At 33.5% G+C, this 245,641-nt stretch overlaps 6 protein-coding genes across 23 annotated transcripts; 3 read left to right on the forward strand and 3 right to left on the reverse strand.

The window, feature by feature from the left end:
- Positions 1–25,123: 25,123 nt before the first annotated feature.
- On the forward strand, positions 25,124–39,938 carry Pa1 (PTIP binding protein Pa1). 2 transcript variants are annotated; one of them, XM_076513126.1, is made up of 4 exons: positions 25,124–25,960; positions 27,462–27,770; positions 29,238–29,323; positions 39,123–39,938. In XM_076513126.1, exons 2-4 carry the CDS (start codon positions 27,496–27,498, stop codon positions 39,272–39,274), a joined length of 513 nt encoding a protein of 170 aa, XP_076369241.1. In that variant the 5' UTR covers positions 25,124–25,960; positions 27,462–27,495; the 3' UTR covers positions 39,275–39,938. The 2 variants fall into 2 exon arrangements, with proteins under 2 accessions (XP_076369241.1, XP_076369240.1); XM_076513125.1 differs by having other exon boundaries at positions 25,723–25,960; positions 27,492–27,770.
- Positions 39,939–49,955: 10,017 nt separating this feature from the next.
- On the reverse strand, positions 49,956–72,334 carry LOC143256225 (WSCD family member CG9164-like). The gene is made up of 3 exons (XM_076513127.1): positions 71,588–72,334; positions 57,696–57,941; positions 49,956–51,540 (listed from the first exon to the last, which is right to left on the reverse strand). The coding sequence occupies exons 1-3, from the start codon at positions 72,048–72,050 to the stop codon at positions 51,122–51,124; spliced, it is 1,128 nt and encodes a 375-aa protein (XP_076369242.1). The 5' UTR covers positions 72,051–72,334; the 3' UTR covers positions 49,956–51,121.
- A 7,238-nt stretch (positions 72,335–79,572) lies between these two features.
- LOC143256226 (uncharacterized) lies at positions 79,573–118,831 on the forward strand. 8 transcript variants are annotated; one of them, XM_076513130.1, is made up of 12 exons: positions 79,573–79,622; positions 86,144–86,574; positions 87,278–87,519; positions 88,612–88,810; positions 90,768–93,707; positions 94,681–94,886; positions 100,961–101,239; positions 106,448–106,564; positions 109,291–109,416; positions 109,741–109,901; positions 110,200–110,313; positions 115,762–116,072. In XM_076513130.1, exons 2-11 carry the CDS (start codon positions 86,256–86,258, stop codon positions 110,300–110,302), a joined length of 4,692 nt encoding a protein of 1,563 aa, XP_076369245.1. In that variant the 5' UTR covers positions 79,573–79,622; positions 86,144–86,255; the 3' UTR covers positions 110,303–110,313; positions 115,762–116,072. The 8 variants fall into 8 exon arrangements, with proteins under 8 accessions (XP_076369245.1, XP_076369248.1, XP_076369244.1 ...); XM_076513133.1 differs by having other exon boundaries at positions 79,579–79,632; positions 87,278–87,456; positions 115,762–118,831; XM_076513129.1 differs by having other exon boundaries at positions 79,581–79,632.
- Positions 118,832–120,712: 1,881 nt separating this feature from the next.
- Positions 120,713–164,454, reverse strand: LOC143256228 (sodium/glucose cotransporter 4-like). Its single transcript, XM_076513137.1, has 15 exons — positions 164,131–164,454; positions 162,426–162,497; positions 149,014–149,118; positions 148,065–148,124; positions 147,524–147,628; positions 143,379–143,484; positions 139,027–139,107; positions 130,877–131,097; positions 128,769–128,904; positions 127,316–127,423; positions 126,879–127,029; positions 125,770–125,938; positions 124,355–124,576; positions 122,710–122,890; positions 120,713–122,296 (listed from the first exon to the last, which is right to left on the reverse strand). Exons 1-15 carry the CDS (start codon positions 164,215–164,217, stop codon positions 122,100–122,102), a joined length of 2,001 nt encoding a protein of 666 aa, XP_076369252.1. The 5' UTR covers positions 164,218–164,454; the 3' UTR covers positions 120,713–122,099.
- A 4,760-nt stretch (positions 164,455–169,214) lies between these two features.
- On the forward strand, positions 169,215–216,967 carry LOC143256229 (vacuole membrane protein 1-like). Of its 8 annotated transcripts, none has more exons than XM_076513138.1 (12): positions 169,215–169,836; positions 189,797–190,053; positions 197,081–197,171; positions 200,879–200,989; positions 202,687–202,766; positions 206,445–206,535; positions 206,838–206,889; positions 209,170–209,258; positions 209,629–209,709; positions 209,988–210,166; positions 211,614–211,716; positions 213,052–216,967. In XM_076513138.1, exons 1-12 carry the CDS (start codon positions 169,705–169,707, stop codon positions 213,211–213,213), a joined length of 1,428 nt encoding a protein of 475 aa, XP_076369253.1. In that variant the 5' UTR covers positions 169,215–169,704; the 3' UTR covers positions 213,214–216,967. The 8 variants fall into 8 exon arrangements, with proteins under 8 accessions (XP_076369253.1, XP_076369254.1, XP_076369257.1 ...); XM_076513139.1 differs by lacking the exon at positions 169,215–169,836 and adding an exon at positions 184,769–184,852; XM_076513142.1 differs by lacking the exon at positions 169,215–169,836 and adding an exon at positions 185,091–185,689.
- Positions 216,968–223,278: 6,311 nt separating this feature from the next.
- LOC143256231 (uncharacterized) lies at positions 223,279–243,985 on the reverse strand. 3 transcript variants are annotated; one of them, XM_076513147.1, is made up of 9 exons: positions 243,516–243,985; positions 242,875–243,052; positions 238,491–238,532; positions 237,586–237,697; positions 234,369–234,537; positions 231,922–232,098; positions 230,162–230,403; positions 229,096–229,714; positions 223,279–227,702 (listed from the first exon to the last, which is right to left on the reverse strand). In XM_076513147.1, the coding sequence occupies exons 1-9, from the start codon at positions 243,580–243,582 to the stop codon at positions 227,224–227,226; spliced, it is 2,085 nt and encodes a 694-aa protein (XP_076369262.1). In that variant the 5' UTR covers positions 243,583–243,985; the 3' UTR covers positions 223,279–227,223. The 3 variants fall into 3 exon arrangements, with proteins under 3 accessions (XP_076369262.1, XP_076369261.1, XP_076369263.1); XM_076513146.1 differs by having other exon boundaries at positions 231,922–232,101; XM_076513148.1 differs by lacking the exon at positions 238,491–238,532 and having other exon boundaries at positions 231,922–232,101.
- Positions 243,986–245,641: the final 1,656 nt, after the last annotated feature.

A 245,641-nucleotide genomic window follows, 5' to 3' on the forward strand; every position in this document is an offset into this window, starting at 1 on the left:
GTTATCCATTACTCATGTTGCTTGTACTTACACAAAACACAGACATTTACACACACAAAACACATTTATCCATTACTCATGTTGCTTGTACTTACAGACTTACACAAAACACAGTTATCCATTACTCATGTTGCTTGTACTTACAGACTTACACAAAACACAGTTATCCATTACTCATGTTGCTTGTACTTACAGACTTACACAAAACACAGTTATCCATTACTCATGTTGCTTTTACTTACAGACTTACACAAAACACAGTTATCCATTACTCTTGTTGCTTGTACTTACAGGCTTACACAAAACACAGTTATCCATTACTCTTGTTTCTTGTACTTACAGGCTTACACAAAACACAGTTATCCATTACTCATGTTGCTTGTACTAACAGTTACATTACTCATGTTGCTTGTACTTACACTTACAAACACAGTTATCCATTACTCATGTTGCTTGTACTTACAGACTTACACAAAACACAGTTATCCATTACAGACTTACACAAAACACAGTTATCCATTTCTTGTTTCTTGTGCTTTACACAAAACACAGTTATCCATTACTCTTGTTTCTTGTACTTACAGGCTTACACAAAACACAGTTATCCATTACTCATGTTGCTTGTACTAACAGACTTACACAAAACACAGTTATCCATTACTCATGTTGCTTGTACTTACAGACTTACACAAAACACAGTTATCCATTACTCTTGTTGCTTGTACTTACAGACTTACACAAAACACAGTTATCCATTACTCATGTTGCTTGTACTTACAGACTTACACAAAACACAGTTATCCATTACTCATGTTGCTTGTACTTACAGACTTACACAAAACACAGTTATCCATTACTCATGTTGCTTGTACTTACAGACTTACACAAAACACAGTTATCCATTACTCTTGTTGCTTGTACTTCTAGTTTAATCTGGTGATAGTACTTTTTCACCTTCTGTGACACCTTTCTGTGAGAAAACTGTCTTACTCTTCAACGTCTGACATTGTAGCTCGCACACATCCTGTGCTGTTGGTCAAACAAAGTAACAATCAATGTTTTCTTATTAGAAACATTTAGAACTGTGGAGGCAACTTTAACAGAGTAATTAGGAAGGTGCTTTGTTACATGAGAATTTGAAAACGTAAAATCCTTTAAAAATGATGTCATATTTTTGTATGGTAGCTTTGGTATATGATTTAGGTAGTGTAGAATAAATGAAAAAATTGAAAGGAGGCCATTATAAATGTATGCTTGATAATTCTGGTATGTGTTTTAAATACTATAGAGTACAAGAAAATTACTTATTAGTATACTGTTGTCAAAAGATATCTGAATATCTTTTGGATTTCATAGGAAAAGTAGTCATTGAATGTCTTCCACTGCAAAATAGCTCAAACATTTCTACTTGAAGAGTGCTTAAGTATGGTTATTTTATTTTTTCTGGAACAGAAGAAATTAGTTTTTTTTTATTTTGTAAGACAGAACTATTCTTCATGTGTTTAATGTAAGCAGGCTCAGATGAGATCAAACAGCTGGTTTACCAAGAACTGTACATGTATAACTGGTTGTTACTTTTATAGTTGTAATGTCATGAATTCTTTTTTGTGAAAAAGAACTATACTTCATGTTATTCCACACGCTTATATCGGGAAGATTCAGATGAGGTTGAACAGTTGGTTTACCAAGAACTGCATGTGTGTGACTGGTTGTTACTTTTATAGTTGTAATGTCATGAATTCTTTTTTGTGAAAAAGAACTATACTTCATGTTATTCCACACGCTTATATCGGGAAGATTCAGATGAGGTTGAACAGTTGGTTTACCAAGAACTGCATGTGTGTGACTGGTTGTTCATTTTATTTATCTGAATACAAGTTCCATAGAGTAGGGAAAAGTGTGAAAATAATGTGACTAATCAGTGCAAAGGAAAGTAATAGTATTAAAAACCTTAGTGCTCATGTCATTTCAAATCAACTTCCGTCAAAATGCTTTACCTGGAAAGTACAGGCTGGGGTTTATAGGGAAATAACATAATAATACTTGTTAATACGTTATGTTGATAAACAATTTAGTCTTTCATGAAATATCTGCTTAACAACTGCAGTGGAGTGTTCAGCACACAGACAGTGTATGGATCCAGATGATGTGCTTATAAAGTGGTGATATAAAATATAACTCTACACCATTGTGTTAAAATTGCATACAGTCATATAGCCCATAACACTAAATTGTTAAGTGGTTAAGCAGTACACATCACTAAGACATTGTTGTTACAATTAGTTATGTAATATGCAATGTTAAAGTGTCAAATGGTTAAGCAGGATAACATTTTTAAAACACTGTTCTGTTACAAGTGTACATGTGTATTTTCCAGGTTACGTGTAACAAATGGTTAAATACAGTACATCATTAAAACATCTTTGTGTATCACATTGTATCTGATGAGGACCATATCTTGCAAATTTAAACATTATTATCTCATTTGTTAAATTTTTCTTAATAACACATTTTTCATATCTTATTTAGATACAATATAAGATTTGGAGTTAAAATTAACATATACATGTAGCGTTTGAAGAATGTTCAGGACATGTACAGTATTTAACAAAATACAGAGTTTTGAGGGTACTTAAATATTCAGTAAATACTGATGAAAGAGCTACACTGTTACACATGGTGCTTGACCTGTCCATTCTCATTTTAATTTAAAATTGTTTTTGTTGTATCTTCACCAGCAAATGATTTTTACTTGCATTAGTGTTCATTAGAATATTTTCATTTCCTGTTTTAGTCTGATTGTTGAGCAGTGCTCACTTTTTATATTTGACTGATTTTGAGTAGTGTTTATTTCTTGTTTTTGTTTGACTTCCTATTTGCGTCTAACTGTTGAGTACTGTTTATTTCGTAATTTTATCTGACTGTTGAGTACTGTTTATTTCGTAATTTTATCCGACTGTTAAGTACTGTTTATTTCTTGTTTTTCTTTGACTGTTGAATAGTATCTATTTCCTATTTGCATCTAACTGTTGAGTACTGTTTATTTCGTAATTTTATCTGATTGTTGAGTACTGTTTATTTCATGTTTTTATGTGACTGTTGAGTACTGTTTATTTCTTGTTTTTGTTTGACTGTTGAATAGTATCTATTTCCTATTTGGTTCTAACTGTTGAATACTGTTTATTTCGTAATTTTATCTGATTGTTGAGTGGTGTTTATTTCATGTTTTTATCTGACTGTTTTATGAACATAATTTTGCCAGTTAAGCTTTTTATTGTCCTTTGAGCCACTTGTCACTCCCCAAGTGGTAATTCTTTGAACTGTTTATACTTCTGACATGATTACTTTGCATGTTCTATGTTTTAGTATCACAGAAGAAAGGCAAAGTATGTATGATTTAGTGTTTTACTTACCCTGTAGTGTTTCAATTTAGTGTTTTACTTACTCTGTTTCAAAATAGTAGAATTTTGTCAGTTTGAATTTAAGTTACATTTAAAAAAGATAAACTTTAGCATCAGTAATTTCTACTCTTTTTCATTAATATATACATATTAAGAAGAAATATGCATTTTTTGCATCCAAATTCCTCTGAATCTGTTGGGCCTATCTCAATCAAAATGTGTAATTAAACACTGTTAACTATGTGATGGCCTGGCATGGCCAAGCGAGTTAAGGCGTGCAACTCGTAATCTGAGGGTCGTGGGTTCGAATCCCCGTCGCACCAAACATGTTCACCCTTTCATCCGTGATGGCATTATAATGTGACGGTCAATCCCACTATTTGTTGGTAAAAGAGTAACCCAAGAGTTGGCAGTGGGTGGTGATGACTAGCTGCCTTCCCTCTAGTCATACCCTACTAAATTAGGGGCGGCTAGCACAGATAGCCCTCGAGTAGCTTTGTGCAAAATTCAAAAAACAAACAAACAAACTATGTGATATGCCCCAAGGAAATTGATAATTGAACTTAACCCTATTTCTATTTTGTAAAATCTGTTAGTTAATCACTCTTAGCTTATTGAGTCAATCTCAAATGATCTTGTTAGGTTTATGCTTTAAATAACATTGAATATTCTAAAGGGATTCAAGGTAAAGGATGAAAGTTGCTGGACTGTTTTTCAAACAACCATGAGATGTTGGGTATTCACAGGTAGGATCACCTCTTTATTTGTTGGTATGTAGAAAACAAACTGTAAATGTTGTTTATGAAGAAGCTTTGTTATAATTTTAAAATGAAGTCTATGTTCGTTGTTACTTATAAATGTGTGATTGTTGCAAAGCTTACATTGTACTAATGAAATTTAAACATTCCCTGTCAGTACACTGGTATTTCAGCTTGTTTTTGACATAAAGGAATCTATTAAACAGGTTTCTGCATCTTCTCACAGTGCTTTTGTAAAAGCTATCATATCCAACTTTTGCTTCAATTAATTATGATAAACATTGTCATAGTTTAATTAGTAACAGTATTTTTAATGACTGTTACTGCAACATGGATTACATTTGATGAGAGAAAGGGTTTGAAATTTGTGAGCACTGCATTAATTCTTGTTAACAGTTACTGCAACATACTTGAACTACTTTAAGTTTTAAAAAGTATTTTTGTTAGTATTTTGACACTTATAAACCCTGATTGTGAGTGTTAAACATAGAACAAACTGCAGACTTTGTTAATTTCTTGTTTTTGACGTGTTCCTTACAGGTTCCTCAAGTTTGTATATTTGTGAAACGATTGTTTTCATCCATTGTTCCTAAAGTCAGTTGTATTTAAGAATATTTCCACATTCTACGTGCGTGGTTACCTGAGATATCCATATTGTTTACACTTACCTAAGAATGTTTCCTTGATTTGAGGTTATCTTTGATAACTTTATATTCAGTTGTGCACTGGAGAAGTGAAATATTTAGAGAAACATACCAGACAAATTGAATCCATAAAGAACCACATTAGACAAATTAAATTCTTAGGGAAATACAATGAACACTTGAATTTCTTAGAGGTACACACTAGACATGTGAAACCATTAGGAAGACACACTAGACATATGAAATCCATAGAAAGACACAATAAATACATGAAATCCATAGGAAATCACAAGAAAACTTAAACCCTTAAGAAAACACTTTAGACACACTAAACTCTTAGGAAAACACATTATGCATTTAAAACCTATATAGAAAGATTAGATACATGAATTCCTTGGGAGAAGCTGACAATGATATTTTATTTTTAACAAACATTCTATGGTAAATGCATGGTAGCAACCTGGTGCTGATGTGGCAACAGAAGACAATTTTTATCATAATATAATATTAGAATGTTGGTACCTAACTACAATAAATAGTAACTTAAACCTTACACCACAGAGTTGTTTATTTTCTCTGAAAACTACATGGATGAAGCATTTTGGTCCAATTTCAGTTTGGAAAACAGTTGACTTCTAGTACCATTTACTTAGATTGGTTAAAATGACAACCATAAAATTTAATTATAGTTACAGAGTATTGTTTTTATTGTACCGCATAAGAGAGTTTTTGTTGATTGTTTTAAAGGGTTACCAGAATCTCTGTTATTGGTACATTTTTTCAAATGAAAATAAGAAAATTGTTACTTCTTCCCTACATCAGCTGTTAAGAGTGACAGTCAGGTTCAAATACCTGTTATCTGTTGTGCCATTTAATGTGCAGACTGACCAGTTAGTAGAGTACTGTTAAAATGAGGAGGTTAGAAAATTGAATCTGGTTAAAATATATGGAAACTTAGGACAATTAGAGAAGACTGAATGGCCTGCACTGTATTACATGTAAACATCGTAGTCTGACATCCCTTGTAAACATGTTTCAGATAGAAGATGATTCACAGTCTCTTCTTATTTTATTTCAGTGCTACTGCATATCTGACATGGGCAACATTATTTACTTATCTTTTGTGGTATTACATGATTCTAAATTTAATGTTTTAAAGAGTGAGTAACTTTATAAGTGCTTACATCTTCCTGTTAAAACATTAGCAAAACTGATATTTTATATGTTATTTTTGACAGTAGCCTTAGTGTTCACCATCTGTTAACAAACACGTGTAATTTTTACTGTCATTCTTCAATGTTATTTTGTGATATCTTGTGATCGTTAGTCACAAGCTTTTAAACAGTTTTAATAACACATAGAAACATAAACTATCAGGGTGTTCCTGGTAAACATTGGCTTTCTCCAAACATTCTTTATTTGAGTTATGACATCACATATCTACATTATTAATTGCAAAGGGAACTGGTGAGTCAAGGTGGTTACCTTCATCCACTGTGTTTGTTGTACTTCTTTGACTACATTGATATCTAGCTAAAACTATTCTGGAATATGAAATGTTTTGTATAACACTCTTAGTGTCAGGTTTGTTACTCACATTGGTAACAAATCTCATCATTTATATCAGTCAGATAGGAACCATTCTCAGTCATCCATTACTGGGGCTGCTTGATGTTCAAACAGGTTGGTAGACACAATACTAAATAAGTCACAATAAGGATCTTTTCATGTGCCTCTCAACTTTCTTCTCTCATTGTCTTAGGTTCTAGAGTTTTCTTGTGATCCATCAAGGAGCTAGTACCTAGTACCTTTCACTTGGACTTTTGTACACCATGGGGTTCTGGTCTTTCACCTGGACTTTGTACACCATGGGATTTTAATCTGACACATACAGAAGACAACAAATGTTGTGCCTTTTCTCAGACTTAGTAGAGTGTGCTGCAATGTCACCATAGTTTCAACAAATGAACATTAGTGGATTATTTCTGTCTATCCTTGGTCATATCCACTAATTATTTTGTTTCAAGACTTGTCTATCCTTTGTCATATCCACTAATTATTTTGTTTCAAGACTTGTCTATCCTTGGTCATATCCACTAATTATTGTGTTTCAAGACTTGTCTATCCTTGTTCATATCCACTAATTATTGTGTTTCAAGACTTGTCTATCCTTGGTCATATCCACTAATTATTGTGTTTCAAGACTTGTCTATCCTTGGTCATATCCACTAGTTATTGTGTTTCAAGACTTGTCTATCCTTGATCATATCCACTAATTATTGTGTTTCAAGACTTGTCTATCCTTGATCATATCCACTAATTATTTTGTTTCAAGACTTGTCTATCCTTGATCATATCCACTAATAATTGTGTTTCAAGACTTGTCTATCCTTGATCATATCCACTAATTATTTTGTTTCAAGTCTTGTCTATCCTTGGTCATATCCACTAATAATTGTGTTTCAAGACTTGTCTATCCTTGATCATATCCACTAATTATTTTGTTTCAAGTCTTGTCTATCCTTGGTCATATCCACTAATAATTGTGTTTCAAGTCTTGTCTATCCTTGGTCATATCCACTGATTATTGTGTTTCAAGACTTGTCTATTCTTGGTCATATCCACTAATTATTGTGTTTCAAGACTTGTCTATCCTTGATCATATCCACTAATTATTGTGTTTCAAGACTTGTCTATCCTTGATCATATCCACTAATAATTGTGTTTCAAGACTTGTCTATCCTTGATCATATCCACTAATTATTTTGTTTCAAGTCTTGTCTATCCTTGGTCATATCCACTGATTATTGTGTTTCAAGACTTGTCTATTCTTGATCATATCCACTGATTATTGTGTTTCAAGACTTGTCTATTCTTGGTCATATCCACTAATAATTTTGTTTCAAGACTTGTCTATCCTTGGTCATATCCACTAATTATTGTGTTTCAAGACTTGTCTATCCTTGGTCATATCCACTAATTATTCTTGTGCCACCTTGGAGGATCTAAGAAAACCTTCAGTTTTTGGTTGTTTTCATAGTTTATTTTGTTTTTTTACTATTTTATCTACTTAGGACACTCACTGCTAAAACTATGCTATATTTTGGGAATTATATTTAATTATTAAAGTAGAAATAGTCCTACAGTATTACTTTTCCTGAATTAACTGTCAGGAACCTGTTTATAAAATGTTATGACTCAAGGTATTTACCTACAGTGTTTTAAGTATGTACAAAATACAGGTAACTTCCTACAAGCTTAATATGCTTAGATTGTTTTATTATCTCTTATTTCAGTTTCTCTAGTAACCATCACAGCTGTTCCCATCTGTGCTCTGAGACAGCCATACATTGCTAAAAAGTTACTAAATAAATTACCTACACCTCTTGTTCTGTGTTGTAAAATAGATAGTAAAACAAAATGGGACTAAGGTCAAGCTTTTGTCTGTGGTAAAATAAATTACATTCAAAAGTAAAGATCTGTCAAGAAGTTAACGTTCTCTTAATGACATGTTTTGTGTTTCTCAAAGATTTTCAAGTATTTTGAAAGTTAACTTTTGTGACACAAGTGTCTCTTGTAGACTTGTTTATTTTACACATTTTTTTTGCAGCCATAATCTTTATTATTATTATCATGAAACAGAGCCACAACCATCTTCTTCAGAAAGAGATCCTTCTGTTAGAGGTGTTGCTGCTTTATAATAAATCCACAGTTATGGAAAGTACAGTATTTGTAAGGTCTAGTAGCACTCTTATCAACACCAAATGGAAACGTTGTACTTATGTTGATCAACCTTTCTTGCATTGATACTTTATATCTCTTAATTGACTACTCTTGGACAACTAACTATAATATTTGTGTATGGAGACCAGTTTCTTTGGATTATTGTGGCCTAGTATTGTGGTTACAGAAGACAAGGCCATTATTTTCTGAAAATAAAACTATAGTTTGCAGGGTTCACCTTTGATATAACATTTAGTCAGGCACTGGTATGTCCACAAAGAAAAACTGTTTTGATGGTACTTCTCAATGACATCTAACCTGTCAATGTTTCATTATTAGGCTTTCATTCAACCAAAGAGGGTAACAAATTTCATATGTGATATGTGGACTTCATTTCCTTATTGGCCACTGGAATTGGAGGTGATGATAGCAGGGTTAAAGCCTTACCACATTTTAGGTTGATGATCATGTGATAAATTTTACTGATCAATACACTGGACAGTAATAGTACCTATTTGTAACCTATTCCATATATACACAGCAGCTGTATAGCTACACACTCGATGGTCCTACTAGCAAAATGTAGCCTTCTCCAGGACTGCAGTAGTATGTTGAAACACCTCAGGTATGGCTGGGTCACCAAATGTACCTCATTTTCTCATGAAAGTGGAGACTATCATTTGGAGATGAATCATTGTCTCTTGGTCATTCAAATCCTACCTGAATACTTGACTCCCTGGCTAGTAAGAGTTTGTTATACAGTCTCAAGTACTACTGGTCTGGTGCCCCCAGGTGGCTGTACCTGTAGTCGGTGCATAGTTCTGTAATGTGTGATCTACCAGTCATGTTAAATTCTTTTGTTGCTGTCATTTGTACCTATGAGTATTCATCTCCATGGAGATATCTTCCTCTTCACAAGTGCTGAAAACACAGTCAAGAGAACTATGTTTACATGCACTTGCCAGTCATCATTACAGATTTTAAATCCACTCACCACTAATGTACAAATATAAGAAAACAGTGTTTAAATCCACTCATCACTGATGTTCAGATATAAGAAAACAGTGTTTAAATCCACTCACCACTTATGTTCAGATATAAGAAAACAGTGTTTAAATCCACTCACCACTTATGTTCAGATATAAGAAAACAGTGTTTAAATCCACTCACCACTTATGTTCAGATATAAGAAAATAATGTTTAAATCCACTCACCACTTATGTTCAGATATACGAAAAGTGTTTAAATCCACTCACCACTTATGTTCAGATATAAGAAAACAGTGTTTAAATCCACTCACCACTTATGTTGATATAAAAAAATAGTGTGTAAATCCACTCACCACATATGTTCATATATAAGAAAATAATGTTTAAATCCACTCACCACTTATGTTCAGATATAAGAAAACAGTGTTTAAATCCACTCACCACTTATGTTCAGATATAAGAAAACAGTGTTTAAATCCACTCACCACTAATGTTCAGATATAAGAAAACGGTGTTTATATAGACAAAGCACTTGTGATTAGTGAACCAAGTTCCTAGTCTGTGATATTATTGTGCTTGCTTTTTTCGAGGGACCTTTATGATTGATAAGAGGTATAACTTCAAGTGTTCTGGGACAAGTTTCATGCTTCAACTGAACAATAAACTGAAGTCAAGCACTGTTTGTTGGTGCATGACTTCAGATGTAACAAATAAGAGATCTTTATACCTGCTAATACAGGAATGAGTCCAGAAACAGCTTCAAATCTGTGTGTGTTGTACATTTACTCGCATATATCTACCTTCTTAGTCCCAGACAGGTGACAGTTCCTCTAATTGTTATAGCTACTGGAGCACAGTTAATGTTTTCTTTGTAACAAATATTGACTTTTTCTCTTCTGTAAAGGTACAGAAATAAGATCACAAAAGACATACATGGAAATAACAGTAAGAGAAAGAATATTCTGTTTCTCCTGACCAGTGTTTAAAGAAACATTACCTTACTGCAAGTCAGCTGCTTAGAATAAACTGTCAAGTGGACACTATACTAATTCATAAACTAGTATAGCTTAAATATGTAATAACTAAACCTAGAGGGAAGACATACAAAGTTAACTGTATAAAAGATGCAACCCTGATCATGTGATGCGTTTTGGAGTGTTATGTTTTTGTGTTGTAGGAGTTACCAACTGGGATGTTAACCAACTTTTCAGGTAAATGATGTTCTACCTGTTGTTGATGAATGATTCAGTTGAGCTGATTTGATTTACTTGTATCAGTAGATATTTTCATTTGTAAATATTTGCTATTCATGGATTTCTTTTAAATGTTAAAATATATTGGTTTTGTCAATATTTTGAAATTTTTCACTTTTAATGTTCATTTTTCTTTTCACGATCAGTAGTAGCTAATGTTTTAAGAAAAAAACCTGTATGTAGTATTACTGCTTCACAATGAAACCAACTTCTCTGCAGTCTGTGAATAGAACAGTGTTGTAATGTGTATAATCACACACACACACACACACACACACACACACAACAATTGCATGCTTTGAAAAGCCATGAATAATGTTCTACTTTATGACCATACATTTCTCCAGAAACTTACATGAAATTTATGAGCAGCTACAAGTATTGAACAGATTATGGTGCTATTTATTTAAAGATCTATAACTGGTGGCTCTAAGTAGTTGATATTTGTAATTGAGCAGAAAGTTACACAAAGAGCTATCTGTGCTCTGCCCACCACGGGTATTTAAACCTGGTTTTTAGCATTGTAACTCTGCAGACGTGCCACTGGATGGTGCCTATAATTAGTTTCTGAAACATTCTATAGTTCAAAAGTAACACCAGCCACAGTTGAAATATTATGGGTTGATAAGATAGAACTTTGTTATCTTACTGATCTTGTTACTAGGTGTCCAATAACACCAACCACAGTTGAAATGTCATGTGACTGATATTAATAATAGTTTCAGATTTAGTCCAATAAAATGCCAGAATCCAGAACATCATGATAAATGGGTGTGGTTAGTTTTATTCTTGTTTTGATCAGAGAGAGATTGCACTGAATGAAACACAGCCATTAGATTGGTGTGCTTTGTTTGATGAAGGGTAAAGGAAGTTATTGATAGTTACTGTTTTTGGAGACACAGAATAACTACATTTGATGGTTTAATTGTTTACAATACAAAATGCACACATTATTAACATAAACGTTATTGAGTAACCTTGGTAGAGGTTTGATGGAGATACAGAGAAAAAGCTGTTTCATGTTTACTTGTGCATATTTGTGTTAAAAAGTTTTGTAAACATGTGTCTAAGTATTAAATTTAGAGGATATTGGATAAGACATTGTCAGATGATGATGGCAACATGGAAGTATTATTGGTAATAATCACCCATATGTAAGTTCGTTTATATTTTTATTTTGCTTTGTTACATGTGAAAAATGCTACAAATATTTTAATATCATTATACATTTGTTGTGTTCTTTTGTTCCATTTATTTTGATAAAACATTCATATCGTTAGTTGCACATATGACAGCAGTAGTTGGTAAAGTAACTTTTTATATATATTTTTCATAATGAAATTGTTTCTACAAAGCAGAAGCTGAAATGGTTCCTATTACATTACCAGAGTTGATAACAAAGCATGTGTCTCAACTTTAATGTTTTTTCTCTTCATTTGTCTTGTAAAAAAAGTCCATTCTGTTTCATACCGTACTGATTTTGATATGTAGATGAAACTGAAATCCTCAGAGGATCATTAATATTCAGTTTTAATTGAATTCACATTCATGCTTTATTGAAATGAGATAACTCAAGGGATTTTCAAAATTTCATAGAGATGTTTTACGTTGGGGAGGAAAAACATGATTAACAATAGACATGATGAAAAACATCCAACATTACTCGTTATCTGTGTGTCAGTGTTACACAGGATAGAGTGAATGGTATAAAATATGATTAACAATAGACATGATGAAAAACATCCTACATTACTTGTTATCTTGTGTCAGTGTTACACAGGATAGCATGAATGGTGTAAAATATGATTAACAATAGACATGATGAAAAACATCCTACATTACTTGTTATCTTGTGTGTCAGTGTTACACAGGATAGCGTGAATGGTGTAAAATATGATTAACAATAGACATGATGAAAAACATCCTACATTACTCGTTATCTTGTGTGTCAGTGTTACACAGGATAGCATGAATGGTATAAAATATGATTAACAATAGACATGATGAAAAACATCCTACATTACTCGTTATCTTGTGTGTCAGTGTTACACAGGATAGCATGAATGGTATAAAATATGATTAACAATAGACATGATGAAAAACATCCTACATTACTCATCATCTTGTGTGTCAGTGTTACACAGGATAGCATGATTGGTATAAAATATGATTAACAATAGACATGATGAAAAACATCCTACATTACTCATCATCTTGTGTGTCAGTGTTACACAGGATAGCATGAATGGTATAAAATATGATTAACAATAGACATGATGAAAAACATCCTACATTACTCATCATCTTGTGTGTCAGTGTTACACAGGATAGCGTGAATGGTATAAAATATGATTAACAATAGACATGATGAAAAACATCCTACATTACTCATCATCTTGTGTGTCAGTGTTACACAGGATAGCATGATTGGTATAAAATATGATTAACAATAGACATGATGAAAAACATCCTACATTACTCATCATCTTGTGTGTCAGTGTTACACAGGATAGCATGAATGGTATAAAATATGATTAACAATAGACATGATGAAAAACATCCTACATTACTTGTTATCTTGTGTGTTAGTGTTACACAGGATAGCATGATTGGTATAAAATATGATTAACAATAGACAAGATGAAAAACATCCTACATTACTCATCATCTTGTGTGTCAGTGTTACACAGGATAGCATGATTGGTATAAAATATGATTAACAATAGACATGATGAAAAACATCCTACATTACTCATCATCTTGTGTGTCAGTGTTACACAGGATAGCATGAATGGTATAAAATATGATTAACAATAGACATGATGAAAAACATCCTACATTACTCGTTATCTTGTGTGTCAGTGTTACACAGGATAGCATGATTGGTATAAAATATGATTAACAATAGACATGATGAAAAACATCCTACATTACTCATCATCTTGTGTGTCAGTGTTACACAGGATAGCATGAATGGTATAAAATATGATTAACAATAGACATGATGAAAAACATCCTACATTACTCATCATCTTGTGTGTCAGTGTTACACAGGATAGCATGATTGGTATAAAATATGATTAACAATAGACATGATGAAAAACATCCTACATTACTTGTTATCTTGTGTGTTAGTGTTACACAGGATAGCGTGATTGGTATAAAATATGATTAACAATAGACATGATGAAAAATATCCTACATTACTCGTTATCTTGTGTGTCAGTGTTACACAGGATAGCATGATTGGTATAAAATATGATTAACAATAGACAAGATGAAAAATATCCTACATTACTTGTTATCTTGTGTGTCAGTGTTACACAGGATAGCGTGAATGGTATAAAATATGATTAACAATAGACATGATGAAAAACATCCTACATTACTCGTTATCTTGTGTGTCAGTGTTACACAGGATAGCATGATTGGTATAAAATATGATTAACAATAGACATGATGAAAAACATCCTACATTACTCATCATCTTGTGTGTCAGTGTTACACAGGATAGCATGATTGGTATAAAATATGATTAACAATAGACATGATGAAAAACATCCTACATTACTTGTTATCTTGTGTGTTAGTGTTACACAGGATAGCATGATTGGTATAAAATATGATTAACAATAGACATGATGAAAAACATCCTACATTACTCGTTATCTTGTGTGTCAGTGTTACACAGGATAGCATGAATGGTGTAAAAGAAGAGACATCAATGAAGTGATTAAATTCTACAACAGCATCTTTAAAACCAATACCAAGTCAGACTTTTAACTAAACCCTAAATAATAAACTTGAGAGATCTTAGAAGGCTTAGCAATTTTTTTCTATCAGTTGTATACTGTTTTAAAAAAATCACAGTGAACACATACACATTTCCTATATAAAAATTTGATAATACTGTCTCCTGTAATCCTTGATATATTTGTACTGTACTTGTTGCCAAATCTCTTTTTACTTTTGAAAGCAAAACTGTTCTGGTAGTATGTATACATCAGTCACATTAACCAGTAAGGTGATGGATTTGTGAACTTAGTGCTTTATTGTAATGACTACAATGAACACAGCACTTCACATTGTATAAATACAATTGTATCTTTATGGAATCTTTGTACAAATGTTTGTGTTAAGTATGTTCATTTGAATTCTTCTTTTAAAGTCAAATTATATGTTATTATAAATATTATTTTGCTGTAATTGAAGTTTTATATTCACAACTTCATGCATTTAGCAAGAGATCAAAGCTTCTTGAATGTGTTAGTTTTTCTCTGATGCATGTACAGTTTTAAATGGTTCAGTACTTATGAAATTTAACACTGTATGCAAGACTTTGAGGAATACGTAATTTACTGCTATAAATAACTGTTTATGTACTGATAAACATTTCACTTCAGAAATTTGAGAATGTTTTTTTCAAGAAACACTGAAGGCATAAACTGTTAGTAACAGAGACAACATAACTAAATAATCAATTTCATGCAGTTATTTTTTGAGGTAATTAATCAAACCAGTTATCTGAAAAAGAGCAAAGGTTTTATTTTCTAAATGTTTAGTTTGTGGGGTGTAATCTGTGTATGTGATTTAGCATCCAGTGTTTGTGCAATAAACATTAACAGTTGATACCAGAATGAGCACTTTCAACGTTGAATGAAAGTGTACGGTTTCCTGCTTTCCTAAAGCAAATATTAAAAAATCTGCCACAAGTTTTTATTTGAACCATTGCTTCTACTAGTATAAATAAAATAAAAGTATATTGTTTTTAATAAAATTTATTACATATTCATTTGGTAACAAAGGTTGTGATAATGAAAGCCATATTTTGTAGATTGTAACTGAGCTTTGAAATTCTACTTGAAGAAGGTTGGTTGGTGGAAGAGTAAATGGTAAGCCTACTTTTCAGTAAGGCTATCACAGAACAAATGGTAAGCCTACTTCTCAGTAAGGCTATCACAGCACACCTCATTCTATGAGCCTTAGATGGTCATCTCGCCAAACCAAATGTAATACTGTGGTTAACATTCTTGTTAAAGTATTTAAAAAGTATCTGTAGTTTTTGTCTAATGTTACTTGTACCTCTCGTCTGATTTTCTATTTATGTATTGATTCAACAATATAAAATGTCAAAACAAAATACAGTCATTCTCTTTAAGGTAATTTTTTTTGTTCGGCAGGTTCCCATGAGCTTTTAACAGTAATATTTTTCTCTGTGATAGAAAGGGCTTGTGACAATTAAATTATCTGGGTTTTGCCATTTCTAGCTAAGAAATGTATCATGATTTCATCATTTGTCTTGAAATATTTTTAGATTGAATTTGTAGCGAGAAAATACTACTGTTTTGTCTTTCATTTATTTTTTAAGATGAAAGGTTCATTTAAATAATAAACAATTTTTGTACAATGATTTTAGTTGAACTCAATTTTGAAATTATACATTAAACAACTGTCTTTTATGCTTTGATGTTATAATATTGATAAGTTTGAGATTCAATGAAAATATGGTAAAATTAACCTATGGGTTATAGTTCTACAAAAGAACACGTACTTATCTTGGTTGTGCTGAAATATAAATTTGTTGTAAGTGTACTCTGAGATCAATAAGTAAAAAATGTTATTTTGTATATTTTTTAATACTTTAAGCTATGATTTCTAGTGTTTCTCCCTTCTTGCATTAGTTATACTAATTGTTTACTGTTTACACATCTGTAACTGAGTATTTCTTATATATTTTAATTATATTGTGTATTTTAAATTCTTAGCTGTTTTGAAACAATGCATTTGGACCAATGAAAGGTCTTTTTTACTTTCAGCTCTATTATAACAATTGAGAGAAATTTCCTGGTTATACTCTACAACTATGTTATGAATTGTAGTCTTTGATCAGTACTATTGGTTATTCTTTCTGATATTGGATTTTAAGCTGTCAAGCAGGAATAAAGAATCAGCCTTCTAAATCATCAGAGCTTAAGTGTTTGGTTTTCTTTCTCAAAGATTCACATTCATGTATAAGAGTTCAACATGATTAGTTGAAAAACATCAATAACAACACTGAAGCAATCATTAATACAATAAAAAATTCCTTAGGTGCAAGAAAAAGGTATGATCAAAAAAATTAAAAACAATTCCAGGGTGAGACTTAAAGGAATGTAATCAGAAAATTGGTTCTTAAACTGGTAACTACCAGTTTTTGTTGTTTTTTTTTAATTTCGCACAAAGCTACTCGAGGGCTATCTGTGCTAGCCGTCCCTAATTTAGCAGTGTAAAACTAGAGGGAAGGCAGCTAGTCATCACCACCCACCGCCAACTCTTGGGCTACTCTTTTACCAACGAATAGTGGGATTGACCATAACATTATACGCCCCCACGGCTGGGAGGGCGAGCATGTTTAGCGCGACGCGGGCGCGAACCTGCGACCCTCAGATGACGAGTCGCATGCCTTACGCGCTTGGCCATGCCAGGCCCAGGTAACTACAAAAATACTGTAAATGTAGCTACTATGGAAGATGTATTACTAACATATTATAGTAATAAATACAAATAAACTATAATTTGAAAAAAAAAAAAAAGTTAAACTTGCGACACTTCATAGCATCTTGGCATGAATAGCCACCAGGCACTAGAGAATGGGGCGGTTGATACATTTTTAAATTGTTGAATTTCCCGTTCGCTTGCAAGGATATTTAAGGTTGGTGGAGAATATACTTTTGGTTTTAATGGGCTACTCAATCCTGTTTATAAGACTAGAGGGAATTTTTGACTCCTATACTGAGGCTTTTTTCAAGTTAGTCAAATTATTTCGTAATAGAGCTTTGGATTTAATAGACTGCTTCAGCCTGTTTATAGTGGTAAAAAAACTTTGGCTTCTACGTTAAGCCAAACTTTCATTTGGCAATGCTCATATTATGGAAAGAAATAATAAATATAAAAATTCCAAAATAAGAATAAAGAAACAATAGAAGATGTGACTCTTTCTTGGAATCAGCAAACTTGACAATTAAAGAATTTAAAAAACGTCAGTCAGAAGGAAAAAATAAACAGGAAGAAGTTTGAATGACGTAAAATTAACACCTCACACCTCACTTAAATATAATATTATCAAACTGACTTGATAAGGTTTGAAGATAAACTCTCATTATTTCAGAAACTGAGCTAAAAAATTATGAAATGTTAAATTAATTTAAGAATACATGAAACTTTCTTAGACATTATTTAAATGTCACAGGCAGGATTCAGCTATTTGATAACAAGAACTTCATGGATATTTAATTTATTAAGTATCAGATTTATAATTGCATGAAATAGTGCTGATAATTTATTGTTGTGACACATTTCGTTGGCGGGTTCTTTTAAATTATCTGGGGGAATTAATTCTTAACGTATAACAAACGAATTTATTTCATCCTTCAACATTTATGTAACTTGGATACATGTACGATGTCGTAACCTGTTGTAGTTTACTTTACAAATGATGTTAACTAAAGTAAGACAAATACATTTACTTGTACAAAGTTACTCTGTAAGCGCGATAGCAAACACAGATTAAAATACCTCACAAACCATACTCGCCCTATTAGCCGTGGGGCTTTATAAAGTGAGGTCAATCCCACTATACGTTAATAAAAGAGTAACCCAATAGTTGGCGGTGGATGGTGATGACTAGTTGCCTTCCTTCTAGTCTTACACTGCTAAATTAGGGACGGCTAGCGCAGATAGCCCTTGTGTAGTTTTGCGCGAAATTCAGAACAAATCAAATAAACTAATTGAGCTCTCTATCTTGAGAAAATATTACTTAGTTTACAACTGTTTCGTATTTATCATGTAACTTCGAATGTACTTCAAAAACTTAATGTTATGGTTTTGATCACATAAAACATTTGAAAGAGAATCGAAAAACAAAGACAAATTACAGACTAATTATTTGTTTGAATTACGTGCAAAGTTACACGAGGGTTATCTGCGCCAGCAGTCCCTAATTTAGCAGTGTAAGACTAGAGGGAAGGCAGCTAGTCATCACCACCCACCGCCAACTCTTGGGCTACTCTTTTACCGACGAAAAATGGGATTGATCGTAACATTATAGCACCTTCGCGACTGAAAGATCCAGCATGTTTGATGTGTCGGGGATTCAAACCCGCAACCCTCAGATTACGAGTAGAACGCCTTAACTCACCTGGCCATACCGGGTCGCTACAGACTAATAGATGACTGTGTAAGAATGAAAGAATACTAAAGGCATGATAGAAAGTGTATTATGAGCCTTATACTGTATTAAAGCAATATCTGGTATAAAATAGCTGTTAAAATGGTATTTTACACGCGTGATAAGAAAGTAAATGTTTCAGATCCTTCTCTTTATCATTCTATACAGCTAAACAATTAATTGAGCGCTTTAAAAATAAACTAACTTCAAGTACAGCATTAATTAATTTAGCACATTAAAAACATCCGTAACAGAACACATCAATAACTGTTTTCGTTTATAAATGATAGCCAAGTTTAACATTCATATAAAAATAAGTTTTGATAGATTTCAAGAAAGGGTGTAATGAAAAAATGAAGGAGTAGAAAAAGACATGACTGAAGTAAACAGTGATAGGAACAATAAAAGTATTGGTGTAGATGACAACATAAAACATCTCTAAAATGAATTACTAAATGCAAAGAGTGAACCATACACATATTTTTTCTGCATTGACTCGAGGATGCCGACCTAAAACATCATTTACTGTAATATACAGAGAAGGGGAATCTCCTTCGTCTGCTCCAATTACCCATAATACAGTGCCATCTGTGTACGCAGGATCTCCCTGAACAACGACAGTCATGTCATGAAAAATCATGTTCAGAATTTATTTGATCAACTTTTACTTTCACCAATTTGCTTTTCTTCTTTGCATCTGCTTGTTTATATAACATGCAACAGTAAAATCTAGAAATATATATCTGTCTAGTAACGACAATATTAAATACAACAAGATAGCCTTAGAAGCTTAGCGTAAGACATGGATGGGCAACTTATTTTTCATAGTGCCTAATGAAAACAACGTCGGCCATACTATTCAAAAAAGAAAAAAAAAAGATGTTAGTTTAATCAAAATAATTGTATTTCAACTAATATTCAATGTAAAAATTAAGGGAGCTTTTTATCAACAAATTTCGTGAAATTTGGCTTAATATCTATGTTTAATGATCATCTTAGCTCTAGCTCTAAATTTATGTTAGTGAGCTGAAATTTGTATCCAGACTTGAGAAAATCTATTGTAGAAAATGTTGACTCACACACCTACGTGAATCCAAACATGGAAAATAATTTTGAAATTGCTATATTTATATGTGGAAGATTCATTTATCAGAATAGTGAGCCACGTCCCTCTGATAGAACATCTTTGTTTACCTTTTATGTGTTCTAACTTTGCAGGGTAAGCATCTCCTCTTAAAATCCACACTTATTGAAAGTAAAAAAAAAAAAGTAATTTCCTAAGTCAAATTGAAACAGACCATGCACAAATTCAAATATCAATTTCAAATTTTTAAATTCAGAGAACGTGATTCAATTTTTTGAGATAGATTTTGATCCAGTTCACATGGAGATCATCTTTAGCATCAGATAAATCATAGTTTTTATTATTTTGTAGAAAACTATTCAACTTTGCAAAATGTGTCAAATCATTCTTTTGTAATTGTTCCACAAGGAGGTTTAGCTTTAACTGAAATTCATGAATAGACTGTAATTGCTCGCTTATTATTTTACCTCTTCCCTGAAGCTTCATATTCAAATTATTCAAGTGAGTCATCATGTCCCACACATAGTATAAATCACACTGTCGTGACAAAGTTTCAATTTCAGGGAAATTTTCAATCTTATTTTTTCAACAAAATTCTCTTTTATTTGAGGAAATAAGAAAGTAAATCGTTCCAAGACTTTTCCTGTACTTAACCATTTTATATTTGCAAAATCAGTAAGATCATCAAAAGTACAGTCACCGCCTTTCCTCAAAGACTTAACAAACTGTTGATAGATGAGAGAGTTTCCACTTCTAATATAATCATAATTTTTACAACAACATCCATCAAATTTTTCAATTCATCACTTTTAGACCTCTGATCATATAAATTTTACTGATGCAAAATGCAATGGAAAGATGGCACGTGGACTTCACATTATTTTCAATTAAATGCTGCTTCAAAAGAGAAACAAATCCTAATTTCGGCCCAGATTGAAATTTTTTGACATTTCAATAAATATATCAAAGATGTTTTTTTTCACATGCTCGATCTCGTAATCCACAAAGGCCAAGATTTCTTCCCTCACTTGAAGATGTGAAGTTACATGTGGAACCCAAAATATCAGCTGTGCAGTGTCACTAACATCTGTTGACTCATGTAGTGCTAAAGAAAAATGCGAACGGTATTTTAGTTGTTCAAGCAACGGGTTTTCTATGTCTTGCGCTAACTCTATCATTTTGCGGTCAATTGTTCTTCGACTTAATTACAAAGTATTTACCTTAAGAAGAATATCATCTTTTATTTTCGAATAATAATTCTTCAACATAGTTTCAATGACTACAATCAATATTTCTTTTACTAGTTCAACATCAGAAAATGATTTCTTTTCTTGAGCTAGAATCTAAGCTACTTTATAACGAGCTAACATAACTAGTTCTACCAGTGATAAAAAACTTTTTAGGCCTCCCTTTTGTTCATGAAGTTGCGCTTTCAAACGGATAATTTTATTCATACGATTTTTGCAATGAACTGGAAATTTTACATCAAATTCGTTGTGAAAATTAAAGTGTTGTTTAAAGTTGTATACAGTGGTACCTCGGTTCTCGAACTTAATCTGTTCCAAAAGGCTGTTCCAAAACCGATTTGTTCGAAAACCGAATCAATTTTTCCTGTAAGAAATACTGTAAACTGAATTAATCCATTACAGACCTCCAAACATTACGCATTATGAAGCATTTTAATTAAAAATATTGCTTATTTATACCTGTATAATAATACTTACATGTCAACCACAAAAACTATAAACACAAGAAAAAACAATAAATGAAAATTTAACTGCACTTTACCTGTGCTGAGGAGAGCTGATGGCGTAAGTGAAAGGTGGTGAGAAGCGTGGAGAGTAGGAGGGTTATTACTGTTTGGAAGGGGAGTCACCTTCCATAAAAACGTCAGGTAACTCTCCTACTGGGGTTCTTTCTCTTTTCTGTCTCTTTGCACTGCTATAACCTGCTTGAGACTCACTGGGCCTATTTCTCACTAAAAACTTGTCTAATGAAGTTTTGTTTCTGCCTGCATTTTAAAATGTTTCTGAAGTAAGACATGGCATTAACATTGAAAAGGTTTATGCTGCAGTTTGCTACAGCTTTGTTAGGGTGAAATTTTTCCACAAAACTTTGTAACTCTCCCCATTTTACACACATTTCCTTGATTAGTGAACTGGGAACATCCTCCCTTCCCTCCTCCTCAGCTGCCTTCTGTTGCTGCTCCTTCTGAATATCTTGGAGTTCTTTCGTGGTGAGCTCAGTATTGTGGTCTTTCAACAATTCCTCCACATCATCACCACTCACATTCAAGCCCATACACTTGCCTAGTGAGACAATACCCTCGACGACAGGCTCAGTCTCAAAGCCTTCAAAATCTCTATCTGCTACTGAGCCTAGCCACAATTTTTTCCAGGCTGAGTTCATGGTTGTCAAAGACACTTCCCTCTAGGCTTTGTCTATGACCCTCAAGCAATGGAGGATATTAAAGTAAATTTTCCAGAACTCTGAGGGTTAACACTGTGTCAGAGGTCACTTTAAAGCACCTTTGAAACAGTGCTTTGGTGTAGAGTTTCTTAAAGTTCGATATGATCTGTTGGTCCATGGGCTGAATGAGAGAAGTCGTGTTAGGGGGCAAGAGCTTCACTGTAATGAAACTGTGCTCCTCCACCAACCCATCCTTCAAGCCTGGTGGGTGAGCAGGTACATTGTCCATCACAAGAAGGGCATTGAGTGGCAACTGTTTTTCCGTGAGGTAATTCTTTACACTTGGGGCAAACACTTCATGGACCCACTCCATAAAAAATTGCCTGGTTACCAATGCTTTACTATTAGCCCTCCACATGACATTTAGTTTACTTTTCAGGATATTATTTCCGTAAAAACCCTCGGGTTCTCAGAAAGGCACACAAGCAAAGGCTTAAGTTTTAAGTCCCTACTTGCATTGCTACATAACAATAGAGTTAGCCTGTCCTTCATTGGCTAGTGTCCTAGCAGTGACTTCTCCTCCTTGGTGATGTAGGTCCTCTTTGGCATTTTCTTTCTAAAGAAGCCTGTCTTATCACAGTTGAATACTTATTGGGGAATAAAACTCTCAACTTCTGCATAGTCCATAAATTTCCTAACAAATTTATCAGCAGCGTGCTTTTTAGAACTGGCACCCTCCTTATGTCTCACCACACTATGTATGCCACTTCTCTCCCTGAATTTTTCAAACCACCCCTACTGGCCTTAAAGGCATCACTTTTATCAGCACAGTTCCAAGGGTGTTTTTCAGGAGGTCGGCATGCAACTGCTTTGCTTTCTCACAAATGATTGTCTCAGAAATGCTATCACCAGCTAATTGTATTTTCGTTTACCAAAATCAACAACAGTTTTTCTACCTCTTCCATTGTTTGTGATCTTTGTTTCGTAAGCTCTGTCACTCCTTTTACAATATCAGCTCCTTTGATGACCTCTTTATTTTTTAGTATGGTGCAGACTGTAGACTTCGCTATATCAAACTGTGTAGCAAGGTCAGACACGCGAACACCACTCTCATACTTCGCTATGAGATCTTTTTTTCACCTCTATTGTGGCTCTAACAATTTTTCTTTTTGGTTTGCTGCTTTCATTATCCTTCTTTGACCCAAAGGTGGCTCATTTAATCAGAATATTAAGAAAAACAACGAAACAAAAAGAAAAACGAGAACGTTCACATCAGATTTTAGCGGAGGTGTGGACTGAGTGACAGGTGCAGGTAAAGTGTTTTGGGCAAGCTTGGCGTGGGCCGAAAATGGTCGAAGGGTCGTTCGGTTTATTTCGGGGGTTCGGGCCACGACAGCTTGGTCCGGGGACCGAGTTTATGTTAGACAACCGAGATATTTTTTTCTCAAACAATATGTTCGAAAATCGAATTGTTCGAGAACAAATGTACCACTGTCCTTTATTATTCCAAAAGACTGTTACATGATCACATGCCGCCAGTGACCATTGAGTTGCCTACCTCTGGTGTAAGATGACGTGAACAGTATTACAAATGCCTAGTGCAATAATTAAAACTGCGTACACAACGAACGACTGGTAGACACAAAACAGAATTGTATAACGAAGTTTTCATAACTGTCGCTTTTAAAACAATTAGCTTTTAACACTTTTGTTATAAAAACTAGATAATAATCAGTTATTAAACCAATAAATAAATTAAACAGTAATTCTTGAACTGAACAGTTTTGAATATTCAACAGGGAACATTTCATTATCTTATAATTATATAAGATTTTTTAAAATTCTGAGTATATATTTCAGTGTGGTATTCCTGGGTAAAAGTAATTTCTGGAAAAATATCATATAGGTTTGTTTTAACAGAAAATCTTAAGAGTAATCTGGTTTGAAAATGTAACCGAGTTTTAATCTTGTGTGAGAAAATAAAAGGACTGGACAAGTTTGAGAGAAAATGAATACAATTTTTATTTAGTGTAAATAAAATGAAAGTACAACATCCATACTTGCACAAACAAGTGGAAAGTCACTTCCACTTAATAACTGAATAGATGTCAGTTTTCCACCTCCCGAGATAAATTTGTAAAACTGGGAAGAAAAAAAGAAAAGCTCTATTATTTATCATGCAAAGATGACACCATATGATATTTATTCTCTCCTAGTATGCGATGGCTATAACATATAAGCATCATCTCTTTAACCAGGAACGGACGTTGCAGTCTTTTATGGAATCTTCTGAAACTTTAGTGAAGCATACCAAAATATTCTCTCTGGCTGAATCGGGTATAATCTGCAATGAGAACAAATACACATAGCTACTTGAACAAGGCGAACTTCAGTGTTTCGGAACCAACTGGTTATGCTAAAATTGGATAGAAAGTAGGTAAACGAAATATTGTAAAGATGTCTATATTATTAACAACTGATTAAAAATGTAATATGTATTCATATCACACATGTAATGTGCAGTAACTTGATAAAATTATGTCAGGTTAAAGAATAAGGGGAAAATAGAGGTTTATTACATCTGATTTTTTAAATCAACTTTAGAATAATGTTGCTAGTGCATAGTATACTCCTGGGGAAGTTTAATATATCAAACATAGTGTAAAAAAAAAATTTCCCTCCTGAATCTCTAAATTTGCGCTTGTTTTGTGAAAATTATGAATAAGTTTAATGTTTAAGATATTTAGTTTCAAAGTTAGAAGCGATGGAATATATGTAATTATTATGTATATGAATTATTTTTATTATGAAGAATCTGAAGACTCAACAAGTTATTTGTCATCTTTCATCGAATTACCAACGTCTTACAACAATTGTGAGCTAAATATGTGGTCAAAAAGTATTTGGTTCCAAAGTTATAGGCGCTGGGACGTAGATTATTATTAATAAAAAAATTATTATTATTATTGAGAATAAGAAGACTGTGGCACTTATTAATCCAATCTGATGTAATTAACTATGCTTTATGAAGCTTGCTCGTAAATTTTGGTAGTGAAAACTTATTTAGTTTCAAAAGTTACAAGCATTGAAAGATAATCTATTGTTCATTTATTGCATATTTTGCTAGTTTGAGTTTAATAGAAAATTTAGACGCCATGTGTAACATAATTACATATGTGGTATGAAAATTGTGTACGAATGTGATGTTCGAAAAGTATTTACGCCCAGAATTAAAACAGGATGTGAAAATGTATTATATAGAATCATAAACGAATAGAAACATTTTCAGCATTTATCTTTTGATGCAAATATCAGAGAATAGAAGATAGAAGACAACTTCAGCGACGTACTCTCGTGTGATAAACGTTTTCAATGTCATTTCAAAATGTTGCTTTGTTATGCAAAAAAGTTATACAGATAGTGTAATATTTAATTTTGTTCAAGTTTTGGAACCTCTAGTTTTATCGCGAAAAGTGAAAAACAGTCATTTCTGGTATGTAATTTGTATGTATATTAAGAATTTGTCTGATTTAACGTTTTCTCGAAAAAAATGAAACTAATTGTCTTTGCAATGGGCTATTGGACGAAGATATCTAACAAAATAGATATAGCATGCGTTAGACTAATACTGACGGAAGAGTTACATTTTAAGTAAACTTAACACTAGAAATATGTATGTGTTTTTTTTATAGCAAAGCCACTTTGGGCTATCTCATATCGCCACCAAGGGGAATCGAACACCTGATTTGGGCATTATATATAAATCAAAGAACTAATCACAGTCCCACTGTAGAACTAAAAGATAAATATAAGTTAACTAAAATTAGTAAAACTAATAGTACTATTAATAGTTTAAAACTGTTTTGTTAGGCACTACTTATTACCAAAACAAACAAAAAATTCAGTGTGGTTATGTACAGTTGAAAGTATTAGTCATTATTGTTACATTTTCGAGGGATCAGCATGGTCTGGTGGTTACAATGCTTGACCTGTAATCAGTAGATTGTGGTTTCAAATTCTGTTTACCAAACGTATTTTCCTATACAGCTGTGAAGGTATAATAAATAACAATCTATTTCACTATTTATAAGTCTGGATATGGCTTGACCGAGTAACAAAACCAGATTCACCATACATAATAAAAAAACCTTTCATGTTTACCAACATTTCAGTTCATAAACCAGAAGATATTTATATGAAACACTTTAAACATAGAATAAGACACCAATAAATGTAAAATACAGGAAGCTAAACCAACACCCCAGGGTGCCAAGATGCCTTTACTAGTCTGTCAAGCAAGCTTTGATCATGTGACCTCTGTTCCATACCATATATATATTCTGTATCTCTATAAACTACTTGTACCACATAATAATAACATAACCTTGTTGAAACATTGTACATTATTGTTATCTTCATTAGCCAGTCAAGCAATCTCCAAACCTTTATTTTCTACAAAGTGGGTTTGTGATCACTGTTAAATTAGTGTTGGTGATTTAGGAAGCATGTTGTTACTACCAGATAACTCTGTCAGAGAGTTAACGTAAATATTATTACAAATGTAGTGTAGTTAACATGTTCTTTTTTACTTCCATTCATAAGTCCGTTGCATAATTTTGTATAGCATACTGCCAGCTCGATCTGCCGTGTTGTACCTTATGGGAAACTGTGTTATAGCATTATTCTTGTTAGTGGCAACTATAAACTAGAATGATAAATGAACATGATTATCTGGCTGTGAGTTGTACCTTTTTTCCCCAAACAAAAGTGTTCTGCTGCATACTGAGACATCTTGTAAGGTGTAGGCAGCTCTAAATGTAATGTTATAGGTCAGGTAAATTATCTAAATTAATAAAACCAGGTTCAAAATTGGAATTTCCATCAAGTTAACACTCAAGATAGACATTCTCTTATGCAACTGTTACATTTCTATGAATGTTAGAATGTATTTGTACTTTATAATGTGTAAATATTTAACAAGTATCTGATTACAGTTGAATTAGTGTTGTTTGACAAAAACTCAGTCCAATGACTGAGGTTGGGCAGTTTCATGAGAGAGGCCAAGAAGACTGGAAGGTGTCGTGTAGTGATGAAGAAAAATATTTTGGAACCAAAGAAGAAAGCGTTTCTAGCCAAAACTGGGAACCGAAAGCAGAAGACATTGTACGTTTATACAACATTTTAGATAAACGAGGCATTATTGAACTGGAATGGCATTGCCCAGGCCGTCGCTCACCGAGCGTCCATTCAAATGAATCGGAAAGCATTGATAGAAGAATGCCAGAAATTGAAGACAGTAAACAGTTAGTACAGTTTGTTATTGTTTTGATGCATAAATTATGTGTTTCAGAAAAATTGTTTTTATCAGTTACAGATCTAATGAAATTTATTTAAAATCTATCATTAAAGTATGTTCTAAGTTAAATGTTTTCTTGTTTTTTAAATTTGATTATATTATGGACTTTACAAAGGGCTTTAAATTTATAAAATCTCAGTCTCTACTAAATATTTATAAAATACAAAAAGTGCATACAGTATAACTTTGAACTGTATATCTGTGTTGGTTAGAAAATGTGTGTTATTTTTAGTAGTCAAATGAATACTAGTCTAGCTGTTGTTCACCAATAACTCAGTCTGTCACTAATAAAGTTTAAATAACACCCAACAGGATACACAGTTTTCCTCACATCTTCTTTACTTTTATTTTTTTAATGAAAGTTACTTTAATTTTAACCTTTTAAACTTAGCTTTCTAATATGTAATTAATTCATCTTTGTCATTTTAAGTTTCTGAATTATCTTTTAGAAATTCAAAATGTACTGTTGTTATTAAACGTGAAACAATGTCATGTTATCTGTTGTAAAACTAAGATGCACTTAAATTTTATTGGATTGAACATCATTTATTTATTTGAGAAAACAATTTTTTTAGTTATATATTACTGAAGTATTGACCATTTGTTTATTGTATCTGTAGTAAATTCATACTTACTAAAACAACAAATATTAAATTAAGACATTATTTAAGAAAATATGCATATTACGACAAGTGAGAAAGAACTTGTATCGGTGAGAAAGTTTCCATTTAGTCTAGTAATGCCATCAGCTCATATTTTAAACTTAAGAAATGCTATATTTAGAATAACTCTTGATAATTTTTAACTCAATGTTACCAGTTTTGTTTGTTCCAAAACATAGCTGGTGTTGTATTTTAACGTGTAATAATTTCAAAAACTGAATAACACATACCTTCACCTCTTTTTTATTTCACTTATGACTGAAGTATGATCTTGAAATACCACATCAAACATTTATAACTGTATGAAAACAAAGTTGAATTATCAGAGGAGGCACTTGGTTAAAATTCTGAAGATGGGACATGTGATAACAGATACTATTCTCAACACGTAATCTTATAAACTAGAACTGGTACTGGTGCCGTCTAAAAATCCTGATAAATTTCCAACTCTTGAACTGCTCTTTTACTAACAGATAGTGAAATAGACCATAATTTTATAATGACTCCACATCTGGAAGGGTGAGCATGTTCACTGCAGATCGCAAGTCAAGTGCCCATCCACCAGGTCATCTAGACTTGTACATAATGGCATGGTATAATGCATACAGTTATTAAATAAACATTTGATAAGCTGGACTATATTTAGGTTTCTTTAAAAGAGTGTTCTTATTTTAGCTGGCAAATGCTCTTGTTGAAACAAAGAACCTTTTGTCATGTTGCCATTTCTTGTGTTATTATTTCTTTCAATGTAGGCTTGAGCCTAATGAATTTGATTTTGATGACGATGGAAATGAAGTAACAACACCTAAAGTGACACCAAGGCACCGTTCTACCCCAGGTAAAAACAAATATATTTTAATAATCACATGATATTATATGTTTCTGCTGATGATGAGTAAAACGATCTGAATATAGCATCACAGAAAAAGAAACACCAGAGTCAAAAAGACAAGCCAGTGTTTTGAAATGACCCATCATCCACAAAAAAACTCAACTTTTTACTCTCCATAAGTCCTACTAATTAGAGCTTTGGAAACAAATTTGCACAGTTTTTCGTAGTGAACTAATTAATAAATTAACCACTCATGTAAAACAAAACCCATTTTTAATGAAGTAAAGGCCTGTTTCTATACTAGTTAGATTTACAAAGTTGCAAATTATTTTCTTCCAGAAGTTTGTTTGTTTGTTTTTTAATTTCTCACAAACCTACACGAGGGCTATCTGTGCTAGCCATCCCTAATTTAACAGTGTAAGACTAGAGGGAAGGCAGCTAGTCATCACCACCCACCGCCAACTCTTGGGCTACTCTTTTACCAATGAACAGTGGGATTGAACATCACATTATAATGCCCCCATGGCTGAAAGGGCGAGCATGTTTGGCGCAACAGGGATGCGAACCCGTGACCCTCAGGTTACAAGTCGCACGCCTTAACACGCTTGGCCATGCTGGGCCCACTTCCAGAAGTAAAATAGCTTATAGGAAGCAAGTTTGGCTTTATGATATGGGACTTTCCCCACTCATGAGTTAGCTATTCTTGTTCATTTCTGTCCTCTATATTGCATGACACAAACCTTCCACACCTTATTGGAATCTGAACTACTACTACTTGTTTGGCAGTGCTTTCACTCAGACATCCTTATTTTTTTAACATGATTTATGTTTTAAATTGAATTCAATCTCAAAGTGGTCAAATTTAACATACTCAGTTTTTATTTTTTGAAAGCATTTGTGATCAGTAACGTATATTCTGGTCATATTTATTTTTGCTTTTTATGATTTTCTTGACTGCTGCAGTGTGAATTTCAAAGTTAATGTCGCCACTTCAGGTATCTCAGTTTCAACAGGTGCTTTACCACAGGCTTCAGGTGCTAGTGACCTATCAGAAGGTGTGTCTAAGTTTGTTCACAGGAAGATTGAAAAGTCTACGCATTTACAATGCTAGAATCAGGGGTTCGATTCCCCTCAGTGGACTCAGCAGGTAGTTTGATGTGGCTTTGTTATACCTTTCCTGAGGATTCTGTTTGACCTTCCATGTTTTTTTTCAGACTTTATTTCTGAAGTATGTGATGTTTTATCCCTTACTGTGAAGCTGAGTGTGCCTTGTTCACCATGGGCTCTCTGCTCTCACATATCATATGGCTGAATATTCATGTCTCAACCAACAGCTGTTGTGTTCTATTTTACCTGTTTGGGAGAGGGCCCTGAATCTCCTGTTCGACTCACCTTTGCCAAGTTTTCCTGTTTGATTCCTACCTTCATGAACTTTTTGCACTATCTTTTCACAATCTATCTCCTGCCTGAGGCTCTTCACAGAAATCCTGAGGGAATTTCTGGAAGTATTCTCTCCCTTCTTACTTCAACATTGGCTTGTTTGTCATCTTTGGCTTTGTAAGCATGGCTTATCTGTCATTGGGACTATTTGGGCCCTGATTCTGTCTTGTATGAAACCCATTTACCTGCTCCTTATCTCTGGGATTTGTGTATGGCTCTGCTTTTAAGGCATTTCATCTTTGATGTGGTCCTGGGAATCTTGAGTAACATCTGCCCAACATCAGTACACCCTTTCACATCTGGTAGCAAGTTTATTACAGTTGTAGCTAAGCATAACCTCAATTCCAGTTTCCTGTCCTTTTCCTTACCAAGATTTACCTATTACCCCTTCTCATAATGGAATGACTTATAATTTTTCTCAAAATATATGATCTGCTGCCAACAGTTCTAGCGACTGCATGGTCGGTTTAGTCCTAATGGGAGCTCAACTTGTGGCCTTCAATCATCAGTATCATCCTTGGGTTTTTCAGGATTTGTAAGAGGGACGAATTTCCATTTCTGAGCACACCTCTCTTGCCCTGGGTACCTGTTCCTGTCTCCTTGGGATTCCATAACTTGCCAGCATCTATCAGAGGAGGTACAGGATCTCTTCTCCCAACTAGCTATTGAACTTATTCCACATTATTCACTGGGGTTTTATTCTCATCTGTTTTGGTTCCCAAAAAAGACGAGAGACTGGAAGCCCATTATCAATGTGTCCAACCTCGATTGTTTTGTTCATTTCTTAAGGTTTACCATGGAGTCCTGCCTCTCTCTTTAATATGCATTTTTCTGGGTTTGTGGATGACCAAGATAGATATCTCCAGTGCTTACCTGCATATTATAATCTTTGTGTGATTTCATCCTTATATTCAGTTCACCCATCAAGGAATGGCATACTAATTTTGTGACTTGACCTTCAGATTAGCTCCAGCTCCTTATATTTCTTGACAAGTGCTTTTCATCTTCTTGCCTTGTGTCTGTATATACATTTTTACATGGACAACTGGTTACTTCTGGCTCATTCCAAACAGCAGTCAACCAATAGTACTTGTAAGCTCCTTCTTGAAGCTGCTTGGGTAGGCAGGTTGATCACATTTGAGAAGTCCATCCTACATCCAATCTGATACTTTGTGCATTTAGGTGTGTTTTTCAACAATCACCTCAGTTGGCCCCAACCTTTTTGCTTTTGGGAACATGATTTTCTATGACACTGTTAATCCCCCTAGGCTGTACAAACATGCTGTCTCTTCAGTGGACTCTGCATGATCAATATACCTTGCATGGAATCCTTTGGGTGCTTCCATTACCATTCCTCCTTTCCTGTAGATGATCTGTTTTGGTGGTTGGACAAGACACACATACATCGGTGGGTGTACCACTTCCTCCTTCTCATTTAGTTATACATCTCTTTATGGATGCATCCTTTCCAGGGTTGGGGTGTGTGGGTAGATCATCAGGAGGTTTTGGGTCATTGGTCTGTTGATGAACACTCTTTACATATCAATGTCTTAGAGCTCCTTTCCATTCATCATGCTTCAGATTACTTTCTTCCCATTGCTAGAGATTGTCTGGTGATGATTCATTCCAACAAATTGATGATGATAACTTACATCAATCACCAAGGATGCACCCTGTTGAGATCCCTCTGTTTTCATGCATTGGATCTTCTATATTGGGTCTATGGGCAACACATTCATTTAATCGTGTGTCACATCCTGAGTGCTTTCAGCCTTGTGACAGGTCATCTTTCCTGCCCTGGCAAGATTTACCCTAAAGAACGGTCCCTTCTTCCTCTCATTTTCAGGTGGCTTTGCAATCTGTGAGGTTTTCGACACACCAGTCCATTTGTCACCATACTCAATCATCAGTTACCCCTCTTTTGACTATTGTTGTTTTCAGCCAGGATTGGTTATGCATATGCCCATATGATTAATCCAGCCAGAAGGAAGCAATGAGAAAGACCTGACATGAAGAGGCTTTGATAAGGGAAACTACCTGATGAAGTAATTGGATCTTCATCCTAAAGAGGAGACAAAGGTCAAGCATGAAGATGGACACAAAGTGCAGGGTGCTAAACCAATAACTGGAATCAACAAAGGAGGTCACATAGTAAGTGGAGTGGTACAGGAAGGAATAATTATAGTTGGAGATTGGTTTCTCCCATTGTATAGCTTTTCATTTGGCTCAGTGCTTCCTCTATGGAATTGTATCAGAAAAGAATGGAAGGTCTTTTGCACATGGGTCCAGGGATTTCCTGCTGTTTGTCCTACTGTTGATGGTGTCTCAGTTTTTTGTGTGTCTCTTCGACCAGGGGTTTTCAGTCTCAAGTTATCTGGCTGCTTCATCCCATACCTTTCATCTTTCACATTATTGCAAGGTTTTTCCTCTCACCTGTACTTACCATGTTAATCCATTCCTTCTGGATTCGTCAACCACCTTGGTGACCTGCTCTTCTGGATTGGGATATTAATGTTGTCCTCTATTCCCTTTCTTTACCTCTGTTTGAATCTCTATCCTTCTCTTCTTTGTTTCACTTGTCCTACAAGACATATTTCCTCCTCCTTTTGACTTGTGGGCATCTGCAGTCCAACTTGTTCTCCATTGATGTTTTAAGCACACTTTACTACCATACCTACCTTCTCCTTTATCCAGATTGTTCCTTCCTTCCTACATCATCAGTAGCCTGTGAGGGTAACTTATCTTTTTTTTCTATCTCTTTTCCCTCTATTTCTCATCTCTATCTCCATCCCAATAGAATTCTATGTCCTGTGCATGCCATTCATCATTATATTACCTGCACAGCTTCCTTCTGTGGTCCCGTCTCTTTATCCCATGGCAACCCTCTTTGTTGAGAGATCTCTTCCCTTTGTCCTGCACCAATTGTGTTCATTGTTTGATCAAGTTGGCTTATTTCTCCTTGTTCCTTTCCCACCATACTTTGTTTTTTGTTACCCCTCATCAGTACCAACAACACATTTTTCTTCATTTCTTGTCTTCATCAGCCTCTGGAAGAAATCCTACATTCAGGCATGTTGACCAACCATAACAGGTTTGTCTACCATTATTTACATCATGTTGTTGTTCAGGCTTTTGCCTTATGTCAGGTTTCTATCAGGAACCCATTCTTCATACCTGCAACACTAATGGTATTGGTGCCTGACCAGGTATTCTTCAACATTGAATCTGCACTTTATGCCATATTGACTGGCACTTTTCTTTCCATGGCTTCAGCACATTGGTAAAGATGCATAAAAGGAGTCACATGTGTAATGTGAATGTACCTGTTGGTGGAGTAGTGATGTGTGATGATTTACATGAGAGATGCACTGGAATCTTTGGAAGGCTTGTGGCATTCGTGATAAAAACATTCACATATACATGGTAGGAATGAACTACAATTATCCAATCCTGCCATCAGAGAGAATTAACTATCAAAAGTACATTTTCAGTATAAAAAAATGATAACTTGTATTGTTTTTTTTTCACCTTTATTTTTGCATACAATTTGATAGCGTTAATATTACACTTGTGATGAAGTAGGAATTTCTATTTCCTCACTATCTTTTCCATTTTGTTCATCTTCTGAATCTCTCACACTGTTACCATCTTGCAATTCTTTTATAGATTTTAAATCAGTATCTGTTAAAACATTCTTGTCAACGTTCACAAAACTTTACACATTCACAGAATCATCTGCATCAATCTTCTCAATCAGAGTTTGGATTTCACTAGAATCGTCATAACAAACAACTTCTCCACAGTTTTGAAAAACTTTATAACACATTTATCTTTTACACATTTGATTGAATGGTTTAAAAATGCAATTGCATCTAACACGTCAATTTTTGTGGTCATTTCAGATGCTTTCTTATAGTCGTCCATGTTTGCAATAACTTGCTGAAGCATCAGTTTTCTGTATTTCAATTTTATACACTGTGTAATTCCATTATCTAGTGATTGTAGAACTGATGTTGTACATGGATATAGAAAGACTAAATGAACATTTGAAAGTTGAACTTTTGGGTGACAAGTTGTATTATCTAGGAAAAGTAGAATATTCATATTTTCTTGTTCCATTCTTTTGTTTAATTTGTTCAAACATTCCTTGAATACAGCACTTGTTATCCACACTTTATTATTCACTTTCCATACCACAGGAAGTTGATTCTTCCTTACATTTTTGAAATAGCGTGGATTTTCACTTTTACCCACGGTTTCTCTAGTTTTCCATCAGCAAATTTGACCAAAAGTACAGTCAACTGTTCTTTCAACTAGCAACCTCTGGAATAATGACAGCAGAAAAAGAATCAAATATATACCAATGCTTACTGTAACAAAATTCTAATCCTACTTCTGTGGACAGATGAGGTCAGTGAAAGATAGTTTTCCATCCACGTTATGCAGATTCTGCGTTATAGAGGGCCTTTTATAAGAGAAATCTTAAAATAATGCTGCAAAATTTTGATATTTCCAGCCTGTACAGGTTTCCACTCTATGCAGTTTCTAGCTGAGACAGGTTTTACTGTACAACTATAGTAAAGATATTTTGAGAGTTTTGAAATTATAGACATTAATTAAATAATAAACAAATTATTATTTAAACTTTATAGCTATTACATAGCTATAAGAAATGTACAAGTAAAATATAGTTTATAAATATTGAAGCTCTAAAGGTTACATATATATCTTTATGTAATCTTGTACGTCTAATTGTCACTGCTTTCAAATTTCTCCGGACAAAAACAAAATAATACAATTTATAACAGTGTAGAACAACTACAAAAGGTTTGAATATTTAATTAAACATAAAGAATCCAAACCCATCTACAGCTTATTATTTCGGTGATATCATGCCAACAATACCAAGATCAAGAAATAGAAGTACAAATATTAAGTTATAGATCAGAAAAACTTTTACCATCCTATAATCTAAATCCCAACCACCATCTTGGAATTATACTATTATTTTTTTGTAGGCTTTGGTAAGAAGCAAATATAACCTCTACCCATAAATCCACAGTTAAATAAGCATAACCATAAAAATTATGTCTTTCACAAGAAGACTGGTGTTACAAATAATTTTTATTACTGCAGTGAACAGAAACAATGAGTGTAACATGTAACAAAACCACCATTCATAAAACAACACGTACCAATATACTTAACACTATTATTTTCAGTTTAACACTTGCGTACCCTAGAGTATTATACAAGCTTCCAGTGTGTATTTATATTTATATTTATATCTCATAAAATACTTATATTTGTAATATGTTAGTATAGATGTATAGTTAATATTATAATTATACCAAAGTGTTATGAAACAACTGTAATAATTTATATATTGTTAAATGAACACTATGGCAGAAAAATAGAATGTTACAAGCAGTTTTATAATTTAACGAATATTTTAACATCAAACAGTTCTTCAAACCCTGAGAAAGTCACAAAGGCAAAACATTAGTTAAAATACATTTTATATAAGTACTAGTGACCATGACTTTAGTTTAACCCAGTGAAAGAAAATTTGGGTGGGCTTGTGTACAAATTTCAGCATGTCTTCTTTGTAAGACACCATTTCAAAAGCTATCTGAAACCATTCTATGAATCATTAATTGCATGTAAGTTTCACATTTTTGAGAACAAATCATATTCAAGTTAATAGACTTATAGTTTCACAGCCCCTGGAAAATGAGAAACACAGTTCTTTATTCATGCAACATGTGCATCTGAATATACATGTATTTTTTTGCTTCACAATTTCACACTACTTGTTATATTTAATATTTAGTTCTAATAAAAGTCACTAGGTTTACAATTTCACACAACTTGTTATATTTAATATTTAGTTCTAATAAAAGTCACTAGGTTTACAATTACATACTACTTGTTATATTTAATTTTTAATTATAATAAAAGTCACCAAGTTTATCAGTAGCTTTACTTGATATCTGTGGATACCTACTTGTAGCTGAATATATCAAAACGTCATTAACACAGTGGCTTCTTGTATATCAGACATGATAATTCTCACCCAGGTCATCAAAGAGACTGCAGTGGTCTTGCCTAAAATTCCCTGAACCCTGACACAGTGTAATCGGGGTGAATCTATTTCCACCTGCTGGTAATATTGGCAGCAGGTAATCAAAGAGACTGGCTCCATCTTGCATACATTTGATAAGACAGTATGGTCAAGTTCAACCAAAAGTTACTGTTACAGAGTACGTAAGTATTCAATCCATCAAGATTTGCAGTGGGGGCCTATTTTGTTAACTGCAATAGGATTCAAATGGTTTGGGGTTCTCAGAATTGGCAAAAATTCACACAAAACACTCAAAATGTTTAATATAGTTGTGGTTCCTTATGTATTTTCTCAGGTAACTTGCTAGATAATTATAACCTAGTTTAAGCTGTATAATGACGAAAACAAATAGACAATAGACTGTAATCTAAGCCTAATTTAAGTTACATACTTCTTTAAACAAATAATGATAGAAAATTTTAACGTAGGTTTAAGCTGTATAATGATGAAAACAAGTAGACAATAGATCGTAATCTAAACCTAATTTATGTTACATACTTCTTAAGTAATAGTAGATAATTATAACCTAGTTTAAGCTGTATAATGATGAAAACAAGTAGACAGTAGATTGTGATCTAAGCCTAGTTTAAATTGCATAATGATTAAAAAAGCAGTAGAAAATAAGGGAATATAATTTGAAAAGTTTGGTTGTGTCACACAAAATGAAATAATTGTAATTTTTGTTTATATTTAAGATAGAAAAACTATATAATTCATATAAAGGGTCAGGCTATAGATTATGTTGTAAAGATTAAACTATTTAACACAAAAGATATGAGATTTGGATGAGTCATAGAAGTTTTATTGGATCCAAAACTGAAGCGGTAAACTGGAAAGCCCTGTATATTATTTATAAAAACAGAACTGTTCTTTTTCAAACATTCCTGATGTTTTACTGAATTATTTTTTCCTACATGTTTCTACAAATATATCTTTCATGATCAATAATATTTTGATATTTATTCTTGTATACTAGATATTTACCAAAACTCACACACATACAGAGGTTGCAGGTTAGTATGTACAGAAATTCTGCTTGTATGCAAGAATTGGTACATGTACATTTTTTTTGACAGTCAAGTCCTGGCTGGACGTAACGGCAGAATGTCACAGTTTGTATGCTGCACATAATGGTGTCCCTGTTGGTCAAAGTCTTTTACTTTCTCTGTTGGTTTTTCTTATGTATCTGATAATGGACATTCAGCTTGGCATGACCAACTGTAGTGTAACGATCTCCATTAGAGTGAGCAGACAGTCTGTAAACATGATTTGTCACCAATAATTGTAAGACACATGTACACAATATTTGGTTACCCTTGCATTTGTGGTTTTTACCCTTGTGCAAAGCAGCTTCCTGCAAAGTAACATTTGTAACCAAATACACTTGCCTAATTTTAACAAGTCTGTCGATTACCATGCATTGGATAAAGTCAAGTTATATTACATAATATCAGAGTTATGAGTTTAATTATCAAAGAAATAGGAGTTATAATCCAATATATGACCAACATTTGTTATGTTGTAATATTTTACACAATTATTAATTTTTTTGTAACACCACATCTGCATTTTGCCAAACTGGTGAAATGAACCACACAGAACGATGGCAAAAAGTATTTCATATGTAACAAAGACTATGTTGAGAAATGATGTTAGGTTACACAATCCTTAACACAATTACAGGCTATAATCTGATACAAGTGGCCCACAGGAAACAAAAACTAAATTTTGTTTTGATTGACCTTTTGAAGGAAAGCTGAATTTGTTGATGTTAAAAAGACCTTAATGGAGGTAAACTCCTATAATGGCTGATTGGATTTGTTACAAAGACAAGTGGTGTATCAAATCAGCTGCACACTTTTAAACCAATATCTCCCATCGTGTTTTGAAACATTAAGTTCTAAATTATATTTCAACTGCTACCATTATATTTCTTTGAGAACAAAGTTCTGAATTAATTATATTGAACTAACTCAGTATCTCAGGAGAGGTGTATCATCTATACATTAACTACCATAAAATCTTAATGACTAAGAATAAATAACTCTTAATCATGCAGTGTAAATGACAAGTCTCAATACTGATTCAAACTTGTAAATGAGTAGGTGTATTATGAATGTTATAATTTGATATTGGTTTCTTGATTATTTTATTTTTACTTTTGAAGATGTTAAGGTTGCCAAGATGATTTGGGAAGAATTTTCGAGGTTGATAAATCACTTGAAAATATCTATCTTTCAGGAAGTAGTGCCCAAAAAAGAGTAGCAAGACTTGAAAAAGTTATGTTGGACATTCGTCGTCACAGGAGGTTGGATGAACTAGAAGGGCAAACTCCTAAGAAGGGATCAAACAACAACTTAGAGAACATTGCTATAACCGCTCCAGCAGACTGACTAGTATTCTAGTGGGTTTCTCATCGTCATGTGTGACCGAACTTATGTCAACCAAGTCCAGCTAACTGGATCTCAACAGGAAAATCATTTTCATTAACAATGAAATTATTCAAAAAATTAAAAGTAAAGTTGCATGGAAACCTTTGCAGCATTGAAATGATTGAAGGAAGAAAATGTATGACTTTGAAATGTCACTGTGGATTTACAGTTTATGTAAAAACTGACTAGGTGACAAAAGTTCATTCAAGTCACCATTTAGCTTGCTTTCTGGCTTGTAAAAGGATTATCTGGTGAATAATTTAAAGTTGTTATTTTATTACATGGTTTTCTTTAAAAACACTTCCTTATCATAGAGTAACATTGTTTTTGAACCGAGTCATAAGATGTTAGCTTAAAAATGGTAAATTCTCTGTTTTGTAAATAATGCTCTTAGACAGCTGTAGAATTTTGTTATACTCTGTTTCAGGGATGCTGTCTCTTTTTTTTTTTTATACTTATGAGCCGGTTTCTTACTGAGTATGTAGGTTGGGGATTGAAGCTATATAACAGTGTGAAGTACTCTAAGAATATTGGTTTAATTTATATTTAAATTCCTACTGCCTACTCTAGATCTCCAGTTAATTCTATGGTTTTAAATAAATAGCTGACTTAACATTTGAAGAAAGTCCTCAGAACTGTCTGTTCATAGTTTTCATTTTCTATTTTGGTTTTGACAATTTGACCAAAATAAAATATCATTTTAAACAAAAGGGCCAGATATGATCTGTGGACTGGCAGGTGACCATCTGTATTCTAGATACTTCTGAAATGTTATTCCAGTAATTTAAGAACAGGTGATAGAAACTGTTAAGGTCACTTTGAACAACTACAAAGGTCTATTTTTATCATAATCTGAATGTATCCTTCAACATCCATATATATATATTATCAGTGTACATCATTAGCCTTTTACCTCCTGCTACTGCATATCCTCATGCAAGACTTTCCACCAATAGGAGCAACACCACTCCTATTGTAACTAACGCCCTCTTCACATCTACACTTATTATTAATCACTTCTCAATTGCCAGCAGTACTGTACAGATGTGTTGGTTTTGGTTCATGTATTTGCAGTACTGTAGAGATGTGTTGGTTTTGGTTCATGTATTTGTCAACATTTTCATTATACTATTCACTTATGGACTTTTTTATCAACTTCTTTCAATTTTAGTATTGTGAATTTTTTTTCTTCAAAATATTTCTGCCTTTTCCAGGAACCTCTTTGCTGGTGTTGGCAAGTGATGCTTGACCAGGTTTGTTTGTTTTTTTAATTTACACTGCCCATCCTGTGACCATGCTCAATGTCAATTACACTATAGTCCTTCCTTCTGAGGACCTGGTATACAATTCCAAATGCCACCAAATTTTAGTTGATTGACTCCATTGATGTGGTAGCTGTGCTTTTAGAAATAGTATCACAATCACTCATTACATGGTCTTCAGTAGTACAGTCATCTGGACTCTCTGCTTTCTTCAAGTGGAGTATGGGAGTCCTTACCAGTTCCCAACCTGGGGAAGTGGACCATGGAGGCTTGTCCTCCTGAGTGACTAATCATACCACTCAGTTGAGGGATGGGTGATGGCATTCTGCAGGTATTGCTGGCATATCGCACTCCCTTACAGAAACCTGACTTACAATTCCAGATTGCCTGGTTTTGGTTGTAAGCCATGCCTTATTCCTGTCTGTAGATCTATTTTTTTCCACTGTGGCATTCCTTCTTCCTACCATCATCTTGATGTACACTCTCATTGAGTCTGATTTTGGTTGTAGATGACATTGACCCCCTTCCTATCACAGATCTCATGTACAATTCTTGATATTGCCTGGTTTTGGTTGAAGCATTCTGCTATGTCATGAATACATATATATTTAGCAGTTTGTCTCAGACTGAGATATTCCTCTTCTCTTTCACCCTTTGAATGCATATTCCTGGTGGATCTAGTATTGACTGGAGATGGTCCAGCTAAGTAAGCTTTCAGATGTGCACTGGCTAGTATTTCTCCTCCTACCACAGAATGGATGACAAATGCCCACTGTTGCAATGTTTTGGGCTGTAGATGCACATAGGTTTTCAGTTCCTCTTCTACCACGTACTGGATGTTAGATCACAGTGAATCTGGCAGTGGTTGTAGTTGAATGCAACATGTTTTCCTGCCTGTATACAGCTGAATATTATCCTCCTATCATAGATTGGAAGTAACATACCCATTGTCATCAGGTTTTCAACCAGAAATGTCATCTTGCTGGGGATTTCCACTCTCCTACCATCTGTTGGATGTTGGTTCCTAGTGGGTCTGTTGGAAATGCATGCAAGCAGAGTTACATTTCAGTACAAAAGATCATCTTCCTTACCAATTTCCATTTCAAGGCAAAGAAGTAGGTGATCCTTTGTGTACCATGGAACTGATGTACAATTTAATATGCTACCAGGTGCTAGATGAGGTCGAACCACCACTTTGACCTGTTGAACTCTAGACACTTGACACCAAGGAGTTCCATTAGTAGGTAATATGTATTATGGAAATCTTTAATATCTTTTCACCTTAATGTTCATGACTTTGTCATAAAAAATTGAAGAGTGTACCTGGATAAGATTTGGTGTAGTTTTTTGGTATATGGTGTGAGTTTTTTTTTTGGTTCCGCTCCTTCCAGTCTTTCTTTGGCACATTCTAAAGGGATATCATTCTTTTATTGACACTTTGCTAGTTTATTGTCAGATTTTAGCTGTTTTGTGAGAGGAGGTAAAATATGTTGGAAGTTAACTGTTTCTTACATTGCAAGTGTATTTCCAATTGATACTTACCTTCTCTCACATTTGCTATCTAGCTTCCCCACTTCCAATGATATATGGTATAGTTATTCTGAATAGTTTCTAAGTAAATAATGAGTTTAGAGATGGAGAAAGCACTGGTTATGATAGGAGTGATATTTGTTGAATAAGGACTTTAGAAATGGAAAGGGCACTGGTTATGATAGGAGTGGTGTCCTGCTCCTACTTGTTTAGAAATGGAGAGGGCACTGGTTATGATAGGAGTGGTGTCCTGCTCCTACTTGTTAAATAATGACTTTAGAGATGGAGAGGGCACTGGTTATAATATGAGTGGTGTAATGCTGCTACTTGTGGAGAGCCACTATATTGTGATTTGTATGTTGATATGCAGAAGTTGTAGATTGAAGGCTATTGGTGTCTGTTAAAAATTTACTCCAATAGAGGCAATGCCAGCAGAGAGAGGATATATCTATCTGAATTTGATCTTCAGTATATGAAAATGCTAACTTTCATTGTATCACTTTCTAACACTGACCCATGTGTTCTGGACAACTACTGAAACCTCACCAAGTCCTTCCAAGTTACATAAACCATTACCAACAATTTCAACTCAATGTCTTGGTATCATTAACAGATAAATGGTCCTATTTCACATGTAGCTAAATTATACCAAAAAGTAATGAATAGTAAAGTTACCAGGAAACACTGATGACTATATTGTATTAACATATGTTAATGTTTTATAACTTTGTTTTTCTGTCACAAATACTGTATTACCCTACAAGAATCCAGTTTTGCTGTGAAATATTTATGAAGGCTGTTCTAATGTTGTTAATAATTACACAATTTAAACCAGCAGGAACCATTTAAAAAACAATAATAAGTTTTGAGGTTGGAAGGCCCCATTTTAAACTAACTATAATTCCTTAGTGAGTGCAAATATTGAAAATGTATTTACAAAATAATTCTTGAAAATAGATGAAAAAAACATTTCCATGATAAATATAAAAGTTTTAGGCCTTTAGTATCCTGTGTCTTCAATCATTGCACTTAATTTTATAAAAATAGGAATTGCATAGGCCAATCTCACCAGTATTTTAATCACACTTTTAAGATTAACCTGATTAGATCAAAAGCTTTACACATTTTGTAGATCAAACGTTTATTAAAACTTTTCGCCTTTAAAATGTAATAAAAAACCTGTAAATGATGATAAGGATTACAGTTTCTAAAACGTTGTGAGTGAAGACAAAGTTACCACTCGACAACCAGGTTGCATCTGCCATTTTCATTACTATCTGTTAAAGTTATATGTTGTTATTATTACACTGAATATTTTGTAAAAGAGTAAAAACATGTTCTAGCTGCACATTGTTTTATATATGTTTTGCACAAAAATCTTCGCATGTAGAAGGAATTAGTTTTCAGGCTATAATATCCTTACAAAATATTAATTTTACGTATATATATATATATATATATACACACACACATCATAGTTGAATTGAAAGAATGGAAAATGTAACTCATTGTTTTCAATGTATAGCATGATTTGATGGTATGAGAAACTAGGACTAAATATATTGTTACAAGTGTACAAAATTTGAATTGAGGGAATCAAAGTTATTGATAAACATACCATCACAAATGTACAACAGTTGAATTTGGGTGTGAAAAAATGGGTTCGTAAAACAGTATTGTTAATGTAGAATAGGGGTTAATCAAAAGATATGGGTAGTTACAGTTCACTACACTGAAACAGAAAGCTTATTTTTGCATGAAGTTGGTTGTAACAAACAGAATAAGTTCAAACATTTTCTATGATATTTTTCTTTCGGTGTTTAATTTTATTCTGACCTTTAAAGTATAAGGTATTTTTATTCTTTCCAAGGTTGAGAATTCTTCTGGCTTTTGTTGAATAAATCAAGGCTCCAAATTTAGTAATATGCATTCGTAACTCTAATAACTGATACAACAGATTCCAGTTTTTCTTTATATTTCTATGTGAAAACTTTTAAACGATTGTAGCTGAAACCACAGTTTATTTTATTTAAGACGTATATTAATCTAAATTTGTAAACAATCCTCTTCTCAGAGTTTGAAACACCGTAGTTATCAGAGCATGACACTTGGAGTAACTGATAATATAACAAGATATGATAATATATACAGTGGTACCTCGGTTCTCGAACTTAATTCATTCCAGAAGGCTGTTCGAAAACCGAATCAATTTTTTCCATAAGAAATACCGTAAATTAAATTAATCCGTCACAGACCTCAACAAATTATGAATTATGAAACATTTCAAGTTAAAATATTGCTTATTTATACCTGTATAATAATACTTACATGTCAACCACAAAAACTATAAACACAAGAAAAAAAAACAATAAATGAAAATTTAACTGCACTTTACCTGTGCTGAGGAGAGCTGATGGCGTAAGTGAAAGGTGGTGAGAAACGTGGAGAGTAGGAGGGTTATTATTGTTTGGAAGGGAAGTCATCTTCCATAAAACGTCAGGTAACTCTTCTTCTGGGGTTCTTTCTCTTTTGCACTGCTACAACCTGCTTGAGACTCACTGGACCTATTTCTCACTAAAAACTTGTCTAATAAAGTTTTGTTTCTGCCTGCATTTTAAAATGTTTCTGAAGTAAGACATGGCATTATCATTGAAAAGGTTTATGCTGCAGTTTGCTACAGCTTTGTTAGGGTGAAAATTTTCCACAAAACTTTGTAACTCTCCCCATTTTACACACATTTCCTTGATTAGTGAACTAGGAACATACTCCCTTCCCTCCTCCTCATCTGAAGACACTTCCTCAGCTGCCTTCTGTTGCTGCTCCTTCTGAATATCTTGGAGTTCTTCCGTGGTGAGCTCAGTGTTGTGGTCTTCCAACAACTCCTCCACATCATCACCACTCACATTTAAACCCATACACTTGCCTAGTGAGACAATATCCTCGACAACAGGCTCAGTCTCAAAGCCTTTAAAATCTCTACCTGCTACTGAGTCTAGCCACAATTTCTTCCAGGCTGAGTTCATGGTTGTCAAAGATACTTCCCTCCAGGTTTTGTCCATGATCCTCAAGTAATGGACGATATTAAAGTGATTTTTCCAGAACTCTGAGGGTTAACTGTGTCAGAGGTCATTTCAAAGCGCCTTTGAAACAGTGCTTTGGTGTAGAGTTTCTTAAAGTTCGATATGATCTGTTGGTCCATGGGCTGAATGAGAGGAGTCGTGTTAGGGGGCAAGAGCTTCACTGTAATGAAACTGTACTTTCCATCAACCCATCCTCCAAGCCTGGTGGGTGAGCAGGTGCATTGTTCATCACAAGAAGGGCCTTGAATGGCAACTGTTTTTCCGTGAGGTAATTCTTTACACTTGGGGCAAACACTTCATGGACCCACTCCATAAAAAATTGCCTGGATACCAATGCTTTACTATTAGCCCTCCACATGACATTTAGCTTACTTTTCAGGACATTATTTTTCTTAAAAACCCTCGGGTTCTCAGAATGCCACACAAGCATTTGCTTAAGTTTAAAGTTCCCACTTGCATTACTACATAACAATAGAGTTAGCTTGTCCTTCATTGGCTTGTGTCCTAGTAGTGACTTCTCCTCCTTGGTGATGTAGGTCCTCTTTGGCATTTTCTTCCAAAAGAGGCCTGTCTCATCACAATTGAACACTTGGGGAATAAAACCCTCAACTTCTGCATAGCCCTTAAATTCCCTAACAAATTTATCAGCAGCGTCTTTGTTAGAACTGGGAGCCTCCCCATGTCTCACTACACTATGTATGCCACTTCTCTCCCTGAATTTTTCAAACCACCCCCTACTGGTCTTAAAGGCATCACTTTTATCAGCACAGTTCCAGGGGTGTTTTTCAGGAGGTCGGCATGCAACTGCTTTGCTTTCTCAGAAATGCTATCACCAGCTAAGTGTATTTTCGTTTACCAAAATCAACAACAGTTTTTCTACCTCTTCCATTGTTAGTGATCTTTGTTTCGTAAGCACTGTCACTCCTTTTGCAACATCAGCTCCTTTGATGACCTCTTTATTTTTCAGTATGGTGCAGACTGTAGACTTCGCCATATCAAACTGTGTAGCAAGGCCAGACACGCGAACACCACTCTCATACTTCGCTATGAGATCTTTTTTTTCACCTCTATTGTGGCTCTAACAACTTTTCTTTTTGGTTTGCTGCTTTCATTATCCTTCTTTGACCCAAAGGTGGCTTATTTAATCAGAATATTTAGAAAAACAACAAAACAAAAAGAAAAACGAGAACGTTCACATCAGATTTTAGCGGGGGTGTGGACTGAGCGACAGGTGCGGGTAAAATGTTTTGGACAAGCTTGGCGTGGGCCGAAAATGGTCGTTCGGGTCATCATTCGGGTTATTTCGGGGGTTCGTGCCACGACAGCTTGGTTCGGGAACCGAGTTTATAATCAGTGATGTCGAGAAAACCCACTTGTAGGGAAATATATACGTAAAAACGGCTCGTTTGGGTTGAGAAAACATTTTACAATGAAGAGCGAACAACGAACGTTTCGACCTTCTTCGGTTATCGTCAGGTTCGCTCTTCATCGTGAAATATTTTCTCAACCAAACGAGCCGTTTTTACATATATATGAACCGAGTTTATGTTCGACAACCGAGACGTTGTTTTTGTCTCAAACAATATGTTCGAGAAGGAAGTCGTTCGAGAACCGAGGTATCACTGTGTTTTGTTGTTGTTGTTTTTTTGTCTAATATCAGTTTCCAGGGAGAGCTGTGTGCTATTTCAATAGTAAGTTGACATTCTATACCCCGTTGACGAGGCTTCTCGCCGATTCCAGACGGCTGGATTACAATAAAAAGCATTTATTCGAAACCAAGATCTCTTTACTTCAGTGATACCTGGTTGAAGCACTTTATATTCAGTGTGTGTGTGAAACAAGAAGCGATATGATACAGATTGTATTACTCTTTAAGTTCAAGGGTTATATAGTCGTTGATTAATATATAGAATGCCTTAGCTGTCGTATCACAACGTTTAGTTGTAATGTACGCGTGATATAATATCACAGTATTATTTACACGAATTTTAAAACCTTGGAAATACTATTCGAGAAAGTGCAATTTAAATGTTATATATATAAACACACTGTTGTTGTTTTAATGGAAAGCCGCATTGAAGCAACGGAAGATTGGTGTTGTATTTAAATTTAGTTCAAGCATATCGTCGAAAACACACATTGAAACTGAATCTGTGAAGAAATCATTATTTGTTTTACTTAAATTTAACAGACAAGTTTATCTTCATTGTACAATGCAACGATGAACACTTGTAGGTGTTTATCTCATGCGGATTGCATGGATTCAGAAGTACAACATGTAAGAATACAGAACGTTCACTTATTTCAGCCCATTTTCCAAAAAATACTTTTTGTTTTGGAATTTCGCACAAAGCTACTCGAGGGCTATCTGTGCTAGCCGTCCCTAATTTAGCAGTGTAAGACTAGAGGGAAGGCAGCTAGTCATCACCACCCACCGCCAACTCTTGGGCTACTCTTTTACCAACGAATAGTGGGATTGAACGTAACATTATACGCCCCCACGGCTGGGAGGGCGAGCATGTTTAGCGCGACGCGGGTGCGAACCCGCGACGCTCGGATTACGAGTCGCACGCCTTACGCGCTTGGCCATGCCAGGCTTTTCCAAAAAAGGATGTTAGACCTCATTTAATTTTGAGCCATTGTAATTATAGTTTGGTAATGATTGTAAATTGTATTAAACGAATAAACTTGTGATTCCACTTAGGTTAGTGTATTAGGATAAAGAATTAATTAATAATAAGGTATTTGAGATATTTATAGGCCTGACATTTTTACTCGTACATCACCTGAATTTGAGTTTTTTCAGATACCTTTGAATCTGTCCGTTTCACTGAATTAAATTCAAAGACATGTAAACACAGCATTTCAGAATAAACGCGGCCTTTCGTTCAAAACGTGAGATGATGAGAAAGTTTTCTAAACCAAGTGTTGAGCAAATCCTATATTTTACGTGATTTTTAATAAATTTTAGGCCTATTGATTTCTAATAGTTCGCTAGTTTTCAGTAATTAAATCACATAAGAATTTGTTTTTCAAAATGTATAGCTAAGTTTTATATTACAAATATTACAAATGCAGTGTTATTTAAGAGCATGTAATAATTGGAATGTTCTCGTCATTTGAAGTGAAATTTAGTTAAATACGCTTTTAGAGGATAATAAAGGATAAATTTGGAAGCGGTTATAGCGTTTTGGACGAAAAAAGGTTTTGATGCCCAAATTATAAAAATATTAGGCCAGAAATCAAACAAAAAGCAAATAATAATAATAAAAAACAACACAAAGACTGTTTCCCGCTGTCACGTATCTTGATGTTTTGTCTTACCCCAGAACCAATCTCAGTGAATGTGCATAAATATAATAGTTAAAAGTGTTTTTTTTTCCGCTTTGAGCGCCCCTACAATGTCAGCTTAAATTCTCGAAAAGTTTCCGCTCGATTACCGCCGCCCAAATTACTTTTTTGTATTACACATTGAATTGCGAAGAAACATTCCCAAACTGAATCAAAGTCGTGATTACCATAGTTTACTGTATGTTTCAACACATGGATATAATTGTACACCAGTGAAAAACAAAGCAAACGAACTATTGGTGCCAGAAATCTTGAAGCGTAATTTCATTTTAAAAATTAGTTTACAAAAAGACATTACGAAAAACTTTTGTTGTTTCCACAGTTCTTTCTCTACCTGGTGTTGCCAAGTCCGCTTATAATAAGCAGAATTTGGTGTGTGCTTTTTCTAAAGTCGCATTAATTTTTAACGTATATGGGTTGCGTTTTAAAACTTTAAAAAAACAACTGACTTCAACACTCACAGTAGAATGATTGAAGGAGTAGCTTTGATGATTGACTGTATCAATGTATAGCTTACATTTTAGAAAAGTATTACAATCCAACATCTATTCCTATTCAATTTAACTCAGTACAATCGTGAACCTTTCGGGCTCGCCAGGTAAAAATACAGGGTGGCCCGTAAGTCCCTACCCATCCATTTATCTCATGTACCCAGTGTATCTGTGTGTTGTCGCTCATTCTCGCTACATAATATTATGTGACGCCATGTTCTCAGAGACATTTTCAAGTGTAAATGGGCTTAAATCGGCCATATTTCTCTGATAAAAAGAAACAAATTTATAATACATGCGTAGTTGAATATAACATAACATATGGATGGGTAGGGTCACCCTGTATGTTCCAGTTAAACTGTACAAATTGTCATTTTGCTGAGAAGCTATAAAAAGTAGTTTTGAAAGTCAGTGCTAGTTGTTTTGAACAGTATTATGCTGGTTATTTTTTTCGCCAGATTACCATCTATTTTGTGGGACTCTTCATTTACCATCGTTTCCGTATAAGATAGTAAGAATTGTGGCAATTTCTGGCCTTATACAACACTTACACATATGAAATGTCACAGAACGACTGTACCTTATTAATTAATTACCAAGTATGTTTTTAGATGAATAATGGTTTTTATAATTCTTGCTAAAATAAAAATTAGGGGCAAGTCAAAATTATTGCTCTTCGTACATTTGTAATAGTTAAGCCTACCCTTGCACAACGTTTCACATGCTTTCGTTTTCGTGTTCCTTAAGTCCGTTTTTCGTTTAGCTGTCTGCGAGAAAACATAATTGTCAGGCGCAGAAAACGAAAAACCCAGATTAAAATAAAAATAAGTTGTAGAACGGGATAAAGCATTGTTATTAAAGTTGTTGAACGATTGAATTAGTTTAAATTATTATCGATGTAATTAAAACGATAGAACCACCATATTAAGATACATGTTTATTACGAACTTTAGACAATGGTAAATAGCCAAACATTCATGACTTACCAACGTTTTATGTATATTAATATACTACTGCCGATAACAGTTCGTTACATAGATGAGTGGAAGCCATGCATTTTCCTTCTAGGCCTAGTGTTAATTTTCCTTTCACAAGAAAAATATAAAAGTTTTTCTACCGTTGTTGAGAGGCACAAATATAACTTAAATAGTAGATAAGACAAAACTATATTAAGTATCTTATTTATTAAGTTGTGGAACAGTAGATTAAAAACGTAACGTAAACACAGTTATCGCGTTCATACTTGTGAACAAAATATTTTAAAGTAAACAGATATTAAAGAAAATTTACATACAAACAACGTTTGATAAACTCTATTCTTACCTAGGCTAGTATACGAGTTAATTATATGTACATGCCAAAATAGGTGAGTAGATAATTTTAGTAAGTTCAAAAGGTGTAATACTGGGTAGGTACTTCGGTTAACTTATTATTTCGTTTCCCTGAAAGGAACGAAAAATAACCCACGGCAGTCAGACTGTTGTTTCTCTTCGCCCCTCAATAGGTGATCAATATAACTATTTATAACATTCCTCCCCTCTTACGGCCACTTTTCTAACTATAATTTACATCTAGAAAAGTGCGCTACATACGGTCGTTTTTATTTGCTTCTGTAATAAACTACTTATGTTTTCAAAAATTAAAGGTTTACATATCCTACACTAATTTAAAAAACTTCGTCGTTAATAGTATGATCTATTCACTATAAATTTATAACCTACTAAAAGATAAATAAATGAATAACGAGTTAACATTTATATTCGAATACAAATTATTTTAAAAAGATATAATAATAAATTCTCACGACTAATATAAAATAAAAAGCTTAAAAACTAGTAATAATAATAATTAGCACCTTAATTTTAATCTATAAATATAAACCACAAAAACGTATATAGCTTGTACAAACGAAATTTTATATTGAACATAGTTATAAAATTAAAATTTATGTCTAAGTTTTATACTGTCTGTTGACCGTTCGTAGACTAGTAAGCCTATCTCATTGCTTCAGGTAGTGTCTATCACTTTATATAATATATAAATAGTAATGGTCCATATATGAATGAAATTTGCCATAATTCAGTTTCAAAACGTTCATACATACACAGAGTGTTCAAGTTTTGTAAATATATCTTTTGTTTCTGTTGTTCCTGCAGGTGTTTTTAAACTTAATTGTTCCAGTCCAACCTGTAGTCCTTGAGCATGGATTCTCAATGCACGATTCACAATCTCCTTGTATTTTTCTATTGTCTCTTTCATCGACTGGTCAAAGGGGTCGAAATCTACGAGTTTTTTTCGTCGTTTAAAGATCCCATCTCGATTCCTCAAGGTGCAGCTTAAAGTTTGCCGCGTAACAGTAACATTTAGGAACTTGGTAAGCCTGATTAGTTCTTCTGGAAGTCTGTTAACCATGTCTTCGTAGTGCAGGACCTGAATTGGGCCTTGAAACTTCAACCAGTCGACAATTGTATGCATCCAATTGCGGATGCTAATTTCTACAAACTTGCGCCAAACTGTAAATAAGTTATATACATATTTCTTTAATTTACACAACATAAAAAACATACAGAATAATTTTCAACAATAGATCAGGAAAAATAATAACAAATTAATACTTCATTTAGAAACAGTTGACAATTTTAATTGTTTATTTACTTTAAAACTAAGCCACTTTGGGCCGCCATCTTTTATTTACATTACATAAACATGTAAACATGCAGTTTTTCGTTACAACACGTAAAAAAAACATTTAAAAAATTATAAAATACAACACGAACACTTGAAAATATCACAAGAAGTTGAAACTTTCATTTGGGAAAAATATTGAAAATAAAAATAGTTTAAAGGAACTATGTTTGAGTTTAGGTCCTTTCGATGAGATGAACCTGAGGTTGGAATTTTGAAATTATCAGTGGAAACAGAATGGATATTTCGTTGTGCATACTGATGGAAACAGAATGGTTTGTTTGTTTGTTTTTGAATTTCGCACAAAGCTACTCGAAGGCTATCTCTGCTAGCCGTCCCTAATTTAGCAGTGTAAGACTAGAGGGAAGGCAGCTAGTCATCACCACCCACTGCCAACTCTTGGGCTACTCTTTTACCAACGAATAGTGGGATTGACCGTACATTATAACGCCCCCACGGCTGAAAGGGCGAGCATGCTTGGCGCGACGGGGATGCGAACCCGCGACCCTCAGATTACGAGTCACACGCCTTAACACGCTTGACCATACCGGGCCTAAAGAAATGTTTAGCATGTTTGGTGTGACGGGGAGTCGGAACCCACGACATTGGATTACGAGTCGAGTACCTTAACCACCTGGCTAGAAACAGAATGGATGTTTCGTTATGCATACTGATAAATTTGATTGTTTCGAAAGGTCATGTAAATCTATTCAAGGGTTATCTGGACTAGTTCTTAATTTTTGACTGATGGACTTGAGGAAAGACAATATGTAGCATGTAGCTATGGAAATACGTCTGTGTAAATGTTTCTGATTGGTTCTACTGAGCATACTCATGTGTACTTTGATTGGTTCTACTGAGTACACTCATGTGTCCTCTGATTGGTTCTACTGAGTACACTCATGTGTCCTCTGATTGGTTCTACTGAGTACACTCATGTGTCCTCTGATTGGTTCTACTGAGCACACGAATTTTTTCTGCTGTCGTAGTTTTTCTATTTTTCGTTTCTTTTTACCAACATAAGCACCTTAGAGTCACCACAGTTATGATGGTTGACGGCGCCCTATATATCCTGAATTCGAAAGTATAACTTGAAAACCACTCGGAGATCAACTTGCTATTAAACCTCTCGTAAGGTTAGTGATAATGAAACTAATTCAAGTTCAACTGTTTTACAATCAAATAAGTAAACAGAATAAAATAAATAACTGGAAATTTAATAAAAAGGCTTAAAGCGTAATCGAGAAATTGTTAAAACAACCATAACAAGAAGTGTACGATGTAGATAAATACAAAGATTGAAAGCTATTAAATCATCATAGAACTAATATTTTAGTAAAAAAGTCTAAAATCAGTTTACCAAAAATGTAATAAGTATACTATTATAAAACATCACTTGTATAGAAATCGTTTTTTTTACAATTTTTTAAACAACGAACGTTTATAAACGAGAACCAATATATTATTTATGATAAATATACTGCAATTTTATTTATTTGTTTTAGAATAATTAGTAGAGAAGGGATCCAGTTTAAGTTCGGAATTTCCCCAAATTAATACAACTTAAAAAATAAAAAAGACGAGCTAGCTTTATAAAAACTTCCCTCCATCTTGTATAACTGTTGATTTAGGTTACTAATGTTCAGAGAACTATCTAAATCTTCCATTGGGTTAACGATAAGTTGGAAGAATTACAAAACTAAAATATCTGGTCTGATTATCCGTGCTCGGCATGGCTAGGGTGCTCCACTCGTAATCTGAAGTTCGCGGGTTCGAGTCCCCGTCACACTATATATGTTAGCTCTTTCAGTCGTGGGGTCGTTATAATGTCATGGTCAATCCCACTATTAGTTGGTAAAAGAGTAGCCCAAGACTTGGCGGTGGTGACTAGCTACCCTCCCTCTAGTCTTACACAACTAAATTAGGGACTGCTAGCGTAGATAGCACTCGTGTAGCTTTGCGCGATTCGGTTCCCCTCGGTGGGCTGAGCAGATAGCTCTTTGTGGCTTTGCTATACGAAATACACACAGCTTTGCGCGAAATTCAAAACAAACCAAACCAGACCCTAGTGGAGAGAGCGTAAATAACCCACTGTGTAACTTTGAACTAAAATAACAATAATAATAATTGCTGTAGTTTAATGTATACACTATGATTTAGTCTCAAAAACGTAAAATAAAATTATTGACAGAGGCACTTTTTAAGTTTTTATAAAGCACTTTTGTTTATTTCATATGGAACTCCACGAAAGTTGTCTGCGCTAACCGTCCCAAACCTAATTTTTGGAGTAATAAACAAGACGGAAGGTAGCTAGTCAATATCCTCCACTGTCAACGTTTGAACTACTGATAGTTTAAATAATAGGATTTAAAAGGCACTCTTATAAAGTACATACGGTCCCAAAGTGCGGACAAAGAGACACGATCCACGATTCCTCAGTTGTAGAGTTAGTCAAGTGAAAACTAAGTATCCTACGATGGAGTTACTACGACGTTCAATATACTGTAAGTTGTGATACTTGTAAGGTAGGTAATACCAGTTCAGTTTCGTAAAAAAAATGTTTTGTATTATGGCCAATATGAAAGAATACCACAAAGCCATGAACTATATTCAAAATTACACTAAATCTACAAATATTGAATTAAAAAAATTTAAAATACGTTAAATCTAAACGTTGAAGTGATAGAATTGCATCATATCTTAGATAAAAGATAAATAGGTTTAACTTTTTGTAGGCCAGATGGTTAGCGCACTCGACTCCCACTCTGTAAAACGTGTATTCGAAACCCAGTCACACCAAACATATTCGCCTTATCAGTCGTGGGGACGTTATATTGAGACGGTCAATCCAACTATTCGTTGGTAAAGGTGTAACTCAAGAGTGGTAATGACCAGTTGTCTTTCCTCTAGTCTTACACTGTTAGAGACGGCTAACGTAGATCGTCCTCGTGTAGTTTTGCGCGAAATTACAACAAACAAAACTTACTCTAGTATGGTTGATTGTGATATAAGATTATATTTAAATATTAAATCTAATTAAATTGACTTGTATTGCATCTGTCTTAATAATTAATGAATTTCTACTCCATGCACATCATATTGCTATACAATATTTTGTAGTTTAAACGCAAAGAAATACACTTTACTACAGATAACTAATAACTCTTTATAGTACACAAAACATTAAACTACATAATAAGAGACAACTTACAACGTTATGATATGTTGTAACATACCATATATTACGTATTTGAAAAACAGTGCTATTTTAACACGACACACAAACTGGGTTGTACCAATAAACAATATTATAACAACCTAATGTATTTATTTTATTTAATTACACAATCAACGTTTCGCTTTAAAGCTTCTTTAGCTGTAAAACGAAACGTTGAATGTCCAATTAAATAAACAACTACAGTTTGGTGTTATAAAATCGTTTATTGCTAGTATTAATTTGACTTGTATACCAATATACACCACAGAAATTAAATGGAGTTCGTAATCTGAGCTCACCAACAAAGATTATGAAACGTGAAGAATTATTATTATTTTCAGTATCGAATGTGTGTTTTCTTATAAAAAAAAAAAAAATCACAGGAGGCTAACTACTGCGCTTACCAACGGGAATCGAACCCTTGATTTTAGCGGTGTAAATCCGTAACCACACCGCTGTACTAATGAGGGGCTTTAGTACCCACACATGTAAAACAACTTGTGTTTCTTTGTTATACAACTTAAAAATAAATAAATAAATGTTTATGGAATTAATTAAACGTCTGTTCCTTTTCTGTTTGTTATCGTCCTGAAACAAAAGTGAAGTCCTGGTTGAAACAAAACATATAGCACGTTTATTCATCTTCAAATATTGATCATTTCTTTCCGTAACATATTTATATCGATTATAAATTCGTGCTTAAAATAATAAATAAATCAGGGCAGCATAAGATAATTTTCGATGAGTAATTTCTTAAAATGAAGTGAGTATATACAACACTGATTCTTATGTGACATTAAGTAAAGCCTAATTAGTCCAGATGTCTGCCCGGTTACTTATATTTCCAACCATATTAATGTAACCAGGGCTTTTGATGTAACATCGCAACTTTTATATATATATCTTGGTAAACTTCATAATAAACATAAAGCAAATCCCTTTTAAGCAATGAATTTCGCTCAACGATAAAACCAGGTCTTAGAGACGACCTAACTTATTTCAATCTTCATAATTAAAAATGGATGTTTAATTAACTTTTCTGCATAAAGAATGTTGAAAACTTTTGATGAAACAAGGGTAACTTTGTAAATAGATGGAAACGGATGATTCGTGAGTTACTCGTGAAGATAGTACAAATGATGGAGTCTTAATGTTAAATTTATCTTTACACATACTTCGTCACGTGAGCAGCAATAGGACTTTATGACATACACACACGTGAACGTAACGACTTAGGGTTGTTGAAAGTACAGCATGTAGATTGTTAGTTTGTTTTGAATTTTGCGCAAAGCTACTCGAGGGCTATCTGCGTTAGCCGTCCCTAATTTAGCAGCGTAAGACATTGATAAAAAGAGTAGCCCAAGAGTTAGCGGTGAGTGGTGATGACCGTCACATTATAACAACCCCATGGTTGAAATGGCGAGCATGTTTGGTGTGATGGGGATTCGAATCCACGACCCTCATATTACGAGTCGAGCATCTTAACCACCTGGCCATACCGTGCCACAGCATGTAGAAACTTTGCTAAAAGTTTATGCATTTCATAAAGTCTGTATATAATTCGTTAATTCAGTGTCTATGTAACAGTAAGGCAGTTTAAAGTATGTTGTTGGTTTTGTTAGGGTCACTAGTTTGTTTGTTTGCAAAAATAATATAAAACCTAAAAGACTCCACTACCTTAAATGAATATAACAAAAAAAGTTTAAATAAATGCGTGTTATTAAATATATTTCTGTTTCGGATAATTGTATGTATCTAAATTATTAGTATTTGTAAAATAAAACAAAAATTAAATTCAAGGTAAAATAAAACTTAATTCAATATAACGTAAGATTTAAGATATATAGTTCTTATAGATAGGTTGAAAACCAAAATAATATAAACATATTTAAGGTAGAAATAAATGGTTTGTTTTTCCTGAGTAGCACAGCGATATGATAGAAACCGAGTCTCGATACCCGTGGTGGGCAGAGCACAGATAGCCTATTGTGTAGCTTTGTGCTTAGCTTCGAACAAACCATAACAAAGAGTTTGTTTTCTCGCAAATTCATATATTAAGCTATCTTATGTATCTAACTTGAGGAATCGAGCGTTGGATTTCAACGTTGCAAGTTCGTTAACTTACTGCTGAAGGACGTTAAGAGTCCATACATACAACAAGGGATTAAAAATTAATTTTGAATAATTATTTTGTATATTACTTAAAAATATTTAAAATAGTTATTTGTTACCTTAATAAATAATATTTTTAACCTCGGCGAGCATTACTGCTCATAGGTTATTTATATTTCGATATTATTTGAAACTTTTATAATCTTATAACACGTTAACTTTTATATAATACATGATCAAAACAACAGCTAAATATACTTTATGATATTTAAATACCCTAATCTAGTGTCACAGTGACAGTTAAATATCTTGGCAAGTGTCACGGTGACAGTTGACTATATTCTGACCCAGAGTCACGCTGACAATTAAATATGCATTGTACCTTATATCTAATTATTCTACATAACTGTCGTTCATCTAAACTATAGAAATGCATTGTGATAGTACGTTATAACAATATGCTGGAACTATTATTTTGGCAAATACTTTATATAATTGTAACACTCGCCACGGTCTCAAATTATACATTTTAACGTAGAACGAATTTTGTGCACTTAGTTCTAGTTCTTCAAAAACTAACGTTACAAAAGAAAACTTTGGACGAAACAACTAGTATTTTCTTCATTTTTTTTTTAAACCCAAAGAAATACCAACCTTTGTCCTTTGTAAACCTATCCCTTGAGGCATGACCAAGATGTCCCCCTGCTCTCCGGTTAAATTCTGCTAGCAGAGCGTCATAGGGATCCCGTACCACCAACACCGCTTTTTGATATTGTTGCCGCACGGGGGCGCCCCATTCGTGTGTTTTAACGAAGATCACAGAACCGTTGTTGATACTTTCAGCCGGAAATCCGTTTTTCATCAGGGAGAAGTCTTTGTAAATGCTGCCTGTCAAGTATCCTGAAAGTAATGAACAAAATGAAACTAGACGTTAGTATAACGAAAATAACGGACAAGTTTTTGGATATTATGATGAAGTTAGATTCCCTTAAGACAATGTTAATAATTTACTATATCAATTAAGCTTGTGACACGTTTCACAAGAAAATTGTGGCATAAGCAAGAGTTAGGGTTAGTGCTATATTCTCTAAGCTTGGATTTAATTGAAGCTCAGACAGCCTTTTCCAAATATTGAAGTTTTGCCCTCTTGTTCTGTAATCTCATAAAACACATCACAAGTAATCAGAGTTCTTTACCTCACCGATTTCAAAGATAAACTTGTAACTTAAATAAAATAATCTCTTATCTCTCTTCTGTCAAGAGAAAATACGCCGCCCGCTAGTAAAGCGGTATGTCTCCGGATTTACAATGCTAAAACCAGGTAGGCTCAGCAAATACCCCGATGTTTCTTTGCTATAAGAAACAACACAAAAAAACACACGTTCAAGAGAAAATAAGTTTTGCCTTGATCAAATCGTCTGTCTACAGGAAAGTGACGTCTACACTCTGTAGAGGGCTGCGTTGACAGACACGTGAGCTTTGACGTAAATGTCTAGGTAATTTTCACAATGATAAATGTATGTAATTATTAATTGAATTTTTTTGCTGGCGAAGTTGCTTTAGTGAAATATTATAGCTTGGGGCGAGGAAGGGTAGGTGAGGTCAGATATCACCATGAGGGGTAATAGGGGAGTCTGTAAAATGTTAGTTTTTATTTAATGTTATTCCAACTTCCACGCACCCATTTATTATACAAATTATTGGAACTTATAAATAAATGTGTGAATATTTCCCGATCGATATAACCGTTAAAAGTGTTTTTTTTCAACCATAATAAAATTGGATAATTTATCTCACTATATTTCAAGTTCTTTTGAGACACACCTCTACGTCACCTTACACCGGTAGTCGAACGATAGTCGGGCTATAAACATTGTAAGGTACCAATATTTCTCTCGGTCTTCTCAATTTTGAAGTTAAATACTTAAAAGATTATAAAAGAGTTCTTTTAAAGGCGCTGACCTTACTTCGGTCTACATATTTTTTTATTTAGTTACTTCGATTACCTTTGAAAACCTTCATTTTCTTTGTTCGTCCAGGAAACAACCATGAAACTGAGCTCTATGACATAACAAGAAATACATTGTTTTGTTTGTTTGAATTTCGCGGAAAATTACACGAGTGTTATCTCGCTAGCCGTCTCTAATTTAGCAGTGTAAGACTAGAAGGAAGGCAGCTAGTCATCACCACCCACCGTCAACTCTTGGCTACTCTTTTACCAATGATTAGTGGGATTGACAATCACATTATAATGCCCCCACGGCTGAAAGAGCGAGCATGATTGGTGTGACGGGAATTCGAATCTGCGAATTACGAGTCGAGTCTCTTAACCACCTGGCCAATAAATACATTTTTATTCGTCCATAAAACAACTGTAAAACTGAACTCTATGATACAACAAGTATGAGGCTGAGCTCTCATTTTATTACAGCTCCTTCAGAACACGTTATAAGAGTAACAGTAAAATCATACTATTCGATCAAAGCAGCCCAAGAGTTAACGGTGAATGGTGTTGTGTATCTGCTTTCCCTCCAGTACATCACTTCAGCATTAGGACAGCTGCTGCACGTATAACTCTCGATTGTCTTGGTATGAATTTAACAACGAACTAACACACACACCTTCATAACGAGGTTCGAAGAGAAGTTGAAAATAGGAAAGTGTTGTCAATTTCTACTGTGACTACTGTTGTTAGAGAATATGTCAGGAATATATAGTATAAAGACAGTGGCACGTTTCTGAAGTCATGGCATGTTTGTTTTATTGGTGATAAAACTGAAGAAAGTTTCTCCCAGCAGACCAACTTTCGTACAATTTTCAGCTAATAACCTGTCAATACTTAATTTATGTATTAAACCCAACCAGGAACCACGATGCAATATAAATATTTTACAAGACTGACTTTTGAAAATTTCTGTATCGTATTTGTCTACACGTATGTGCAGCACGTGAGAAAGACGATGCTTCAAGGTCTGCGTTTTAAAGAATGTTGCCCCCAGGTGACCCAGCGATAAATCGGTGGACTTACAACGTTGAAAAATTGGATTAGCTACCTGCGATTGGCAGATCACAGATAGCCCATTGTGTAGCTTTTCACTTTACAACAAACTAACGAATAAAGATCGAAGGGTGTTTCTTTCTTCGATTTATTTTCAAATATATACAGTGGAACCCCTCTAATCAGGCCAATTTGTCTCAGTCCCGAAGGTGGCTGCTTTAGAGGGGTTCCACTGCACTATGAAAATATTTTTGCAGTATAACGAATTAAGTTTGTTTGTTTGAATCTCGCGCAAAGCTACACGAGGGCTATTTGCGATAGCCGCTCATAATTTAGAGGGAAGGCAGCTAGTCATCACCACCCACCGCGAACTCTTGGGCTACTCTTTTACCAACGAATAGTGTGATTGGCCGTCACATTGTAACGCCCCCACGGCTGAAAGGACGAGCATGTTTGGTGTGGCGAGGATTCGAACAACGAATTAAGGTCTTTGAATATAAAAGCACAATCACTCACACACGTTAATTTTATGAAACGAAATCTCATTAGAGGAATTGAAAGTAAATATTAACAATCGAGTGGGAAGCTAAACAAATTTCTAAAAGAAAAAACAGCACACCTGACATCTTTTCGAAACAAAAATAGAAGACGACCCGAATCAGATAACGTCCTGTTTTATTATTTATCTGTTGTTGAAGTCCTATGTTGTAACAGTGTATTTGCAACGCTAAAAATCAGTGGTTCGATTATCTTCGGTGGACACAACAGATAGCCCGATGTGACTTTGATACAAAAAAATAACAGATACACTTCTATGATGTTGACGCTAAAGGAAATCATATAAATTGTAGAATTAGAAAACAACCGATACATATATATGTAATCATTCTTAGTAATGTCCTTGTTGTTATGACGTTTATTGTAAAAAAAAAAAAAAGTAAAACTGTGTAAAAGGACAGAGATCACGTGTCAACCCTCAACTACGACAGATGGGAACCCTCCTTTCTTCATCCACAGTTTGGACACTAGGGATCCATCTATATTTTTTTCCGAGATAGTGAAATATTCATTACATTAAATATTATAACTCCAGGTAAAACTTAATAAGTTGAGTATAAACAACAGAGAAATGTAACAGATTGATCGAATGCTTGAAATATAGTTTTCGTGAAGCAGCTACCACAGTTATTTGTACAAGATATTAAATCAGTTTTCGCCACGTGGAGTAAATGTTTACCACACAATATCGCACTGACCAGAAACGAATCATTCACAATCCATTACCGCAATGACCAGAAACAAGTGACTGAGAACAATCACTCAGTTTCTATTTCATGTTGAAGTCGTTTTCTTTGTTACTATGTCACTGGCCAGGTGGTCAGGTCGCTCGACTCATAGTCTGAGGGCCGCGAGTCGTTATAATATACGATCCATCCCACTATTCGTTGGTAAAAGAGTAGTCCACGAGTTGGCGGTTGGTGGTGATGACTAGCTGCTTTCCCTCTAGTTTTACACTATAAAATTAGGGACGGCTAGCGCAGATAGCCCTGGTGTATGTTTGTGCGAAAATCAGAAAACAAACAAACAAATTATGTCATCATCCTTTCTATGAAAATTTAGGTTTAGAGAGGTTCCCGAATATATCCAGTAAGTCTGGTCTGAGTTTACAAGTAATAAAAAAGTGTAACGTACACACACACACACATATCACAACACAATTATTTATTCTATAAATCACAAGTATTGTAATTACATAGTAATAGTATCGCAAACAATTGGTACCATTGTTGTAACCGCATAACAATATATTGCAAATTATTGTAACTGCACAACAACACTGCACCGAACACTTGAAGTGTTTTGTTTAATTATGGTTAGAAACTTACGCATCATATTGTTTATCAAAAATGTATCTCTATGCTAAAAGAAGATATTTCTTGCGTGTTTGTTTTAGCGCACAGCCACACAATTGTGTATTTTCGTTCTGTCCTCCGCGGAAAATTGAACCCATATTTCAAGGTTGTAAGTTCGAAAAGTTATCTCTGACCCAACGGGGGTGCGCTATAATAGATAATAGAATATTTTTAATTTTCTAAAGTAACTTATAGAAAAAACTCAATATAACTTCGTTATTCCATTACGAATACTGAAAATTAAAAGTGTGTTCAGTTAGGACTACAAGATAATCTTTGATGTTAAAACACTCCCTGAAAAATGTGATAAAATGAATTATAATGAAACAATCACTTTATGGGTCTAACTTTTACGGATGGGTATCCAATTTTGAGGTTACAGTTTTTTAAACAAATGAAATAGCATATTTTTAGTGTTTAGATGTCTGCATTTATATAAAAGTCTACCATATTTTGAGACACCAAATAAGGTTATTTTCCATTGTGTCAACCAATCCAGTTTCAATGTTCACTGCAAAGTATTCGTGTAATAAAGAGTTTCTACTTTAAGGGCTGATCATATTAAAAATTGAGCAACAAATATTTTAGTTTTACAAAATATTAGTTAATATAGTTTCTTTAATTGTTTTTGTTCCATTCAAAAACATTATGCATTAACAGGACACCAGTAACACAGGCCTGCGATGGTTTCTTTGTTTTAAAATTTTTAGATGTTCTATAGCAGCGTTTCCCAAACCTTTCCAACTAGGGTCAATCGGTTTATCTTTGTAATTTTTTTATGAGGCCCTGGCTCCTCAGGTACCTAATTAGATAACCCGCTAAGACGTGGCTAAGTCTTAACATCTAGTTGGAAGCAATAGTTCTACAATACATCCCGATTATAAAATATACAGATGTTTTATAGTAATACTGTGTGAAAAGAAATTACACTTTATTGTTATTTAGTTTTTATATTAAATGTATATTTATTAATGCTCTTTTAAGATATAACTTATCTAATGAGAAGGATGATGCTGTTTTTCATCACACAGCAACTTCAAATCAGGAGGAAAAGAAGTCAGTTTGATCCCGAAATCTGGCTCGATATCTAATCTGTTTCTGTACTTGTTTTTAAGAAAATCAACGTTGAGAAGCCTGATTCGCATTTATAAGTCATGACAAAGAGCATAATACATCTCACTGCTTTTCTGATAAATGTGGATACTCAGCGCCATAGTTCAGCCAAGAATTAACCAACGAGACTTGACTAAAACGGTCTTTTAGTGCAGTGTCATAGAACAGTTTAATAATAGAATCAATTTCTGTTTCACTGAGTTGTAATCCTTTCTCATTTTCCTATATCAATAGTAAAAAGGTTCTTGGTTGCTGATACACATTTTACTGGAGTCACTTGGAGAAAAATATTCCTTCAAACATGATTTTAGCCACAAAAGATGCTCTTTGATTGATGAGGATATCTCATCTGAAATATTACTTTCTTTATCTTGGTTTTTAATTCTGCTAAGGTAGAGAAAAACTTCTCTTCTCAACTCGATGTGCCCATAAGTTAATGTTTTTATATATAGATTCCTATGTCTTCTCCTGGACTTTAAAAAATATTTATGTTAGCACTTTATAAATTTAGAATTAACTCATTTAAGAAACCAAAAATGTCAGATAAATAGGCCACTTTGATTAACCAATGCAAACTGTGAGATCTGTTTTTAAAGTTAAATATTGCATCCTTTATTGATGTTGCTTCAAAACCAAAATAACATCATTCTTCATATTAGTTATTCCTTTTGATAACCATCGAACTTCATAGTGTGACAGGAGATGCTCGTGTTCACTTCATAATTATTTGCACAAAGCAATAGAAATTTTGGAATTCAACGATCTAGATTTTATATAGTTCATGAATCTAACACATTTTGGAACAGTTGAATTCAGAAGTAAGGGTATCTTGTTCATAGCTGATGCCAATCTGTGAACGCTACAATGCATCTATTCACAGTCTAATGCAACTGCATGGATCCTCTAAAAAAACCCTGTATGGGAACCTGCCACTGAGAGAGCACAATCGGAACTCACTCCAACACATTTTTTTCCCCCAATTGAATACCAGTTTGAATTATAAAATTATTGTTCAAATTAAAAATTTTGTCAGCCGTTGTTCTTGTTGGAAGTGGTTTACAAAACAATAAATCTTCATGAATTGTGTACTTATAATCATATCTTACGAAGCACATTAAACTGGCATTATCTACTATGTCTGTACTATTATTTACTTGTAACGAAAAAACTGACTACAGTGAACTCGACGTTTCTTCAATATTTTTCACCATATCCACAATTCTACCTTCACTGTGTAATTAGATAGAAACAGTAGCTTCAACTGGTTTTATTTTTGTTTTTACAAACATGAAGTGTAATTATTCATACTGCAAAAACTATTAACGTTTCACCAGTAGCGTGCGGATGACCTGTCTCGGCTATTAGTTATTAAATTTTATATGAGACCGTAACCAAATATTCATTGGACGATCTCGTGGAAAAAGTGTGTGAAATTATTTGTTTGGAAAAAAAAAAACTTTCATTTTTCTTATTTATGAAAAAGTCCATTGGTTTACTTGAGTTTTCTAGATGTCTGACATCCATTTCAGTTTCAATGGTTTCATGTTCTCATTGATAATGTTGAACAACAAAGAACTCATAATGACGAGTCATTATTGTTACAGTCCTTTATAAAACCATACTTCAAATGTACATCACAATACTGTCGAGTCCAAGATGTATTTATTTTTTTACTTTGCTACCAAGCTGCATATCACTTGAACGTTTATAATTTGGCAAATTATTTTCATTAGCTTCAGTTTCACTAAAACTAATAAGCTGTATTTGTGCGTCACTTGAAGTTTTCTTGTTTGATGCATGTTTCTTCAGCAATCTATCCATATTTGAGAGGGGTTTTCTTAAAAATGAACAGCTTAAAAAGTTTAGTTAATACAAACTAAGTCATAAACAGTTCTCTCTCTTCTCAGAACTGACGCTTCTTGCACCAGTCACCAGTAACTCGTTTGTTTATCTGCTGCCATCTGGCGTTACCAGATATAAGACTCAGGTCTCATATGTCTTAACTTCCATTAACAGAGTAACCAAAGTTAACACATTTGGAATACAATTTCTAAAACTTTGTTCTCGAAAAAGCGGTTCACTCGATTAAACAAATGATTCTTTTATATTAGACAAAATTCCTTTTTTGATGTTGGCTCGGCATGGCCAGGTGGATTAAAGCGTTCGACTCGTAATCTGAGGTTCGCGGGATCGAATCCCGGTCGTATCAAACATGCTCGTCCTTTCAGCCGTGGGAACGTTATGAAGTGACGATCAATTTCACTATTCGTTGGTAAAAGAGTAGCCCAAGAGTTGGCGAAGAGTTGGCGGTGGGTGGTGATGACTAGCTGCCTTCCCTCTAGTCTTACACTACTAAATTAGGGACGGCTAAGTTAGTAATGTGAATATTTTCACAAATCTTCTACAATAGGCTAAACAAGAAAGGTTCTCCCTACTTTTTACCCGCACGACCTAAGTACAATTTAGACTGTTTTTAGACAAGGGTCATGGTTCCCATGAGCAGAGACAATCGTTTAGATTGATTTCTATAATGAAACTTCTAGGCCATTAAGTCATCTATTTCAACACTCCAAATTTACCTGGATTATATTTCACTGCTTCACTCCATGATTTATCCCCAAATTCAAAAAATAAAGATTTCCATTGCTATCTGAAAAGAACAGGAAGGAAGTCACAAGATATAGTGTTAAAGAAAAAAAAACTCGACGAAGTTACCATAGCAACCAGTGAACCTTTAAGGAACTTGCTAGACGAAGAGAAACTACAACTGCTACCTCTTGCGGATCACGGGAAACTAGCTAGAAATAAAAATAAAGCAGCAACTAAAGAACTACAAAATAACAAAAAGTTTGTATTGAATTTCGAGCAAAGCTACATGAAGACTATCCGCGCTAGCCGTCCTTAATTTAGTAGTGAAAGACTAGGGGGAAGGCAGCTAGTCATCACAATCCGCCGTCAACTCTTGGGCTATTATTTTACCAATTAATAGCGGAACTGACCGTCACATTGTAACGCCCTCATGGGTAAATGGGCGAGCATGTTTAAGTGGCACAGGAATGCGACCCTCAGATTGCGAGTCAAGCACCCGCACTACCTGGACATGCCAGGCTCATTAACAAAGATAAATAGACAGTACTTACTGCACCTTTACTCACCAGGGGGAAGGTGAAGTCACTAAATATTCGTGTTTGGAACAACAATTGCTATCAACGTGTAAAAATTTAAGAAATATTTGAGAATAACAACGTTTTTTTTGTTTTTTTATCCAGGTGAACCGAGCCGTGAAACACATAAATTAACACCAGGCAACAAAGCCTACGTCACGGCCAGCCGATAAATACAGTTCCAAGTCATGACCTCTTTCATCGACTCGACGAGACATGCGACGAAGATCTTCACACAAAATGTTTCTGGATATCTAGAAACAATTCGACAGTCTTGCACACCAAGATTAAAACAAATAACAATGTCTGCTCTCTTTAACTTATAAATTTATCTGACTAAACGTACTTTTGTGTAATCTCCTAAACAAAGTATGTACTGTAAACCTGGTACAAAACTTTATTATATAACATAAATCTTACCACCTCAGCATGCAAATATCTAAATAGTGACTAATAATGACTAATAGAATGATATTTTTGTTGGTATTTTAAACTCAACGAGTTATACGTTTTAAAATACGGAGTCTTGCACGGAAAATAATTATTTATGCAATGAGATTGAAAGTTTATTAATGTATCTCAGGACGGCTGGTACGGGTATTAACACTTTTACCAAAATAAAGCAGAGAACTTTATTACCCATACCAGTCGTCCCGAGATACATTTTTACTTAAAGTTGGTTTCTTGTCATCATGAAAGTTTATTAATGGAAGTGATAAAGTATTATTTTAGAACATATCAGTTTGTTACCGAAATAACGCTGAGTATTATTAATGTTTCATATGAGAAGATATAGAGTATCAGAGCTTTAGCGAGTTATCTACGTTGTTAATTAATTTGCATACAGATATGTGATATCTTTCTATAACAGCTTCCAATTCAAATGTCTAACAAAGGAGTCTTTCAGTGACATCTTGTGTTTGCTCAAAACAAAATAAATACAAAAACAAAATATAAACAGCGTCTACAAATGACGTTCATATTACGAGTCCTTTTTGTTGTTGTTTTTTATGCAGTACGTTAGGTTAGATGACCATTGACGGATCTTTCGATCCTGGACGAATGTGTCGAATGACGTCAAACGATTTCGTTTTTATCACTTACATAGATCATTTCTGGTACAATAAATCACTTATATCTGTACTTACACAGTCTTAACGTTTCGCTGTGAAACTTATGACTGCACATCCGATAAGTGTATAAAGATGACTTAGTATGTGTATTATGGGTGAAACATCATGTAAACACACGTTTAATTTAAGTGTAAATATAATTTATACAAATAAGTTGTTAAGTATATACATTACGTGTAAAATCAGTCATACAGAGAAATAGTTAAGTGTATATGTTACGTGTAAAATCAGTCATACAGAGAGATAGTTAAGTATATATGTTAAATATCAGACTCCTACTTTTAGGAGTAAAAGTAATTTATATAAATACACTATTAAATACAACTTTTAGGTGTAAAAATCATTTATAAAGACACGATTAAAAATCTTTTATATAGACAGACGGTTAACTATATACGTTACGTGTAAAGACATATTCATATATTAGATTAAATATATCTGTCATATGTCAAACCTCATCTATATAGACACACAATTAAGTATATACATTAAGTGTGAAATCTTTTACATAGATTATTTTTTACATACATACATGCACTCAGTTAAACATAGATACATAAAGTAAAGTTACGATCAAAATTAAATTTTTCCTTTTACTCCAACATGTAAACAACCACATTATTGATTCTTATAATCTGAGTGTAAACAAGAATAACTTATCATCATTCTTAAGCCTCGTGAGGTGATCGAATCGTGCAGTTAATGTTACAGCTGTTGACTTAATACGAAGGTCAGTCACAGTTTCTTGTCAGTATTTACTTTTGCTTTTGTTTCTCCAATCAAAGCACCATTTCTTAATCGTTAAAAATAAAGAATAGTCTAGGATTACACAGACTAAGATAAACCGATGAGCCTAAAGAACAAACCAGTGTTTACTGAACGTTGGACTTTGATTTTTATTTGTACAGTATTAGTTCAAATCTTTCAAAATTTCCGTATCCAAAGTATTCACGAACTAACGAGACAAAGTACACGTACTTCAGTGACTCTAACATTTCCAACTTTATAGTATATATACACTGATATTTGGATCATTTACTGGTTACATAAATGTCTCGTCTGATTCGCAAAACAGATTGACAAATGAGACGCCAAAGACAATACTTTCCTAGCAGCACAGTAAAGTACAAAGGAAAAGACATATATACAGGGGTAAATGATTTATGGACTTTGGCACAGATCATTAAACAATACTTTTTATCAACGGTTGAAAGATATTTTTGATAAAAATTATTTAATGAAGACTGGTAAAACATATTACTCTTTATTGGATAAAACCATTTGAATTTCAGGTATTTGAAAATTATTTTATTGTTTAAAATTAGTTTAATTTTCTCACTTTCCTTAGAGTTTTAGTTTCTTTAAAAACATAATATCCACCACTGTAGCAAATAATTTTACTACTTATACAAATTTACCCTCATATTCAACTACAAATCGTGCTTACATGTATCAAATGGGAGTCAGCTTGCATTACTAGCGGACTCATTTGTATATTGAAAATTTTATTACACAATCTGTGGTGTGTTACTTGTAAAAGTAATTTTACAAGAATTACTTGTAGCAGATATTACCTCGAGCCTGTAATTTGTGAACGTTTTATACTTGTTTCAATGTTTTGATTTTATTTGTTCATGTCACGAGTATTAAACTTTACGTTTAGCTATTTTTAATTGGTTATCGTGTAAATTATTTATGATAATCTTCAATATAATGTTCTCTTTGATAAAGTAAATATTTATTTTAGTTATTTTCTAACTTAGTATAACCAGTTTGGCCACTAGGGATAAACACGTACTTCATAACGCAGTTTTTGAATATATAGAAGAAGAGAACCAGTCAAAACGTGTTAGGTTGGATAAGGGTAAAATGAGTAAAAATGTTAATTTAGATAAAATAAAGAAGTAAAAAGTGTTAGAGTGGATAAATATCAAATAAGTAAATAGTGTTAGGGTAATTAAAGACCAAATAATTATTTTCGTATCTACTACGGTTGTCTACTATTTTTAAACTGCTGACAGTCAGCAGTAACTTGCCACATGTCATTCACGCTAAGATATTAACTGTTACTTTTATAACGCACCAACGTCTTAAAGTGAGGGAACATTTTGTGATATTGCATGGATTCGAACCCACCTTGTCAACTCCGAAATTTAGAGTTTCAACCAAAGCCACTATTAGGTAAGCACATGAAATCTATAGCTACATAGCTTTGTAATCTACCAACGAGTTTTTGGTGTTGTCGTGTTTTTTTTTATTTACAGCTTTATGGAGATACCATAAGTTAAATGTCGTGTGTTTATGTCTCACATTTCGACTAAGCACTGAGTGAAATATTGTGGAGCAGAATACACGTTTCTGACACCCTGCAAGAAGCAAAATCCTAACTGGATCCAGTGAACAAATTGTTTACATACAAATCACTGCACATCCTGAGTACTACGACGTGTAAAAACAATAAACAAGTCTAACTCAATTTAGAACTTCATAAGTTCTGTTGTTAGATGTTTTTAGTTCCCTGGGGAGGAGCACACGTAACCTTTTGGGGTATGGGCTTGTATTTTCCTTTCTTTCTCTTTCAAAATGTTAACTCAAAATTTGCTTATACACAGAAGATGGCGATCACCTGAGCATATCTCGAAGTATATGAATATTTAAATGTGAATTCACTATGTTAACCATGTGATCGTTAACTGATAATTAAATAACTCACACACGCTTCGGATTAAATAGCGATTTTTTTCTCAAAGCTAATTACCATATATTTAGTTGATTAAGATACATTTGTTGAGATACTTCAATGAACGTGTGGAATAATTAGGCTAATGTCGTTACTTATTTATTTGTTTCTCAGTAGATCAGCGGTAAGTTAAAGAACTAAAATTACCGGTTCGACTCCTGCGATGAACAGGGCACTAGACTTTCCATTGTGTAGTTTTGCGTTAGAACTATAGTGATTGTTCATTATTTAGTAATGAATTTATTTATACGTATGCTGTAGTTTGAATTGATTTGTTTGGAATTTCGTGCAAAGCTACACGAGAGCTATCTGCGTTAACCATCCCTAATTTAGCAGTGTAAGAACAGAAGGAAGGTAGATAGTCAGCACCACCCATTGCCAACTCTTGGGTTATTTTTGCTAACGAAGAGTGGGACTGACCGTCACATTATAATGCCTCAATGGTTTAACGGCGAATATGTTCGGAATTGCGAGTCGAGTGCCCATGGCAGCCCCACATGTTACAGTGTCCAAATGGTTTGATGATTTATAGTTTTATTATTTTGTTTTTTATTATCTTCGCATTCCTTTATTTCTCTTTATTGTATTGATAAAAATACAAAATAGATCAAAACAGTGACTCAGCGGTACGTCTGTGATCTCACACTGCTAAAAACAGGGTTAGGAAAATCGTGGTGGGCAGAGCACAAATAACTCATTGTGTGGATTTGTGTTTTATATGTTATAAAATCAATGTTTATCTCAAAACAGCTGGTATGGGTATTACCACTTTTTTTGACAAGCAGAAAACAAAGTCTGGGAAGATGACCTAGGAAGGTCGAAACGTTGTTCTCTGCTTGTCAATAAAAGTGTTAATACCCATACCAGCCGTTCGGAGATACATTTTTATTTCGAGTGGGTTTCTTGTTAACAAAAATAACAGAAATGTATTTTTTTTTCCGAAAAGAAAATTTTATCAACATTGTACCTTTCACTTCAGAAGACGTGTCATGCAAGATTTTATGTTTCGAGCGCTATTCGTATTACTTAGTAATTAGACCACCCATTTTCATTTTAGTTTTCTATATCAAACTTTATCTGAAAAGAATTAACGTTAAAATTATTTTAATTTTTAATTAAACAAACAGTTGCTTTTTTGTGTGTGTTAAACGTTTCCAGTAAATTCTATCTGTAAAAGAAACGCGTTTAATGGGAAACATTCGATATACGATGTCTTTTTAACAATGAATTCTTTACCCCTTTCTACAAATCGCGCGAGTCGGTGCGACGTACTTTATACGATATACAACAATCTAATTTGTAAAACTAAACAAAGAAGTAACAGAAATAAACATTCCACGTGCATCGTTTTATGAGAAATAATTATCGTGATTCAATAATAAAATAATAATATTTATAATCACGGAACGTCCAGGGTTAAAGCACACGTTTTAAACTCAGAACAAAAGGGTAATTTTTTTACGTTAACTTTCAAAGTCTACTCACCAGTAGCTTGTTGTACAAGGTACCGAATCCACGTGTTCCCTGATCCAGGAAATGAAGCCAGAGCTATCAGTGGGCCTGGAGGATTCTGAAAACGAGGAATGGTACAGAAGAAAATATTTCTTAGTCTTTTAGATCTGGGGAACACGGCTAGCGTTCCGGAATTCTTCCATAACAATCTGGCCATGGCGGCTCGTCCGCTGAATAACATTCCGGCTCCCCAAGCTCCGCTGTCGTCGCTGCGGATTGAATGGAAGCGTTGCGGCTCCTCTAATGCGGCCATTGCCCGCTGCTGGAGCTCGCGACTCGTTGAAACATCAATATTTGCTGACACTAAGACAACGAACAGCACGATGTAAGTGATCATCAGAGCGGCTAGAACAGAAAACACAAACCGACGGATAATTCGAGAACTTGACCATACTACCCGGATCTCGGTTTTCGATAAACGTCTCTCGCTCGGCATGTCTTATTTTCGAGTCCAGTGATTGAATCCGCGATAGGCCAAAAACGTACTTCAGTCGCTGTTTGATTTTTTTTTTTTTTTTGACAATACTGTCTAGCAAGGCTCGGGCCTCGTGACACATTCGTTCGGTGGATTTCTCATTCTATTTTCTCTTTCCCCATCCTCTCTTCATTGACCCGTGAACTCGGAATTGCTCAGTCTTACCCTTGGGAAACGTTATTTCGTGCTAATCTCGAGCTCAGAACAGTCACGACAGATGAGTACACGGAGCAAATACGCGGATTGAGTGGAGGGATGACGTCACGAGATAAATGACAGACGCCGCGTGCTGGAGCGGGCCAATCTTTAGCGCTGACGTAACTGAATATGACATGACATGTAATATTTCATATCATACCACACATTGGATATTCCATTGTTAAAGGAAAGTTAGATTCTGTCTTCTAATGCGGAACAGTGAGAGTAAGATGTGTCTACCGACCAAGCAGTTCGTGTACGTCGAACTAGAAAAACAAACGGGTACCTTCATAACCAATGGTTATCTGAAATCTAAAGAGACAGTCTGTTGGAAGTAAATCATTTTGAATAATCAATAGATATTGGTTGAACAACTATTCTTACAACGAAACGAACAGCATTACTGTCGATGTTATTCCATAGAAAGACGGATTATATTAATATTTATACAAGTAAACAAACGTTATAACTTCGTTATACGTGTGATATTACGTCACAACGCCCACTAGTATCTGAGCAGCAAGTCTGAAGGCTTATAGTATTAAAATCCAGTTTTTGATACCATACCCGTTGTGGGTACATCACAAAAAACCCACTGTGTAGCTTTGCGTTTAACATTAAACGAAGCCCGGTATGGCCAGTTGGTTAAGGCACTCGGCCCGTAATTTGAGAGTCGCGGGTTCGAATCCCCGTCACTCCAACCATTCTCACCCTTTCTGCTGTGTGGGAATTATAATGTTACGGTCAATCCCACTATTCGTTGGTAAAAGAGCAGCCCCAGAATTGACGGTGGGTGGTGATGACTAGCTACTTTCTCTCTACTCTATCACTGATAAGTGGCCCGGCATGGCCAAGCGTGTTAAGGCGTGCGAGTCGTAATCTGAGGGTTGCGAGTTCGCATCCCGGTCGCGCCAAACATGCTCGCCCTTTCAGCCCCACGGCTGTGGGTGGTGATGACTAGCTGCTTCCCTCTAGTCTTACACTGCTAAATTAGGGACGGCTAGTACAGATAGCTCTCGTGTTGCTTTGCGCGGAATTCAAAAACTTACATTACAATAAGACAGAAAATGTTGGGATGACAGCACTTATTTTAATAATTAAATACGAGTTTCCAGTAGAACACTACCGACGAGGATTTCGCCTAATGCAGAAAGATCGTCAAAACAAGTAGTTTAAATCACTCACTCTTAGTTTGAAAGTTCTCTGTTTATGAAATATAAAATCTTAAACACTACGTAGCTGGCGGATCATAAATAGTTAATGTTGTTTCTAAAGTGATGAATATGATCTGTTTGTCTGGAAGGAAAGAATGTAAATATCGAGGAATTAAGGACAGATTTGACAACTGAAAAATACGTAAGAGGGTTCGCACCAAAATGTGTGATTCTAAGTATTATAAAAAAGGCTTAGCAAGAGCACAAAAATAAATGCAAATGAATTCAATCATAAAACAAATTTACTTTACTTGTTGGCCAGTGAATCAGAAACACCTAAACATTACTGACGACGTAATGGCTAAATAATGCTATACGGCACATGCGTCAACTTGAACATGTAATTTTGATTACTGTTGGTGCAAATATTAAATTTGTAAGTTTCTAAATTGGATAAACCGTTCACTCGAGTAGTCAATTCTATGACAAATAGAACTATGGACATTTTTTTAGTAGTAGACAATTCATAGATAACATTGTATTGAACCAACTACACCAGTAAGTTATTTTACTTTGTTACACAACATAGAATTTTATGCCTTGCTAGTAGCAGCCATCTGTGTTTGGTGATTAAAAAACAAGCCTAGCCTTTTTTTTCTTTGTCTTTCAGCAACTACATCCCGAAATGTTTACAAAAGCAAGAAGTTATTAATTCCCCATAGAGAAACAACACTATTGTAACAACTCTCACACACTTCCATATATGTTCCGATTGAAGACTTCATTCTCTTAGTTGTCAACTTTGGTGTTGCTCTGTTTTTCATTATTTTAAGCATCACAAGTATGGATCTACGTTCCAATAGTGTATTAGTTACTAACCTCAGCTTTCCTGTTTTTTCATTCAGTTTTTATTCAACAAAATGTATTCAGAACTAACCTACCAGTGTTATTAAATCTTTCGTTATTATAACTGATTTACATCACTCGTGTATTTATTAAATTTATAGCATCTAATTATTTTTCGAAATTCATTTTTTAGAATTATAAATATACTTACTTTAAGAATATTTGTTTTGCTCTATTGTTTCGAACTCCTGTATTCTTTACTTGAATAAAATTATCTTTGAAGAACACTTTGAAACAAAAAATAAAACAGTAAAAACAGGGTAAAGGCTATTTTACGGCTCAGATAGTTTAGTTGCTTTGAGCCATAAAACACCAAACCAATTTTTTACGAGGCGAGTGTGAGTAACTCTTTCAAACCTTAGGTGCATTTAGGTCCCATCGCTGAAAGTGTTAGCCAAAGGTTCGGGGTTTGAACTCAAAATGTCTTCATTGCTTTATAGAATAGAATGAAATAAAAGAGCATTATGGGTGAAGAGAGACAGAGTCAACTTATCGCTTAGATATTAATTTGGTGCAGCACTGGGATTGTTAGTGAAATGTTCTAAGTTTAAACCCCAGTTTCGTTTCGTATATCAATTTTTCACTTACAAAAACGTTTGTTTGTTTGTTTTGGAATTTCGCGCAAAGCTACTCGAGAGCTATCTGCGCTAGCTATCCCTAATTTAGCAGTGTAAGAGGGAAGGCAGATAGTCATCACCACCCACCGCCAACTCTTGGGCTACTCTTTTACCAACGCATAGTGGGATTGATCGTAACATTATAAAACCCCCACGGCTGGGAGGACGAGCATGTCTGGTGCGACCGAGATTCGAACCCGCGACTCTCGGATTACTAGTCGAACGCCTTAACACACTTGGCCATGCCGGGCCCCAAACTTACCAGAATAACCGAACATAATTTCCTGACAATGAGTGTGTGTTTTCTCATAGCAAAGCAGCATCGGGCTATTTGCTGAGCCCACCCAGGGGAATCGAACCCCTGATTTTAGCGTTGTAAATCCGAAGATATACCGCTGCACTAGCGGGGGGCAATACGTTTGTTTGAAAGTAGTATGAGAATTAGGTAATAACGGACAAATAATGTTGTATGTGCATCATAGGTGAATAAACTTCCAAGAGTCATATACCTGCGTCGCAGCAACGTATGTTGTATCAGCCCTTCAACGAATTAAGAAAATGAGAACGAAATTACGACAGTACGATGTATCCAACCTATGTTGTATCAGGCCTTCAACGAATTAAGAAAATGAGAACGAAATTACGACAGTACGATGTATCCAACATATGTTGTATCAGGCCTTCAACGAATTAAGAAAATGAGAACGAAATTACGAAATATCCAACATATGTTGATCAGGCCTTCAACGAATTAAGAAAATAAGAACGAAATTACGACAGTTCGATGTATCCAACAAATGTTGTATCAGGCCTTCAACGAATTAAGAAAATGAGAACGAAATTACGACAGTGCGATGTATCCAGCATATGTTGTATCAGGCCTTCAACGAACTAAGAAAATGAGAACTAAATTACGACAGTACGATGCATCCAAAAGAGAGTAAATACATGTTGCTTTGCCAAATCTCCGGACCCTGCTAGAAGCCGGGTTTCGATACCCCTGGTGGGCAGAGCACAGATAGCCCATTGTGTAGCTTTGTGTTTAACTTCAAAGAAACAAACGAATTTCTACTATCTTGTTTGTTCACCTTCTCTGATAAACGATAGCAGCGACCCCAAGGTTTAAACATGTCAGTTAACGGTTGTTGCCTTTTATTTCGAAGTTTTTAAACTTACTTTTCAGCTGAATTGTTCACTTGAGAATGTTTTACTGACCACAATAATGTAGTGTGCTCTGAGAGTGAAGGTTTCCATATTAGTTTGACCATGTGAAAGTACTTTAAGGACACATCTGCTACCATGTTTGTTTAATCGTGTTTATAGAATGTCTGTGCCACGAAAGTATAAATGTCACTGAAATCAAAGCATTCTGAATGTCACTAAATGTCTAATATTATTCTTACCTACTTTTGTTCGTTTGCTATTAAGCACAAAATTAAACGAAACTCGATTTTTAGCATTATTAAGCCCCCAGTCTTACCGTTGTGCTACTGGGGATAGAATTTATTATTTATTATAATTATACAGAGCGGATACTTATTATTTACGATTTTTTTTCTTGGTCGTTTATTTTATTAGCAAAATCTTAACCATCGAAGTTATTCTAGCTTATGACGTCACTGTTAAAAACTCTCCAACCACTTATTCTCTGTACTAAATGAACCCAAAGTACTAAAATATCGTATGTTTGTAAAAATAGTATTTATAGTGAATATGACCTTAACCTATAACCTAGAACACATAAACATTAGTAATAAACTACCTTCCGTGGTCGTTCAACAGCATTTTCAATTTTTATAAATTTCTAGAACAACATATAACAGGTACAGTGATCAATCTAAAAAGAAACTAATAAATTTTATCACCCTGTAGTGACGGTATTAAAAACTTGAAATATTGTATTAAGAGAAAAAAAAACAGAAGTAAAAGCAAATCTGTGTATGCATAAACTCGTAAAATACATTAGTTTATGTTTTCTATTCACACATACTCGACACGGCCAGGTGATTAAGGCACTCGACTCGTAATCTGAGAATCGCAGGTTCTAATCTCCGTCACACCAAACTTGCTAAACCTTTCAGCCATGGGGGGCGTTAAAATGTGACGGTCAATCCCACTTTTTGTCGGTAAAAGAGTAGCCCAAAAGTTTGGGGTGGGTGATGATGACCAGCTGCCTTCCCTCTAGTCTTACACTGCTAAATTAGGGACAGCTAGCACAGATAGCCCTCGTGTAGCTTTGCGCAAAATTCAAAAACCAAACCAATCACAAGCTATTAAAGAAACTGATATTTATCGTTTACTTAAGGCAATATTTGCAATGAACTCTGACGCGTCATCAGTGTCTAGCAGTAATGTGAAACACGCGTCATCAGTGACTAGCAGTAATGTGAAATACGCGTCATCAGTGTCTAGCAGTAATGTGAAACAGTAAAGTTTCTAGAATGTTTATATCCACTTTATTAACGCGCGTGATCGTCCCGAGAGGTTGACAAACACAGCTCTACACCGTGTCTACGAACATGCACGGACCTATCTCTGTGGAAACTACGAAATTATTTTTAATTTCTTCACTTGGGTGAGTTGCAGTCTCAAAATTTGTTCTTGTAGCTGAAGTCAAAGCTATTATATTCGAGAGAAGTCCGTATAAAATGTTGACAAGTCCATTCTCATTATACACAGCAGGAAAGACCACAAGAGGTAGAAAAATAGTGAAAAAAAGAGAGTTCAAAATAAATAAAAACACAACAGAAACTTTATATTAATTTGCACGTTTCTGGCAAAAGCCCTTCGTCAGGTGGTTTAAATCGTGGTACAAAGAAAAAAGGCTTAAACAAAACCATTTTTTTTCTTTTGAAAAATTATTTCCATTGTTTTTTTCTCATTAGATTTCGTGTTAAAAGTAGGCACACTAAATTTAAGCACAGCCTAGCATGTTCACATGATTTAGGTGCTCGACTCATTATCCAAGGGTCGCAGGTTCGAATCCCCATCATACCAAACTTGCTCTCCTTTTTATCCTTTGGGGCGTTATAATGTGACGATCAATCCCACTATTCGTTGGTAAAAGAGTAGCCAAAGAGCTGGCGGTGGTGGTTTATGACTAGTTGCCTTCTCCCTAATCTTAGAATGGTAGCGCAGAAAACCTTTATGTAGCTTTGCATGAAATTAAAAAAAACAAAACACAAATGTAAGCACAGTCATCAATCAAAACATAATTGAGTTTAGTAAAAGACCAAGTATGATAGTAATGACCAGAATATTGATCCTAAAACGCTCAGGGTTCACAGTACCACACCTACTGATATGAACAACAATGAATTTAATAAAATTAGTATCTCGCCACACCAGTTTTTTTTTATATACAATCAAATCAAATTTATTTGATTATTTATTCAAGCCAAATAGAAAACAGTTTACACGACAGATAATCTCAAATATACTGTTATTTGAGAATTTTATTATAATTTTAATGATATAGTGACATGGGCACTATGTTTTTGTTCATGTATATCCTTAAACCACGTTCATTTTTGTAACAATAAATGGCCAAGCGCGTAAGGCGTGCGACTCGTAATCCGAAGGTCGCGGGTTCGTGCCCGCGTCGAGCTAAACATGCTCGCCCTCCCAGCCGTGGGGGCGTATAATGTTACGGTCAATCCCACTATTCGTTGGTAAAAGAGTAGCCCAAGAGTTGGCGGTGGGTGGTGATGACTAGCTGCCTTTCCTCTAGTCTTATACTGCTAAATTAGGGACGGCTAGCACAGATAGCCCTCGAGTAGCTTTGTGCGAAATTCCAAAACAAACAAATTGTAACAATAATAATAAAATTAAATAATAAATATAACAAATGTTCATTTTGCAGCACAAAAACTCGAGCTGGATCGTTGATCATTGTGAATATAAGAAGAACTTCCTGAGTTTTGGGAGATGAATTTGCCCCCCTACAGTGGTATGTCTTATGATTTGCAACGCTAAAATCGGAGGGTAAATTCCCCTCGGTAGGCATCAGCAGATAGCCCGATGTGGCTTTGCTATAAGAAAACATACAAATACTCGAAGACGAAATGTGATGCGATCCTATATTTATATATATGACGAATATAATTTTGAAAAATGAACGGTGGAATGAGAGTATGCAATTTCTCTGATTGCTTTTGTTTGAAGGATTGCTCATAAATCCTGTGCTTATAAACATATGTAAAAGACGTTTTTGCTCCTCTAAATAATGATACAATTATTTTTATTTTATTTTGATATGAATGTACAATTTAGACTATTTTGTATTGCAAATTCTTAAGCTTTTACAACATCCTCTAGTAATATGTATTTGAAGTATTTATGTGCTTTTGGATTTAAAAAACAGGTTTCAGTGGAATGATGGTTATATTAATATTCTTTATACATGTATTACATAACAGGTTATTCCAGCGCGGTTAGAATGGATAAAATGAACTATTATTATTATTGTTCACATTACAAGAAAAATTAATCGACACAGAAAACCAAAGTTTTTAAATACAAAACTGGAGTGTTTTTTATTTCTGTTTCATCTGAACGATTTTTTTAAGTACCAGCCAGTGTTTTTTTACTTCTTTTGTTCTTACTATATGCCACCAGAGGGTAGAAATTAATTGACGAATGTCCACGTAGGGCAAGAAGTAAGGCGATGTATTGATAGTATTACTATTAGTCGAACAAGTGTAGGATTGATCATTAGGATGTTATATAAGCCCATTTATTAAATATATTTATAAAAAGTACTGTATTTTTTATATTGATCTTCTAAATAGGTTTTATCGTCTTCACTATGAAATGATTGAATGTCAGTCTTGTTTAATTGCAATTTAAACTTGTGTTGAGCTTGAAGTTGAATTTTTTGACATAACCTTTACTTACCTAAGGCCTTATTGAATAATGTTTACAGTCAAATTAGACTCTAAATGAAAAACTTCGTTGATATCGGGGCAAACGATACGAATGTAAACACAATGAGAAGGCTCAAATTTGTAATTTAGGCAAGCAAACTGTGATGCTTTTTGGTTCTGCTATACATTTGGAACTTAGATTCCGACATTTCTAATTTGTCGAACTGAGATCTAAATTGAAGCGAAAGAGAAACTTGGCCACGTATGCTTTACATTTATTTTTTGTTAAGTATCATCACAAGTAGTGATACTAATAATAGGAGTAGAACGTTGTTACTTGAGAGTTTGTCAATAACTAAGTAATTGTACAGAAAGGTTTGAATTCATTAGGATTTGTGTATACGGTTATCATAGGCTACAGCAAGAAATGAAACTAATAGGCACTGGAAAAATAAACTTTTGAATAACAAAAAGGTAGATATATTGTTTGTATAAATAGCATTGTTTATGCTATGAATATGATTTTTCTTACCTGTAGTTTATAACTTATTTGCAAGCATAAAATTAACCAAATAATCACATTTGATATCTCATAGTCTTAGCTTAGATTTCTAAAAATTAAAAGGTCATCAACCTTAATACCATATGTAAAATAATTGATATTTCTTAAATACAAAAATGGTATGCATATTTTTTTTTCAATTGAAATAAGGCTGCAAATAGGAATTGAAAAAAAATGCCCTTTAAAAAAATAATTTACAATTGTGTTACTTTATATTGTCAGCATGAATAATTTATATAAATGTAAGAAATAGAGTTGAATGGTTACATTGCTGTAAAGTATGCCATTTACACTACAATATTAAAAACTGTAATATTTTTTTATTTTTAGGAATTTCTTGGACTATGCTATCTGTTGGATAGTTTTAGTTTCAGATATTCATCCATTATCGTGAGGTTTTTTGCAGTATTACAGTTGAATGTTGATTGGGTAATGATTTAACTTTATACTTAGTATTAAATGTACGTACTTGCCTGTTCTCCATAGATCTGAACTATTAGAGTAATTTTTTAAAACTTGTCTAGAATTGTTAGTCTGTGCATGAATATAACTGTTTCAGCTGAAAATAGTTTCATATTTTGGAAAGTGAAAAAAATGTTTTGTGAAATTCAGATTTATTATCAACAGATTGTACCTTTTTTATTGTGTTTTTTTACCAAGAAATTGAGTTTTAAATGTAGGTTTCTTATAATTCATGTATTTTAATAATTACAAGCTTAGATGGTCCCATTGTCTAAAGTAAAATAGTAGTAACTGTTTACTCATCAGAGTATATTGTCATTTTAACCCACTAGTGGTTGATCTTGTAATGCTAATAGTTATTTCTTCTATGTTATTTTTATCATAAAAAAGATAATTTAAATAGTTTAAATATTTTTTGTGTTTAAATTGAAGTATATTAATAAAGTAGTAGAGAAGAAAGTGTGAACCAGTAATTGAAATGGACGGCCTGTAACTAAATTGTAATGGTGCCCATGAGAAGTTATTCATGGTTAAAAGTTAAAACCACATATTATATTTAACCTAAAATTTCTTAATCTATGGAATATTTTTTCACTTTAATTGTTTTGTTTTTTACATAAAACACTGGCTATTTATTATTTATTACCAGTAAGTGTGTAAATATTAAAGCATGCTACAGTTTACTTAACCTAAGTCCTTGAAACACTAATTGCATTTTATCATACCAGTCACACATTTTATTCCCAAATCAAATACTTTTACTGTAAATGTGCAATATTGGCACAAGAAAAACTGATGTTCACATGTCATAAAGTCACTGATTGCTTCTGCCTTTAAAAGCCATTGTGTATTTGTTTGGCCTGGCATGGTCAAGCGTGTTGAGGCGTGCAACTCCTAATCTGAGGGTTGTGGGTTCGCATTCCCATTGCGCCAAACATGCTCGCCCTTTCAGTCGTGGTGGCATTATAATGATACGATCGATTCCACTATTCGTTGGTAAGAGTAGTCCAAGAGTCGGTGATGGGTGGTGATGACTGACTGCCTTCCCTCTAGTCTTACACTACTAAATTAGGGACGACTAGCACAGATAGCCCTCGTGTAGCTTTGTGCAAAATTCAAAAAAATAAACAAATGTGTCTTTGTATATATCATTTAGTAAAAAACAAGTTGCATTTTTACAATAAATGCATGAGTGAAATTTTCTAGTTATTAGAACACTATGGTAAAATGTTGATAGAAAAACAACTTAAAATAACTGTTTAGTGTGATTTATAATGAAAGATGTTTTTTTGAAGATATCAAATTTCTTATAAAGTATATTAATGTGCAAAAATAGATCTTGTTGAAGTGCTCAACAAATGATGGAGAAGAAAAGTAGCTTATATTACGGTAAGTCTACGGATTTACAATGCTAAATCAGGGATTTGGTTTCCCTCAGTGGACTCAGCAGGTAGCCTAATGTGGCTTTGATATAAGAAAAGGCACACATACAAACACCTGACTTTTCAACGCTAAAATCAGGGTTTCGATTCCCCTCGGTGGACTGAGTGGATAGCCTGATGTGGATTTGCTATAAGATACAGACTCGCAACCTTATATTATTTTTTATCTTGAAAAAATTTGTTTCAGAAAATAACTTAAGATAATTTTTTATTTCTCTTGAGAATTGTTTCAGTTGAAACTGTAGGTATTGTTTAATGACTGAGGCTATTCATGGTCAAAATAATTAGTTTTTTGTAGGCTGAGAATCCCATAAGGTCTTAATTTGATTGTTGTTGTTGTAGAAGTTTACTTTGCATTTTGGGACCAAGCATGTTGTAAAAAGTAATGTTCAAATCTCCCTGTTCATTCCAAAGTAGCCCAACATTTGATGGTGGTTGCTTTAGAGCAACTGCCTATTGTATTGTCTGTCAGTTTAAAATTAGGGATAGCTAACATAGATAGTTCTTATGTAGATTTGTGCTAAAATTTGAAAAATTTAAATAAAAAAATTGCCAATTTGTTCAACTATTGATGAAAAATAAAAGGTTTGAGAGAAAATTGGCAAAATGATAGGCTTATTCCCATAATCTCTGATATTGGTAAGAATTTGATATATGTTGTTAGAGATGATTTAGTAAACCTATTTGAGAGATTGGCACTTAATAAAAGTAGTATCTTACTTAGCTTTAAATAATGGTTTCTTTCCTAATAGTATTACTGATCATGGAAAACTTAGGGTATCTTATGAGGAATTCATTCCAGTTGATGTTGTTTCAGTTGAAATGTAGAAAGCATTTGATAAATTTCTGCACAAGAGGTTAGTTAAGATTTTGGATATTTTCCTTTAAAAATGCAAGAAGTGGAAAGAATATCAGTTTCTTACATAAAACAGATTAGTGACAAATGAAAAACAATGTGACAAAGTTGTTTAAGTATCATTAAAGATGGTTTTACATACCAAACAGCCGACTAATGGCATTGTAGGTTTATTGTTAAGGTTGTTATAGTAAGTTTGCAAGAGTTAAGTTGTGGGAACATTTTGAAATAACCTCTGCAGGATTAGGTTTAATGTTGTACAACTCATTGAGATAAAATTAAGTTTCAGTTCCCAATTTCAAGAAAGCCAGTTTTAAGACCATGAGACAAGACTTCTCATTAGTCAATTAGAATAAGGAGTTAAAAGGTGATTTGGTAAGACAAGACTCTCATTAGTCAATTAGAATAAGGAGTTAAAAGGTGATTTGGTAAGACAAGACTTTTCATTGGTCAATTAGAATGAGTTAAAAGGTGATTTGGTAAGACAAGACTTCTCATTAGTCAATTAGAATAAAAAGTTAAAAGGTGATTTGGAAAGACAAGACTTCTCATTAGTCAATTAGAATAAGGAGTTAAAAGGTGATTTGGTAAGACAAGACTTCTCATTAGTCAATTAGAATAAGGAGTTAAAAGGTGATTTGGTAAGACAAGACTTCTCATTAGTCAATTAGAATAAGGAGTTAAAAGGTGATTTGGTAAGACAAGACTTCTCATTAGTCAATTAGAATAAAAAGTTAAAAGGTGATTTGGTAAGACAAGACTTCTCATTAGTCAGTTAGAATAAGGAGTTAAAAGATTATTTGGGAAATTTTTAAAAAGGAATTGTTTTTACTTTGAGATAGGTGGGTTCCTGGAAAAGTAAAATGAAGAAGACAATGTCATTGCATTACCAGAGACTAAAATCAAGGCATTAGGAATAAATGTCATAACCTTATGAAGTTTAAATTGACAGATAAGTTAGAAATTTGTAGAAATATAGGCAAACTGGGTATGAATAGCCTTAAGAGGGCTTACAAAGATAAAACAGCTGATTGATGACATAATGATTGTTGTAAATTAAGTTAAATGTGTTGGACAAGGTTCTTCAAGGATGACATGGTAAAGTTTTTGTTGAATATTTTTTCACAAGAGGGAATATGAGCAACATTCCTGACCATGAACACTAGAAGCACTTGAATTAAACTGAGTTGTATAGGTATTAATCCTTTGGTTGTAGTTAGGAAAGTGAAGAGATGAGGTCAAAAAGCATTTTAAGAATCAAGACCAAACAAGGTTTTTAAGAGGTCAAAGATAAAGTATGCAAGCTTCTTTCAGTTTTGTAAAGTAGTGGACAGCAGAAGATACTTGAGAATTGAAGAGTTGCTATTGTTACTTCTGTTTTAAAAGGGATAATAAAAGTTTCCCCATAGATTATAGGTCAGTCAGTTTTCCATTGGTAGTGTGAAAAATTCTAGTCTAATAAAAGATGTTTTACTAGGTCATTTAGTGAAATATCTGAAAAGCCAACATAGATTAACCAAAAGAAAACTTTGTTACTAATTTGTTGTTGTTGTTGTTTGGTTGTTATTTTAAGAATATTTTTGGTTTGTAGTTTACGTTCTTACATTTTAAAAATCATAGAAGTGACACAAAAGATTACCTTAGAAAATTACATCAGTGTAAGGGTTATGGAAAGACTGATGAACTGGATTGCAGGGTGACTGTATATCAGTTCTACTCATTCTTAAGATCCCACATAACATGGTGAGTAAAAGACACCTCGTACAAATACCATACATATACATGGTGAAATAAACCCCTTAAAGAATAACTGGTACAAAGAAGCTCTCTAAAATCAATAGAGGGGGCACATAATAGTCAGATTAAAGAATTATCTACTAGGATCTTGGACTGGTAACTCATATGTTAGGGTCGGTTTTTGCAGTACTAGCAGGTAGTAGGGGTCATAGGTTCAAATCTTATTTAGGGCACATTGCATCTGGTCATTACATGTAAATTAGTGCTTTTGTTCAAACTTCCTTATAAAAAGTTATGAGATAAGGAACAGCTCCATATGTTTGCCATCAATGTTATTACATAACCTCTTACTTATTGCTTCTAAATTTTGTTTCTTTCGAACATGTTGAAACTGTCAGATAAATCTTCCAAGATCTTCATATATTTAGCTGGGCGACTGTCTGTCAGTTACTTGCTAAGATATATGAAAATAAGTCATAGCAAGACTTAAAGATAATTTTTATATATATTTTGTTATTACTGACTAAGTCACTAGGATATGTTCATGTAGAAAATGTTCACTTTAATATAATATGTAAATGTTTACTATTTTATTCTTCTATCTGATTTTACAGAAGTTTTTCATGAAATGCTGATGTTAGTTTTTGAAGTATATCCACCTCACTATTTCAGTGTTCATTAGACATGGTGGTTCTCAAACTTGCACACAGCCTTCCTGTTTAAACTTTTTTTTATGAATTACAAACCCAGGTCTACATTTACAGAAATCTTACAGCTAAAATTAATCATTTAAACTTGCACGTAAAATGTGTTTTTCTCATTTAAACTTGCACGTAAAATGTGTTTTTCTCATTTAAACTTGCACGTAAAATGTGTTTTTCTCATTTAAACTTGCACGTAAAATGTGTTTTTCTCCAGCACAATTGAAAAATAAGGTGTGATTTTTGTCAGTTTAAACATTGGCAGGAAAACTTGAAGTTTGGCAGGAAAACTTGAAGTTTGGCAGGAAACATTGGTAAGCAGATGCGGGTGAAGGATGCAACTTAAAAAAAATAATTTTGAGCATATGCAGGAAAATGAAGTTGTGTTTATTATAGATTCCATAATTTGACATAAAGTTTTTTGAGTGCTACTGATGTTAGCACCATGTACCTGAAGTGCTAAGCATGCCATAGTTTGAGAACTCCTACATTAGAAATATTGTGATAATGTTTTTATAGATATAATAAAGGGGCTGTTCTGTTTTTCATTTCAGAAAATTCTGGAGTGTCAGTGGAAGAACGGGTGAATATCTTGGTGATTATCCTGCACCATGCTGAGTTTTGGTAGCTTAAAATCATTGTGACAAAAAAAAGCTGCTCGTGTGGATGGCTACTGTACGATTGGAGGTTGAACAGGTGACTTTTGATGCTGAGGCCCTACTGGCCAAGGAACAGCCTGTTAAGTCATTTGACAGTGTTATTGATCCACACACAGATTTTCAAATTGAAAAATGCTATGACGTGCTAGAGGAACTTTCTTCCCATGATCTTATCTCTAATAACACGTCTTCAATACTTCAGCTTGTTTACAACAACACTGGAAGTGATGACGTATCTTCTTCGCTTCAACTCGTCTCTCATAACACAGGCAGTGATGACACGTCTTTGCATCCACTCATCTCTAATAATACTGGAATTGATGAAAGTAAATTTTAATTTCTTATGGATTTACGTAGTTTGTACAAGTTTATTTCTCTGGTTCTTATGGCATAATTTCTGTTTATATCTGTGTTTGATATAAATTTGTTTTTTTTACAGTGTAGTTGAGTACAAGTTTCAGATATCGAATGTGTTCACAACCATGGTCATGGTTAGTGTTATTGTTTTAGAAGTGTAACAATAACAATACATAGTTTAAAAAAAATTAATGTTAAATCTTTAAATTTAATGGAGTTCTGTAATTGAATGGATAATTAAAACAGTGAAAGGACAATATAAGAGATTAGTGTATTTGTAGAATCAAGGAGTTAGTTTTGCTGTATCTAAAATGTTTTGGTATGTTACTTCAACTGTAAACTACTACATTGTGGGTTATAAGTTGATCAGTTATATGTTCATTCCGTGAACTGTTGGTGAGTAAAACTCTTTGCAGTATTCATTTGGTGTGAACATAGATAGTGAAACATACTTGAATTTGGTATGGGCATCTTATGCTGTGATAACTGTGACCATTGAACTGTGACAACAACATACCTTCATAGTTATACATTAGTCTGTTCTCTATTTAAGGGGATACTTTTCTCCCATGTAAAAATTAAGGTTTACGAGCACCTGATTCAGTGCCTCTGATTCTACTGCCCATGGGTATTGAACTGATATTAATACTTTATACTAATGTAAATTTTCAGAGAAACGAAACCACGTGAAAAAAAATAGGCAGGCTACATTTTCCTTTCGACTGGACCCTAAGGTATTGACCCCAGGAAGCTCACCTACTCCACCAGAAGATCAAGAAATCAACGATGGCGAAGAAACCATTACAAACGAGGAAAATGAAATGACGAGCAGTAAAGAATCGGACGATGAAGTAAATATTTTGTACAATTACGAGTGTCAAATTTCGTCAAGTTACCCAGACATATCAGATCCGGTAAACATAACTTACATTTATGGAAAAAAAAAGGTTACTGTTATGTGTTTTGTGTTTATATTTTATGAAGGGTAGGTTTTGCTAAAACATTCAGTGACACTAAAAGAAAAGAAAACAAAACATTTAGTTACTAGTTTTAGTTTAATTGGCTTAAATAAAACAATTCCTGTTTCTCTTTTGTTTTATTGTACTGTTACATTTTTAGACTTTTTATTTTGGTCAAACTAATCAGTTTTCTAAAAGTAGTGGGTCTTGGTTATTTTATTTGGAAAGCTACGTCCTTTCTTGGTGCGTACGTTACACATGCAGTATCTTCATTATGAAACATATTACACATGCAGTATCTACATTATGAAACATGTTACACGCGTGCAGTATCCACATTATGAAACATGCCACACATGCAGTATCTACATTATGAAACATGCCACACATGCAGTATCTGCATTATGAAACATGTTACACATGCAGAATCTACATTATGAAACATGATACTCTTGCTTCTTGTTCCATGAAATACTTAACAATGGATATCTTCACTACTGGTGAAATTCTACTACTTACAAGAACTAAATAATGTAATCTGTTAATCTGTGTGTTGATTACATTGACTAGTCATATAAATTAGTTAGTCAAAATTACGATTAATATTACAAAAACAATTGACTAACTGAAACAACTTTCTTATTATAACCATTTTCAATTATTTCAATAGTTTAATGTTATGATTAAATTTATTGTCCTGAAAAGACTAATTTAAGCTAGGATTTTTAATTATTACTGTTTTCAATTATTCTGGCTATCCAAATAATTGGAAGGTACAATTGTAACTTTTCAAAAAGTACAGTGAGGATAATTCAGTTGTGTTCTAACTTTTAACTTGATTAGAAACAAATCAAATTACCTTAATTATGTTCTGAAAAGTTACAACTGAAGTAGGGAACAAGTTTATTAATGATCAGTAAAACTGGTCTTGCAACAAATATTTTCATAGTAAATGAAATTGAACACAGCTAAAATTACATTGGCATGTTTGGTTAATAGTTTTGTTAGATTTAGAATACTGAGATGATGTTTTTTTTTTTACTTTAGGCTACCCAACACTTCAATAAAAGTCATCCAGAACTTAGTGCCAAAACAGTGGACGTATTTCCCATGGATACCCCTTCCTCTTTACCCTCTGTAAAAGAAGAAACCAATTCAAAAGTATTCAAAGAACCCTTATTTCTGACACCTTTTAGTGCAGTGACAAACACTTGTGAAGCTCTGTCCTTACAGAAGTCTGTGATAGGTGAGTACATTTATTCTGACAAATGCCAACAATAGTAATTAAGTTATTCTGTTTCATTAGTATTGGATTGTAAATTTTCACATTGTTTTTGTAAGTGTAAGATTTCTAAAAAGACTGAATTTAAAGCTTTTATTGGTGGGTAGAATTTTAATGAGTTGGTAAGTAAGTTTGTGCTGCTTACCAGTGATTTGATCAACCAATATATCATATTAAGGTTAAAATATTTTCTTTTAGTGGTCTTGTGACTTTAATACTGACTTACCTATGTGAAGATGAATGGCAGTGTGGGCCTAAATTTTTTAGGTTATTATTAACACTTTTGCAATGGGTCATGGGTCAAAGGCTGTGTCATTGTGTTTGTTGACTTGAATTCAAAATGTTATTGGACCACTATTTTATGAATTTGTCACTAAGTTTGTAATCAAATTGTATATTATAATTTAAACTTTAATATTACATATGAGCTAATTTCTTAATTTAAAAGTAAATATTAAAATTAGATGTTTGTGATTACCAATATTAACAAGCTATAATATAAAATAAGAACCTCGCATCTTTATTTTGCTGAGATATGGCTTGTGTACTGAATCAAACACCTCTTGATTTGTGGAAATAGTCCCTTATATACATTTACTTCAGTATATGATGAGAATAACCAGTTGACAGCTTAGAATCCCCCCTTTTCAGCCAGTTTAATTTGTGAAGAAGTTACCACATTCTTTCAAACCAAAACTTCAAAGAAGGTAGATTACGTCTTTAGTCCGATAGAAATTTCCTACTTCTTTAAACCTAAATACATCTTAGTCACTGAGGTTAATAAATTATAATGTAATTCTATGGTATCAGTACAGTTATTTATGATTTTTGTTATTCAACTGTATATATAAAACCTAAAACAATTGATATTCTCCACGTGTGGCAATTTAAAAGGCTTAACCTATGTCCAGCAACAATCAAGTTCAAAGGTCACATCAATAGGAGATAATTGTTTAATTTATTTCTAAACAGTAATACTTTGTATACACACACACATATATATAATGTATACTAATTAATGTAACTGCATATAACAAAATCATGTTCCACTAAAACAGCCAAGACAGGGAAGACTAAAGGTTTTATATTATGGGATACCTAACATGAGTGCACATGTACTGGATAATTGCAATTTATGTAATGTTAGCTAGGCATGACAGGAAGGTCAGTATAATAAAAATAAATATGCTTCCAAATATTTAGTGTAATAAGACTTAAGCTACTTAGATTAAATACTTGTATTTTTGTTTTATAATATGTAATCATTCTAGTATGAAAAAAGCATAATTTAAATATTTGTTTTCTAATTTTTATGATGGTTACAAGGTTGGTCAAATGACAGACCCCACATAGTTAGGGTATATAAAATAACATAAAATATAAAGTTTTACTATTTGAAATGTATTTAAGAGGTTTCAGAAAGTAAGCAAATAACACTTGAGATTTTTTGGGACAAAGAATAGTTTTCTTAATCGTAACATGAAATCACTTTGTATTCAGATTTACTAGTAAAGAAACAGACTTGATATTTTCCCAAATAAATCTTTAGTGAAAATATTTTATTAAAAATGTGTACACAAAACTTGTAATCTTTACTAAAAGTCTACCAAATTTTCTGAACATACACTTGTTGTACTAAAAGTTATAGTGCAAATACTTATTGTGTGGATGAACTCGTATATTATACTGAGCCCATTGCAAAAGAGTTAATGAGTGGAATTACTGTTATATTTTTCCTTTCCTTACTAGTGTAAAATGGTATATGTGTGTGTGTGTAACAAAATTTGTGTACCTGTCAAAAATATGTAAAAATAAATTTAAGAGTAAGCAACTTAATGATTTGTAGTTAGGTTGTTGTCTTTTTTTATTTCTCGATTAAAGTAGAAATGTTTAATAATGGAATATTTTTAACTTGCTACAGGAGATCATTGTGTGAAACCTGTATCAGCTGAAATTGTGGCAAAGGTCGTGGCTTCCACAAAAGAACGACTTCACAATGCTTTTTCCAGTACTTCAAATCCAAATAGTGCAGATAATACTGAATGTGGAAAAGAGGTGTCCAGAAAAGGAAAACTTCATAGGGTACCTGATGGTGTAATTTTCAACAAACTAATACGCTACCCTTCAGAAACTATCGAAACAATTTTTGAAAAAAAGTCTAGACTCTTCCATTCTAGTTCCTCTTCTGTTGGAGAAAATCCCTCTTCATCTCCTCTTTCAAGTACCCCAAAGAAAAACCTTACCAAGAATGATGATACATCATTTTCAAGAAGCAGAAATAACAGCCAGAGCAGTACTGTGAGCATTGATTCACGTAAACTTGAAATGGCTGGCACACATACGGGAAAGAAACAGGTATCTGATGAAGTCTTCGATAAGCTTGAAAATGAAAGAATGAATCCTTCTGAATGTACTCTTTTCATAGAACAGCCTTGGACAGAAGCTGAGAGAAAAAAATTAGATTTTGTTGTATCTGACAAAGTAGACCTAGATTCTTTGTGTTCAGAATCAGTTGAAACAGAATCTAATATTTCAAGTATCACAGGGATTGAGGAAGAAATGTCCTGTGTTAAAAAACTATTGATAGATGTTCCCTCCTCTCGCTCAAGCTTCCCTGTAGGGGGTTACGGTACAGAGTCTTCATTTCTCATCAGAAAAAATCCAGTAGAGCAACAGACAGTTGCAGTTGAAACACAGCCACCTGAACTTCAGGATCAAGAAACAGAAACAGACAGCTTAGAGTATTTTGGAATTTTGTGTGAAAATGCTACTCTTCAAGGCCAGGTAGATACTTTAAGAAATGAAATAGGCTGTGTCATGAAGGACAAAGTACAGCTTCAAGGGTTGATAGCCTCTTTAGAAAGCAGGATAAAATTAGAACTTGAAGACAAAAAGGTTGGAAGTAAAGAAAAGCAAGAAATATTGAGAGAATTTGAAAAAATAAGTAAAGAACATAGAGGCTGGAGTAATGTTATTGCAGAGTATCAAAGTGTTATTGATTCTAAGATAGCTGAAATAAAGGGACTGAAAGAAGATATTTCAGAGTCTGAATTGGAAAGAACAAAACTGAAAGTTAACTTGGAGGAAACTAAGATTGACTTGGAGTCAAAAGATGGTGCTATTGATGGTCTCAAAAAGAAAATAGCTGAATTACATGTTGAAGTGTTGACTTTACTGCAGGGTAAGGTTCAACTTGAAAATGAAGTGAAAGGTGTTAGAGGTGAAATGGAAACCTTGAGAAAGTCGAAAGAATGGTACCAGCAACAATTAAACTCGGTACAAGACAACAGAAATACTATTCACCAAGAACTTATAAAAGTCCAAGCCGAGGTGGTTTCTTCCAACAACTTACTGGAACAAAAAAAGTTAGAAAATAAACATTTGAAGCAGCAGCTAATAGAGTCTCAACAGAAAGCTATGCGAGAAAAAGAAATCTTGATGAAGCACCTTGAGAACATTGAAATGGACATTGTGGAAAGAGAATCACTCTTTCAAGAGATACAGAAGGACAGGGGAGCAGCTGAAGAAAGCCTCACAGAAAGAATGAAGAAACTAGAAGAGGAGCAGTCTAACATAAACAAGCTTAATTTTACTGTTAATGAACTCAAACATCAGCTGGCTGTAGCTAAGAATAACTTGTCCTCTAAAGATGAAATCATTCATAAGTTTGAGAAAGATCTGTCAGAACTAGCAAAACAAGCAGTATTTTATGAAAAGACTGTGAATGAGAAAGACCTTTCTCACCAGTGGGTGGAACAACAGCTAAAAGATTCAGAACAGAAGCTAACACACACAGAACTGGAGTTATCTACATATGAAGAACAGATTAAGATACTGAAAGAAGAAAAAACAGCAGTTGAAATAGCTCTGGCAGCTGCTAATGAGGAAAAAAGGACAGTTAATGAGACACTTTTGGGATTGAAAGAAAACTTGAATCGTGTGGAAGGTGCTTTTAGACAAATGAGAACAGAATTTGTGGCCAAGTCTGCTCTTGTTGAACAGTTGCAAAAAAGAAAAAATTGTATGGAAGATGTTCTTGAGAAGACTGAAGAAAAATATCTTCAACAAAAGCATGAGTTTGAATTGAAGTCCACATCTGCAGATCAAAAGATAGCTATCATTTTGCAAGATATGCAGAGCCAAAGAAATGAACTAGAAAATGTTCTAGAAGCTACTAAGAAAGAATTGCTTATAAACCAGAAATCTTATTTTGTTATGGTACAAGAGAAAGATGAGCTTCAAAGACAGTCAGAAGAAATGACTAAGTCATTACATTCTAGTGAAGAAAAAATTAAATCACTCACAGAAGAGAACTCTCGACTGACTGTTACGTTAACAGACCTACAAGAATTGAGTGAAGTAAATAATCTTCCACAGGCTATCAAAGAAAAATATCAGATGACTGGTACAACTACTGATGTTGTTTCAGGTAGGCTTGATGAAACATACAAGTTGCATCAACTAGAAGAAACTCTGAAAACAAAACAGGAAGAATTTGGAAAGAAACAGAAAATGTACGAGTCTAACATAAAGGTATTGACGAGGAAGTTAAAAGAATCGATGAAAGCCAGAAAGAAAGCTGAACAAGATCTTCTGAAAGACAGACGAGATAAAGCTCATCATACTATTGATGCTGAACAACAAACACACGAGGATGACATTAACAAACAAGGAGTTATCGAACATGTGGCACATGAGAAGCTAAAAGGTGAAACAAATCCAGATGATTACAGGAAAAAGGAAGTTGATTTAGAAGAACAGCTAACAGTTATAAATAAAAAATCAGATGAGTGGAAACTGTGTGCAGATAAAAGACAGGAATTTATCCTGGAACTGGAAAAAGAAAAAGGTCAATTGACAGGTACGTGACACTTATAATCAGAAAATATTGTATTATGTAAAAAATAGAAAACTGGATAAGTGGTCTTTAAATTGTTGGATATAATAATGTGTTCTAGTTAGAGGATTCCAAAACAAATAGCCAGTTCAGGAAATGTCCTTTAATTCTTCTGGTCAACATGACTGCGTTTTGCCATTTCTCTATTTGTTTGTAAAATTAATAACCCTTAAAGCTGAAGCAGGATTATGATTGGATGTTTTAAATCCTAGATTGGGTCTCTGTTAAGTTTACAATTTATAGGGAAATAAAAAAAAAAAATTGTGACATAGCTATCTATATAATAAACATAACTGTTTCACAAGCATTTATAAACAGTAAATACAATCACAGTCCTTGTAATGTCATACACGGTGCTAAAAAAATTAGACTTAATATAGCATCTTATAATCAATATAATTGGTTATAATTGTGTTTCATCTGACGATGACCGAAGAAGGTCGAAACATTGTTCACTCCTCTACGTAGAAAATTTCTCAACCCAAATGAGCCGTTTTAACATATATATTATATAAATAATGTTTGAACCATTAGTGTGTTGTTGTATCTCAGCTGGCCTCGAGCTCTGAATTGAGCGAAATGTTGCATGCAATGGATATAAAAACTTTAGTTTGGAAATACTATTATCCTACACTTTTAGATCTTGGAAAACTAAGAGACTAGAATTAGATTTTAGTGCTAAAAATAAGAGTAGGCTTAACATAGCATCTCAGTAATTTCTTCACAACTTGCATACAAACAGTGTCCACATCAGTGTGAGTTTATTGATTTTGATAATTGACTTGTTTAATAAAGTACTTGAATCTTATAGGAAATTAAAATGACTTGAATTTATAAATAACCATTTTCGAAAATAAGATAGTTGGCATTTTAAAAACCATTCTGCTTCACAGTTTCATGATCCTAACACTAACAGTATTTCTGTTATTATGTACAGAGAGCTTAGCTACAATTAAACAGCACATGACAGGAGTGGAAGCTCAGCTAATGGAAAAACAAACTGAATTGTCAGAGCTTAATCATCAGATGAAGCTGTTAGAAAAACACCAGAAGGAAGAGACTGTTAGATTTCAAAAGAAGTTAGCATCTGTGGAACAGGAGCTGAACAAAGAGAAGAGTATTACTAAAGAATTGAGACGTCAGGTTAGGAGACTGTGCAGTATGACAAAATTTGTCTATTTATTATGGAAATTTGGGCCCTTTCTTGTTTACTTAGTATGATACAGTAGTGGTCATGAGAATAGTCTTAATCTGTATATATGTAAACATGGCTGGTTTGGGTTGAGAAACTTTTTTATGTAGAGGAGCGAACAACGTTTCGACCTTCTTCGGTTCACAAAGAAAGAAAGAGGTAACTGACCGATAGCTGACTACATGTTTGAAGGGGGTTGTGTAACTGAGTGTAGGAATGTAGAGGGCGTGCTTAGATATTTGCTTATATTTATTAATATAGGTTTGACTTTTCTTGATAATGAATTCTAAAGTCCATGAAACCAGTTTGGGGGGGAACACTTGTATCCATCGTTATATCATAAGCCTCAGCTTTTGATGACCTGCCAGAAGACGTATTAGCATTTCATCATAGAGAAATTGAACATTTACTTGGGTCAACTTTTAACTCTGAACCTCATCCCACTTCCATCCAAATATTTCCCTTCTGTTTTTCATCTCTACTCCCATCCTGATCCAAATATATACAATATTTATCCCTTGGCAGTCCCTCTCTGTTCGTGATCTCTTCCATCCTACCATTACTGATTGGGTTTGACTTTTATTTTGACTCATTCCTCATCTTCTTCATACTGGAATAGGTTCAAAGTATCTTCTCATCCGATCTGACACTTCACCTCTTCCCTCACATCTCGTCTTCATTGCCCATTGGAATATATCCTGTAGTCTGGCATGTGGATTACACTTAATACATTATTTTCACCATATTGTGGTTTCTTCATCATCAAGTTTTTGTCTCCATGCATAGCCCTTTAAACTTCATTGGGACTTTGAGTAAGTCTGTATTCCCTTGCTTCATTTATTCTTTACATGGAATCTGCATTGTGGTGAGTGGTGCTAGATCAGGTATTATTTTGTTAGGAAATCTCGTGTACAGCTATATTAACTCGTACTCCATGGCTTCATGATACTTACCATTTAGATGAGATTTTCCATAAGATTGCTTTTAGTTGAATACCTCATGATTTAATTGCTTCATAAACTTGCTCATTCTTGAACATACCACCCTTGGGCTGTGTGGGTTAAGCAGAAGACTAAAGCTGCTCATTCCTGCCAGGCCTTGTTTCAAATAAAATAGTATGGTCTGCATTTAAATATAGGATTTCATGGTCACTCATTGCACTGTCTCGGATTATGATGTTCTTCTGAACTCTCCAAATTGTTATCTCCCACCTTTGTGTACTTTAGGAGTCCTGAACACTTTCCAGTTCTGTGGTTGATTGTGGAGTCACTCTCCTGAATGGTTTCCACACAAAGTTGGTTATAACCATTCATTGCAATTTAGGTTAGTGGTATTGTGCAGGTATAGATGATGTAATATCCTCCAGTATGCATTATAGAATTGGAAAGAAATGAGACATCAAATTGCAGTTCACTCCTTCAATTGGGAGCTCTCATCCTATCCTTGCTTGAATACTGGTACCCCATGGATGGGTTTTGGATTTAGGAAGAACCAATCATAATAAGCTCTCACACATTTAGGATTGTCTGTACTCCTCTGTCATTCTTCTGAGTTGTGGGTCACAATGTGAAAAAGGGAAATTGTTTCTGTTCTGTCCTTTTTGCTATCACTCATTTTATCTTATGCCAAGGATATTATTGCATTTGGATGGTTCTAATCAATTTCACTGTTGTGGTACTTGATTTATATCATATAGACATCCATTTGATACTTGATGTCAAATCCCCAGATCAATATGTCAAAGATATTGCGTGAGTCATGTTCAGGAGCTGGGGTGGTTCTCTGTTCCCTCCAGTCTCTTGAACTTAAGGTAAAGATAGTATGAAGATTGATTTTCATCCTACTCCCACATGGATGTTAGTTCCCAGTAGTGTGCATTTTGGATGTAGTTGGTTTCCAGAGGACAGTCCATTGTACCATACCCACTCTACACCTAGGAGCATATCCAATGATTTACCCACTTTTAAACTATGTGAGATTGAAGCTTTATATATATTTACATGGTTAGGGTCACTATTATACCACAGTTCTATTCCACTTGGGTGTACTCTGCTCTTTTTCCACCCTTATCTATTACACTATTCTTGGATGAGAGACATGTTGAAATCATTCAAATCCAACAGAGGTAAGCAGAATATTTGTTGCATGCATAAAGAAAACATCTGCATATGGAGAGCAGCACTGGACTAGAAAAGATAAGTACCAATAATAAATACATTTTAAATGTATAAAAATTATAACTTCTAAGCTTTAATAATGTTTGTCATAATTGTGTATGTAATTGTGATGTAATAATGATATTCTAAAAGTGCATTTAGCTTCAAAAACACATCATTTTTACAAGAAAGATGATTCATTTTCATTCTGTTTCTTTCAAATGATGAATCTACAGTTGCTTTAAATCACAAATTCCTTAATGACAACTTAACAATACTTGATTTTATCAATTGTTCAGTTCTAACCTTTTAAAACAGATAACTCTGTCTTTCAAATGTCCTTTTTCTAGTACATCATTAAATAGAGTGTTTGTCAAAAGATTAGGAAACTTATTAATGAAATAACACTCGTATATAACAGTTAAAAAGTTATTAAATAACTATGAAAATCAAAGGAACTGTTTTATATACATTCATATGTCTCAAGACGTCTTCTGGTCAATAATGCTTGTATTACTTGGAACTCAGAATTCCTTTTATAGGGTCAGAAATATTAAAGTGACCTGGGGAGGACTGACATCAGACTTTTGATTAAGCAACTTTTGACAGACTTTTATATTTAGTTATTTGTATAAAATATTTGGGATAAAAGATTTGTAAGTGAAACAGAAAATGCGTGTTAACGTGACTTTTTGAATATAAAAAAAATATCAAATATTGAAACATAAGTACAGCCATTTTTCTTAATATGAAAGATTCTGGACATCATATCTGTAGAAAATCACAGATAATAATATACAGTATAAACAACTAAAAAAAAATTCAGATCATTAAAAGCTTGTCAAACCTCTACACCTGCCAAAGTCACATCATTAAAAAACATAGTTCTATGATCATGTACACCCTTGTGCAAATTAATTGAAACAAATGGTCATTTTACAATATTTTCAGCATGGTGGCCAGTGTAGGCTCGCTGGAACCACTGATTTCCTTTAATAGTCATTTTTTCACACAGACAGCGTTATTAGCTGTGTTTTGCAGTATGGTCGATCTATTTTTGGGATATATGATGAAATTTTGAGGAATATAATGTCATTTGAAATTGTATTAGACTTTTCTCAAAAGTGAGGCTATTTGTTTTTCTGCTAATCAGTCATCTTTCAGCCATCATACACAATGGACGTGACTCCTAGAAAGCGTACAAATATTGTGACACTGCACGAGCACACTGGCATGACTTACAGGGAAATCACGGTTGTTGTTGGTGTTAGCCTATCAACCATCAGCCATGTGATCAAGGCCAAGGTGAGTACCAAATCTATCAGTCCGAAACAAAAAGGTAGATGTGGCCGAAAAAGGAAAACAATGCCAAGAGACGACGCATATATGGTTAGGGAGAGATTTGGAGGTCAAAGGAATAAAAGTCAGCTCTTCAATGGTTCATCTTAGGCTTCTTGATGTTGGTCGAAGGGCAAGAAGACCAGTCAAAAAACTTCTTACCAACTCAATAAAGAAAAAACGATATCAATGGGGTCTTAAATACAAGAACTGGACACATAACAATGGAAGAAGGTGTTATTCAGTGATGAGACTCGTTTCTTTGTACAGGGTCAAAGAAGTCTGTATGTTCGCAAATCTGCAGGTGAGAAACTTTGAGAATCTCACATCAATCAATTTGTAAAACATCTCTTGAAGAAGTTTTGGGGCTTTTTCAGCTACTATGGCATTGGAGACTTACATATCGTAGAAGGTGTGATGCGAGGACCACAGTACATCGAAGTTTTGCAGACAAGAGTCATTCCAGAATTAAGAAAGAAATTTCCAGATGGATCTTGGATTTTTCAGCAAGATCTGGCTCCGTGCCACACATAGAAACTTGTGAAGAATTTTATGACTACAACACGAATAAAGGTGCTGGACTGACCTGGAAACTCTCTGGACTTAAATCCTATTGAAAATCTTTGGGCAATTTGTAAAGAAAGAATTTGGGGAAAAGACTGTACTATGAAAGATAAACTAATTGAGGCCATAATTGAAGTGTGGTACCACGATCCAAAAATTAGTAAAGATTGCAGTCAACTCATGTACTCGATGGCAAAGCAGATTAATGATCTTCTGAAAACTAAAGGAGGTCATATCATGTATTAGTTTGTGAGTATTAATTTTTTTCCATCTTGTTTCAATTAATTTGCACAATGGTGTAGGTGTTGACCAACTTTCCTGCTAGAAAACATCACTAGGCTGAAGAAGACAAGTGTGTTAAAATTGGTTTCAAGGTCTTCCTATACTTTGTTCTACTGCTTTTTGTAATTGGTTTTCACTGTATCTTTTGTAAATTTTTATCAATTGGCTTCAAAATTAGGAGCTTTTAAAATTTTGAATTATTATTCAGAAGTATGGTAAATTAGAAGTTATGTCATATACTGACAAATTTAACAAATTATTTAATATAAGAGACCAACAAATTTAATCTTGTTGTTTGGATACTAGAAATTAACAAATTACTTTATGCAAAAGAGCAACAAATTTCATGTTGTTTGGATACTAAAAACTAACGAGTTACTTAATGCAAGAGACCAACAAATTTAATTTTATTGTCTTGGGTACTAGGGATGAACCAATGGGATATAGCCAAAGAAACTAGTTAGGAGTCTGATGCAATAATAACTGAGTGCTAAAAATAAAATTACCAGAAAAACAAGACATAATAATTAAATTTGGATAAATGATAACAAAGAATAATTTCACAGGTATATTTAAATTAAAATTTTCTAGTTTATTTTCTGTGAGTTTCAAGCAGACATCATTAGGCAGGTTTTGAGCCTAATTCCATTGTAACAGTTTTTTACTGTCCATTGAAGGGTGACAACATGTTAACTTATTCTTTAGTATCATTTACCTAAGTTATATTGATGGTTTTAATTTATACTGTTATTGTTTATACAAAATATTTTTTTATTGATTTTAACTTGAATTAAGTTATAATAATAGATCATTTGAAAGTATTTTTTCTTAGCATCAAAAATCATTTTACGACATTGCACACAGCTCTTCAGTAAACAATATGCAAACTGTATAGTTGATAATACCTGAACAGAGCTTACTGACGTAGTGTAAAACACATGAATATTTCACTAAATATATATTTATATACTGATCTTCCTCTGGTAGTTCAAATACTTAGAGAAGTAGTAAATAAAGATATTTTTATACAAGTGAACAGGACACAAACGTTTTATTAGTACTGCTCAAATCCCTGTCACACTAAAAATGCTTGCTTTTCAGCTGTGGGGACATTATAATGTGATGGTCAATCCCACTATTTGTTGGTAAAAGAGTAGCCCAAGAGTTGGCAGTGGGTGGTGATGACTAACTCTCTTCCCTCTAGTCTTACACTGCTAAATTAGGGATGGCTAGTGCAGATAGCCTTCGAGTAGCTTTGTGTGAAATTCAAACGAAACCAGACATTTTGTAAATGTTTAAACAGTGAATTTAAAATTTTTGTGACCAAAAAATTTCCATGTAATTTTTACAGTAATTTTTCTGTAATGTAATACAAAACTGTAATATGGTTAACATTGATTTCAGTATGGATAATAAGACTTCGAATGTTCCTAGACTGGTGAATTAGGTTATTATATATACAGAAAGAAAACTGCAGTAAACTAAAGACTACAGATGTTTCTGTCTATGATCTTACATTTTTTTACGTGTTCTGTGTTTTTATCAAGAAGTAGTAAATTTATGTTGAATATATAGATTGTGTTCATTGTAACTATATTTCAGTGTGATATAAACGCTCTACTGTTTATGAAGTAATTGATAGAATATATTAAGCTTTATCTGCTTTTGTATTTTATTTCTCTCAGGTTTTCCAAGATAAGCGAGAGAACAGCCACCTCGGAAAGACTATGACAAATATAAAGTCAAACTTGGAGAAAACTAACCAGATTGCTGATGCTCGAAGACAAGAAATTCTAACATTACAATCTGAGCTAAATGTTAAACACCAGGCTGAGTTAAAGCACCGGGCTGAGATGGAATCCCTCCAAACAGTGTACAAACAGACACAGGCAGAAGTCAAGCAGCTGAAACAAGAGATGGAAGAGCAGGCAGCTAGAGATCCTGCCCTTGCAGACCAGATAAAGGTGGTAACTGCTGCATTTTTATTCAAGTACAACATAAAGTAGCTATTTTTTACCATTACCATCTAATAATTAATCCCAAGGTTTTATTTGAATGTAGCACTGAAAAGTATTAGAAATGTTATAGATTTGATTGTGAATGTGGTTTTAAGTGTAGCGATTAAGCTAAATTATGGATCTAGGTCAGATGAGAGAATGAATTCAAAGATATTCCAGTTGATTTGGCATACCAATTGAATTGGAAATTCAACAGTTGATTAGTATGTTGACAGTGGAACATAAAACAACAGGCACAAATAGTATCATTATTTTTAAAAATCATTTGTAAGAAAATATTAGTTTCAATATTTCATGAAACTAATCGCCCAGTAAAGTCTGAAGATAAATGTAAGAAGAATACCATCACAGTACACTCCAGAAGGATGATACCATCACAGTACACTCCAGAAGGATGATACCATCACAGTACACTCCAGAAGGATGATACCATCACAGTACACTCCAGAAGCATGATACCATCCAGTACACAGAAGGAGATACCATCACACACCCAGAAGGATGATACCATCACAGTACACTCCAGAAGGATGATACCATCACAGTACACTCCAGAGGGATGATACCTTCACAGTACATGATGATATCTTCACCATCCACAGATACCTTCACAGTCCAGAAGCAGTACACCCAGAAGCATGATACCATCACAGTACACTCCAGAATGATACCATCACATTACATCCAGAAGCATGATACCATCACATTACACTCCAGAAGCATGATACCATCACAGTACACTCCAGAAGCATGATGCCATCACAGTACATGATGATGCCATCACAGTACATTCCAGAGATTTCATAATTTCACATTTTCATTAATATTTAGTTTTGCTTCATTTTAAAAGTTGTTTGAGTTTCTTTTATTGAGCTCTATCAAAGTAATCTTAAGTTACCAGTTTCCAGAATGGATCAGTCTCCCTCCTGAAAAGACTCAGTACTAAAAGATGTTGGAGTGACTTGTGGCAGGTCTTTTACTAAAGATGTATCTGTGAACTTAATAGTCAGTGTCACTAGTTTGCAGACAAGGTGATTTTTATTTTAAAATTTAAATTCCTTTTTCATTTTACAGTTTTCAAATTTTGTTCATATAACTTTTAGAAGTTCTGAAATGAATGTCAAAAAGTTGTTGTTTTTTTTTTTCAATAAAACTTTGTATTTATTTTCTCTACCCTAAAACTAGATCTTTTTAACTACCCTATCACCATCACAAGATATGTACATTAACCTGTCTTCTTTTAGTATCACTTTGACTGCATATAGTTAGAGAAAACCACACATTACTTATTGTAAATCTCCCTGTCATTCATGTTTATTACTTTACTGATACAAAGTATCACAAGTTACCACCAAGTTCATCTTTATTACTTTACTGATACAAAGTATCACAAGTTACCACCAAGTTCATGTTTATTGCTTTACTGATACAAAGTATCACAAGTTACCACCAAGTTCATGTTTATTACTTTACTGATACAAAGTATCACAAGCTACCACCAAGTTCGTGTTTATTACTTTACTGATACAAAGTGTCACAAGTTACCACCAAATCTGGGTAAACTGCAACATGGTGAGTGCATGAAATGTACTGTTGCTTTTCAGTGTTTTCCATTTAATAATTCTCATCTAACAAAGTTTCTGATTTTTACACTTTAATTACTTTTGTAATAGTAAATAAGAATGTGGTTAATAAACAAAAAAATACCATACTTATTTTAGTGGTATCATAGTTTTTCGTTCTCAAAGTCTCCATAATAGATAACCCTATTTTTTATAGGATTATTGTTAGTACTATGTTTAAATTTTATTTGTGCTAAATATGTAAATCAGAACACAAAATACGGGTAGTTCTTGATTCATGCAAATTCATCATACACATTTTTGGATTAATGCGATTGATGTAATAATGCTATTTATTTATTACGAAAACATTCGAGATAATACCACGTAAGATAGTTGAAGTGACGTGACAATGACATTACAGTTAACTGTGCGGTACCCGGATAGTCGCAGGGTCTGTTTGGTCATACAATGAAGTCATTAAAATCAATTTATCATGCTTCACACTGGAGTTGATGCTTTCTGTAGAGATATACATTATGTTGACCACATGAGCATAGGTGGCACTCTTGCATTATATTAAGGTTTGACTGGTGGCATTTCAACTGTGTATATTCTATGGGAAATAGCGTTCAACTTACGTGACCAGTTCCTGGAACATACATGTTGCATAAAGTGAGAATCCCCTGTATTTCTTAAAACAGTGTCCTGAAACTACTATAATTTAACTGACTCTCTAAGCTGTAGGTACATTGAAATATTTATCTAACTTGGTTCAGGTGATCTTTATGGTAGGAAACAATGAAATTGATGCAAAGTTACTTGCAACCAGCTGTGAGAACAAATCTCATAAAGAAAGTAGCGAATTAAAATATCTTTCGATTGATGTTTATCACAAAATAATCCAATAATGAATGTTATAGGAAGTTACCTATGTTTATCACAAAATAATCCAATAATGAATGTTTTTGGAGGTTATCCATGTTTATCACAAAATAAGCAAATAATGAATGTTATAGGAGGTTATCCATGTTTATCAAAAAATAATCCAATAATGAATGTTATAGGAGGTTCTCCATGTTTATCACAAAATAATCCAACAATGATGTTATAGGAGGTTATCCATGTTTATCACAAAATAATCCAATAATGAATGTTATAGGAGGTTATTCATGTTTATCACAAAATAATCCAATAATGAATGTTTTTGGAGGTTATCCATGTTTATCACAAAATAATCCAATAATGAATGTTATAGGAGGTTATCCATGTTTATCACAAAATAATCCAATAATGAATGTTATAGGAGGTTATCCATGTTTATCACAAAATAATCCAATAATGAATGTTATAGGAGGTTATCCATGTTTATCACAAAATAATCCAATAATGAATGTTTTTGGAGGTTATCCATGTTTATCACAAAATAATCCAATAATGAATGTTTTGAGGTTATCCATGTTTATCACAAAATAATCCAATAATGAATGTTTTTGGAGGTTATCCATGTTTATCACAAAATAATCCAATAATGAATGTTATAGGAGGTTATCCATGTTTATGACAAAATAATCCAATAATGAATGTTATAGGAGATAATCCATGTTTATCACAAAATAATCCAATAATGAATGTTATAGGAGGTTATCCATGTTTATCACAAAATAATCCAATAATGAATGTTATAGGAGGTAATCCATGTTTATCACAAAATAATCCAATAATGAATGTTATAGGAGGTTATCCATGTTTATCACAAAATAATCCAATAATGAATGTTATAGGAAGTTACCTATGTTTATCACAAAATAATCCAATAATGAATGTTTTTGGAGGTTATCCATGTTTATCACAAAATAAGCAAATAATGAATGTTATAGGAGGTTATCCATGTTTATCAAAAAATAATCCAATAATGAATGTTATAGGAGGTTCTCCATGTTTATCACAAAATAATCCAACAATGAATGTTATAGGAGGTTATCCATGTTTATCACAAAATAATCCAATAATGAATGTTATAGGAGGTTATTCATGTTTATCACAAAATAATCCAATAATGAATCCAATAATGAATGTTATAGGAGGTTATCCATGTTTATCACAAAATAATCCAATAATGAATGTTATAGGAGGTTATCCATGTTTATCACAAAATAATCCAATAATGAATGTTATAGGAGGTTATCCATGTTTATCACAAAATAATCCAATAATGAATGTTATAGGAGGTTATCCATGTTTATCACAAAATAATCCAATAATGAATGTTTTGGAGGTTATCCATGTTTATCACAAAATAATCCATGTTTTGGATAATGAATGATAATCCATTTTTGGAGGTTATCCATGTTTATCACAAAATAATCCAATAATGAATGTTTTTGGAGGTTATCCATGTTTATCACAAAATAATCCAATAATGAATGTTATAGGAGGTTATCCATGTTTATCACAAAATAATCCAATAATGAATGTTATAGGAGGTAATCCATGTTTATCACAAAATAATCCAATAATGAATGTTATAGGAGGTTATCCATGTTTATCACAAAATAATCCAATAATGAATGTTATAGGAGGTAATCCATGTTTATCACAAAATAATCCAATAATGAATGTTATAGGAGGTAATCCATGTTTATCACAAAATAATCCAATAATGAATGTTATAGGAGGTTATCCATGTTTATCACAAAATAATCCAATAATGAATGTTATAGGAGGTAATCCATGTTTATCACAAAATAATCCAATAATGAATGTTATAGGAGGTAATCCATGTTTATAATAATCCAATAATGAATGTTATAGGAGTAATCCACATGCAATCCAATAATGAATGGTGTGGTGTGTGTGTTTCAGTTTATGATGTCAAAATAAAGAAAATAAATGCTATTAATTTTCATTTTAACAGCACATGGAACACCTGATGTATAAGTGTGTAAGTGCTTAAACTTGACTGGTTTAAAAGTTCTACAATATGTAATTGCAGCAAGGAAGCATCTTGTGATGCATAAAGATTGAGGATTTATTTGAAAGTTTCCTTTTGAAATTTAAATTGAATAAAACTATGTTGTAATACCAAGTTTTTGACTTATATAAGTTTAAGTTTCAAATGCAACCCTTTAAAAAGGTTGCAAGACATATACGTGGAGGGTATGGAGGTGAATACATTTCAAACAACGTAATACTTTGACCAGTGTCCTTCTCAGTTTGATACATCTTTTACAAAATGCGATTTAATATTTATTCTTCAGAATTTAAAGAATTTTGAGTAGAAGGCTTAGTATGTTTTCAACTACAGTGTTCTTCTCAGTTTTCTTTCTAGGAACCTTATGCCCCAAGCAGCACATCTTGTTTCATTAATGGTGTTCTCATGGACAGTTTATATATACACATCTCAAATATAGTAAGACAGTTTGAAAAGTGATTTTGTGTGCAAGCACATTCTCATTGATATCCACAACTTTATTTACTACACTATCTACTGCATGTAAAACAGTTTTCAAAAGGCATTAGCCTAAAGTTCCCTGTATTGAGTTGTTTTAAAATTTTGTGTGGTTAACCATATCTTTTGTTTTAATATCAGACACTAAGCTGGCACCTGAAAGAAAGGAACCAGGAGCTTTCAGCCTTAAAGGAGCAAATTTGTGCAGGAGAAACAAGACACAGAAAGGAACTAGAAGAGCTTGGTCGACAGATACAGGTTAGTAAAATCAAACTAGAAGAGCTTGGTCGACAGATACAGGTTAGTAAAATCAAACTAGAAGAGCTTGGTACGACAGATACAGGTTAGTAAAATCAAACTAGAAGAGCTTGGTGAGTAAAATCAAACTAGAAGAGCTTGGTCGACAGATGCAGATACTGGCGAAATCAAACTTCTGTTAACTTACTGTCTTGATTTTATTTAGGTAAGTTGTTTATTGTTAGATTGTGGTATTGGAAAAATTACATGAGGTATACCTCAAGTATAAACTTTAAATAAGTATGTATTTGTTTAACAGCAAAACCTGCTCATTTGACAGTATGCTGTCACACATGGCCCTTTGGCAGAAGTATGTTGATATAACAAGGTTTTAAATAGTTTAGAGCAAGGGGACACTAGTATGAAGAGGGAGCCTTTATTGTTCTCCAAGGAAACAGAAATCCTGCACATAAGAACATTTGAGGCAGCCTGCAAGTTCTGAAATCATAACAAAAGCTAATTTGTTCTGGTGTTCCCATCCAAGAATTAAATATTATGGTTATGAAGAGAACCTTCTGACTCAAGCTCTCATGTGCAAAATTCTTCACTAGGTGTATCCAGTGTAAAGAATGTTTGTTTATTTATTGAGCCTTTTGCACTCGGGACATTTCATCTCCACTATTATTCTGCAGATATCATCCAAACCACAGATTGCTAAATGGTGCCTCATGAAGCAACCATCAGTGATCAGGTGCCACATAACCATCACTGAGATAATCGGTTGGCATCAGAGTTCAGATACCCCTGTGTAAAATGAATATCTTTCAACATTACAGTTATTCAAAATAAGCCTTGGCAGAATATTTAAATATGAGACAGAGGTTGGAGCAGTCACCTCTTATCACATCCACTGGTTGTTCTGACACCACAGGTAGCAAGAAAGGTAGTTGAACTTTCATTGTCTTGTAAACAACAATCTTCCTCAGATACTTTAAGCAGCATGAGGAAGAAGCCAGAATCCATAAAGAAAAGGTATGCTTTGGATTGCTATGCAAAATGAGTTGTAAATAGATGGTTGTCACCAATATTACATTTCTACAATGTTCAGAAAAGTTGGTCTCCATATGGATGGCAAAAATATAATCATGGAAAGACTGTGTGTGAGCTGGATGTCCATGCAACACTGTGCAGTGGTGAAGTTATATGAACTTGAAAAAAGATGCCTCTATACCAGGTCCAGCACAACATTACTGACAAGATAATAACTTCCCCTGTGGTAGTAAGGTGCTATGAAATGTTTTCTCCAACACCAAGAGGGAAGGAGAGAGGTGTCAAACAAGTGATAAACAGTATGACCAGGAAAACCAAAGAGATTTTTCCTATGTTGCTGTTTTACTTTTGGTGACTGGAGGCAGATGCATATCCTCCCATCATCTGTGTAACAGCAACAGAGACACTTTTGTGTATAACAAGAGTATCTTTGTTGGTACAATTCTCTTTTTGTGTGTGTAAATATGACTCTCACTGACCTATAATGGAATATCTGTTAAGATTAACCTCACTACCTAATGTTACAATTGATATTGTTGTCTTTGTTAGCAATGTATGGTCACCAGAACAATTGAGATCAACCATAAGTAATGCATGTGCAGTGGAGCGCCATTAAGCCGAGGACCAGTAAACCGCGAAATCGCTTAAGCCACTGTAGCAAGTCTTGTGAGCAAGGATTATCATGGCTCACCGCTAATTTAAGAACGTGTAAAAACGCGGCTTACGAATTTAATCCTGGCTTTATAACTTTAAGGGGATATTTAAAAAAGATTTGCTTTAATTTGGGAAATAAATAAAATATATTACAATAGAAATCGACCATTAATCTACCTTATCCGTTCTCTATATCAGCTTTATGGAGGCCGCCATTGTTACCGAATCACACCTCTCCATACATTGAAGTTAATCCACGGTAAATCCGTGAAAAAAGTGATCAAGCAGGTTAAGCAGGTTGACTCCCCAAATACCGCGGCTTAACGGCGCTCCACTGTAATTTACAGTTTTAATATATTCAGGTTTGACTTGCACAGAGTCTAAAAAAAAGTTGTAATTTAATGAATTGAAATACATAAACCATTTCTTTAAAAGATTATGAATATATAATAGTATTTGTCTGCATCCTATCCAACACCTCCCAGTGCCTCAGCAGTCAGGGTAATAACACTTAAAACCAGGATTTTGGTACCCATGGTTAGCATAACAAAGATAACCAATCATGTAGCTTTCTGCTTAACAACAAAAACAAACAAACAAAAACACATCTTAGTTGAATGGATGGGAACTGTTTGCTGTAGAAACACAAGAATATATGAAGACATTTTAAATGTCTTTCATCTTCTGGTCAGTGTGTGTATGGCATAGTTGGTACAACTGCCATCAATTCAACTAAGGTTCATCTTGAATATTCTGATAATCAACAATATGTCACACTTCCCTTATATACTCCATGTTTTGTAGTTATTTTAAATATTTATGTATTATTGTTTTAGTTTATTCTTTCATTTACTCAAAGCTATTTCATGTGATATTCCAAAATTCTGTTGTGTTTTGAAGGATAATTTTTCATTACAGTTGTTGTGGTTGATAATTTGGTGAATTCTTAGTTTACTAACTGATGTCTGTATCGACAGATAAATGCATGAGTCCAGGATCTGCAACTTTAAAATTAACAGTCGGACTTTTTACATTTTCTCAAGATCACAGATAAAGAACTGAATGTCTTGAAGACAGAACTTGCTAACACTCGCAAAGAAAAGTTTGGATACCAGACCAAAGTTGCAGAACTTAGGAATGCTCTGAAGTCCAGCTTGGATAGAAACAAAGTAAGTAAGTGTAATGTGGTTTTTACAGTGGCAGGTTTTCCTTTTAGAAGAACAATGCTGTTTTCTGTATGGAGGAATTCTTGTGTGAATTTTCAAACATTCCAAATTGTCATGAACAACTATGACTTAGATTAAGTTACATTGTTGTTTTAACCACAGTAAACATTGTCTGTTATTGTTCATATTGTTGTATTTTACTATATATGAACAGCTATTAAAATCATACTTAGAGTTCTTATAGTGTATTTATAATTGTTGCTCTAACAGTATACCTATCTGTTGGAAGATATATTGTGGGAGTAAGTTAATGAATTTCTTATTTAGGAATTACAAACCCAGCTGGATAGCAAAACCAAGCCTCCAGAAAATGGTCTCACCAAGAACGCCAATAGATTGAACATTCCACCCCCTGCATCTCCTCCACCCTATGATGACACATTCATTACAGTCTTGCTGGAGCAGAGTGCTGTTCTTCCAGTCAGCAAGTACGTTTTATTTTATTTATATTCTAAGTTTTATGACTCTTTCGCTAAAAATACAGCATTTTTATCATGTGGACAAGAACATCTCAGTTATATCACTTGAAAACATTTATTTAATACGATCAATGTTAACCACTTTTTATTGTGGGTACGTTGTGTAGGGAAAATCATGATACTGGAACAAATATTAAACAGTATTTTGCCACATAAAATATTATGCTGTTCACTGAAGAATAAGTTTATGTAATTGTAACAATGGAAGTTTGAATAAAACAGTGATAAGATTGCATTCCCTTTCTAGACCTCTAAGTAATCTTCAAACGTGCCTAAATGCTCTGAAGCAGGAAATGGCTATCCTTCAGAAGCAATTAGAAGAGGAAGCTGAGATGATCACAGACTTGTGAGGATACCAGTTGTAAGTAACATTCTTGTTGTCTGTATTCATCCTTGTTGCAGTTTGTCAGTTGTAACATTCTTGTTGTCTCAGTGATGTTGAGAAAACCCACTTGTAGAGAAAAATGTGTATATGTAAAAACAGCTTGTTTGGGTTGAGAACATTTCTTCGGTCATTGTCAGGTTCACAAAGAAAGGAAGAGGTAACTGACCAGAAGCTGACCACATGTTTGAAAGGGGTTGTATAACTGAGTGGTTGGAATGTAGAGGGCATGCTTAGATGTTTGAATATATAATTTTATGTTATTTTATTGTTATTATTTATTATATTTTTTTAATATAGGTATAAAGGTGTTCCTTTGTATTGGTTTATTTTGGGCTTGAGTTGTTGAACAAGTAAGGCTTCTTTAATTTTGCGTTTGTTTGTTTGTTTCTTTATTTAGTATTTGAGTGTTTTCTATGGTTATGTTGTGTTTATTTAATTTGCAATGTTTGAAAACATGTGAAGGTGACTTTTTATGTTCTTTGAATCTGGTTTCCATTTTTCTACTTTTCTCCAATATAGAAGTCGTGGCAGTTATCACATTGTATTTTATAAATAATGTTGCTGTGGTGTTTGTTGGTGTAGTTTTTATATAGTATAGACCTCAGTTTTGTGCCTGGTTTTTGAATAAATTTGGTATTAACTGGAATGTTATATTTTGTTACTAGTTTCTGACAAATGTAGGTTATTTTTCTGCTGATGTTGGGAATATATGATATGCAGCAGTATATGGTTTCATGATTTTTTGATTTGTGAGATATATTTACTTTTGTTGGTTGATTTTGCTTTCTGTCTAGGTGTGTGCATATAATGTTTTCTATGGTTTGTGGGGGAAACTTATTGATATTGATGAAGTATTGTTTTATTTTGTCTAATTCATCATTAATTTTATCTGGTGAACATAGTCTTATGGGAGTGTTTATTTGGTTTCTTAGTATGTTAAGTTTTTGTTTCATGTTCTGAGTCCCAAAGAACACATAATCCAATATGGGTGATTTTTTGGTGGATTTCTGTTTTAAATTGTGTGTTGGTTCTTGTAATTTTGAGGTTAAGAAACAATATTTGATTGCTTTTCTCTTGTTCACATGTGAAGTTAATGTTGGGATGTATAGAGTTAATGTGATTGAAATAATTAAGTGTGTGTTCTGTAGATGTGAATCCCACAACCGTGTCATCTACATATCTGTACCAGAATAGTGGTGGATGTAATGTTGTGTTAATTGCTTGTGTTTCAACTTGTGTCATAAAAATATTGGATAGAACTAGTGATACTGGGTTGCCCATGCTTAGGCCATTTGTTTGTATATAGTTGTGGTTGTTGAACATGAAGTTTGTCTTCATCATTGTGAATTCTATGAGGGTTGCTAATTGGTTGCTGGGAATGTCTGTAGATGGGTTAGGGTCTCAAATATAGAATTCCAAGGCTATCTTGCAGGCTTCAGCAGTTGGAACTTCTGTAAAGAGGGATTTAACATTGAAACTAGCCATTAACACTATGATTAAGTTGATTAAGATTAGACTTGAAATTAAAAGAGTCTTTGAATGAGCTGCTCCTGTTACTTATTTGTAGAATGCGCATGCTATGTATTTACCAAGATTGTAATTAAACAATTCATATGTGGACATTATTGGTCGTAATGGACAATCTGGTTTATGAGGTTTGGGGATGCCGTATATTTGTGGTGTGTGTGAGTCGGTTTTACGTAGGTTGTAATAAAGTGTTTGTGAAATTGTGTTGGACACGACTTCTATATTGGAGAAACAAGTAGAAAAATGGAAACCAGATTTATAAAACACACAAAAAAAAACCTTAACACGTTTTTAAACACTGCAAGTCAAATAAACACAACATAACCATAGAAAACACCCAGATACTAAATAAACAAACATAGACAAATGCAAAATTAAAGAAGCCTTACTTGCACAACAACTCAAGCCCAAAATAAACCAATACAAAGGAACACCTTTATACCTATATTAAAAAATATAATAAATAATAACAATAAAATAACATAAAATTATATATTCAAACATCTAAGCATGCCCTCTACATTCCAATACTCAGTTACACAACCCCTTTCAAACATGTGGTCAACTTTTGATCAGTTCTCTCTTCCTTTCTTTGTGAACCTGACGATGATTGAAGAAGGTTGAAACTTTGTTCGCTCCTCTTCGTAAAAAATGTTCTCGATCCCAACAAGCCATTTTTACATATACATTTTGTTATCTTTATTTATCCTTTGTGCTGTTTATCAGTTGTGAGTAAAGTTCTTGTTGTTTTTATTCATCCTTGTTAAACTCTGTTTATCAGTTTTGAGTAATGTTCTTGTCTTTGTTCCTCCTTCTTGCTGTTTATCAGTTTTGAGTAATCTTCTTGTCTTTATTGAACCTTGTTACAGTTAATCAGTTGTAACATTCTTGTTGTCTTTATTCATCCTTGTTGATTATTAGTTGTGAGTAACATACTTTTTGTCTTTGTTCATCCTTGTTTATTTATCAGTTGTGAGTAACATTCTTGTCTTTGTTCATCCTTGTTAAATGCTGTTTATCAGTTGTGAGTAACATTTTTGTCTTTGTTCATCCTTGTTGCTGTTTCAGTGGTAACATTCTTTTCTTTATACATCCTTGTTAAACTCTGTTTATCCGTTGTGAGTAACATTCTTGTTTTTATTCATCCTTGTTACAGTTTATCAGTTGTGTATAATGTTCTTGTTGTCTTTATTTATCCTTGTTGATGTTCATCAGTTGTGAGTAACATTCTTGTTGTCTTTATTCACCCCTGCTGTTTATCAGTTGTGAGTAACATTCTTGTTGTCTTTATTCATCCTTGTTGCTGTTTATCAGTTGTGAGTGACGTTCTTGTCTTTATTTATCCTTGTTGCTGTTTATCAGTTGTGAGTGATGTTCTTGTCTTTATTCATCCTTGTTACTGTTTATCAGTTGTAGTGACATTCTTGTTGTCTTTATTCATCATTGTTGCTGTTTATCAGTTGTGAGTGACATTCTTGTTGTCTTTATTCATCATTATTGCTGTTTATCAGTTGTGAGTGACATTCTTGTTGTCTTTATTCATCATTGTTGCTGTTTATCAGTTGTGAGTGACATTCTTGTTGTCTTTATTCACCCTTGCTGTTTATCAGTTGTGAGTAACATTCTTGTTGTCTTTATTCATCCTTGTTGCTGTTTATCAGTTGTGAGTGGCGTTCTTGTCTTTATTTATCCTTGTTGCTGTTTATCAGTTGTAACATTCTTCTCTTTATTCATCCTTGTTACAGTTTATCAGTTGTAAGTAACATTCTTGTTGTCTTTATTCATCATTGTTGCTGTTTATCAGTTGTGAGTGACATTCTTGTTGTCTTTATTCATCATTGTTGCTGTTTATCAGTTGTGAGTGACATTCTTGTCTTTATTCATCATTGTTGCTGTTTATCAGTTGTGAGTAACATTCTTGTTGTCTTTATTCACCCTTGCTGTTTATCAGTTGTGAGTAACATTCTTGTTGTCTTTATTCATCCTTGTTGCTGTTTATCAGTTGTGAGTAACATTCTTCTCTTTATTCATCCTTGTTGCTGTTTATCAGTTGTGAGTGACATTCTTGTTGTCTTTATTCATCATTGTTGCTGTTTATCAGTTGTGAGTGACATTCTTGTTGTCTTTATTCATCATTGTTGCTGTTTATCAGTTGTGAGTGACATTCTTGTTGTCTTTATTCATCATTATTGCTGTTTATCAGTTGTGAGTGACATTCTTGTTGTCTTTATTCATCATTGTTGCTGTTTATCAGTTGTGAGTGACATTCTTGTTGTCTTTATTCACCCTTGCTGTTTATCAGTTGTGAGTAACATTCTTGTTGTCTTTATTCATCCTTGTTGCTGTTTATCAGTTGTGAGTGGCGTTCTTGTCTTTATTTATCCTTGTTACAGTTTATCAGTTGTGAGTAACATTCTTGTTGTCTTTATTCATCATTGTTGCTGTTTATCAGTTGAGTGACATTCTTGTTGTCTTTATTCATCATTGTTGCTGTTTATCAGTTGTGAGTGACATTCTTGTTGTCTTTATTCATCGTTGTTGCTGTTTATCAGTTGTGAGTGACATTCTTGTTGTCTTTATTCATCATTGTTGCTGTTTATCAGTTGTGAGTGACATTCTTGTTGTCTTTATTCATCATTGTTGCTGTTTATCAGTTGTGAGTGACATTCTTGTTGTCTTTATTCACCCTTGCTGTTTATCAGTTGTGAGTAACATTCTTGTTGTCTTTATTCATCCTTGTTGCTGTTTATCAGTTGTGAGTGGCGTTCTTGTCTTTATTTATCCTTGTTGCTGTTTATCAGTTGTGAGTAACATTCTTCTCTTTATTCATCCTTACAGTTTATCAGTTGTGAGTAACATTCTTGTTGTCTTTATTCATCATTGTTGCTGTTTATCAGTTGTGAGTGACATTCTTGTTGTCTTTATTCATCATTGTTGCTGTTTATCAGTTGTGAGTGACATTCTTGTTGTCTTTATTCATCATTGTTGCTGTTTATCAGTTGTGAGTGACATTCTTGTTGTCTTTATTCATCATTGTTGCTGTTTATCAGTTGTGAGTGACATTCTTGTTGTCTTTATTCATCATTGTTGCTGTTTATCAGTTGTGAGTGACATTCTTGTTGTCTTTATTCATCATTGTTGCTGTTTATCAGTTGTGAGTGACATTCTTGTTGTCTTTATTCATCATTGTTGCTGTTTATCAGTTGTGAGTGACATTCTTGTTGTCTTTATTCATCATTGTTGCTGTTTATCAGTTGTGAGTGACATTCTTGTTGTCTTTATTCATCATTGTTGCTGTTTATCAGTTGTGAGTGACATTCTTGTTGTCTTTATTCATCATTGTTGCTGTTTATCAGTTGTGAGTAACATTCTTGTTGTCTTTATTCATCCTTCTTGCTGTTTATTAGTTGTGAGTAATGTTCTTGTTGTCTTTATTGAACCTTATTACTGTTTTATCAGTTGTAACGTTTTTGTTGGCTTTTCATTCTTGTTGATGTTTGCCTGTTATGTTTTTGTCTTTATTCATCCTTGTTGTCACATACTTATTAGAATCATTAGATCAACTCTACAATATTGGGAAATATTACTGAAATTTATTACCAATGAACAAGATGAGCCATGTTACTTGAACAAATAATCAACTGGAGTGGTGGTGTACACAGCACATATAACTCACTTGTTAGAAAGATTGTAACCTACCCCCATTATGTACCCTTGACATTATTAGAATAAAGAATTAAAATTACCCTACATAATGTCTGTCATTTCAGTACATACATTTCATATGGTTTTATTGTTAACAAATATTGATGTATATTTTATGTTTATCCTGTCCATTTTTAAGTCTAATTAATGTACTTTTAAGATAATAACTTCAGTTTTTTTTTCTCCTAACAGACCATTAAGCCTGAAGGGATCATGTGGTAATGGGTTTTTTTATCAACAATATGCACGGGTAATATGACCCATTTTTTTCAAGAATCTTTTCCATTGTCTTCCTGGATTGCTGCATCTGGTTTAATAGGAAAATGGTTTGTTTATTCCACAAATTTTCTTTGAGTTCCTTCTGTAAACTGTAACTATGGCATGTGCCTATAGGTGTGTTGTTATATGTGTATACTGTGATTTTTGTCTTCACCCAGGAACCTGGTGGTGACTGTATAAACGTGTTGTTTTTTATCGAGAATTATAAAGAAAGATATCTTTACGTTGTTTATTGTTTGTTATTTATGTGTACATTATCAGCTCCTAAATTTTCTTTTGTGTAATTCAAATTTGTATTCACTTGTAAGAGGCTTATGAGGTAAGAAAATTTAAACCTAGCAACATTGAAAATACCACATGTAATTGGAGGGTTAACAGTTAACATGCAGCAATTTGCTCTGATGTTTACATTTATATGTGTATGTAAAGAGGCTATCTTGACCAAAATATTTTTTCCTTCATCAAACTTTTTAATATTTTCAGTCTGTTGAAGATTGGAAGTTTATTTTTGATGGTGTATTAGTGTGATTTAAACAAACACCTGCAAGTGTTCTGACCCAAGAATTGAGCACATTGTAATGTTGTGAAAAACATTAAGTAGATGGATGCTATATGTGTTTTTTTGTATAATGTCACAAAATGATACAAAGTTTTAGATGTTTTTGAATAAAGCAACAAACTACACTGGTTTTTACTCACTGTTTGACACTTTTGTGTGTGTGTTATTTTTATCTACTTTCACGTTCTGCATGAGTTTTGTCAGTTCACTCTAAGGGTTGAGTATAGTTTAATGATTAGTGAGCATGACTGAATCTTAGGGTTCATGGCCCAAAGCTGGAAAAAATGTGTTCTGTATTTGTATGGCTGTGAGTGTGTTATAAAAGTGACGGTCAGCTCTCCCTGTTTGGTTAACAGAGTAGGTACTGTTTACCAGCTGCCTTTCGTGTTGTATATCAATCCAAATTTGGAAACGGCTGTTGTAAATTACTGTTGTGAAGCTTTTCTTGGATTACCAAAATAAACAAGACATTCACTTTTGAGATGTCTAATCTTGGTATGGTAGTTTGTGAAAACATTTGAAGTTTTTTAGAGATAATAATAAATGATTGTACTGTAAATATATGAATATTTGTACATTTTCAACACCAAAAACTATATTTTGACAAATATATTTAAAGGAAAGGTTATATAATATTCCAAAAGTGGAGAACGGGCAGTTGAAGACATCCAACAATGTTTGGGAATTTTTAAGCGGAGAAATATATTTTCTTTCTTTAAGTATGAATTTAAAACACTTAATATTTTAGAAACAACATTAATGTGAACTACTAGTACAGTATCTTTCGTAATACATTAGTCTGCAACATATATGATTCTGGATAGATAATTGTATCTATCAACCATCAGAAAAGAGACAATTAAATGTTAGTTATATTTTGTTCCTTTATATTATTAAGTATACCAGTTCTTGTTAGGTAAGGTGGAATGTTTAACACATTACATTACCAGCATCTTTTTCAACTCTGATAATTATCTCATGTAATGTGAAAAAATAGAGAGATTGCAGAGGTTGTTCTTTAACAGTGTGGATATATAAACATATTCTCAACATATTAACTGTGAAAATGTGTTTTTATGTCAAACTCGGCCAGCTACGAAAAGAAACTATTTAGGCTTCCTAACACTGCAACGTTTCATAACGTTCAGTTTTTCTTTCTCAGTAAATAGCCTCCTGTCTTATAAAGTTTCCCCAGGTAAGAAGTAGCAGACATTAAGAGGTGTAACAGAAAATTTAGTGAATAATTAAAGTGTAATTTTCAGGGTGCACACTTGAAACATATTGTGCTGCAAAAAATTGTACTTTACCAAGAAAGAAACAAGTGATACATGAAATGTATAACTGTGATCATGGGTAGCTCTGAGAACTATAACAATACTTTATTTATTGTATCCTGGTAAGAGATAAGTTGTTAGAATATTGATAAATCTTCCATTGTTATTCACTTGGACGTGTTATGTGGGTAAAGTGTTTACTTTGTCAGTGTCTGAAACATATGGCATTTTAAAATTGTCTCTCAGGAGTCAAAGCATAATTAACAATAGTTATGTTGAAAAGATATTTTAGAATGCAATGTTATAAAGTACCATGTTTCTAGTTGGAAGAAATAAAAGTTGTTATTTTAATTTTGGTTTACAATGTGTAATTCTCACTGTTGAATTTCAAAGTTATTTTGTGTGTCAGAACTAATTAAATGTTTCTTTCTTTCAATACCAAACAGTACAAACTTCTAACCTCTAAGTTACTGCAGGATTTTACTCTTAGTGTTACAGTGTTTGAACTATTATTTTAAAAAATGTTCTGTCTCATTACCTGTCAGTAAGCTCATGAACAAAAAATGTTCATATATTGTACATTGTTTGAATTAATAAGAAAAATTATCTTTGTGAACTTCCTAGTCAGTATAGAACTTCTGAATTCTTAAATAATGTGTTGTTTGTTCAGACTATAATTATAGAATATTGTGTGTTGTACTTGTGTTTACTTTGTTAGGACTACAGATCTGTGTGTTTAAAATGTGTACTTCCTGTAAGTGATTTAGATAGTGGTTTCTCAATTCTTAAACTAATCACTGAATATTGAAAGGATGTTGTGGTATTGAACCATTACTGTTAAGTCTCTTGAAAGTCATGTTTAATATAAACTTTAAGTGACAGATGATAAAACGTTATCTAGTGTATAAAAGACAGAAGAATCCCCTTCTGAATGGCCTTAACCTTTTACTGATTGTTCTTGAGAGTTGACAAATAGAGAACTTAAGGCTGTATTGTAACGTGTGTGCCTCATATTTATATATATATATATATATATACTACACGTTAGAATTTCTAAATATGCATTTAATGGACAACAATATAAATAATTTATTGGAGAAATATATGCTTGTTGAAAGTGATGAGCCGTTAATAAAAAATATTTCTACATTAGTGTCGTTTTGTGATGTAATTTGATAATTTCAGATATTTGGAGAAACAGGTCCATTCTAAACAGTTTCATTTGTAATTGTTATCAGTATTGTATCAAGTTACAAAGAAATAAAACTTATAAATGAATAAAATAAGGAAATTAATTCCGGGGTTATAACTTTGAAAACAAAATACATTGAGAAAATAACTAGACGAATTATGTTAAAGATCTACATGAAGTTAGCCCTCAAAAGACATTCAAAAACTTTGTAATTTATATCCTTAAAACGGAATTGTTAGGCTTAGCTTTGTTGTATAACGAAACTTTATTTCTAGTATCACAGAAGTACCTGAAGCTTGTGGAATTACTTGTAGAATATAAAGTTTTATTATATTGGTAAAATTATAACATTCTGAAAGATGTCATTACCATTCGTGTAATATTTGCCTGGTCTTTTAAGAATCCTATTAAATACAAAGATATTCTTTACTTGGGTAAGGCTCCTTTGTGGATTTCATAATGAACGAGGATATCGCCATATATCTAGAACACGGAGTAAATTTTATTGTTCAAGTGGTTTGTCTCAGCTCCATGGCCAAGTGGGTTAAGGCGTTCGACTCGCAATCTGAGGGTCGCGGGTTCGAATCCCTGTAGCACCAAATATCCTCGCCCTTTGTCGTGGTGGCATTATAATGATACGATCGATTCCACTATTCGTTGGTAAGAGTAGTCCAAGAGTCGGCGTTGGGTGGTGATGACTGACTGCCTTCCCTTTTGTCTTACGCTACTAAATTAAGGGACGACTAGCTCAGATAACCCTCGAGTAGCTTTGCGCGAAATTCAAAAGAAACAAACAGCTCTGTGAGGGAAACTAATTTTATCAAATCAGTACAGTGTATGAATTATATCCGCGAACTTCTTGCTAATGCAGTTTTTATTATAATCCAAACTTCTATAACACCATGAGTTTAGTTACCTAGAAATGGTAATTCAATAATATAGCTATTAGGGAAGTTTTGGGATGTAGTACAACTTAGGGAGATGTGGTTAAAAATAATATAAAGTGAATAATGATAGAGGAAACGTCCAATCGAATTTGCTAATAATTAAATATATTAAAATAATTACGATGTAAGTCATAAATAATCTTACAAAACTTTTATGATTTTTAAAACTTACAATCTTAAATGTAGCTGTTACTAAAACTGTAGAAAATATACCCCTAAGTAGCCCAGCGATGAGGCTGAAGGCTCATGATGCTAAAAATTGTTTCTATATTCATGACAGGCACAACACAGTTCCTTATGCAGCTTTGCACTTAACCGCAAAAACGTTTTGTTTGGTTTGGAGAAACTAACCCTAACACCAAATATTTCTGTACATACTTCTGTCACTCATGGATAGTGCTTTGTGTACGATTTCGTTACGTAAATGTGAGATTAAAGGAGGTTAAACTGTTCTGTATTTCTCTATAATTCATTGTTGTAACATTAGATAAAATATGTGTTACTGTTTGAACCGTTGTATGAAAAACATAACGGACATGTTCGATAATTCCGTTACCTCATTACATTTGAAACAATGCGCCATCTAGTAAGAGATCAGCCAAATAATAATAGTTCTTATAGTGCGAGTTCCGGCAATTAATACGTCAAATAATATCAGTAACTACCAAAGTTATTCATTGGAGAAATCGTCATGAAACAAAATGGCGGCCAGGAATGTTTGTTTGTTTTTTGAATTTCACGCAAAGCTACTCCAGGGCTATTTGCGTTAGCCGTCCCTACTTTAGCAGTGTAAGACTAGAGGGAAGGCAGCTAGTCATCACCACCCACCGCCAACTATTGGGCTACTCTTTTACCAACGAATAGTGGAATTGACCGTAACATTATAACGTCCCCACGACTGAAAAGGCGGGTATGTTTGGTGCGACCGGGATTCGAACCCGCGACCCTCGGATTACGAGTCGAACGCCTAACCATGCCGGGCTGGCGGCCAGGAAAAATTACCCGTTTAAAATCACTTTTAAAATGTCTGACAATAACTATTTTACGGTATTGCTTGAGCAAAACTAAAGCTTATAAAGCTAGATATGTGTTTATGGAGTGAATTAAAATTACATTATTTCAACTAATTTTCATCTAAGAAAGTGAGTTTTCCAACAATTGTACAGAAAAATATAACTGTATTAATTTAATATTTTCACATAATTCCCGTATATTTCGGGATATATTTATACTCTACCAGTTAAGAACAGGAAAATATTTGATCTGTTCCAAATTACAGTATAAACAGATAAACAACACATTTAATATATTCACACGTAAAATGTCTTAAAATTATTTATACGTGACAGAAATATCTATTTTGAACATTTGTTCTTCTCAAATAGTTATGTTGAAAACATCATGCACTATTTTATTTGGAACATAAGTATTGAAACTAAAGACAATATTAACTTTATTTTAACAAGAACAACAACAAATCACCTTTCAAATTTGTTATGAAGTTTATAAACCTTTTCTCCAAAAGAGAGTTTCGAAAACCTCAATACGTCATATTTGGACTAGTGGCGACACCTTTGAGTTATATTGCCATATTACATTTTGCACATTGCTCAGAATAAAAGCACATAAATCAATTGTTTCTCGTACATGCAGCCAAGGAACAAATATATAACATGAAAATTATTCTGTTCCTTTATTATTAAGTAAATTATCAATTTTATGAATCATACTTATCCTTTAAATAAACTGTTATATTTTATGTAGAAATTAAAAACTATTATGATATTATCAACTATTATTCTTAAAAGTGATTAAAAAGACAGTTTGACTGACGTATATCTGTACAAAGTAATTTTAATGTTTGTTTTTTTTGTAATTGAACACAGTTACACAATGAACCATTTATGCTTTGCCCATCACACGTTCCTTGCATTGTAAGCCTGCAGAATATTACTGTCACTAGGGGCAGTAATTTTTAATAAATACGTTTTAAAGTTTTTCAGTTTGTTTTTAATACAATTCCTATATCTTTTTTAGTTATCTGGGCACAGACAGAAATAAACATTTGATTAAAACCATATTACTAAGTAGGAGTAATATGTTATTATTAACCAGTGTGTTTAAAGTAAATATCTTATCTGTAAAATAATGATTTGATGTTTATATAAGTTGTTTTTTCAAAGTGGCTCAATATAAACCTTCAATGTATAAGGTAGTTTTGCTGTTTAAAAAAAGGTCAATTTATATGATAATTTTGTTGATATTGGCCACCAGGGGAATTAAGCATAAAATCCCCACACGAAACTACCAAATATTGCTAGCAAGATAGCGTTGATATTGCACCAGTTCTTCCAGGTACTAACTTCCTGTACTCTCTGTTCTGCTTGTTCGATTGGAACCCCATGGAGGTCTTGAGAGTTAGGGTTATGTTTAATACCGCAGATAAAGAAAACCACTCGCTTCCACAGTGGAATCTCTAATACGGAATAATCAGAAAAAAAATTTATTGTGTTTGAAAAATTGCCGAACTTCATGTTAGAAAACGTTCCATTAATAAAAATCTCTGTAATAAAAATGAACAGACGTCGGTTATTTATTTATCAATACGTTCTAACTGCAGCATTTATTTTAATAAGTAAAATTTCAAAATGTAAGGAAAATATCTGAGTTTCAAGCAAAAATATTGAAATGAATATTAATTATACCACATGTAGTATCAGTGTTTAAGGTGAAGAGTAGATTTCTTGATTAACAGTTACTTAAAACTGGTATATGGTGTGACATTTGTGGAAAATATTTGAATTTTGATTGAAATAATCAACATAATAAAATCATTAAAAGTTTAAAGTGTAATGAAAATATGTATTACAATAAATATGTTTGAATTACCTTCGTTTTGGTCCTTAGAATGAGCCCAAGTGGTTTTCATTTCACAAGCTTCAATGTCGTCCCTGTTAAACGCACAATTGTCTTCCCCCCAATTAACATTGGACACTTTAGTGTTGCTGGATTTTCTAGGTTCTTCACGGAGTTGGGTGTTCATTATTGTCCAGAAAGTCAGTCTATACAGCTAGGTACATTATACAACCTATATAACTAGGTGCATTATACAACCTATACAGCATGGTACATTATACAATCTATATAACTAGGTACATCATACAACCTGTACAGCTAGGTACATTATACAACCTATATAACTAGGTTCATTATACAACCTGTACAGCTAGGTACATTATACAATCTATATAGTAAGCTCATTATACAACCTATATAGCTAAGTTCATTATACAACCTATACAACTACATACATTATACAACCTATATAGCTAGGTTCATTATACAACTTATGTAGCTAGGTTCATTATAAAAGCTATATAGCTAGGTACATTATACAACCTATATAGCTAAGTTCATTACACAAACTATATAACTATGTTCATTATACAGCCTATATAGCTAGGTACATTATACAACCTATATAACTAGGTTCATTATACAAACTGTACAGCTAGGTACATTATACAACCTATATAACTAGGTTCATTGTACAACCTATACAGCTTGGTACATTATACATTCTATATGGTTAGGTACATTATACAACCTATACAGCTGGTTCATTATACAACCTATATAACTAGGTTCATTATACAACCTATATAGCTGTGTTCATTATACAATCTATATAGCAAGGTTCATTATACAACCTATATAGCTAAGTATATTATACAACCTATATAACTACACACATTATACAACCTATATAGCTAGGTTCATTATACAATCTATGTAGCTAGGTTCATTATACAGCCTATATAGCTAGGTACATTATATAACCTATATAGCTAGGTTCATTATACAATCTATACAACTATATACATTATACAACCTGTGTAGCTAGGTACATTATATAAGCTATATAGCTAGGTTTGTTATACAACTTATACAGCTACGTACATTATACAGCCTATACAGTCACGCATATTATACAACCTAGATAGCTAGGTTCATTGTACAACGTATTTAGCTAATTACATTATACAAACTATATAGCTAGTTACATTGTACAACACACTTCTAAATATACCAATATATAAAACGCAGTTAGACATGTTGAAACCTAAAACACACATCTCTATATACCAATATGTAAAACATAGACATGTGGAAACCTAATATTTACTCAATAATCAATCTTATGATACGGTGATTTGGACTTGACAAATTTGTCATTCTAAATCAATCATGGCGAACGTTATTTTTTTTGGTCTTGACAGTTTAATCATTTTAAAGCAATCATGGAAGAGTCGACAAACCTTTCGAATACCAGTTGAGTCCCTCACTGGTTGAATAGTTTGTCTCCACCACCAACAGTAGCATAGCGTCACGTTTGCGGACTACAAATCGGGATTCGATACCCGTGGTGGGCAAAGCACATATAGCCCACTTTGAAGCCTTGTGCTTAACTTTAAACAAAGAACTTCACCCTTCAAGACAAGTCATCAAATGTTGAAAAACAAAGTTTACTCACATGTTTTGTATCTATTGGTTCAGTGGAAAGGCTTACTACTATGGTAACCATAAACGAGACAACGAAGAGGATACACCCGAAGTGTAGATAATGAACTTTAGACAGAATGTCAGGTCGAGGGTCTGGTTGACCACTGGCACACGATGGAACAGTGTAAGAAAATTCCCAGATAAATCGAGTCATGCCAACAACGAGTCCGACCATTAGACCCCAAAAGGCTCCCTGGAAAAGAGGATGCATCACAAGTCTATATTAAAGAAAACACTAACACATCATAACACAAGCTTACGACTTAATGTCAGGTATAAGTTGGATATCCACGATTATTACATAGCAATAAACAATAAATACAGAACATAATTAATTGTAAAAGTACTACAAATGGGTAAGAATACAAGGATAAAATGAAATATAATATGTTACATTATATTTTTCATTACGTACGATTTTGTTTAAGTACAAACTAGTACCGGTAATACTTTTATCAAGTCTGTTTTTAATTAGTCAAAAACATTTTCATTCTTCATTTTTGTTTTCAGTTTTTTTTTTATATCGATAATTTTCTTTCGTGGATCTGCTGTATTGAGAGAGGTCACTGAGAAATCATACTGATTAGTGTCATTAAAGTCATTGGAAATGACCAAATACAACTGCGAAACAAACGTCTACCTTCTGAAACAAACAACCATACTTCTATCTACATGGCCAGGTGGTTAAGGCAGTCGACTCGTAATTCGAGTGTTGCGGGTTCGAATCCCTGTCACACCAAACATGCTCGCCCTTTCAGTCGTGGGGGCGTTATAATGTGACGGTCAATCCCACTATTCGTTGGTAAAAGAGTAGTCCAAGAGTTGGCTGTGGGAGGTGATGACTAGCTGCCTTCCCTCTAGCCTTACACTGCTAAATTAGGGACGCCTAGCATAGATAGCCCTTGTGTAGCTTTGCTCGAAATTCTAAACAAACCATAAACCTGGCGTTTAAATGTGTTACCATTAAATTGATTAAATGACCATTATAATGGAGTTGTGTTGTTCGTGAAAAGTTTTCTCCAGACGAGGAAAAACTCGTTTTATGATTCGTATTTAAAATGTTATCTTCCACAATAAATCTTTCATTTACTATTCAGCAATATTCCATTTGTTTTATTAAGTAGGGTGTGTCAACAAAAGGGTCTGACTTTGTTTTTACAGACGAGGGTGGTTTTCACTGATGATAAAACAAATTGAACAGCACGTTAAAGTAAATTTCATTCGAAATAAATAAGAAACAAATAACAATTTTCGTTTAAAAAATTCACTTGGGAGTGTTTTGACACGCGCCGTACACCGAATTCACATTCGTTGATTATGTGATAAGAATTCATAAAAGCAACGTCAACGTTTATTAAATTCGTGTTGTCTTAATTTGGAACTCACTCGTTCGTTTGTTCTAGTCCACAAAACAGCCAGAACGTAAACGGCACAGACAGGTGGCGCTAAATACGAAGTGACGCTCTGAATGTAATGGAAAAGTTGACTATTGTGAGCAGCCTCAATGACAGGAATCCATAAAATACTGATAACCACTTGAACTAGGACAAAAATCCTAAATAAAAGAAAACGTAATTGTTAATAACACAATCTACATGTGTACATGTTTCTTGTTTGAAATGTTGGCAAGAACGACAACAAAAGAAGCAAGTAGAACGAGATTTTTGCCCCATTTTGTTTCTAATTGTCTTGCAAAAAATATCCATACATAAATCAAGCATTACAACGGTAAATGCCATGATCCATTATATATATATATATATATCACTTATAAAGGACGTAGCGTGTATGTCAATATCTATGTATGTAATCAAAACTACAGAAAAGTCTTTAAACGTCAGCATATTGATGCAGAGATGAAATGTTGTTTAAATAATTTTCTATATTTTTAGGGCGTGTCTTAAACTTATGAGATGAAGATCCAAAGTAAAACTATTGAAGATGAATAGGGTAAAGATGATGATAAAAGGAGAGATCAAGCAAGGGAGCAAAAAAGAACAACAGGCCCAAAAATCTCTGAAGCAAAAACACGACAGGCTACAAAAAAATGTCGCAATATACGGAAACATTAAGATTTATATTAGTAAAACCTATGTAAGTTTTCGTCTCTATAGATTGTATCATTTAGAACCCTTTTCCATGCAGAACTTTCCGGAAAAAAAATCATTTTCTTATATTTACTTTTACAATTTTTTGAGAATTAGGTATGAATATTATAATTAGTAATTACCCTTAAGGCGGGATTTCTGCTAGTAGACATAACTTAATGGTAACAAGAGACCTGTTGGTCAACTAGGCAACCCAATATATTGTTACTAAACTCTAAAATAAAACTCTCAAACCCAGTTATTATAATTCAAATATTTGTCAAGCTTACCCATAAATTAAATGCATCTATCGCATATGAAGATAACACATTTCAAAGATCAACCTTCCTTTTAACAAGATAAAGATGTCTCAGCTGAAAGTGTTTAGTTTGAAGAAATATTATGTACCTTCCAACAATTAAAAGTTCCATTTCTTTTGCTTGCTTCCTGATTCTTGTCCAGATGTCTATGGTGAAAATGGTGGAGCTACTGTTAAAGATGGATGTAAGAGAAGACATCAAAGCCGCCAGCATCACAGATAGCATCAGACCTCTGGCGCCTAGTAGAATTCAGCGAAATTATATAGAAACAGTGGTAATAGGCCATTAAAAAATAGTTGTTGTATCTATGGTGAAAATTGTCGCTATAAATTATTGTTTTATATTAAATTCCTATTTGAACATTTCAAAATTACTACTTATTTTAACAATAAAGCTGTTTATCGTTTGTATACATGTTTTATTTTTAGGTGTGTCAACACCTATATATTAGACATCTGTTTTAAAAACAAAAACGGTATCGCAAGCACTTCTCTTTCTGTATTAAACATATTATGTTATACTTACCAGGTGGCATTAACTCCAACACCAACAGAGGATAAGCAATATTCGAACATCCGCCTTTATTTCTACAAATAGCGTAACAAACTTCTGGACTTGAGCACCCGATCTGATCTAAGTTTAAAGATATGTTGATATAACATAACTAGATATATGGATAAGCCTCTATACTTTAGTTGAAATTTGGTTATTGATACCTGGCTTGATAGTGAAGATGTTGACCATAGAAGAAGAATGAAAAGGTTAGTGCACATTTGGACTAAGAAAATGTGACATTACATTGTTTCGAACTTAGGATAAATGTAACTAGGCTTAACTCTCACTAAGCTTACATAAATGGCGGTACTTTTCCGTAGTTCGTTCACATGGAAAATTATCACAAGTAAAGCTAAAATATTTTATGATTGAGTATTTAGAACGGTGTATATTGAATACTCTGATTGATTAGTCAATAGGTATGAGAAAAAACTGAAAAGGTAGAATTTGAAGGTGATCGAATAAACTAATTGTTTTTTCTTTAATTAGCAAACATTTATAAAGATGAAAAGCTGTCGGTCTGTTACACCAATATCTCGGCCGTTGTGGTACCGATTGACACAAAACTTGTACGAAATGACGGCGCTTTGTGTTGCGACAAGCATGTTTTTGTTTTTAAGTTATTCCAGCCATATAGATACATATATACATAAATAGACAGATAACGGGTTATGTGTTACTTTGGGCATATAATTACATTTGACGAGTAACCAAATTCAATAGGGTTTACGTGTGCATCACCCAGCGCTTGGCATTGCTGGCGCACAAAAATCATAATCATTGGCTGAAATTCTCTATTACGTTTGCTAGGTTGTCAAGGAGATACACTGATGCATCATCACCAAATTTTGTCCAATCGGAAACCTTGACAACAGTAACTTAAAATAACCCACGTTTTACTCACAGCACTTTTCAATTATGAAAATGCCTATATCAAATAGAGCTCGCCTCTTCAGCTCAGCGGGTTAACAAGCTAAAACCAGGAAGACACCAAAGTCCATAAAATTCACTGCCTTTACCATTACAGTTAATTTTTAGGGTTACACAACTGACCAAGTGGGAATATGTCTTTGAGAATAAGTTTGTTTTTTGCATGTTTCAGTCAATAAGAATTTATTAAGAAGAACATTTGAAAATTTAAAAATATATATAACTCAAAATACTAAACAAGCAATACTTAAAGAAGATAACCAACTACACATAAAAAAATTTGCTTTCGTAAAATACTAGAAATAGGTTGGTTATTACACATGGGTATATTGTTACTAGATCATAATTAATTTTTAGAAAACGCATTTATACAGTATTTATTTAGATTTAATTTTGAGAAGAAAAATATATCATTATTTCCCATCATATAAATTCCCTTTGTTAATTATATTCATAACAACTGTTTTGGACATAAAACTAATTTATCAAATACCTGTAAAAAGTATTCTAGCGGCCATTCCTGGAAACACAAGTAAGAACATCGGTAGAAACTTCAGGTAACCAGCGACAACACAGCCCATTTTGGCATGTGATATGTTTTTAGCTGACAAAACTCTTTGAACAATAACCTGAAAAAATAATTATAATTTTTTACCTACAGCGTGATTTTACTACATTTCAGACAAAGAATATTCTATAGTTATTGTATCATTATAGGTCTGTGTGCTTTTTTTGTTGTTATTTACCTCTGATAAATTCAGGATTTTTTTTAAATACGGGCAGCAAAGTAAAATCGAATACACGTGCGTACAATTAAACAAAATTAATATACATAACAATTGTGTTAGTTTTGAATTTACTAGAGAGGCGAGTATAAACATTCCTGCACGAAAATTCTGACTAAAATATCTAAGCCTAAAATAATGCATCAAGTGTAACTAATGAAAAACGACGCTATCCTTCACGTCCAAATATGGGAGGAATTTGTTTAATGAATTTCGCGCAAAGCTACACGAGGGATATCCGCGATAGCCGTCCCTAATTTAGCAATGTAAGACTAGAGGGAAGATAGCTAGTCATCATCACCCACTGCCAACTCCTGGGCTACTTTTTTGCCAACGAATAGTGGGATTGACCGTCACTTTATAACGCCCCCACGGCTGAAAGGGCAAGCATGACTGGTGTTATGGGGGTTCGAACACGAAACTCTCAGATTGCGAGTCGAACGCCCTAATCTCCTGGCCATACTAAGGCCCGGGTATTTTAACGTAGGAAGTGTTACATTATATCAATACGACTTTGAATATGTAAGTTAGTAAGTCGTGTGTAACTCAGCGTTAGAACAAAACAAAGAAATAAATAGGAAAGCTGACGGTTTTATTTTCTAATTTTAGACTTCCATAAACGTACACACACAGGAAGGTGAATTGCAAATTGTTCAGTTTGAGTATTTAAAGTGGACGTAAAAGTTTATTTTCTTTAATATTTATCGTTGGTTTAAGTTGGAAAGGAAAAGCAGAGACATGTTAGACAGATCAAAATGGCGGAAACTGGAGTGTTTTTTCTCGGTTATACTAATTATACCTACACTAACTCCTGCAATAAATAAAACGAGCTTTAGGTTCGATAAATACTTCCCACACTTAATCACTACAAAATTCTACTATTTCGAAACATTTTGAAGGCTTGACGTATTTTCTTGATAACTGGAGTTGATAACCTCTCCCTTATGAAACTGAATGATACACTTCTGTTGTTTCTTTTGCAAAAGGCCGGGTGTGTTTAGTGGTCACGTTGTAACACTGTAACTTCGAAAATTCATATTTCAAGCTCCGTGTAATTGGATTGTGAGCGTGCTATAAAAATAACAAATAAATCCCACAATTGAGTAAGAGAAGATCAGCCCGAGAGCAGGGCGAGGGTGCGGCTGACAAGATGTCTCAGTAAGAGAAGATCGGTCCGAGAACTGGGCGAGGGTGCGGCTGACAAGATGTCTCAGTAAGAGAAGATCAGCCCAAGAGCTGGGCGAGGGTGCGGCTGACTAGATGTCTCAGTAAGAGAAGATCGGTCCGAGAACTGGGCGAGGGTGCGGCTGACTAGATGTCTCAGTAAGAGAAGAGGGCGAGGATGCGGCTGACTAGATGTCTCAGTAAGAGAAGATCAGCCCGAAAGCTGGGCGAGGGTGCGGCTGACTAGATGTCTCAGTAAGAGAAGAATAGTCCGAGAACTGGGCGAGGGTGCGGCTGACAAGATGTCTCAGTAAGAGAAGATCAGCCCGAGAGCTGGGCGACGGTGAGGCTGACTAGATGTCTTCTTTTTGTGCTAGCATTTTAAAATTATAAACGAATGTCCGCAGGTAGTCCTTTGTGTAATTTTGCGCAAAAATTATGAAATGCATGACTGAACACATTTTATGTAACTTTTATTAGGCCTAGCTCTCCCTTTTTTGTCATCAAAAACTAACATATTTAACCATGTTCTTATTGAAAATACATCTTGATTGGTAAGTACAATTCACTAAGAACCTATTTAACAGAATAATATAAATTCCAATGATTTAATTTTTTGTACAAGTAAATAATTTTACAGATATTTAGTAACCTGGTCAGAGCACCAGTACCAAACGGCTGAAATAGTTAAACCGAAGACCATTCCTGTCCACGGAAGTTCAGGGTCATAGGCTGATCTCAATAAGTGCATGTAGTTCTCTGGAATTGCGCTACAGGATTCATTCCTTGAGTTGTAGCCAATAACTGTCTCATTGGGTATTTTGGTGGCGAACTGTTTAACCAGTTTTTGATAGCCACCAACTTTCATGAAACCTATTTATAATTAAAAAAAGAAGAAAATATCAGGTCATCCCATAAGTAATGTCCGAAAATTTAATACAGAAAGTGCATCATCATTCCTGTATTTGTAGAAGGCTTTAATGACTAAAAGATGTAGTAGGACGTGTATAAAAATGTTCAAAAATGTTCAGACAAATAAAAGAAACTAACCTAACTCCACTTTTTCAGACCATTAATGAAATAAACCCTCATGAAGATGGATGTGTCTGAGGAGGACATTAGGCATATAATATTTTATGAGTTTTAAAAACACAATAGTGCAGCAGAAACTACACGAAACATTTAAGGTGTTTATGGTGTGGATTCTTTCAATGAAATAAAATGTCGAAGGTGGTTTCACAAGTTCAGATCAGGTGACTACAACTTAAGTGATGTGCCACGTTCAGGTCGTCCTGTTGAGTTTAATGATGACTTGCTGCTAGCTCCACTTGAAGATTGTGTTGTAACAGTTGAAGAACTAGTACAGAAGCTTAAATCAACCGATTCAATAATTCAGCTCATCTGCAACAGCTTGTAAAGGTGTCAAAACTGAGACAGAAGCCAACCTTAGAGCAAGAGTGGACATTCGTACTTCTCTGCACTCCGTCACAGTAACTCACCATTTTTGGACAGGTTAATGACTGGAGATGAAAAATAAATATTTTATAAAAATGTTCAGCGCCGCAGACAATGGCTTAGTGCAGTTAAAGTGACTAAAGCACAACCCAAAATGGACCTCAACCTTAGGAAAGTCTTGTTAAGGACTTGGTGGGACATTCTTGGTGTGATCCACTTTGAGTTGCTGCCACTCAATGCAAAGATTACATCAGACTTCTATTGTCAACAGTTAGAGCGCTTGAATGTTGCATTGAAAGAAAAGAGGCCTGCTTTGATCAGTCGTAAAGGTGTTGTGTTACACCAGGATAATGCAAAGCCCGATACAGCAATACTGGGAAAAGAGTCCACATCCTCCTTATTCTCCAGACCTTTCCCCATCTAATTATCATCTATTCCGAAGTTTACAGAACTATCTTGATGGAATAGAGCTTGGAACTAAGGCTTCTACGTTTACTAATTTCTGTAAACGTTTACACGTCACTCAATACAAGAAACTAACCGTGTACACGGAATTGATGTTGGTGTTGTGTTCAGTGAATATATTGGCCACATTTGAAATATGAATAAAATGAAAATTAATTGCAGGTGTGTCACGTGTTTTGTTTTAACATTTTACCTCACTCTGTTACTGCCAATCTTATCGCGTCATTACATTATCTTAGTTACGTTGCACCATGCAAATAATAAAATATTACCGCTTTGAACTGTGTACTGAAAATGGGAAAAACCCAAGTACCAGGAGTGCGCATGCTCAGACACATACAGACAACGACAAAAACATGATGTCGGAAAATTGTTCTTATTTCCACACAAGTTTACAAAACATCAATGCATTAATTAAAGTGAATATGAAAGGTACAACGTGCAGTAGAAAACATATATATGTTGGACTTTGGGCCCACTCCTACTCCAAGTCAGTGACTCCTCCAAGAGTAGGGAGAGCCGGAACATCACTGGAGTGTGCAACACTGACATCCATTGGCTCTTGCTTGATGCGGACAGGGAGATTGGTAGCTGTATCGGGAGCTGAAGCCTCAAGTTTTACGGAGACATGATCCACACTCTTGGCATTGTTTTTGGCTTTTAATCATTTGTTTAAAAAAATCAACATGTCCACTGTGTCGGGATCAAGAGACGATCTCAATTTTGTAACAATTCCTGGTATAAACATATTCTGATATGTCGGATAACGGTATATATCTATAATCATGATGAACCACATGTGTGATATAGTGTGAATGTTTTATAAAAGAAATAAAGAACTCACCACCAGCACAGGAAAATACCCGCTCGGACGGTACAGAGGTGCCTGGAATGGAGAGCAGCGTTCGGGCCAGTTTAGACATCGTTGGATACGATGATTGTTCATTTCGCCACCAGGCAAACGGAGATTCTTTGCATGGGATTGGCTTTTGCTCCAGGTAGAGTTCTAATTCAGCCTCGGGGGATTCAGGAACAACAACAGAACAGTCTTGTTCATAAAAATCACCCAACAAATAAGCCATGTCGTCTTGTGATAGTTTGCTGCCTGGTTTGGTACTTGAATTCACCTCGGCTGACTGATGTTGAGGAACAGACCTGTCAGCTGCTACTCCAGTGACTTGTGATTCAGACTGTGCCAGTTTTTGACAGTAACAAATGATTTCTCGGTGAACTACATCTCGCTGAGCTGGTGTCAAAAATGGCAATCCTTTGTATCGGGGATCCATGAAAGAACACATCATTCTAATGTTTTTGCACACGTCTTCAGTTTCTGTCTTGAAACGCCTTTTCAGATCTTGTGAGATTTCATCTTTGAAGTTTTTAACCACATTGGAATCTGAGTCTTTGGTCTTTAAATGGATCTCCAACAGACTGTACACGATCGACATCACCCCAGAGAGGGTTGGATATTGTTCTGAGCAAAGAACCCTTGTGGCTATGTATAAAGGCTGAAGAACTGGACAATGACCTCCCAGTCTTTATCAGTAATGTCAAGAACCTTTGTTTGAGAGTCCTTCACAACATTAATGTGCAAGACTGCATATACAGCAAGTCTCTGTTCTATAAGTCTGTCAAACATCTGGTACATGCTATTCCACCGTGTTGCACAGTCTATGATCAAACTATGGTGTGGTAATCCCATCTGCTTTTGACGTTGGGTGAGCTCATTGGAAGCTAACACGGATTTTCGAAAAAAAGTTACTAGTTTTTTGGCGCTGCCAATAGCGTGGTTAATTGATCTGACTTTATCAAATGCAGATCTGATGCAGATCTGTAGCGTGTGTGCGAAACATTTCACACTCAGCCAGCCAAGATTGTCGCAGCACAATGTCATGTTGCTGGCATTGTCTGTTATGAGTGCCGTAATTTTGTTCAGTGGTATGTGAAATTCTGACGTGATTGACCTCAGTTCATTAGCCAGATTTTCTCCAGTATGTCTGTCTGTGACTTCTCTTGTGGTTAAAACAACATTGTGCAGTGTCCAGTTCGAATCAAGATAGTGCCCCATAACTGTTATGTACGCTTCAGTTGCCTGGCTTGTCCATAGATCAGATGTCATGGCATACCCGTGCAGTGATTCAGGATATCATTGATGAGTAACTCTTTCTCAGTAGCAAATATTTTCTTCAGATGATTTGTGACCGTTTGTTTCGATGGTACAGTGTAACTGGGATTTAGTTCTCCACAAAACGCCCGGAAACCGGGTCCTTCACAGATTGATAACGGACGCAGATCCACGGCACACAATAAAGCTAACTTTTGTGTGCAGCTATTCCACCTATCGTTTGATAATACAGGTGCTTTATATGCGTTGATTTTAGTTTGAACTTTTGTTTCTTCACAGTGGATTGACTTATGTTTATGCTTAAGGTGGTTTAGCTTTGTTCCTGTTGAACCTCCAGAAAATGAAAGGAGAGTGAAACATAACTTACACTTCACTTTGTTGTTATTTTCACGTTCAAAATGGTCCCATACTTTTGAACGCTTGGCGGTAGCAGGCCTAGAACTAGCAGAATCCATTTTGTACCACTTCCGTTGGCTGGTTTGGGTGTGTGCGCGTGGCAATTTTCACATTCATACCAGACAACAATTACAAGATCGTTTGCACGTGATTGGACCATGTTTACGGCTGCACGCGCGCGCTGTCAGGGATCTTCACTGAAGTGTGTTTTGAGTGATGTTCGGGTAGAAGACAACAACACTTTGCATTTGCCATTTAGAAAACGATTTATGGCATAATTCTTTTGCAGAAATATTTTGTACAATCTTATCCACCACTCGGTGCAGGTTATCCGAGGAGCCAATATGGCAAATGTGGGTAAATCGTAAAAAACAGCGAAAACTGTCCGGGACTGTAGGGAAAATATTTTGTCACAAATGATAGCTTCCGTATGTTTATTAATTAATGACGTTACCAACTGGCTCACACTTAGTGCAGGACCTAAGCGATTAAACGTTTTGTAATATCCTAAACGGATACACCACAAACAGTAACCTTCATCGTGTACACGTGTAAACGTAGAAGCCTTACTTGGAACATTCTACATTCTTTTCCTCCAAGCCCGAAGAATTTGAGAGAAGTGGCATTCGGAAGCTTGTGAATTAACTAACTAAACTAAACTAAACTAAACTAACGTGGCAGGGGTTCAGTTTAGAGAGAGAGAAATCAGAAGAGTTCTCTCTCCAACTGGGGTGTTCAGGAACTTTGTAGTTCCTCTTCCTCCCCTTACGTGAGAAATGTTTTAAAATATCCATGGAATTTTTACTTTATTTTTAACATTTCAAAAATATTTGTGAGTGAGAGGAAGGACGGGAGAACTGGACGAAAGCAGCGAAAGTGAAGTGAGCCAGACCTTGGCTCGAGGATGGAGAACCCTGGCGGCTGGCGAATTGGTTTTTAAAATTTACTGTAATTGATTAGATACCCTTGACTGGGTAAACGGCCCTTTTCAGAATGAGGCTGGGACCTACAGGTCCGATGCCAGAGATTTTGGTGTGGGGGGAAACGGGAGTACCCCGAGAAAACCCTAGCTTGTGAATTGTTGTCAGGAAGTAGTTAATAATAATGGAACATACGTTATTGATTAACTAATATTAAAAGCGTTTGAAATCCTTTCTCTTTTTTTTTAACCTAAAATCGGACATTACTTAAGGGATGACCTGATATAATTTGTAGCAAAAATAACGTTAAGGCAGAAATAGACTTAGATGTTTCCTTGTTTTCCTTACTTAAAGAAATCTGATATTGTATACTACTATTTCAAGCTACATTAAAGAAATTATATGTGAAATATACTGCTGCCCAAAATCTTAAGGCCAATGAACATCAAGAAAAAATATGCATTTTGTGTTGTTAGACTCAACCACTTATTTGAGTAGAGTTTCGAAAGATAAAAATAAGTAAAGGGGAGAAAAAACCTTTTTATCATTTAATAGGGAAAATGTGGACACTATGAAATTAGCCTAACTACTAGCTGGTCAAAAGTTTAAGACCATACCAAAAAGAAGTCATAAACAGCGTAAGAAATGCCCAACAAGAGGTCTCAGTAGTGAGTTGCACGGCCGTCATTGCGAATAACTTCAAACATTCGCTTTGGCATGGTCGATATAAACGTTTCCAGAAGGCTGGCTGGAATGCTATTCCAAGTGGTGAAGATGGCTTCACGAAGATCATGCACTGTTTGGAATTGACGTCCATTTCTATAGACTTCCCTTGCCATCCACCCCCAAACATTTTCAGTGAGGTTCAGTTCGGGCGAACACGCTGGATGGTCCAAAAGAATCACGTTATTCGCCATGAAAAAGTCCTTTGTCCTGCGAGCATTGTGGATTGCAGCGTTGTCCTGCTGAAAGATCCAATCGTTTCACACAAGCGAGGGCCTTCAGTCAATACGTATGCTCTCTCCAACATGCCAGTGTCGCCAGCTGCTATTTGACGCCCCTGTATAACCTGAAGCCTCATTGTTCCATGGAAGGAGAAAGCACCCCAGATCATGATTGAACCTCCTCCACTGTGTCGTCTTCAGAAAATGTCTTCAGTGGGATATCCTTATCGTGCTAGTTACGTTGGAAGCCATTTGTACCATCCAGGTTAAATTTTTTTCTCATCAGAGAACAAAACCTTCTTCCACTTTTCTACGTCCCATGTTTGGTGCTTCTCAGCAAAGTTTAACCGAGCTGTTTCGTGATGTGGAAGACGTTTACGGTTTTTAAAGCCTTTCTCTCGTAGATACCGTCTTATTGTTCTTGAGCTACATTCTGCGTCCATAAGGACCTTAATCTGGTTCGACGATCGGCTGGTGTCTTGCCGGACAGACCGTCGAATTCTCCTGCTCAACACCGGCGAAAATTTCTTGGGCCGATCACTTGAAATTCTCATTCTGTATCCCTCAGGGTCTTTTTAAGAAATTTACAACAGCAGTTTTACTACGTCCAGTCTCACCAGCGATGGCATGTTGAAAGAGACCTTGCTTTTGCAGCTCGACAATTCTGCCACGTTCAAACTCTATCAACCTTTTAGCAATTGCCATGTTTTTACCCAATGTAACACAGGAGATGTCAGTAGGAGATGTTGACAACACTGATGCTTGAACACAAATGACTAAATTTTGTTACGTGTTTACCGCTTAACGCTTCGTTTCAGTATGGTCTTAAACTTTTGACCAGCTAGTATTTAGGCTAATTTCATAGTGTTCACATTTTCCCTATTAAATGCTGAAAAATATTTGCTATTTTTATTTTCCCTTTTCTTATTTTCATCTTTCGAAGCTCTACTCAAATAAGTGGTTGAGTCTAGCAACGCAAAATGCATATTTTTTCTTTATGTTCATTGGCTTTAAGATTTGGGCCAGCAGTGCATATTTATTCTAACTCATTTAATATTGAAATTTCGTCACACAGTGGACCATATTCGGTCCTCTATAGACCTATCACCTAAACCACAAGTTCTTAATAAGGGACACAAATACACACACGTATATACCCACTTGTAATGTTATATAAACGAATATGTCATTAGATATAAACAGTAAAATCTATGTTATGTGATATCTTTGTATTCCGAACACTTTTGTAACCGATAAATCTCAACATTTCACAATATAAAGTTTCCATGTGGGACTTAGAATGCTAAAATTTTGGGTTCAGTTCCCCACCGTGGACAGAGCAAATAATTCAATGTGGCTTTGTTTTAAAATGAGCAGACTAAATACAAAAGCTTATTGTAGCTTAGTGGCGCTGCTGTAGTTTTGATTAAGATCGTTCCTGCCTTACACAGTTTAAGGTGTGTTGTTTTTTTTTTTTTTTTTTTACAACGTGCATTATTGTTATAATTCACACAAATATTTTTATCGGTTGTAAATCGTAAAAGTTTTGTTTATTTCGTTCACAATGTAAGATACAAGAACTGGGGCTGACATGTATCTCACCTGGTGAAACACGAACGAAATGAACAGACGTTTTATTACGTACAACCGATAAAAATACTTGTGTGAATTAGAAACGACAACAAAGTTCTTTCTAATGTTTAATTCACGTTATATATACTGTTGACATACTGTGCACCAACATGTTGTCAAAAGTTTCATTTAAAATATCGTATGGGAAACGATTTCGTAGCCGGAATTTGCGAATATTCGGCAGATGACGGGTAGTAAAATTTTTTCTGTAAATGTATTCTTCTTTGAAACCTAAGATGAAGTTCGTTTGAAAGATATAATATATCAAATTTACCTTCTCAGAACCCGAAATACACTGGGCCCGGCGTTGGACTCGTAATCCGAAGGTCGCAGGTTCGAATCTCCGTCGCACCAAACATGCTCGCCCTTTCAGCCTTGGTAGCGTTATAATGTGACGGTCAATTCCACTGTCTTTGGTAACAGAATAGCCCAAAAGTTAGTTGTGGGTGGTGATGAATAGCTGCCTTCCCTCTTGTCTTACACTGCTAAATTAGGGACAGCTCGCGCAGATAACCCCCGAGTAGCTTTGCGCGAAGTTAAAAACAAACAAAACCAATTATTCCATCATAAGATTCATAAGGACATAAAACTAACTTTGGACTAAAAGTTTCAGTATTAAAACGCAAACAAAACGTTATTACTGTTTCCTTACTCATGTTAGATACAAAGCTACTGCGTTTTGCTTACCGTTGGGACGAAACTTGAATTTTAGCGTTACAAGCCCAGAGGCATTTTTCCTCTGACCTACCTGTGGCAATTGTTAATGAAAGTAAAAAACAAACTACAGTTTGGAGAACTGATAAATTGAAAGGAAAGAACATTATTGAAATCAATAACTATAGTATATGAAATAAAAAATACTCACTGATAACCATTAAAGCAAAAGCCCCGGCTATCATAAGAAAGGTTTGTACAAGGTCTGTCCAGATAACTGCTGTAAGCCCACCTGACGGAATACAAGATGAATTAGTGTTATACATTTGAATATTAACTCTGTTATCTATATAACAGTGTGTGTTTCTTATACGTGTCTGTATTTCTTAATCAATCAGTACCAAACTCGACACGGTGATACAGGATGATATGAGGGAGGTCACGAGTGGGGTTGGACCCCCATCTAATTTTGGAAAAACTATCAATGTTGTATTAAGCATCAGAATAAAGTATGTGGCCACACTTGTTAGAATCTTTAAACAGTATGTGTTTCTTTTCAGTATCGGTACCTTTATGGGTTTTCATTGTACTTTTACTGTTTGTTATGTTAAGAAACAAATATAAGCACAATCTATTATCCTTTGTTACAAATGAGTTTTTATTTCACCGGTCCAACAGACGGGTATTCCATCTAGTAGCATATGCTACATTTATCAAAGGATTACTCTTTTAATTGTAGTTCAGAACACCGTAAATCTGGTTGGTCTCATGTGTTAATTTAACCACAAGTGTTCATCTTTTAAAAGTGAAGTTCGTATTGTATCCTGTATTAGGGCTTTCACTTAGGGCAGAAATATTTCTAGGTATCTTTGGTCCAGTTTTATGGCCGTTTAGTAATAGAGAAAATGTGAATTATGAAAGTAGTATGGATGCTTTCAAGTAGAATTTTTTCTGTCTTAATAAAGTGCAATGTGAGGTTTTCTTTTTGATTTATTTTCCATCATGCTAACCACGTATCACCTCCAGCGATCTGTATCTTCATCACATATACTTTAATTTTCTTTATATACTTCATTGCATTTTAACGATCTGTATAAATATACTCTTCAAAAAAAGAAACGCAAAAGGCAAAATATGAGACAAATTGTTAACAAGTTCATTCCGGGTAGTTCTGTATGATATGTGTGAAACTTTGCACATTCACTGCTGAACATCCAAAGTCTGCAAAGGCGAAGTCCACGCTCATTAGGTGAAGTTTAACGTCACTCAACGTCAATAACGAGTATGTCCCCCGTGAGCATCAATAACTGCTTGGCATCTCCTGCCCATGGAAGCGATGAGAGGACGAATCACATCCTGTTGAATGGCTGTCCACTCAGCCTGCAAAGCTGCTGCAAGCTGAGGTAGAGTCTGCAGTTGAGGTTGTCGCCGTCGCAGACGTCGGTCCAACTCGTCCCAAAGATGTTCGATGGGGTTTAAATTTGGTGATCTGGAGGACCAGGGAAGAACGTTGATGTTGTGGTGTCTCAAGAAGACAGTGGTGAGTCGGGCTGTGTGAGGACGGGCGTTGTCATGTTGAGAAACGTCGTTGACGTTCACCATGATGGGTTGCACATGGGGCCTAAGAATCTCGTCGACGTATCGTTGAGCCGTAAGATTCCCTCGAATGTGCAAAAGGTCTGTTCTGGCATTGTAGGCGATGGCAGCCCACATCATGACGCTGCCACCACCAAGTCTGTCAACATCCTGCACACAGTTTGCTGCAAAACGTTCACCTCGGCGACGGTAAACACGGGTCTTTCATCCTGCCTACGAAGCATAAAACGTGATTCGTCGCTGAACCAAACATGCCTCCATCGTCGATGAGGTTATACCCGATGTGCCCGAGTCCACTGCAGCCGTGCTTGACGATGTTGCTGGGTGAGGATGACGCCTCTGACTGGACGTCGAGGTCGGATTCCTGCATCTTGTAGACGGTTGCGTACGGTCTGATCGGAAATCCTACGCAGCCCTGGTATGGTTGAGGCAGTAGACGTCGCAGTGGTGGTCCTATCCCGAAGGTGACGTAACTGGATGTTGCGATCTTGTGCGGGCGTGGTCACACGAGGTCTGCCAGATCGTGGACGGTCACGAGTTGATCCATGTTGTTGGTGACAATTCCATAGCCTTGTGATGGTGCTTGGGTGGACATTCACAGCTCTGGCAACATCTGATCGAGATTCGCCTGCTTCCAAGCGACCAATGGCGTTGTTGCGTTGTGCTCCAGTCAGTCTTGGCCTAACTGTATTGCGTGTCGGTGGCTTAACACTGAGCTATGGAAATCGAGAACTCGTCACTTTTATAGGGACTTTGCACATGTTGCACTTGCAGAACATGCAGATCTCTCAAACAAATTTATTGGACACGCATGCGTTTTGGCGAAAAATCAAAGTGCACAACTTTTATTGTCATTTTGGTCTGACAATCAGTGCCTTAACACGTGTAACATCACATACTCTGAGCTTGTAACGTTAATACATATATTTCTCTTTAAAATAACAAAAATATCCCTTTTTCATTTCTTGTTTTGAAGAGTATATAATAGTGTCTATTGTATGTAACTACTTCGCAGGGTGTGGATGGATCTCTATCAAGTTTAGTACGGAGGTTCAGTGGATCCAAAGAAATTTTCAGCTTTTCGGGTTTTATGGGCGTGTTTGCATTTTTTTTACTACTACTCCACCCCTGTTGATGGACCTTCATAAAATTTGGCATGGTTTGTTTGACCCATGCGGATATATACATAAAAAGCTGCGGTTTTAAATTTTGTATTCTACAGTTCTTATGGGCGTTTTTTACAAATGCATATAAGGGAAACAGTTATCAACCTTTCGTTAATAATGTGTTTACATAACACCCATCCAGATAGTAATAGATATGTTATCCATGGTTTGGGTTTCGTTACTATTCACATTTCCTCTCTGTCACTCTACCTATATAACCTGTTACCCCAGTCCAGTTTACCTGAAGATGGCCACACGATAAAGTATATATATATATATATATATATATAATGCATTCAAAGGCTGGATCTCCGGACTTCCTCACCTTACAGAAACTATCATACAATTATACAAGTACTTAACAATGGAAAATGAGATTAGATATAAGTGGTATTCAATCAACAGTGAATGTTAGAACACAGTAATCTATCCTTTGTTGTTTTACAGATACCATTGTAAACAGTGAATAATAGAATACAGTAAACTATCCTTTGTTGTTTTACAAATACCAATGTAAACAGTGAATGTTAGAATACAGTAAACTATCCTTTGTTGTTTTACAAATACCATTGTAAACAGTGAATATTAGAATACAGTAAACTATCCTTTGTTGTTTTACAAATACCAATGTAAACAGTGAATGTTGGAATACAGTAAACTATGCTTTGTTGTTTTACAGATATCATTGTAAACAGTGAATATTAGAATACAGTAAACTATCCTTTGTTGTTTTACAGATACCATTGTAAACAGTGAAAGTTATAGTACAGTAAACTATCCTTTGTTGTTTTACAAATACCATTGTAAACAGTGAATGTTAGAATACAGTAAACTATCCTTTGTTGTTTTACAAATACCATTGTAAACAGTGAATATTAGAATACAGTAAACTATCCTTTGTTGTTTTACAAATACCAATGTAAACAGTGAATGTTAGAATACAGTAAACTATCCTTTGTTGTTTTACAAATACCATTGTAAACAGTGAATGTTAGAATACAGTAAACTATCCTTTGTTGTTTTACAAATACCATTGTAAACAGTGAATGTTAGAATACAGTAAACTATCCTTTTTTGTTGTACAGATACCATTGTAAACAGTGAATGTTAGAATACAGTAAACTATCCTTTTTTGTTGTACAGATATCATTGTAAACAGTGAATGTTAGAATACAGTAAACTATCCTTTTGTTGTACAGATATCATTGTAAACAGTGAATGTTAGAATACAGTAAACTATCCTTTTTTGTTGTACAGATATCATTGTAAACAGTGAATGTTAGAATACAGTAAACTATCCTTTGTTGTTTTACAAATACCATTGTAAACAGTGAATGTTAGAATACAGTAAACTATCCTTTTTTGTTGTACAGATACCATTGTAAACAGTGAATGTTAGAATACAGTAAACTATCCTTTTTTGTTGTACAGATATCATTGTAAACAGTGAATGTTAGAATACAGTAAACTATCCTTTTTTGTTGTACAGATATCATTGTAAACAGTGAATGTTAGAATACAGTAAACTATCCTTTTTTGTTGTACAGATATCATTGTAAACAGTGAATGTTAGAATACAGTAAACTATCCTTTGTTGTTGTACAGATATCATTGACACACAGTTATTTTCATAAATTGTATACTTGTTTTTTAGCAGTTAAAAAATTTATTTTCTGGCATACACTCGACCACGACACGTCGGGTCTGTGTTTAATTGTTACACTTTCTATTGAAGGAAGAACAAAGTTCTGTACTATTCAAATAATAGTTTCGTGTCAACTACAATGAAAAAATATCTCACCCGCTATAGTGAAAATGGCCGCTACAGCTAACAAGACAATAATGGCTACGTAAAGATCCCACTTCATGGCCTCTTCAATAAAGATGGCCCCTGCATAGAGATCGGCCTGAAGGTAAAAAGCACACACACACTGAATAGTTAAAAACAATCTTTTCAAAAATGATTTTACTAAGAATATTATTACTGATAAAATCATTCTTGGCTGTGATTTCTTTTTATTTTACACACTTATAATCAAAGGATTAAAATCTATATTTCAGACCTGTTTTTTGTCGGATGACTTAGAAGAAAACTTGTTGAATATTAATATTTGACTGTGGGCTTTATTTACGGCAGCTAAATATATATATGAAATTTTATTTATATGAAGTACAGTGACTTGTGGAAGATGAAAAATACATCTAAAATTCCAATTCTGTAACTCTGAAAATAAATCTAAAAATAAGTTTGTAATTAAGAGAAACGCGAAGAAAAAACATTAAGCGAAATGTAATGACGTTTTTAAACCTAAAATAAAATCCGTGAACGTTAATGATTTTGTGAAATGTCTAAAGAACAATAACACATTATAAATACATCAGTGAAAAACTGAGTTAGTTTCAGTTCGTTCAGTGATTGAGATGTAAAGAAGTATTCAGATCAGTTCTAGTTATTGTGTATATTCATGTACTCGATCCATTAGCCATGAAACTATACAAGATTATTTGTACATAAGACATAGTGTCATTCAGTGACGGATTTAAGGTTGTGTGGACCAGGGGCTAATAATATTTGTGGACCCTACATCCCATGTAACTTTACAATGGGTTCCCATGAAGACCATTCCACCCGGAGCTGAGCCACTTCTTAGCCCTTTTTAAATACGCTACTGAGAAATTTCTGTTAAATTTGTTTGTTCGAAGTTAAGCACAAAGCAATAAAATGTGCTACCTGTGCTCTGCTCACCACGGGTATCGAAACCCGGAATTTAGCGTTGTAAGTCTGTAGACTTGCCGCTGTGCCACTGGGAGGCTAATTTCTGTTCCAAGTATAGATATTATTTGTGAACTTAGGCCCACAATACAACTAAGTACAAGTGACAATAACCTGTAGCAAATGTTAAGGATAAACAAATTTGGTGTTAAAATTTGGGATGAACCTTGTATTATTTTCTCCATATAATTTGAAAGAATCCGCTCAAACGAAACAACACTCGACAACGATAGGTAAAAGTTTACTAATATTTCAGAACAAATAATTTGCAAAATTTAGAAACAACAAGATATAACAAGTTTACAATGTATTTCTAGGAGCAACAATAGCACATCTGCACATAAATACACAAAGTTATTAAAACAAAGACAGAAGTCACTGCTTTGTTAACAAAATATGTGACAGAACTACTACAACAAACACATACTGATCATATGCTACAAATGTATACGCAGTTGACCAAATAAACATAAGAAAAATGTGCCGTTTCTGGACATAAACATTCGCAGACAAGGTGATCATCTCACCAATTATTTAGAAAACACACGAAATTAGAAGGACTTGTATTCCAAATCGAACCATACTCGCACACGCTGTTAAATGGGAAATTGTTTTGCACACGTTTGTCAGAGCCTGAAAACATCTGCACTGGAAACCATACTGAAGAACCTTCCAGAACAACTTCAGAAACAATGGTTACCTTACTAGCTTCACACCAGCCTCAAAAATATTCTTAACCCAACGACAAGGCCAACACAAAACTGCTTCACAGTACATGACCAGGTGGTTACGGTGCTCTACTCGTAATATGAGGATTACGGGATCGAATCCCCGTCAAACCAAACATGCTCGCCCTTTTAACCGTGGTGGCGTAATAATGTGACGGTCAATACCATTATTCATTGGTAAATAAGTAGCCCAAGAGTTGGCGGTGGGTGGTGATGACTAGCTGCCTTCCCTCTAGTCTTACACTGCTAAATTAGGGACGGCTAGCACAGATAGCCCTCGAGTAGCTTTGTGCGAAATTCCAAAACAAACAAACAGAATGAAGTATGACGTCACACAAGGCATCTCCATTAATGTTTCATGTCACTGGTTTATGACAATTAGGAATTTAATAAAGTTACACTGCACGCTTTTAGCTACGTTTACTTACATGGAGAAGCAAAGACATGGGAAGAAGTCCTATTACAGGAAAGCGATAAACAAAATACCTAGATATACAAAAATAGTTTTAACGACTAACTTCAACCTCAGTACAGAAGCCAAACCATCATTCCACTATAGAAGCGTGTAGGAGCAGACCATTAAAACAAACACTACTATATCTACAATGCTTAAAATATTTTTGAAACAACACCTTAAAAGCCATTTAAAGCTATGCTTCTAATGGTTCAATGCTGAGCTAAACCTCGGGTTTCCATCTCTGCTACGGGCATAATTACTTTGGAACAAATAAACGTACGAAAATTATATTTTATAATCTGAGAACGCTTTAGGTACCTAATAATAAATCTTTATGAAGTCATAGCTACTGCATTTCCTGATATAGATATTAAGTACATGACGTCAAAAGGATTTGGAGTCTCATCGCGTCGTTAAATCCATGTTGCTACGTCTGGACGTGCTCTGTCTGACGAATGTGCATCTTGACAACAGTCCTGCAGCGTAGCTCTCATTACAAAAAGCTCTGCTATTATCGTTTCGAAATGATAATCCTTCTTAATCATGTTGCGTGCTGCCGCCTGGACAATGTAGAGATTGTTTTACTGATCTTTACTTTCATGGACTCTCATCTGGAGTTATCAAGCATCGCAATTTGTTCACCAAGATTGAGCTTGGTTTGTTTTGTATTTTGCACACAACTACACGATGGATAACTGTGCTAGCCGTTTCTAATTTAGCAGAGGTAGACTAGATAGAAGGAAGCTTGTCAACACTACCCACCGCTAATTACAAAAGCATAGTAGGATTGATTGTCACATTATAACGCCCGCACGGATCAAAGGGCGAGTATGTTAGGTGACAGGGATTCGAATCCAAGATATTCAGATTGTGAGTCAAGCATCTTAACCATCAGGCTCTTCCATGGCTGAGACACAACTTGTTGATGGTATTTTTCTAAACTGTCCAAATTAATTTAGATTCCTTTATATTCTAACATCAATAAATATCCACATCTTCAAAATCCTTAACCTCAATATATTTGAGTGTATAAATATTTTGAATCATAAAGGACTGTTAGATACCAAAAATGATCAATTATCAGTGGCACCACACTACCTACAAACACACACACTAAAAAGGTTGTTTTGTTTGTTTTAAATTTCGCGCAAAACTACACGAAGGCTATCTGCGTTAGCCGTCCCTAATTTAGCAGTGTAAGACTAAACGGAAGACAGCTAGTCATCACCACATACTGCCAACTCTTGGGCTACTCTTTTACCAACAAATAGCGGGATTGGCCGTTACATTATAACGCTCTCATGGCTGGAAAGGCGAGCATGTTTGGTGTGACGAGGATTCGAACCCGCAACTCTCATTACGAGTCGAGTGCCTTAACCACTTGGCCATGTCGGGCCCAGAAAAGAAAAAACTATTTTAAAGTTGTAACAGTATGTTTGTTAAAAAATAGTTGACAGTTGTTGATTTTATAACAAAAAACAAGTGTAACTAATTCACAATATTTGTCGTAACAGTCATAGTAAACTTACAGATATTTTAGGACACACACACACACATATATATATATATCAAAATTATCACATGAATCAAGTATTCTGCTTCTAGGCACTTACACTTGAAAGAACACATTAAGAACCATTTAAACTATGCTCCTTGTTGCTCAATGGTAAACTAAAATTCTGGTTTCCGTCGCTGTGGGTCGCAAGATTGAATCACCAAACATGCTTACCTTTTAAACCGCAGGAGCATTATAACGTAAAATATAATCCCACTATAGGTTATTTAACAGCAGTTCTAGAAATGGTATCCATTAGCTAGCGACTTTTCTTCTAGTATATCAATTCAAAATTAGGGGTGGTTGCTTTATCTACTTTTAAGAATCATTTGAGTATTTCAAGTTTGATTCCCCTACCCTTACCTGGTTATAAACACTGTAATAATAAACTTACTTATATTCTATTAAGATATAAAACCATAGATGGGCTTACCGATATCTTAGTGAAGACATAGAGTAACAGTGCTAATACTGACAGATAAATTCTAATACGTTGTCCTCCGAATCTTTTCCTGAGATATTCTGGCATAGTGAACACCTTTAAAGTAGAAGCAAACTTCAGTTGTTAAAGAAAATATCACAGTTGAAAACTAACAGTAGTGGATTCATGATTATCGATGGTAACATCCAATCTGTAATACTTCTCAATACTTAGTACAATTTTAAGTAAAGTTAAACGGAGTCCACGCAAAATAAACTTGTTTGTTTATTTCATTAAAAATACAATTGGTTCTTCAAGTTAACTGGCTCGTAATTAATATTAGCAGGTTTTATGGGTTCCCAGATTTAACTATTTATAATTAAGCTTAACAAATTTATATGGGTTCCCATAGGTTATTCATAATTACGTTTAACAGGTTTATATAGGTTACCAGAATTTAACATATTTATAAGTAGGTTTAGCAGGTTCTAAGCATTTCTGTATTTAACTCACTTGTAATTAGGTAGCAAGTTTTATGGTTAAAAAGACTTACCCCAGCAGCTGTGTAGACAGGAACAAAGAGCCAGCCCAATATTAACATTATAAGCATAGCCTAAAACAGAGAAAGACAAAAAAAAAAAAGAGAGCGTGAGAGATAGAGAGAGAAATAATTAGTGTAACGCAGTTTTAATTGTTTTTATTTATAAATTAAGATTACTTACTTTATTTATTATATTAGTAAGAATAAGTTAGGCAAGATATGTATGTATGAAGTTTCAATTGTTTTTATGAATTTCGGTAAAAGAAAATGTGAAACACACATTGACAGTGTTATTGGATTCAGTACGTTATTAATAAAGACAAACCGAAAAGAAGATTAAAACAAAAATTCATAATTTTGGTGAAGATGAAAAAATTATGTTTTTGACGATAAACGCAAAGCTACAAAATGGGTCATATATGCTCTTCTCACCATTGGTATCGAAACGCAGTTTCTAGCGTTGTAAGTTCGCAGACGTATCGCATTGTCACTGGGAAGATTGTCTTAAGTAAGAATAAATGTAAATGTTTTTGGATCTCTTTCATTTGTTTGTTTACGCACAAAGAAGCACAGTGGACTATATAAAGACGAGAAACCTATAATTTTATCGTTATAAGCCCACGCTGAGCCTATGAGGGGCAGATCTCTTTGAATAAAGCATTTTTATTACTTCGACAAGAAGAATGACACAAGACATGACAACATCGTCAGGAGTGAGAAAATAATTACAGTGGAACCCCTCTAATCAGGCTAGTTTGTCTCAGTCCCGAAGGTGGCTGCTTTAGAGGGGTTCCACTGTATCTTGGAACTGCATTTAGTTGTTAAAGTAAAACTGAAATAACTTCACTAATTTGTAATTTTTTACTGATATAATTTCCATCGGGAGAAGTTTTTCGTACAATGAATATCGTAAATACTAAGTTGAAAATTACTTTTGTTTATTTTGTATTTTAGTACTTACGTTGAGTTCAAATCCTGCTATTCCAATACCGGATATCGCCCCTGAACCAGCTAAACCAACGAAATGGCCGCTACCAATATTGCTGGCGAACAAAGAAGCTCCCACCTAGCAAAATAAATGTTGTTATTTCACTAATAATGGAATTTTATATCACAGTGGTACGTAATATCCGTCTTTTGAAACACTGAGAAGACGCAGAATGATGCAGTGGATTTAATTTAATATGATGTAGGCCTTGGTGACGGACATAAATTGCAATTAAAATAGAAATATATTCTGGGATGTTGCAAAAGAATTTCAGTGCATTTGAGTTAATATGAAATAGGCCGAGATGACGAACACGTGCAACAGTTAAAATAGTAAATACATTCAGATATATTGCCTATGTGATGTATATCTAGGAAACTGAATTTGTTTCTACTATTTTGCACTTTAAGGTTCAAATAAAAATAAACCATTTTAACAGCAAGAAAGATTTAATGACAATAGAGTCCCAACTTTTTTTATTCAACTGAATGAAAATACAACGAGGATGACTGCAGAATGACAGTCAAAATGGCGGCTTTTCGAACGAAGAATTGGTTTGTTTTAAATTTCTCGCAAAGATACACGAGGAGTATATCCGCTAGCCGTCCTTAATTTAGGAGTAAAATACTAGGATTGAAGGCAACTAATCATCACCACCCGCTGCCAACTCTGGGGCTTCTCTTTTACCATTACAATATATCCACACGACTGACAAAGGGAGCGTGTTTAGTGGGTCATAAATTCGAACCCGCGCTGTGGTCACCTGGCCATGCCGGACCTCGAACGAAATTGAGATATGGTTTGTTTGTTTTGAATTTCGCTCAAAGCTACTCGAGGGCTATCTTCGCTAACCGTCCCTAATTTGGCAGTGTAAGACTAGAGGGAAGGCAGCTAGTCATCACCGCCAACTCTTGTGCTACTTTTTTTACCAACGAATAGTGGGATTGACCGTCAATTTATAACGCCCCCACGGGTGTAAGGGCGAGCGTGTTTGGTGCGACCGGGATTCGAACCCGCGACCCTCGGATTACGAGTCGAACGCCTTAACGCGCTTGGCCATGCTGGGCCTTTGTGATATGGAGAACACAGTTTATCTTGTACATATTATCTATAGAACTCGCTCTGTTTGTTAGGAACAAGAAAAACAGTAACTTATCAAAACAAAGAGAGAAAGATTATTGGATAAGTACAAATGAAATACATCTAAACTGTATTAAAATAAAAGAAATCGAATAAGTGGTGTAAATAACTGTAGCTATCATTATAAAGTATAGACAATACAATAGAGGACAACAGTGTTAGACGCACTGAAGAATACAATGTAGATATGTGTTTAAAATGTGATATAAAATAATGTAAAAAGTAAAACACGATATAACAGACAAAAAACGGAAAAACACGACACAGTTTTGCAGTAGAAAAATCTGAGCTACGGAATTGTTCAGTGGGTTAATATCAATTGGGGTTCTTTAAAATGGATTAACATAATTGTTACTGTTTGTAACAGTTTATAAAAAAAAAAACTCGATTCCGTAGTCTTGGGTTTGATTCGAATAATTAGATGCTTTCTTGGAGATAGTAGACGTGGGCCTGACATGGCCAGGTGGTTAAGGCGCTTGACTCCTAATCTGAGTGTCGCGGGTTAGAATCACCATCGCATCAAACATATTCGTCCTTTCAGTCGGGGGGGGGGGTTATAATGTTACAGTTAATCCCACTATTCGTTGATAAAAGAGTAGCCCAAGAGTTGGCGGTGGGTGGTGATGACTAGCTGCCTTCCCTCTAGTCTTACACTGCTAAATTAGGGACGGCTAGTGCAGATAGCACTCCTGTAGCTTTGCACGAAATTCAAAAGAAACAAACAGATCTTTCTGATAAATAACTTTTGAGTTGCAACTCCCCCTTTTAGTCATATTTTTAATATATCACAAAATTTCAGATTTAGAAAGTAAAAAGAAGATGAAATGTTTAATGCTAGACTGAGCACTAAAAAAATTTCCTGTTAAAATTAACACAATTAAAAAAAAATTGTTAAATATTACAGGGCGACTCCTATATATTCACAACTGCAAACGAAGCCATAAACGAAAAAAAAAAAAAAAGTCAGTGCGAAAGATTTTTCTGACGTAAGCACAATAATCAGCGCGGGTCTTTTCTGATGTTAGAATCTCGATCTACGCGTGTGAAAACACGATGAGGGCTCTACTAGACAAAGGAAAGGCTTAAAGGTGAAGACGACTTGAGCTCCTCTTAATGTCAGGATCAAAAACTCTTCTGCACTGTTTGAATTTATTTTCCAAACAATAATACCTGGTCTTTATATGTGCTTGGATGAAGTGGTTGGCACCATGCTCATGAACGTGTGGGGATCATGAAAACTCTTAAGTTACACGTGTAAAACTTTGAAGTGCACGTAACTAACAGAAAGGGTGACAACATCTTATTCTGTGCACATGACATGCTGCCTAAACCAAAATTTGAAGTTCAAAAGAATCGCATAACTGTTGAGAAAATTATCGGTATTATTGGAAAACTTCAATTTTGCATTTGGTGGACACAGGGTTGAAGTATCTCACTAGCTGGAGGAAAATATAAAATAAATAACATCGTTTTCGAGTTAATATAACATTCCTCTCTTATAGAATTTGAACAAAATAACTGCAGTCTCTAAGGAATCCCAAAAGTCTGGAACTATTGAAAGAGGTGCTTTCGTTATTTTAATCAGTAAAACAATAGCCAACTAGCTGGTTGTTATAATGTTATATCAGATGAAGTTAGAAGTGTTGATATGTTTTCAGTACAGATCTGTTCCACACAGGACACCTCTACAATTGACCAGTGTGCTACAGTATGATTGGTTGGAAAGTATTTTAAAGGCTGCACACACTCTTTCATTCCTATGGCCACAGTAGGTGTGGACAAGGACAGTTCGATCTACTAAAAGGTGTATTTGGAAATTACAGAATTGATATAAACAAGAGTCTCAAACAACACAGATGGAACAGCAACCTACCACAGGCAGAACAGTGGCTTCCAGACAAAACTCTCGTCACGTTTGGTGTTATATACATCTACTCTATTTAGACTGTGGCAAACTCGACAAAGGCACATGTTACAGCATTATCATTATTCAATTTGTTGTAAAAAGTCACAGATTTCTTCAGGTGCTCCTGGAATGGATATTTGGAGAACAGAAACCGAGAGAAAGTTAGGGGCACAGAAGTTAAAAAGAATTAAACTGAGAAGCGAAACATGTTAGTCAGGAAAATCAGGTGCATTGTCAGCATCTATAATTACTGAAAATCCGTTTTCTTAGCTATTATCAAATGTCTGGTTATATTACAGTATTCAAACTCACGTGATGCTGCCACGAAAACAAAGATTAAATGAATGTTTGAGGGTTTTCTGAAACATTTTTGACCGCCCACACACTAATGATCATTTTCTATCATATATCACCTGTATCAAAGAACCTCTGACAAGTGGACTTGAGTTAGTTCAGAATTGAATGCAAACACAGTAATGTAGAGTTCAATTGAGATGACTGAGGGATGACATGCAAAGCATTGCAGCTAAAGCAGACGAATTTATCAGACAGATGAACAAAATTTTGTAGAACACTAATTGGCCAGATCTGTTGAAGGATGTAGTGAATTATGATGAGTGTGTGTATTATAGCAAAGCCACATCAGACCATCTGCTGTGTCTACCAAGGAGAATCAAACCCTTGATTCTAGCATTGTGAATCCATAGACTCACCGCTATCCCACGAGGAGACTAGTATGATAAGAGATATGTCGAAGATAATACAACTACATCATCTATGATTGCATACAGGATTAGTACTTAGAACATAGTATTTGATCAAGCAATAGGAAGACTGGCGATGCGACCTGCTGTGTGCTGACATGCAGTGTTTTGACCTAAAGAGGTTTGCTGACGTAAAGAAAAGCAGTCGGACTACCGGATCACTGAATAAGATAGGTCAACTTTTGTGAGATCTAGATGTAACAGCGTGTTACTTCCCTCAACCAATACTTCTCCCAAGCTAGTGTACTGGCTTTTCTAAACTATGATTTAGTTTCGGGAAGTAACACGCTGGCACATCTGAGACTGACTACAGAGTAGAACACGAGAACGTTACTTCATACAAAACTATCCACACGTGCAAATAGTGTTTAACGTGTGTTTTTAGTTGCTTGAGAACTGTGTGTGTTTTTCGTATAACAAAGCCATAAAGAGCTATCTGCTAAGTCCACCGAGGGGAATCGAACCCCTGATTTTAGCGTTGTAAATCCGGAGACATACCGCTGTTTTAGCGGGGGGCAGCTTGAGAACTAAGTGCTACATTCAAAAGCATGTGACAACCTACATAAAGTACATCCCTTTCTTCTGACACTTTCCATCATTCAAGTCCACTATGAGAGATGTTTCTGTAAACTAGAGGTAATAAAACAAGACTGGGTAGGCCTGGTGACAGTTGAGCATCTCGAAGTCCTCATGTTCATATGCACTTAAACCATCATTCCAGCTGTAGACACCAAACAGTCAAATCATAATTCATGATGACGAGAAACCCACTTGAAGTAAAAATGTATCTCAGGACGGCTGGTATGGGTATTAACAACCCGATTGTCTACTACTACTCATAATGTCAGCCTATGAATCATTTAACTACAACCTCGGTAAATACATAGAGTGGGCATTTTCTAAATATGTAACATAAGCCGGGTTTTTTTTCAACGACTCTTTTTACTTTAAATCTATTCTTAAACAACTGAACCATAAAGCCTTAATGGCCAGGATTGATGTAATCTCACTCTTCACAGAAGTCCCAACCGTTGAAGCCTGCAAGATGGCTTTAGAATTTTATATCCAAGACCCCAACCCATTGATACACATCCCCAGCAACCAATTATCAACCCTTATAGAATTCACTATCAACCAAAACTAACTTTATATTCAACGACCAAAACTACCTACAAACAAATGGCCTAAGTATGGGAAATCCCGTGTCGCCAGTTCTAGCCAACATTTTTATGACACAGGTTGAATCTCAAGCGATGAATTCAGCCTTACACCCACCACTATACTGGTACAGGTATGTTGATGGTACAGTTGCTGGATTCGCATCTACAGAACACACACTTAGAATTTTTCAATCACGTTAACTCGATACACCCCAACATTAAGTTTACCTCTGAACAAGAAAAAACTAACCAAATAACATTTCTTAACTTCAAAATCATTAGAACTGATACACAATTCAAAACGGAAATCCACAGAAAAATCACCCATACTGGATTATACATTTCCTGGGATTCAGCACATGAAATAAAAAATCTCAACATATTAAGAAACCATATAAACACAGCCACAAAACTATGTTCACCTGATAACATTAACAATGAAATCAACAAAATAAAACAACACTTCATCAACATCAAGAAATTTCCTCAAAAAACCGTGGAAAAAATTATACGCACACACGTAGACCAACAACACAATCGATAATAAATCCCAAGATACAACAAACTACAAAACCGTATACTGCTGCATACCATGTTTCCGTTATCAGCAGAAAAATAACCAACATTTTGAAAAAAAAAACAACTTATAACAAAACACAACATTTCAGTAAACATCAAATTTATTCAAAAAGCAGGTACAAAACTAAAGTCCATACGATGTAAAAAATTACACTGTTAAACTCAACACCAACATTATTTATAAAATACAATGCAACTGCCACGACTTCTATATTTGAGAAACAAGCAGAAAAATGGAAACCAGATTTATAGAACACATAAAAAAAACCTTAACACGTTTTTAAACACTGCAAATCAAATAAACACAACATAACCATAGAAAACACCCAGATACTAAATAAACAAACGCAAAATCAAAGAAGTCCTACTTATACAACTAAAACCAATATAAAGGAACATCTTTATACCTATACTAATTAATAACCTAACATTTAACTGCAACGGATCTTTGCACTCATGTCCGTAAAACATGTGACTGATAATGGTCAGTTGCAAACTCTCTCTTTGTTAATCTAAACATGACCCATGAAGGTCTGATCGTTGTTCTCTGTTTTATGAGTAAAGATGTTAATAAAAGTATCAGCCGTCCTAAGATACAGTCAAATCATAGATGTGCTCACCAAGTCATCTGATAAACTAAAACAGCTATGGTGTAATGAAATACACATAAACATTGGATACTTATGTGTATTATTTCGTGTATATGCTACGCAGGTATAGAACGGGAACATACTAATATATAATATATACATGTATTTTTATTTTTATGCATACCAGATTTCTATGACGAACTACAGGGTGGCCCGTAAGTCCCTACCAATCCACATGTTACTATGTTATACTAATGATGAGTTGAAGGCAGCTGTTACCGCTGCATTTGGAACAATAACTCCTGCTATGTTGAGGAAAATGTCTCACAGAACATGTCGTCGCATAATATTATGCAGCGAGAATGAGGGACAGCACATAGACACACTGGATACATAAGATATATGGATGGGTTGGGACTTAGGGCCACCCTGTATATTTGTATGAGTTTTATTTACCACTGAATATGCTAATATCAAAAGTGTTTACCGTTTTACGTTAAAGAGTTAAGAGCTATTAAAATGAACACAAAATTATTCTGACAAGACTTTTATTTCTATTTTACAAGTTATGAATTCCTCACTCGTAGTATGATAATATATAAATAAAATGCATGGTACGGTTTAATATACTTCTTACAAATTATTAGACCACCATTCGAATGTCTTAATAATTGTTTGCCAGTGTCCCTAAAAGGACCGTTTAGCACAAAAAGGAAAATATCTTGTAGTTACATATCTAAACGATCAGTTTAATCTTAAAATTTGACCTATGTGTTTTGTCTTAACAAAGTTAAAGTTAGTCCAAGCACAAAGTAACTTATTCATGTAGCCTACTTACTATAAAATTCTAAACTGATAGACAAGAGAGAAAACATCTAATCAACATTACCCACCGCCAACGTTTTGGTTGCTTTGTCTGACCTAGTGGTGTAATGTGACAGCCTATAAGTGTGGACTACTTTTGTTTTTTATTTTAGGGCAGTCAAACATTAACCGCTAGTGTAACTCAAAGTCGTCACGCTCGCCGAAAAGGCCTAGTTAGCTAAGATTACACTACGCTGATGCGTTTGAATGTTAGGTTTACTTGACAAAGCCTCAGCTCTGATTTCGATGAAACACATAAAAATAAGTTTTAAAAATACACATAAGTTATTTTATCAAAAAATATTTGGGCAACACCCATTTTACATCTTAGTTTAAGTGATGTCTTTGATTCCAGATACAGAACCTTGACAAAGTTTTATTTTAACTATTTGATCATTCGTTTATTCAGTTGTTTTTAATTCTATATTATGTGATTATTATACATGTTAGAATGCTTGAAGACATAATTAGAAATAGTTTATTGTGTAATATTAGGTTTCATGATCGTATACAATAATGAATACACGGCCGTAGGAAGCGGTAAGGCTTTTTCGTAGCACATATAGATAAAATTCATGTATGAAAGCTTTCTTCTTTTAATTCAATACGTTACGTTGTGTGCATGTAGTATTTGTAGTTGCAGGGGTTCAAGATTCAATCTTATAGCATTAAAGTTTGAAAAATATTCTGGGGGACATGCCCCCAGAATGCCTTAAACATGGTAACTGCCTGATCACTCCATAATTGATTCCCCACACAATGGAATATAAAGATATGTACCTGAAAAATTGAAATTTAAAAATTATTTCACTCTTTTAAGTTGTTTATGTGTGGGTATTTTCTTATAGCAGAGCCATATTAAACTATCTGCTGTGTCCCTCGAGCGGAATCGAACCCATGATTTTGGCATTGTAAATCCAAAGACTTACCGCTGTCCTACCAGGGTACTAAATTTAAGTTGTTATTGCTAATGTACCACGTACTAATTAATGTAAAGCTAAGGGTTTTATTTTATTTTTCGTACAGCTGATGAAGATTAGGCCATAGGAATTAGGTGTACTACTGCAGGGTCCCCGAAAGTGTTCTGTTTACAAACTAAATAACAACCACAGCTATGAGTAACAAATACTTTTGAAGTTCGTATGTCATTTTATGTTATAGCCTACAAAGTTTATAATTATTATCGTAATTTATTGCAGGTGCACGTTTTAATGACGTCACAAAATATTGATTACAAGTTTAAATTTCATTGTATACGTCACTGGCTAGGCGTCATTTGGAGAATTGTGTTCAGTCTTGGGTTCCTTAAATTAAAAACTTGTTTTTCCCTTAGTGAAAAAGAAGAAGGACTAGAGAGGATGTGATTGAAATGTTTAAAATTGTAAACTAAATTAATTATGTTGATGTATCAACAATTTTCATGATTAACAGAGATTATTACGAAACTAGGGGACACAGATAGAGATTTAGGCAAGGTAGAAATCGTCTGCAGCTAAGACAGTTTTATTTTTCAAACAGGGTAGATAGCCTATGGAACGGTTTGCCTTTGGATATTGTGAAGGCAGTAAATTTAAGTGAGTTAAAAGAGAGCTTGATAGGGCTAGGACTGGCTTAAATGTTTTTTGTTACTCTTTATATGTTTAGTTTGGCTTAAAGGATGGGAGAGTAGAGATCGATCAATAAGTCCCTTGTTGTTGTCTTTAAACATTATGTTATGCAACAAACAGTAACGTCAAACGTCCCTTATGTGACGTCATTTTATCTCCTGACTGAGAGGCAACAAACTTCTGTGTAGTTAGTTGTGCGAGAGATTGAAATAGGTGACCCTCCTAGGGTTTATCGCAGTGGTTCCCAACCTTTTTTATGCCCCGCACCCCTAAAAATTTTTAATATGTTCTCGCACCCCTCACAGTAGTTATTTATTTAAGAATAAAGGTGAAGTAGGCCAAAACAAATGTTATCTCGTATTCCCCCAAGGGTGCGAGCACCCCTGGTTGGGAACCACTGGTCTATCGGCTCCATTTTTGGGAAATTACAGTATTACTATTATCAAACAGAAACAAATAAACATGTTTGTTTTTTTTCCTTTACTTCCTGAAGACGAGTCATAGAATTATTTTATAAATTATCCTAATATACTTTCGATGTTTACAATGTTTACTGAGATAAAGTCCGTTGTACTAAGCATAGAATGGTCATAATTTGTAATTTTCATTTTTGTACAAAAAGTATTGTAAGTTATCTATTTTGTTGTCCATTGTGATGCACAAAGCTACAGAATAGGCTATCTGAGCTGTTGTACAACCACCAGTATATTGAAACTCGATTTTTGGCGTCATAATATTTTAGATTTCCCACTAAGCTACATGGGGCGTACTGAGCTATGAATATGGTTGCAAATCATTACTGAAACTGTATTTTTTTAATAGTAATTTGTGCGTTTAATAACGAATTTGTAGATTTTTGTAAATATTTTTATACCCCATAATTTGTTCTATACATTTTCTCCGTGGATTTTAGCAGTATCGTTGAGCATGCGCAACCGGAAGATTATTAAAACAATGCTGCACTAAATAAATTTCAGCCTTTTGCTGACAGACTAATGGGACAAATTTGATAAGATATATACCACAGACCGGGCTACCAGAAACCGTCATATTACTTCACATAAGTAATAAAATCAGTGTTCACCAACAGATTGTGTACTGTTTAAAATATCTTCATAGTCGTTTTCAAAGAAAGCTTATAGATAAACGTACTTAGCCTTTGATCGATAGCGTAATATCACGTGGCAGTGAATCAACCAGTAACGATTAACCCTGATAACTGTTCACATGGACAATACGTTACGAGATGGTACACTACACACTTGAGAGGTCGTTAGTTTAACGAGGTAACTACGTTCTACTCTTAATCTGAATATTTACGAGATGATTTGCTGAAACTTTTATGTTTTGATGTTATCTATCCATGAACTGTATACGTTTTATATACGTGTAAGTGACAGAATAACATGAGAAGTTTTATTTCATTTAATATAAAATTTAAGAACACAAAGTAAAAAAAACAAAAAACATCAGCACAAGACGGAAAAGTATTTTCAATGAGTAATTTGATTGTATAGGTGGAGCCACTTTGATAACATAGCATAAAATTGTCTAAGTTTATACCGACAGGAGCCATGCAAATTTGGTTCATCTGTTGGGTAGTTGTTAAGCCTACTTCACGACCATTGTCAACACAAGCATAAGTTTTTTGTTTGTTTTTTCTAAAATAAATCTTTCTTACGCCATCTGATATATTGTGTTAGACAAATAACAGCATTGTAAGCTATATTTTCAATGCTTTGTGGAGCATGACGTTAAGAGTTTGTAAAAGTAGGCTTATAACTATTTTAGATTTATTTCTGTTTGGTGTATCAAGACGTATTAATTTATTTTAAATAAATATATGTACATTTGTGATCCTGGAAGACAAAAGAATATGACATCAAAAAAACATATTTGTTATATTGTGTTTATAAATAGAAACTTACTTGGATATTTGTTGACAATAACTTCATTTGCAGTACTACTTAACTAATATGAAACTATTAATTCTATTATGATTTAAATTTATCAAGAGACATCATAAATTTTATACAGTATTATTATTTTATGAATGTTATGGAGGTCAGACGACTGCAGTTGTCAAGCCTTTTCAACTGGCGGGATTTTATTGAACCAAATTGTATTGTTTACTATTTACACTTTGTGATGTATCTGGCTAAGTTTTTTGTGGGCTATCTAATCTGAACTTTCGAGTAATAATAGCAAAGGTCGTTATGGAATGTTTGTAGATAGTCAAGTACTTTACAATTAAGAACTGAAGTTCTGAGTATGTACGGAGTTAGTGTTTGGAACAATATCTCGAACATTACACACGTAACACTTGTATAATATATACTCATGTACGTTCGTTTTTTCGAGTTACCAGACTGGAATTGTTATTACTTTATGAAACTAACTGATAACTAGCTAACAAGAATTGTGTGTGGTTCCTTTAGATGCCGTTCGTGTATGTAATCTCACTTTGATTTCTAATGGTTAAACTCAAAGAAAGTAAATATGCCTTACTTCAGTGACCATTTTGTTTACCAAAGAATTACATGTTCATCTGTAACTGTAAGTTATGTGAATTTACGGATTTAACATTATTTATGTAGACTCATAATAATTATTGTTATTACAGTAAATAAATGAAGCTAGAAGGAAGAGAAGTCTTAAAAACTGTGCTGACAGTTACGACGGCATTGTTTTAGTGATGTTGCTTTGAACTAAATAGTAGACCAGTGACCCCTAAGATACACATGCATCTGTCTTTAATTTTGGACCATAGTTAATAGAGAGGAAGTAACCAGCAAGCGACATCTATCGGCACAAGGGGTTTGCCCTATTCTTTGAACTGATTAACAAGACTGACTGCCACTTTTATAATGTGCACAAACTTCAAAGTGAAGAGTTTCGGTGGTATCACGTCTCGAACCTTGGATTCTTCGATCCGCAGACTGGCGCGCTAATAATTAGGATACATCCAGCCCTGGTGTTCGTGGAGACGTGCTTATTCTAATTTTTTCAATACAAATTTCACCTGAAACTTGTTATAGTGATTGGATTTTACGAATTCACTTTACACTAAATGTGAAATTTCCAAAAATTTTTATAGATTAACATTTATATTAAAAACAAAACAGTTTGAAAATAATTATGTGCAGTATATACAGGGTTGATTACGTTATATTAAAACAATTTAAAAATCCAAATGAGTAAATCACGTTACAACCATAACTAGTATAAAGTCACGGTGGTACAGCATGTATCAAAAGTACTTTCAGATATTGCTTGGCATTCCGTAGTGAGTGTAATACCACTTCTGGGGAGGGTATGTAACTTTCTGACACAAAATCTTAATATAATGAGATCATGAACACATACTCAAATCGGGACAGGAACATCCCCCTTATCTAATGACTTTGGAAAACAAAAGGATATGGATCAACTTGAGACTATAGAACCTTCCAGAAGAAAAAGAAAATCCTGTAACAAGTCGTACTCTAGCTATGATAAGTTAAGTTCGGCATATTTTAACAGATATGAAAATCCTCGAACCCAAAAATTGTCCACAATCTTTAGGAAACAGTATGTGATATATGCAAGAAGTATGTATGCCTGGATACGAGGCCAACATGGTATGAGTTCGCCAACGTAAGGAATCCAGTAATTTCTTCTTTTTTTTTTAATTAAGCACAAAGCTACACAATGGGCTATCTGTGCTCTGCCCACCACGGGTATCGAAACCCGGATTTTAGCGTGTAAGTCCGCAGACATACCGCTGAGCCACTGGGGGGGCCAAATCCAGTAATACTTCCTGTTTAGTTGTTGTACACCTCAAGCAGCTGGTGGATGGAACTGGTATTCATACCAAGATTTACTAATCAACTCTCTTACATATTTATTTGTGAACGAACTTCGAAACGACCGCTGAGAACCGTCATCCTTATTACCAGATAAATTAAGGAGATGAGTAGTGTGCTTCTGCTTTGAATGTGACAGTCTTACGATGGAACCTTACGCAATGGAAAGTACGATGTAGGGCAATTGCCAAGATGCACAGTCTTCAGGTAGAGCATGACTGAACGTGACATCATGGACTGTAACGACATTGTGCGGCTCCAAACTCGTTTTAATGTGACGCATAATGATTATTGTTAAGTGCGTACATATCTAGAAACTATTGAACACACTTCAGTGATGTCACTACGTTTGTGAAAACAAAACACATGCACAACCAATGAAAAAATCAAAAGCTATCCTTTTCATGTGAAATTGTTAAAATCACTAGATTTAAGTTATCAGAGGATTTTGGATTAACTTCAATAATTCTAAGTAATGCAAGGAGTGCAATCCTATTGTTATTTGTCATGCTCACGAGAACGTCAAATCAGAAATGATGATTTACTGAGGTCACATACAATTAAGACTAGTTAAACCAGAACAGCATTTCTGAAACTGAAGTCTCTGAGTCGTGTCCGAAATTTCATGAATATGCTTTTTCAAATATGGCTCATACAACAAAAAATGTTTCTTGTAAAATTAAATTTATACAGATGAAAATATTTACTTTTAGAATACAACTTTCATGTAGGCGTTTGTTTTTATTTGTTTCCAAAACAAAAACATTGATAAGTTTGATGGTCTTCAAAAAAAAAATTAAGTTACGAAAGTTTGAGAACCTCTGGTTATGAGTAGAAATTCGTAACAAATCGATAATCGTCTGTAGTAACAAAATATTATTACCTCATGCTTACACACGATGTTTCTAAAGTTTTTCTAGATTAACTTACGGGGATCCAATGCATGTTTCTGCTGGCCAGAAAGTATCCACTCATACTGTCTCGCTTACTTTGCTTGGAAGACTGTAACAGTAAACAAAGTTAGAAGTTTTATGAGTTAAAAATTGACATTTATAGATACACACGAAACATCAAGAAAAACTAAGGTATCTCGACACCTAAAATCAAAATAGTCGTTTATTTTACAACAAATGAAATTGTTGATGTATGTTATTTTATATGTCTCTATGAACTTTGTAGATTATACCACTATATACTGTCAATAAGCTACATCTATGTTCATCCGTCTCCTAGCCAATTTGTGAAAATATGAAAGACTTACGTGACTGTGTTAACGTAAGACTCTGCCTATCACGAGTATCCAAACTGGTTTTTAGTGACGTAAGCCCTCAGAGTTGCCACCAAGATGAGCTAGCTGGGAAGGGTTTTGATGGGGGAGTAACATTCGGAGTTGCTGTGTGGTTTTATGTTGACGCCATCAAAAACACAACTATAATCACGTTATGGATTCAGGCGTCTGGTTTAAAATATTGTCAGTGAGAAGAATGGAAGTTTTTAATCTTATTAATGTACCTGAACGAAGAGACACCCAGTTAACCCTAACTGTAACTCTTCTACCAGCCTTTTTATGTTTGTCACTTGAAATATATTTAGCAATTTTATTACATCGTGGTGAACAGGAAACATTAGCCTAAAACTTTCACGTAGATCCAGCATGGCCAGATGGTTAAAGCACTCGACTCGCAATCCGATGGTCGCGAGGTCGAATCTCCGTCATACCAAACATGCTCGCTTTTTTAGCCGTGGATGCGTTATAATTTTACGGTCAATCCCATTATTGGTTGGTAAAGAGCAACCCAAGAGTTGGCGGTGGGTGGTGATGACTAGCTGCCTTTCCTCTAGTCTTACACTGCTAAATTAGGGACGTGTAGCGCAGATAGCCCTCGTGTAGCTTTTCACGAAATTTAAAAACAAACAAATTTCCACATTCAAAACAACCCTTCAGGTTCGTATCTTTTCAGTAATTTTTTCTTCGTGTTTTACATCTGTATGTGTTTCACTGCGTAAATAACATTTAACTTTTTTTTTCTATAAGATTTTGAACCTGCACCTTGGGGCTTCAAGCTATCTTAAGTAATGGTGCACGAACTTGACGATTTTTTTGTTTTTTTAATGGCGCTTCGAGAGAAAGTTGTAACCATGAATTTTATTGTGCGCAATTATTTGTGTATCTACTGTACGTGACATTTTCCCATGGTAATTGTTATTACTATATCAGTTAATAGTAGTAATATTTGTACAGTACTTTTAAAATCTGTTTTAAACGTCTATTTTTAGATGTAATTAATGTGGTTCGAAAGTCACTGTTTGTGTATCACAAATACAAGTAATCGAAAACTGTCTGAAATAAGTATTTAAAGAGCTTAAGTGTGGCGTGAATCCATTCATAAACATTAAAACATATACAAGTGGCTTACCAGGAAATCTGGAAGTTATAACGTTAAAAACTGGGGACATCACAGATAGCTCATTGTGTAGTTTAACACTTAACAACAAAGGAAAAAGAATAAATCTGGTTAAAGCTATCGTGCCTTCGGTTTTACTGTCACTGTAACTGAATATTTAATTGCATTATACAGGTGTATATTATTATGCTTGGATACTAAACAAAGACATATTTTACTAAGTGACTTACCCATAAACCGACGCCGAGTACACATAGAAAATACACAACGATAACAAAGACATCTCCCCAATGCAGAGGTATATCTTCTAGTACCATCCTTTCTAATATGATTTTCCAAACCAGTTTCCCAGAAGCTTGTCTCTTCCAAGATAGGATAGCAGGTTTATATAGACGACCAAACGAACAATGTTGACTGATGACGGTTGAGTCTTATCTTAATTATCAACTTGCCCTTTAGTTTTGAAATCGTAAATTATGAGACGGATATTTAAAACAAGTCAGTTTATAAATTTATTATATGTGTGTCTAAACGTTTCGAACACCTAATTAGCTTGATTGTACTGAAAAAGTTTAGTTTTGAGTTCACACTTGGAAGGTTTTGAGAGTATAAACGTCATATGCCACGTGATTTTAAACTGATAAGCTGGTTGATTAATCAGCCAACCACAAGAAGGTCTTCTCAAAGGTTGTTCATGCGGTGAGTGGGAGTTTCTACGGTGAACTGTGTTTCTCTATTTGTGAATAACATAACAGTAAACAATATCAAATAGAACACAATGCAGCGTTTTACTTCAAATTTAACAATCAAAACAATCTACGAACTTCAAACCTCTTGCTCCAGCATTATTGACTTTGTAATGACTTGACGTCACTCGTTTATAAAGGAGGCAGAATAACATTGTAATATTACTACCTTACACTGTGGCCTTTCATCTGTAACTAATATTACAGCATTACTTTCTAGAGTGGCCTTTCATCTGAAACGAATACTACAACATTACCTTCTACAGTGACCTTTCATCTCTAACTACTATTAAAGCATTTCCTTTTACAGTAACCTTTCATCTGTAACTACTACCACAGCATTTCATTCTACAGTAACCTTTCATCTGTAACTACTACTACAGCATTTCATTGTACAGTGACATTTCATCTGTAACTAATACTACAATATTACATTTTACTTATGTATTTCATCTATAACTAATATTATAATATTACAATCTACCGTGGTCTGCACCAAAGTGTCATGTAAAGGATATGCTTTGGCCCACTTCATGAAGTAACCAATGAATATCATTATGTAGTGATAACCCTTTGAATCTCTGGAAGTGGACCAATAATATCTATAGATAATAACAACCAAATATATATTGAAGATTAACATTTCTCACTCGGTTCTTCCTTTAGACATTACACAGTGTATAATATTCGTACCAGCACTGAACATCTTGATTAACTAATGTCCAAAGAAACTACTGTCAGATGTTATAGCAAATGCGTTTTCCACCTTGATACCCTCCAGTTCTAGTGTTGTTCGAAGTCTAGATTATCTTTCGCTGCAAATTTCTACAGTTAAGAGTTGTATAACTGCATAACTACCAAATCACCCAGCTTCTCAAGCTGGTAATAATGGTACAACACACTCTTTTGCACTCATAATTGCTCTTAAAGTGCTACAAGTTATGTTAATCCATGTTATGTTCCTTCACTATCACCGAGAAGGTCCATACAGGATTGCAAGGAGTGGCTTTGCTTGTGGAAGATCTCTGATGTGTTAATTTTGGCATCAATCCTTTAGTGGAATCATTAACTTTATTATTGTAATTGTGACTGATACTACGGTGATTTTGATTCCAACACAGTGTCCAGAATCAGGGCATTTCACTAACTGGCAAGATTTCATCATGTAATTAAATACTCTATCCACTTTTCCGTTTCGCACAAACTAGGCAATGAACTATGGCTAAGCCATGTATTCTCAAGACGGTTGGTGTGGATATTAGAACTTTAATTGCAATAAAATACAGAACAACGTTTCGATCTTCGTAGGTAGTCTTCAAGTTACCGAGTCTTCTTGAGAATACAGTTTTACTTCACGTGTGACTAAGCCACATTCTTGCAACATTGTTATTCAACGTGTTATTAAACCCTCTGGATTTTTTAATGTTTATTACTCACTTCATTTAATCATGGTCCACCTGGATCGTGAACCTCATTCCACACAAGTAGTGGCAGAAGAGCTTTAAAAAGTTAACCACAACAAGCAGTTCTTTCTTCATTGTGAAATACCCGTGTTCAGGATTTGTAAGTGTGCATTTAACACACAATATCATATATTTCATTCTCTCTTGCACCTGCAGTAGCACTACTCAGACCTTTCTGTTACTGGTGTTAGTGTTCAGGAGAAACTCACAGTCTTAATTTGGATAGACAAACAATGGAACATCCCTTAGAACAAGATCTGTGAACTAGAATGTTTGGTCTCACTCCAATCGTAGTGCACTCTGACTTTTCTGAGAATGGACAATGACTTTGCTATCACTAAAAAATTAGTCAAACATCGTTGACAGTATAAAGACAAACATCGTTGACAATATAAAGAAAAACCAAGAAAACTATTTTTGTTCGCAGGAGTGAGAACGTTTTAGGATTTAGTTTCTGGACCGCCTTTCTTAACCACCGAAATGCCATCCCTACGTTCTCAGACTGCCTCAAAAACAAAACACAGTAAGACCATCGATAGAGACTAGGTATCTCTTCTACTGCTGGGTGGAACATTTTGCAGACAAGGTGGCACAATGAATGATTCAAGTAAACCATCTCTCATTCTAAAAGTAGTTTTCTCTGCTTTCATCATCGAGCTTTATTTGAGTGTCCAGACACGAGAAACCAGTATCTAGACATTAAGGTGTTAAATGAACACCAGACTACCAGCAGATGAATACATTATTCTGTCCATGATAACTGAAATGAATCGATGTAAGTTATGTGGTTTACTCTTTGGAAGACCACGTAGACATTCCTTCTTTCTGAAAATTGCAACTGGAGATGACGAATTATTCTCCAAAGGTTGTACGATACCCTCTTGTTGCATTATTAGTATTTCAGCACCAGTGATTTCACAAACGCTTGAAGGAAGTCAACACAGTAGTTCGTTTTATAGAGTGTGTTTGTAATTTGTGTCTGCATGATGTCAAATTACCATTGTTCCCCCAGTCAGTCATCTGGTTTCATATACATATCAGATATTATTCCAAAAGTCGCTGAGTTGCTCTTGCTGTATTAGGTCTAGATTATCAGTTATATTATCAGCCATTTACATTAGGTATTGGCAGCTTTTGACTGTAGTGTAATGGATGTGATCCTAGTATTGCTACTAGCATCAGTCACTTCCGCTTAACTGGAGGGGGGGCTTGCTTTGCACTTTTTTTACTGTAGTGTAATGGATATAATCCTATTATTGCTACTAGCATCAATCACTTCCGCTTAACTGGAGGGGAGACTTGCTTTGCACTTTTTTTACTGTAGTGTAATGGATGTGATCCTATTATTGCTACTAGCATCAATCACCTCCGCTTAACTGTAGGGGGACTTGCTTTGCACTTTTTTGACTGTAGCGTAATGGATGTGATCCTGTTATTGCTACTAGCATCAGTCACTTCCGCTTAACTGGAGGGAGACTTGCTTTGTACAGATTGTTCACACAGGTGGCCAGTCCTTCTGTGAAGATTTGGCTTCAAACTAGACTCAATAATTGCTCAGCTTTCTTCTGTATTGAGTTAGCATCACGCACGAAGCTTTCTTTCATTCAGGTACCCTTCATCCAGGCAGGGTCGGATTCAGTTGTGGGAGGCCCCGTGTTGTACTGAGCTAAATGTTTTTAACATATAACCGTAATAACAGTAAAATACACCTTAGGATATGAATAAGAGAACACTGGAATACACCTACTTTGTTAATTTCTTCTACAGGTTTCCTGACTTCAAAGGTCACTCGTCATAAAATAATTTTATTGAGAATGTATAACAAAAATACATAAGTATATTAAAATAATAAACAGAATGTTCAGCACTGAATTTATTGCAATTGATAACACAATAACATCTCAAAATATTTCATCACTTCCCTAATTAATTGGATTATTTGTTTTCTGACTGTTGTTATTGTGAATTCTGATAAAATCCCATCCGTATTTAGTTCTCGCAGAATAGCCACTTCAATAGAGGGAGTGGTAAAAAAATTACCAGTCTACACTGTCCTATAGTGAAACTAAAATCATTCTTGATATGTTTCATTTTTTAAAATATCTTTTGCATACCCTGGTCAGTCAACTATCTTATATAATAATCGATTAAATGTTGTCAGTGTTCAGTTTTCCTTCAAAATCTAGTAGATATGAAAAAGTTAATTTTAAAATAATTTCATCTGATTTACTCTCATTCTTAAAACAGTTATTATTTAGAAAAAGAACATGATTAAATAAAAATATTTGTTACAGATAATTTGAGATTTGCGAGAGGTCCCCAATGGAGGGTTTCCCTGGGTCATGCACCCCACTCTTAATTCGCATTGCACGATCCAGGTGATTTATTAAACACAATAATAAGCCATATTACAGAGCTGAACTTATTATTTTTTTCTATTTCTGGCAGTAAAAGCATGTCTTTTCCCTCTTTATTACACTATTCGTTAGTAAAGGGTAGCCCAAGAGTTGGCGGTGGGTGGTATTGTTTAGCTACTTTCCTTTAGTTTATAACTTCTCAGTTAGGGAGAGCTAATGGAAATAGCACCCAAGTAGCTTTGCATGAAATTTAACATGCAAACAAACTAGACACTTAGAAGCAATAATTATGGCTTTGGTATTTTCAATGTTTATATTTTTGTACTCGTTTAAATTCCTTTGCTGTAAAATAGATTTCACAGCGTATTAATATTATAATAACCATAGATATGAATAATAACAAAACTTATCGAAATATTTGAAACTGATTACCTTTTATTTATTGAAATAAAACGTCACCATATACATTGTATTGCAAAAATATGAAAATAAAATAATTAGAGATTTCGTTAATAATTATGATTGTTTTATATTTTGTTGTAACGATATAACGTATTGTCGCTTATTGCATATCTCCTATTATTTTTGTTTATATTATATGTTCTGTGTATACATGTATATATTCAACACAAAATATAAAAGAAATACCTGTCAAATTGTAGAAATATTCTGGAATCTTTAAATTGTTCCTCCAAATGGTCTATTTTCGACGTTTATGACGCGGATTCTGTGTTTATAACGTCGGGTAACGGGCTTTCCGCTGTAAACAAAATAATCGATATGTGTTGTTGTTGCAGTTCAATTTCAGCAAGCTACTAACAGTTTGAGGATTAACCCAAGACTTATTATAGTTAGATGGTGTTCCGAATAATCTGTTTTTGGGAACTTCTTTATACCTAAAAGGTTGATGTGTAAAAGAATGATTTCTAAGCAGACTTCTGGGGTTATTTTGTGTTTCAGGTGTTTTTTCAATAGAAGTACTATCGTTGGATGTGCATGTGTAATAAGTTAAGAGTCATTGTGACTAAAATTTAGTATAAGATATACCAAATACTGTTAACAAGAATCACTCACCATTACATTAATGCATGCTTAGCCTATTCATTTTTTTATTTACACGATGTTTGTAATGTAGGCTTATCTAAGACTAAGAGTTTTGTCACTCGGTAGAAACGAACTTACGGACCCGATCGTTAAAGCATAAACATTAAAATTATACAAATCCTGATATTAGTGTTATGGGTTCGAAAACAAACTCCAGAAATCGCACTCATGCAAATAATCGTGATTATCGTTCTATGTCTAAAGACAGCTTAAGACAGGTACTCCGAAGCAGAGGTTTGAAATCAAGTGGAAGAAAGTCTGAAATGGTAAGTACATGTATCTCGTACTGGCGGTCAAACATAGTACATGCTAAAAGTTGTACGATTGTTATTTTAACGGTTGATACCTTTAGTGATTTATACTAAAATAGTGGTAACCAGGTGTGCTAAAAATGGTGTATTTGTAGATATACCACGTTCATCATCTCTGGTATTTGTTTTTTAAAACTTTTGCTGCTGTGCTAACTGTAACTAGTACAAGGATAAAACTCAGAATTTTAGTGTTATGATGTCAAAAGCTTACCGCTTAGCCACCAGGGGTATATCATCTCTAGTGTCGTTATTGTAACCTTGCTTATGTAAAGTACAAGTGAAATGGATAATCTTTTACATAACAACATTTTATCATCATAGGATAAAATTCTAAATATATTTAATGTATCAGAAATTCTGATAATTATATTTTAATTATTTTTTAAAGGATTATATGAAATATCTTGGACAACAGGTTGTGTTAGTTAACAGAATAAACAACATTGGAGAAAAATTTGTTATAAACCTATTACACTATGTAACACAAATTTTGTTCCTGGATAGTATGTGTTATTTCTTAATTGCTTGTGTTTTAAAAGTACAGAAAATGGCCATTATTCCCTTCAAACTTTGCTTTTGTGACCTGGATAATGAAATTTAGAAATTAACTTATTTTCTATGTAAAAACAGGCAAAGTTGCACATTTTCATTCACATAAGGTCTGAATAAAACAACATATGAATCAAGATTTACATGTATTTATACTAAAGTTATACTAAAATGAACAAAAATGTTTAGAAGTGAGTAATTTTTTGCGACTGTAATGTAAATCACTTTCACGTATCAGTCCCCAAATATAGTCTCCCATCATGTTTTCGTTATACACTCCCCGGTCACAAAAGCAAAGTTTGAAGAGAAAAATAGGTCTTTTCCATTTACTTTAGACATAAGCAATTGGGAAATAACACTTTATGTCCAGGAACAAGAAAAAGTAAAAAATTTGTTACATAGTGTTATCAAAAGAAACTGATAGTCTTTGTTAAAGGTAAACTGAAGACTGAAATGTTTCTGTGTTAGAAATGATTGGAAAAATTGAGAATTTATTATTACTTCCTTATTTTCATTTCCTCTCTGAGATTATTTTGTAATATTTTAAGGAAATATAAAGAATGACCAACGTTTCTTTTGTGTGATTTACGGATGAACAAATTGTAGAAAACTATTCAAATTAATGTATTTGGTATTGCTAAAAATGAAGGTCCCCTGTAACACACTTTTCCATTTGTAGTATGGGGTAAAGCAGTGTAAATATATTATATAGACTTATCCAGATTTCATATCCTAAAAGTGTGTACAACATTTGTAAATTATTTATCTTTTGCCTCAGTGTAACAGTTAATATTATAACTTCAGAACAAAATTTAGGTTTCTCCAAAAATAGGCAAACAGGAATATTTCTTTACATCAACTTTTCAAGTGTAAAATTTCTTAAACTTCTTATATGAAAGTGATAGATGATCTTGATTAAGTTTGGATTATATTTCTTATGAGGACTTCCTTTGGCTAAAAAGAAATTCTTAAGTCTATTCTGCACAATTAGAAACCTGATTATTACCAATCTGATAGCTATCTTTATAAAGTAATTTATATTGTTGTGTTTCTTATGGAAGTTTACAAAGGTAATAGGTTTATGATTTTAATACTAATAAAGATTTAATTAACAGTTATCATGTTAAATAGTTGCTAGATATAAACAAGATGAACACAGTAATTCTAAGTTAAGAAAAAATTAGAAAGTTTAATTAACAATGAAGCTTCTGGACTAGAGGGTTTGAGGGATTGGATTATGTGAGCCATTTGTTACTACTCTTTCTAAATCCTTGAATATTGGGCAGGCACCAGAGCATTGGAAGTTAGCTAACATAATTCCTCTTTTCAAGAAAGGTGATAAAAATTTCCCAATAATTACAGGCCTATTAGTCTTGTAGGAAAGGTTTTGGAAAGTCTGATAAAATATGCATTGCAAAGTCATTTAACAAAGTTTAGTGTTTTTTTTTATAGTTAACATGGTTTCACCAAGGAAAAAACTTGCCTTGCTAATTTTCTGACATTTTATGAAGAGGTACTGCTTATGTAAATAAGGGTGTGGATTTGAGGTATCTGGAGTTTCAAAAAAAACATTTGTTAAGGTGCCACATAAAAAGCTTGTTAAAAAGTTACCACTGTAGGTGTGTGGAAAAAATGGGCTTATTTGATAGAAAACTGGCTAGATGGAAGAAAGCAGTGCTATTATAAATAGAGTTCAGTCAAACTGGATTAATTTCATGAGTGGGGTACTTCAGGTCTCAGTGTTAATAGTTTCGACTTACATCAGTGATATAGATGAAGGAATGGTCACTTGGTCATTTTAATTTGCTAATGACATAAAAGTTTTGGGTGTTGCTGACAGTGAGGATTATAATACTGCTTTACAAAAGGGTTTACATTACTTTGCAAGTTGGACAGGTAAATACCAGATGGCTTTTATTATAATAGTGTTGCATGTGGGATATCACTATAAATTATGAATATAATTTTGATGGAAACAACCTAAATAATGTTATGGAAGGAAAAAAAATTGTCTTTTTGTTCTGGTTCATCAGGTTCTTAGCCTTCCGAGCAGTGTGCAGTTGCTAGTGGTAGGGTAAATATGATTTAGATTGTATATACAGGAATACTGAACACAAGTCTAAAGAGGTTATAATACCATTGTACAGGTTATTGGTTAGGCTATATTTGGAGTACTGTATATAGTTTTGGGCTCCTTACCTTAGAAAGGGCACTGAATTGTTTGAAAGAGTTTAAAGAAGGGGTACTGGAATTGGAAGGTTGCCATGGATGGATATGTTAAGATCTCTGAACTTGTTTTCTCTCAGAAACAAGAAGAGTTAGATATGGTTCAAACTGGATATTAAAGTACTGAAACGTGCTTCAGTTTCACTGAATGAAATTTAAGTATTGGAAGCCTGGAAGATTAATGATTTTCTGAGAAAGGTCTTGAAAAAATGATTCCAAAGAAAATTATTACTGGCTACCGTCATAATTCTGGTAACTTATAGAGTTGACGTCGTATACATTACTACTGTATATCTTGGTAGTCTGTATACAATGATGTAGTCTCAGTTACTGCAGGATAAATTTTTGTTTTTTTTACCTTTAGTGGGGGCCTTCACAACAAAGAAGTTATTTATATTCTAGCAGCATGTTGTATAAAATCACAAATTTCCTCGAGAGACAACATTAACAATGTATTTACGATAGATAAAACATCTGTCCTGAAGAACAGTCACTATAATATTATACACAAATTTGGTTACCAAACAAAGATGTTTCCTTTTACTAATTTTCCTGCATTCTGTTTTTACTAAAGAAATATAAAAAGAAGATACCAGGAAACTGTAAATTTGATCCTGCATGGCAGGTGCTGGATTTGTATGGTGGTTGGCTGTTACCAGACCACAAATGATATTAACTGTACACAGTACAAAATATGTGAAAGACTTCAACTTGAGGAATATGGGAGAGTCTACTCTCGGGAACTGCATGATGCCTGCAAAACCCAAAGCTGTAGATAATGAAGAGTTAAAAAATTCAGTGATTTCTTTCCAGTGCACCACAGACAACTGTCAGTGGCATGCATGGCACGGAGACTGAACAGGTAAATTTTGGTTTTTCTTATTTGCATAACTGAACTGAAGATTAATTAAACAAAGAAAAAAATGTGTGTGTGAGAAACAATTCACCAAGGAACTTTATGTTAGAATGGGAGTCATCAAAAAGAAGGTACCACTTGAAGTAAAATGTGCATAGGAAAAAAAAGATTCTCATGGAATGATTGATTAGTTCTCACACTGGATGAGAGAGTCATCCAAACTAAAGTTTCACCGAGAAGTAACGTGTGTAGTGCCTGAGATTTATGGACACCTAAAGAACGTTAAACTGGCTAATAAATCACCTTTGATTTCTACTGAAATCTTAGGATGAACATGAGCTTAGTAAAAAAATAAAACTGGTATCTAACCCTTTTCTTGTTGAAATGTTTGGTAATGTTATAAATTAATTCCCCATTTGGACAACAGTTGTAATTGTTCAGTATTTTTATCTGTTAATTTTTTGTACATTTATATATATATATATATAGAGAGAGAGAGAGAGAGAGAGAAGAGAGGTTTTTTGTTGTTGTTTTTTTTTCCCCTGGTGACTTTTGTGCACTATACAATATCTGTAACCTGAAAATAAGGCCAAAGGTGTGGTTGAAGTATATATTTGTTAGTGGCTTTTTCAGATAATTTTTATAGCATTGTTTGTTCAACAAAAAATTGGGGTAATTTATTATTATGCTGTGTCACCTAATGGTTTTTCTTCCTTTTAAGTTTTACTGAATTAAAAAATAAAAATAAATGGAAAACAATAAACTTCCATAACATAGAACATAATAACTGAATATCTTCACTTGACCACCCTAGATTGTGCAAATGATTTTAAGCTGTGTTATTATAGCTGAAAGCAATCCTGGTGTAGATAAAGAGTCAGGCCTAGTAATGTAATATACCAAAACCCAAATTTAAACTACAGATTATTATTTTTTTTTTAAATCTGGACCAGGTTGTGTTTTATGTGTAATCAATGGTGTGCTGCAATAAAAATAGAAAATATGTCATTCTTAGAGTAGCACATAGATACACATTTTAATTTTCAAAAAAATATTAATGAAATTCTTTCTTTTCTACTTTCAAGAATCATATGTCTACTTCTTATTTAACATGCTACATGGACAACAAACAGAAATATCATGGAAACTAAAAAACATGACATCAAACTACTCATACAAAAGTTTAGAGGATATTTCTAAAGTTTTCAAACTAATGTTTCCTGATTGTGCAATTGCTCTTACAATTATAGTGAAAGAAAAACATGATATGTAGTTAATTATGATCTTTCTCTGTATTTCCATGTTATTCTTTTGGACAAAATACATAAAAATGAAAGTTATATTCTGGTGTTTGATCAGTTTTTAAATAAAAAATTGCAACTAAAACAAATGGATTTGGACATTTTTTGATTCCTGGACAAACAAAATGGTTGCCCTTTCTGTGGATTCATCTTTTGTGGGTCATGGCACAGCATCTGATTCTCTCACTTCAGTGTATTAAGAGAAAGTTTGAACTTGTAAAATCTGTTCCAGATATCAATGGATAGTCTAGATGTTAACCACAAGTTCTGTAGAGATTTCTCATCTAGTGTCTTGTCTGAAGCAACAGGTAAATGGCTTATAGACATTGGATCATATACTTTATACAGTGTCTTCTAAGCTGCATTTAGCACCACCAGTTAGTACCTAGAATGAATATTACAGGCCTTCTGCAGAGTTTTTAAGTATACATCCATTTGATATAATAACTTCATCTATAGCATGTACATCTGTGTTCCAACTGAATTTTTGTGCCCACCGATGGTTGGAGAAGATTCCTGTGGCAACACAAACCTTCCTTCATCACATTATTTCTGTGAAAAAGGTGGAAGTGCCAAGATTTAACCATTCCAACAACTTTCCTTTTTCAGAGAACAACTTGTTCCTTCTTACAAAGCAGTGGTGTATTTAGGTAGGGGCTAGAGACCTAGTGGCCATGGTCTTAATGGGGGCCCATTGATAATTCTATCTAAAATTACATGGGATATAGGGCCAACAAAAATTATTAGCCACTGGACCCACACAACCTCAGATCTTCCACTGTTACAAAGGTGCATTTTTCATTTTTTTTTTGATAAACCTAGGTGGATGTTTATTTGTAAAAGTATCAAACTGACAAATAAATAACACAATTCATGTCAACTGATTTAAAATACGTAATGAAGGATGTGATGAACAGAATTTTTAAACCTGAAGTTACCAAACAATTTTAGAACACCCTGAAAGTTGAAAAGTATTAACTGGAAGTTAAGAAGTTATTATGTTTTTTTTTCAAAATGGTTGTTGGCTTTTTAGTAGACAGACCTATGAAATGTCTATTATTTTTCAAGAAAGTTAGCAAAAGAGATATTTTTGAATTGTAAATGGAGGCAAGGAAGTGCACTGTTCATCAAGTGAAGAAGTTATTGGAGAAGACTCCCATTAAAGTAAGTTTTGTTTGATATACTTTGTGTCTGAATCCATCTAATACAGCAAAGTATGCAGAAAAGTGTGAGAAGAAATTGAAAGGAAAGCTTTTATAATTTGTTGAAGGTAATTCCCTGAGTGAAAGTGTGATGACATAGAAAGGTAATTCTCTGAGTGAAAGTGTGATGACATAGAAAAGTAATTCTCTGAGTGAAAGTGTGATGACATAGAAAGGTAATTCTCTGAGTGAAAGTGTGATGACATAGAAAGGTAATTCCCTGAGTGAAAGTGTGATGACATAGAAAGGTAATTCCCTGAGTGAAAGTGTGATGACATAGAAAGGTAATTCCCTGAGAGAAAGTGTGATGATAATTCCCTGAGTGAAAGTGTGATGACATACAAAGGTAATTTAAGTATTTCTTTTGGAAGATAAATTACCCACCAGCACACCTATTTCCTTGATTACGTCAGTCATCCCAGTGGGAAAGTAACACTTGATGCCTGTTTGTTGAACAGCCAGAAGGAAAAGTGTCTAGAACTGCAATTCATTATTAGACTGGTGCTAGTCTTTTCAGGCAGCAGACTGATACTGAAAGAAAGAGGTTTTCTGTAAATTCGTACCTTGCTGTGGGTAATGGGAAATTTGTACATATATCTCTGAGGATGCACTCACAGAAACTGGAGAAATAGGAGACTTACAGATTATCTCGCACATTATTTTGTGTTACAAGCAGTGCTTATTTACTCAACAAATGTGCAAAAAAATAAAAAAACACTTCATCAGGAGATGATGGAGTTGAATGGGAGTGAGAGAATGGTGGAGAAAGTTACAGAAAATCTTCAAAACCCTGATTCTTAAATTGAACTGTTTCAGAAGATTTCTGGTATAATTTGGAGTTAGGACATGTGATGAGCAAAATGCTAAAGAAATTAATTTGAACACTTTCTGGAGATATATAAAAGAAAGAAAAAGTTGAGGTAAAAGATGCATAATAAGCAAAATATGAAACAAATAAAATTAAACTGAATAGTTTCCAAGTATAACTGTCAAAATAAGATCAGTTAGGACATGATCTGTAAAATAAAAACAAATCAGATTGAAATGCTTTGGAAAAGTTCTATGAAAGAAAAGAACTAAGAAGTCATGTGAAGAGCATAATAAAACATGAAATTGGACTGTTCTGAAAATTACTAGATGTTTTCATTTTTTATTGTAATTGACAAAAAACATTTTTCTCTTTGAATGTCTTGTACTGTTCAAACTTTGGATGGTAACATGGAATATAAGTCCCTTCTCTTACAAATACTGCAGTTATACTGCCATTCTATGTAGATGTATCATCTCTACTCTTTTGTAAGGTAAATTTTGCACACCCTAAATATGGAAGATCAACCTTTAATTAAAAATACAATACAGCATCTCATGGTCTCTGATTACTTCTTAAGACATTACATAGAATGAACAAAAAAACTAGTTGTCAACTATTAAATAATACTGGTATCATGAATGATATTTTCCATAGATTATGGTAAATGTAAATAAGATTTATATAGTTAAAATTAATGACCTTGGAGACCATGGTTTGATCTATTAAGAAATCTTTAAAAGTCCTTGAATTTTTTTAACCATATCCAATATGAACTCTATTTAAAGGAAATGTGATTGAGGTGTCTAAGGTTGTTAAGGAAATTTAGATGTCAATGTTTTAAACTTGTTGATAAAAACAGTAGAACTAGGGAACATAGATGTAAATGTTGGGAGAATAGGAGTCACTTTCAAATAAGAGTTTTATTTTTAACAGGGTGGTTGACATTTAGAATAGGTTGTACTTATGTGTGGTAGAAGCAGTAAATATTACAGAATTTTATTTTGTTTCTTAGTAAATAATTGAATAAAAAATAGACATTTGCATGTATTACAATATATTAGTTTAATGGATGAGACAGACTAGATGGCCAAAAAGGTCTTTTTTTTTTTTTTTTTAAATGTAATGTTTATATATCTTATTGATATGTGTTGTTTAAAGCAACTTGCAGTATTTAAAGTTCTGAGTTGCTACAAATATAGGAGAACTACTTATATAAAGTAAAATGAAATATGATTTCTACTCATGAATGTTTCTGGGAAAGATCAAAACTTGCATCAGTGGATATTAAGAAGTTGATTATATTGCTAGGAGACTGTGACAGGATATTGAACTCCAACTAGTAGTCTTTGTGCCTTAGAACATATAATACCAGGACTAACATGTACAGTTCATGGTAGTGTTTACCTTGGAGGCTGTCTCCACCTTTTCATAACTTTAGAAAATACCATTCCTATGAAACAGTTAATCAAACAAGATTACCAAAAGTTTTCCCTTTCAAACTTAAATATGTAAATAAAAAGTACTTAAAAAAGTTAAGTAAACAAAGTAATAGTTATATTCCATGATGACGAGAAAACCCAGTTGTAGAGAAAATTATATATGTAAAACTGCTGGTATGGGTAGAGAAATCACTATGTAGAGGAGCGAACAGCGTTTTGACCTTCTTCGGTCATCGTCAGGTTCACAAAGAAAGAAAATGGTAACTGACCAATAGCTGACCACATGTTTGAAGGTGGTTGTGTAATTAAGTATAGGAATGTAGAGGGCATGCATAAATGTTGGATTATATTTATTAATATAGGTATAAAGGTGTTCTTTGTATTGGTTTATTTTGGGCTTGAGTTGTATAAGTAAGGCTTCTTTAATTTTGTGTTTGTTTATATTTGTCTCTTTATTTAGTATCTGGGTGTTTTCTATGGTTATGTTGTGTTTATTTGATTTGCAGTGTTTAAAAACGTGTTAAGGTTTTTTTTGTGTGTTTTATAAATCTGGTTTCCATTTTTCTACTTGTATCTCCAATATAGAAGTCGTGGCAGTTGTCACATTGTATTTTATAAATAATGTTGGTGTGGTGTTTGTCAGTGTAGTTTTTACATAGTATAAACCTGAGTTTTGTGCCTGGTTTTTGAATAAATTTGGTATTAACTGGAATGTCATATTTTGTTACTAATTTTTGCCAAATGTTGGTTATTTTTCTGCTGATGTCAGGATTATATGGTATGCAGCAGTATATGGTTTTGTGATTTTTTTTTTTTTAATTGTGGGGTATATTTACTGTTGTTAGTTGATTTTACTCACCAAATAAAATTAACGATGAATTAGACAAAATAAATCAATACTTCATCAACATCAATAAGTTTCCTCCACAAACCATATAAAACATTATACGCACACACCTAGACAAAAATCAAAATCAACCAACAAAAGTAAATATATCTCATGAATCAAAAAATCACAAAACCATATACTGCTGCATACTGTATATCCCTGACATCAGCAGAAAAATAACCAACATTTGGCAAAAACTAGTAACAAAATATGACATTCCAGTTAATACCAAATTTATTCAAAAACCAGGCACAAAACTAAGGTCTATACTGTGTAAAAACTACACTGACAAACACAACACCAACATTATTTATAAAATACAATGTGATAACTGCCACGACTTCTATATTAGAGAAACAAGTAGAAAAATGGAAACCAGATTCAATGAACATAAAACCTTCACACGTTTTCAAGCACTGAAAATCAAATAAACACAACACAACCATAGAAAACACCCAAATACTAAATAAAGAAACAAACATAAACAAATGCAAAATTAAAGAAACTTACTTATACAACAACTCAAGCCCAAAATAAACCAATACAAAGGAACACCTTTATACCTATATTAATAAATATAATCAAACATCTAAGCTCTATGTTCCAACACTCAATTACACAACTGCCTTCAAACATGTGGTTAGCTATAGGTCAGTTACCTCTTTCTTTCTTAGTGAACCTGATGATAACAGAAGAAGGTCGAAACGTTGTTCGCTCCTCTACATAGTGCTTTCTCTATCCATACCAGCCAATTTTTACATTGGTGACAGTCACTCTTTTCTTGTTTCTTACCAGCACAAGTTAAGTTGTCAATTTAACTGGAGATTTGGCATTACTTTGGGCTCTTTATCTGCTCTCTATTTTTGTCTACTTACCATAATTATACATCTGTCTCTTAGGCTTTCCATAAATCTCTATATCCTCAGCAGGAATTGATTGTATGACACATTTAATAACTTCAACATTGATAACTTACAAGCATGACTTCCAACAGTTGTCTACTTTTAATTCTCATATAATAAAAAAAAACTAAACTGACAAAATTAATTAATTAATACTACTTACACTGAACAGTTTTTTATATCTGACAGAAACATTATGCAGTATGTAGGCTACAATGCAGGATGACATATGAAGTTAAAAAGTACATAAATAAAAAAAATAAATGAACATATTTGTTACTCTTAATTTTGGTTTTATTTACTCTTGAAAGAAAACATTTTAGGGGACTCTGCTTAAATATGTCTAGTAATAGAAATGTTTTTCCAAAACCATAGGTAGTTGCATTAGAAACCTAACATTGCAGTTAAGAGAGCTTTTCCACCAAACATTTATGAGTTCCTATCTCTCGTATGTATCTGATGTTAATTTGGAAAGATATGTGATTCAAAAATGCTGTTATTATGTTTAATTTCTATAAAAAGATGTGTCTGACTTGTTGAAAAAAAACTTTAGTGAATGAGAATAAAATGTCCAAAGCGTAATTTTTGGTGTATTTTGATATGTGTATATGTGTACTGTATTGACAAAACAACAACTACCATTTGGTGGGTCAAAGAAAAACTTTATTTAATCTTCACTGTATAGGTACATTTACTTAGTCTATATAGCAGTAATACATTTAATTATACATAATCAAGCCTCAACCTAAAATTGTCAAAATATGAAATATCACTATTATATTAATATAAGTTAAAGAATTATTTCTTATCAAACATTTACTTTGTGTTGGCTCTGATCTGATGTTAATTCATTCATTTGGTTCAAGGGACATAGAGGTAATAGCATTTAGTACATTGAAGGACATAGGGGTAACAACATCTAGTACTTTGAAGAACATAGGGGTAACACCATCTAGCACATTAAAGGATATAGAGGTAACAGTACCTAACACATTAATGGACATCGTGGTGACAGTATCTAAGACATTGAAGGATGTTGGATCTGTACTGTCAGGCTCAGGAATACTACCACTAGGTTTATTAAACATTACTGTCAGTAATTAGTTAACCTCTGACCTGATTGTTCATTGACTTAATACTACAGAACAAGATCACACACCTGGTTGACATGTTTGCATTAAATGAAATCTACAAAAACTGTCTTCTTTGTTAGAAAAACACCACCAACAACAAAAAAAACAAACTTATATGTAGTAAGTTTTTAGATGTTGAAATGTCATTTTTAACATTGTTTATTTCTGATAGTTTGTATAATGTGATTAACAGCTGGTTCACACCGTATAGCTTTAAATTTTAAACCCAAGTCACTGGACACCTATGTTGGTGTAAAATATAATAACAAGAATTTTATATTACATATTTTTTGTGTAAATAAACATTCATTTTCTTGCATTTTAAATTTTTACTGTATATCTTCTGTGTTTCTTGTTTTCTTGATAAGCTAACCACAAGTCTTTGATGTAATTCATTTCAGTTCAATGTCAGAGTAGATTAAATGCTCATCATGAAATGCAACAGTGTTAGGCTACAATTTTGTTTTGTTAAACTCAAGTAATGGGTCTTCTGCTTTATAGTCTAATATTGTAGAACATATTTGAGGGCTTTCTTTTTTTTTTAAATCATTTTAAGTTTGAGAAGAAAATCTTCCATTTGATAATGTTGCTATGGAGTGTATGTAGACCAAGGAGTAAAGGGCCTTTAGAACTCAAACGTTTGGCACAATTTTTTAAATCATAAGCCAATTATATGTTTGATATATTACTTTCAAAATGGCAAAATTAACTAATCTTGACCTACAGTAACAATGAAGATAGTTCATATATCTATTTTAAATAATAATAAGAAGAAAGCAGTTTGATGAATCTCATTAAATGTAGTTGTTTTTGTAAAACAACTTAGTTGCATCTAATGATGTGATTTAGTTCTGAATTTCTTCCTTTGGTAGCAACTAGTGTTGCCAGAGTTCATGCCAGCTGCAGTAGGTATGTTTGATATGGTAATGTGCACATTTCACTGCTGGAAGATTTTAATAGCAAAGAACCTTATACATGTGTGAGTTATTCCAGAATTTAAACCTGACATCTCATAATGTGACTAAGAATTAGTTTTATTATTTATATCTACTTCTTTTTTGCCATTCAGTACAAAGGTTCATAAGCTTTATGTTATGAGATAAACTTTTACAAAAAGTACATGTATGAGCAAAAGCTAACAGTATCAGTAAGGAACTAGTTTTATGATTACTGGCATCGAGAGTAACATTTCAGCTGGCGTCTCTGAAAAAACGACACAGTTCTTGTATCATCTTCTGGTACTAATGATCTTCAGCAACCTGAAACATTGATACCCTCGATAATCTAGATTTTGGTTGGTCAACTGGGCCTCTACGAATATCAAAAACGGTTTTATTCAGCAAATAACATGCTGTTACATTTTGTTAAGTTATCCTTCAAATTTGAAAATAACCCCAAATTTAACCCTAGGTAACACCAAAATAAGGGTTTGTACTTTTAGTAAACGTCTACAGTATTTCCAGCCTTGTTTCCTTCCTTTTTTTTAACAGTCCCTATTTGTACGTTTTTGAATTCTTTATCGTGAGGGGGGGGAACTGACATGGAAACTGAAATATTTCGTTTTTTACGAGACTGATATTTTGAGATTATCCTTTAATTACACAAATTTTAACACTCGAATATATAGACGTCGGAACCAGGGAAGAAGTAGGTTACATGCTTCCCGTAATTAAATTGGGGTCTGTATAACAATCCCCCCCCCCAATATTTTATTGACATGTTTTTATTTAGACCTTTTATATACAGGGGATTGATGTAACCAGCCTAAATGAAAAAAAAAAAAAAGACTACGATTCTTTGACAGGTTATAAACATTACACTGTTAGTAACTTGTCTTTATCTGTATAATGTGTAGACTGGTTATTATACGAAACATTAGTATTATTTGTATGTACAGTATAGTAATTATTGTTGTGTGAAACTGTTGAATAGCATTTATTGTCGGACATTCAGTTTAGTTCGCCAGTTGGATACGTGTGTTAACAAAGACAGAATAATTCATGATGACGAGAAACCCACTTGGAGTGAAAATGTATCCTCAAGACGGCTGGTATGGGTAATAAAACTTTAATTAATATACAGTATAGAACAACGTTTCGACCCTTAGGTCATCTTCAAGTTAACAAAGAAGGTCGAAACGTTGTTCTGTACTGTATTTTAATTACAGTTTTAAAACCCCTACCAACCGTCTTGAGAACACAAAGCATAAAAGTAGTGGGCAAGTAGAAAAATACAGGTACAATGAAATTATGAGCCACTTCCGGTTTAGTCGAAACAGCAGTTTCACAGATTCTTTAAAGTATAGCTTCTACGTGTTTACAACATAAACACAGAAAGCAACAGACAGATATAAAAATGTATGTTGTTCATATAATGCACATTGTTAAGCTATAGGTAAGAAACATATCTTTGTTGCATACAAATACTTGAGTTCTGTAAAATGTTGTAACAGGTAACAGTCTAATTTTGAGAGTAAAGTTATAAAACGTGTCAGATAATACTAATAATATTCACCATTGCAGTTTATTCACGACTGTTACTATTACTAGCTTTTATGAAGCTGCAATGGCGAAACATCGGCTGAAATATTTGTTATTATTTGGAAAGTAAAGGTCTTTTTTTAACTTGTAACTCCTTAAAAACAACAAAACCATGCGATCATGTTATATGTTCCTCAGTTGAACAATGCTACTTGTAGGTAATATACCCACTTATAACTTACCAAAACATATTTCATAAAAATGAATTTTCTATTTAAGATATACCTACTTAAGTAAGAAATTAAAAGTTTTATTTTAAACAGTACTTTCATAATTTGTGCAGTAGAGGGTTTATATATATATAGTATGTGTGACGACTGTTCTGGATTTTTGTGTTTTCGAATTTCGCGCAAAGCTACTCAAGGGCTATCTGCGTTAGCCGTCCCTAATTCAGCAGTGTAAGACTAGAGGGAAGGCAGCTAGTCATCACCACCCACCGCCAACTTTTGGGTTACTCTTTTACCAACTAATAGTGGATTGAGCATAACATTATAACTCTCCGACGGCTGAAAGGTTGAGCATGTTTGGTGCGCTGGGGATTCCAACTTGCGGCCCTTAGATTATGAGTCGAATGCCTTAACCCACCTGGTTACCAACTAATAGTGGATTGAGCATAACATTATAACGCTCCTAAGGCTGAAAGGGTGAGCATGTTTGGTACGCTGGGAATTCGAACTTGCAACCCTTAGATTATGAGTCGAATGCCTTAACCCACCTGGTTATGCCGAGCTCTCTGTATTTGAAAAATGTAGAAGCTGTGGAAAAGTTGGTGTTAGTGACGTAGTGTTGTTTATAGTACGCTGTCATGAAATGACACATTACCGTTTGAAATTCACGAATCAGTGGGTAATTGTTTTTTCTTACAATTTGTGCTTTTGATTGTAAAAATATAGGAACTGCAAATATATATAAATCCGACTTGCAAAATATTTAAGTAAAATCGATAATAAATACAATTTATTTACTTAATGTCATTCGCATCATAACAGTTCATAAACATTGATAATGTATATTGTATCTATCCCCTGATGTATGTTGGATGTCAGCCGATATAATGATACCTGGTACTGAGCGAAATGCGTCGTCGATACTTGATGTAACAGATGTAGCGTGGTTAAGCATAGTATGTTATTATTTACTTTAATTAATAGGTTATTATAATAAAAAAACCAGATAGTTATTGTCGATATTGAAATTACCATCGCATTTGACGATTTATTAAATCCAAAGTGACTATTCGTAGACTTTTAATATATATATGTTTATATAACAAAGCCTTGAACTGTTTCGTAAACCTTTCTTAAATGAAACTATCTTCAGAAATATATTTTGACGTCATTTCGCATGATTTAACTTGGCACAGTTTCTGAAGTTCCGTATAAGCTAAAACATTGTTATCTACAGCAAAGTATAATAATTTTAATGTTTTTTATTAATATTCCAAAAATTAGTAACCACAAAATTAATAAGTTTAATGATAACTTGGTGGCTTAACAATGGATCAACTTGATTATCTGAATTCATTAAACGATGTATACTAATGTGTGAAGTGCTACAACTCGTGTTACTAGTTAGCCCTAACCAGTCTATATTTGAGAACTTTTCTTCAGAGCACTTGATACTAGAATAACTTGTAACGTAAATTAAAGGAATACATGTTGTCGTTCTTTCTTATTAGTTACAAAACATATTCTAGTACAGACTTGAGAAGTTAATGCGGTTTTAGTGAGTAAAACTTTATTTCATAATGTTTTGAAAGAATAAGAAATGTAAGGCGATCCAAAACACACTTATGTCAACGTTTTGAAATGTGTACTGCAGTTACTGAAAAAACCCTTAGATGACGGCAGCGTGTATCAGTTGCGTATACTATTAGTGTTAGAAAACTTCGTGTTACACATTGTAACTTTAAAGTGTGTGACGTATTCAGGATTTCTCAACTCAACAGTTAGGCTTTAAGGTAGGTAGACGTGTTGTGAGCAGCATAAGTAATAAAAGTTTAATATTCGATCTTGTATATTTAAGATAATAATGGAGAAAAAAAAACTATTTTGGGAGTTTCGCTATTTTAAAGTTGAGTAAAATGTAACCATATGCTTTTTAATTCAGACTTTGAAATTTTCCAGTTTTTCCATTTTTGTTATTCTTTATCAGTGAATTATGGACAATCTCCCCCCTAATTTGTACGTAAGCAGATACATTCAAGTACATCGAACTTATACATTTCAAAAGCGTTTTACAACGTATGCAAAATTCATGTTTTTGGCTTTTAAGTAAGATGGAGAGAAACGGCGTATTTAACACAGTTAAAAAATTTACAATATTGGGGAACAGTACCAGTTTTATACGGATAGAAGCTTTTGTCAAAACTTTTTTTACGTATAAATTTGGTACTGTTTCAATATTGTGGATTTTTAACTTTTAAGATTACCTTTACACGGAATTGTGCATTTACACAGTTATGCAATTACTATTAGTGGAAATGCTGTTGGTAATTTACCATTACGATCAATGTAAGTACAGTTACAACTGGAATAAACTGTAAGTATTAATCTTTACCTGTATAGTTTAGTTATACGTTGTACTTAAAAAGCGTATCGTTTGCCTTATTTATTCTGTTGCATTACTGGCTTAAAAATAAGTTGAATAAGGTCACAGTGTGTAACATTTCTACGTGTTATGCCCTTTGTTTTAAAATATACGATACTTAGCGTATCTTAAACACGGAAAGTTGTTCGTGTGATCGAAATACACGTGTCAATAGACTAGGTTCGTAACGCTAACAGTAGGCTTAATATTGTAAGATGTTTTATAAATTACAGTGGTTCTGCTATTATTTGTGTCGTCTAGACCTAGAAAATTAACTTTAATTTATGATTCCAGAGATGAGGAGGAAGACAAATTACGTGAATTATTTCTTTTGTTTGTTTATTAATTTAGTTTTTTCATGGTTATGAGGACAGTGTGGTTACAGATAGTGTTAGTAATGTCTCGTTTGCTACCTAATCATATTGACTTATTGCATATATTTCAAAATCCATGTGCCTGAGGAAATTGTCTTTCAAATTGTAACTTCATTTTTTAGTTTGAGGTTTTTTGTACTGAAAATATCAAGTTATAAATTGAAATAATGCTTAATTTAAGAACTTGTTAAAGGTTCCCTTGAATTTTGTAGAGCCTTTCTGAGGCTGAAAGTCCAGTTTAACCTTTAAAGATAACGATTCAGTGAAAAACATTCTCAACAAATTAATAAAGTATGATTTATTTGTAACATGAATTTTTGGCCTTAAGCCTTTTTAGATACTTAAACTAAACTAGCCAAAATGTAGTACAACATAACGTCGACAAGGTAATTATATATAACGATATGTAGACACACACATGTACATTTTAAACAGGGAAAGAACTAAATTAAAGTGAAGGTAATTATATATAAACCACCAAATAGAAGCTGTATGTCTACATATTCACTTTCATGTGGTTTTACTTCACTAATATGTAAAGAAAATGTTTGTGCGGCAGTGTTTGTCATTTATTCAAGATATTTAGCTTCTGTTTGATGGCCTCGAGCTAATGGTTTGCTGGTTCTGTCTTTTTTGAGTTTAATGTGTATACTTGTTAATGGTTATTTTGTCAACTTGCTGTAGCTAGTTTAGTTTAGGCATCCGAAGAAGGCTTAAGGTAGAACATTTGTACAACTGGCAAATTATACCTTTAATTATTGTATTAAGACTGCTGATCATTGAAGTTTGTGATGGTTCAGCTGAGATGCAAGATTTCTATTTATTATTATTTTTACCTTTATAATTTCATAGTACATCTAAATACTTTCTTCTGAACCTGACGATGACCAAAGAAGGTTGAAACGTTGTTTGTTCCCCCACTAATGCTTTCTCTACCTATACCAGTCGTTTTTTAAATATATAATTCTTCTAAACTGTTTATTCAATGAATTGCTTGTAACTATTAGTAACAGGGTTCCTACGAGTTATAAAATATTGAGTATAAACGTACCATCAATATAAAATAAGTAGATGTATTTATTGTTAATTCATGTTAGAGTTTCCTAAGTATTTTATGTGGAAAATGAGTAACTTTGTCACTTGTTATTTCATTACCTGAATTACAGAAATGGAAATAAGGTGTAGTATTATATGAAATGACTTAGTTCTATATTTTAATAATCTACTATGAGCAAACAGGTCTAATAAAAAATATTTTCTAGTCTGAGAAAATACTCTTTTCTCTGGACTCTAATGGCACTATCTTATTAAATATATGAACAAAAGAGGCCTGTTGGTCCATCTGAGTCATTTTGTAATCTAAATTGAAAGCCAACTTTTATTCACATATTCAAACCTTCCCTTAAAGTTATTTCATCTACCACATGAAGACAACCCTTACCAAAAAGCCAGTCACTTTCTTAGAGAAATCAAACTGTCTTAGCTAAAGATAACTTCTGCACAGCCAACAGTTGTGTTTTTATTATTCTAGTTCTGCTATTCTCAGAAATAACTGTATAGACAATGGATGCATCCAGACTAGTAATTCCTTTAACAGTCTGGAATGCCTTCATCAAAAAACCTTCCACACTTTTTCTTTTTTGAGAGAAAACAATTTCAGGTATTTACTTGTCTTCTTATTACAAACATTGTATCCAGGTATCAATTAACCAATTTTTCTTTCTTGAATCCTTTTCCAACATTTCAGTGTTCTTTTTAAGGTAATAAATCCAAGATTGAAAACTACTCCATGGTTGGCCTTAGCCAGTGACCTTTACAATGAAAATATATCCCAATTAAACTTCCATATTTCTGTAATTACAAATTAAACTCCTGTCTGACCTGTTATAAGCAACTGTACACTGTGTGAATGTTTCATAAAACTGTTAGGTTATGCATAACATAATTATACTTATAATTCAAATTATCATAACCCATGTGCATTATCATGCCTTTATTAGTATTAAAAGCCATCTGCCATTCATTTACCTAACTTGCCAAATGATCTCAATTCTTTAATAAAGCAGCAGTATTCTCACAGCAAAAAACACCCAAGAATTCAATATTTGTGGTATAGTTATATTTTTTTACTATACTTTCATTTGTGTCATTGATGTTGTCAAAGGTCCCAACATTAACGCCTGAAGTAACTAGAACAGGATGACTTAATTGATTACCTATAATCAATAATTACATTGATTAGTATATTGTAAACTAATTGAACTGAAATTAAAAATAAATCAATTACAAAAAATTAGTGCTTTTGATTATTCCAAAAGTCGATTGAAACTATGATTACATTGATTGTCACAAAAATAATTAATTAAAATTATGATTAAATCTTTTGTCATGAAAATAATCTATGAATTGAAATTAAACTCTCCAGTTATTACTATTTTCAGTTGTTCCAGCTGTTCAAGAAATTAAAATATTACCACAAACTTGCTTAGCCTCTTTTTGTTACTATGAAACTACTATGGCTGCATGTATTTTGCTAATGTGGAACCACTAGCTAAGAACACGGACCACTCTTTTATTTTACAAGCCATTTTCAGAAAATAATGGTGCTGCTCCGTTAATGTGGCTTCTGGTTGTTTAAGTAGGCAATACCATTGATATTTTAGCTCTGCTCGTGATGTTAATCCAGTTTGACAGTCCTTTGCCTTCTTCCAGCCAGCTGCTCTTCAGCGAGCTAACATGCTCCTCACACTTAGAGAGAAATGTTTTTAACAAGCTTTATAACGTGACACGTGTATTCTGAGATTCCAGATACATATAGTCCACACCTTTCCATCTTCAAAGGATGTTAAAGGACAAGTAAGGCAAAACTGCATATTCAAGTTGTTATATACAGTTTCTTTTGAAGGCTTACTGTTTTATGATGAGTGGTACATTTTAATTAGAGAAAATAACTGTCTGGTTCATCTTTATTGAATGACATTTCAAACCTATAAAATCTTTCCATGCATGTGTGATGTAGTCTAGTTTGATACATTTGATTTGAAAAATATGTAGTTGTTTGTATATTACAATAATTTGTTCACACACACATTTTTGCATTTCAGATTAAACGATTAGAAAAGTCTGGCATTTCAAAAATGGCAGATGGAGTTGAGAGTATGAGACACAGAAGTTTTGATGGTTCATCAAAGAATGGAGATGTTTCTGTTTCTGGTCAGTTGCAAAATAAAATGTATCAGGTCCATTCTAGAGAAGCTGAACTGAAGGAGAGAGAAAGTATAGTTTTATGGAAAAAACCAATAGTCACTCTACAGTATTTTATAAACGAATTATTTATTGATCTTCAAAATTATGGACTGAAGTAAGTCATTTTCTCATACTTTTCACTTATGTTACTTATTGTAGATCTTGTTTATAGAACTACGAAAACTTGCTTTAACCCTATTGCCGTGGGTCAAAGGCCATGTATCACAAATATTGATTCGCATTCAGAGTTTTATTGAACGGTAATTTATATATGTATGTCAGTAAGTTTGGCATCAACTTGTAGGTTATAATTCAAATTTTAAAACTGTATTTTCAAGATGGCTGGTATAGGTATTAAACTTTAATTAAGGTACAGAATGTTTCCACCTGAGAATGGTGAAACGTTGTTCTGTACTTTATTTTAATTAACGTTTCATACCCATATCAGCCATCTTGAGAATACAATTTTACTTCAAGTGGGTTTATCGTCATCACAAATTCAAATTTTAGTATTATCGACTAGTTAATTTCTTAATTTGTAACTAAATGTTATGCAGTAAATTGAATAGAACATTGGTTCAGATTAGATGTTTTTGATGTCCAAGTACAAAATCTATAGGTTCTTATGTGTTAGTAACAAAAATTACTGATGTTGAGAAGTTAGAATCTTTAAAAAAAAAACAAAAAACTATCTGTTTTATCTGTTGAGACCACTAAATGTACTGAATCAAACATGGTGGCCTGGCTCACCATCTCTCCATTTTTAAATTATGTATATCTTCTGCTGTCCATAATGAGTAACGTATCGAAAGCTTGGAATGTTTTTCACACGGTTTTCTGAGTATTTGCAAATATTTACATGGCAAACTTGTTCTTTTCATTGTAGATTTCAAATAATAAATGCAAGTCTTTGGTGAGGTCACAATTTCAAATATTTGTAGACCAAAATACAGCATATTCAATAAGCTTGATAAATTATAGTGGAATTCTGTGGCATTTATAGAGTAATTTATGATTTTTGATTAAGTCAAACTGTATGTGAAATCATAAAGTTTTACAACCTCCATGTTTGCAGTTTGACAAGGCTTAGCAATCTACAGCACATAGCAAATGAGTTCAAAGTTTGTAATTAGAAAATAATTATTTTCTATAATTGTTTTACTTATTATCCTATGTTTTAAGAAAAAAGAAGTTAAATTGAAGAAGTTATTTTAAACAGTAATAGTGTATATACAATATAATGTATTAAGACTAAAATGTGTCTCCTAAAACACAACCAAAACAAGTGACCATTAGCACAAGCTCATGTGTGCCACATCATTGTAACTTCTTCAGTGTTAGCCAGACACAGCTTAAAGATTTAATATTATGAAATTGAAGCTATTTAGACTAAACATTTATGTTTTTGTTTTATTATCTGTAGTTATTCTAGAATGAAAAAACACACAATTTATATACATATTTCCTAATTTGTTTTTGGTGGTTATGAATCAGTCTAATTGACTGATTCTATATAGAATTAGAGTGGAGAAAATAGCTGAACAGGTATAAAGTTTTACAGAAAAAACATTTGAAATGCACTTAGGATCTTTTAGATATTACAGAATAGTATTTTTGGTATGAGGAATTGATTTTTAATCATAGCATGAAATTCACTTTGCACTCGGGCTAGTAACGAAATAGACTTGATACAGTCACAAACAAATCTTTTGTAAGAGTATTTATTAAAATATATGATTTTTTTTCATGCACAAAAAGACTTGCTATGTATAGTAAACATCCACCAAATTTTGTGATGACACACGTAATGATTAAAAGTTGTAGTATAAATACTTAACATGTGCAGGTGTGTATACGAACTGATGTATTTTATACCAAGCCCATCGTAAAAGGGTTGAGCAATAGAAGTTAAAATTTAACCTTTTTTTTTTCTCTCATAAAATGACTATAGTAATTTGTTTTTTTACATTTAGCACACAAACTACTGGATAAGTAGTTTGTAACTTGAGATGAATATTTTACAGATTACATAACATCTGATTTTTAAACGTGAAATTTGTGTGAAGCTTTATAAGTTTCGTTTCAAATGTGGTTACACATGTTGTATATTTGAGTTGAAAGTTTTACATGTTTTAGACTCTTGTAAACCTTTTTGATAAGGCTTTTATTTTATAAATTTCAAATATGCTACATTCTGGTTTACTGTATTTACAATCACTGTACTATACGAAAAGTAATTTTTAATTAAAATATTTTATTCTTAGGGATGTAACATGCTAAGAAAAACTTTTTGTCGAAAGGGGTAGATTGCTAGGAAATATACATGACCCTTAACCGGCAGCTGCCACCAATTGACGCTGCTGCCTACAACATTCCTGTTGTTTAAACATTAACATGCCATAAAATACCCACATGACTGGATTGTAACTTTTAGGGGTTTACATTTAATCAAGATTGAACAGTAACTAAAACTGTTTTGATTATCAGATCTATATTAAGAAGGTGCAATACTAAAAAAAATAATAGTTGAAAATGAAGATAACTGTACAATTAGATAAGCCTAAAAGATGTTGATTTGTACAGCAATAAAATTAATTGAACCAAAAGGTTTTCACAATCAGTTATTGATTGATGATGGTATTTGTTTCATGAAAGCAAATTAAAAAAAAAGTATATTTTGCCTTAGCATACTTGTCAAACCAGAGCACATGTAAGTTTAATGCATGAAACATGACAAAAGCAAAGAGCGTAACTTTTTGTCATATTTGTTTGTACTTACATTGACAGTACACTTTTCCTTTTTCATTCAAATTAATTTCTTAACCACAGTTGTATGTCAAACTAGTACTGCTTTCTGTCATTTACATCAGATGTGAGTTTTCATAGTGGTGTACGTTCCATCTCGATTTCCAGCAGCTTTTGTTTTTATTTCTTCTCTTGTTCCAGTTTTGCTTATGCGATTTTATGCACTGGGATTTGTGTAGACACTTGCTGCTTTCCTTACATATGAACAGTAAATACAACTTATCTGTTAGCTTCCTAGCTGGAGGATTTCATAAAGGATTTGACAATTTTTTGTGGATCATACCTATGATATGTCCAGTGGTTGTGTTAATGAAGAATTCTGTCTTACCTACACAGGAAATTTTAATAAAAGAATAGAAATACTACAGTGTTTTTAAAACTTGTTACAACAGTTGCTGGCTAAGTTACTAAGTGTTTTTTTATGTAATGCAGCATTAAAAAAAGCATTCCACTGCTCATAACATTATCTAATAAAACATGGGTGAGGGGAAAGAGACCTGTGTATATTCCAAGACCCATAAAAGTTTATTAATAAAGAAAGGCCTTGATACCTCGTTAAGATCTCAGTGTGTCACAACAACTGACTACACTTTAAATTTTTTTCTTATTATCTGTTCTCTGTTTGGTTTTAAACTTTATGAGATGTAACTGTGGTGACTAAAACTTTTATATCTCAAAATATATATTAATGTTATTTTAACTTTAACATGTCTCATTTACTTTAAGACTGTGGCCGACACTAGTTAATCCAAAATGTTTGACGTGAAAGAAGTTTCTCTTCTTTTATGTCAAACATCTCAAAAATGTGTTATATTGTTTACACATCTATGTGAATGAGCATGATACTATCATTATAAAAATAAAATGTTACAGGAGCTAGCTTGGAGATACTAAACAGTGTCATTAACACAGTAGTATTATGTGAATAGGCTTTCACTTCCTAATTGTTTCCAAAGTTTGTAAGTTGTAGCTATAAATATCAATAGTTTTATTTTACACAAGTAATTTATATTATTCTAATGTTTAAGTTCTTTGGCTATCTGGAGAGTATTAAAAAAATTGTTTTTTTTACATTGGCTAACTATGAGTGTCCCTATTAGATAAGATGAGATATTTTCTAGGTTAGTTACGAAGCATTTGAGTATCTTCATGGTACAGATATGACATTTAAGGTTCCAATAGTCATGGGGGTGTTTTGAACCATCGACCTTGTTAAATCACAAGGCTGCTCTGCAATGTGTCCAGTTGGCTTTAGTGTCATTAAGGCCTTTAACGTGTTGAGAGTCCTCACCATTACTGAGGATATGTGTGGCGAAATAAGTGTACAAAACAATCATTATCAACAGTGGTGATACATGCTTGGCTACAAATTATTTGAAAATATGGGAAAAGTGTCTCATTTTGGCTGCCATCTTGTTTAATAGTTTTTAGGGTTAAATATTCTTCTAAACAAGTGACAGATTTTTATTCTGTATATTCTATCAAGGCTTCAGAAATGTTTCACTAATTTTTTGTGCATCTGGCTGGCTACTGGCAGTACTGTAGTGGTCTGGCTTTAGTAGTAAATTCTACAGTTCTTCCATAGTTTTCCATGTCCTCTTTCTTTTCCATTTCCTTTCCAATGTTTGCCCTTTTTTTCCATGACGTAAAACTTTTCAAATTTTTAGTACCTCAATTATTTCCATATCTTTTGGATACTTGTTTGTGAGAATATTTAGCTGAAGTGAATCATTTTATGTAACTAATCTGAGGAGTTTTATAATTACAAATGTGTGTACTGTTGTTGATCACTTTCAGTTTTATTTAATTTTGATGTTGGGAGAAAAAAAGATATCTTAAAATTAACTAAAGAGTCCCAAAGTTTGATACTTGGTTGACCCATGGGAAGATTTAGAAACTTGAAGATACAACCTTTAAAAACATCAGGAACATGATGATAAAAAAAAGAGGGACTACCCTTTAAAATTACTCAAGTCCTCTGGGTTATTTCTTTAATTGGTGTAATTGTTTATCTTTCTTATTACTTTGGAGTTCTGCCACATTTAACTTGAAAGTAAACAGTCTTATGTATCCAAGATGCTTCCATTTTACTTTGCATAAAATTTCTAATAATTATGTTAATATATGTATTAGTTGTTCACAGTATATCTGTGAAAAGTATCAGCTGATGTGGTATGATATAGGTTTGCTCATGCAGTATTTTTTTAAAGATGAACTAATGCTTGGTATTACTGACTGTTTTAATTTTTTTAGTAGTGTTTGCTACCAATTTTTTGTACACATCTGTTAGTGTGGAGTTAAAATATGCTGAGCACTAACTGCTCCTAAAAACTGTATTTAACCAATCACGTTGTACTACATAAAACCCCATTGTTGTTTTTGGCTGGTATGCTGTGAATTTAAACAATAAATATAGATTTATATTGTCTGTATATAGTAGTAACTTGGGGGTTCATTTGGCTGAATTTTGATAAATTGCTAAACAAATTCTTATGTGACCAGAATTCAAATCTACACTGTGTTTACACAGAAGATTGCAGTTTACAGGCCAGCATGTGTTGAATAGCCTACTGTGGCCAATACCACTTGTTTGGTATGTTTAGATTGAAAAGGAATTCAGTTTTCTAGTTAGTGTTAGTAATCAGTAGTTCATGTGTGTTGCTTTCCATTTTAGGTAAGTCTCTGCATGCTTATAATATGTACATGGTGTTGTAAGTTACCTTATGTTACATCCAGTCTTAGACCAAGACTAACATTAGTACCAGTACAACATTGCAGGTGTCCCTAGCCAGACAAATGGTATATATATATATATATATAACTATTAATAAAATTGGTTGAGAAGTGACAGCTGGAGATATAAGCTTTGTTAAGTACTACCACTGCTAGATTAAAACACAGAAATTAATTACGTCCATCTGTGGCTTTAATTTGATATATTTTTAGAGCATGAAATAAGCATATGTCCAGGAGCTGCTCAGATCCCTTAGTTTTGGCCATGTAGCAGTTGTTATCTCATGCAGGAAAGGACTGCAGTCTGCTGTAATCATTTATTGAGAATAATTATGTACTGAAAGAGAAAAACCTACAAACTAATTAATTGGACACTTGCATATTTTTTGGGTGCTCACTGATTGGATGGCGCTTCAAAACACAAATGTCTGAATCTTATATCTTTAAGAATGATATTATTTAAGAGCCTGTTCTTCATTTCTCCAAATCACTTCATGTGAATACTTCAAGATGGTACTCTGGTTTTATCAATGCAGTTTCTGAACTGTTTGTATCAGTCACTACTGTGCATGGGATGGTATTTTGTTGAAAGAAATATGTTCTTTCTCCATAGAATGCAAGCAGTGTAACAACTTCCAAGATGTCACTGTACTACAAGGCATTTATAGTTTTTCTAAGTATTACTCTGAAATCAATCTAGATCAGCTAAAATAGGTCTACAAAATGTTGTTATCTTACTACCTCATTATGTCACATTCCATTTATTGTAGTAATGATCAAGGGATTCATCTTATCATTGGTTGATCTCTTATTATCTGTTACCCATTATGAATGCTCTGTTCACAGCTAAACTGTGAATTTCAATTGTCCAAAGCTCTCTGGCAACCTGCACATTTCTTAGTATAATTCCAAGTCTACATGTGTGAAGGAGCCATCAATTTTGAGTGACTTATTTAGTGTTCTGTGTTAGCCTAACCTGTTGTATTTCATTTCTTGGCCACATTACCCATGATAGATTTGAAATGTCCAGAATGCTTTTGCAGCTATTGTTGAATCCAATGACCATTTCGCTTTGAGTTTCTTTCCTCATGGCCTGTTGACATTGTCCAGCTCTGTGGGTTTTAACAATTTACTTGATATTGTCTCATTACATTAGAATGTATATTCTATTCTAACGTTTTCCAGTTTTCTTTGGTCTAGTGATAATCAGGACCCATCTTAGTATTGAAAATTAGACTTTAAACAATCCTTTACTTAGTAGTGACAACAGTATAATTCATTTTTTTTCTATCTATAACTAGTGTTTAATTATAAATGCAGTATTATAGTTTATAGCTTCAACAAATGTACCACATTTGTCTTTCACTGTAGAACACTGGCTAAAAAAAATTGGTACAAATAATTGATTAATGTTGTCTGTTTGCTGCTCTTAAAAAAATCCTCTTAATTAGAAATCTTGAATAATTTGGAAAATCCAGTTATGAAACAAGTACCTGAGTCATGTTATATTGATGACAAGTTTAATATTATTGCAGTAAATGTGTTTATGTATTTTAAAAAGTGACTTAAGACAAAAACCATCTTATGTTTATTTACATTTTCAGGTTATGGTTGTATAAAAGTATAGTTGGTATGATTCTTCTGGTCATTACATGTGGAGTAATAGCTTATCATATTGAAGGAACTCATCAAAAGGTAAGCTATTTAAACTTATGGTCAGTGTTTTTAATGTAAATCCTTTAAATATTTACCAGCAACATAAGTGTACCCTACACTGATTTTATGTTTGTTGTCTTTTGATGTAATTTCTAACCTTTGTACTATTTTAGGTAACAGAAAATTGAATGTGGTAAGACTTGTATATGTATGATACTAGCCTGTTTTCTATTTTGTAATGATAAATTTGTAAAATAAATTTGTGGTCTTGTGTTATACAATGAACCTACAGCCGTGTTCTTAAAGATATTAGTTGCATAGGTAACCGTTTAGTCCAAAAAATAAACTAACTATGGAAATATTTAGGAGTTTTAGGTAAGTTTTTATCAAATATATGTACTTGAGAAAACTTAGTTGTTGCATGAACATGTCTAAAGATCAGTTGCTGTGATATCGAATTATTTTATTATTTTTAAATGTAATAATGTTGTATAAATGATGTATGTAACATCAATTTGGAATTTGTAGTTCCTCTGCTTCATAAACTTTTGTCAAGGTACTTTTGATTTAGAATTGTTTGATTTTTTACTTCAGTTTGATATTATAAGATTAACTGATTTGATCAGAATGTTTTTAGTGCATTTCAAGTTTTCTGATATATGGGTCATTTAGGCCTTTTTATTTGTAAAAATGCTTAAATAATTTAAACAGTGTTGAGGTTTCAAGTAATGATGTATTGAGTGTGTGTAAATGTAAGGAGAACTGAGGTTGTCAGTATCTGAAGTTCAGTTGATCATTATTAATAACTTCATCTAAAGAGTTGAATCTCTGCCAGAACCAGTATTGTTACTAGTATCAGCCCTCTGAACTGCTCTTACCATTCTGAGTACTGGGGGCTGTAAGTAAATATATAATGATCTTTGTGGTGCCAAACTGAACTGCTTTACCTGCTTGAGCACCTGGTCTGGTGTCACAAATAATTTGATGTTTAATCAGTAGGATTACCAATGTCAGATCTTTTGGGATCTTTGATCTGATATTTGGGAATAGTAGATAAATAATCTAAGGTGTATATTATACTTTAAAAAATCAAAGTTATATTTTACTTTATTTGTGTATTTCTAACTATATATCTGGTCTTTCCGTTACATATGAGGCCTTTCACCAAGTACAATGACTAACTGAGCCAGCTTAGTAATAACCAACATGTTAGTGGTCAAGAGGTATAGATATCTAATCATTGTATAAAATAGCTCTAAGTACAACAAGACCAGCCTGACAAACAAAAGCTGTAAGAGGAAAAAACTGTAAATACAAGTTGTATTTATGAGACATTGTATTTCCATTAATGTTGTACTGTATGTTTAAGTCCCTCCAATTTGATGATTTAGTACCTGTTATTAACATGTTCAGTTCTTGAAGTTACATATGTGTATGTAGAAATTATCTGAATAGCATGTAGGTAATACTGAGGTCACAGAAGTTGACCACAGTGATATGTAGATGTTGTCTGAATATGATCCTGACTTGTGGGTAGATTAAGTGATTTTGAACTTATCCATAAGTTTTAGGGGAGGGGGGCATTATAATGTGATGGTCAATCCCACTATTCGTAGGTAAAAGAATAGCCCAAGAGTTGGTGGTGATGATTAGTTGCCTTTCTTCTATTCTTATGCTGCAAAATTAGGGATGGCTAGTGTATATAGCCCTCGTGGAGCTTTGTGTAAAATTCAAAACAAACCAATTTTCAGGGGGAGAGTAAGGTATCATTGTTAAAGTCACCAGAGACACGTCAATGGTGGATGTATCTTGCACATATAGAATCTTCTGAAGGTCAGACGGACGTTTTCTGTGCTAATTTTTAATGCGTTGCTTTCAGATGAGTTTTTGTAAAACTGGATCTGGTGGTATGTCTTTGAAGTGAAAAACTTTGGCATTGAGGTGTGCAATTCTTATTGCCTGATATGTCAGATAGCACATGATGCTGGTTTTATAATGTTATCTCTTCTGTATTCTGAATATCTTTCATTTTGCACATGTCTGTTACTTTGATATTAGAATGGATTAATTTCAAGCCCCTTAGTGTTTTGTATTTGCTGGGTGAAACATTCAGTGGTAAAACAATTCTTGAAGGAGTCTACTGCATTATTTAGAGTAGATTCCTGTATGTTATAGATGGAATACACCTTGTTGAGTTCAAGAATAAGTTACAGCCAAGGTATCTCCAATCCTTGTTTGTTTATGAATCAGTGAATATGATGTTTATAGGTTTTCATTGAAACTGCATTTCAAGTAAGTAAGGACAAGTTGAAACTTGAATATGCAGTTACTGTAATCCTGACTGGTTCATCATATGTAATAAGATCATATTCAACTTCCTAGTTCTATAGAAGCTTAGATATAAATCTAGCAATAGTTCCTCATCCTTCTTCCACCAAATCAATATGTCTTTTCTGGTATGCATCACACTTGCATTCTCACAAACAGTTGTTGTTCCAGAGACACTACTAGTAATCCTTTGAGTATAAGCAGCCTTTCTCTCTTGTGCACATAAATCCACAGCTGGTTTTCCAAGTAAGTTTGTCATATGATCTCTGTGGCTGTCAACATCTTTATTCACAGTGAGTTTATGGAAAACATTGGTCCTGTGTTGGGTCAGTGACCTGAGAATTTGGTCCTTCAAAGCCTGTTTTTAGTGTCAGATGCTGTTCAGTTTCTGTTTATAAGAGCACCAGAGGGTTAACTTCTTTCTTGGTGAAGTCCTGTGATTTTGAAGTGATGTTTTCAGGTGAATCCTGATGACCATTTAGAGTGATTATTCAGCATAGTGAAGGTTAAAGATAGACATTCACTAGGGAGATTTTGAAGGTTACCAAGTGTGACAACTGTAAATGTTTTATTTATTGACCACTTTTATAAATGTTTGCTAGCTTACCACTAATGAAACTTATCAATGATGAGTATGTTTGTTTGAAAGTGTGTGAGCTTCATTTTGGAGGTATTTATCATCTAGCAGCTTCATTGTAAGTAGCAGAGCTGTATGAACAGTTATGGCTCCAAAATTTATAGCAATATGTGGCTGTGAGTGGCATGTTCTCTGGCTTTCCTGATGCTGAACATTTTCTATATGGCTTTTATCAGGTTTTTTGTTACAGAAATATATCCTAGAAGAAGCTTTTTATATCCATTGATGATTTCTGACATCATTTAGGAAATACTGATATTTATTCATATTAAGAGATTGGATAAGATTTCTGTACTCCACATGAGAGTTACAAGCTGCAGGTTTAGTGGGCACTCTTCATGTGGTGTGTCAAACTTAAAATTTATAGTTCAACTCTAAGCCTAATGTGAAAATGTTTGTTGTAGTTGTTTTTGGTGTTTCTTTGAAAATTGTTTGGGTACATGAAATTTCCCTTTGAAGTTTGGTGTGATTGAACCTTATTTTGGATTCACTTTTAAAACATACACAAAGCTTTCAGGAAAAACAGAAAACACCTAACTTTAAAGAAAAAAATTATTAAAAGATGCATTTACCTCATAGTGCAGTGTGTAATTCCTGATTAAATTAGTTAGTTGTTTTATTTGAATGTTGGATTCAGAGATTTAAAATATATAATTTTCTGTAAGATGAATTCTAATTCACATGGAATTCAATCATTTTTATTCCAGATGTGTCTTCAGTTACTCTGATTGTGTAAAGTATTTATCAAATGTATAACTCAGTGTTTTTTTTTCTTCTGAAGTATGTCCAAACCTTTGAAAAGAAGTTTTTATGGTGTGCTTATTGGGTAGGACTGGGAGTTTTATCATCCGTTGGACTGGGCACTGGACTTCATACATTTCTGTTATATCTGGTAAGGATTTTGAAATCATTCATTGGGAAATTCAAGAGAAGTAAGCTAAGTAAGAAAAATACTTTGCAAGAATAAAATATTGAATAACTTTTTACCCTTACTGAACTTTAAGGATGTACAGGATGGTGCAAAAGTTGTGTCCCATAGCAACAAATGATAATATTAATTATCATTTCTTTTTATTGTCAAAGCAAAGTTTTGAGTTGCTTCAAATTAGTAAGTGCCCCTAAGTTAATAGCCAGTGATTAAGATATTTACATTTCTTTTATTCTTGTTTAAAATCCCCGTGGGGTGCAAATTTTCCATCATTCAGTATAATGTATTATGTTTGATGAAATTCCAAACAGAATTTTTCCCTGACAGATGAGATAAAGTGACAAGATGTAAAGTGTATGATGCGACAGAGTGTGTCGGCTTGAAACATCATCCTTTTCAATGAAGAAAATAAAAACTTACAGATCGTTTGACCTATTCTTTAAATTTGTAAAGTAATGAAACCAATCCTGTATTAAAAACTATAACTGAATAGATGTTCCTTAATGTAAAGTAATTTATAAAAGGTTTAAATCTGTAATGATTAAGGTGCATTGAATCTTTTAGAAGTAATAAAACTAAATAAAGAAAAATCAAGACAATTTTAAACACTACGTCGAGTAATGTTAGTGAAAGCAACTATAAAGAAAACTGAAATATACACGAGACACACAAAAACATTAGTTATTAACAAACTAATTTGGGAACCTAATTACACATGGAAATGTTCATGTATTGTAGCAATAGTTTACAGCCACCATTGTGGTGAAGAACTGTACTAATGGGTGTTAATAATCTTATAGAAAAACAAGACATTGAAGGAAATATCTCCCAAACAACAGTGATTGACAACTAATATATTGACCACAAGTGTAGGTACAATATCAGTATTTCTATAACTGGTTGATTTTAGCTCAGTCATTTGAGTATATTTATTAATGAACCTTATGTACATAGTTAAGATAATAAAATCCACAAATAAACAACATTCAAAATCTTTATTTAATGAAAGTCACTCTACATGTTTCAACATGGTTTTGTGTCATCTTCAGGAATGTGAAAAATGGTTATCATGTGATATATAAGTACAAAAGCTGTGGTTATGTGGCACCAGTTTACAATTTCTGTTGGATTTCAGTTATTGAAACCTGTTACTCAGTCTTCTGTAAACAGTAGTTGATATGGCTTCTTTTGGTTTACTCTGATGACTTTCTGTATAATACCGTTTCACATATTTAACTGAAGTAGTTGTTTCTTCTGTGTTTTTCAGATATTCTGTGATAAGATTTCCATAAATGCATTCATAATATTAACGTTTAATATTATATTGTAGTATTGAGTTATAAACTGATTATTCTTGTTTTCAAGTAAGGATTTCAGAACTTGCCTTGCAGTACTTAAGTTTTAAGTAACATGAAAAATACATTTTTACATTGTTACATTTTATATATAAGTACTTGTTTTTGTCAGTATGACACTTTTATAGTGTTTACAACATTTCTTCTATTATTGTAAACTGTCAGGTAAATAGTTATCATATATTAGCTGATTTTAGATTAAGAAAAGAAAGTTTTGTTCATGAAAATAGTGTAAAAAAGTTTTGTACTTTTTAAGATAAAACAAAGTATGTGATTGGTTCATTTATAACGGTGCACATTTTACAGGGTCCACACATAGCAGCTGTTACCCTAGCAGCCTACGAGTGTGAAAGTCTTGACTTTCCAGAACCTCCATATCCTGATGAGTAAGTACTTTTTTTTAAGGTATTTTTTATACATATAATTAATTAGTTGTACACATTTCATCAGAGTAACCTAAACATTTAGATTGTTACTGTGAAGATATCATTGAAAATAAAACAAGGATGTGGCATTTTCCAGTAATTTACTTTTAAACTAAGCATTTTACTTAAAAATAGATAAAATATATCTTTTAATTTTTCTCATTGGTGTAACTAAACATTAATGGTATTGAATTGACATTAAAGAATTATAGCAATTGATGTCAGAAATTAGACATTTACTCAAGTCCAACTTACTAGGCTTAGCAATTGTTGTTAAGCACAACTGAAATTTGTACTCACAATCTACAGTTTGATAATGGAAATACATCAAGGTATAAAAGTAAAATATGGAATGAAATGAGTTATAGTAGTAGTTGGAATAACTCTGGAATTTGGTTGGTCACAGTAATAGGTTAGCTTTTAAAATAATAGTCTTGTTAGTCGATATTGACTGAAGGTAAATGTTTTGATGGAAGTTATGATTATTATCTGAAACATGAAGCAATAAAGATTGAGTTATGTAATTTCATCGGTGTGTTTGTAAAATAAGATGCATGAGAACTGAGAATTGTTTATTTTAATGTCAGTGAAGGTTAATGTGAAAAACAAACCTATTTTATCTTTTGATTAACCCTTACCTGGTGGGTCATGGATCAAAGATCATGTCATTGCACTTGTAGGCTTGCATTCACAATTTTATTAAACTGTTATTTTATGAATTTATATCAATAGGTTTGGTATCAAACTGTATTTTAGTCCAAATTGTCATATTATACATTATTTAATTTCTTAATTTAATTGTAAGTATAAAGAAAACACGCACAAACATCAGTTTGTGTAAGTCACTTGGTGTCTTCAATGCAACACAGGCTTAAATTAGATGTTTGTGATGACAAACTACAAATTATGTAGTTTTTTGTTTTTTTTTAACTGATTTGTTGATTTCTTTAAGTACTGCCTCACAGCATTCATTAACAGCCATTTGGGTTTGTACTTCCAGATATTTTGTTCTTAGGAGATGCCTGATTGGCTGTTTTGTAATACAGTACACTAAATGATATGCTCCTTGGAACGTTTTTGAGATACATGGAAATATACATACATTGTTGAAATGCAATAATGAACTGAACAGTCACATCAGCAGGTATAATCTGTAAGAACAGGGTGTTGGAATTTTAGCATGAACAAGTGTTTGGTAGAATTCTTTCAAATATTGAACTGTTACAGTTATCTTGTTTTAGAACGTGCCATGAGTTGCTTTAATGTTGAAGAAGGGTGTTACATAAAATTACATAAACATAATTTTCTTGAACATAACAGTTACAAAATTCTATTGTTAAACAAATTTTCTTCCCAACAGTTTAATACAAATAGATTTAAGTTGTATCTGACTCTCAAATCTACGACAGCACAACTTCTAGATATTTAACTTTTCAGGTTAATAAGTTAACATAGCTATAATTTAAGTCTTAGTCTTCAATATTAAATTACTTTATTATTGTGATATACAATTGAAATTGACATTAAACCATAGTTAATAAATCATATTTTAATGTTATGATGAAATATTTTAAAAAATACTCAGTTTCCACTAGTATAAGAATTGTAATGTTTGCTTTCTTGGTCTTCCTTCTTTTCTAATTTACTTAGCACCCCTACAAAAAAAGTATGAAATTTAACACAATTATTGCTCAGGTGAAAGATAATTTGTGTAACTTGCAGTCATATTTGTTTTAAGGAGACATAAACTAGAAAATCAGACCCACTTACCACACACATCCTGTCGTATCCTCTCTTACTTACCCTATGATTCTCTCTGACATTAAAAATTATATTATTTATAACTAATAGAAAGCCAAATGGTTTATTATATTATGTTGTTTTTGTTACAGAGAGTTGTCCATACTGCTTCCATGGGAATAAACTTTGAACTGGAAGCAGAATGGACGATTCTCTGTAACAAAAACAACATAATTTAATAAACCATATGGCATTACTATTGGTTATAAATAATATAGTTTTTAATGTCAGAGAGAATCACTGGGCAAGAGAGGATACGACAGAATGTGTGGTAAGTGGATTTGATTTTCTAGTTTCTTCCTCCTTGAAACAAATATTGTTTTTGTTACAGAAAATTGTCCATTCCAGTTGAAACTTTATTCCCATGGGAAGCACATATATGAGCTTAGCTGAACTTTTAAGGCTCTTATTGCATAGTTAGAAAGCCAGAAAATTATGATAATTATGCAACATTGTCTGCTTTTTGCATGTTGTTATTCTGTGTTTTTAGGTGCATTATTTAATTAGATAAATTATTTATGTTGTAGCACCCTTAATATCTATATATTCTAGGAATAATAATCAGTGATGTTGAGAGAACCCACTTGTAGAGAAAAATATATATGTAAAAACGGCTTGTTTGGGTTGAGAAAATTTTTTACGTAGAGGAGCGCACAACGTTTCAACCTTCTTTGGTCATCATCAGGTTCACAAAGAAAGAAAGAGGTAACTGACCAGAAGCTGACCACATGTTTGAAAGGGGTTTGTGTAACTGAGTGTCGGAATGTAGAGGGCGTGCTTAGATGTTTGAATATATAATTTCTTTGTGAACCTGACGATGACCGAAGAAGGTCGAAACATTGTTCACTCCTCTACGTATAAAATTTTCTCAACCCAAACGAGCTTTTTTTACATATATATATATTCTAAGGTTAAGTTTCATTGACAGTCAACAGCAACAAAAAACTTGTTGTTGTTTTTTTTGTCATCTATATTCTTTACTTATTGTTATAGCAGAAAGTAAAATGTAAAAATCAGAAATATATTAGGTAAAATAAATAAAAATAATAATGAAATTTCATATTCTATACTTGTGAAAAGCTTGTCAGGGTAACATGAGTTGTACATTTGCTGAGTGACTTACAACTTGTGGTGGGGATTATTACTTGGAAACAGTCCAAAGAGAATCAAAACAACATATCAGTAGGAACAGATGAGTACTGTTATGAGCTTTAAGCAATTTAGGATAAAGAAATTTTTTTTTTATTATAATATAAAATCATACTAGAAAGAAAAAAGGATAGTTCTTTTCTGTGTTTGTTACAAGGTTGGTTAATTTGATCAGCCCTATATAGAGTTAGGGTAAAGAAAATAACAGACAAAACACAGTTTTGCTGGAAAAAAAAGTAAAATTTATTTAGAATGTCTTGGAGATTACACAAATGAAATTTGTTAATTTTCAGGTAAAGAAAAGGTAAGTTTACTTTGCACACATACTTCTTGATGTATTCATGGACAAATCTTTATTTAGTGTTTTTAAAAATTAACTCACTAAAATGATTTTTTTTGTATCTGAAAAACTGCCTAATTAATGATGATATACATGCTATATTAAACTTAGTAGCATTAGACCTACAGAGACTAAATGAGTACAAGGAGGTTACATGGTCAGTCATATTGACTTGAGCCCCTGTTGAGAGAGTTGACAAAGAAAACTACAAAAGTGTTGGCTACAATAAAATAAGTTCTGTACAAGAAACACTTTTTTTTTTTTACTTTTATTTTGTGCTTTGGGTAACTGTTCCATATTTAAAGAAATTACAGCCATTTATGAGTATAAAATGTTTCTGTTTCTTACAGAATTATCTGTCCAGATGATGACAGTGGGACCACTTTGGAAATTTCAATTTTTTCTATAATGAGTAAAGTTCGTTTAGAAGCTTTCATGTGGGTAGGTAAAAATCTAACACTAATTCTATTCACCAGTAGGCAGTTAAAATCATACAAAAGATTTATTTTGTAACTATGTAATCTTTACTTCCATAAATATTGGATGTGATTGCTCACATTAGTTGTTCCTTGAACATGTAATCATTTAAACTATTATGATTTTTTTAAGTTAAAGGTGATTTTAAAAGTTATAACTTCTCTTATTCAAGAAATCTTTAATATAAATTTATTTTGTTTTCATTTCATTGAAAACTGTTCTAAATGATTTATACTGTTCTTATTTCTTATTGATTCTAATTTCAGGGAGCAGGGACTGCATTGGGTGAACTTCCACCATACTTTATGGCAAAAGCAGGTAATTATTATTTATCCTTCAGAAGCCACTTTGTTGAAATAGAACATTGATGTATATGTGGTTCTATTTAACCAAAGACTTAATATATTCTAAGTTTATAATAATAATAAAACAACAACAAAAAAAGAAGTTTCATATTGTGTTGGTTTTCAATTTTCTAAGTTTACAGAGTTAAAAAATTAAACATCACCACAGTATTTGATTACATAAGGCTAATTAAAAAGTACTGCCCTTCTCTCCTTCCAAGTGGCTCACTGGTAGGTCTTGAGTGCTTATGATGCCAAAAATTGGGTTTAGATACCTACAGTAGGTAGAACACAACCCATTTTTTGTTTTGTGCTCAGCAACAAATAGTGTATTTATGACAGAGTTATTATTTATTAAGAATAGAAAAGGAAGGCTTTGTTGTGGAAGAGAGGTCTGTTTAAGTTCATTGAAGAACCTTTTTAAACCTTATGGTTGATTATTTCCATCAGACATGATTTCAAATATATACAAGAACAGAGAGATTTTCCATTATTCAGGTAACACAAGGAATCTAGTCATTATTTTCCACCTATCTACAATTGATTCACTGATGCCTGCATCCACTGTTACCAAATTCATTAATGGTACATAGTAATAAAAGTGTTGACTTAGAATTAACAATGGTAACATGCTGTGAACTGACAAAATTATATAGCATGCTCTTTGACTATGATAATCTCTTCTTATATACAAATAACTAAAATGAAAACATTAAGGGGTCCATTTTCCTATAAAAGTTGGAGAAGGCCTTAAGTACCTGAGAAAATTTGAGAAATTGCTAAAAGTAGTGTAAAGGGTAGGAAACTTAGATTTTTGTGTTTTTTTTTCTTCATGAAGTGCATGATTGTTTATTGTTACATAAAATCAGGGTCTTTGAAACACCAAATGTAAATAAATATTCATGTAAAAATGAGACTCGGAGAGAGTAGTAAGTTTGGTAAATTTTCCTTTTTTTGTTGCTACTTCATGAATTTGATTCATTTTATTAACTGACTTCACTGAGACATTTACTGAAACAGAATACAGATTTTTACTCTTTCTTCATTTGTCCTCTTACTGAACAAATTAACCCATTGACTGGTGAACTGAATGTGAGATTGCTATATACAGTGTGCAGCTCCCAAAAACTTGGTGCATGTTACAAGCAGCCACAGTCAAAAAATTAACTGATATTATTAAAGTAAAAAGTAACAAAAAATATACAAATTGTTACACTGGATGATTTATTGTTGTTGAAGTAAATCTCACTTGGAGGTTCATTGTTGGACTTTAGTACTTCTGATGCTACAATTCAGGGTTTAATTTCCAGGGTGGGTACAATTTTAGACAGCCCATCATGGATTTTGTCTCTAAAACTCTTAACTAATTAAGCTACTTGGATGTGAACACTATGCTGTTATGACATTTTGAGGTTTTCTGATACTGTGATGATAAACAGTGCCTGCATAAGGTGCTTTGGTTGTGGCATAGTGACTCATAGGACAGATCTTAGTCATTGTTGGCTTTCTCCAGGTAAAAAGCTTTAAGCTTGTGGCCCTGCAATCTCTTGACCAATTTGACATTTAATTATAGTTTTGGACTTGGGAGATCAAACCTTTTCAATTGGTGTATGTAACCATGCCCAAGGACTTGTGGATTAGTTTGCTTTAATTGTGCCTAAAAGAATTTCAGTTTGAGGGTAGACTGGTAGAAGGTTTTGATGAGTAATAAAATCTAATTAATAAACACATGTCACACGTTCGATATTACTGGTGCACAAAAATATAGCTAGGAAAAAAATGCCTCTTACATTAATTTATTCTAACCCTGCTTTAAAATATTTCAAGTGCCACGGCTGTTGAGGATTCCCACTTTTATTTTTTAGTAACCTTAACATATTTGTAAAATAATTAATTTAGAGCTCCAGTAATAGTTGAATGACATTGTTACATAGTTAAAACTGATTGGCTGGAATCTTCTTTTATATTTGATTTGTTTCTTAAATCTTGGAACACTAATTAAAGAAGACATCACATGAGCACGTGTTGTGTTGTAGAAGTTTGTAGTGTTGGATGTCTTTGGTTCCATAATTAAAGAAGACATCACATGAACACGTACAGTAGGTATTGTGTTATAGAAGTTTGTAGTGTCGGGGTGTCTTTGGTTCCTTAGTCAAAGTAGTTGTAACACAAATGCGTACAGTAGGTGTTGTGTTGTTTGAAGTGTAAATCACTTATTCCAAGCATCAGTTACAGTTCTGTTCTCTTCTGTCAGCTCGGCTGTCTGGGGTGGAGACTGATGATGAAGAATTAGAAGAATTTGAAGAGCTTCTTCAACAGAAGACAGAACATCCAGAAGAAATGGTACGTAAACAGAATACATGTTTGTTTGAACATACACCTTGTTTATTTAGTACACTGAGACAAGTGTGTGTAAAAGTTTAGGGCCTGAAGAGAATGGTGCAGACCATTTAGATCAAATCTGTTTGTCTTGTTTTAAAAATACATACAAGTTATTCTTCATGGTGGTAAAAGAAAAAAATATTTGGTATTAATTTCTAGACATACCACTACTTCCAATTTGATGTATGTTAAACACCAACTGGTCAGAAAATGAAGTTGCATGTATTTAGAGTAACTGTTAAGTTTCTTACTTCTTGGCTATTTGTATATGATTTTTTTCATTATAATGAATATAGATTTAGCTCTTTTTTTGTGTGTGCGTGTTTTACAGTCAACCTTGGACAAAGCCAAACTAGCTGTTGAAAAGTTAGTAGAGAGAGTTGGATTTTTGGGAATTCTTGCTTGTGCCTCAGTAAGTCAAACCACCATCTTTTGATTTTTCTGAATGTTAGAATTAATCTTACTGTAATCATATTAGATGCACAATAATGAAAGACAAATTTTAAATTGTAAACCATCTCTATACGTGGCTCTCACAGGTCTGGAAAAGTGCTTGTTTGGTTGTCACACAAGTTTCATTCATGTTTAATTTGACAGTTTCTTTCCATTTAAGTCTTTATTTGAGTTGTTTTTGAACTGGTGAATGTAATGTGTTTGTTTTATGATTTTCTTTATGGGTGTTACTTTAAGATTCCTAATCCCTTGTTTGATCTGGCGGGTATCACCTGTGGACATTTTCTGGTGCCTTTCTGGACGTTTTTTGGTGCCACTCTAATTGGCAAAGCTGTCATCAAAATGCACATTCAGAAACTTTTTGTCATCATTGCCTTCAATGAGCACCAGGTGGAGCACATTGTCAGTAAACTTAAGTAAGTGGAATTATTCACAATTTTGTATAAGTGTTAAGATGAAATCCTGTTATTATTTTATCATTTTTATTAGTTTCTTTCTACCACTAAGCCTTGTTGTGTGAGGTTTGTGAACTATATATTTCAAGACTGTACTTTGTGTGTCCAGATTTGACCTCTTTCCAGACCATTTTCTGTTGTTTCTTACAAGTATATGTAATATTATTGGGTTTTAACAAAATCTGTCATATCAGATTAAGATTTGAACTGAAAAATTCACATTTAAGTTTTGTTTCATTGTTACTTTTGTCAACATGCATTCTCAATAAAGTACTAGAGACAGATGTGAACTGTTAACCCTTATTTTGGTTTTTGTCCTTTCAGTTTTAATTTGTATTTTGGGAATAATTTGTATGAAACAAAATGAATTGGACATTGATGCTCTCAAAGCATACAAAAGCCAGCTAACCTCCAGGTTTTGCAAATTCCAAATTTTAAAAGTTAATAAAATCTTAAATGCTTCTGAAAGCTGAGATTGTCTTCTATTGTGGAATCTGTATGCCATAAATATCCCTTATAAATTTTAACTACTTTTGTTTCTCAAGTCAGAAGCCTTTCTTTGGTATGACTTAAAATATTTAACTATATGATTTTTTATTTCGTGTGTTCCATAAATATAAGTTAATTCATTAAATCTGCATGGATGCTGCCACCATCTTGCCAAAATCTTAATTTGCTCAACCAATAGTGACATCATACAAGGGTTTTTATGTCTCTGGCTGCAAATTACTCCAACCTATGCTATTTATCTGCACAATTAAGAAAATTAAAGTTTTCTAAGGTATGGTGATAATTATTAGGAAATAATGAAAATAATTCTGGCAAAACGGACAAAAAAGTGGTTTAGAATAGTTAGTGTTATTAGTTTCTGTCCTCTGCATACATGTTTTTATTTGGGTAAAATAATTATGGATTGTCTCAGCATGAGGTTAAAGATTAGATGTAGATGGTTTATCTGAAGTGGCTGTATTCATTTCTAAAAGAAGTAAATAAAATAAGGTAAATTCTGTTAGTTTATATTAGTTTTAATGATACAGAATATTTTATTTTGAAATATTGTAAGTAAATTATGTCATTATTAACTAGTGTAAGTAAAGTCAGGCTTTCAAATAAGAAGTTGTGGATGCATTGTAAAATGACTTGGCATATAAGTGTGTCACTTAGCAGTATTTATTTAATTTTAAATTATAAATAAACTTAATAAATCTAGGTTCAGAAATATCCAATAGTTAGATGTTTTATGTTTAAATTCTTTGTGTTTCAGACATATGAAATGTACAAGTTTTTATTTTTATGAATTTAAAAGAAGAAAGAGCTATGAACAATTCAATTCTGACCTTAGACTTGTGTTTTGTGATTAATTAGAAAAATGGTTGAACTGACAAATCTATTTTTGTCGTATACCAAGGTACATCCCATATGTTGGAAAATATCTTCAAGCCCCATTTAAGGAGTTGCTGGTTAAACAGAAAGCCAAACTTCATCGTAAGGTTGGGAGTCCGGTACAGCAGGTAATAATTTGTGCTTCTTGTAATTGTGTGCACTGAAATGCTATTTAACTGTCTAATGCCATGTAGGCTTCAAGGTTGGTAACTATGAACATTTGTATAACTAGGAAACTTTATAAACTATGACTTTTAATGTAGTAAATGCAACTTCACAAAATGTAACAAGCATTTAATAAACATTATAAGTATATTGTATACACAGAAATCAGATTTTTTAATAGTTTCTTTTTAAAAGATTTAAATGAACTTATGAAGCCTTTACTGAGTTAGTGTGAGTGCAAGGTGATTTTAATATTAATAATAAATATTCTTCTGTTGTTTTATAGTTTTCATTTGCTATAAGCTGAATATTTCAACAAAATTACTTTCTCTTCCTTACCACGGTTCAATTCTTGTTTTGTGTTGACTTTAAACGATTTTGTTTGCTTGCTTTGATGGTTGATAAGAAATGAGAAACAAGGGTTACAAAATTAAAACTATAATGCTATGATATAATAAATTATTATATAATATATATGTCACACTGTAATGGAACTCTTGCTTATATGGTACTGGAAATTTTTTTTAAATTATGTAAAATTCAACCCCAACTTCATAAAATTTTTATTATTTGTGCTTGTAGATTTGCAGTGGGGTTAGGATTTTTCCATCTTGCCTTCATTTTCCATCACAGAAAACTATATTTTTCTCCATCTTCAGGGTCCAAATATGACTTGATGAATAGGTCACATGCAGATGTAATGCACTGGTGACATTTGTATAGATATAATAGTGCTGTCTGTTATATATGTCCATGTATTAACTTCACAGGGTGTGGATGGATCTTCATAAAAATTGGTATGGAGGTTTATTAGGTCCATGGGGAAATATATACAAATTTTTAATTTATCATTTTGTGGTTTTTATGCACGTTTTTTAACGCTACTTCCCCCTGTTGATGGATCTTCACTAGATTTAACATGATTTGTTGGGTCCATGATGAGATACCTGCTAATTTAATTTTTCACATTTTGTGTTTTGCTGTTTTTTGGGCATTTTGTAAATTACTTATAAAGGAAAGAACTTTCATGTCCCAAGATAACTTTTTATTAGTCATGAATTTACCTAACTTCTGTCCAGAATATGGAAACCCCAGCTTGTATTATATAATACATTATTATAAGTATAATATCAAGTATCACTGGCTTTTAAGTTATATTTTTATATAGAACAGAATTTCTTAAAGTAAATGTTTTTACATGAAGACCAAATAGGAAAGAAATTCTACATAATTTTATTCATATATATTTTGACCAGACGTTTTCATTACATGCCATATTTCTCTGTTCTTTTATTCAGGAAAGTAGTTGGTTGTCATGGGTATTTGAAAAGTTTGTGGTTCTGATGATTGTCTACTTTGTGTTGTCCATCGTTAATTCCATGGCTCAGAGTAACCATAAACGACGGTGCAAACAACAAGCACTGCAAGCTCAACCGTCCCACAAAATGGCTGTTGACTAAAGAAAATCACTTGGTATTGACTGTTTTTAATTTTAGCAAAAGAAACAAGAAAAATGTATTTATTAAGTGACATTAATGACATAATTTGGAATAGAAGGAAACCTCTCTGTTGGTTGATGTTACCAGTTGAGAAATGCTTTATATTCTTTTACAATAAATTCCTAAATATTTGTGAAATATCTCATTGATACAGCAGTGGGTGTCTGTAGGAACATTGTCAGCAACATTTAGAACTAGTTACATAGGTACACAGATTGACCTTTGATCTGTATTAGACAAGAGTCAAGTATTCCTGGTAAATGTATTATTTAATGTTAAGAGGTTATCACTGAATTAATTAATTAGTCTTATTGGCAGCAGTTTGGGTTAAATCACACAGCAACTATTTGTTGTACTGTTATAAGCAGCAGTGATAGTAAATACAATTCAGTAAAGCATAAACTGTTTTACATCTAATCATTGGAACATGTTATTCAGCATTTAGACATAAATAGTCTCCATTATTTATGATTTTAAAGCTATGGTTGAATGATTTAATGATGTTTTATCATCCATGGTTGAATCTGTTTAGCTGTTGACTGTTTTATAAAAAAAAAAACCTTTTTTAATTAATGTAAACCAACCTTGTTTGTATTTCAAAAAAATGTAAAGGTGTACTACTTCTAAACCTAGCTTAACAAACACTAGAAATTACCCATTTAGCATTTAAATGTTAATGTCACTTGTTCTGATATTTAACTTTAATTATGTTAAAAAAAAGTTTAAATTGTTTCAATGTAAAAATTAGGCCCAAGAAAAACCACTGTGAAGTTAAATTATTATACAAATAATGTCTGAACATGATTAGTTTTATTAAAATTCTTTATTTAAAACTATTTGTGATAGACATGAAAAACATTCACCAACATTTAACATGTTTATATAATACTTAATGTTGGGGTTATACTGGAGCTGTGTTTTGATTCATATTCAAATTGTTTTTTTTTTCCTTTCTTCCAGAAATGGTGTATCATTTTAAACTTAGTACCTTGATGCCAACACTTGTCAATATAAAAAATATAAAGGACTGGTATACAAATAAAGAGTTACAAGGTATTATAAAAACACTTGATATACAAACTAAAGTATTGCTGGAAGTAAGTTGTGGTAGTTGAGGAAAATGTTTCTAAGTATAATTCAAATGTTTTTTATAGTTGCATTGTCTGGAAAAAAATTGAGTAATAACTTACTCTGTTTGAAAGAATGTTTTTGTGACTTGTTAAACTGAAAATGTGCTGGACTAGAGGTGATAATAATAGGAGAAAAGTAGTGATTTTTGAATGCTTCAAAGGAATGACAGCAAAAATCATAAGAATATTCATTTAAAGTAGAAGCTTTTGTACATAGAAAGTAACTAGATTTGAGGCAATTCAGTTTTATGTTCTGTTGTAAGTAGAAACATTCAGATGAACAGTTCATAGTTGTTGGTAATTTATTAAGTTTTAAATGTTTCATTTAAGCAGTTTGTTTCTTCTTTTCATCTTGATGTTTGAAGAAGGAAACCCATTATTATACATAATTTATGAGAATAGTTTTTCTGTCTTTATTATATCATCAACTGCAAACTCGGAGCAAACTTAGTAGCCATGTGTTTTTTTTTGGGGGAGGGATGTAAATCGTTCGACATATGTCAAACCATCTAGCAATCCATACGTTCTTGTAAAAGTTCCATCCTGTCTGCTCTTGCAGATATCCATTTTAACATTCCTTATATTTTGTTTACCTCGAAACACATTTGTTATTGTTACGTACAGTTGTCCATGCAAGTCTGTTGTACTGGTATGAGTACCCAAGTCCTTTCGATGTATAGATCTCAGAATTGTACAATCTTGGATAGCACATTGAGAACATTTAGATTTGGAACAGTTCCAAGGGATTTCTATGATTCTTTTAGGATAAAAAATGTATACAGAAAACAACGCAGAAAGTGACTTGTACATTGATTAAATTTATAGTAAAATTTTTGCATTTTAAAGTTGCACAGTAGGTATGGGAGAAATCAATACTGTATTTCACGAGTGTTTTAAAATGTATTGCCAGATAACCTTCATTATGTCTTACGAAGGATGAGGCTTGTCTTTCATTTTGCATGTGTGTTTCTTGAGCACTGTTGTATAGTTGGTTTACTATTAATCTTATAGTATCTTAAAACATGGATAAATACTGTTTAAGTAATAAAGAGGTTATCACTATTAATAATAACCAGAAACCCAGTTTTGTTTTTGTCCAATTTTATATTCACTGGAACAAGAGTTAAAACTTCAAGCAGAACACACTGGTTTTGTACTGGTGTACTTTATGTATGTAGCCTGAAATAAGATTTTCTTATGTTTTAGGTACTGTTAAGCACACGTTAGTGTTAAGCCTTGATTGAAACACAGTCTTTTCTGTTTGTATCTACCTTAAGTGGCTCTTGTGGCAGGGTTGTAAACTTTTATCATATTCAGTGCATGGATTACAGTTATATCTTTATATATTCTTAACGTTCAGCTGTCTTAACATGGTTTGGTTTTTTTACTTCAATTTTTGAGATGTATGGAAGAAGGGAAAATTGTTGTCCCTGATCAGAGCAGAGTGCAATTTTAATGTCTTTATCAGGAACAGAATAAGGAAGTTGTTTAAGTATAGAGGGCCTTTTATGTCTAGGGTTATAGAAGAATTATCTTTTGTAGTAATAAAATAGTTTTATTTATATACACCAGAGAGCACAATGTACGTTTCATAGATATTCAAAATGTTAGTGTATTATAAAAACTAGCTGTGTTGGACAATACTTAGTATTCAGAGGCATTACTGAAGAATTGAGCAAATGTTGAAGGGGGTATAGAAAAATGTGTATTCTAAAATATGCAACAAGATGTCTTGAAAGGTTTATTTCTAGTAAATATACTGAATAGATTGAAGATTCTGATTTCTCTCCCTTGTCTCCTTATCATATGGCTGTTCTCATTTTTTCATCAAATGATAATGCTGTAGTGTCTAGAAGTTTGTGGTTTCTGATATAAATTTCAGTGGGCAGAGTCATCAGAGGTCTTTTGTTTATGTTATATAAATAACTGGTTTCACACCTAAACTTTACTGATATGCACTGTAACAGATGAATAACAATTCATAGGGTTTTCTATTTCTCTTGGAATTTTTTTTCACATAGTTAATAGCCCTTTGTATATAACTTTTCATTGCATTCTCACAATGTTAGACTCTCTGTCAGTCAAGTCTGTGACTTAGTCTTGAAGGTTATTGTACCATTGTTATATTTTTATACATCTATGGTATTCTTAATGACTTAGTCTAGTGACATGTAAGATTTTGGTTCCAAAGAAGACATATAGTAATGTGCTAGTCACCCATGACTTCTTTCAGTGACTAGTGATTGCAGTGGTCTTGGAAACTTTGCATGCTGGTTCTTTCTATTTTACTGAGGTGTACAATTGAGTGTGTGGATCTGGTAGAAACTTTTCACCTGTCCAGAAGTTACCTTGAGGCAAATTATATGAACAGAATCCAAACTTCAGGTACAGAGATGCCAACTATTTCAAATGACTGAGTGTAATGATTGTAGACAGCCCTTTATCATTTGTGGCTACTAGGCCTGACCAATGTCTCTAAGCTGTTTATTATTATATTATTATTATAACTATTATTATTTATTACTGCTATAGATTGCTCATTTATGACTGTTTTGTGTATTTAATAAATAAATTTTAAAAAATTATTTTGAAATTGTCTTTTATTTAATTCAGAGTGACAAACATACTGGTAAAACAACATTGAACATGCACAAACAGCAAGCAGAATAAGCCTTTGTGTAAGAACTGGTTTATATCATGTTTATGACACTTATTGTAATAGTTTTGCAGCTGTTGTAACCTTTGCTTTCATGAGAATGTCTGGATGGTTGAGAGTTATAACAACATTGTCCATTTGACTACATACACATCTTGTGTGTTATAATACTACTCAAAACTGAGATGCTCAAGTTTGGTCTGAACTTGCTCTTGTTTTTAGTCATTTAACTAAATATCCTTTCACTGTCAGCATTAGAATAGAAGATTGTAAGAATTCCAAGCATAACCCTACACAGAATGTCATACTTCTGGTTAACTGTAGACAGCTGAACCCGAAACTTGTCAACATTCAACTGAAGGACAGTTTCTGAGAAAGTATCAATTTGATAGTTCAGATATTGCCCTTCCAACTTGTCAAGAGTGTTGTGCTCATGTGTATTGACAAGGACAGAATACCTTTCTGTGAAGAAGTGTAAAGAGAAATCTTTGCTGACTTTCAGTTTTGGATCAGCAACCTCTGTGTGAATCAGAAGTTCATCATTTAGAGGGAAGTGTTTCATCATGTAATTTGTACCTGCAATATAGTATTTCTTGACACTGGTGTAGAAGCTGATCAGGTCCAGGTCCTTTTCATATTTAACAATGTATTCCTTGGCAGCATTTCCAATAGAAACTGCCTCATCAGAATTCTGTAAGGATTCATTGTTGTAGTCAAGTTCAGTGATGTTGCCTTCAAAATATTTTGACTTGATGTATCTGACAAGTATATTTTTAACTTGTGTAATCAGAGTTCTATGCATAATGTGTATGCAAGGTTTTTCTTTTTGCAATATCAAATTGGCTTGCTCAAATAGAGGAATTGCAGTGTGAAGAAAAAGACAAAATAACAAGTTTATTTTGTTGTCCAAGAAAACTGTTAACTTATTTAACTTGCTCTGTACATAACATTTCTTGGTTACTTCCTTGCTGGCTTTCGTTTTCTTCTCTTTTTTCATTGATTGTCTCTTCTTTAGTTCAAGGTCAGACTGCCTAAACATATATTGAGTTATATCAAATGTTTCTTTGTCTGCTTTTGGAGACTGTTGTCTTGTGTCCCTGTGTGGCTGAGAGGATATCCTGACTGTTAAAAAGTCTTGCTGCCTGACTGAGCTGCACGTTTAGGTCCTTTTGAATCTAGATTTTCCTTTTCACAGTGAAAATACTTCTTCAATGGCTTCCACATGTCCAATATTCTGAGGCACACCTCAAGTAATAGCTATCTTGAGTTAACAAGTTGTAGAATTTTTCTTGTTTCTTTGTCATACAATCCTTGAAACTCTTTGAAATGTTGTTTTCTGCTGTCCAGAAAATAGTAGATATCAGAAACTGGGCAGAGCAGTTCTTTGGAAGCTTTCTGGGCAGCAATATTCATGAGGTGACAGGCACAACCCATGAAGTAAATGCTAGGCTGTCATCTTGAGATGTGTCCCATCACACCTTTACCTATACCAGACATAACTGAGGCATTGTCTGAAGAAAAACTAAGACAGTTTTCCTATGGAATTTTCCTCTTTGTCAGTTTGTGGTCCAAATGCTTGAAAATATTCTCTCCCGTTGAAGCTTCTTTCCATTCCACCGTTGTCAAAAGAGAACAAACAAATTTTCCAAGCAAAGGGTCAAGATATCATACAACCACTGGATACAGTTTTGAGTCATCCATGTCTGTGGATCCACCTGTGGCTAAACTGTAAACACTGTTAGTAAGTATGCTTGAAATCATTTTGTCATCTACACAACCCAAAATTTGTACAATGGCTGTAGTTTTGGTTCTAGCACAGCAATATTTTTTTTGCTATATCAGAGTTTGGGAACATTTTTATGAACAGATGACCTGCATGATCGGCTACAGCTAGGGGTAAATTATGAGCAATGACGAATTGCGTGAACATCACTTCTGCATTTATGGTTTCATATTATGAATTCTTACTCATAAATGTTATCTGCATCATTCTTGTCTTTACCTCGGCCTTTTGTTAGTGAGATGCTGATTTTGTATGTCTGGAACAATCGTTTATTCCACCATGCACCACAGAAAAATCAATGTGACAAACTGTACAAAATGCATGACTGTCACTGACTTTTGATGCAATGACTGAATATTTTGCACTATATTCTTTCCTAAATTTTTGATTCACAGTTTTAGTCCTTTTAGATTTGCCAGAAACAAGACAATCTGGTGAATGAGGCCTTTTTTTTCCATCTTGAGAACAATTGCGTTGGTGTTTCTATGCCACATAAAAAATGTGAAATACCCATCTACGCGAGCACTTATGACATAACTATGGATTCCCCCACGTATCCAGTATGGAGAAGTACTGCACTCAAACTATATCTTGACGTAACTATGGATTCCCCCACGTACCCAGTATGGAGAAGTACCGCACTCAAACTATATCTTGACGTAACTATGGATTCCCCTACATACCCAGTAGGAGAGGCACCACACTCAAACTATATCTTGACATAACTATGGATTCCCCCACGTACCCAGTATGGAGAAGTACCACACTCAAACTATATCTTGACATAACTATGGATTCCCCCACGTACCCAGTATGGAGAAGTACCGCACTCAAACTATATCTTGACGTAACTATGGATTCCCCTACGTACCCAGTATGGAGAAGCACCACACTCAAACTATATCTTGACATAACTATGGATTCCCCCACGTACCCAGTATGGAGAAGTACCGCACTCAAACTATATCTTGACGTCGAAGATACAAATATTTTTTATTATTTCAAGCACTAACATGATTATTGCAAGTAGCCATTTGGACTATGTCTTTATTTATTATCAAAATTTATTTGTATCTCACTAGAAGTTTTCTTTTCACCCCTTTCAAGCTCTGGGGGAACAACTTATCACTGTATTGTATAAGCCTATATAATATATAATAATTTGGGAGTTGCCTCAAGTCATAATATTTGTCTGTATGAGCATATAGTCGTAATGATTACGCTCAAATCATTTTGGTTGGCATCTCTGCAGGTATATACATGATCATATATCCAGTAACAAGTTATTTCCTGCAGTGATTTTCAATGCACCAACGTACTTCCTACATTCATTATTTAGAGAGATTTCTGTATATTTATACATGATTCTACTACTTACTACACAAGTAAAATTGACTTGAGGAATTTCAGTTACCTGTGACTCTCATAGGCATTCAGTGTGGTTGGAGTAACAGTCTGTTGTAATTTTATTTCTGAAATCTTAAAATTCAGCCATATTTCTTCTATTTTATTATTTAATAAACAGTGGAAGATAAAAGGATTATTGAAAGGTGGTAGCTGAAATTGTAGGGTAATTGCTCATTACAGATGCTGACCTTTATAATTATATATGTATTATACACACACTGTAGTTGTTTAGTCCCACACTCATTATAACTAGATGCTGATGGTAAGTGGATTAGCTGTGATGCTGATTGGCGTTAAGTATAAAAAGTCTCCAAAAGTAACTCTTGTATTGGATTATTTATTTCTGGACTGTAAACTGCATTCCCATTGTATCTTGTCATATATTTAACCTTGTACCATATCTATAATAAATCCAAGAAACAAAGAGTTATGTTTGTGCTACTGATGGTGAAAACATTACAATACTACTGGTTCATAACAGTAATACAACTAAACTTTGATAATGTTGTTCAGGTACATTATTTTTACACATCTCTTTTGTACATCTAGTTTATTAAATATAATTTGGTGTTTCATCTGTATTATAACCTCTTAATAAATAAAGCACACTAAACTTATTTAATGTGGATTAATAAAATAGAAGGCATGTTTGCAGAAAATTTTCATGAAAATATTCGGAGGTTAAATAGCATTATGGTAAATAAAGTTGGTGTTTCAAAGAACCTTTAAAATAAGCAAGCAGCATTTAATGTTTTAAAATTTATAAACTTAAGGTATAGAATTTATCAATATTACCATGAGGTGGTTAAATTTGTGAAAGTTAGTGTCACAAAAATTATATTAAAGTTCCAACGAAAATTGATTGAAGGTGTCACTTAAGTTTGGGTGCGAGTAGAATTTTAAACCTGTTTTTATGATATTTGTAAAAATCTGCATCATAAGTAAGACAGGAAAAATAGTGACCTCATGCTTCAAAAATTGTAAGAACAAAAACTCTTAGTTTGTATACAAAGAAGAAAAGACAAGGGTCACTAAACTTGAAATTAAAACATTTTGTGTAATTTGGAAAGGCTACACTAGGAGTTAGAACAAAATTACATGTTTTGTGTACAAATAAGAAAGATTAAAGTAACCATGCCAGAAATTGAAAAGCAAAAATTGAAGTTAGAGAAGGCTTAACTACACTCGAAGATAGAACAAAAAATACATACTTTGGTAAAAGTGTATTCACAAATTTCCAAGCATCAAATGGATTATTCCACAGTAGAGGCTGAATTTAGCCAGGAAATTCATAATGGATTTTGCAATATAGATAATTAGACTGTGTTCTCATTAAGAGTGCAAAAACAAATGTAATGGTTATTTTAATAAGAAAATAAGTACATCTAGTCACTATGGGCAAACATTCCTTTTCTTCCTGGCTGCTATTTATGTCTTGTTTCATTCTATCTCAGAGTTGAATATTCTAACACTAAACCTGATTAATTTCCAAAACAAGAACGGATCATTCCTGATAGAAATTAGAATCAAGAAAGCATGCTTGGATCTAGAATGTAGACTTTTTGTCCAGTGGATGGCATCACCTCAGGATCTCTTCTTCCCTGACAGCACTGGTCAGTTATAACCTTATTTCAGTTCCAACCCTTTCAACTTAGACAATGCTGGAATATCCTTGGGGGCAGAGGAGAAGTGTTATTTGCTAAATAGAACAAAGAATGAAGTAACTAGAACAAAGCAACTCTGGACCACACATTGCTCTTATGGAACAACAGAAACTAAATACCAAATTTTGAAGATTTCTGTACTGCTATGGAAGCTAGAAAACTCAATGTATGTCTGTATATCATGAAATGAGAAAAAGTTAAACACTGTTAACCACTTTACATGTTAAAAAGACGTTTGGTTTGGTTTTGAAATTCACCCAAAGCAACACGAGGGCTATCTGTCCCTAATTTTACAGTGTATGGATAGAGGAAAGGCAGCTGGTAATCACCACCCACTGCAAACTCTTGGGATTCTTTTTTACCAATGAATAGTGGGATTGACTGTCACATTATAATGCCCCCATGGCTGAAAGGACGAGCATGTTTGGTGCGATGGGGATTCGCGAACCCTCAGATTATGAGTCGAATGCCTTAACCCACCTGCTGGCTGTGCTGGGCCTAAAAAGATGTTTGTGTTGGAAAAGCTAAGTATGCTAGAAGTGTACCATAAAATAGATTGCTCGTGGAAAAGTAGACTAGGGTACATACATTATATGTTGAATAAAAAGGCATTCTTTGTGTGTGAAAGAAGAAAATTATCATTAATGAATGCTACCAAGAGGAAACTAGAAAATACAAGAGGGGACCAGCAAGAGCTGTACCTGGTCTGTATTTTAATATTTGTTCTATCGACTATACTACTTGCTGACTTAAGGTGATACCGTAAGTAAATACATGCTCATGATTCCACTAGCCAACAAGAAAAACCAATATCAATTTAAAATGTCATCAAATTCTATTCTGATGATAGTAAAAACTTCCTGAAACAAAGCTCTCAAATTCTGTGTATTCCTTTGAAGTCATGACCTGAGAATGGTAGATGTTAACCAAGTTATTCAGTTAGTATCACCAACATAAACATGAAGGGACCTCCATAATGCAATTTCTTGGAATAATTTATTTAATATCTTATAAAGTTTACAAAGGTCTGTCAAACTAGGGACAAACCAATAGTTTTAATAAAATTATTATTTCTGGACAAATGTGTGATAATTTGTAATTTTCTAAAGAATTTAATTAAAAATCCAATATATAATAGTAGTAACTCTTAAAACCATCACAACATTCAGCACTGTGTGTGGTTGCATGCATTTGTTTCATGAAAATAATGACCAGTTCTGCACTATTTACAGACCAGTTTTGTATCCCTACATAGACTATGTATTCCCATTGAGAGTAACCCAAAGTTTACCAGTTTTATAATAATATTAGTTTCATTTTATTGAATTATCCATATGAGTATTACTGTGAAAGGAGTGACAGACATGTGATTCTAAACTGTAACCATTTCTCTGAAAAAATGTTTATTCACCAAACACACAAGAAATAACCTGAAAATTCCGTCTATAGCTTTTAATTGTCACAATTCTTGTTTTAACAAGTGGTAACTGGGGAAAACTCACTCCTTTTCCACACAGTATAATTCTGGTTTATAAAAAAAAAGTCATTTGTTTGCCATGCTAATCTCTAACAGTCGCTCATTCCATGAAAGAAATGTACGTATAAGTACCGATATCGTATGGCTGACAGAAACAGTATATGGAACAATATTATAAAGTTAGAATTATATACAGCAGGAGTTGTAAGTAATGCTGATTTTGAAGGCACAACTGATAATACAACCTTAAATAATGAATGTGCAAAACTTAATATCACACAACATGCTTTATTTTGTATGGTAATTGTCTGCCAAAATAATAAACTTCAGCAGTCAACAACACACACCAATATATGTTCTTCCAATGATTTAACCATCAAAATCTAACAGGTTCACATTCTGGAAAATAACTACTTCTATAATTTTATGTTTTAAAACTTAACTTGCAGAAAATGTTTTTCTTATACAAGCAGCCTGACCAAATGATTTGACACAAGTAACTTTTTTTTTTCTCAACGTGAATTATTCAAGCTTAAAGATAAATATTTTCTTCTACCTAACACAAACATCACAGATTTCTAAATGACTGGTGTATCAAGTAAGATACACATTTCTACTTGTCTTGCAATCCTTAGATTGAAATAGAGAAATGAATATTTACATATATTCTTTCTAGAGTATATTATTACTTATACATATGATTCTTTTGTCTCTTATTACAGCTGATTCTACATAAAAACTGTTAAATATTCCACTAGATTCATAGATATAGTTCATGCCAAAAGATGTTTATTGTACTCATGGTAACATACTAAACTCTTAATACAGATTAACATAATAAAAATCACTTGAAAACATTTTCCATTACAAGTCTAAAGAAATGTCAAATGATTTAGACAAATTCTGTAAAGCACTACCAATTCTATAAGTTTAGCACGAATTAATATTTTTTCTATACTTTCAAATACAAACAAGAATTTTTTCACTTTTAATGGATAAGCTTCCTCATAAGTTTTTAATTACTAATGTAATTTATTTCCAGAATTTCAAACTTTCTTTTTTTCCATTTTAAAAAGTGTAGGAGCTGAGAATTCAATACTGATAACTTTATTTCTGTTTTGATGAGAAAACTTTAAAAATCTATATTTACTTTTGAAACTGAATTAATTTTGTAACACATGGTAACTGTAAACCTAATGTGTAATGGCTTTGAAATAATAAATTCTGCACCTACCCATTCCCCTGTATAAAAATATGATGAAAACTTGGGTGTTCATAAAGCATAAACAATGATGAAAGACTTGTTTGTAGAATCAGTAATCACGAAATATACAAGTTGTTTAGTTTACAGTAAATTGTTGGCCGTGCATGTTGAAATTAGATTTATTGAACACAACTAAAATATTGTTTTCAGTAAATATATTGTGAAAGTTTTGTGTATCTTGTAGGAAAAATAATTTTTAAGGTAAACAAGCACATTACAAACATCAGCTAAGGGAATAAAACTGGATTTATATAAGCTTACCATTTAAGACAGAAATGAAATAGCCCAGTAAAATAAAACATTGGATTGTAACAAACAAACTGTTATAACGTACAGTTCCACTTAATACTGTATACAGATCAGATAACACTTCCTCGCAGGTACTGTTGTGTAACAAAACGTAACGTTAGGACCAGGTAACATTTTTGTGTATCGGGATGTGCAGACCAGGCAAAATGTCCTTCCAGATACAAAACCTCCAAGTGCGTATCACACGAGTATCTAGTATATATTTTGCCAACTAACATAACTTGAAAAAACATTCTTGTAGGACATAATAAAACTAGAAAAACAAAATTAAACTTTTTTGAAAATTCAGTTCTGTTATTTTTTTCCTTGTGCTACTACTCTTTTAAACTATCCGCAAAATCTGATATGAATGAAACGACAAACATACATTTTATCAGATTTCACGATTTCCATCTTCTATATCTCGGGACTGCTGGTACGGGTATTAACATTTTTACGAATATAGGGTAGAGAACAAAACATTGTTCTCTGCTTTATTTTAGTAGAAATGTTAATACCCATACCAGCCATCCTGAGATACATTTTTATTTAAGTGGGTTTCTCGTCATCACGAATTATCAAGTTCTGTGTTCTATGTTCTAAACAGAACTGCTGAAACAAGTGACAGATAATGTAATATTTTGTACACTTATATAAAAGTTTTTCTCATTATACCTGGTTACCTCATTTACAATGACAAATGTTTGTAGATAACAGTAACTGAGATGAGTTGTTTTTGAGCATGACACTGATAACTGAGAGTCAGCGTGAAGTGTTTTAGAAGTGAATGTCTTACATTTCATGTTCACGTCAGTCAAGACTTGTACACTTACTGTAGCAAAATGCTTTTGAACTGTCAACAAACTAGAGAGAGATTTTTAGTTTCAAATAGTGTAAAGGTCATGTTTATAAGTTGCATTTACCTTTTTGTATTTTAATTGAATTTCGGTGCAACCACTAGCATGTGATCTACTGGGACATTTAGACTGCACTTGACGTGACATTACCTGACATACCTTGAACTGAACTTGCTTCAAAGAATTCAACCCAAGAACATCAGTCTGACACATTTTACCCTATACAATGCTGTTGAAAGATTTCTACAGAAGTGTCATCTTGACAGAAGAAGCAGTACTTTCATTTTTAACTGAAAACAACCTTCTGGACACACCACAATAAGCAGAGCCTTGTCATTGATAGGGTAATGTTATGTAACAGAAAAGAAAACACAGAGGTGGGGGATATAGGCCTGTACTTTGCTGTCCTCGCAAAGGGTGCCAAACTTTACGTTAACACTATTCTAGTATATAACATGTTAGTTTACTGTTCATAATGAGAATTATACAACTTATATACCATTAATGTGATGCTATTATTCAAAATATTTTCATATCTGTTAAGCTGCAGTCTAAACATCCTGGTGGACCACATGCCATAGTGGCACCTGAATTTCCTTGTATTATATTAGTATTGGATCTGTTATGCTAATGTTCTAAAATCATTCTCTTTAACAAATTCTAATACAAGCAGTTACGACTGTGTTAATTTTGTATTTTATTTATTTTTTATCAATGCACTTTTATAATAGTCTATTATGCAATCAAACTAAAGGTTTTAAAGCCATCTTTCTGTTTAGTAGTGGAAACAAAATGACTTACTAATAAATGAAAATAATATACTTAATTATTCATTGAAAGCCACTAAAATTAAGAAGCAGAACACATAGATTCCATGTGTTAAAAAGTAATTCATACAAATAAGTGTTAGATTTTTAATTAATTGTTACTTTCTATATTAAATAACTGGTATTATTTCATGTTCTGATAGTACACTGAAAGTGTAACAACTACTGGTGTAGGGACAGATAAGTGAACTCAGAATTAATGTTATAATTACTATCCCTAAAATATTAGATTTTTGTCCCTTTTCTCTTTAAATAAATTAAAATGTTTATAAAAATCTGTCAGAAATAAACCACATAATTATAATAAATGGAATGATAAAATAATATAAACACTAAAATATGAGGCCTAGATTTCAATTATTTAAATGTGCCAAGAAGATATTTTAGAAATCACAATGTTCTACTACTCTTGAAATTTGTTTGTGAACACTATTTACAAAGAATATACTCCAACACATCTACAAGTCAATCAATATACATATATATACAAAGTAGTTTCAACACAAAACTTGTGTAAACTTACAATAATAATAACGTCCTGCAGTTCTCTTTCAGATGTGTAACATCGCTCTTTGAAATAGCTCCAGTCTGTTAATGAAATACCACAGCCAATTGTTCTTACTGTGATATTGACAAATTAATAGTTCCCTGCTGTCGAACAGGTTGTGCAACCTGCGTTCCATTTCCTACACTGACCACAACCACAGGCTTGACCAATGGCTGGGCACTGGCAGCGACCAAGCCAACAGTGGGTTGCAAAAACTGAGGCTGAATAATAGGAATCTGGCCAGACGTCTTCAGGAGTGGTGACGTTGCAGCAAGGACCTTTCCTAGTTGATGAGATTGTGTGATGAGTTGAGCCTGGTTCAGTGGTCCTCCAGGAGAAACCACTGACATAGGAGTCACTAAAGGAGCAATTGCTGACACAGCAGTAACACCCGATACCAAATGGCTCACCGAGGCAGTAGCTGTTGGAGATTGCATGACGTGACCTATGGTAGATAACTGAGAGAGCTGTCCTTTAGGTTGGCCAGTCTGATTAACTGGTTTAAGTCCAGCAGTAACCAGATGACGTCCCATATTGTTCACTTGAGAACCTGACACAAAATACATGATTCTAGGGTAAAACTTTGTTACCAAAATTACACTTGATGAGTTATCTGTATGAAACACTGTAATTATCTCTTGACTTAATTAAAAGTATGTTTTCATTCAAAGTATAATAAAACGATTTTTTGGTCTCAAATGGAAACAGTTTTGTGGATAAACAGAATTTTTTAATAAATTGAAAATAACTCACAAAATATGAATTAATAATACACTGAAATAATTAATATACTGTTTCTAATATAGCAATGGGATACATTATTATACACTTATTACTTTATGAAGTTTTACTTATTTGATAAGAAATATTATATTTTGATACCAAACTACTTTATGTTAATAAACTCGGTACACAATATCTTTTTTCACTGGTGTATGTAAACAGATTGTTTTGTTTTTTATTAATTACAAAACTACACAATGGGCTATCTGTGCCATGTCCATCAAAAGTACTAAGACCTAAGATTTAATGATGTAAGCCATCAGACTTACCACTAAGCTGCTAGGAAGAATAAATATAATAAAGTTTAAGATTCTATAGCATCAACTTCATACAGGAATAATATATTCTGTTTAAAACTGAAACTGCTAAAATTTCTTGTAGAATGAAATTTAACCTAATAAATATTTAATTCCATATTTAGCATAATTTTACCTCAAATATAATATTTGTGAGATGATTTAATATAAAAAGACAAGATCAAAAGATACAGTAAATCACTAAGTAGAAAAAAATAAAGTACTGACACATATGGTATACTGTGGTTCTCTGCTGGAATTGGTTATATTATTGTACAGAATCGAAGCCTGAATTGTTTTTAACTTGCAAAGTACAATAAAGAGTCTTTTCTTCCAAAACATTACAGTCAAGTTAAAGCCCACCACAAGTCTCTGAAGTATTTTTCAATCAATATAAACATCAAACAATCCATCACTCTGGCATAACTTGAAAAAAGGGGTCTAACATTCAGCTCCAAAAAATATGTTCTTGATGTTAGCACAAAGTATTGGTCATTTGGGCTTCTTATTGCTAACTTACTGATAGGACTGACCAGCAAAAATCAGTGAAAATGTAAGCAACTGGACTTGAAGAGATTTCAAATTTTGAAAGGTCTTCAGTTTTTTTTGAGAGGAGGAGAAGCCACCATTCTCAACTCTCCAATATTGTTTTCATTTAGACTCCATGTTTTGTTGTTGTTTTAATCTCACTAAGACAAACTTTATTCTCATAGAATATGTCTACAGATATGAAATGTTACATCTAAGTCATTAAACCATGAACTAAAATATACATTCTCCTTTTCTTCAGCTTTATTTTAAACTTTTGCTATTTTAAGTTCCGTTTAAATAAGTACAAAATCTATAGTGTAAGGCTTTACTTACCACCTACTGGGAGAATGTGTCCTCTTGGTGTCATGGTGTGATGTAAAACATGGGGTAGGTGTTTCATAGGTTGCAGGTTTCCTTGCGGTATAATTGTTGTCCCTGATGTTAACACTATCCCCCTGGTGTTGATCACAGAATTTGTTCCTGTTGGAACAGGGGCAGGAATAGGCAGAGATTTTCCACTGATGTGATTCACCACTGATGGTGCTGCAGTAGTTACTTCATTGGGTATTGCAGTTGCCTGGTTTATAATGATTGATTTGGGTGCAGATGATACTGGAGTCAGGTTGATGACTGACTGTGGTGGTGCAGGAGTGACACAAACCAGGGAATGGCTAAGAACAGGCTTCAAGTTAGAACTTGGCAAGGTTAGTACTTTCGGAACTGATGATACAGTACCAATAGATCCCTCGATCACAGAGCTCTTAGTAAAATTCTTTAATGGTCCTTTCATAAGGACATTGGCTGAGGTCAGTGCTGGCACTTGGTTTGACTTCGAAGAGGATGAACTGATGGCCTTTAGAACTGAATGCTGAGTCAGTATTTGGACTGATTCAGATGACAAAACACTTGTCGTAGTATTGGAATTCACCTTAAGGACAGAATCTGATGATCCCTGAAAATGATAAAAATGAACTCACAAATGTGTTTAATACAGTAATATCAGTGGTGCTACACAATTAATTTCAGAAAGAAGCATTTCTTGAGAGTGAAATAAACTACTATTGCTAGGACTAGTTTTTGTAGCAAAATGCACAGCTGTTTGTCTGTAATTTCATTTGTTATCTTAAACTTTAGAAATGATTTTAAATTGAATCTCATAAGCTTTTCACATCTTATCATAAATGTATTTATGGGATGGCAAAATGGAAGTAACCTGTTAAGTCCTTCGGTTCTAAAGAGAAATGTTAGCAATGTACAATAACTCCGTACAGCTGCATGATTGTGTAGCTTGTTGTTGGGTAAAACTCAAAAGAAACAAAATATTTAAATTTCGAAACTTCGTTGTTACATTTAGCCTAAAAGTAAAAAATTAATAAGAACAAATGAAATATACTAGTACCTGAGATGTAAAGTGGCTCTGAGTAGGGGGTGCTACACTACTTGTCTTTTTAAGAGTTGTCATGGTAACAGAAACTGATTTTGTAGGTTTTGTCTTTGGCACTCCAATATACACATTTGGTGCAAGTCCTGGGGTCATGGAAACTGGTGATACAATAGAGGTGACCGATGTCTGGAGAAATGTTACAGCTGTAGAGTTCTCTGGTAAGTTGCAAGGATGTACTGAATGTGTGCCAGAGGGTGCTAGAAAATATTCATAGAAATAAAAGCACAATCCACTTCATTGTGCAAATACATGCTTTTCACACCACAAGTACAAATTCAAAAATAGAAAGTAGGACAGTTCTATCACTATTAATATTTGTCAAATACCTCTGAACTTGGCCTGGTGGTTAAAGCACTTAACTCAAAATAGGAAAGTCACAGGTTAGAAACCCAGTTACCCAACATATTTGCCCTTTCAGCTGTGGGAACATCATAATGTGATGGTCATTTTTACAATTCACTGATTAAAACAGTCCAAGAGTTCAATGTCAGTGGGTTTTTTTACCATCTGCCTTCCTTCTAGTCTATCACTGTTAAATTAGGGATGGCTAGTGCAGACAAGCCTTGTACATGTTTGATTTTAACATAAAAACTCTGATTTGAGCAACAGTTTTACACGAGGAACACAAACAAAACATGAAAACATGTTTAATTTTTAACTTACTATTTCATGGTTAGTAGAACTAATGGACATGTAAATAAATTTTGGCAGGACAGAAGCCATCAAAAGTGAAGAAAGTTCTATTTTTCTACCACAATGACTGACCTTTGGATGTGGTGGATGCAGTCAATTTAAGGGAAGACTACATAAATACTTGAATAAGTGTCGGCTTTGTGGTTTTTTTTTTCTATGGACTGAATGGCTTAGATGGACTAATAAACACCTCGTTGTCTTTAAATATGCAGTAAAATGCTTCTGATGAAGGTATAAAGGAGTTACTGGAACTTAAGTTTGAAATAAAATGGTTAAAAGAGTTCTGCAGAAACACAAAGAGACTACCAACTTTAAAGACAAATATCCTTCATTAAGTCTTGGACATTGTCTAGTTTTTATTTTTCTTGCACATTTTAATTCATTTCTTCACTAGATGACTTTATCCGCATTTTTAGTAACTTATTTTTACAAATATTTTCAATTCAAGTCATGACTATATTTATTCAGGTGCTCATTTTTAACCACCAAACCAACTGAGTGTCATACTGCATGATAGTAGCTGCAATCATGGGTATGGGGTGTCAGCCTCTTCCTGGTGAAGTGCTTGCACTCTACATTTTGTGGGCTCATGTACTGTAATGTTTAGAAAGTGAAACAAACAAAAACACTTAACTTCTGAACATTTTGTTGGCTGTGAGGGCTACAGGGAAGCTAAGACTTATTTCTCAGTACCTTCAGTCTCTGTCAGATTCCCTTACAGTCACCCCCAAGTCTCCAACTAATTGTGTACATAGAACCTTAACATCAATGCTGTAACAAAATAAACCTTAGATAAATTAGAGAAACACAATACATGTATATGCTGGTTGGATGACAATTATTGAGGGTTTTTTCATAAAAGTAACTCGTCAGTCTACCAAGTGACAAGTAACCTTTACGAATAAATGTAGCTTTCGATATACAACCCAGACTTAAAGCATTAACAAACGCTGGTTACCTAAACAGTAAAAGTACTTCCAAGTAATGTAAAGCCCAAATTTTACAATGAGAATGATAACTACCTTGTTTTCTTTCTATACACATTGGACTAGATATCCTCTTGTCCTGGGGTGGTGTACTATTTGGTGTGGACAGCAAAACAGATGAAGTATTAGAAGTGTCTGAGGAATGAAGAAAGTTTCCAAACCCAGTTGTTGCTGTTGTCTCTTTGGAACCCTCTTCAACATCACTTCCTCCTGCTTCTGAGATTAAATAAAATCTTGATTCATCTATCTATCTATCTATATATACTGGCACCTGCCATTCATGTTTCTAAGATTCTAGTTTTATAAATCACAAACAGGAGACATGATAAAAAGGGACTAATCTCATAAGTACCAGTCATTTGAGTTAAAATTAATTTTTGTATAGAATCGGATATAATATACTTAACTGTTGTTTCTTCAGGTATTGGCTTAATGTTATGCTATTTCACAAGCTTTGTTGAAACAAAAAAAGGTTTTTGAAAAGAAAGCATGAATGAAATATTTGTTAACATTGTATATCAAAATGAAATAATTTTAGTTACTAGAAAAATTAAACAAAGTCTCTGAACTTCCTGAAGCATAACAAAATGGAACTACTTTATCAATTAAAACAGTTAGGGTTAGTAATGAACAGACGTGAAAATTATACAAGTGAAATCTACGAATTATAAAAGTTACAATAAAAAGTTATGAACTTGCTAAACTAATTATTGTAAGCAATATTAATATCTATTAAAGTATATTATGTATTCAATAAATAATCATCTTGAAATTAAGTTACAAATAAGAAGACTCAAACAAATGCTTAGGACAACCTACAGAGTGCAGAAGGCAGTTCAGTGGATTCAATAAGTATGGACAACCTTCAGAGTGCAGAAGGCAGTTCAGTAGATTCAACAAGTTTGGACAACCTTCAGAGTGCAGAAGGCAGTTCAGTGGATTCAATAAGTTTGGACAACCTTCAGTAGCAGTTCAGTGGATTCAATAAGTTTGGACAACCGTTAGAGTGCGGGAAGGCAGTTCAGTGGATTCAATAAGTTTGGACAACCTTCAGAGTGCAGAAGGCAGTTCAGCAGATTCAAGTTTCTAATTACAACTCTCACACAGCATAACCTAGCAGCAAACTAAAAGTTTTCCAGTAACATCAAAGAGTTAACACTTAAACAACATATGAACATTCACTACAAAAACAACTAAAAACTGTATATTAGCCTAATTTGTAACAAATACAATTAAATGACATTCCATAACTTTTTGTTAATTACTATTATTTTAATATTTAGTTGAGCATTCTCCTCAGCTTGCTTTTGTACAATGCTGACTTATGTTAAGAGTTCACCGAGTAAAAACACTTTCACACATCACCATACCTATAGTATCCGACCATGGGTACTCAGCTTGCTTTTGTACAATGCTGACTTATGTTAAGAGTTCACCGAGTAATAACACTTTCACACATCACCAAACCTATAGTACCCGACCATGGGTACTCAGCTTGCTTTTGTACAATGCTGACTTATGTTAAGAGTTCACCGAGTAATAACACTTTCACACATCACCATACCTATAGTATCTGACCATGGGTACTCAGCTTGCTTTTGTACAATGCTGACTTATGTTAAGAGTTCACCGAGTAATAACACTTTCACACATCACCAAACCTATAGTACCCGACCATGGGTACTCAGCTTGCTTTTGTACAATGCTGACTTATGTTAAGAGTTCACCGAGTAATAACACTTTCACACATCACCATACCTATAGTACCCGACCATGGGTACTCAGCTTGCTTTTGTACAATGCTGACTTATGTTAAGAGTTCACCGAGTAATAACACATTCACACATCACCATACCTATAGTACCCAACCATGGGTAAAGTAAGGTGTCTCTTTTGATGTAATAAAGCTGAAGAGGTCTTTTGCCAACACATAGAATACTTTTCCCACAGATTTATAATCTCACTGTTTGTAAGCAAGTAAAAGTACAAAAGAAAAGATAATTGACAAGTGACGGACATTCCAACTGTTTATGAAGGTAAAGAAATAGTTGAAACTGTATAAAAATAAATTATGAATCATCACAGAATTTATATGACCTGTACCATCAAACAAATTAATTTTAAAATACAGTTTCTATGTTCCTAGGTTCAAGTGACAAGAAAAACTACACTGATATTTTACAACAGTATCAATGTTATGTTGTTGGATTAAAAGTGTTTTTAAAACTGTACCAACATTATATTGTCCGATCAGAAGTTTCGAAGTTGTACCAATGTTATATTGTTGGACTACAAGTTTTGAAGTTGTGTCACATTGTGTCATTAGAAGTTCTTTAAAGTTTAGATGTGTTGTTCTTAAAACCATAGGCTTGAAATCCTTAAAGTGCGAGTACATTATGTTTTACTAGTAAAAGTTCACATGAATACTCTGTCGATATCTTATTCTTAGAACAATTAAAGTGATTTTCTCTTATGAGGCTTACCTGAAGCAGTTGTTGTTGTTTCATTGTCTGGGTCTGGTAGCAGGTTATTTATGTCAACGTGCGTAGATAAGTCTTTCTTCAATGCTGCTAGCTTTTGCTGGGAAGCAATTTTTTCTCTTGCCAGCCGTTCCATCTCATGTTCATATTCCCTCTCTTTTTTCTTTAAAGTCTATAATTATGTTGGAAAATATTATAATTATGCAAGAAAAACAAAGAACAAAATGTGAAATACAGGACCGCCAGCATACAAAATTCATACGGCTATTTAATGGAATACAAAATTTATTTCTATATAATTATTATGGTTTGTTTTCTTATACAAGAAAGAAATTTGAATTGCACAAATCAAAGTCACAGTAATTGTGAGAAAAAATTAGAAAGTTTAAATAACAACAACATTCTGGGCCAGATAATATTTTCACAGAGGTTTTGACAGGTAGAGTGTGGTATGTGCTAGCTACTTGCTAACAGTTTTTGTACGTCCTTGAACAGTGGGCAGGTGCCAAACGATTAAAAGTTGGCTAATGTAACCCTTCTGTTCAAAAGGAGGTGATAAAAAACCTTTACAGTAATTGTAGATCTATTTGTCTTATATCAATTGTGGGGAAGGTTTCTGAAAGTCAAGATAAAAGTTGCTTTGTAAATTCATTTTACAAAGTTTAGAATTTTCTTGGATAGTCACAATGTGGTTTCACTAGTGGAAAATATTGTCTCAGTTTTTCACATCCTTTGAAGAGGTTACTGCTTATGTAGATAATGATACACGTGTTTAATTAGTTAGCTGGGTTTTAAAGAAAGCATGCAATCATGTTAACGAAGACTTTTTAAAAATTTATTTCTGTGATTATGGGGAAGAAGATGGCTCACTGGACAGAAAAGTGATTATATGGGAGAAAGCAGATAGCTGTTGAATATGGAACTCAGTCAAATATTAATGCCTTGAGTATAATTTTGATGGCAAGAGTCTGAACAGTGTTACAGAAGAAAAAAACTAATGTGTTATTATTGATCACTCTCTTAAGCCTTCCACTCTGTGTGATGTTCCTAGGATTTTAGGTTGCATAAACAGAAATAATGAATACAAGACTAAAAGAGTTACGATTTTATTGCATGTCACCAGTTAGGTCAAACTGGAGGTAATGTGTTCAGTTCAGAGATCTAGAATCTTATCTTAGAGAACTACTTCACAATTCTCCAGCTAGAAAAATAATAAGGAAATTAAAATGATACTAAGCCTAAACAGTTCAATGTAAGACATATATGCCTCTTCACTTAGACGTTTAGTACAAACTATAACATTCTATTTATGTAATGCTATATATGTGTGTTTAGTGGTGGTAGTAATAGCGCAGGGGTTCTACTTGAGATGGTACTTTAAAATTTACCGCTTAGGGCAGCAAAATACACAACGCCGGCCCTGTGTTCATTCAGTACAATAATTAATTTCACCATTAAAGTGTAATCTTTCTCCAAATATAACTTGCATATATGTATAATACTACTATTTTGTGTAACAATAACTTGTTTGCAAGGAATTTCAAATTCTACATTAATATTTCTGGCTTTATTCAAAACATTTTCAATACATTAAAATTAATTTGCTTATATTCTTATGTCATGGGAACTTCTGTTACACAACGACGTATGTAATCCGTTACAAAGTGTACAAGAATTAATGTTATATTACAAACTGTATTTTTAGTACTTGGTAGCCGTTTTAAGGTAAGAAACTAACGTTAAGAGCTGTTGGGTATATCTTACATTAATTTCCTGGATTTTTAATTCATATAAAGATATTAATTACAGGACAATCTTTATAAAACACTTCCTACGTATAATACTTAAAATGTAATAAATCATTTTAAAATATGCTACTCACCACCTTAATAACAACATAAAACTTTGCGTTTTTTTAAAACGAACTATAATTTGTTGTTTCTAATCGTAGTTCATGATCTAATTAAAGAAAACTGCTAGTTGACAAAATATATTTATTATAAATGTATGGCTACAATTACACTAAGTTTTCTTTAGAGCAGGTAATTCTACAATTTTAACGAGGCTAAAACTTAATCTAATGGTCTTTGACATGTACCAGCCGACCCACAAAGCATAATATACATCAATGGTCCAGGAACGAGTACCACAAACATATCCCCTACCAACACGCACGTGCTATGGCGGCTAAAATAATACAACGCACGTGACCCACCAAGAACGTGGCGTGTACATCACGCCTCCGAACCTTCTTCGACGAACGTTGTTGGATGGATGAAAATGAATACGATGAGACGTGGGAAAGCAGAAGATATTACTACAAATCGTCTAAAGCCCTTGTGTAGTAGACATTAGTAATAAACACTAATTTTTGGTTCAAATAATTTAAAATTACAAGATGATGAAAAAACAACACCTTAATTTTAACATACCCTTTAAACCTTCCACTTTGGACCTATAAGATTTACCAAATATATTGTATTATATTTTTATATGTCATTATATCTATTCTGTTTTCTCATTTGGAAATTATAAATCAGCTACTATATAGTATATGCACTGCCACAGTAGCAGTTATGCATCTTTATTTAGAAGTGTAAATTGAGTAACGTTTTTACAACAAATATGGCTACCAAAAGAAAACTACCTAAATATGAACAGAACTATTTCTTTACTATAATAGTATTCTATATTTCCACACTAAAGTTTCTCAACATTAATACTCACAAAAATGCTTTATTAAAGTCAACTTTATTTACATATCCTTATATAAGTATCAAAATTAGTTTCTATCTTGAGATAAAGTCACCCAATCGCCATAGAGCAAGATAGTTCAATCGAATGGCATGGGAACGCATGTGCTCTGCGAGGACCCAAAATTATAGGCCCCGTAACATGTATACAATATTTCCAATCCCTGAAAACCAATATGCAATTTCTATCTTTCTGCTTTCAAGTACATTTTAATAACATACATAAACAATGAAATTTATACAACACAAATTAAGTGGCTTAAAAACAGATGAATTAATATAATAAAGAAAGAAATATCAAACAGCTTTGATGAACGGTATAGCAGCGGGGAAGAGACGTAGCTAAAGCAAGAGCCTGCAGCATAATGACGTCACTTGTACCAATGTGACACACAGCTCATATAACGTGGTTTCAAAAAGTTGTATTCAGAAAATTATATGGAAGAGAGATTGAAATTCAGTCTGACCTGAATATATCTTAAAGCTCCACGAAGAATACTCAGATTTGAAATCTTCCTTTCGTCTATATTCGGAAGTTGTTTCTTCAGCGTTTCAAAACACTCCTTCAGATGAGCTCTCCTGAAATGTTCCATACAGTCAGATTGTCGAGTCACTAAACACCAAACGATTATTTGCACCTTCCAAACACCATATGTCATTAGCTATATCATAATCAAAATTCCTAAAGTTTTTTCAGAAGAACTTAATAGACGTTTATATTCACACGCAAAAGCCAAAATTGAAAGTGTTTACGCGCTTGCCTTACCCTAATTAACTTACCCAATCATGTAACACAATATACGATAGTAACTGAAAATTTTAAATAAAAAATATATGCGTGACAAAATATTTTTGTAGCCTTAAATGGGTGTCATTGGATTTTTGTGTTTTTCAAAAGTTTACAGAAACGAGTTACTTAAGAATAGGATTAAAATGGAAATATTCCATGTACATTTATATTATATTTATATACCTGAAACTCCATACTGGATCAATAAGGTTTTAATGGATTTCAGAGCTGGATCCACATATATAAAATTCGAAATGTACGTATACGAGATCAGGTAAAATACGTTTTTGTATGTTTTTATATCTTAAATGAAGATCTGTATCTCGTGCTTGTTTGCATGAGCTTTTTACTTTATAACTGGTGAAATACGTAACCTGCCTTGATTAATATGCATGTAAAGATGCAGAAACGGAGGGCGTAAGCTTCATGTTGCTTTCAAAATATTTTAAAGAACAACACAATAGTTTATACCACGCTTTTTAAAAAAATCACAGGTTTTCAGGTATTGAAGTCACTAGATAAACTGTTATTTAAATACAGAAAATGAGTTATTATAAGAAAAATTTAAAAGACATATCTTACCTGTTTTTTTCTAACTTGTTGTGTACTTCTCTCGTTCCAGCTCTGGGCATACAAACAAATTATACTTAAAGTGAATTAACTTTAGAATTACAAATTAAACAATAAGAATTATAATATTACTTAATAAGACAACTATAAGGTCGACAATTGAATCACTACACAGTTTATTAGTATATTTTCCAACTAGCTAACAGGACAGATTTTCCGTTATGCATAAAGTTGCTGAAATTGAAAACAATTTAATTGTTAAACTAATTTGGTAAACCGTCTTGTGGTGAGTAAAAAAAACTAAGATACAACCAACTTCCAAACTTAACAGTTCCAAACAAGCTTTTATTCGAAATGTGAATATACACGTGGACGTTTGCCACACCACAAGTAACTTGTTTCCCGCTTCTACCTTTTCTAGACCTTGTTAGTATTGGCTACAAGTTCTTACTCCAGGTCGGCTGACAATATAGGTATGTTTGTTTTACTTTTGATTATTTCGATTGAATAAATGACGCAGCAAGAAGACTTCAAAAAAGAAACAATTTCCGCAGAAACCCAAACATCTCGGTCAACATTCAGCCACGTAATTACTAAGTCGAACTGCTCGACAGCGCCGTCATGGTCTTCAAGGTCATACTGGGCAGCGTTTAGTACCTTGCTCGACGGCCTCGTATTATAATTTTAATAACAGAAATTCACGTTTTTTGTTGTTTTTAGCGTGAAAAAAACAACACGTTTTCCATCAAAATAAGTTCTTTAAATTACCGAAGTAGATATATATATATATATATATATTTCCAGCTCGTAGCACAATAACAGCTTCTATAAGATATGCATGGGCTATATTTATAATTATGTTTTGTGGCACAATGAAACAATGTTTATCGAGAAATTCATTATAATTAAAGAAATTAGTCGAAATTATGAGAAATTCCCGCGTTCTGCTGTCATATATTATGTATTGTACTCGTTCATATGACTTAAGTTTTCTTAAAAATATGAAATACCATCTACAACCGAGCTTAGATTAACTTAAAGATTAATGACCCTTGATGAGAGAATGCCCAACTTTTCATAGTTTTTATTTATTTATTTTGGGGCTGGAGTGTGATATTTAAGTTGGAGATCTTAACTGATACTAAAAGTTGCACAACTATAAATTACGACAGTTTCCTTCTACTCTTACTGTCCCATTCGATCGTGTTTAACACGTAACACCTTCTATGTACTTTGAATATGACGGACGGCTAAGTCTCGGGTAACGTTTCTCTTCAAAGCTTTTTGGTAAAGGGCGCTTATGGTTGAGCCTCTTTCTCTCAATACGATTGAATATCGATAATTACTTTAAAACTGCACTATTGTGTGAACAAATTTTGATAATATAACAGCATACTTTATTTTTGTATTGTTTCTGAAAAAAATATGTGCATTTACCTTAATTAAATTAACGTAAATATTACAAAATATAATCAGACTCCTGAAAACGTGCAATACTCGATTATGATAAACAACAGTATTGTTTTTACACTTTACGTTTCACGCAGTAGCGTTAATAAGCAAGTATAAATATTTATACAAGTTCAGTCCTAACTGACATTATCTACATGACCAAAGGTATGGCATTTTATAGATTAATATCCTTCACAGTAGCAGCAGAAATCAGCATCTTTCTTATTATTATTTACAGAATTACACGTTTTATTTCGTATAGTGCGTTTATATCGTTCGTAGCACTAACGGTAACTGTAAAATAGGCATAAGTCCTCAGAAAGATCTACAATTGCAATTCGAAACTTAATTATTCGTATTAAGGTAGAGCTGAAATCATTAAAAATACAAATTTTACTTCTCATTTGACCCATACGGCAGATTTTATAACCATCATTTAGGTCAAAGCCTCAAAAAATGTTTTCAAAGCTTCACATGAAATATCTCCATCTATCCCATTATTTTATCTATACTTGTACTTGTATTGCGGCTCACTTTCAAACGTTTTATTTTTCATAAAACATAATAAAAGTTACACAAAACCTACACGTTGCTTGCTCTGCTGAGAAGCTTACCTCAAAAGTTAATACATTTCAATGGGCATTTCCCTACAAAAACGTTTCTTAATACAATATTGTTTAATTATCATATGTGTTAAACGTTGTCAGGCGAATGTTGTTATTGTTAAGCCTACAAGTTAGTAACTATGACAACACTGGAATGATGGTTGTATGAAAATACTAAAGTACTTGTGTTTAAATTAACAACCAAAGTTTTCTCTGTACGCTTTAGTTCTTGTTTGTTAAGCACAAAGCTACACCATGGCTTATCTGTGCTGTGCCCAAGGGTATCAACACCTGGTTGTTAAAGGCTCTCAAGTTTACCGTTGAGTCACTGGAAGACATGCGTGTTTCATTTTAACAGCAAACTCTTTATCACATAAACGGAACAAGATTTCGTTATAAATAGATATCTATAAAATACCCTATTGGCAAATATTAAAACAACCCTTTTTGAAGTTTAAACACCTTGTAATGAGTGTACTTGACGTGATTTGAGTTGTCTCTGAACTTCTATTTCTATAGAATTTTAAGAACATGTAAAACAAATGCTAGTTTATTATTCCGAATTAACCATAAGGCAAGCTGTTAAAAATAACAAAGATAATTAAAAAGTTTAGTCTTCATTTTTTCGATTCCAGGTTTACTGATGAGGGGTAGAACTTCCCTGAAACCAATATAATTTAGTTACAAGTCGCGAATCAAGTAATAGACTGGAAATTGTATTTATCTGTAATGATGAAAAATATAAATTTAACAGACTTTTAGCAGTTAAAGGATTAAATCTGTTGAATGATGTTTACTTTACAATTGGCTGAGAGTTTGTGAAGAGTATTTGTAAATTGTAAAGACCTAACATTTGCAATAGAGATATGAGGGAAAAAAAACAAAATATTTAGTAACCTTATTGAAACCTTCACTACGTCAAGCATGAATAGGGTTACACTATAACATTTTACCTATTATTATATTTCATTTTATCTCATTTTCAATTAAGTGGATTTATGTAAATATTTTAATAAAAAATCGTTTTCAAAATACAACTAAAATCAACAAGCTTGTCGGAAACGAAAAAACGAAAATAAATTTCTAAGATGGCATAAAAAAACTACAAGACTTGTAGAAACAGAATAATTTATCAACCTAGCATCTGAAAAGTTACAAGTCCGAGTGAATATCGTATCGACAAAGTTTCCGGTACAAGTTTTCTATGCTTCAATGCGTTCACAAATGAAACGAGGTGTTCTCTCTGCTGTATGCCTTTGTTTGTTTATAGTCTCAAATATCGCAAATATACGCTTTCAAGTCTCACAGAAACGAAGCATAGACCATGGATAGCTGTCATTATGACAACATTTCAGTAATTATGCGAATCTCCTGAAGATGCGTGACTTCTCTAAAAACACTTTCAGTTTTTCCGTTAAGAACTCAAGAACAATTTGTTACTTATATAATAGATTTTAACATCCTACTCTATTCTGTGGTCGAAAAAATATTCAACAGGCTTACAAGAGCTTATAATGCTAAAATTCGATGTTCGATCACTATGTGGGGCACAGCACAACTTGTCCATTGTACGGGTTTGCGTTTTACAATAAAATAGTCACTAGGAAATTCCCAAATTTTCGCCAGTCCTGTAGTTAAATTTTACCTAGCTCCCATAGACTAGGGTCTCAGTAGTAAACACTATATGGATAATCTTGGATTAAGAGACGTACCCAAAGTCTCATTCTTTGATGGTTTGACAAGTCCAACTGTTACCCAGTATTAATCACTAACACATGAACTCTTATTTAACATGAATCAGCCCATTAATACCTCCACTCCCAAACAGAAATACTCAGAAAGGTTTATCTTTCTAAATTCTATAATATATTTGTTTATTACTGATGGTATCATATTTCTTGCGTTCATTTTTTCATCCAAAAAAGGAAAAAAAAACTACCTCAAAATTCCAAGAAATTACGTGTTAAAAACGTTGAGTCTTATCAGTGAGCTGATAAGACCAAATTTGTCGCTCAAGTACTACTAATAGTATACTATATAAAACTGATATGTCGAAATACACGTGATTTACAATAAAAAAAGTGTTTTTTTTAACATCTCTTATATATTTATTGTCTTTCTCTGAACAAAAAGCAACTTTAATTACAAATCTAAATATATTATTTATACTGGAAGGTATAATAAAAAAACCAGTAATAATGATTGGCTTATCTTTTGCGAGACGTAAGAACATTAACTTTTATTTACTCTGGAAATGTTAATAACATAATCCCAAAAAGCAGGTAACTACAGGTCTACACAAATTTAGAAAGAGTGAACACTTCAAATATGTTACTAACCCCCCAGTTCTTCTCTTCTCTTTCTGGTCTTCCACATTATCTTGATTAATAGGAGACGAACTGCCCTCTGGAGACTCTGAATTATTTCTGATCGTTTGGTTAGCAAGTGGACACGGAGATTTATTTGCGTTACCAACTGATAAGTTGGCGAATGTTGGATAATCATGAGGCTCTTCTCCTAAAATTAGAAGATATTCATTTACGAAATATGGTCATGATGTCGATACCGTAATGTAAATTCATACAAATAGAATCTAATTACTTCTTTGTTTAAACCAAACATCAAATTACGAGTGCAAAACTTTTTCATTATTCTATGGATTTACCCAACAAATAGATAATTCGTAATTTTTTTTTTTTTTTACTATGACAACTATCATTTTATCAAGGATATTTTAATTAGCATAATATCACGAAGTATTATTAATTGAAAGTTAATGTCAAGTTACATCCTCGTGTAATAAATCAATTCATATTTAAACGAAAGGCCCTCAAAGAACAAAATACTTTTTAAATGTTCCCCTTGAAACAAAAAACGGTATTGTGAGGCCACCACGCCGCGTGTGCGCGTAACGCACGATAACGCATCCAACCGCTTGGTTACTGCTATTTCCCCTAAGATCAATGAAATCTGCACTTACCACGTGCCTTTGCTTGAGTCCTGTACTCCAAGTACTTTGCTGCTTCCAATAAAGTTTCGAGGCTCATATCTCACAGTTATTTGTCTAATCACTAAAATAAAAATTAAAGCAAAGAACTTTCATAAAGCATTGGATGCAGCAACAAATTCTTGACCACTTGTACATCTCAAGATGGCGGGGAGCCATCAAAACAATCAGTATACGTTATAGCGAAAGTACTGACGCACCACGTGGTAAGCTAAATGTGATTGACGTAGGAAGTATTGACTCTCGACTAACTCAATTGGATATTAACCATTTTCAATTTCTCAAGCAGCACCAATTTAAAGAAAAGCCACTTAATGTACTTTAAGGAGCATAATGTTCTTAAGATAAATAGTATCAAAACTTATTCTTAAATCAAACTATTAGTTTCACGGACAACCATTGATACAAAACCGTGACCAACCTAAGCATGTGACATAGCTACGTTTGAGGCCTCACTCTAACGTCATAAGAAGCATCGTTAGATAACCAATCACGAGTAAAGGTCGAATTAGCAGTAGGCGGAGCTTTTAACACGCTTTATTCTTGCCTTTCTATCAATTTGATCTTACTCCCTCCTAATACCCAGAAAAGACGGAAGTCAAAAACCCTCATGATACGTTTCTTTCGCGGTTTTAGAAAAAAAAAAAGTTTTGTTTTTATTATTGGTAGGATCAAAATAGTTAAATTTAGTTAAAAAGCTCATTTTATAGATTTATTACTTTAGTTACTGAGTCACAGAAGCCAATGTTTAATCAGCTTTTAATCATTCATAGCGAGCATCGTTGTTATTGTGCTGAACCATGTGCAGGTTAATCACGTGCTAGAAAGGTGTGGTGATGTCATGTCCTAATATCATCGGCGGAATAATACATCTTATTTTTTTCATATATTGAACGTGCATGAAAAATGTATTACGTTCACTAGTATTAATGAATGCAAAAAAAAAAACAGTTTAAATATGAACTGCTCCTATTACTGAATATCACAGCCTTGATAGTAGTTCTTAAATCAAGAATTTTAAGGCTGTGGATGAAATCAGGACAAAGAAATAGTGCAACAATCAAGACGAGGGACAAACACGTGCGTTTATACTGGCGGCTTGCCAGATGTTTTGCAACTTTGCATGGTCGTATTTCAAACAGTGTTTAACTTTTAGTAATCACCTAAAACTAGTTAGGCACCAAAAGACATAATAGTTATGAAAAAATATCTGTAGTTTATATTATTTTTTCATATATTTCTCTTCAATTAGCAATTATTGATATTAAAGCGAAAATGTGCAAATACAACATGTCAGATATATTATTTTGTCCTTCGACTGTTACTTCTCAATAGGCTTAGTGTTGCAGAACTATTAAGTTGGTGTGGGTGGCAAAATAAAAGTTTAATTATATAGTAATGGAAAAATTTATACGTAATAGTTGAAACACAAATTGCCACTGATACATTAGAAACTAACATGTCTAATATTTATAATAAAGCCAACTGCTTTGTTAACTTTCGGTATTTAAAGTGTAATTCTAAAATTATTATACTGTATTATAATACACCACAAATGACCAAGAATCTTCCACTATCCAACCCAGCTGAAGAGTTATGGATGGTTTTGCGACTTATAAGAAACAAAAGGCGAATTTGAAGTGTTAATTTTACACATCAGATATTTGAAATCTGAAATTACATTTTAAGTAGAATAGGAAGAAACCGTGCAATACATGTGTTGTTTTTAGCATAAGTGCTTCATTTTCTTCAGCATATAAACATAACCTTTAAGAAACACTTCATGGACGCTTAAAACATCAATGTACAAAGCTGAAATTTTTCATAAATCTAACTTACATAAGCAGTAATGTTTTACATATTAAAAGTGCGACCTTTTATTGCACCAATGATAGTTTTGAAGAACTCCAGTTTCTCAGTTCTACATTTAAAAATTACATTAATAAAGATATAATCAAACCATCACGTACAGTTCTAGTGAAAGTTGTTGTTATTCTAAGAAGAGTACTTTTATTTCAAATTGTGTTATAATATAAAGAAATGGTTGTTGTACATATCACAGTTATGTTTCTCATTGAATCTTGAATACCCAAAGCGTG

This window comes from Tachypleus tridentatus, chromosome 7 (genome assembly GCF_004210375.1).
Source record: "Tachypleus tridentatus isolate NWPU-2018 chromosome 7, ASM421037v1, whole genome shotgun sequence".
Classification (NCBI taxonomy): Eukaryota; Metazoa; Arthropoda; class Merostomata; order Xiphosura; family Limulidae; genus Tachypleus; species Tachypleus tridentatus.

Bases quoted from the DNA above. Each gene is read 5' to 3' on its own strand.
- Pa1 (XM_076513125.1), top strand. From the start codon at position 25,866: ATGCAAAAAAGTTATACAGATAGTGTAATATTTAATTTTGTTCAAGTT. The intron at 25,961-27,491 runs GTATGTAATTTG...ACAAAAACTCAG, and splicing joins GTGAAAAACAGTCATTTCTG to TCCAATGACTGAGGTTGGGC. The intron at 27,771-29,237 runs GTTAGTACAGTT...CTTTCAATGTAG, and splicing joins GAAATTGAAGACAGTAAACA to GCTTGAGCCTAATGAATTTG.
- LOC143256225 (XM_076513127.1), bottom strand. From the start codon at position 72,050: ATGCCGAGCGAGAGACGTTTATCGAAAACCGAGATCCGGGTAGTATGG. The intron at 57,942-71,587 runs GTGAGTAGACTT...CATTACTTTCAG, and splicing joins CCTTGTACAACAAGCTACTG to GATACTTGACAGGCAGCATT. The intron at 51,541-57,695 runs GTTGGTATTTCT...ACTTATTTACAG, and splicing joins TAGGTTTACAAAGGACAAAG to TTTGGCGCAAGTTTGTAGAA.
- LOC143256226 (XM_076513130.1), top strand. From the start codon at position 86,256: ATGGCTACTGTACGATTGGAGGTTGAACAGGTGACTTTTGATGCTGAG. The intron at 87,520-88,611 runs GTAAACATAACT...TTTTTACTTTAG, and splicing joins ACCCAGACATATCAGATCCG to GCTACCCAACACTTCAATAA. The intron at 106,565-109,290 runs GTTAGTAAAATC...CATTTTCTCAAG, and splicing joins AGCTTGGTCGACAGATACAG to ATCACAGATAAAGAACTGAA.
- LOC143256228 (XM_076513137.1), bottom strand. From the start codon at position 164,217: ATGGTACTAGAAGATATACCTCTGCATTGGGGAGATGTCTTTGTTATC. The intron at 149,119-162,425 runs GTAAGTTAATCT...TTATTTTGCTAG, and splicing joins GAAACATGCATTGGATCCCC to GTGGGAGCTTCTTTGTTCGC. The intron at 147,629-148,064 runs GTAAGTCTTTTT...TCTACTTTAAAG, and splicing joins CTGTCTACACAGCTGCTGGG to GTGTTCACTATGCCAGAATA.
- LOC143256229 (XM_076513138.1), top strand. From the start codon at position 169,705: ATGGGTTCGAAAACAAACTCCAGAAATCGCACTCATGCAAATAATCGT. The intron at 190,054-197,080 runs GTAAGTCATTTT...TTACATTTTCAG, and splicing joins CTTCAAAATTATGGACTGAA to GTTATGGTTGTATAAAAGTA. The intron at 197,172-200,878 runs GTAAGCTATTTA...TTTCTTCTGAAG, and splicing joins TTGAAGGAACTCATCAAAAG to TATGTCCAAACCTTTGAAAA.
- LOC143256231 (XM_076513146.1), bottom strand. From the start codon at position 243,582: ATGAGCCTCGAAACTTTATTGGAAGCAGCAAAGTACTTGGAGTACAGG. The intron at 243,053-243,515 runs GTAAGTGCAGAT...TTCTAATTTTAG, and splicing joins GACTCAAGCAAAGGCACGTG to GAGAAGAGCCTCATGATTAT. The intron at 229,715-230,161 runs GTACTAGTATAT...TATCATTTTCAG, and splicing joins AGAGCCACTTTACATCTCAG to GGATCATCAGATTCTGTCCT.